The sequence below is a fragment of the Puma concolor genome, chromosome D4 (genome assembly GCF_028749965.1).
Source record: "Puma concolor isolate L17-30 chromosome D4, mPumCon1.1.hap2, whole genome shotgun sequence".
Classification (NCBI taxonomy): domain Eukaryota; kingdom Metazoa; phylum Chordata; class Mammalia; order Carnivora; family Felidae; genus Puma; species Puma concolor.
The window spans coordinates 48,363,663-48,652,020 of record NC_141679.1 but is presented as its reverse complement, the minus strand read 5'-3'; the positions used below and the strand labels follow the sequence as shown (position 1 = coordinate 48,652,020).

General features: G+C 36.7%; 2 long non-coding RNA genes and 1 other non-coding gene across 3 annotated transcripts; 2 read left to right on the top strand and 1 right to left on the bottom strand.

The window, feature by feature from the left end:
* Positions 1-126,716: 126,716 nt before the first annotated feature.
* LOC147574863 (uncharacterized) lies at positions 126,717-247,887 on the bottom strand. Its single transcript, XR_015243322.1, has 5 exons — positions 247,765-247,887; positions 151,851-152,084; positions 148,320-148,410; positions 145,111-145,188; positions 126,717-126,939 (listed from the first exon to the last, which is right to left on the bottom strand). It is a non-coding gene; the product is annotated as an uncharacterized LOC147574863 (long non-coding RNA).
* Positions 218,119-218,223, top strand: LOC147574864 (U6 spliceosomal RNA). The gene has a single exon (XR_015243601.1). It is a non-coding gene; the product is annotated as a U6 spliceosomal RNA (small nuclear RNA).
* A 24,158-nt stretch (positions 247,888-272,045) lies between the features above and the next one.
* LOC147574862 (uncharacterized) lies at positions 272,046-273,301 on the top strand. The gene is made up of 3 exons (XR_015243321.1): positions 272,046-272,167; positions 272,659-272,729; positions 273,129-273,301. It is a non-coding gene; the product is annotated as an uncharacterized LOC147574862 (long non-coding RNA).
* The last annotated feature ends 15,057 nt before the right edge of the window (positions 273,302-288,358 follow it).

Here is a 288,358-nt window from a genome sequence, read left to right as displayed (position 1 = left end):
GAAAGAAAATGCATATACAATAAAGTAGCAGGAAGCGTGTGTTGTATTTAGTATCCTAGAGGTGGGAACACCTTGTCACACTGTAGTACTTCCACTGTCATGAATTGGCCAACAATGGTAAACTGTATTTGGAGAAACCAGTGGCTATGGTTCAAAATTAATTCTCTGAAACCCAGAACGTGCTGCTGAAAATGCATGCTTTTTTAATGTTTGTATACATTTAGATGTCTGATATGTAATTACAGCATGGTGGTCTCAAGAACACTCAGCTAAGCAATTCCTTTTTCACCAGAGGACTAAGGTTGATGAAATTTCCAGACATTAAAGCATTTTCTCTGCACATACTAACTGATGGATAATGATTTGGAATTCATTGATCTCAGCAAAGCTTAAACATAAAATGAAGAATGGTAAAATATCTCCTTCAATCTTTGGTGGCAATCTTTCATTTCAAGGTACATTGGTGACTTTTCTCCTGACTAAAAGCACTTCTGAAACACACATTTGTGCCTTAAAGAACTAACCAGAAGTCAGTGATCTTCAAACTGGTTTCACTTACATTAGATCTAAATATATAGAAATAGATACCAAGGCAAATGTTCACTGAATGTAGCTTTTACAAAAATTGTGTTTTCTAAAGAAATAATTTTCTAAGAAATATTAGTTTCCTAGTATAACAAAGTATATTGTTTTTATTTAGATGATTAGTAATATCTTACTTATCAAACTTTGTTGGATCTGATTCCCTTGATTTGTGCACTTAGGTCAACGGAGTTAATGGGGTCCTATGTTACCTATGAAAGCAGCATGTATCTAAGTAATAATAATAGCTATTAATGATAGCTTCTGTTTATTGAAAGCTTATTTTGTAGCAGATACTGTGCTAGGATCTCTCTCTCAAAATAAATAAACGTTAAAAAAGAAAAGTTTGTGGCCCCTGGGTGGCTCAGTCATGTGAGCTTCCGACTTCGGCTCAGGTCATGATCTTCAAGTTTGTGAGTTCGAGTCCCGCATCGGGTTCTGTGCTGACAGCTCAGAGCCTGGAGACTGATTCGGATTCTGTGTCTCCTCCTCTCTCTGCCTCTCCCATGCTCATTCTCTATCTCTCAATAATAAATTAATGTTTAAAAAACTTTTTTTTAAGTTTAAATTTCCAAAGTCAGCATAGAGATAGAAGATGGGATTTGAGCCTAAATTAGATTTATAGAGGTTTTGTTCTTAAATTATACTTGCTATTGATACTAAGTTAAGAGAATAGAGCTCTCATCAGGGCAAAACCTTGCCTACATCATGAAAAGATCGTGTACTAGGGGTGAGTGGACCCAAGTGCTAATGTGACTAAAGCCAGCATCATGTCAGTCAGACCACTTAAGATCATGGAGAGCAATCTCTGCTTCAGGAGAGGTGGCCAGGAACATTTACAGTGAGGGTATACATCTGTCTTCAATGACTATTTATTTGGAAAAAAAAAAACAAAAACAAAAAAGAATGTTTATTCTTCCAGTAACTAGAACAAGTGCCAAAGAGGAGAGATTTTACTCAGGGATTTGGTAAATGGTCCCAACAACGTCTGGTCTTGGCAAAGATTATAAAATACTTGGAGCTTCAGTAACACTCTGATTTCTCACTAGACACTTGAGTAAAATCTCAACAGAACTAATTCCAAATTACCAGGGTGATCTGATATCCCTCCTACTCTCAAAGAAGACAGCAGTAGGGAATCAAATGGATATTAGAGATACATGTTTGACCTAATGCTCCATATACTCTGCATCCTCTCCTTTTATAGTGTTTTTCAAAGAAAGGTTTCACATGTCCAAATTAACACTATATTATTTCTGTATTTTGTACTTAAAGGCAAGTAAAATAACCCATCTTAGAAAACAAGCCAATTACAAGAGCTGTACAGATTTTGTGTGTGTCTATCGATTATTATCAGACACCTCTTTATAAACAGTATTTAAGTCAGCCAGAACATCTCCTTTCCAACAAATGATGGTTTTAGGTTAAACTTTTTACAAAAAAAATTACAGAAAAGTGTAAGATAATAAATAACAGTTCAATGAATAATCACAAAGGAATACATCCATGTAAATAATGCATAGGTCAAGAAATAGTACACCACTAATATTTTGGAGCCACTTCCAAGCCAATTTGTTATTTTCACTCCTCAGATTATTTTTGGTTACTTGTAAAATTTCCTATCAGCAGACTCATATATCATGTATTTATTTACTCTGATTTTCTGGCTTAATATCGTGGGGTAATTCAATGTGTTGTTGCGTGTTCATTTTTATTGCCTTATGTTATTTCACTCCCATGAATATAGCAAAATCCTTATCCATTCTAGTGTTGACTGAATTTGAGTGCTTTCCAATTTGGGGCTTTTACAAATAATGCTGACATAAATGTTATTGTCCATGTCTGTGGTGCACAAGCACACCATTTAAGGTGTATGTACAAGAAAACAAAACTACGGGCCCATGGGATAATTGTTCTTTCGTCTTTAGATAATGACAAGCCATTTTTAGATATTCCCGTACCAGCTAATACTCCCCACCAGAATTTCATGAAAGTTCCAGTTGTTTTCTCATTTCACACTGTTGTCTTTTTAATGGAGTTTAAAATTTAGACTATTTTTAAATGAGCATAGACAAAAACATAAATTTAGTATTTGCAATTTAATGTATGAATTTATAGAGGCCATCACTATGATAAAAAAATAAACCCAAGGGCTTAGAAGTATAGATTTGACAGTCCAATGCTGTTTGACCCCTATTCCTGCTGCTTTCCTCTCTTTGTGATAGTCAACACATTTCTTTGTCTTTCTAATCCTCAGTTTCCTTATCTGAAATAGCGAGAGTAATACCTAAAAGGGTTACTATGGATTAAAATAGTCAAGCTTGCCACAGAACCAGGAAAATAGAAACCATTCCAGAAACTTTCTGATATTGCTACCTAAGAGCTTTATGATATTGGCTGCAACCACCAAGAAACCATAACATGGCCTTTAACCACCATATATATCCTCTGTGATTTAAAAACAAAATTGGAATTCAGAATCTTTTTGTCTTCCTGTACTCATGATTTATAAAATCGGAGTCATGTAGAATCTAAAAAGACCTTAAGTTTCCTGTTGTATTTCCTTGTCTTCAAGTAGACAAATGTCACTTAAGACAGGTTTTTATTTCTCTCATAATGCTATGTATAAATGTACCTTTTCCTCCACTAGATTATAACTTTCTTATTCCATCTAGCATGCAGACCTTAAAGAATCTTTCATATAAAAAGCAATCAAGTGTTAATCGAATTCCATTCGTTTATGTCACAAAGCCCCAAAAGTATAAAACAATATGGTTAAGTTTAAAACATGGTTAAGTTTGAAAAGCAGGAGGGGACGATTAACAAACCCTACAGTATAACCACAGTATTATATAATTTTGAAGCACAAGGTACAGAATTCTCTGTAAATGCCAGTGAGAAGTATAGAGATAACAATAACAATCCAAATAGCATTCAAGAACCACAAGATTGCTGAGTATTTTATAAATCTCTCATAGTTTTCCAAACTCCTTTATTTTCCTAAAAACTTGGAAATTATGTTTTGCCTATGACAAGCCAACATATTCGGGTCTGTTTCAAAATTCTGTACACATGAATTCTAAGCAGCTCAAAACTGGCAGAACACAAGAGTGTCTGATACATCACTCCTGCTCAATGAATGAAGATCCAAATAACCAAAGGAGAGACTTATGCTTTGCATAGAAGCAGAATGGGGAAGAAATCAACACAAAGAAGTTCCTTTTTCTTCACTTTTATTCCTACCATTCTCTCTATAATGAATACTTTTTACACAACTACTACATTATTCATGCTTTCAACAAGTAGTAAGCATCTATTCTGTCCAAGGTACTGAGCCAAGTAAGTATTGGAAGGATGGTTCAAATGTCTGTGCAGACAAAAAAAAAAAAAAAAAAAAAAAAAAAGGAGGGGGGTAGATAAGACATTTAAATCTAAGACAAAAATATAATGTATGGCAGGTAATCATAGGTAACATGCTATGACAAATCAGAGAGATCGAGAGATCATCTTTCACTGAGGGGACAAAGAAAGATTACTTGGAGAAGAAAACATTCATTGTAGGTCAAGAAATTGTGAAAAGCTTTTGCTTTCATACTATTCTCCATAGCAATGTGAAAGACTCTCAGCTTTTCCATCCCAGTAAATAAGTCAACATTTTGATTTTCCAGCAGTGATCCTAAGTGATGCTATGATTTGTGTGGGATTTTAATTTGACCCTGATGCCCACTTTTCCAAGAAATGTTTATTTCACTTAATAACTAGGCTTGTGTTTGGTGACTCTGGTCACGCATACTAAATGCACAAATGAGTATTTGGAACAAGACTATATTTGTGGAAAAATTACTTACTTAGCAATTAATGAGCCTATATTCATTGATGCCTGAGGCCCTTGAAAAAAATAACAGGAATAAATTAAGGCAATTTATTTAGAAAATGCAAAATTGTTCACATGGATAGTATTGCTAGCTTACCTTTTACAATGAGACTCTCTCAACATACTTCAGAATATAGTGGAAAAGACAATATTTACACAATGAAAACATCATAAAAGACTCAGGAAGAATTATTTTTTAAAAAGTCCACCATCTGACCTAATACTGAAAACCCAGAAGCTGTGATTTGGTATGTATTAAAAAAAAAAAGTGTCCTGTGTGTAGTATAATGTAATGAAGAAGGGAATGGAAAGATATGAGAGAATTTGTAGAAAAAGGTTTTCTCTACACAAAATGTGTAATATACAGTGGAGAAAAAAGAATATAGAACAAAAATATTTTTTAAAACTTTAAGTTTATTTTTATTTTGAGAGACAGTGAGAGACAGAGACCAGAGAGAGAGAGAGAGAAACAAGCAGAGAGGTAGACAAAATCCCAAGCAATCCACGCTGTCAGCACAGAGCCCGATGTGGGTCTAGAACTCACCAGCCGTGAGATCATGACCTGAGCCAAAATCAAGAGTCAGACACTTAACTGACTGAGCCACCCAGGTGCCCCACCCAGAACAAAAATATTCTTAATAGGGCTGAGTCCATTGCCTCACAAATTGTAGTAATTTTTACATACATTTCAAAAATAAAAATAACAGAATCATTCCTGTTAGCTAATCTAAAATCTAATACATGTTTTTTTATTCCTTTTAAGGCCACGGTATTCTTTCCAGAAGTTGTCATGAGGTAGTAAATTATACAATCCAGCTTGTCAGGATTGAGTCATGGCTTTTCATGGTTATGGGGTTGTTTGTTTTGATATGTTAAACAAGAAAAAAAAAAAAAAAACCTTTTTACATCCCACGTTGAAGTCAAAAGTTGAGGCTGAAGTATCCTCACCAAACTCCAGATATTGAAATTGATTGCTACAGCAGAGGGGGAAAAAGCTCATTCCCAGATATTAGCCAAATATTTTACAGAATACATGTCAAAGAAATATTCATTTCTTTAGAATCACATAATGATTTAATTTCAAGCACTGCATCTATCTGGGCTCTCAGAAACCTGAACACAAATAACTAAAGCTCCAAATATAGAGTAGAAAAAAATCTCTTAAATTTGAAATACTACAAGGAGAGTATTTTAGAGTTCTGGCTCTGATTCAAGAAACCGATTGTTTCAACATGGATTACCAAAAAAGCAGATAAGTTTCAAACACAGAAGGGGATCAATACACAAACCCCAAAACTAGAATACTAAAAGCAGAGAATTAAGATAAGAATATTGAACTGACACTAGCTAGACACATTTCTGTTTGTTACTTCCAGATAAGACTTTTACCAATTTCTAGGACATGCTGGTAAAATATCAGTATCGTACTGTTAACATATTGATATGTGAATTTTAATTCATTTAATATGCATGGATACATGTTTAAAGATACATTCAACAGACAGTGGTTTAGAAAGGTGATATCTTAGGTCCATTTTCAAGACTCTCAAACACTATGTCATTGCAGTAATTATTGGGGGGGCGGAATGTGATTCATGGGTGTCTGGTTTATTTGCAGGAAAAATGTAAGAATAAGCATTTTCCACCTATATAGGCAAATACCTTTGCAAGTTCTTAGTCCCATTTGGTTGATGTTGACATATTTAAACCTCTATTTTGTTATCAAGTTTCAAATTATTGTGTGTGAACACACGGTTCTCAAAGTCCAAGATTCCTAGAAATTTATCTTCTAGACACAATTACAAGTCTATTTCTCTCATTTATGCAAGACCTTTAGTGTTTCAGGAGTTACAATGCACAGTGATATTTACAGATTTGTATATTTACAAATGTTTAAAGGATGTATTGTTAAAAACCTTCAAGAACAGTCAGAGTCCTATGAGGTGGTTAAAGGTGTATGAAATGTAAAATTACACTGTAGTCAAGATTGTAGTGACTAGAGCTGGCTGACTAGGTGGGCAAAAACCTTTACAGGGGTGTGGCTAACCTGGGCTCATTTTTGCAATATTATTCATTATATTTTACTCAGATCTAAAATAGTCTGGAACATCTTGAACCCAACCACTGAGCAGCCAAAACAAGGAATGTGTGTCATTTCTTCCCTTATTATTCTTTGTGCCTAAAAGTCTGGCACAGATAATTTTCCCCATGCTATGACCTCATAACTCCCTGCAAGAATAGCCTACTTCTGGATAACAATCAGGCAACGCAGTGATACCATAGCTGAAAGACAGCCTATATGCATTAATACCACATATTTGAATTTTTAGAACCAGAAACAAATGATATAGTGGAAGCACCAAGGCAAGAAACGTAGACTCTCCAACAGCTGTAGAATTTGATGGTCCATTTGAATTTTCCCCACAAGGTTTTCATCCAAGATTTTCATTGTGAGGAGATTGAACAAAACAGTTTAGTTAAATTCTATTTAATTTAGAAGTGTTAGTTCTAAAATGTGGGCAATATTTATTATATTTGGCTGGCACTACTTGCCTTTTCATGTACAGCTCTTCTTTTCTTTTATTCACTTGATCTGTTAGGAAAAAGAGGATGTTCAGGGGCATGTGTATGTTCCCCTGCATCAAGAACTGATCATGTACTTTTCACTGGTGGCAAAAGAGGGTCCTGGCAGGGCCACTGAGAAGGACAGTGTGTTTGTACCCATCCCCCTCCACTAATGGAGATAGGAAACATTGTTGGCACACGATGGGTTTCCACTCAATTCCAACAATCTGGCTGGTATGGAAATGGTTGATAAGCAATCAATGTACTCTAATTTGGTAATATGCCTGCTGAGACTCCACAGTTATGATCTCTGTTAGGCAATATCTGGTGTCATGAAACACAGGTCTCTAAAAAGTTTCAAAAAAAAAAAAAAAAACCTGCCTATTGATTTCTCATTACAAATGCAGACTCAAACATACTCAAAATATGTTTGCCTTATTTTTCTTCCTCGCTGTAACTACAACATCTGTTTTCAGAAACATCCTTTTTCTTTTCAGTAGCATTTGGTTCTGAAGGTGTTATCAAGGAATTCCCTCCAAACTTATATCCTAGCTGTCAACATCACCCAGAAGACCTGACATCTAGGTGCATGTGAACAGCTGAAATAGCAAGCATCTGGTTTACTGCTCAGATTCTTTCTCGTAACACCTAAACAAATCAGAACTCCAATAGGTAATTCAAAGAAGCAACCATCACAATAGATAGTTTTGACTAATTAGTTTCCATAGATCTGCAGTAAGATTCAAGAGGGAAAAAGACACAAAAGTTTAGATCCCCACAATTTTATTTCAATATTTATCCCATCGTTTTTCAAAATTACAAAGGAAATCATATCTGAATTCATTTGTCAAGGCTCAGAAAATTTCTGTGTATCCAGATGTATCTGTGAAAAACTCCGATCTCTTGTCCGTATGCAGTCTACCTTTCTTTTCTATTTGTGAGATAATCAGCCTTACAAAAAGTAGACACATGATGAATTTTTTCCATACTAAACATATAGTCTTATGTTCAATACAAAGAAAGCTGTTGTCATATTTAAGAATTAACTAAATCAAAAATCAAAAAAATTTTATTTTAATCCATTACCTAGACTACTTAATTTACAAAATATGATAGAGACTTCAAATTGTTTATGAACATATTCATGCAAGAAGATATTTGATAGATTCTAGGAAAACCTAGATTTGTCTGATAGTGTTTCCAATTAAACCATCTACAGTATGAAAGAAAACAGCTTGTAAGGAAAATGCTTGCTTCAAATGCATAATAATCCAGTTTACCAAGATAAACTGAGTGTCTAAGAAGGGTCAGTGCATTTATTCTCTTTCACCTGAAAACACTTACAAATAATTATAGTTTAAGTTTACAATCACACTCATATTAATTTACTTTACCAAAAAAATAAAAATAAAAATAAAGACACAGCTGAGTTATTTGTCAATCCTTAGAGCATTTCTATGTGATAGGTGGTAACGATTTACTTTCCAACTGACAAAGAACTTTCAGAAATATATGTACAAAGATGTCCTCAGAGTATGGTTGAAGATTAAAATTTCCCTTAGATGAATACAATTACAGGGCGTTGTGAAGAATAAAATCCAGTCATGTTTCAGGCAAGATAGTCAACAAGATATGCAAAGAAACAATCGCCCTGAAACATAACAAATAATTCTGGTTGCACATGGGAAACATTTTTCTACAGTAGGGATACACAAAGGATAAACAAATGGAAAATATAAGTCCCAAAATTATAAATGTTGATTCTATATATAAATAAGTTGATTCTATATGAATAAGCAATTACCGAAGATAATATCTGCCCTAAAGGCATCTGGCAATTTCCTGTGACCTAAAATTTGACCTTTGGCTGGCCACAGTCATACAGGCTTAAGAGACAAAGTCTGACTGCAGTTAAAAAAAATATGTTTATGTATTTGAATATCTAATAGCTGAGAATTTTCCAAAATTGTTGAAAGATACCAATCCTCTGATTCAGGAAAACCAAAAATTATAATCAGGTCTCAATTCAAAAACAAAACCTAAACAACTTATATAATGAGCAAAGGTCTATCATCCTCCTTATATAAAGAACTCCTTCAATTCAATAAAACACAAGCAATCCAACAGAGAAGTGGGCACGAGGTATTTCACAGAAGAGGAAACAAACACAAAGAATTTATAAACATATGGAAAATATTTAATCTACTTAGGAACAAAGGATATTCTAAAAGAAACAAATGTAAATCACTGATATTTTACTTTGGAAGTTAAAAAAACAAAGTCTTCTATCCTCTTTTGAAAAGGTGGAGTTAAAGGAACCCTTACACTTTCTGACAAAGGTACAAACCAGCTCAGTCACAGTTTGGCATTATCTAGTCATGCTGGATATAACGTAGATCTAACAATTTTACTCCTAGATATTCTTAGAGAATTATTTTATACATGTGCATTCAAAAATATGTGCGTAATCATTCACAACAGAATTGGTCTTAACAGCAAAATCTAGAAACAACTTAAATATTCTACCACATACAGCATAATATATTCATATAATGGAATACTATATGAGCAGCAAAAATGAATACAACACAACTACAGGAATCGATATGGATAAATAGCAAACAGGTTATATTGAATGAAAGGAGCAAATTACAAAGAAAAAAAGTGTTATGAAACTACCTAAAATTTTTAAAATAGAAAAATTGAACATATCCCTTATGGATATATGCATATGTGATTAATTTACAAAGAAAAACAACTAAATCATTATTATAAAATTAAGGAAGTTATTGTTTCTACTAACTAGGGAGGAGGGACTAGGATTACAAAGTTCATAAGGGATACCAAATTTCTTATTATTTTTTATCTTAAGGTGCAAGTACACAGATGTTTGTTATATATTAAATTATATGTGTTATATATAATTTATGTTTATTATTATAAATTAATTGTTAAACATTATAATATTTGGTTTTAGTCGCCCATGTCTTTCCATTCCTTTTTATTTGGGAGTTGAAAATTGTGATGCAGCATCTAAAAATAGATACATTTTACATTACTTCTCAGTTATCTTGGCATTATGCATTTTTCACTTAAATTCAAAGGTCAATATTTAAAATAGAGAGCACTTGAAATTTTGCTGCACATTGAGCTATACTGCACTGTTAATGAACTATGCTCTGATATATGTAATTCTACATTTCCAATTCTAATACTTTGACAATTACATATACTAATGCACCATATACTTTTCCAGCACAAAAGCTCTACACATTACAATATATTTTTTGTTGCTGAAATTAAATATGAAGATTTGTAAAAATTCTTCTAGAATCATACATAGCCCAAAGCATGTTTAATACAACTACCAACCCTGAATTCTTCTCTTACAGTCTGAACTTTTCTGTTTTCCTTGACCATAATCTTAGAAAAATTATCATCATTCCTTTACTTGGTGCTCTTAGCACATAAAATTATTTCAACAAAGAGGATTTTTTTTTTTTTACTTTTTAACGTTTATTTTATTCACTTTGAGTGAGAGAGAGAAAGAGAGAGAGAATTCTCAGGGATGGGCAGAGAGAGAGGAGAGAGAGAATCTCAAATGGGCTCTGCATTGTCAGCACAGTCTGATGTGGGGCTTGAACTCATGGACTGTAAGATCATGACATGACATTTAACCCATTGAGCCACCTAGATGTCCCAACAAAGAGGATTTTAATGATGATGGAGAATCCACTAACCACCCATCAAGATTTTGATATTCAGGTCTAAACACATGGAACTTGAAGCGACATTTTTGTGTTTCTGTGTATATGCACTCATGTGTATGTGCATATGTCCATGTATGCAGGTATACTTTATTTTAAACTATAAGGATCAAGACCAGAGCTTGACTTTTTCTGTAAAAAGCCTTTTTAGGCTTTGGGGCAATGCATTATCTTTCATGACTACTCAGCTTTGCTGTTGTAGCACAAGATCAACCATAAAGAACAATAATTGAATGAGCATGGCTGTCGTATAACAAAGCTTTATTTACAAAAAAGAGCCCAAATTTGACCTGCAGGCCATATTTTGCCCACACCCTGATCATCATAATTCTAGATAATTCTAGATAATTATCTAGATCTAGGTAATTCTAAACTTCTCACTTGGCAGAAAATATAAATTTCTTACATGTGAATTATGCATTGATTGGCTCCTAAAAAATTTCAATTACACTTTTTTGGGTTAGTTCAGCCCCTCACTAACTCTACTGCAACAAGGCTGGCCTTTTTAAATTTCTCAAACACAACTAGTTCTTGCCTGATTCCTAGTTGTCATTCACAGACTCTGTGCTTTCTAATAGAATATCCTTCTCCTAACTTAGTATCTAATTAATTCTGGATACTAGCTCTCAAGGTTTTGACTGAATACCACTTAGTTGGAGGGCATTATAGCATTCACTCAATCTTCTGTGTGTGTACATCACACAGGTCACATCAAAAATACTAGGAAATTAACCTGCTAGATGAATCACGAAGGGGAGAGACACACAAGCATGGGGAAAGATGAGGAACAGACCCCATACAAGGCACTTCAGACAAGGGGGACTTGCACTGGTAAGATGAAGCTCCCCAACATTTGACTTTGCAAGTTACAAGGGCCTAATTTGGCAAGTCTTCACAATCAGTGGGGATTAACACCAATAACTTTAAAAATCAGTGTGCTTAGCTCTGGGAGAGCTGGAGGGTGATAGGAAACTGAGTCCCCCACCCTTAAAGAGACAGCATAACAACCCCTCCAAGTTATAGCTTAGAAGCAGTTTGAAAAGTGCCTGGAGAATATGGAAAGGAGATTTATATACTGATCTCAGAATGTAAACTGGAGGAACAGAGATCTTTAGGAGACTTCTCCAAGAACAAAAGAGCTGGTGGGCATTGTTTCCCAGCCCCAACCCACATCCAGAGGGGACCAACTCAAACATTTTCCACCCACCTTGCTAACTCCATTTGCCCTGACCCTATGTTCTCTTGTCCCCCCCATCCAACCCATCCACTGGGCAGAAATCCCTCCAAAGTAGCTCCAGGTCCTATCCTACAAGCAGACCAGTGTGTACCTTGCTAATACTGTGGGCTCTGTCCCTGTGTTCTCCTACAGACTCCCCCATCTGAGCCACCCTATTTAGCAGGAGTTGCTTCAAGGCGTGCCTGACATTATCTCATTCTGCAAGCAGCCCCTAAATGACCAATACCACTCCACAGTGACCCTTTCCCTTAAGAGAGGAAGATAACTGCACACACGAGTTCAACTGAAATCCCAGATGGGGGCAGACATCTTATCTAACCACTGGCACTGCCCACCAACAAAAGCCTCACAGCAAACAGCAAACAGCAAATAGAGCTGGGTAGTCTGGGGTCACTGCATACCCAACAAAGAGATTGAGGACAAACATCTGATTGGACTGTAGGCCACCAATGAAAACCCTGCAGGGGACAATGCAAGGAGAGCTCCCTGCAGGTCAGTGCAAGCACAGTTCTTGAGAATGGACTGAGGGTAGGCATGTAGTCTGACCCAGTTCAACTCCAAGGCAGCTCCTTAACAACACAGAAACCAAACCCTGCCCACAACTGGCAAAAAGAGCCATTGCAGAGGACTGAAGGAAAGCGTACCTCACCCCCAATAGTAGTGTGCATGTACCGCACATAAAAGACACCCCTGAAGCACCAGGTCCCAGTAAACAGGGGACAGACATTGCACTGCAGGGCACAATAGGACCTCTTCTTCATAAGGCCACTACTTCCAACATCAGGAGACATAGGTGACTTTCCTAACACATAGAAACAGACAGAGAAAGTTAGACAAAATGAAGAGACAGAGAAATATGTCCCAAATGAAAGAATAGGACAACATAGCAAAAGAATTAAAAGAAATGGAGATAAACAATATGACTGATAGAGAATTCAAAGTAATGGTCATAAAGATATGACCATTTCACTGGATTTGAGAAAAGCATGGAGGATCCCAGTGAGACTTCGAGCAAGGCAACAGAAAATATAAAAAAGAACCAGTTATAGATGAAGGACTTAATAACTGAAATTAAAAATGCACTAGATGGGGCGCCTGGGTGGCGCAGTCGGTTAAGCGTCCGACTTCAGCCAGGTCACGATCTCGCGGTCCGTGAGTTCGAGCCCCGCGTCAGGCTCTGGGCTGATGGCTCGGAGCCTGAAGCCTGTTTCCAATTCTGTGTCTCCCTCTCTCTCTGCCCCTCTCCCGTTCATGCTCTCTCTCTGTCCCAAAAAATAAATAAAAAACGTTGAAAAAAATTAAAAAAAAATGCACTAGAGTGGGGGTGCCTGGGTGGCTCAGTTGGTTAAGCGTCCAACTTGGGCTCAGGTCATGATCTCGTGGTTCATGAGTTCGAGCCCCATGTTAGGGTCTGTGCTGACAGCACAGAGCCTTGGAGCCTTCTTTGGATTGTGTTTCTCCCTCTCTCTCTGCCCCTCCCCTGCTTGCACTCTGTCTCTCTCTCCCTCAAAATAAACAAACATTAAAAAAAGGTATACAAAAAATGCATAGAGTGAATAAATAGTAGACTAGAGAAAGCAGAATAACTGATCAGCAAGCTTGGAGACAAGTGTTGGAAGCAACTGAAAAAACAGTGATAATAATAAATGAAAATAGTTTCAGTTAACTCAGTGACATCATCAAGCATAATAACATTCACATTATAGGGATCCCAGAGGGAAAAGAGAGAAACAAGGGGGAAGAAAATTTCAAGAAATTATAGCTGAAAACATCCCTAATCTGGGGAAGGAAACAGAAATCCAGATCCAAGTGGCACACAGAGCTCCCAGTAAAATCAACCCAAGGAGGTGCACACCAAGACATAATAATTAAAATGGCAAAATTAGTGATTAACAGAGAATTTTAAAAGCAGCAAGAGAAAAGAAGACCATAATAAACAAGAGAAACTCCCTAATACTATCACTGAATTTTCATCAGAAACTTTGCAGACCAGCAGGCAGTAGCATGATATATTCAAAGTACTGAAGAAAAAAACCTGTAATCAAGAATACTTTATGCAGCAAGTCTGTCATTCAGAATAGAAGGAGAGATAAACTCCCAAACAAAATTTGAAGGAATTCAACACCACTATACCAGCTTTACAAGAAATATTAATGGGAATTCTTTGAGTGATAAGGAAAGGCCATAATCAGGAGTAAGAAAATTAAGAAAGCAAAAATTTTCACAGACACCTAAAACATAATGAAAGTGATAGATTAACCCCTTATAGCCCAGTATGGAGGTTAAAGCACAAAAGCAGTAAAATCAATTGTATCTATAAATTCAGTCAAGGAATTCACAAAAATACAATGTAAAGTATGATACCAAAATTAAGAAAACAATACCATTTACAATCGTACCCAAAATAGTAAAATACCTAACAATAAACTTAACCAAGGAGGTAAAAGACCTGTACTCTGAAAACTAAAAAACACTGATGTAAGAAATCGAAGACAACACAAACAAATGCAAAGATACTCCATGCTCCTGAATTGGGAGAACCAATAATGTTGAAATGTCCATAGTACCCAAAGCAGTCTACAGATTTAATGCAATCCCTATCCAAAGTACCAACAGCATTTTCACAGAACTATAGTAATACCAAAATTTGTAGGGAACCACAAAAGACCCCAAATAGCCAAGGAAATCTTGAAAAAGAACAAAATGGAAGTATCATAATCCCAGACTTCAAGATATATTACAAAGCTGTAGTAATCAAAAGAGTATGGTACTGGCACAGAAATAGACACATAGATCAACAGAACAGATTAGAGATCCCAGAAATAAACCCTTGATTATATAGCCAATCAATTTATGACAAAGGAGGCAAGAATATATAATGAGCAAAGGTCTTTTCAACAAATGATGTTGGTAAAACTGGACAACTACATGCAAAAGAATAAAACTGGACTACTTTCTTGTACCATGTACAAAAACAATTCAAAATAGATTAAAGACTTAAATGTGAGATCTTAAACCATAGAGTTTCTAGTAGAAAACACAGGCAGTAATTTCCTTGACATCAGCCATAGAAACGTTTTTCTAGGTATGTCTCCTTTGACAAGGAATACATAAGCAAAATTAAACTATTGGGATGATATCAAAATACAAAACTTCTGCACAGTGAAATAAACAAAAAGACAACCTACTGAATGGGAGAAGGTATCTGTAAATGGCATATCGGGTGAAAGGTTAATATACAAAATATATCAAGAACTTATACAACTCAAAGCCCAAAATACAGATAAGTACTCTAATTTAAAAATAGGCAGAAGGGGTGCCTGGATGTCTCAGTCGGTTAAGTGCCCAACTCTTGATTTCGGCTCAGGTCATGATCTCACGATTCGTGAACTCAAACCCCATGTGGGGCTCCATGCTGACAGTACAGAGCCTCCTTGGGATTCTCTCTCTTCCTGCCCTTCCCACCACCTCAATGTTGTCTCTGTCTCCCTCAAAGTAAATAAACTTAAAAAAAACACCGTTAAAAAATAGGCAGAAGACATAAACAGACATTTCTCCAAAGATGACATACAGATAGATGGCCAACAGACACATGAAAAGATGCTCAACATTACTCATCATCGGGAAAATGCAAATCAAAATCACAAAGAGAGATCATCTCACACCTGTCAGAATGGCTAAAATCAAAAACAAAAGAAACCTCAAGTGTTGTCAAGAATGTGGAGGGAAAAACCCCTCATGCACTGTTGGGAATGGAAACTGGTGCAGCCACTATGGAAAACGGTATAGATATTCCTCAAAAAAATTAAAAATAGAATTACCATATGATCCAGTATTTAACCAAAGAAAATTTGAAAATATTTATGGACTCTTATGTTTATTGCAGCATTAGTTACAACTGCCAAGATGGAAGCAACCCAAGTGTCCACCCACAGAGGAATGGATAAAGAAGTGAGCCTATGTATGTGATGGAATATTACTCAGCCATAAAAAAGAAGGAAACCTTGCTCTTTGCAAAATATAGATGAATCTAGAAAATATAAAGGTAGGTGAAATAAGTCCCTCAGAGAATGACAAATACTGTATGATGTCACTCATCTGTGGAATTTAAGAAACAAACAAAGAAAAAGAAGACAAAAAAAAAACAGACTCTTAAACATAGAGAACTGGTGGTTGGGGGATGGGGTGGTCAGGGAAAGGAGTGAAATAGGTAAAGAAGATTGAGAGTACAGTTGTGTAAGTTCCTTAGTATGGAAAGACAAATCTCTGACAACTGCTCACCTCATGTCTTGAAACAATAGTCTCTTCATTTCCCAGCCTTCAGCCCACACTACTTCAAGTGTGCAAATGCAAATTATAGAACAAAGTTCCAAAAATTTCACAATGCAGAAAACTGAACTTTTTGCCCCTTCTATAAGCTACAGTCGTATATCCACTTTCTCCAATTTCCCAAATTTTCTTCCTATACTCCTGACAAAAACTTACAAAAACTCTCCATCACAACTGAATTCCAAGAAGAGTTCTCTTATATAAGTAAGTGATCCACTGCCCAGACCCCACTATACAATTTCCCACTCTCCCCTCCAGAATCGCTTCCGAAATGGTCATGGGTTGTTCTGACCATTGTTACTGCTCTGACCATTGTTGTTGTTAATGCAGACCATACTCTATGTTCTTCAGGGGATTCAGACCTTCATTCACTAATTCTGTGTAGCCCCAGCACATGCATGCTACCTATCATACATATTAAAGGAAAATTTGTCCCAAACCTCTCTTAAGGAAGAAGTTAGCATTCCTTAAGCAATTGTTTAATAAACTTAATGGAATTTTAAGACTTGTTCTGGGAAACTAATTATCCACCTGGCCCAGTCAACTATAAGCCAAAAGTTTAATCATCTTTGGCCAAACATACCCTTTTGTATTTATCTGAAATATTACCATGTAATACTCTCTTTTCTTAGAAAATGTTCCTACTGAGAACAAATCTTTGAATTGTCCCACCAGAGCCTTGATCCCTGCAGCAAGGTTATAATGATGTGATTTTAGTATGTACGCATAACTATAGTTCCTGAAGAGTTCCTTTGTAGGAAATCTTGATAGGATCTCAGTAAGTATTTGTTGGACAAATGAGTAATATCCTTCTCACAAGTAGTGCTATTCTGAAGTTACATATGTTCCCCCTGACGAAAACCTCAAAGACACATACAGCAATGCAGAAACTCTGCTACCAGAATACTCCTTCAGGATGATGAGAGGATCTTCCTTATAAGAGAGAAAGTAATCATTTCAAACTGACGGATGCTCAACAGACTAAAACACTGCTCAAACAATGACAAAACTGGATGTTCGACTTAAATGCAAAAAAGCACACCAACTCCTATTACTCTATTAACTTCCTCACCTTGTGAAATTATTCTTATCAATATTTTAATTTCACTACGTGTGAATGAGAGAGAAATATGACTGCTGAAGCAGATGGCTTTCACAGACTGCGTTCCACAATTAAGACTTCGTACACAAGCGGAAGCAGCTCGATACACCGTAAACAGTTCTTGAATACCAATACCCCCTAAGCTTAGCCTTAAGGAATACACAGACAGGTTGGGGAAATAGTAGGGTCGGCCATTTTTAATGGTCACCTGAAAACCTTGCCTAAGTAAACCAATGTGGAGGATTCCAGATAGGAGGAAACTATTTGCTTTCTTTGATTTCAAGTTTTGCCCATCTGTGCTGCCTGTGCTGTCACTGGCTGTGTAACAGTGTAGGGGCCCCCAAGGGTTGCCAAATGTTCCAGCATATGCAGTGATGGGTATATCCAAGGAACGGCATTCCATTGACACAGCATGGGCTCCAATCAATACAGACAAGGTGCCCATAGGATACCCCTGAGCTAAACTGTAATCTACACGAAGTACATTTTCTACATCACCTGAGTCACTATTCCTCCCTCCTAACCTTCCTTTAAAGGGTAAAACCTCTGCCAATATGTCCCTTCTGCCTTTTAATGTGTTTATAGGAAAAAACCTCAAACCAGGCCTTAAAAATCTCAGTCTTGTTGTTATCTCCATCAGAGGTCTTTGTGTTTGAGCCTTTTCTCTAATATAGAATGAAAGAAAATTCCTCTGTGAACCTATGGTAGGATTATTTAAAGAATAGAAGGATTTTTTTGTGATACCCCTGAAGTATTATTCTGTCTCATTCACTTACAATGAATGCTAGATTTTATTCTAGAATTTATTTAAGATTGAAGTTTAAAAGGCTCTGAGACACTCTTCTTTAGCATGAGTTACACAAATTTCTTACAACAGTTGTGTTACACAGTGAAAAAAAATTGTTGTTTTTTGGCTTTGCTTTGGGGCTTTTTCTTTCTTTTGGCTGGAAAAGAACTGGAAAGATTTGAATATACAGTTGCCCTTTTCTGGGGTCCCAGTTTACTCACCTATAAAATGGGGGAAAAAAACTACCTACCCTAATTGTTTTACAGGGTGGTATGGTAATGCTCCAAGACAGAAAATTCATGGGAGTCAATTCTGAAATGGATAAATTACTAAGTACGTGTGAGCTGTCATTATCACAGTGTCACCTTTTAGGAAGAAGTGAAAAATCAACTTTGAAATGAAGTGGTCATGCCTCTGCTCTCACTCCCATCTTTCTATCAAGTGAAGTTTTCTTAAAAACTGAACTGAAAATCTTTCTTTTTTCTTATTATCTAGTAGGATCTCTGCTGTTGGGGCGGTGGGGGAGGGGGGGGCGTGTATTTTCCTTGCTGTGACCTCATGTCATTACACTCACCTCAGAACATAGCAACATGCCATTAGGAACATCTCACGCAAGTGAGAGGTGGTGAAAGTCTTTTGGCCCTTAACAAAATGCTAGTCTCTGTCACAGGGTTGGTGATGAGAGGTTCTTCCTTCTAGCTGGCGGTACCATTTTTAACCCTGTTAAGTATCTGAGCAAGTAAGGTGGGTTTAGGTGACAAATGGAGATAGAGAAAAAGTTGCCAAGGAAGTACACTCTCTAGAAATAGAAAAGAGATTTTGAGATTATAGGTTCAATAAACTGATAACCTTCAGACACGGGCTGGCTGTACAGGCTTGAGCTTCTCCATTGAATATTACAATGGAGCCCAACATGTAAATTTCGAATTCCTGAAAGAAAATTTTAACTTATAGCATTAGAGGACCTAGCACAAAGGACACTCACAGGACATTCTATTTATTTCCTCTCCTAGACAGGAGAATTTGGTATTTCATTTCCAAGATTTTTCATAGGGGTATAGGATGGGGGGGGGGCGAGAGTTTGGGAGGGAGAATCTTACTTTATTACAAAACATGAGTCCCACGGACCAGGTAATCATTTGCTAAAGCCTCTCTCTGCGGGAGATGCTATTCACAAAACTGCCTAGGCTCTCTTATCCAAATATTCGCTCTGATAGACAGCATTATCATTGTTATTTAGCATATATATTGCTCTTCACAATCATATATTGCCTAATCTTAGCAACACATCCCCAGTGAGCATTATCATCTCTATTTGCAGATGAAAAGAATACAGCACACAAAGGTTAAGTGACTTACCCGTCGTGAAACAACCATTCAGTGCTGAACAAGAAACCGAGCTGAGGACTGGACTATAAAACAACAGGCACCCCATCTACTAAATTGTAAACAGAGGGCTCGCTTCTTGAACATATGAGGAGGGGCTTAAGTTCGCTGTGTTTAATGCCTTGTCTCAAAGGGAGAATTAAATCATTAAATCTTGGCTTATCCTTTCTGGTTTTTCAAGATCTCTCTTTTTATCTCAGCCTGAGGAGTAGAGCAGTAATACATTCAAGTCGGCCACAAAGAGTCACCTGCAGGTTTAGATCAGACCTGATTCTAAAGGCAAAGCAAAGTTTTTCTCCATTCCCTGCAAACCCATCACTCATGCCCTCCCTGTAAGGCAAAGTATTCTCCTTTCAGCCTTTACTCTGCTAAGTCGTAACTGAATGACACCAACCACAAAAAATCGCTTCAGAACCCAAACATCCTTCTTTCAAACTTCGTGAATTTACTTGCATTTTTGTGTATCCTTGGGGAAGGAGGATAAGAGTCTCTTTGCTCTAACTTAACTCAACTCTCTATATAAGACCATACAATTAGAAAAAAATAGAAATTATACTTCCAATTATACTAAATCTTTTTTTCCAAAACAAAACAAAACTACAGGTATGTACGTTAAAGTTTCTATTTTTATTCAAGTTATTCTGAGTACTTAGTTTGGCATTTCTCTTTCAATAGTCTTTAAATAACATCACTAAGATTCAAACTCAGTAACTAAGGCCACCATATTTGATGGGTTTGAATTGGCCTGATATGTTTGACAAATAACAACTTCTAGCTGTTTTCATTGTTTGGAAAAGAGATTCTCTAGAATTGTGAGGTGGATGGAAATTCAAGGGTCGTCTAGTGTATCTGATTAAGGCAATATACAGACGAACTGCGTTACTTTCAGTTTATCGCTGGTTTGGCATAAATTTGACTCTCACAGCAGATAGCCTCCAATCTCCCTAATAATCTCCATTAAAGGAAATGGTCATTTAGTATGTCTAGACATATATAGGTCAATACATTTCACAGTATGCATTTGTGGTCTATATTTGTAACATTCAACCAACAGTTGCTGTGATACCTTACATTAGTTTTCTAAATGTTTCCACAAATATATGGCTTTGTGATTTTCCATCAAACAGCTATAGTGATGCTGGTATCCTTTTGACAGAGAGCCTTACTCTAAATCCCAGACTCCATATACATGCTTTTAAGTGGTCCCATTAGATACTAAGTATAATTTCCCATGAGAAATGGCTGTTTCAATATCTGTCTATCTCTGAGTTTCAGGTAACAGGAACAGAATGCTACATTAGAAAAAAGGTATTGCTTTTCTTTTTTTTTAATGGAGAGGCTCTTGAGTTTTCAATAGCAATTGCACAGTACTATCCCTCTGATAATATCAAGGAAAACATTTAGTTTGTACCTATTGATGGAGTCAAGAATCAAGAAAACTGCAAAATAAACATTTTAGGACCTGCCATTAATATAACAAGGCCACAATGTATACCTCAAGGTAATAGAACCTTCAGCATGAAACACAAGTGATCCTCTTTATGCCTCAGTCTATCATATTTAATAACAGCCGATTTACCTGATTTCAATATTTCAGTTACATCCTGATGAGCCTGAGAGGTGGTTTTGTGAAAGACCCTTTTTCCTCGGCGAAAGAGCAGACATACACAAATGGAGATTGGCCAGCAGACAGAAATGATCTGTTAAGTCTTACTGGCAATGCTTTCCCTACTCTTTAATTTCATAAAGGTCAGAGCCACTACTTTAAACACAGGCGTATTAAAATTCTGAAGGATGGAGGAGTCTACTCTTCTCAAATACCTAGGTGGTAGGTGAGAGAGGGGAAAGAAAAAAAAAAAACCCCACCACTCCATCCAAGGTTAGATCAGGCCCTGTGTACATATAACTATCTGAGGGAAGAGCGAGCCCTGAAGATTTTAATTTCAGTGAAGTCATACAGAGCTAATGGAGCCACTGGCGATCAATAGTCCCACTCTCTATGAGAAGGAGAGATTTATTGAGCTCTTCCCACTGATCCTGCATCAAGTAGAGCCAGCAATGCTGATCACTGCACCCATCCCCCAATTCCTGCAGTGTGCAAATGACGGACTCCATCCCAAGTAACTGCTCAGCTTTCACGGCCAGCATAGAGTTCTCTGATAATCTCTTAATATGCCCATCAGAATCATATCTTTATTACATTTAGGCTGAAAGATAAGAGAACCAATAAATCACTTACTTCTCTCTCTCCAAGTTCAGAACCAATTCAGGAAAAGATACAAGAGTTGGGATAATGGCAATCTATGTAGCACTTTATTGCTGCTAACCTAAACCTGCTGGCTCGCTGTCCCTTCTCTAGTCCCTTGGATCCTACTCTACAGTAAGATTTGGTCTGCAGCACAGATACTCCTCTAGTTGCCTCATACTCAAAAAGAAAATGTGCAACAATGGCTGTTGGACCTTCACCTCTCCCATCAAATAAAGCACTGTTCTCCAAGTAAGACTGGCAAGAAAAACTAAAAGCATTTCTCCAACACTACTCTCTTAATAGTCAAAATTCTCACATAAGGTTCTCCCAAATACTGAAATCAAACCTGCCTGTTTCATTTTATCGGATACTTGGGGATATTTCTATTTTGAATCACTTATTAAATGATAAATATTACTTAGAAGCACTAGAGAAAATAATAAGACTCACTCCTGGCCAGTTCATTGAATGGTGATTACTTGTGCTGGTAATAAACCCAACTCTTATGTTATCCATTGCTTCCAAAATCAGGAATTCCCTACTGTCATCCACAGAGATTAGCTTTACATGCCGGCAGCTAATTCAAGCGGTGGTTGGCATGTGTTACACACAGTTCACAGGTAACCTGGGCAGTTTGCTGCTCTTCGCAAATGAAGTCATCTTGGGTATTCGCCATCCCCAAATAAATCAGGTAACAGTTTTCAGGAGTGAAGCTGGAATTTGACAGTCTCTGACTTAAAATACTGCTGCAACTGATGTCCATTGAGCCACCAGAGGAAGGCCATGGAAGTGTCAGTCAGCAACCAGATGGCTTCCAGATCCAAATATATTCATTTTATCTGTTTTTCTTCACTATCCTCTTTCCCACTGCTTCTGAAGTCCTAGGTTTAATGCTATATAATCAACTAAGTCAGACTTTCCAAGAAAACTATTTATTAGCAAATTTCGTTTCAGTTTTTGGGCATCTACAATGCTTACTTAACTTGAACTTATTAAAACCAGTATTCCTAATATTCTCAGAATCACAGATCTCTGAAACAAACGAAATAAATAAATTTCTTGGATTACATTCAAAATGACTACTTTTGTTTCTTTTTTATTTTTGCATTTATTAAATTCACAAGTTCAAATTGATATTTTAAAAGATCAAAAAAGAAAAAGATCAGATAGTCACCTTGTGCTGTTCCCAGCAATTAAACACATTAGATCAATGTGCCATCTAGTTCTGAAATGAAATCCTCAGATCAAGGGCAAGTTCACTGATCACAGGACTCACCACATCCTCACTGTGACAGCCTACAAAGACCATGTATAATCAGGTATATGAACAGTGTCTTTTTTTATTGTTTAATTTACAGATAAATACAGGGGAAAAAAGCCATGAATTTGCTAATAAAGCATAAAACAACAGACTTAATTCCCAATCCACTAAACAAAATAGAGTTTCAATATACACTCTTATCACTTAAGAATGACTGTGCTGTATACTAGACACTGAGGTAGGTATTATAATCTCTATTTTGTGTATTAGGAAATTTACATCCAAAGACATTATATAACCTGCCATAATACCAAATGTAAGTGAAGAGCCAAGATTTAATGCCACATTCTTTGATTTCCAAGCCCATGTTATATTGACCATTATATAAGACTGGCCAGTATCCAGCTGCTATATGGCTCACTAAGTCAGATTCCTGTTCTGTTTAATTATTCCAAAAGACAAATAAGTTAAACACTCTCCAAAGTGGTATAGACTTTGACGATTAAGACATATTTTTAAATATACAGCTATGCATATTGAAATATATAGTTAGATGTACTTAAATAATTTACAGAAGCAGCTTTATTTTTTTAATATGCATTAAGTCATGTAGTGTTAAATCAAGGTCACAGAAAAAAACAGTCCACAGATGGAAATTTATTTACCACCTACTATGTCCCAGGAGCTTAACATCCATTATCTTATTTAATTCTCATTCAACTTTATGCTACAATGCCTAATTCTTATTTTGAAAATAGACTCAATGATTTAAATTCCTTGACTAAAAAAGGGTTAAGGGAGAAAAAAAACGTATTTAAATCTAGCCATTGACTCCAACTCCTAACCTTTATTCACTCCAACATGCCAACTCTTAATAAGTACCAAATGAAATAAAACACAAGCATACATGTGCTTGTGATGCAATACCACCATTGGTCTAAAGCTAAAGATATTTTCGTGGCAAACAGCCAACTTAAAAATCGCTTACAATAAGTACCTTCTGAAATAGTTAAGATTTTTTTCCTAAATCATTTTAACGATACAAATGATCATTAAAACTATCATATAATGTCTCTGCCATTTGTAAGAAAAGAATTAAGAATTACATTTCATTTCCAAAGTGTAATAGCTGCCAAGGAAATAAGAATAGACAATATATGATTAATTATTAATAAGTGGCATAGACCCACATTACCCAAATTATAGTATCTACACAAGTCAGGGCAATAAAATTTATGCAAGGTGGTATAAATATAAACAATGTTTTTGTTTACATTATGTTTTTATCTTGTTATGTTCTAATTATGGTCAGTGATAGTAATTTCCCTTTGATTAAAGTATTTAAGTTTCTTTTTAAAAGAAATTTCTCCTTGATTAATCATTTTGGAATACTATTTAATAGTGTTTACCAAATGTGAACATAAGTATGAAAATCTTTGGACCTAGCAATTATATTCCTACATATATACCCAACAGAAATGTATACAGATGTACACCAAAATATCAGAATATATTCAGTGTAGCATTATCTGCCATAGTCCAAGGCTAGAAATTAACCAAATGGCTATAAACAGCTGAATAAGTTAATAAATTTTGATATGTTCACACACAGAGATATCCAGTAACAAAAATGACTCTACAAAACATAGATCAAGCTCACAAATATTGAGAGAAAGCAGCCAGCCATAATACCAAATGTAATGTAAAGCTCCTAGAAAATAATAGGCATTCCGTGTATGTTAGTTTGCTTTTTGAATAGTAATAGTGGTAGTATTGCTATTATTTTTATTCATTCTCTCCGTGTTTATGGCCAAATGCTTCTTTTATTTGGAAGTGGTAAAATATTGTCCCCTTAGGACACTTCACTATACATTTCTACAAGTGGGGCTGCTTCTGTGCTAATGATTAATTGCTTTATGATTACCAGATGTTGTATTCAGTGGATTGACTAAGTTAAATTAGCACATATACCACTAAAGATCCCATTAGACTGGAAAGTTAGGTCTTCTGCAGTCCTTACATTAGGGAAGTATAACTCAAGGTACAAATAAAAATCACAAATGATAAAACAGTTAATCCAAAGTAAACGGGAAAAAAATAGTCATAAAGAGTATAAAAGTGACAAACGAGAAAAAGTTAACAAAGCCAAACATTTGTTCTTCATAAATTAGCAAGATTAACTAATAGGAAGGCAAGTCAAGAAAAGAAACAAAAATGACCAACTCAAAATATTAGAGGAGCTATCATTATAAACCTACAGATATTTTAAAATAAGGCATTATCAGATTTATGCAATAATTCAAAAACACAAATAAAATCAACAAATCATTTAAATCATATCTTACCAAATTCATAAAAGAAATTGAAAATCTGTTTAGCTCTATATCCATTAATGGAATTAAATTCATCATCAACATCTGTACAGAGAAAACACCAGACAAGCACAAACTGTTTCACTCAGGAAATCAAACACTTAAAAATTAAATACAAATTCTACACAAAACCAGGAAGTTAAATAGGAATAAATACTCCCAAACTATTTTTTTAAACAGGAAAATGATGACACAAAAACCTGGCAAAGACATTAGGAGAAAGAAAATTATAAACTAATACCTTTCATGCACCTAGACTGACTCATACTTAATAGTAAACAAATTCAGCCAAAGTATTAAAAGTGTAATACATCATCTCCAAGTGACATTTATTCCAAGAATGCAAGGTTGGTTTAACATTAAAAAAAAAAAAAAAAAAAAAAACTCTATCTATATGGTTCGCCATACCAACGAAATCAAGCAGAAAACCCTTATAAGTTCAGTGATAAAAAAAAAAAATCATTTAACAAAATTCAACTCCTATTCATAATAAAACTCTCAGCAAACTAGGAATGGAAGAAAATGTCCATCATTTGAAAAACTATTTCTATGAAAAATAATGAAAGACAGGGTATTTTCTACCTAAGATTAGAAACAAGGCAAAAACACACTCTTATCACTTGTATTTATTATATTGATGTCCCAATTTGTACAATAGGAGGAGAAAATAAAGGCATGAACCTTGGGAAGGAAGAAATAAACTACTGTACAAAGAAGATATAATAGTTTACATAGAAAATCCTAAAGATTGTACAAAACAATTACAGGAATAAATGAATTCATGAAGATCATGGGATACATGATCAACACACAAAACCCAATTGTACTTCTCTATAGCAGTAGCAAACAATTGAAAAATAATGACTTTTTAATACCTCATTTGTAACAGTGTTAAACATAGAATACTTAAGTTAAAAATATACAAATGAAAGATTTGAAAGGTGAAAACTGCACATTACTGAAATCAATTAAAGACCTAAATAAACAAAGGGATATATCATGATTTAGATTGAAATACTCCATATTATAAATATGTCAATATTCTCCAAATTTATCTATAGAGATCTTCCAGTCACAATCCAAATCAATAGGCCTTTCTTCCAAATGGTCAAGAATCTGTACTAGTCCCAATAAACTTGTTCATAAACAGTAATTTTGGAAGATCTACTTTCTTACAAGATTAACTATAAAGTTACAGTAATCAAGATGTGTTACTGACCTGAAAAAACAGACATAGGATCAATGAAATAGAGTTCTGGGGAAAACAGAAAAATATGCAAAGTTCAACTAATGCTCTGAGGCTACTCAAAGGGAAAAAAAAGAAAATCCTTTTTAATGGTAGTAGAATGACCTGATAAATACAAAGAAAAATGAACCTTGACTCCTACCTCAGACCACATGTAAAACTTAAAGATGCATCATAGAGCTAAATACAAAAGATAGAACACTAAGTCTCCTAGAAGAAAACTTAGATGATGGTTGCAGCATGGTGATGGGCAGAGATTTCTTAAGATAGTTTTTAAAACCCAATAAACATGAAAAATAAAACTGTCAAATCAGACGTTCTGAAAATTAAAATTTTCTGATAACCAAAAGATACAACTAAGAAAATATAAAGAAAGGCGAGTCAGAATGTAAGAAAATACTTGTTACAAAATATATTCGTTTGACAAAAGATTTGAATCCAGGATATAGAAATTTCTATAAATCAAAACACAATCCAATTTATAAAAACTTGGACTAAAGTTTGAATAGCTATATTTCCAAAGGATTAGGAAGAAGCTTATTAAAAAGGCATGTGACATGATTTTGATCTGAGAACAAATCAAGTAAAACCACAGTATGGGGGCACCTGGGTGGCTCAATGGGTTAAGCATCTGACTTCAGCTCAGGTCATGATCTCATGGTTCATGAGTTTGAGCCCCGCATCAGGCTCTGTGCTGACAGCTCAGAGCCTGGAGCCTACTTTGGATTCTGTGTCTCCCTCTCTCTCGGCCCCTGCCTTGCTCACATGCTGTCTGTCTGTCTGTCTCTCTCTCTCAAAAATGAACAAATGTTATAAAAAATTTTTTTAAAACACAATTTGACACTTACTATTTTATACCCATGAGAATGGTTATACTCAAAAACACAAACAAAACCAAATATTGGCAAAGATGTGTAACAACTACAACTTTCTCATATTGACAGTGAGGTTTGAAAATGGCTTAACCTTTTTGGAGAATTGTTTCATAGTTTCTTATAAAGTTAAACATATACCTACTTGATGACCAAGAAATTTCTTCCCTAATTATTTATTCAAGAGTAACAAAAGCAGTTATTCTCAGAAAGACTTGTATGAGAGCTTTCATAGCCATTTTATTTGTATTAGCCCCAAATTTAAAACAACCCAAATTTCCATCAACAGTGGAATGGAAAAGCAAATTATAATGCATTCACACAACAGGTATTACACTGGAAAAAAAAAAAAAGTAAAAGAAGAATGCTCTACTGATAAACACACAGATGACTATCAAAAGCATACTGAGCAAAAGAAGCTGAAAAAAAGCATCATTCCATTAAAGGAAGACTCAGGAATGGTCAAAACTAACCTTTGGTGACAGAGATCCCAACAGTTGTTGTCTATACAGGGGGAGAGAGAATGGAAGGGGACACAAGGAAACTTTCTCAGGTGATGGAATAGTATTTTATCTTGATTAAAGTTGTGGTTCTCTAAATGTATACGTTTATCACACTTTTTTGAATTATACGCTTACTATCCGTGCATTTCTCCTTCAATATTTTCATTTAATGAGAAAAATATTAGCCTGATTCAGAGACTTTACTCAACAAATTGAAAACTGCCAATTTGCAAAGTCATTTGGCAATCTATACTGAAGCTGAATGTATTCATGCACATAGATCTGGCAATTTCACTGCCAGGTATGTAACCTGTAGAAACGAGTCAAAATGTTCACCAAATGCATGTGCAAATCTTTCATATCATTCATAATATCCCAAACTAGAAACAATTCTTATGCCCACTCAACAATACAATGGATAAACTGTGGTGTATTTATATAATGGTATTCTAAACATCAAGAAGAATAAATTATTGTGAATGGATCTCACAATGTTGAGTGAAAGGTGACCAAAAAAATACAAATTGTATGATTCCACTTCAAAACTACACAAGATCAATGTCTAATGCTAAGAAGCAAGATAGCAGTTATGTATGGAGGAAATTAGTGACTAGGAGAGCCATAACGGTGCTTTTTCTTCATTGGATTCTAGTTTCATAGATACACTTTCTTGTGAAAATTCACTGAGCTGTACATGATTGCTTAATGCATTTTATGTATGCTATACTTCAATAAAAAAAGTTTTAAAATCTGTGATAAACCAGAGGAATGTATTTCATGCTTTGGTCATGAGATGTTATTCAAAACTGTCATGAAACAATGTAGCATGAATTCATCTGCCTAATGGTGAGTAAAAGTGATAGAAGAGAGGTGTGATTTTTGAAATCTTGTTTGCCATGGACTCCAAAAATAAGTTTATTTTTATTTGAGCATCTGGGTATTTCAGGTTCCCCTGGGGCAAGACCAAAATTTCTAGTTCTGTGGTTATATAGGCCACTTGCTTATATAGAGAATTTTATAGTTTAGTTCTCCAGGCTTATGTCAGTATTGTTGCTGGAGTTTTCTCTGTTAATTATCCTCCGGGACTTCAGTGTGCACACAGATGTCAATTCAGATGGGCCAGCGTGTATCTTTCTGGAAGCAATGGACTCTGAGTTTTAACCAGATGGTTGAGGCAAGTTCCCTTAAGGCCAAGCTCATTTTAAACTTTGTCTATGGATTTAATTTGTGAAGAGGGTTCCATTTTCAATGTCTAATCTGATTTACCCAGTCATTAGCTCATTAAATTCCTTTAACATTTCTTTTTAATTTCATGATAAATGCCTAGATAGAAGAGTGAACTTTTCTTTTTTTTTTTTATTTAGGAATTTACTATATGCCAAGCACTGTCCTAAATCTTTTATATGTAATTCATCTAATAATTACAAGTAATCTATGCAAAAGATACTATTAAAATTGTCTTCATTTAAAATTTAAAAAAGGAAAGAAAATGTGAAGCACAGAGAGCTTAAAAAAAAAAAAAAAAAACAAAGTAAGAAAAGATAAAGAAATTTGACCAAGGTGACATGGAAGACAGACTTAATGCCAGGTAGGTGAGTTTCAGTATCTCTGCCCTGAACCAGTAAATAATTCATAAGGCAAGGGCTAAGCGTATGTAAATGTGCAGAAAATATGGTCAATTCTCAATTCCGATTGTTACACATCTGTATTGCATCTTGACCAACTTATTTATATATGCCTAAGTCTCAGATTCCTTACAGATAGTGTAGACAATAACACTACCTAAATATTAGCATCAGCTTAAAGATCACATGAGATAATGCACATAAAGCATTTCACACAGACCTGCAACATTTTAAGAACTTAATAAATATTAACCATTATCCTTATTTATGGCATTACATTATTGTTACTGGGAATTAAAACTTCTACCTTATTTATAACAGAGGCACCTAGAATTCTGAGTATGGAGCCCCAGCAAAATTTCCTGAGGCATTAAAATATCATCCACACTGTGGCTGGGTTTCTCATTTTAAAATTCACCCATTGCCAGATTGCTGGCTGCCAACAGAACCTCTGGAGACTTTAGCTCTGTGTCCAAGTCTTCCAACCACCTTCAATGTGACCATGTATTAAACAAAACAGAAAATCTCAGGGACCTTTTTCTAGAGTTCACATTTTTTTTAATCTTTTGTCCTTTGGATTATATTCCAACTTTGGCAGAAATTAAAAACAAAGGTTATGGTTTGTCACAGCTTAAATTCCACCTCTGCACAGATAATTCGATATGTAAATTATGTGTAAACATGATATTCTGATTTTTTTCCCTATTAACTTTATTTCTTTGAGAAAAAAAAAAACCCACATACCTGTTACTTTTTCTTTAGATTAAAAGTAGGTGATGCTGTGGGATCACTTTTACTAGTTACAGATGATGTGCTCTTGGCAAATTCTCAGTCAACTTCACAGAGAATATAAACAGGTCTGTGAGTCACTTCGGTGTGTGGCTAGACAGAACATGGAATTTCCCTTACAGGCTCAAGAGCCCACTATACACCAGCTACAAAAAGCAATAGCAATGGTATAGATAGTTAACATTTTCCTCTTGCTGCATTTTCCCTCTTGTTATTTTAAATTTCACTGAAAAGGGTAATAAAGGCAAGTAAATATACTTTCCTTTAAATACCTTCTTCAAATAGTTTCCATGAATAGTGTCAAAAACGGTATCCCCTACAGGACTGGGATCAAAGAATCACCCTCACTGTTTTTATTGTTGTGATTGTTATTAATACCAGCTGCTAGGTGTATATATAGTACTCCAGAAACTGTGTTACAAATCTCTTTATACACTCTTCTAATGTGTCTTTACCATAACCTTAATAGGTTATTTCCATTAAACATGTGAAGTAACTAATACTCAGAAAAGATGTGTGGCTTTCTCAGGTTGCACAGAGATAACTAGAAGGAAGCAGGATGTGGACTTAGAACGGTCCTATTTCAGAGAGAATGTTGACTTTCCCCACTGACAATCTCATCTGAGTTCCTTAAAACTGAAGTTTGGGTGAATATCAAGGATGTTCTTTGCATTAGAATAAGCTCCCAACTTTGACCACTCTCTTAAGAAAGATTCCTGTTTTTTCTCTCTTGCACCATTTCTCATTGTCTTTTGTTCAAGGTGCTGTAAGCAATTCTCTTTCTTCCTACTCATGGCCTGTAGAGAAGGTTACCATCTTGGGGTACCAGAGCAGTACTATCCATGCAGAGCCATGAAGCAGCAAAACCCCTTCACTTTACCTGCATCACACATTATTGCCAAATGATTTAATCTATAGTGTTAGTCTACCCTTATTCCATAGTCTGTATCTCACAGAACTCTTCATAAAAACCTATCTCCTAGAGGTTATACCTCCTGTCACTCTTTCCAAACAGGCCTAAGCCAACAGAAATGTTCCATGAGTGCAGAGATTGATCCTCATCATGTCCCTTCCATTGCTCTCAGATCCTTAACCTTTTCAGGTGCTCTCCCTCAGCACTTTAACAAAATCACCACACAAATCAGCAGTTAGTCCCTGTCTAATCCAACCACACAAACCTGGTTGTCTTCTAGGCTTAGCAAAACCACCTTCATTCAGTTCATGTTCCCAAAATTTAACATGGTGCTTGGTGCAACCCACATAACAACCACCACCCCCAACCCTGACCCCCATCCCGAACGCCGCCCCAACCATGTCAACTGAGCTGATCTACAACAGTTGCTCTGAATGCAACAGGAAGCCATAAGTAAGAGCTACCCCTGGGGAACATCATGTGGATATGAAGACAAAGGAAAGGTGCTGAAAGAAGCACTGCACTTTTGGATCACCTAAGTTTAACTAGGATGACCCTCAATAAGATTGGGAATTCAGGAAAATGATTGTGTATGTTGAGAATGGTATGGTAGTGAGTTCACATTTGGATATGCTGATTTTGAGATGCTTATGGGGCATTCAGGCGGGTGGGAGTCCAACATACTTGGAGCTTGGATTATTAATAAACATAAGGTCTGGAAGAAGTCAACTGGTATTCAATCTAATACTATTTAAAGTTGGGGAATAGATAACACAGTCCAGAGGGAAGGAAAAACAGCAAAATTCAGAGCAGCCAAATTTAAAACTAAAATCTAAGTATCTCCTATTACAGTGTCCATTCCACCAAGCTTTTCAAAAGGAACCTTATTCCAACACTAAGGTGAAGAACATAGTAAATATTGAAGGATTAGTGATGGAATATTGAACCAGTGAGTAGCCAAACTTCAAAACATATTGCCCCCCCCCTTCCACATATTCCATTGAATTATATGCCAGCTAATTCTTCTGGTGTATTTTTCTCTACAATACTCATCACCATTCAGTGTATTTTACTTAGTGTTTTTTGTTGTCTGTATTTCCCCCATTTGAATAAGATTACAAGAGAATTCGTTTGTACCTTGTTCACTGCTTAGAACATCATAGGTGCTCACCAAATATTTGTTACAAAAAAGGGGGAGAAAAGGAAAACAAAAATTGCTCTTTAACTTTGGGTGGTAGGTAGTACTGAAATGCTAAGTGAGATTTAGCAAAACCAGTTTGTCCTGTTTCATTTCAACTAAAGTGTTAGGAAGGAGATAAACTTGTAGAAGCAGTTAAACCACATCTTATTAACATTGAAACATACAGTCAAAAGTCATTCTATTACACAGTTTCTTTATTCTAATAGAGAAGCTATCAGAACATAGATAAAGAGAATTAGTTGGCTTGTAATTAGACTTCTGGGACACTAAAGGATAACTGTTTCAGTTTCAACAGCCTATACTGAATGCATTAAATATACCGTATTACATTGACAAAATGAAAAAAGTGGCATTAGCATTCACTTAAGCAATACATGTTTGTTAAGAATTTCCCTGTTCAGTGGTGGTACAAACTGGTTTACATAGCACGTCTGCAAAATATCCTATCATGATGCATGGCACGGATAGCAGACATTGCTTGAATGAACTGGCATTCTAGAAGCAATGCTTCTAATTGGTGATTATCCATGATATTGACCCATGTACTGAAATGTTTAGGAGCTGTTTCAGGTAATTCTAACATAGTAATTTGTTGCTGATGATGCAGTCTTTCAGTTCAATATGCTTTTCTTTGAAAGGTTCTGGGTATGAGGATGATCAGACCATATCCTCTGACATCTCATCACGCCCCAGGATTCATTCACTAATCATCTCTCCATCCTCAGAGCTCTAGGACTCTACTTCCAGAAGCTTGTAGGCATGTAGCCAATGGCATTTCCAGATAAAGAACCATTCTGAGGATATCCACAAAGAACTCAGAATCCTAGATTCCTCTCAACTGGCTGAGAAAGTACTGACACTGGCTCAGTAGAGATACACTTCCACCACCTCCACAGTAGCCAGCCCAGTCCTTCAGAGCTATTGTGTTCTCCATGTTTCTTGGGCCACAGTGTTCTCCATGCTTCTCTTTTGTTATTCATCGTCTTCACTCACAGAGAAGCCAAACTTGTTGCCATGTTCTGTAAAGTCCTATATGACCACATCTGGATCTATTTCTCCTATCCCAATCTCCTACAACAGATACTTATAACAGGCACCTCCAGCCTTCTTACCATTCCTCAAATTTGGAGAAACTCATTCTTGCTTCAGACATTTCTACCTCTGTTGTTCCTCCTAAAAATTCTTACTACCTATTGTCCAATGGACCACATTGCATGAATTACCCTTTACCCATCACTATTTCATTTGCCTTTTTACGCCCTACCTCTGAGTCAACCAATCTCAGGGGATGAGGTATTCCATCTACTGCTTCTTAGGAAGGAAGGAAGGAAGGAAGGAAGGAAGGAAGGAAGGAAGGAAGGAAGGAAGGAAGGAAGGAAGGAAGGGAGGGAGGAAGGGAGGGAGGAAGGGAGGGAGGGAGGAAGGGAGGGAGGAAGGAAGGGAGGAAGGAAGGGGGGAAGGGGGGAAGGGGGGAAGGGGGGAAGGGGGGAAGGGGGGAAGGGAAGGGGGGGGAAGGGAAGGGAAGGGAAGGGAAGGGAAGGGAAGGGAGGGAAGGAAAAGAAGAAAGAAGCAAAGAATCATTCTCTGAGACTAAAAAAAGATTCAATATTGTTTATTAATGCATGCATTAGGATATCAAGGTCCATGTCTGTTACATCTCCCCTTACAGACTTCCCATCTTCCCAATATAGTTACATGGCAATGTTTTTAAGTATTTGATATTCACATTAAAATAAGCAGGTGAATAAAACTTTATGAGCCATAAAGATAGGATTATGTTTTTATTTTCTTATAAATTCCTCTATTTCTTGTATAAATAATTGTCTGATTTGCTTTCTTAGTTTTGTATGTATTTATCTCCCACTTATCCCCCCCTTTCCAACAGAATATGGAGATTCATTTCCACTTGGTCAACACCTTGGGAACATTTTCCCCCTTTGAAACACCCACCATAAATGAAGGAGTCTTTCTATATCCAGATGGGATTGCTGTCTTTCTAGACCTTCCACACAGTGGAACTTGAGAGGCCCCACTTTAGCATCATGTTATAAATTCCCTTCCCTCCTTTCCTCTGTTGGACTCCTGTTTATCAAACCAGTTTCCATGGGCTTTACATTAAAATTCTAGTTTTTAAAGATACTGCTTCATTGTCTCTCAGTTTCCAATTTTACCATAAGTCCAAGGCCACTGTGACTTTAGTCCTTTATATTCAACACTATTTTGTTTGTAGGACTGCTCGAACAACTTTTCTCTGTAATCTTTTGGGACCTTCTCTTTATCTGTGGTATTCTAAAAATTCCCAGTGATAGGGGCACCTGGGTGGCTCAGTTGGTTAAGTGTCCAACTCTTGATTTCTGCTCAGGTCATGATCTCAGGTCAGATCTAGCCCTGGAGAGGGCTCTGTGCTGACAGTGCAGAGCCTGCTTGGGATGCTCTCTCTGCCCCTCCCTCACTTGCTCTCTCTCTCCAAAGTAAATACATACAAAATAAATAAAAAATAAATAAAAGTAAGAATTCCTAGTGATGAAATTTGTTTGGATCTTCACTGAACTAGGCATTTGGCTGGCATTTCCTTCTAATTCTAGAAATTCATGCCCTTCAGTTCTAGCAAATGTTCTTGAAGATTTTTTATTTTTGCTCACATGCTTATTTATGATTTAACATAATCCTTATCATTAGTTTTGATTACACTTTATTCTAAGCCAAATCCTGATGTACACAATGCTGGAAAACTTATTCCTATTCTGACCGCAGCTCGCCTTGTTGAGAAGAAACAATGTGCTCTGACACCGAAGAACGCCACATTTTCCGTTTTCATACTAAGAGCTTAAGATGCCTGGTGCTTAGTACCATCAATACAACATGGCTGGCTTTGAGCTAACGGGCAGGTAGTGTTCATGAAGTCCGGTGTTCTGAGTCCTTCCTAACAGCCTCCCTTCAAGGTCTACTGGCCTCCGCCCCATCTGCTAGTAACAGCTCAGAAGGCAGAGGCAGCTTTGCCGGCGACCCACACTGCTAGTTCACCGCCAGGGCCACTCTTCCCAGCACCAGAGGGCGCAGCCACCTGGGGTCCTCTGTATCATTATTTTCTTAGTTTTTCTCTTTATCTTAAATAGTCTGCTCTTTGTATTTTAAGGGGCGGATACAGCTATGGTTTCTCAGATACTCAGGATTTTGATGACATAAAATTCACATAATGTGAATTTATATTCACGTAAAATAGTCTGACTTCTCCGAGATTTGTACTATCCTGTTTTTAGTAAAATTTATACTTTATATAAAAAAGTATACTTCATTTATACTTTACCATCGCACAATTTATCTATTATACTACTCTTTCCCAAAATTCTCAGCTTTCTGAAGTTCTTGTACTTCCAGATAATCTTATGTAGAAAGTCTTTTTCAGGTTCCAAAATCAATTCCATTTGGATTTTCATTTAAATATGTTAACTCCTCATTTAATTTAGGAAGTACTGACATTTTTCGATTCTCAGTCTTTCTATTCAGATTATGAATCATTTTTTCAAATATTCAAATCTTACTTGAGGTTGCTTAGTAATGATTTTTTAGTTTGTAATTTCCCTCATATAATTAACAAATCTGTTCATATCTATCTTTATGCTACTATAAATGGAAGTTTAATTCTGTTTTATTAGAGTGTTCATTTATAAATTTGTTCATTCTGGTTACATTGGTTCTTATAGTTCTTCTATTTTTGTTGTCTAGTAAGCAATTCTACTGTATACAGTGAGCAAAAATGAGAGCCATCCTTCCTAATAGTTTACATCTTATTTCCACATGCTGGAGTTCCCAGAGTGACATGTAATAAACAGTATGATGGTGAGAATCTAACTGTTCCTGATATTGGCAAATACTGTAGTGTTTCATAAGTGGTAATATTAACTGTTTGGGGGATTGTTGGTTTGTTTCTTAGCTGTTTTTTTGAGGACATACTGGAAGGCAGGAGCCACGATGGTAGAGACTTTATGTTACTGCAAATAAATACATCATGAATTGGGGTGCCTAGGTGTCTCAAGTCGGTTAAGCATCCGACTTCACCTCAGGTCATTATCTCACAGTCGGTGAGTTTGCGCCCCACGTCAGGCTCAGTGCTTACAGCTTGGAGCCTGTAGCCTGCTTCAGATTCTGTGTCTCCCTCTCTCTGACCCTCCCCCGTTCATGCCCTGTCTCTGTCTCAAAAATAAACATTATAAACACATCGTGAATCTATTACCTTGGTCTTATTTGTTATTGACTTTTATTGTATCTGCTTTTTCTGTTTTGTTTTGTTTTAGTTATCTACAGTGATATAGATGTGATACATCATGCCTTTGTCCTACTACTGATAATCTGTAAATTTCCCAGACATATACCTAAATTTACATTTCTCAATGGAAAACATGTAGCTACTATTAATTGAGCACTTACTCTTTGCTACTGGCTTAACAGACATTAACTCATTTTTTTTATCGTGTAATCCCGTGAGGTTGGCATTATTGGCACAATTTTACACAGAATAAACTGCAATTTAGAATAAGTTTGAAGCAATTGCTCTCAAATTATCCAAAAACTAAAATTCAGATCCTTATTGGTCTGATTCCAAGACTATGCTCTTAACCAATATGCTATACAGAAAAATTACTGGTTTTTATATACTAATTTTATTGTCAGAAAACTCAAAAACAATTTGTACTAACTGTTCAGTTTTCTTAGATATCCAGGTAATAACCAAATTGTGTTCTAATAATGGTAATTTTACCTTCATTTTCCTAACATGTACTCAGGCTTTTCCTGTTTTATTGATTTAAGTAGAACAGTATTAAATAATAATTTTATCAGCTGGAACTTTTGTCATCAACTTGATTTAATGGGGGTTTCTTTAGTGTTTCATTGTTAAGAATCTCTTAGCTGATGGTTTGACAAAAAAATTACCCTATCAAGGAAATATCCTTCTATTCCTACTTTCTTAAGAGGTTTTATTTTTAATGAGATGAATACAGAATTTTACTAAATGTCCTCTTGGAATCATTCAAGAAAATGATAAATATTTCTCCTTGTTTCTTTTAATATTACTAAGTTTAATAGATAGAAGACTATTATTTTATTTCTAACATATTCAAAGGTCAATATGCTGTTAAGTTTGCAAGTCTATCATTTGATAGTTTACCCCTTTTACAACGGGTCGAATGAATCCGTAGTTTTGGCTTTTCATTTCTTTTGTTGGCTTTTGCAGTTATGGTCATGGCACTTACTTAATTTTAAAGGTTTTCTTATTTTTTACTCCTCTGTGAAACAGTTAAGAAAAAGCAAAGCATTGTCTGTTACTTTAAAATTTTAAATCATCTTCAAGTTCCTTAGGTACTAGGTTAAAAAAAATGTATTACCGCGTAGAAAAAGTTAAATCAACAAAGGAATGATATGGACTCAAAAATTGTATGGAGAGATTTCTTTGATAATTTCCTCAATTTATATTTACCTTTTTATTCTGATAAGGCTTCCACATTCATTTTGACACAAGTTTGGTTATTTCTGTCTCCCAGAAATTATAATCTGTTACAGTATGAGTTCCAAATTGAGTTCTGTTGATTTTTAATTTCTTTAATGTTTTATTTATCTTGAGAGAGAGAGAGCACACACAGGTGCATGTGAGGGGGTGGGGCGGAGAGGGAAAGAGAATCCCAAGCAGGCTCCACGCTCAGTGTGATATATTTTAATATTTTTTAATGATTAGGAAAAGTTTTACCTATTTTTAAGAAGTCATCCTTCAGTTTTCATTATCATTTATCTTGTTTTTCTGCTTTTCAACTTTTTTGTTCATCTTTTATACTAATGATTTCCTTCATGTTGTTTAAAGTTGTAAATTCTTTATAATAGTGATAAGCTATTGAAATTTTTAGTGTCTTATATCAATGTTTTACACTTAATAATCTTTACATAGGATGATTTTATGCTTTCTTTGTTATTGATTTCACTATATACTTATTTGCCTTGTATTTGACTCATAATTTGCCTATTCTTTTATAGTTAACCTACTTTGGTCAAATGGTTTTAGTTCTCTTTCGTACACAATGTGAGATTCAATCCAAACTGAAAGTCTTATTTTTGGTTGTTGTTGTTTTGGGTTTTTTTTTTTCAGGGTTTTGTTTTGGATTTTGTGGGGGAAGAGTGTTGTTTTGTTTTGTTTCAAGCTGAAGCTCTTATTTTCTGTTGGAGAATATAATATATTCCTGTTCTTTGTCAAAATACTTGAATTTATTTTTCATCATATTTCTTAATGCTTTCTTGATTGTCATATCTTATTTTCTAGATCTTAGATTCCCCCAAAGTACCATTGAATCAAGTTTAATTAGTAGGTTATCACAGAAAGTACAAGTAAGGAAATGAGAAAGTGAGACTGGGAATAGTTTGTTGTTGTTTTAGGCACTAAGAATCACATGGATGCGGGTAGTAGTAGTGTTAGTAACTGAAGATCAATCTTACTGAAAATCCTCTGAGGAATATTTAGAAAAATTGTTCTACTGAAAGCTAAGGAAGCTGGGAACTTTACCTGCTGATTCCCAGCACTCATTGGATAGTGGTCAGTTCTGAGGGTATTAAATTCCTGGCACTCTTGAGCTATCTCAGGAGCAGGCTGAGAAAGTTCCTGTAGTTCCAGAGAAAATCCTCGGGCAAAGGTGGAAAAGGGTGAGATACAAGGGTATTTGTGGTGGAAAGCTGTCAGCATGTGTGTGGGGACTGTCCATGGCAGATATGGTGAACCCAGCCATAGGCCAAGAAGATATGGGACACAAACAGTATCTATTCAGCAGTGTTAGGGAGGGTTCCCCTCAATTTACTCTACTAATATACAACAGGCACGAATCATCTATAATTCTACAAATATATACCATTGATATTTTTGTGTACTTCACTGAATGCATTTCCAATCCACACCAACAATAAAACATGCACTTTGGAATTACCAGAATATAACCAAATATAACCAAATACAAACAGGAATGTATTTGAACTCTGCCCCCCCTTTCTCTCTACTGCTCCACCTCCCTTTTTTGCAGGGAACAGAGAATATAACCTGGAATTTTAAAGTACTTACTGTTAGTATTATTTTATAAGCCGTCTTCCATAATTACTTGTAAATATGTTAAATAACCCTAATTGTAATAATTCACTCTAATTCATTATTCTTTATTTCATTTACATTGCAGTTGTTAACAACGTGCCTACAAACACTAAAAAGAAATGGCTTACGTGTTTTATAAATGTTCTTATACTGTAAACATATAAATGACACCTTAATTATGTATTTTTAATCGCTGTTTACAGCACTACTCCTTCAATTCTTTATATTTAATTTGTCACCTGTCACATTTCAATTGGTAGTAGAACAAATCTGCAAATCTTCCTTCTTTTCCTTGGTTGATTTCTTTTTCTGCCTGGATGAGTATTAGGATGAATTTTAAAAAGAAAAAGATAGAAATCTACAGATTTCAACAAGGTAGGTTGAAGTGTGAGTACCTTTTTCACAAATCAATACCTCCTACCATATGATAAGCTACTTTCAAATTCAGGGTCAGAGTTTTTTTTATATGTATTTGCGTATTCATTCTACAATTTTAATTTGACTTATTCTCCAGAGTAAAATAATTGCGCATGTTTTGGATCTTTATTATCTATCCCTTTCCCAGTCTCTCCAGTTTATCTCTTTATTCCTTTCCTTATGCAAAGCTCTCTAAAAGCTTCTTACCTTTTTCCACATGTAACTTGTCTGATTTTGTGATCTTTGTTTCTATTTCAGTCATTCATTCTGCTATTGTAGTTTTGTCTGGCTCTGAGTTCCATCAGAGTCCACATTCCTTTGAATTATATAAGAGTACAATAGAAGTTTCTTTAAAAAGTATTCATTCCAGTATTTTTTCCTCACAACTATGGCCTTCCTCTACCTCAGACATTTTATCTATCTTCTTTTATATATAAAGGATTCCTTTCAGTGTTTTTTTCTCAATTTTGTTTATACATAATTGAAGAGAAGGCACATCATTGACCAACAGTTGTAAACATGTATTTTACTTTGATTTTCTTAGCGTTTTCTTGGAAGCTATTTAAAGCTCTTTTCAGATCTCAGACTAAAACCTGGTTTCATTTTATATTACCCCTTTTGTGATCTAATTGCCTCATGTAAAGCTATGATAGTCAGGGTGTCATTGGCGAATCTCCTGTGAGAGGGGTAACTTTTAAATTATTTTTCTTTGGTCTATTCTCCATTTTCCACATGGTGCAACTCTCCTCCTTTCTAAGACTGCTGTTCTCCCACCCCTATTCCTTCCATGTCTGGAGATACCCTGTAACCATTCTGCTTAAAACAGGCTTTCTTGCTCTTCTTTTTCCAGAGTAACTGGATTGAGAATTTGATTAATCTACATTAGTGAAGAATTTCTAACTGATTTCTCTCCTACCCCACAGTCTGCCTTCAACTATAGTCTTAATGTAACAGACTAGATATGTATTAGTTTCTTTACTGATCATCTTTAATTCTTCTAATTCCATCCTACTTTCTCTAGAAAAGGTTTGTAAGGAATTCCCCATTAGTTTCATCTAACATTGTCTCATTGAGGTTTCTGACCTATGGATGGCATCTTCCCATATTTTCCATCAAAAATGCTGCATTTTCCTTCTGTTTTTATATTCTTTTGTTCATTTGATAGTGATTTGGAAAAGAGTGAAGATTTATATAGTGATGCTCAAGTTGCTTCTCATCCATGATTCTTGTCTACTCCATATTTTAGATGTCACCACGCAGATGTCTCCTTAAGTCTCCATCTGCTTCCCATAGAAAGTCATTTTTGGATATTTGCTTTTTCTATGTCTTCAGGGAAATGTTCTTTTTCTCTTTTGTTGCCATATGGGGTTTTTTTTTCCCTTTTTTAGGCTCTGTCCCCATCCTTTTGAATGGGCAAAATCTGTGTCAGTCCATAGTTTCACGCCAACAGTGTGGGTGAAGCGTCATTGGTCCACTTTACTCTCCACATGGGAGACCTTCTGATGGCTTCCCCTTCTCACTTCTCATCTGAACATCAAGTTGCCTTGCAGAGCATCTAGTGCAATTTGTGATACCTAACAAACATTCATCAACTTTAGTTTCACAGGACTAAAATTGGATCTTTTCTTGCTCAAAGTTGCCATTTTTTCAACGCTAGCGAGTAAGATGCAGTTGGCTACATCTCTCAGCAGCACATAGCATGAAGACCTTTCCTGGCACACATAGTCCCAGCTCTCTTCATCCCATCCTTGTTTCTAGCTTCTCCATATGTGACTAAGCACCCAAGGATGCCACAGGTTTCACCTATACCCTTCTCTGTTGTTTTTGTTCTGGAAGGTTAGTCTCAGAATGGATACAGAAACTGATAAGCTGCTGGTGGTAAAAGACTAGAAACCTTCTAGTTAGTTTCCATTGAACTAAAAGTTTACCTAGTTTATTAGGTTATGATTTCTTGGCATTTTCTTCCTTCCTTTCTTCCTTCCTTTCTTTCTTCCTTCCTTCCTTCCCTTTTTTTTTTTTTAGACCTCAGAACATAATGATGAAACACCATGGTTTCCCTATTTTCTTTTTAAATAGGTCATTAGATTTACTTTAAATAGCCACTACCATTTTTTGTTTACTTATGTACTTTATCAAAAGCCAGAGATAATTTTAATCAATCACATCTAATCTGCTTTATGCAACCCAGAGAGCTCAACTTATTGTTACGTCCATTTCCCCATTTAGCCATTTTCTCAACCACCTGAAAATTAAGTAACTACGACATATCCTCAGTATGGTATGTTCTGGACATATCAGGACCAATAATGTATTATTATTTCCTTTAAGAGATTTAGTCTGGTAGGAGAAAAGGACATGTATATAAGTAAGTGGCAATGTCTTGTATGGATATTAGGATAAAATAATTATATTACATTTTAAGAAAAAAGTGGTTATTTCTTCCAGGTAGGATTCAGAAAAGAGAGTTAATACTTGAGCTAAGTTTAAAAAGAGAAGGTGCTAAAAAGACATAGTAGGGGTAATTGTGGTCAGATTCAGAAAGGATAATTTATGTACAAGGAACAATGTCTGGCACAAAACTGTTTGATATGCTAGAAGAACTAAGAACAACTTGGCACTCCTGGATTATAAAATGTGAGACATACCCAGCCATTGTTAAGGCTGAAAAGTGGCCCATTAAAAATTTGAAACTATAAAAGTAGTCCGCTATAACGTTATTACAGTCCATATCTAGTACTAGAGTTTAACACCTCTTCTCTAAAAATTGGCCTTTTAAAATAATTTCTACCTCCATTTTTAGAATGGAGGAAATATTCAGGAAATATTTGCTATAAAAATCATATTTAAGAAACATTTTAAATATGCCTAGTTTCTCGTTTTAGTTTAATGACTAAAACTCATTTTTTACATTATTCTTTTCTTATCATCCAAAAATTTAGAAATATTAAAATAGCTTTTCTTTAGGTAAAATAGGTAAAATATTTAACCAAAATATACAGTGATATATTTCCTAGATCTAAAATAGCACAGATCGCAATTTTTCCCTGCATTGAGAGACAAATGTTAGGCATCGGCTGAAGTGGCAAAGCACAAATGTATGGCATATGGCACACAGCTGAGAAAATTAAAAGTGCTTACACTGAGAGGAGGTCATAACCCAGTGGGCATAACCAGAACTTGGAGGGTTCATTCCATTACTGGAATGTCAACCAAGAGAACGGCAAGAGAGTATATTATACATCAAAAGTATTTACAGTGTCAGGGAGATAGAACTTGACAATGAAGAGTGAAATGGTTAAAAAAATTACCATAAAAATGCAAGGAATAAAACCTAAAGAAAAAAATGACAACGGCTGTCTTCAAGCAGTAGTATGAAAGGTGAGACTGACAATGAAAAACTAAGGCAACACTTTGTACACTCTAAATTGTTCTCATGTTCAAAGGGGAGTTCCAACTCTCCTGTATTTTTCTGGGGTGAAGATAAATAGTAGTGACAAACAAGCAACATCAAAGAAGTCCTAAATTATGTAGAAGACAATTTTATGACTCAAAGCAAAATACCCTGAAGGTATGACTGTATTATATCTCTTACATGCCAGGAAAATAATATTCAGGCTAGTATCCATAGGGTGTTGTAATTGAGAATCTTTTAATAAAAATCTCAAGAAATACTTTTGTTGAGTGTCTACTAGATCCAGGCGCCATCCTAAGCATTTGGCATACATCAATAACCAAAAAAGATAAAGACTACCCAAATGGAACTTGATGTTTAGTTGGTATAGGCAGAAAATGAACAAGTCTAATAATTAAGTAAAATGTATCTTGTATTAACAGTGATAAGTGCTACATAAAAGAAGAGAAATGGAGTAGTTTGATGGGGGTAGGTAGAGTGTCAGGGTAGAGGGAGAGATAGCTTATAGTATTAGATATGTTTGTCAGAGTATGCTTTACTAGTAACATTGGACTTGAGTAAATATTTGAAGGATGTGATGGAGTTAACCAAGTGCATATGGGGAATATGGGACTGAGTATCAGTGGCATCAAAAGCCACAAAGTATCATGATTGAGGGACAGCAAAGAAGCAAATGTTGAAACACAGAAGAGGAGGAGGACATGAGAGCAAGGAGAAAGGTGAGTGAGCCCTAGAATATTTAGTGTCTTGTGAGCTATTTTAAGAATTTTAGCTCTATTTTGAATGAAAATGGAGAGGAAGTATAGAATTTTGAGTAGGAAGTGAATGGTACACCTTACGTTTTTGAAGGATCAGGTGGCTTTTGTGTTTATAAGACACAGGTAGACAAATTTTGAAGCAAAAAGAATAGTCAGAAGGCCATTGCAGTAACTATGGGTGAATGGATGGTGGCTCAGTCAGAAAGTAGCTATGGGGTTTATGTTTGGATTCTAGATAGATTCTGAAGGCACAGTCAACACAATTTCTGGTATTTTGGGATGTGAGGAAAAGTGATTAGTTAGGATGACTACACCTTTTTGGACAGAGTAACAGGAAGGACAGAGCTGCCATCACATCAAAGTTCAAATAGGAGTTTGAGATATGCAGATTTTGAGAGAATTATTAGTTATTCCAGTGGAACTGGATGTTAATTCCAGTGCATGTTAAACATGCAGTTAGATACAATAGTCTGGATTTTGAGACATTCTGGCTAGGATATATAAATTTGGGCATATTTGTAAGTAGTTAGTAATGAGACAAGATTAGATCACTAACAGAATGCCCATAAAGAAGGGAAGAGGACCAAGGATTGAACTCTGTGATATTCAAATATTAAGGGAGCATAAAGAAGAAACCAGGAGGGCCACCTGGGTGGCTCAGTTCTTTAAGCATCTGACTCTTCATTTCGGCTTAGGTCAGGATTCCTGAATTCAAGTCTCACTTCAAGCTCCGTGCTGATAGTGTGGAACCTGCTTGGGATTCTCTCTCTCTCTCTCTCTCTCTCTCTCTCTCTCTCTGCCCCTCCCCTGCTCTCTTTCTCTCTCTCAAAATACATTTTTAAAAAAGAAGAAACCAGGAAAGGAAACTAAGGGTTAGCAACCAGTAAGAGAAAAACCAAAAAAAAGTGTGGCATCCTAGAAGATAAGTGAAGCAATGTGCCAAGCAGGTAAAAGCTGCTGATAGTTCAAGTAACACAGGACTGAAAATTGGCCATTTGGCTCAAAAATGTAGATATCACTTTTTGCCTTTATTCAGTTATTTCCATGCAGTGACAAAGATTAAAGTTTGGTCAGAGTGAGTTAAGACAGAAAGACAATTTGAAGAAAGCAAGTATAGACAACTCATTCAAGGAATTTTGATCCAAAGAAAAGCAATGAAATATGGTGGCTGTTGACAGAATGGAGTTTTCTCCACCACCTTAGTATCAGAGCAAAATAATTATACATTACATCAGTCAAGATTCCATGAGGGAGGCAAACCCACTAAGAGTGTTATAGGATAAGTGATTTTAGCAACATGATCTTTATGATAGCTTATCTTATATGTCAGCTTGATTAGACTAAGGGACGTCCAGATAGCTGATAAAACATTATCTCTGGATATGTCTCTGGGAGTGTTTCCAGAAAATATTAGCATTTGAATGAGTAAACTAAGTAAACAAGACTGCCCTCACTAATGCAATTAGGCATCACCTGAATAAAACAAAGAGGTGGAGGAAGAGTAAATGTACTTTCTCTGCTTGAGTTATAACATCAATCTTCTCCTAACCTCAGACATCACTACTCCTGGTTCTAAACTGAGACTGAATTACAGCACTGACTTACCTGGTTCTCCAGCTTGCACACAGGCTCCATAATCATGTGAGGCAATTCCCATAACTTATATATAAGTGTATGTTGTGTGTGTGGTTCTAAACAGAACCAATTGGATACATACACACACACACACACACACACACACACACACACACACACACACGCACCTATACTCACATCCGTATCCACCTCCACACACACATCCTCTTATCTAGCACCTATCAGTAAGGATTCTCCAGAGACATATAACAATACAATTGTACATATAGCATATGTTATATGCAGAATATGTATATTTTATATACACACGTATATTCACATATTCACATATACATATATATTCACATATACATATACATATATATATGTATATATTCATTCTATTTTTTGGATAACTCTGATACAACTGTACACATTTATGGGAGAAGCTGAGAAAGTAAGTGACCAAAAACCCAAAAGAGAGTTGGAGTTAAATACTAAGCAGTCTTCCCAAAGTGCAGAGTTGGTTGGATAATCAAAGCTTGAGAAGAAATCTGGAAAGCCAAGGATGGCAAGGTGTCAAAGTGAGAACATAATGAAGGGCTAATGGAGAAGGCTATGAAATTTACCCTTCACATCTGGTATTGGGCCTGGAGTTACTATTGGTTGATAGGGCTGATAGCCAGAAGAAAAGCCAAGAAGGGCAGAGGGAGGAAAGCTGGAATCTTCCAGAATTTCTGCATCTGTTTCATACCACAAGGGAGAACAAAGAAAATTGAGAACCTACCAGTGCCTATGTGCCTATCTCATACCATACCTATTCCCAAATGACCTCCAGAGAATGGTACCTGCTGCTATACTTCAACTTTCCAAATCTAATGCAAAAGTCTCTAACCTGGAGCCATACAAACGAAAGGTTTCTGGGAAGCTTAGTTATAGCTTAGCCAAACTGATCCAGTGCAAAACCACACATATGCTAGGGAAGGAGAAAAATGAGGACGTAGGCAACAGACAGGAGATTTGTGGCAATGTACTTGAGTAAGACAGAGGTCATCATAGCTAGCATGCAAATGAAGGAATTAGATTTACAACAGAGTAAAGGTGTTTGGGCTTATGAAAATTTATTTCCAAAAAATAGCAATCATCTCTGCTGAATGCACTGATAACAAGTATTAAAATTAAACATTAAAAATCATCATGTTAGAAGAATTTTGGTATATTTTAGTGGATAATTACCACTTAGCTGCATATAAATCTTCATAGAAGGTCAGTCACTAATAACAAGAAATGTATTTATTGGTGTAGCTCAATAATTTTATGGTGTATGAAATGAAGGACTAAAATGAAAAATATATATACTTGTTTATTTCTAAAGATTAAAAAAAAAACTTTCATTTAGCCCTGATTTTAACCACCGCCTACAGTCTCATGAATACATTTGTTTTCTTTTTTTCCCCCTTATGGTAGACCACTGTTACAGTCAATATATACGATCATCTATTTGACAATTCTACCCCAAAATCCTCAAAATCAGCTCCGATTCAATCTGGCCAAGACTTAATCCATAGTTTTCTGTATACCATCCCACTTCTAATTCTGGTTCTTCTCTGATTCTAATAACCACTTTTTCAAGCCAGAAATATAGTAGCACTCTGACCTTTATCTCTCTGCCTCTTATTCAACCCTCCATTTAATTGCCTTACCCTGTTCCTTTTACCTTTCACATATCTCTAGAATCTTTTCACTTATCTCAGTTTACATCACACTGTCATCCTAGTCCATACACTCTCAAACTCTCCCCCAAGTTATTAAAATAGCCTTACAGTGGATACCCTTCATCCTGTTTTTTCATGTTTATCCCAGTCCATTCTCTGGGATCTCTACATCTAATACATTTGTTTTGTGTTATATCTGTTTTAATATTTAATCATTCCCTGTTGATAAGTTGCATTCTTTAGTGGGTTTTTTTTTATTGTTCACTAACTAATTACCACACTTTTCAACAAGAACTACCAATTTGTATGTGATTCAATTCGTTACCTCTCCAAACAGGAATAGTGGAAGAAAATGCTATGAGGTTGCTATGCTTATAACTGTTTGTTAAAGGATAAAACCAAGTTGTGAGGATGTATTTTTTATGTTAATAGAAAGGGAAAAACATTGTTTTAAAATTTAGGTAAATCACGAATTTGGTGAATGCAAAAACGTTTCTTCACAGAACTCCAAAGGAGTAGATTCCAGAGTCTACAGAAGACATTATCAGAAGCTTTGGCGGGGGGGGGGGGGGGGGGGGGGGGGGGGGGGGAAGATCTAAAGGTTACAAAAACATTCAACAATGGTTTACAAAGTTCATGGGTCTGTTGCAGGATATCTCCAATCTTATAACATGCTAATATCTCTTGTGTCAAAGAAACATGTAAAGTATGTAGGACTTGATAAACCTTCTTAGCATTGAACCTTTTTGTTACCAGAGTGCATCACAGAACAACTGCTCTATAGAACACTTTTGGGAATGCCACTCTAAGCATTTCAGGAGGAAATGGAGGTGTGAAGCAGTTGAGATTGAAGTAGTCCCAAGGGGTATCAAATAGAACCCGAATTGCTCTATGGGTACTAAGGGTTTGCAGGGCGAGGGGCAGGGTGGAGGAATCCCACATGAATTATATAAAGAAGGAAAGTTTGTTGAACAGAGTAGGGAAAAGGAGTGGAGTCAAAGACTACCTGAAGATATGCTACATCATTTTCCCAGTCATCAAAGGAGGAAAGAGTTAAGAAGAGAACACCAAGTAACCTGTAGGAACTCAGTACTTATGAAAACAAAATGAAGAGTTTTGTTTCCTGGCTATTTAAGCTTGACAACTGGTTTATAACTTACTCATCTGTCGAAGTCCCAGACCTTATGTCCATTATTTTATGACCAGGTTGACCAAACCCAGATTAGGCCAAACTAACTTAAACACCATCACACATTTTTAAAAGGGGAGTAGCAATGTTACACATTTTTAAAGAGGAGAAGCATTGCAAATAGTAAAATATAATACAGAGGTAAAAATAGAAAAAAAAAGAACGTGGACTTTTAAGACCTCATTTTGACATACTTCAAAGAAAAAAATAAGGGCAAAACCACTGTTTTACTTAAGCACTACAATACAAAACAATGTTGAAAAATAATCTGAGAACTCCTGCTCTCAAATCCATAAATTTAAGACAATAAAAATATATATGGCATTAATTAAGGACTTTTTAAAATTCTAGTGTCCCTCCTAGAGAAAGGAGTTGAATGGCATTATAGAACATTCTCTGATCATTTCCCTAACTTTTACAGTAAGAATGTAATGCCTTATTTTGTGGGGAGGGGGGGGGGTAATGAACTTAAACAGGACAAAGACAATTCAAAGAAAATCATCTTCACAACAAAGCGGCCAATTCTGTGATTCAGGATCTAAACACATTAAAAAATGTGCCCCATATTTTTGTTTCCCACGTGATTTACACGGAAAATATGTAGGCACTGTTTTCTGCACTGCTTTATCCCATGAATCATAATTTACACCTTCCATCAGCGTTCAATTCCCATTTTCACTCTATATAGAAAGTTTCCACCTTGCTGATCATTTATTTCAGAAGGAAAGAGATACAGCAAGTCTTTATCCCCCCAGTCAGAACATAGAAACAAAGATACATGTTTTTATATTATTCTTGTATGCACATAAAAAGTATTCTTAATCAAAATTCACAATATGGTTTATCTGTGTTAATTGCCATAGGACATGAAGATGAGGTTATAATAGGGATTTTCACCTGATCTAAGTTCCTTGAAAGCAAAAGACATATCTTTGGATGAAAATTCCAAAAAACGGCAACTCTGTTTGGTTTACCGTGGCCCCTGACAAACTAGAGTGATCCTACCACAAATACAGTGTTTAACTTACCAAATAGCATGAACTTGGCTGTTCCTGATATGAAAGAAGTTATGTTTATAGGTCTTTAAATTATTTTTATGACAGAAAAATAGATTTTGCTTCCTTGAACAACTTTCTTTGTGAGCAAACTCAAATGTTCCAAGATAATTGATAATAGAAGGAACAATACACAGTAAAACTCACATACAGAGAGTACAGTCCAGGCTCTATCCCACTAGTTTTCACTAATCACATCTCCCATGAAATCTTTTATCAGGGCTACTAACAAGTACACAATGGCCAACCCGAGTTTCACCTTCATTGCCTTCTCAAAGTAGTTTTTTTTCTTTCCTCCAGACACCCTAATGAGCAGTGAAATGGTGCAAAGGTAGACATCAAGAAGTAAGAATGGGAGAGGTAATGGCCTGTATAACCTGAAAACTATACAATAAGCTCCTGGGTAATTGAATGTTGGTGGGACTTGGCAAAAATAGCACCAGTGGTTATAATTCATTCAGACTTAAAAGAAACTGTCCTTCCAATATCAAAGCGTAATGAAGAACTGAGTGCAAAATTTGTTGCCAGTTTATGATTATAGCATTCAGTGATCCATCCAACGACTAATGTTGTCCCATCGTGAGTACAAGAGAAGGGCAAATAATGGGTACGAAGAACTGTCCTAAAGTCAAGTTCACAGAAGACAAGCAATTACAACCTGATTTTAGAGATCGACACCCAAAACACTTTTGTCTTTTTCTTTATGATGAATCAATTCAATACACTATTTCCTATTAATGAAGGCATTGTACTTTGGGGTAACAAAGATGTACTTCTGCTCTTGCGATTTTTTTTAAATAATGAGGGATATAATCATGCACTTGAGTAGCTTCAGTCAAGAGAATGTTATAGAAGTTTAGAAGACTGAGCCATTAATACAGAAAAACCCCTCACTATATACTCGCAGTATTGCTTGAAGGTCCAAATAGCATAACAAAGTTTTTGTATAAAGCAGGACAAGGACCATAAAGAGAAAAATTATCAATCTACTCTTTTAAAAATAATTTTAGTTATAAACATATGTGCTAAGCATTCTGGTAGATATGAGGATACAAACGGAACAAAATACCACTCCCGGTATCAATGCAGTCATTGTGTAATAGAAAGTGAGACAGGTGGACACATACACCACTATACAAATGATTAGAAATCCTGAAGCACATCTCTTCCATTTTATTTACATTTTCTACATAGATAGAGATAGAATTCCCTCTTGTTTAAGTTGAGAGAGGAATAAATTTACAGGAATTCATGTATTTTCCAAGTAACCTGTGCTGCAATGTCTCAGGAATTTCTCTGTTATTGCTTACACTTAGTCCATAGTACACAGGAAAGAGACTATATGGTTGATGGTGCACAAATATGGCTGTAAATCAGAACTATTCAGGGAACTTTAAAAAAAATAGAGATTCTTAAACCCTGCCACAGTCGCTTTGTGAGCCACTTTGCAAACCACTAGTGTAGGCCATATGGAATATCTCAATTTTGACAAAAGCTAAGAGCTGCTACCCAAAGAGGGAATCCTTTGTGGATTAGAGAGGATCAGGAATCACAAAGAAAGATGTGTGTATCATCACACATCACCTAAATGCTCTCACTCAACTCTCTCCCCACTGTTTCTGGTCCACTTTGTGTTTCTTACACTTCCTTCTCTTCTCCTCCTGTGGTACATCTCAGAGCCATACTTCATCTAGAATTCAACAAGATGGTAGTCCAGGTTAACATTCTATCTATACACTAAGAAATCTCCCCCAGGGGAAAATATTGACTACAAGAACTCATGGAGGAAAAAAACTAGCAATTATATCATATTTTCCACTAATTTCATTTGGAGAATCACAGACGTATTAAGCATGAACAAGAGAGAAACTGATTGACTGATTGATTGATTGCTTAAGGGGGGAAAGAATTCAGCAATGTGACCCATGAGTTCCAGAATTTAAAAATGCAGTAATTCAACAAACATTTTGAGCATCTATGCTGAATTAAGTATTACTGAACATTAGAAAAATAGGAAGGGCAACATCTCAATGCTAGCATGATATTAATCACTCCATATTTGATTTAATATTTGATTTAATTTTCATTCTTTCATTAAACAAGTAATGAGTAAGTATTGATCTTGTGCCATGTTTTGTACAGGGGATAAAGTATTGAATAATGCATGCCTAGTTCTTATTCTTTTGGATAATATTTGCCAGCAAGGGATAAAGACAAATAGGGCAACTACAACACAGTATGACAAAGTAGAGAATGCTATGGAGGATCATTGCAAGGACACATAAAGGCAACTTCATACAGACTTCAAAATAAACAAACAAAAAATGCTCCAGGAAAAGTTCCTGCAAAGTTATGGAGGCAAGGTAATATGATACATTCAGGAAAGTGACAAATAGTTCATAGCAAAAGTACATTGTGGAAGGTGGAGAGAAATGTAAACTACAAGGGCCAGATTTTAAGTTGTGATGTCATACTAAGAAATTGGATTGTACCTTAATAAGGAGCACCAGAAGGTTTTAACCATGAAGAGAATAAATCAGGTTTGTCTTCCAGTATGTTCACTCAGCCTTCCAAGTTAGAACAGATTGGACAGAGTCAAGACTATGAGATACACCAGTTACAAGACTAATTAAGTAATCCAGGGGAGGAATGATGAAGAATATGGCTTAGAGTAATAAATAGGAAGATAGAACAAAGTAGCTGAAACTAAGCAATGCTAAAGCTATAAAAAAGAAGGTACTTGGTGATATTGTGTGTGTGTGTGTGTGTGTGTGTGTGTGTGTGTGTGTGTGTGTGTGTGATGGTTTAGTTCTAAGCATAAGAGGAAGAAGAGGTTAAATAAATTATTTTGGAAATGTTGAGGTTTCAGGGACCAGGCAGACTTCCAAATCAGGAATTAAACAAGCAGTGGGATGTGTGGGTCTTGACTCAAGTTCAGGAGAGAAAACAAGCTGCTGATACCGGGTTGGGAAATATTGACCCACCAACAATAATTGAAGTCATGGGAGTGAACAATTGCCAAATTTTAGTTTAAAGAATGTAAGCTATGAAGATAGCCAACAAAGGAAGAGGATCCTCAAAAGTATTTATGAGGAGTAGCCAGACAGTAAGATGGATAGAAAATTCAAAAGGATGGCGTAAGGGAAGCCATGGAAAGTTTATCAACAAGGATGAAGTGCTCAATTGTGCCATATTCTATTGAAAGCTCAAATGAAAAGACTGAGGAGTATCCATTTGCTTAACATAACACTCTCTCCCCCTTTTCTGATACCTCAGAATGCATACCTGTGTATTCTCTAGTCAGAAATTTGTTTTTTTTGCTTTTGTGTTTGTTTTATTTCAGGTAGATTTTTTGCATAGTAGTAGAGGCTTTACTTTCTTCCATTTTGAAATTGGGTTTTTAGTAATGCCTATTGTTAAAGGAACGGTCATGCGCATAGGTGCTAATTATTTTTCCCAAAAAAGTTTGTCATCACCTAAACATGCTACATCCTGCTGAAATCCTGATATGAATTTATAACACTACATTATAGGCATCATGAAGCCACGAAATCAATTTAGTGTCTCCACCATTGTATATCCCAGCACTCACCATTATGACTGCCACAAATTAGATGCTCAAAATTTACTTTTGAGTGAATGAATATATGAATGAATGGAAACACTAGAGGCAAGAGCTAGAATTATATGGTATTCCCATTATATAGCCTGCAAAATGGAGTTGGATTCTGGGGGAAAAAATCAATTGAAATGCAAAAATAAATATTAACTGGTCATCTGAGAAAAACCAAGGAAACTTTTATACTAATTAGCAAAAATAAAAATCCTCTGTCCAACCCTTAGATGCATTCGTGCATATATTTTCTAACAAAAGAATTTAGCTGACTGAACTCTATTAAGGATTATTAGAAAATACAAGAGAGCCAAAAAATAACTGAACAAGTGACTAAGATGACAACAACAAAATCAGCACCGACAAGGGCAAAATAGTGCAATGTGGAAGCAACAGTTTAAATGATTCATTCATGGTAGTATGTTGTGAATTAATGGTAGGTCCTCGGGTAATCATGTTTAGTCACTTTAAAGCACTCATTACTAAACCACCACAGTGAATGTCATCTATTCACTAGCCTTTTCTTTGCTACAAAATGTCAGAGGTAAGTCTATTGCTATCATTTTACTCATTTAACTTCCTCTGTTTCTTTGATAGCACATTCAATTAAGTGTTTTGAGTATATGCATATTCTGAGTGGACAGAACTATTGCTCCAAAATATAAGAGGAAACAAAAATTGGAACTAAAAGGCACTCCCACATGTATCAACCACCTAGGTCTCCCAACATCTACAAAAACAATTGCAAGCATGTTGGAAGGGTCTCTAGGATAAAATGATGCCAAGGGGGAGCTAGTTGCTAGAGATGGAGGGGTCACAACCCGTTCTGCTGCAAGCAAAAAGCATTCAACCAGAATCCTTTAATGATACATAAAATTATCTCCCTCAACGTGAATCCAAAAGCAGGTAGTTCAGGTATTGGTTCAGTGGCCTAGGAGCATGGACTCTTTATTTTCCTGCTCTGCCATCCCCCTGGATTACTGCCTTGATCTTTTGCCTTGTCTACTCATGTTTTAAGATGGTTACCACAATTTCAGAGCTCTCATGTAGTTAAAATACAGCTTGAGAGAATTTTCTCTCCCCTCTCCTCTCTCCTTCTTCCTGTTTCTTTTCAGGAGATAAATTATTTCCTAAACCCCCCTCCAAAAGACTTTTTCTGCAGTGTATTATAGGTCACATATCCATGACTTAGATGCGCTCTCAACTCCAGATCTGCCAACAAGAACAGAAGGAAATGAGAAGTGGTGGCAACCAACAGTGTCCGTCTCTTCCTTTGAATAGACTGCTCATGGCTAACACACTTGGTATTTTCTTTCTTCATCTTATTTCTCCCACACAACTTTTCTAAGCTGACTTCATTGCCTTTTCTGTAAGCCTAAATAAAGGTAGCATTTTGTTTCTTATCAAGTTCACATATGAATAGCATTACAATTTCCCTGCATAAAGTATTTTGCTCCTTGAATTTTGGAGTTCCTAATTGATTACGCTTACAAATAACATAGAAGTAAGAAGGTTGAACTGCACAAGTAAGAGAGTGGGAGAAAATCTATTGTTGTGCTTGTAAAACTGATTTCTTCTGTTTGTTAAATGGACCATGAAAATTCAGCTATTTTAATAATATTTTATTTATAAAGTATTAAATTTTTGGTAATAAAGTCAAAGCTTAATGTATTTGTAATGCAGAAAATGAAAAGTTTTATCTGGAGTATTGCTATTTTAAATTAATGACAAGAACTACTCTACATTTTTGGTACATTAGCATTGCTCTATCTACTAAAACTGAAAACTCCTTCCTGTATATTCTTAAAACAGATATAGTCTATAAAGCAGAGAGGTTTTGTAACACAAGGAAGAATAGGTATTGAAAGGGCTCTAAAATCCTGTAGCTTTTAAATCTGGAAGTGACTACTGGTCTAAATCCCTTATTTAATAAATGATACAATGGAGACTCTGAGATATGAAGTGACTTGCCTAGGGTTGCTGAATAACTAAAACAGAAGTGCCAATGTGGTGGTAAACTAGGAGGACCCTAGGCTCACCTTGTCCCCAAAATACAACTATTTAACTATCAAGTCATCCCAAATACCCCAGAAATTTATCTGAAGAGTGGCAGAACAAACTACACAAATAAAGGTGGAGAAGAGGCCACAGAAAAGAATATAAGAAGTGCAGAGACTGGGTCTGAGAGACAGAGAGAAACAGAGAGAAGCAGAGAGAAGCAGAGAGAAGCAGAGAGAAACAGAGAAACAAACAGAGAGAAACAGAAACAGAGAGAAACAGAAACAGAGAGAAACAGAAACAGAGAGAAACAGAAACAGAGAGAAACAGAAACAGAGAGAAACAGAAACAGAGAGAAAGGTCGCCACTGAGGTGGGGAGACACAGTCACAGAGATGGGCAAAAGACACACTAGCAAATGGGGAAACGAATTCCCATAGCAATTGTCTTAGAAAGCAAGAGGGGCTAAGTTTTTTGAGTTCTTACAACCAGTGGGGCTTAAAGTCTGGAATTCTAAAGGTCAGCAGGCTTGGCTCAGAGAGCTCAGAGGACATTTGGGGCTGCTCCTGAGAAAAAGACAGGGCAAAGAGCTTGCAGACATACAACATAAAAATAGTTTTCTGGGGGCGCCTGGGTGGCGCAGTTGGTTAAGCGTCCGACTTCAGCCAGGTCACGATCTCGCGGTCCGTGAGTTCGAGCCCCGCGTCGGGCTCTGGGCCGATGGCTCAGAGCCTGGAGCCTGTTTCCGATTCTGTGTCTCCCTCTCTCTCTGCCCCTCCCCCGTTCATGCTCTGTCTCTCTCTGTCCCAAAAATAAATAAAAAACGTTGAAAAAAAAAATTAAAAAAAAAAAAAAAATAGTTTTCTGAAGAGCATCTGGGGCACATAGTGGGGATTTTATTTGTTCACGTGTGAGTGTGGACCTGAGAGACAGCTTTCAGGGAGAAAACGTTCTGGAATGAAAGGAACTGGCTGCACCATTTCTCTCCCCTGCTCCTCAGCACAAACACAGAATCACCTGTGGAACCAGCATAGTTCCAACACTTACTACCTAACTTTCTTATACTACATCCCCCTGCCCAACCCCCACCCCCACACTCTGGTGCAACTGCCCTTTCTGGGCATGCTTGCCCCAGTCCCAGCAACACAGACCCTCTTCCCCAGAAAACCAGCCCAAACTCCTGAAGATCGCATCTTTCCATCAGGGAGTTTTGCAGAGACTTGGTTCCAGTGGCAAGAGGTATCATTTCACAAACAGAAGGCAGCACACCTAGTTAAAACATGTCACATCAGGCCAGGGACTAAACATTGGCCACAACAGGCAAAGAGAGCCTCTACAGACAACTGGCCTGAAGGATCAAGTGGCCAGGACAAAACAGCAGAGCACACTCAGCATACACTGGAAACATTCACAGAAGAGCCAGGCCCTGGGAAACAGGGAATACTATACTGCAGGAGACTAAAGGACCTCTTCCTTATAAAGCCATTACCCTCAAGAACAGGAGACATAGCTGACTTACCCAACACAGGGAATCAGGCACAGAGACTTAGACAAAATGAGAAGACAGAGGAATTTATCTAAAATCAAAGAACAGAAAAAGGTCATCAAAATTAACAAGAGCAGACCTACACCAAATAATGGGGGGAAAATCAAGTAGCAAGACAAAAGATCACAGTAACTAACAAGGGAAACCCCATTAGGCTATCAGGAGATTTTTCAGCACAAACTTTCCCAGCCAAAAGAGAGTGGCATAATATATATTCAATATGCTGAATGGGAAAAATCTGCAGCCAAGAATATTCTATCCAGCAAGGCTGTCATTCAGAATAGCAGCAGAGAGAGTTTCCCAAATAAAAACTAAAGGTGTTCATGACCAGTAAACCATCCCTGCAAGAAATATTAAGGGGATTCTTTGAGTGGAAAAGAGAGATCAAAAATGAGTATGAAGGTAGGAAACAAAAGCAGTAAAAATGAGTATTTCTATAAAAAAAAAAATCAGTCAAGGAACTCACAAAGTAAAACTATGTAAAACATGACAACATATACATAAAACATGGGGAGAAGAGGAGGAAAGAAAGGGTTAAATGCAAATAACCATCAAGTTAATGTAGACTGCCATGTGCTAAAGAGTTTATATACAAACCTAATCATAACTATGTATCAAAAAACACTTGTAAATATGCAAAGAATAAAGTGAAACAAATCCCAGTATACCACTAAAGAAAACCAGCAAACCATGAGAAAAAGACAAAAAAGGATCAAAGAATAATTTCAGAAACACAGACCAAGTAATAAAATGACAATATATATCAATAATTACTTTGAATCTAAATGGACTAAATGCTCCAATCAAAAGAAATAGGGTGACAGAATGGATTAAAAAACATAAGACCCATCTATATGTTGCCTACAAGAGACTCATTTTAGGCCTAAAGACACCTGCAGATTGAAAGTGAGGGGATGAAAAAATATGTATCTTACAAATGGATGTCAAAAGAAAGCTGGAGTAGTGATACTTGTATAGAGAACTAGACGTTAAAATAAAAACTGTAATAAGTGACAAAGAGACAAATTTTATATATATAATATATAATAATGTTATATGTTATTATTAACTATGTAATAATTAAGGGGATAATCCAACAAGAAGATATTAACAATTATAAATATTTATGCACCCAACATAGATGTACCCAAATATATAAAAGAGTTAATAACAAACATAAAGGAACTCATCAATAATACAAAAATGGTAGGGAATTTTAACACCCCATCTACATCAACTGACAGATCACCTAAACAGAATGTCAATGAGAAAATAAGGACTTTGAACGACACACTGTAATTTAACAGATACATTCAAAAATTCCATCCTAAAACAGCAGAAACAACATTGTTTTCAAGTACACATTCCCCAAAAAAGGTCACATTTTAGCTCAAAAAATGAGCCTCAACAAATTCAAGAATATTAAAGTCATACCATGCATCTTTTCTGACCACAACACTATGAAATTTGAAATCTACCACAAGAAAAAAAATCTGGAAAGACCACACATGGAGGTTAAACAACACACTACTTAAGAATGGACAGGTCAACCAGGAAATCAAAGAAGAAAAAATACATGGAAACAAATGAAAATGAGAACACAATGGTCCAAAACCTTTGGGATGCAGCAAAAGCAGTTCTTTTTTTTTTTTAATTTTTTTTTTCAACGTTTATTATTTTTGGGACAGAGAGAGACAGAGCATGAACGGGGGAGGGGCAGAGAGAGGGAGACACAGAATCGGAAACAGGCTCCAGGCTCTGAGCCATCAGCCCAGAGCCTGACGCGGGGCTCAAACTCACGGACGGCGAGATCGTGACCTGGCTGAAGTCGGACGCTTAACCGACTGCGCCACCCAGGCGCCCCAGCAAAAGCAGTTCTATGAGGCAAGTTTATAGCAATAAAACTCTACCTCAAGAAGAAAAATCTCAAACAACCTACCCTACACCTAAAGGAGCTAGCCAAACAAAACCTCAAACCAGCAGAAGGAAGGAAATAATAAAAATTAGAGCAGAAATCAGTGATATATAAAAGAAAAAATATAACAGATCAATGAAACCAGGAACTGATCAATTTCAAAAAAGAAAAAAGTCAGTAAAACTGATAAACCTCTAGCCAGCCTGATCAAGAAAAAAAGGATAAGGACCAAAATAAATAAAAATCACAAATGAGAAAAAAGAAAGAACAACAAACACCACAGAAGTACAAAGATTTATAAGATATTATGAAAATCTATATACCAACCAATTGGACAAAGAAGAAATAGATAAATTCTTAGAAACATATAAACTACCAAAACTGAAATAGGAAGAAATAGAAAATGTGAAGAGACTGATAATTGGCAAAAAAAAAAAAAAAAAAAAAAATCAAAAATGCCCACCAAACAGAAGTCAAGGACCAGATAGCATTACAGGAGAATTCTACCAAACATTTAAAGAGTCAATAACTATTTTTCTCAAACTATTCCAAAAATTAGAAAAGGAAGGCAAATTTCCAAATTTATTCTATGAGGCTAGCATTACCCTGATACCAAAACCAGATAAAGACACCACTAAAGAAGAGACTTATAGGCCAATACCCCTGATGAACACAGATGCAAAAATCTTTTTAAAAAATACTAGCAAACTAAATTCAGTAATATATTTTTAAAAATCTTTCACTATTTCTGGGTGGCAAAGGTGGTTTATTATTAAAAAATCAGCGTGATACCTAAATAAGAGAAAATATAAGAGCTATATGATCATTTCAATAGACTTAGTAAAAGCAATTGAAGAAGTAAAATATCCATTCATAATAAAAACCCTCAACAAAGTAGGGTTAGAGGGAACATACTGCAACATTAAAAAGGCCATATATGAAAAACCCACAGCTGACATAATCCTTAATGGGGAAAAACAGAGTTTTTCCCCCAAGGTCAGGAACAAGACAAAGGTGTCCACTCTTACCATCTTTACTGAATACAGTACAAGAAGTCTTAGTCACAGAAATCAGAAAACACAAAGGAATAAAAGTCATCCAGATAGGCAAGGAAGAAGTAAAAGTTTATTTGCTGGTAACATGATACTACTGTATAGAAAAACCAAAAGGCTCAATTAAAAAAAAAGAACTGATAAACAAATTAGGTAAAGTCACAGAATACAAAAATCAATGGACAGAAATCTGTTGTATTTCTATATATCAATAATGAAGCAGCAAAAAGGAGAAATTTTAAAAAATCCCATTGAGAATTGCACTAAAAATAGTAATAGCAACAAACCTAACCAAAGAGGTGAGAGACCTGTACTCTAAAAACTATAAAGCACAGATTAAAGAAAGTGAAGACGACACAAAGAAATTAAAACACATTTCATGCTTATAGATTGGAACAAATTGTTAAAATGTCTATATTACCCAAAGCAATCTACAGATTTAATGTAATCCCTATCAAAATACCGACATTTTTCACAGAACTAGAACAAACAATCCTAAAATTTGTCTAGAACCACAAAAGACCCTGAATAGCCAAAGAAATCTTGAAAAAGAAAAGCAAACCTGAAGTCCACAATTCCAGACTTTAAATTATATTACAAAGCTATAGTGATCCAACAGTATGGTACTGGCACAAAAACAGACACACAGATCAATAGGACAGAGTAGAAAACCCAGAAATGAACTCCCAACTGTATGGTCAATTAAACTTCAACAAAGCAGGACAAAACATCCAACAGGAAAAGATAGTCTCTTCAACAAATGCTGCTGGGAAAACTGGACAGCAATATGCAAAAGAATGAAACTGGACCACTTTCTTACCCCACACACACAAGTAAATTCAAAATGGATTAAAGGCCTAAATGTGAGACCTGAAACCATAAAAATCCTAGGAGAGAACACAAGCAGTAACCTGTTTGACACCTATTGTAGCAACTTTTTTCTAGATAGGTCTCTTGTGGCAAGGAAACAAAAAGCAAAAATAAACTATTTGGACTTCACCAAGAAAAAAAGCTTCTGGACAGTGAAGGAAATTATCAACAAAATTGAAGGGCAACCTTCAGAAAGGGAGAAGATATTCAAAAATGATATATTTGATAAAGGGTTAGTATCCAAAACATATATAGAACTTCTACAACTCAACACCTAACAAATAATCCAATTAAAAATGAACAGAAGAGATGACCAGACATTTCTCCAAAGACATACATATGGCCAAAAGACACATGAAAATGTTATCACCTACAATCAGAAAAATGAAAATCAAAACTGCAATGAGATATCATCCCATACCAGTCAGAATGACTAAAATCAACAACATAGTAAACAATAGGTGTTGGTGAGGATGCATAAAAAAAAGGGCAGCCTCTTGCATTGTTTGTGGGAATACAAACTGTTGCAGCCACTGTGGAAAACAGCATGGAGTTTCTTTAAAAAGTTAAAAATAGGACTACCCTATGATCCAGTAATTACACTACTGGATATTTACCCAAAAAATCAAAAATACTAATTCAAAGGGATACATTCATCCCTATCTATTGCAGCATTATTTACAATAGTCAAGATATGGCAGCAGCCCAAGTGTCCAATGATTGATGAATGGATAAAGAAGTGGTGTGTGTGTGTTTGTGTGTATGTATGTATACACATATGCATATATATGTATATATATGCATATATGTATATATATGCTTATAGATTGTAAGAACAAATTGTTAATATATATCTATTGCATGGGTACACACACACACACATATATATATATATACATGTGTACACACACACACACAGGAATATTATTCAGTCATAAAAAAGAATGAAATCTTGCCATTTGCAACAACATGGATGGAGCTAGAAAGTATAATGCCAAGTGAAACAAGCCAGTCAGAGAAAGATACTCTATGATTTCACTCGTATGTAGAATTTAAGAAACAAACAATCCAAGGGGAAAAGAAGAGAGAAAAATCAATAGACTCTTAATTATAGAGAACTGATGGTTACCAGAGGGGATGGATGTGGGGGGATGGGTTTAATAGGTGATGGGATTAAGGAGTACACTTGTCTTGATGAACACTGAGTGACGTATGGAATTGCTGAATCACTATATAAAGACAAATAATAACTAAAACAGAGCCAAGATTTAAGAAGTTGTCTATCTGGAATTTCTACTTTTCCTACTTCAGAACTGCCCTTACTCTCATACTTTCAATCAAAAAACTAAAAAGCTCATAGATTGAGGTAATCTGGTTCACTGGAAGTTAAAATTTTTGTTTCAATTTTGACTACCAAATCTTTCTAAAATATATTTGTTTCCTTGTCTTATTACAAAGTTTAGACCGAATATTATTTCATGCATTCTAGATTATTTATAATATGGAAGCATCTTGTTATCTTCATAGTGAGCACCATATTTTTAGGGTTTTGTGACCAGATTTTGAATTTATAAAATTAAGCTGAAGTTTTGTATTACTGACCTTAGGTCACTTCTTGGACAATGTTGATTTGATCATTTTTATGTTCATGTTGTTATTTTGGTGCAAATAAAGAGTGCAAGTGGGGGAGGGACAGAGAGAGACAGGGAGACACAGAATCTGAAGCAGATCCAGGCTTCAACACAGGGCTTGAACCCACGAAACATGAGATCATGACCTGAGCTGAAGTCGGACACTTAACCGACTGAGCCACTCAGGCACCCCTGTTAATTTCTAAAAGAAAGATACGAGCTTTTCTTTAGATCTCCATCTTCATGTTTAAACAAACCATCAAGCACTAAAAAAAATTCTGATTGGGATTATTATGCATTTTATTTTGGCCTTCCCATAGTTCTTATATTGTCCAGTTTTTAAGGGAAATGGCAGATCAATGATAAATGATTTGAGGATGTAAAAGATTTAATCACTATTCTAATTCTCTGATGATCCAAAACCAGCATTAATAAAGGGCATCAGGAAGTCTTCCACAGGTTTGTTGGGGGTAGGAAGACAGCTTTTCTCTCTTTTTAACACAGGGAAAACTCAGAGCACATGCAGCTCTCAGCTCTGCCTTCCTTAAATTTAAGCCAGTTAGGTGAACTTTTGAGCATTCTTCTAAAAATGAAACAAGTATTCTTGCACACATGCTCAATCATTTTCTGTGCTTATTGGCAAACCAGTTGTGGAAATATCTAGGCTAGCAGCTTCAAGGGTTGCAGATTCAGAATTATAACTTCTCTTTCATACCTCATTTCAGGGTTGTGTAGAGTCAGGTTGGGTGGGACAGAATAAGATAGGGCAGGAAAGAATATGGTAAGCCTTTCTAAATGGAAAGTATTCCAATACTATGTTCTCAAAATGTCTAAGTTAGTCAATAAATAGTATTTAGAGTAAGCATGAATATACTTATTTTAATTACTGATTCCTTGTTAAAATTTTGTCATTTCATGCTTTTGCAGTGGAATTTACACATAGACAAGACTTAAAATGAGGGCATCTTGTTATTTGGGTTTCAAAATATAAATAGGGTATGAGACACATATGTTCTAGATTAATTACAGAAGATGAGTAATGTTTTAGTAACAATTTAGCATACCCCAGCAAAGTGAAAATGAAAGGTAAGGGTATCATGATTTCCAAACTATAGGTGATATAATACCCATGTGGCTGAACCATCATCATCAACTTAGATGACTGAATACCTACTGAGCCCTTGATATTATTCAAGACATCATGAGTTCTATAAACTATGACTTTCCTAAGATACTGCCTTAAATGAACTCAATAGGATTCATTGATGTAGAACTTCTATTAGCTCTAACTATTTTGGAAGTTTTGTTCTACCTCATAGAAGTTCAAATCTCCCATTTCCAAAAGCAGGTGTTAAACTCAGTAGCTTGCTCTGTGCATATTGGTGCATTGCATATATTTTATAGCTTTATCTTTATCTCAGCATGTATATATTTATGTCCCATATTTGCTGAACATTTCCTAAGATATCATTGTTTACTAGATGTACATCAATAAGGTAAAATACATACATACATGAATAAATGAATCCTAGCCCCAGTTTTTAAATATTTTCCATTTAAAATTCTCTGAAAGGGCATCTTAGAAAAAGGACATATGGTACATGGTTACGTTTTTCCACTCCATCTCCATCCCTCAAACAATGTATTGCTGAGACAATGGTGGAACAAAGTAATAATCTGTAAATGGGTCTCAGTTTAAAAAGATTAAGTAACAACTTGATCCTATAGGGCAATTTTTTCTCTCATCACAGATATTAACTGTCAAACTTAAGACTTATCATAGGTTTTTATCAATAATTTGAGAAATGACATCAGCAAGATGGGGGAATAAGAGGACCCAGCCCTCATCACCACACAGAAGCACATTTTAGCAATCTCCTACAAACAAGAATAGCTTCTTCAATAGAGTTGAGAAAACTGGATATCCACATGCAAAAGCATAAAATTGGACCCTTATATCGTATGCAAAATCAACTCAAAACCTCAAAAAGGTTTAAATATAGGAACTGAAATTGTAAAACTCCTAAAGAAGACAAAAAAAGCACTTTGATTGGTCTTAGTGATATTATTTTTGGATTGGAGACCAAAAATATAGCCAACAACAGCATCAACTGCAAACAAGTGTGATTATGTCAAACTAAAAAGCTTCTGCACAGCAAAGAAATCCATGAACCAACTGGATAGACAACCTCCACAATGGTAGAAATTTTTTATATATTCAGTGGATTTACAAACCATTTATTGGATAAGGGATGAATATCCAAAAAATATAAGGAACTCAAACCAACAGCAAGGTTCACAATAGCCAATATATGCAAACAATCTCAACGTCCATCATTGGATGAATAAAGAATATACATCTACTATGGTATACATCTACAATGGAATATTATTCAACCTTTAAAAAACACGAAAATCCTGTCATTTGTAGCAACATGGGTGGACCTGGAGATCATTAAGCTAAATGAAATAAACCAGACACACAAATACTCTATGATCTCACTTACATATATAATCTAAAATGGTTAAACTCACATAAGTAGAAAGTAGATTAGTGGTTGCCAAGGGCTGTGAGAGAGGAAAATGGAGAGGTAATAATTAAAGGGTACACAGATTCAGTAATCTAAGGTAAAGTTCTGGAGATGGACAAGATAGCATCATGTCTACAGTTAACAATATTGTATTGTATACTTAAAATTTGTTAAGAAGATAGATGTTATGTACAGTATTCTTATGACATACAAAAAATAATAGTAATAAAGGATGCAGGAAGAAACTTTGGGAGGTGATGGATACGTTTGCAGTCTTGATTATGGTGATGGTTTCACAGGTATATACTTATCCCCAAACTCATTGGATGTGTACACTAAACATGTAAAACTTTTTGTATGGTAATCTACCTCAATAAAATGGTTTAAAATAAAAAATGAAATAAAATAGGTTAGCATGGTTAAATACAAAAAAAAAAACAACAATTTTGCCGAATTCTAAGATTTGGGTGGTAATATCATGCACAACTCAAAGTTGGTTGCCCAACTTTGCACTTGCTCTGAATTGACAACTAATCAGTAGTTGTCCTCACTATTTTACAGCTTAAGTCAGAAGCTAGAGAGAAAATTATCTCAGGAGTGATGAATTTTTATTTGCCACTACCAAAAATATTTCTTGATGCTTCTTTTCCCTTCAAGAGGGAAAAGTTATACATATTCTCCATTTAATCTGATGTAGCCATGCTCTCACTATGTTTCAAGCCATTGAAACATATTTCCTCAAATATATTTCCTCTGTGTTGTCTTGATCTAACAAGATAGCACAAGAGGGTGTTTTAATCATTGATATGGATCTGGTAGGGTTCCTCCTTTATGTAGGTACTCTTAGCTTGTTCAGAGGGCCTCCCGCTTTAATACTTTATTTTATCCCAGCAACGTTTTTGTGGTATTAGAGCTAGAATCCAATTCCAAAACCAAGAAGCCCAGACATTCCCTTTTTAGAAGAAACAGCCATGACCAGCTCAGTGACTTTCACAGGGCAAAATTCAACAAATTCCTGGAACCACAGCTTTCTCACCAACCCACAGTCTATTTTTGCAACACTGTACCATTAGGGAATTTAACTGCAAGCAGCAAAAAACAATTCTGGATAACTTAACCAAACAAAAGGAATTTATTGGAAGAATATGGCATAGCTGACAGAAACCAAGGAAGAACCAAAGAACTAGGTCAATAAAGGGAAGAATGAGAAGTAGTGCAATTGATTGGGTAACAGGAACAAATAACATTATCTCTCACATGCATTCCTGGCGATGAAAGAACCAGGATCAGTTTTGGCCTTTAGGTCTCTGTTAAAGTTTTTAATTCCAGAGATCCATTTCCTGAAATTTGATAAAAAGAGGGGAGGGGATGGAAAAGGGTAGAACACCTTTTATTGACTACTGGCATCAAAACTGTATCTCATGGTAAAGATGTTAGGCCTAAAGAAAAAAAACAGGTGCTGATAGAAGGAAAAATGTATGCTGATTAAGTTAAAATAACATTTTCCAGAATCGAGTTTAACAGTTAATCTTACACCACCCCCATAGAGTATTCAAAATAGTTATTAACAAAGTTAAGAGGGAAAAGAGGAGATTAGAAAAATCATCAGGAATAAAACAGTTATGACAACTATCATTATGATGTACTTTCCAGCATACAATTGGTGCTTCAATATATAATAATAATGCTCAGCACAAGCTATGAGTGAAATTCAGATTCTTAGCATGAGACTTAGAATAATGGGGGGAAATTTCATTAATCCAGGGAAGTCTACATTAGTGAATTGTCTATTTTAGAATATTTATGTTATTGTTAATTGTACACATTTGGTCCAATCCTAATTAATAGAGGTGTAGACTAAATTTCTCCAGTGATATTTAAAAAAGGCCCAGAGACACATGCCCCCCCCCCCCATGTTTATAGCAGCACTATCAACAACAGCCAAAGTATGGAAAGAGCCCAAATGTCCATCAATGGATGAATGGATAAAGAAAATGTGATATACATATATATATATATACACACACACACACACACACACATATGTGTATGTGTGTATATATATATATACACACACACACATACACACACACACACACACACACACACACAAAATGGAGTACTACTCAGCAATCAAAAAGAATGAAATCTTGCCATTTGCAACTACATGGATGGAACTGGAGGGTATTATGCTAAGTGAAATTAGTCAGAGAAAGACAAAAATCATATGACTTCACTCATATGAGGACTTTAAGAGACACAACAGATGAACATAAGGGAAGGGAAACAAAAATAATATAACAACAGGAAGCGGAACACAACAAAAGAGACTCATAAATATGGAGAACTGAGGGTTGCTGGAAGGTTGTGGGAGGGGGGATGGGCTAAATGGGTAAGGGGCATTAAGGAATCTACTGAAATCATTGCTTCACTATATACTAATTTGGATGTAAATTTAAAAAACACAAAATAAAGTTAAATCAAAAAAAAGGCCCAGAAATAATGTTTTTTATTACTAACAAATAGGTAATCACACAGCTGATAATAATTTTTGAAATCAGCTAAAACACTGAAAGAATTGTATATTCCAAGTACTGCTTAAGTACTTTATGTGTATTAACCCATTACCACTCACAATGCCATCATGTAGGTTCCATTAGTACCACCATTTAATGGATGAAAGAGATGAATACCAACAAGTAGGTATTAATGCCATCACTGTTTTACAGACAAAATGGAGATCACACAACCAATAACTGGAAAAGTACAGATAATGATCTGATAATAAAGATTTTTAATCTAACAAATGTTTAAAACGTCTGTACAAATCAAAACCACACTCAGAGACCACCTCACGCCAGTCAGAGCGGCCAAAATGAACAAATCAGGAGACTATAGATGCTGGCGAGGATGTGGAGAAACGGGAACCTTCCTGCACTGTTGGTGGGAATGCAAACTGGTGCAGCCGCTCTGGAAAACAGTGTGGAGGTTCCTCAAAAAATTAAAAATAGATCTACCCTATGACCCACAATAGCACTGCTAGGAATTTACCCAAGGGATACAGGAGTGATGATGCATAGGGGCACTTGTACCCCAATGTTTATAGTAGCACCCTCAACAATAGCCAAATCATGGAAAGAGCCTAAATGTCCATCAACTGACGAATGGATAAAGAAATTGTGGTTTATATACACAATGGAATACTACGTGGCAGCGAGAAAGAATGAAATATGGCCTTTTGTAGCAACGTGGATGGAACTGGAGAGTGTTATGTTAAGTGAAATAAGTCATATAGAGAACAAATACCATATGTTTTCACTCTTATGTGGATCCTGAGAAACTTAACAGAAGACCATGGAGGGAGGGGAAGAAAAAAGAAAAGAGGTTAGAGAGGGAGGGAGCCAAAACATAAGAGACTCTTAAAAACTGAGAACAAACTGAGGGTTGATGGGGGGTGGGAGCGAGGGGAGGGTGGGTGATGGGTATTGAGGAGGGCACCTGTTGGGATGAGCAGTGGGTGTTGTATGGAAACCAATCTGACAATAAATTTCATATTTTAAAAAATAAATCAATAATAAAAATAAATAAAATGTCTGTACATTTTCTTTCTCAATCAAAATACTCCAGCAATCTTATTCAGACTATTATTCTGCTCATCAATCTATTTCTCTGGGTGACTAGAAAAAGTAAATTTAGCCAATCCCTTTGGAAATCATCCCAAATCAAGAATCGGCAAGGTCTGAGGTAACATATTACCGCATTTGCAACCACTACCTCAAGCACCACCAACACCAGAATGATATAAAAACGGGTCACAGATAGCAATATTGTCAAGTAATGTCATAAAACAGTTCAAAGAAGGAATATTCTCATCAAAAAGCTATTTTTTCCAGTTAACATAACAGCATTTTTTTTTGAATACCACTGAGTCATCTCTTTAGAAGGGGGTTTCATCTGAGTCATCCTAGCTAACAAATCACAAATCCTTAAAATTTAGAACCAAGTCTAAGGGCAATTGTGTGCCCTCCTGAAAACTTCGGTGCAAGCAAGGCTAAGAAAACAGCTGTGAACTGTCATTTATTGGAGCTGATAGTGTTTGAATTAGGAGAAAATCATATTCATTGGCAAAAGTTCAGGAAATAAATTGTACAGAATGCCTTTGCATAATATCTGGTTTTTGAAAGAACAGTGAAAGTTGTAGAACTTAATGACCCTCAAGCTCTGCTTCTTAGAATAGTGCCCTCTTTGTACGATCTTCATGGCCAATAGTTTTGGGCATCAACCCATTAGCCAGTGAATCAAGTACTGAATACCAATTATGTATTTACCATGATACTCATGCTACTAGCAAGGCAAAGGACAGGATTGCTTTCTACAAATGGTTCATGTCTCCCATCAGAAGTTTTCAAGTCTGTAACTGGATGGGCTGGATTTCATTTAATATAACTCTTAAATGTCCAGCCTATCCTTGAGAAATACCCAGGCCCCATCTCATGCACAGTTTTAAGGATTGAGGACACCAATAAGTAATACAGAATATTTGTTTGGACAAGTTATTTTCTTACCCCCAACAATCAGTCCCTGAAAATTTCAAAGTAGAAACTATCACATTAAAAAGTAATTTATCATTAAAGCAATGAGGATCATTAATTCGATGACAATGTAACATGGCATTTTTTTTCTGGCAATTCTAGCCAACTTGAAAATAGAGAATGATTTTAACTGCCAATGGGTACTTTTCCTTTATAATTGTAAATATTTCAGTATAAAGTAAGTTATGTGGTTTGAGTGCCAAAAGCTTATAGACCTGGTCTTTTTTTCTTTTCTTCTTTTTTTTCTTCAAACCCTCACTGGTGTATGGCAGTTTTTTAAAAGTGTTGATAAATGAATAAAGAGGAATACAAGGACACTATTATGCATAGATAAACACTGTAAACTCGTTATGCCCAGGCAAGCATACAGTAAGAGACAGGATGGCTGTTTCTCAACTCTAACTCCCATTTCAGATAAAGCTACTCCTCAGTAACAGACTATTGAATGGTTTGAAGCTTCCCATGTTACTGGAACACTTTAGTATAATGGCTGAATAATCTTATCCTTCTACAATTGAAATGTGTAATAGGAGGTATCAACTTAATCTGGGCACGGTAAGTCCATATTATGAAGAAAGAATAATGGAGACCACATCTATCTTTTTTTCTTTACCTGCACATAAGAATTAAAGAATTCAAAAATCTAAATTAGGGGTTTCCAAATGGTGTTCCTCCAATCCCCAAGAGTCTACCTCAGCAAGTCAGGAGAAAACTGAATAGATGGCATCTGGGCTTCTCACAATTACCATCCGTCTCCACCAAATTGCAGCCAGAAAAAGTAACTCTTTTTCCTATTTTGTATATAACAATCTAAACATTATGTTTGGAACAAAAAATGGGATACTACAAATTTGAGATCACTCATCTAAATGAGCTCTATTTCTTATATAGTTGTCAAGTTGAACTATCATACATTTTATTGCAGTGTTGTGGCCATTCAAAACATTTTGGACACTTCTCTGGAAAATGCCTTTAGATAAGATGGTCTACACTTTTTAGTTTATTCTGATGGAAAATATTCAACTCTTAAAAGTGGGCAGTTTTACAGAACAACCAATTTCTTTACACCAGTTCCAAGGTTCAAGGTAAGAGATTAAGCTAAATTAGTATCATCTGATCACATGTGACAATAAAACAATGAGATGTTCAATCCTCATATGGATGATGGCCAGGGAGATGTTGGAAGATGGAAAAGATGTCATTTGATGTTGCTTGTATATCTATGCAGAAGACAGTCTTCAACAGGAGTGTTTAATGATGTTTATATGATGAAATTATTCTAAGTTTTCGGCTGGCATAACATGAGAGAGAGAGGGAGGTGAGAGGTAGTTTAGAGAGAGAGGTGGAGGAGGAATAGCCCTATTTCCTTCTCAAGAACTAATAAGAATTTACCAAGTATTTGTTAGCTATCCTCATTATGGATTTCACTAATTCATACTTTTCCTTGAATGGCCCTCAAAATCCACTATTTTCTGCCAGTGGAATCTTAACTCCACTGTCCATGGTCAAGACCATGACTAATGACCCTCAGATATAAAAAAGTGAATGAGATTTGCTATGTGTTTGCTGCCAATCTCACAGGAATTTAACAAATGAAAAGCAATGTTTAATAACAGGAAAGTTAGATATGCTAACTAAATTATTAATTTGGACTTTTTAATGATGTGTATGGGTAGCCCCCCTTTTTTGAGGCCCTAGTCAATGCCATGCAATGGACCTTCATATACATTGTTACTCCATCCCCACCATCAACCTTGCCTACAATTACATGAACTCTAAGTGGTAGAGACTCTAAGGCAACCTATTTGCATTTTTCCTTCATTCAGGTCTTTGCTCAAATCTGGTCTTCCCAGCCTCTGACATTCTCTCTCCTGTAAATGTTTTGTTTTCATTCACAGCACTTCTCCTCCCCTAACAGATTATACATAGGTTTACTGGTCTCCTCCATCCACAGACTCTAAGTGTGGTATTTTTTGTTTGTTTGTTTACTACTCAATTCCTAGTGCACTTATGTAACAGTGTAACAATTGGGGGCCCATAGTAAGTCTTTGATAATATTTGTTGAATGCATAGATATATGAATGAATGTTTGATGAATGAATAAAAGGGCAAATGGACATAGATTCCTCTCTCCCTCAAAATCTTAGAGGTTTTCACTCCATCCTATTTCTTCACAATTTCAAAAGATATTTTATGGTTTCTCCAGACAGCAAACCCATTTCCACTTACTACCCTGAAATTCTTATTCCCCTATCATTGACCACCCTGTTAATACTACAGGGCAGGAATGCTAATCTCCAGCTGGAGGGTGTAGGATAACCACCAGGTAACAACAGTGTTCTGTGTGGAGAGCCAAAACAAGGGTTCCAGCAGCCAGCTGCTCCCGGAGTCCTCCTCACACTACACAGAACTGGGAAATTACCCAGGAAAGTTGCCACATGGGACAAGAGCAGTGCCTGAATACAAAGTTTGGAAAGTACTCTCCAGTAGGTAGAGAAAGGGACTATGAAGCATAAGCCCCAAACTCACCAGTATTGTCATTCGAACCCACCCAACAGATGGTAGACCAGGCCATCTGTTGTTTCCTTTCATTTTAGGAAATAATTCTTCTCTGTAAGCAAATGTTTAAGAGACATTAAGGAACACGAAAACTATTTTAGAGGAAAACGGAGAGAAAAACTTTGAACGGAGGAAAATGAACTCCAAGGAAGGGACAGTACAGAAATTTAAAACAAGTTGAAAAAACAAGTAAAATATACTTAAAACAGAAAAAGGAACATATTTGCATCATGTGACAAGATGATCAGGCATTTCTAAAATGGGCATATTGGACATGGAAGGTAAGATTTTTGAAATAAATAATCCAATGGAGTAGCAGAATGATTTGATTCAAAATCAAATTACTTCACTCAATTCTCTGGGTCAGAAAACTCTCCCAGAAGACACGAAGAAAAGAGAGGAGGAAAAGAATGAGAAAAAAAATAGGATAAGAATGTTGGACAACAGAAATAGCAGTGCCAAACCCACTGAGTTGGAAAACCTAAAGAAAAAACAAAGAGTACAAGCAGGGGATAAAAGAGTGATAAAATTATAACCAAAACTCTTAAACTAAAAAAACAAAATCTTTATATTAGGCTTCAATTTGATAGTGTCCTGTGGCAGAGATGATTCTGGTTGTATCAAATTGTTTCCTGACCTCTTGGGCACAAAGGAAGACTACCCTTTCCCACCCTTCCCCTTATATAACTCATGATAAAAACAAAATTTCAGTATAAAAATTCTCAGAAGTTTTATCATACATGTATCATCTTTGAAAGACTCTTTAAAAGATAAATTCCTGCAATAAGAAAAATGGAAAATATTATATTGAAAATAAGAACATACATTGTAACAGCACACTTGTATCCCTTGGATAAATACTTAGCAGTGCAATTGCTGGGTCATAGAAAGACAAATATCATATGACTTCACTCACATGAGGACAAAACAGCTGAACATAAGGGAAGGGAAACAAAAACAATATAAAAACAGGGAGGGGGACAAAACAGAAGAGACTCATAAATATGGAGAATAAACAGAGAGTTACTGGAGGGGGTGTGGGAGGGGGGATGGGCCAAATGGGTAAGGGGCACTAAGGAATCTACTCCTGAAATCATTGTTGCACTATATTTGCTAACTAATTTGGATGTAAATAAAAAAAAATTAAATTTAAATAAATTTAAAATTTAAATAAATAAAAATTAAATTATTTTTTTTTTTTAAAACACCATACATTGTAACTAAATAAGGAATGACATTACATTCCTATAGCTCTTAGAATATCAACACAAGGCCAAAGAGTTCCTTTGGTTAGGACAATACTGATAGAGAAAAATACCCAGCATGGGTCTTGAATATAATACATAATTTTCAGGTTAAGATAAATGTTTTATAGGTAATGGTAGGAAAATTAAAAAACAGGAAACATGGTAAATCAAAATCATCAAAAAATTACAGAAACAGGTCCTAACATAAGTGAGATTACAGTAAATAAAACAGGCTAAACACATTTAATAGAAGAGGAAGATTCACAGTGTCCATTTTTAAAAAATATACACAAGTCAAGCCATGAAAAAGCATAGAGGAACCTTAAATGAGAATTACTAAGTGAAAGAAGTCAATCTGAAAAGGCTACATACTGTATGATTCCAATTGTATGAAATTTACCAGAAGGCAAAACTATGAGGAGAGTAAAAAGATCAGTGATTTACAGGGACTAGACTGGGGAGAGGAATGCACAGCCAGAGCACAGAAGATTTTTAAGGCAGCAAAAATAATTTGTATGATACCACAATGGTGGACATATGTCATTATATATTTGTCCAACCCCATATAATACACAAAACCAAGAGTGAACCCTAAGGTAAACTGTGAGTTATCATGATGTGTCAATGTAGGTTCATCCTTGGTGAAAAATATACAGAGATTTCCTATAAACCTCTTTGCCTCTCTACATTCATAGACTCTCCCATTATCAATGTCACACAAGAGAAGGGTGTATTTTTCCCTTGATGATGAACCTACATCAACAATTTTCCACTGTTGATGAAACTACATCAATGAAGATGTGAAGGCTACGAATGTCAAGGGGCAAGGAGGTATGTGTGAAATCTCTTTATCTTCCTCTCACAATTGCTGTGAACCTAAAACTAATCATAAAATACACACACACATACACTATCCTGCCCCAAAGTGGCACATTTCCAAAAGGGCAAAGAGCATGGAAATATTGGGGAGAAAGGTTTAAAAGAATATACACATATATTGTGTACTGGAATTCATGTATGAGAGAGAGGGATACACATTCTTCTACACATAAGAATATGAGCCAAATATGAAGCAAAATAAAGCTGGATATTAATTTTACCATTAGTCAAATATAAACTTTAGCTAAAAGCAAAGTCATTTTTTATTCTACCAGTATTTATTTAGTGCTAAACACTGTTTTTGATTTAAATTCCAGTAGAGTTGGGGCGCCTGGGTGGCGCAGTCGGTTAAGCGTCCGACTTCAGCCAGGTCACGATCTCCCGGTCCATGAGTTCGAGCCCCGCGTCAGACTCTGGGCTGATGGCTCAGAGCCTGGAGCCTGTTTCCAATTCTGTGTCTCCCTCTCTCTCTGCCCCTCCCCTGTTCATGCTCTGTCTCTCTCTGTCCCAAAAATAAATAAACGTTGAATAAATTCCAGTAGAGTTAACATACAACGTTGTATTAGTTTCAAGTGTACAATACAGTGATTCAGCAATCCTGTACATTACTCAAGGCTCTTCATAAGGGAAGAAGCTGTTTTAAATAGTGGGGATAGAGCAAGGATCAAAATTGACCTTCATCCTCCTGCAGTTATATTCTCAAAGGATACAAATTAAAGAAAAATATACACTATAAAAGAAAACATGTAAGGTATCATGTGGTAATGAGTCTTTTTAAGAAAAGTCCATCAGGATACCAGGAATTGAAAAGCAAGGTGGCATTTGAGCAAGACCCAGAAGAGGAGAGGCAAATAAACATGCAGCTATCCAAGAGAACAGAGTCCCCAACAGGATATAGAAATTCAAAGATTCTGAGATGGAATCATTATTGACAGGAGTGCCTGGGTGTTTCAGCAGGTTAAGCATCCTGCTCTTGGTTTTGGCTCAGGTTATGATCTCATTTCTCCTGAGTTGGAGCCCCATGTTGGGCTCTGCACTGGCAGCTCAGAGCCTGCTTGGGATATTCTCTTTCTCTCTCTCTGCACCACCCGACCCCACTCTCTTCAGATAAATAAACTATATTTAAAAAAAAAAAAAAAAGGAAAGAAAGATTACTGGCATATTTAATAACATCAAATAGGCCAGTGTGGCTGAAATGCAATTGGCAAGTACAGATGGGTAGGTGAGGTCCAAACAATCGTATAGCACTCTTGTTATTGCAAGGATTGGGGTTTTAACTATGAATGAGATGAAAAGACATAGGAGAATTTTAAGCCAAATATTTTGAAAGGTACGGTGTCCATCAAAGCAGATGGCTGTTAAGAGGCTACTGCAATGACCCAACCAAAGGTGATGGTGGCTTGGAACAAAGGAATAGTGGTTGAATATGAAGAAGGCATCTGGACTCTGGATAGACAGTGATAATAAAGCCAAGAAGATTGACTGATGGGTAAGTGATAAGGTATGAGAGAATGCTGTTGAGTCAAGCAACATTTCAAGATTTTTTAGCATGTTTCATGATATACAGGAAAACTGGTACAAGAATAGGGCTTTTTTGGGAGGAGAGCATGGTGATCAAAAGTTCACTTCTGGACACATAAGTCCTAAGATATTCATTGAACTTCCAAGGGGACACATGGAAGCAGCTGGATATAAAAGAGTTCTGCCTTAATATTTAAAAATTTGGAAGTCATCAAGACATAAATAGTAATCTCATCCAAATTTAATTTTAAAAATTGAATTTTAAAAATCAAGAGAGTGATTGTAGATTAAGAAGATGTTCAAATATCGAGCCTTTGGACACACCAATATTTACAATGGAAGGAGATGCTAAGAAGGCAGTCAAACCAACACAAGTACTGGCTGGTGAAGAGGTGATTTGTGGTGAATGATAATTATGTAAAGCAATATTCAATCTCACTAAACAAAGGTAAATTACGATAATGTGCTATCATTTTACATATTTAAATAGGTAGAAATAGCATATCAAATAGTATGTTAGTGACAATTTGTGCAATCTTGTCCGTGGGATGCAAATGTATGCAGATATTTTGAAGTATGATCTATTCGTACTTCATAAAACAGAGCATGCATATAACCTATTACATAGCAATCCATGCTTTGTGTTATATGCCAGAGAAACAGAGATGCACAAGGAGGAAGGAAACAATATGAGGATATTAGCAAGTCATATGTGCTATTCATAAAAGAGGAAAATGAATGAATTAGATCTACATATGGTAAGTAAAATTTTAGGACCATCTTTTTGAGAGAATGAAGTTCAGAGTACATCACTATTATGAAGATACACATACACACACACACACACACACACACACAACAGTTTTATCCATGTTTTATAGATAGACATATATGGAAAAGAAAACTAAAAGAACATACATTAGATAAATGAGGGATAAGATATATAGAAGGAAGGCAAGGGGAATAGGCTTGGTGATAAAATATGAAAGGAAATGATAAAATTGTATAAAGTGTTCTTTCCTAAACCAATTATGATTCTGTCCCTTGAAAATCAAATAAAATATCTTGATCCATTTCCTGAATAAAAAAATAAAATATTCAGTAGTAGGCAACATTTACTGTGGTTTAAAGTTTCCCATTGAAAGAATTTTTTAAAAATAGAAGGTGAAATTACTTCTATGAGTCCTATTTATTTCAGGACTAAATGGTAATAAATTGGAAATATACAATGTCTTGAAGCATGATACTTAAAGTTTTCCTGATCTCTTCTATGTCAAGAACCTTAAATAATCATGGCATCCAAAGAGCAGAATCACTGGGGGAAAGTGCTGTTTTTTGTGATACAGGTTTCCAGATGCCTGATAAGTTTTTACATAAAAGTTTTCTATTTTAATCATAACAACCATTGAAATATGCCTAATCCATACTACATTATTCTCTGCTTTCTTAAACAGAGGGCAGTGTATGGAACTTAAAATTCATTACCAACTTGTACCCAAATAACCTCTAAGTAAGTTAATAGGTGCATTTGCTACTGCTGAGTAGAACTACTCCTCTGTTGTAGATTTGATTATCATCTTCTGATCACTATTGTCACAGTCACTCTTATCACTTATGTCATGGACCAGATACTTCTCTTCTCCTTTTCTTATTTCTGCAGTTCTCACTCTTTGAATTCTAGTAAATCTGATATTACAGCCAGCAATAGCCTATTTGGTCAGCAAGTCAAATGATCAGATTTTCCTGGGAGTGACTGTCATATTTGGATCTTCCCAGGGGAAGCAACCACTGAGAGCACCAGAACTGGGAGTGGAAAAGAAATGGCTATTGCAGTCCTGAAACTTAATAGTTGGGTAAGTTCAAATGATTAACTGCTTTAAAGTTTCTGTTCTTTCACCTTTTAAAAAATACTAATAGTAACACTGATCTCATAGGACTATTTTGAAAATTCAATGAGACAAATATATAAGTAAAGCACTGATCTGTGTCTAGTTAATAAAGCAGTTTATGTCCCCAATAATTTTCATACTTATTTTCAAATGTAAACTATCAGCTTTGCTATTTTTTCTGGATTCTGTATCATCCTAAGTTTTTAAAACAGCCAGAAATTGGTCCAACCAATAAACTGAGATGTTCTAAATAATTGAAATGTTGGGTTTTAGCCCTAAAATTCTCAATATTTAATATATTTTTAATAAAATTAGAAAGCATACAGTTATCTTAAACTACCTTTCAAGTCCTCTAAAATTATTCACCAACATGAATAGGATATTGCAAATGTGAGTAAGTAAATAAAATGTGATACTATTGAGATTTTACAAGACTGACTGTTTTCATGAGACTAAAGAATTTGGAAATATTTAAGCCTAGGATCCTAAGCTTTATTGCAGTGAACTATACATACATTTCCTCCAGTTATATACTCAAAACTATTTTTAATCTTAGAGGATACCTTCTTTGTAACCACTTGCAAAAAACTGAAATTACAAGACGCCAATCTAATCTCAACAAATACAAGTTGGGTCTGAGAAGGATTTGTGATGATTTGCAAAGGTGGCATTTGGGCCACCTCCAACTTAAACTCTGGTTCAATTAAAGTTGATTTCCCACCACTAAACCAGCCCTACAAGAGATCCTAAGGGGGATCCTGTGAGACAAAGTACCAGAGACATCGCTAAAAGCACAAAACCTATGGACATCACAATGACTCTAAACCCATATCTTTCTATAATAACACTGAATGTAAATGGACTAAATGTGCCAACCAAAAGACATAGGGTTTCAGAATGGATTAAAAAAACAAGACCCATCTATTTGCTGTCTACAAGAGACTCATTTTAGACCTTAGGACACCTTCAGATTGAGAGTGAGGGGATGGAGAACTATTTATCATGCCACTGGAAGTCAAAAGAAAGCTGGAGTAGCCATACTTACATCCGACAAACTAGACTTTAAATTAAAGGCTGTAACAAAAGATGAAGAAGGGCATTATATAATAATCACAGGGTCTATCCATCAGGAAGAGCTAACAATTATAAATGTCTATGCGCCAAATACGGGAGCCCCCAAATATATAAAACAATTATTCACAAACATAAGCAACCTTATTGATAACAATGTGGTAATTGCAGGGGACTTTAACACTCCACTTACAGGAATGGATAGATCATCTAGACACACGGTCAATAAAGAAACAAGGGCCCTGAATGATACATTGCATCAGATGGACTTGACAGATATATTTAGAACTCTGCATCCCAAAGCAACAGAATATACTTTCTTCTCGAGTGCACATGGAACATTCTCCAAGATAGATCACATACTGGGTCACAAAACAGCTCTTCATAAGTATACAAGAATTGAAATCATACCATGCATACTTTCAGACCACAATGCTATGAAGCTTGAAATCAACCACAGGAAAAAGTCTGGAAAACCTCCAAAAGCATGGAGGTTAAAGAACACCCTACTAAAGAATGAATGGGTCAACCAGGCAATTAGAGAAGAAATTTAAAAATATATGGAAACAAATGAAAATGAAAATACAACAATCCAAACTTTGGGATGCAGCAAAGGCAGTCCTGAGAGGAAAATACATTGCAGTCCAGACCTATCTCAAGAAACAAGAAAAATCCCAAATACAAAATCTAACAGCACACCTAAAGGAAATAGAAGCAGAACAGCAAAGATAGCCTAAATCCAGCAGAAAAAGACAAATACTAAAGATCAGAGCAGAAATAAACAATATAGAATCTAAAAAAACGGTAGAGCAGATCAATGAAACCAAGAGTTGGTTTTTTGAAAAAATAAACAAAATTGACAAACCTCTAGCCAGGCTTCTCAAAAAGAAAAGGGAGATGACCCAAATAGATAAAATCATGAATGAAAATGGAATTATTACAACCAATCCCTCAGAGATACAAACAATTATCAGGGAATACTATAAAAAATTATATGCCAACAAACTGGACAACCTAGAAGAAATGGACAAATTCCTAAACACTCACACGCTTCCAAAACTCAATCAGGAGGAAATAGAAAGCTTGAACAGACCCGTAACCAGCGAAGAAATGGAATCAGTCATCAAAAATCTCCCAAAAAGTAAGAGTCCAGGACCAGATGGCTTCCCAAGGGAGTTCTACCAGACATTTAAAGCAGAGATAATACCTATCCTTCTCAAGCTATTGCAAAAAATAGAAAGGGAAGGAAAACTTCCAGACTCATTCTAGGAAGCCAGTATTATTTTGATTCCTAAACCAGACAGAGACCCAGTAAAAAAAAGAGAACTACAGGCCAATATCCCTGATGAATATGAATGCAAAAATTCTCAATAAGATACTAGCAAATTGAATTCAACAGCATATAAAAAGAATTATTCACCATGATCAAGTGGGATTCATCCTGGGATGCAGGGCTGGTTCAACATTCGCAAATCAATCAACGTGATACATCACATTAACCAAAAAAAAAGAGAAGAACCATATGATCCTGTCAATCGATGCAGAAAAGGCCTTTGACAAAATTCAGCACCCTTTTTAATAAAAACCCTTGAGAAAGTCGGGATAGAAGGAACATACTTAAAATCATAAAAGCCATTTATGAAAAAGCCCACAGCTAACATCATCCTCAACGAGGAAAAACTGAGAGCTTTTTCCCTGAGATCAGGAACATGACAGGGATGTCCACTCTCACCGCTGTTGTTTAACATAGTGTTGGAAGTTCTAGCATCAGCAATCAGATAACAAAAGGAAATCAAAGGCATCAAAATTGGCAAAGATGAAGTTAAGCTTTCACTTTTTGCAGATGACATGATATTATACATGGAAAATCCGACAGACTCCACCAGAAGTCTACTAGAACTGATACATGAATTTAGCAAAGTTGCAGGATACAAAATCAATGTACAGAAATCAGTTGCATTCTTATACACTAATAATGAAGCAACAGAAAGATAAATAAAGAAACGGATCCCATTCACAATTGCACCAAGAAGCATAAAATACCTAGGAATAAATCTAACCAAAGATGTAAAAGATCTGTAGGCTGAAAACTATAGAAAGCTTATGAAGGAAATTGAAGAAGATATAAAGACATGGAAAAACATTCTGTGCTCATGGATCGGAAGAATAAATATTGTCAAAATGTCAATACTACCCAAAGCTTCCTACACATTCAATGCAATCCCAATCAAAATTGCACCAGCATTCTTCTCGAAACTAGAACAAGCAATCCTAAAATTCATATGGAACCACAAAAGGCCCTGAATAGCCAAAGTAATTTTGAAGAGGAAGACTAAAGCACGAGGCATCACAATCCCAGACTTTAGCCTCTACTACAAAGCTGTAATCATCACGACAGCACGGTATTGGCACAAAAACAGACACATAGACCAATGGAATAGAATAGAAACCCCAGAACTAGACCCACAAACGTATGGCCAACTCATCTTTGACAAAGCAGGAAAGAACATCCAATGGAAAAAAAGACAGTCTCTTTAACAAATGGTGCTGGGAGAACTGGACAGCAACATGCAGAAGGTTGAAACTAGACCACTTTCTCACACCATTCACAAAAATAAACTCAAAGTGGATAAAGGACCTGAATGTGAGACAGGAAACCATCAAAACCCTAGAGGAGAAAGCAGGAAAAGACCTCTCTGACCTCAGCCGAAGCAATTTCTTACTTGACACATCCCCAAAGGCAAGGGAATTAAAAGCAAAAATGAATTACTGGGACCTTATGAAGATAAAAAGCTTCTGCACAGCAAAGGAAACAACCAACAAAACTAAAAGGCAACCAACGGAATGGGAAAAGATATTTGCAAATGACATATCGGACAAAGGGCTAGTATCCAAAAATCTATAAAGAGCTCACCAAACTCCACACCCGAAAAATAATCCAGTGAAGAAATAGGCAGAAAACATGAATAGACACTTCTCAATAGAAGACATCCAGATGGCCAAAAGGCACATGAAAAGATGCTGAACGTTGCTCCTCATCAGGGTAATACAAATCAAAACCACACTCAGAGACCACCTCACGCCAGTCAGAGTGGCCAAAATGAACAAATCAGGAGACTATAGATGCTGGCGAGGATGTGGAGAAACGGGAATCCTCTTGCACTGTTGGTGGGAATGCAAATTGGTGCAGCCACTCTGGAAAACAGTGTGGAAGTTCCTCAAAAAATTAAAAATAGACCTACCCTATGACCCAGCAATAGCACTGCTAGGAATTTACCCAAGGGATAGAGGAGTACTGATGCATAGGGGCACTTGTACCCCAATGTTTATAGCAGCACTAACAATAGCCAAATTATGGAAAGAGCCTAAATGTCCATCAACTGATGAGTGGATAAAGAAATTGTGGTTTATATACACAATGGAGTACTACAGGGCAATGACAAAGAATGAAATATGGCCCTTTGTAGCAACATGGATGGAACTGGAGAGTGTGATGCTAAGTGAAATAAGCCATACAGAGAAAGACAGATACCATATGGTTTCACTCTTATGTGGATCTTGAGAAACTTAACAGAAACCCATGGGGGAGGGGAAGGAAAAAAAAAAAAGAGGTTAGAGTGGAAGAGATCCAAAGCTTAAGAGACTCTTAAAAACTGAGAACAAACTGAGGGTTGATGGGGGGTGGGAGGGAGGAGAGGGTGGGTGATGGGTATTGAGGAGGGCACCTTTTGGGATGAGCATTGGGTGTTGTATGGAAACCAATTTGACAATAAACTTCATATATTGGAAAAAATAAAATAAAATAGAAAATAAAAATAAATAAATAAATAAATAAATAAATAAATAAATAAATAGTTTATTTCCCCTCTATTTAATACTTAGGATTTCACAGAGTAGAAAATATGGTATGATTTTTATCAGACTTGATGCCATTCTATTGTTTGGGGTGAAATTAAAGTTTTCACGAAAATTCCCAGACATCTGAAATTCGAAATATCTTTCTCCAACATTTAACTTCATAAGCAGGCAGCGTTCGTCCAAAAGTTCTAGTCTATGTGCCAATGGAACTAAGGCCATAGATGTACCAACACAGAGAAAACCGAAACAAGGTAAAAATGGATGTTACAGTGTGCTGAGTTATTCCTGGTTAATCTTGGGTTATTCCTGGTTTCAATTTTGAGGAAACATTCCCTAATTAAATTCCAACACATTGTTGATAATTCAAAAGAAAGAGACAAGTTTTAAAGGTCCTGCTTTAGTTCTGGTTCCCTGCACTCCCCACCCCCCCACCACCAAAAAAATAAAAATAAAAAAAAACAGATCTAAGACACCAAAGTTTATGTGTGAAAAATTTATTTGGGACTATGATAGTAGGTAATAAAAGTGACCCAGGGAAGTAAAGAGTGCCAATACCAGGGTATAGTTGTTTGCTACTATGGAAAACTGGTTACTCCATCCCTCAGGAATCTCAGAAGCTTAAGCAATGTGTCCATGAACCATCTGCCCACTGAAAGAGAGGGAGGCATTTATCCACCTGCTTCATTCCCCTGCACTTCCAGGTTGTGTGTGCATGAGCACCAAGGAATTGCCACAGGTCCCCTTATGGGAGATATCATATGACAGAATGTCAGGACCAGGAAGTTAGGAGGCATTCAGTTTAGGCCTGAGGCTCTGGGATGAAGTGGTGCTACCAGGTTCACCTGCCCAAGGATGCCGGAAAAAAACTGGTTACTGCAGCAATGGTTGGAATATCAAGTATGGTCAGACAATATAAACTGATGAGTGAAAGGTGTTCAAATTAATTATTTTCCATAGAGGAAATACACAACTTTCCCAGAAAAGATCATTACTTTTCCAGTCTGTCAAGTCACCAACAGAATAGTGGCCAGGTAAAATGTTCTGGAGAGTTTCTTACCTGAGGAGGTTCATAAGTGTGCAGTCAGGACATAACCCTTTGCTCTTGGAATTTTTCTATTATTGTCTTTGGAGTGTATCAATAGAATGAATTTAATCCCCTTGTCTTTGCTCAACAAGATTTTAAGCACCTTTGTCAAAACCAACTTTAGCATTAGTTTGTCCCCCATGTTCATTTATTAAATGACACTCATTTTCACTGAAACTCTTTTGTGCCATTGATTTAGGTCAACATATCTGATAATGAGTAGTTTATGTCAATTTCATTTCTGAGTCACTCAGCAGCTTAGAGCAAAGTAATAACCAGCCCCTACCAAGAGGAAAAATTAAAAGGAAAAACAAAAACAAATGGTAATCCCATGTGCCTCAGTTTCATAATTAATATAAACAAAAACATGTTTAATCTGCTCTCGAGTGTAAATAACATCAACAGCATAGTCACAGCTCACAAATGCAATTTGTGAAATAGTTTAACAATAGAGGAGGAAAGCAAGTTTATTACAGCATGCTTCCTATTTCAAAAATAAGTTGCTCTAACTTTAAGAAAGGCACTTTGGGAAACTTAAGTTATTTAAGAAGAAATTAAGAGAGAATGCATCTATTCATATGAACCTGAAAGAATGACAAATTGAATTCATTAATGTAATCGTTACTATCACTATTACTGGTGATTGGTAACATTTACCGGCATGCTTTTGGTGAGTAGGCAAACACTACCTACTTCTAATCCAAAAGTTACCTACAGACTCAAATTCTTCTCTATCCTATTCCAGTAGACTATGATCATGAACGGTCTCAAATAAAACTCTGCTTAGGGTAAAATTATCTTGAATGCATCGCTCCCTTTTTGCATGTTTTTCATTACATAGTTCTTTCTCTAAGAGAGGACAAGCCAGATATCCCTTTTCCTAGCCATGCCCTGCCTGATCTGTCCTCTATTGCAGTTCCCAGACATTAGAATTGTCCTTCTCAAATGCCATCTCTTCAGGATTTAAAGAGATAGTTTACAATAAATTAAGGTCTTTGTGACAGATTAAAGATGGGCACAAATTCTTAACTGCTCTCTTTGGGAGATGGGGTTTAATTTCCCGCCCTTGAAGCTGGGCTGGCTTGTGACTGCTTTAACCAATAGAGAACAGTAGAAACAGATCCAGACCTACTATTTAATAAGACTGCCAGATTTTGGCCTGCATAAGAGCCCCCAGCCACTAAGTAATATTGAGCCATTACATAAGACTTTCAACTGCCTTGCTGGGAAAACTAAGCAAGAAGTCCTAAGACTATATGGAGGGAAAAAAAAAGTGTCAGCTATCCCTACTGAGACCCTAGGCATATCAATGAAGCCATTCTATATACTTCAGATGAATCTAGTTTCCAGTTAATATCACCAAGTGGCCCTCATCAATATGATGGTGCAGAATTGCCCAGTAGAAACTACTTGAATTGCTGACCCACAAAGTCATGAGATATAATAAAAATGGAGAGACACCAAGTGTTGGCGTAGTTTATTATTCAACAACAGATATCCTTAACAACATGCTTCCTTTTTTGTGTATCTGACTGATATACAGACCAGATACTTCAGCATAACATGGAGGAGTTTTTCTTGTTATTGCTATTTTTAGTGTATATAACCTGACTCCATTTTTAGAATATTCTTATTCAATGGATCTAGAACAGAACCCAGAAATATATGCACATCTTGTATTCTAGCGTGAAAAGCCTTCATGGATGTCTCTAAACCAAACTTGACAGGTTTCCATTCTCTGCTTGAACATTCAAATAATAGAGATATATCCATCTCACAAAGTAAACCCAGTCTTAATTATGGAAATGTTTTTGCTGAGGGTAAAAGAGAGTGATTCATAGGTCAAATGTCTCTGGAAAAAATCCGTGGCAGGAATTCATGAGCCACTAATGTCGTGCTATTAATCGATTCAACTGCATCACATGCTTCTTTTGGTCCAGCTTTTGAACTGAGACTCTCGGTTCAAAATCATAAAAGAAAAAATCCATTTGGCCCAGTTCATCTATCTCTGAGAAGAGCACTTTATGCCAAACCTTGTCATAGGCAAATTGATTAGCCTAGAATCTGTTGTCTAAGTAAAGTGCCCACCCTGGCCCAAAAGCTATGGTCATGGAACTAGGTCATGTGCCCTATCTAGAACCTGACTATTCACAGTGGCAGGGCATAGGGAGGACAGATAATTTCCCACAAGGAAATGTAAAGAAACCAACTATGTGCGATACATTAGATATATTTTCTTTCACGTGCAACCCTTTAATATTTCCAAAGATCTGTTCATTACCCATATTCCATAATAACTTGTCCCTGGCTGTAACCATCCGGGCACAGTAAGAAGGTGGAAACTGCACAAGTTATTTTAATAAAATTTAATTAAAATAAATGTCACCCCGGTATTGGAAAACTAAAAAGGCAAAAGGTAACACTGAGGTATCACAGAAGAAGTAACTAAGCTACGACCCTATGACTGGTGGAACAAAGGAAGAGGACAGAATTATTAGAATTTAGAAGCTTTTGGGAGGTCCTACAAAGCTGAGACTCAGGCCTCTGAAGAAGAGATGACAGCTTTGTTGATGCGAACATCTCAGGAGCTTGAGAAGGGGAACTTCTGGGACTGGGACACACAGCTCTGACAAGAGGTGCTCTGAGTATTGCTAAATTCATGCAGCAACAGAATTAAAACACATATAAATCTCAATAAAACTGAAACAATGGAACTACTACTCCATTTGTTCAGGCTACTATATTCCTATCATAGACCAGGAAACAAGCACGCCACACTGTAAATTTTTATTAACCTTTCAGGGAACTGTAGGATCTGTTTTCTTGTTTGTTTGTTTTTAATACAAATTCCTCCCATACTAGGTTTTACCCAGTCTTTGCTTAGGGAATGGACTCTAAACTCTGGTGCTAGATTATAATTGACCCACACAAATGTTCATGTTTCATTCAGGGCCTTCTAATTACACTTTTTCCTTTTTTTTTTTCCATCTCTGTCATCCAAAATACATAGTCTCCCCCATTTATTTAGAAGCTTGGTGTTTCTTTACTGGGTCCTCACCTACCCTAAATTTTCATTTTTCTTCGCCTGTTTGATGAAGATGTTAGATCATTCAAGTTTTTTCTGAAACTTTTCCCATGATATGGACCTATCTGTTTATATTCTTCCTCACTTCTCAGCAAAGCTTAATAAGTGTATTTGTCCCAGGGGCGCCTGGGTGGCTCAGCCGGTTAAGCGTCCGACTTCGGCTCAGGTCATGATCTCACGGTCCGTGAGTTCGAGCCCCGTGTAGTGCTCTGTGCTGACGGCTCAGAGCCTGTAGCCTGCTTCAGATTCTGTGTCTCCCTCTCTCTCTGACCCTCCCCCATTCATGCTCTGTCTCTCTCTGTCTCAAGAATAAACATTAAAAAAAAAAAAAAAGTGTATTTGTCCTTACCCTTTTTCCCAAAGGCCACACCCATTCTGTTTATGGCATTCAGTGGTTTGTGCTCCTCTTTAGCCTTCATCTTTGACTTAGACATCCTTATACCCTCATATCATATTATTAAATTCCAAATTTTTAAGTTTTATTTACCTATTTAAGAGATAGAGCACACATGAGAGAGAGAGAGAGAGAGAGAGACAAGAGGAGAGGGGCAGAGGGAGAGAGAGAATCTTAAGTAGGCTCCGTGCTCAGCACAGAGCTCAACATAGGGCTCAATCCCACAACTCTAAGATCATGACCTGAGCCAAAATCAAGTCGGACAAAAACAAAAAATGCTCTCCCAACTTTGTGGTTTCTAATAATTCGAATAACTTTTGAGAGCTATGCCACTTGTCTTCTAAAACGTTTAGATAAAATGTAATAATGGGGGGAAACACCCAAATAGCTAACTACTTAACTTGAATATACTAGACTCACATCCATTCTTGGCCTCACTAGAGCCTTACAAGGAACATGTGAGGTCAAAGCCCAACATTCAGTCTAGGAAATACCTAAAGAAACCCACAGGGTGATCTGGAGATTTTTTTTTAAATGCACACTAAATATTTCTTTACTCTTTGCTCTCTGAGAAGAGTTAGACAAAACAAAACAATAGAAGAATCCATGGGTAGTACTTTACCATTTACTTATTCCTCTGACTATTCCTCTGACTCAATCTTTTAGTCATCATCAAAACCTTGTTGGTGGCAATTGAAAATAGTACAGCCACTTTGGAAAAACAGTCTGGCAGTTCCTCAAAATGCTAAGCAGTGTTACCATATGAATGCAAAAAAAAATTTAAGAAGCATTTCTACCCCTAGGATTCTACTCAAGAGAAATGAAAACATATGTCCACATAAAAACTTGTACACAAATGTTCATAGCAGAATTATTCATAATAGTCAGGAAATGGAAACAATCCAAATGTCCATCAACTGAAAAATGGATAAACAAAATGTAGTGTGGCCATACAATGGAATATTCAGCTATAAAAATGAAGTATTGATACATGTTACAACATAGATGAAACTCAAGAACATTAGGCTAAGTTTAAAAAAAGAAACAGTCTCACAAGACCACATGTTATGATTCCGTTTATATGAAGTTTATACAATAGGCAAATCTGTATTGAAAGACAGCAGATTAGGGTTTACCTAGCACCAGAGGTGGGAAGAGAGAAGATGGGGGTAATGAGTCGTGACTTCCAGTGCCTATGGTGTTTCTTTGGGGTAATGAAAATATTCTCAGATTATGGGGATTCTTGCACAACCCCCCAAATATACTAAAAACCATTGAATTGTGTATTCTAAATGGGTAAACTTTATAGAATGTAAACTATTAATGAAACTGTTTAAAAAGAAAAAATTTTATTGCTAAGGTGCCATTCTCAGGTGCCCATGAATAAAGATTCAGCTGTGGCTTTTTTTTTTTCCAAATTAGAATTTTCTAAAACAGAACCCATCCTCTGTGTTCGAGTCTAATGCGATTTCCATCTTATGAGCATTTTCCTCATAAATTGTGAAGCAAAGCTTATTCACAGAGACTACTTGGACATTGAAAAGATGTGCAAAACATTACCTATGATGAAAATTTTAGGGACTTGAAAATGATGATTACAGTAAAATTCAATTACTTGCAGTGATGTTCTTGTGGAAGAAAAGGGAGAATTGTTTTGTTTCACTCCAGAAGACAGACCTAGAGTCAAGTAGCATAAAGCTTGAGACTGGACAGGGGCATTAGGTTAATACCATAGGATTAAAAACTTGAACTTGGTAGTAATCAAGAGCAAACTTGAAACACATGCCCATCTAACAACAGGAAATGATGTACTTAACATCTTCTCAGTGTATTTGTCTGGTATCATCTTTTTTTAACCCAATTCTTAAGTAAAGATGTTCCTCAAATGTTCCTTTAGCAAGCAATGGGTATGAGGAGTGTTCAGTTCCAAGTACAAGACGTGTCCTCCCAGGATTTTCAACGAAGAATCCATATTGGAGATACTGCTGATCCCAAATATTGAAGGTCACCTTTCCCCTCTGCTAATACGTTCCTAGGTGATCTCCACGGGTGACCCTCATCAAATTAATGACATGGTGGTTGGCCCTCACAGAGATCCATGCTGCCCCTCAATAAAATGAAGAGGTAGAGGTGACACAGGCCTACAACAGTGCATACTACCTTACTGTTAATATTTATTTATTTTTGAGAGAGAGAGAGAGAGACAGAGCACAAGTAGGAGAGGGGCAAAGAGAGAGAGGGAGATACAGAACCCAAAGCAGACTCCAGGCTCCAGGCTGTCAGCACAGAGCCCAACGAGGGTCTCAAACCCACCAACTGTGAGATCATGACCTGAGCAGAAGTCGGATGCTCAACCGACTGAGCCACTCCGGCGCCCCAGAAACTATCTTACTGTTAACACACTAGTTGATAAATCTTCGTTAGAAAAGACACACACACAGAAGTATAGGAAATGCCAAGAAACTCACAAAACCTGAACATTCTTTAAAATACATATTTCTGGGGCGCCTGGGTGGCTCAGTCGGTTAAGCGTCTGACTTCGGCTCAGGTCATGATCTCATGGTCAGTGAGTTCAAGCCCTGCGTGGGGCTCTGTGCTGACAGCTCGGAGCCTGGAGCCTGCTTCAGATTCTGTGTCTCTCTCTCTCTGCTCCTCCCACACTTGTACACGTGTTCTCTCTCTCTCCAAAATAAATAAAACATTTTAAAAATAAATAAAATAAAATGAAATGCATATTTCTTTTACTACTTGGTTTCTGGGGTTGATTAGACAAAACAAAATCTTAAAGAGGGAAAAGAGAACAAACTTCGACTACTCACAAAGATGACCTCACCTTCTACTTTACAAATAGAAACCATCAGATATGATCCTTCCAAATTCGTATTCCAGATACATATAATCTATTTTCATGTACCTCATTCTTGCCCTCCCCCGTAAATACTAACAGGATCCCATCCTCTAATTGGAACTTCATTTATGTTCTGGTTCCAAACCCATTTTTATCTAAAAGGAATTATTTATTACCTCTGTTACTATTATCTCTCCCCTCTCTAGTGACTCTTTTCCCATAGACTGAAAAATTTCTCAAGCCTATTTTCCTACAAAGGGGGAAAAAAAACATTTCTATGTCCCATAGCCAAGCTATTTGACAATGACTTAATTGTCTTCACTTCCTTACCTTCATTTCATCCTTCATACCTTTAGAATATACTAAGATCACCAATAACTTCTGACTAATTTTGTTAACAAATATTTTTCTTGACATTTATTTCTCCCTTAGATTATCTAACACTTGGTTCTTCTCGTATTTCTTGTACATTTCTTATAGGTCTTCTTTTCTGGTTGGTCTTTCTCTACCAGTCCATGAGTAGGTGATAATCGCCCAGAGTTTCATCTTTACCCACCATACTGCCCTTGTTCTGCCCTTCAAATCTTTTCCTGATCTCTACTGATAGCAATGTCATCCACACAATTGCCCAAAACATCAACTTGAACTACATCATTCTGGATCCCTCTCTTCCCTTTCCAGCCAAATGATCCTGTAGCGTTGTCAGTAAAGTGTCTTAAATGTATCTCAAATGTGTTTGCTTTTTCCATTTCCATAGCCACAGCCTTAAGGACCTGACCGACTCTCCTAGGACCAATTTGAAAAGCCTTTTAGCCCCATGTCTCAGCTTCCTCCAGCTAGCTGGCATTCTAATCTATCCTCTATAAGGATGCTAAGGTAATATCTCTAAAATAGAAATCTGACCACGTTAGCTCCCTTTTTAAAAATCCTTTCATGGCTTCCAATGCGAATATGATTAAGTCTTAAATTCTTAATATATCATGCAGGGCTCTTTGTGACCCCACTCTGTACTCCCATTATATACATGGCCCTATCCACAGTTTGCTGAGTGGGGACATACTTTCTCAAGACTTCCTACCTTCTTTTTTTTTTTTTTAATTTTTTTTTCAACGTTTTTATTTATTTTTGGGACAGAGAGAGACAGAGCATGAACGGGGGAGGGGCAGAGAGAGAGGGAGACACAGAATTGGAAACAGGCTCCAGGCTCTGAGCCATCAGCCCAGAGCCTGACGCGGGGCTCGAACTCACGGACCACAAGATCGTGACCTGGCTGAAGTCGGATGCTTAATCGACTGCGCCACCCAGGCGCCCCAAGACTTCCTACCTTCTTAAAGCTACTTCTAGCTTTAAGTGTTAGAGTGTTAGGACCTTCCTTATACATGTAGTGAAATATTTTAACTTCAAGATTTTCAAGTCTTATCTCTCCTAGTAAAGCTTCCTTGATAGCTCATGAAGGAGTTTTGTACTCTTCTTTGAATACTTTATATTTATTGTAGAGTATTATAATAGTTGTTTGTGGCTCATGTGATAATAACAGCAAACGTGATAACAATAGCAATGTGATAGTAACAGCTCATGTGATAATAACAGCAATGTCAGTGATACTCAGATTTTTTTGAGATGGATGCCTGGCACCACTTTAAATGACTTTAAATGCATTAATGCAATTATCACATAAATCTTGAGATAACATTTATCATTTTTCCCATCTCACAGTTGGTGTCCTATTATTATGTTGAGTTAAAGGCCAAGCCCATGAGAAGTTATATTAAATTCCAAATATATTTTTCTAGTGAAATTAACTTATGGATATCTCCAATGAAGTGAAGGAATATATGTTTTATATAAATAAATCTAAGCACCTATAGAAATATTTTAAATATAATTTACAGCTGCAGGAGACAAAAAATATATACACGTAGGTATTAGTTGTTGCACATCAACACAGTAAAAAATGTATCACAAGATATACGGCAAGTCCAAAAAGTCATAGAATTATTGATCAGATAGTCACTGAAACAGAAACTATGTTACTCCATCGGCCTTCAAGGACAGGAAATAGGAGTCTGTGCCATGAAGCATTTCTACAAATACGCTATGAAGTATGGTGTTCCTCTAAGTAGCAAGATGCTTCAATCCAGAATTATCATCTTAAATCACCACAGGGTCTTTCCTTCCCTCTTTTTTCCATCTTTTAAGGCATTAAAATTTCAGAAATGAGAAACTGCTTCAATGGACACAATAGGAAAGGGGTGTTCCTCCTTACAGCAAAGTGCAAATAATGTTAAGGAAAATAGTGTTGGTGTCATCAAAGACCAGCCAGTGAGAATTAAAGCAATTGCTAGCCCTGGAATTTTTTATTTATTTATTTTTTTTTTTTTAGTAAGATGATATGAGTTTTGTTTCATTAGCAAAAACCGTATCAGAGAAGAAAACATCAGTTGTATAAATTGCAACTTGTAAAATTTCAAGTCACTGGAGGGTGGGGGTACATGTTTGGAGTGAAAGATCTGGCAACATTGCTATGCAAGCACTGCAAAAAGATGTGGAAGTCAGCCATGGTTTCAAAAAAATACATGTATACGCATAAAGATTGATAAGCATGATCTCGCTCTTTCCCTTTCACACACGCATGCACGCGTGCACACACTTATACACACATACTTAGTGTACTAACAAAGGCAGCATATGAGAGTGGAGAGGGCATAGGCAATACAGACATATGGATACTCATCTGGCTCCACCATTTGCTACATTATGTGCTAAGTTACTTTCCATGTTTCGATTTTTTTTTTCATTTTTAACATGAAACTTTTCCTTATAGAATTATTGTGAAAATTAGAGATGCTTAGGAGTTTCTTCCTTATACTTAATGCATTTTAGACCACCATTGGTGTCATTATCTTTAATAAGGAATATTCAATATTAATGTGTATGGGCAGAAAGAGCCGAAAACAAGTTCCTTAAAAGAAAGGTAATGGAAAACCCCAAGCCCACACGACAGAGTAAAAGAACCAACGTGCAAAAAGGGGACAGGAGTGGAGTGAGAATGTTTAATGGTGGTCGATAGCACTTGGCAAAGGTGTGAAGTAGGAAAGCTGGCCTTATACCCCATCCAAGCACTTTTGAGACACGCCTGCTTCTTCCTTACCTGCTTAGAGCCCTTTGGCCTTTTTCTCTAGCCCTTATCACACTTGATTCACACAGAGATGTAAATAACCGATAAAGGGATCTTACTTCTCTGTGCTCTTTGCATTTTATTGTGGATCAGAGCCTTGGGTTCTTGTACTCACCGTCTCAAGATCCTCTGTGTTGGCAGTATAAAAACAGCGAAGTGTCAGGCAGCAAAGGGTGATTATTTTAACATTAAAAACACTGCTGTGCTCATTCTAACCTGCAAAACTGTCACATACAACTCCAGGAACACACAACTTTACCAGGTATTCCTAAGCAGATAATGCCCTAAGTATCAAGACCCACTGGAGACATAACATACAGTGATTTTGAATTTTAGACACTGCCCTACGACATTTCTTGAAAAAATAATAAAATACCCCTTAAATAGCCTGGGCAAAGAACAGATAAAGTTACCTGCAAAGATTATGTAGAAAAAAGAAAAAACAAAAACAAGGTAATCAAGGTAAGTAAAAGATGAAAGGAATGATAAAGAATAAAAGAAGTACAGTGAGGTTAAATGTTATACTGCAAATAAGTTAATAATCATGTATAATAAAAAATGCCTTTCATAATGCCTTAGAAAGGTACATTTTAGAGAGAAACTTGCCAGGTCTCAGTAAGTCTAACAACGTCAGTTTTGTTTTGTTTTGTTTTTTTCCTCCAGCATTGGGACAAATCAAAGCTTACTTGAGTTAGCTTGAACGTGGGGCAATATAGTATAAAAAAACATAGGTCTTTAAAACAATAGAAGCAAATTCAGTGTGGGGAGATGGTCCCAAGAAGAATCAGGATAGTAGTACTCCTTGAGTGGAAAGGCATGTGTAATCAGCCATGCTATCTAAACTCCTTAAACTCATATTCATTCTCTCTCTCTTCCCATTGTGTACTTGTAGTTCAATTTACCTAAGTTTAAAACTTCCATGATGGAAACTATTACATCTAAGATAAAAACTGAAAAAAGGAAAATCAGAAGGTCTACAATTTACATATCCTCCAAGAAATCCTAGAACCCTGTACCTGCCTTAATAGGACTTATTTTAGCCTAACTTTCATTATTATTATTAAAATTTTTACTCATTTGCATATATAATAGATTGTAGAGCCTAGGAACTAAGGCATTGAGCATGAGCACTTATTTGGGGAGTCCTAAGTGTTGAATCTCTGCTAATTCATTTAACAACACTCTAGACAAGTATTTTCCATATAAGGAAGCTCTGAGGATGAGTGATTTCCTCCAGGTTAGAGCTTGCAAATATCAGAGCAAGAATCAGAATCCATAGCTGTTTGACTCCCAGGTGTACACTCTTCCCATTCCCTGAGTCAGTAAGGCAACGAGCCCCCCAAGCTATGCTCATAGCAGATACACATAATTGAGCAGATCGTTCTTTCCCCTTATCACAGATGTGGCTCAAGAAATCTCCAAGCCTCCTTTAATGGTGCATCTATAAAGCCGGAAAAACATGAATCCTGTGGGTCATGCTTACCACCATGCTGGAATGGTGTTCATTTTGGTGCCTTGCCATGCCTAGGGATGCTACAAATATTTGTTGAAAGAATGCAGTACTAATACCGAAAGAGAGAAAAACAAGTTTGGGAATAAAAATGGAATAGAAAACTAACAATGCATACAAATAGAAAGGAAGTCTTTTGTTCATTTCATGCACATTGGGATTTGCATGAAATGAATAAGCTGAATAGACCGGCAAGCTGAATCTTAGCACTGGGTTGGCCTCCTCACAACAGAAACACGATGAATATTGCAAACTAAGGCTCACCACGTTTACTTGGAAGATGGCTCTTCTTAGATCACCTCACTTTCATGCTAAAAAATGGAAAGGTCGGAGTATTTCTGGAAACATTTTCCTCTAGGGACACAACATTTCTTAAAATGACAGCCCAGGAAGACTGCATAGCATCCCAAAGATTTGGCAGCACCTTAAGTCCCCTTTCAGCAATAGGTTATTATAATTTGCTTCCAAAGATCTCTGTAAATTTGCTTATTGAGTCAGGATAAATATCTCTGAAAAGTATGAAGTTCTTTGATTTTTTCTTTCCATTTGGACCTGATGCTAGATATGCTGGAGGCTTGGGGGGAAATGGAGATAAAGGATTGAAATAGGTTGGACAGTTTTTTGTACATAACTAAAATGAAATAGCAATAATTATCAGTGCAACCAGTAATTATCTACCTTGTAGCTGGTATCATATATATTACTATCACTGGTTTCAGGATCAATATAAAAATAAATGTGTCTTTCCGAAAATGGAGTCTATAGTAAAATTTCTTCTTCCTTTCATAAAAGGATCTCTGAAATAATTCCAGAAAAAAAATGCCTATTTCAGTCTTTTGCCTTAGATAGGTCTCAATCAATTATAGATAGCCATTAGCTGTTATAATGATCAGGAAAGCTTAATACATGATCTAAAGGACTTCCTTTACTCCAGGTCACAGGCAAGTATGGAAGAGATACAAAATGCATGCATGATATATAAAATTTTATCGTTTTTGAAGCTCTAGTAAATATACTGCTGACTGCAATGAAATATTCTTCTCTGTGCTTACCATTCCAAGGTATGGAACAGAGAAACGGGAAACAGTAACTTGTGGTTTGCTGGCCCCTCCCCACTGTTGGTACCCCTCTTCTTCCCTACCCCACTCGCTCTGCGCAATTAGCCACAACAGCACCTGTATCATCATTGTGCTTACTCGCTAATGTCTCTTTCTTTCTCTACTGTAAATACCACAAAGGCAAGACTTTGCCTTAGTCATCATTTTATTCCCAGTCACTGGTCCATAGTTTATTCTCAAAAAATGTCAGTGGAATGTTGTTTGTGCAATGGCTGCTATACTACTGAGGTCCCTAATGCCACCTGTCAATGGAAAGTAGTGAATAAAAAGTCTGAGATATTCTCTGTCCCTGGGTGTGAATATAGAACCAAGGTCCCTAAGTTCTACCCTATTCCAACCTACCATAATGTCCCCAAAACTCCTTTCTGCTTTAGATTCTCATGAGAAGAAGGTCATAACCACAGTAAAGAGTGGGTTCTTCTGGTGTCCTGGGTGGAGAAGAAAAGGGTGGATGCATGATCAATCTTAGGGCTGCCCTGGGAGTTGTTCCTTCTCCAAGACTCACTATCAGAAATCAATTCTGCTACATTCCAGTGTCACCTATGACACTCCAGTGTCACCTATGTTCACGCGTTGAACAGCGCTTTCTATTCTCTTTCCTTCTATATGCCCATCCCACATACAGAGAGCACAAGATCCAAAAATCTCATAGATTACTGACAATCCCAGCATGGTAGAGTATTTTAACAAAGGAAACAAAATCTGACTCTTAACCTATTTACTGAAAATAATACTCTTTCATTAAATTTCCTTAAAACCCAAAGCATACTATTTCCAGAAACCTTTTCCCACTCATGAATATTCTATATTCATTATATCACAAATATTATATTTATATTTCAGCAAACAGGGGAATATTTCTTTTTAGGGTGGAAGAGAAATAGTTTTATCTTTACGGCTTTATTGTTTTCCTACCAGATGATTAGAAAACCTAAGTACGAGCTTTATAGATGTCGGAGGCAATCCTGTTCTGTCATTTTTTTATGCACATGCTGACTCAATGTCATAGAATAACTGTGTTGCTTTCTGCCTTCCCTGACAGTCCAAAGAAAGAGTAATGCATACAAATCATTTTACTGTTTAAAAGTTTTGAATAAAACATGCTAACCTTGTCATACTAAGTGACAGACAGAAATGTCACCATTGTTTGCCAGGGACAAATAATCCATATACTTCATGTATAATTCATCTGATCTTTAAGAATGTTTAACAATATTGAATTTAGATAAATTCCAATGTTATGATGCATCAAACTTCCTTTATCAGTTTACACATGTGCCTCATCAATTTAAGTCTTCATTTGTATTACTCTGTTTTTGTATTAACTCTGACAGACTAGAGAATATACTTATTTCCAGGAAAAATTTATAGGTGCATTGTCCGTATTTCAGCTGCCTCTCCATGTCCCTCTTTCCATAAGGTCTTAACTTGGAAACCTCAAGTAACTCAAGGGTTGTAAATCTGCCATAGAACTCCCCGTTGCAAGTACAGGTATCTACAAGTCTTTTGACATAGAGCCTTTGGTCTCCAAACAGAGATTGAAGAACTCAAAGAGATAAGATTTCAATCCTTTCTAAAATAAGATTGCAATGGCTTCTAAAGCCTTTCTGTCAGTCAAAGCTAACCAAGGGCAGGTCTGAAAATAAGATGGACAAGAGTATTCTTAACAGGCTTCAAAGTAAGCTGGAATTCCCCGTGCTGTGAATCAGGAGAAATGATGTGGCGCTCTACTATGAAGTAGGATCTCCTTGGCAGCTGTCTCTGCAGATGATCCTTTGGTTCCCCTAAGTCCGAAAGGGCTTTGCTTATCCTCACCATGTGAAACCAATGCCTTGAAACCCATTCGGTTGATAGAGTCCTCAATATGGTTAGAAAACAAAGTACTACAGCATCATTTAAGAAAAGATTCACAGAACCGAGGGACAAAGTGAGCGACCAAATGTAAACAAGATTAGTTTCTAGAAGCATCTACTGAAAACCTATTTCCTGTCTTAGGAAGAGTAATTTCTGTACAACTTAATTTTGCCCAGTATCCTACCACTGTCCCCTTTTCCCACTGTTTCACAATGTTTCCTCCCCTGTGAGGATTAAAAAGTTCTTTCTGCCCTTGGATATCATTTTACTTCAATTAAGAATGTTTGCTAAAATAAAAAATTTCATGAATCAGAGGTTAAGAGGCTTTTTTTTTTTTTTTTTTTTTGAGGTTAGGGGGACTGAGTGACTCAGTCAGTCGAGCTCCAACTTTGGCTCAGGTCATAATCTCATGGTTTGTGGGTTTGAGCCCCGTGTCGGGCTCTGTGCTGACAGCTCAGAGCCTGGAGCCTGCTTCGAATCCTGTGTCTCCCTCTCTCTCTGCCCCTCCCCCACTCACACTCTGTCTCTCTTCAAAAATAAGTAAACATAAAAACTAAGAATAAACTGAGGGTTGATGGGGAGTGGAGGGGAGGGTGGGTGATGGGCATTGAGGAGGGCCCCTGTTCAGAGGAGCACTGGGTGTCGTATGGAAACCAATTTGACAACAAATTTCATATTAAGATAAATACATAAACTTAAAATAAATAAAAATAAAATAAGAAAATAAAAAATTTTTTAAAAAGAGGCTTTTTGTTCCCAGAACGAGATAGGGGAAGGGAGCTAGCATACCCACATGGATTACATTTCATAAATTAATAATGCACATGTTCTGTCAGGTTCCTACCTTCTCTGCATTACACATAAGTATGCACATGGGCACATACATAGAATTATTTTTTCCTTTCTTTGTACATTGGAAAAAGCAAACCATTTTTCACTAGTTAGGCTGTCTCCTTTGTGGCCCATTCATAGAGTAGTAGAAAATTATGAGAAATTCATTTAAATCTTCAAAGGGGAAAAAAAACCAATAATATAAATAGAGTTGGTAGATAAACTTAGGGGAGATTATTTAAATTTATATGTTGGACTCAAGAAAGATCTTCCTCCTCAGAAATGCTAAATGCATTAAGAGACTCTGTAGAACCCCTCTTTCAAAAAACTATTTGGAATGTATTTTTTTTAAACCACCCAAGTTGCTTCTAATTTTTTTACATAGCATCTCTTTCCTGGGATGAATGTGTATATTTTTCATTTGATGTTCCAAAGGGTCATGATACTCACCAAAAATACTGAAGAACCACTTTTGCCAACGTGGGAGCTCTTATTTCTTTTGAAACATTAGAATTACTTCTACCTGGAGGTAGGAAATTACATCAGCTATAATATAGCAACTCAAGTTTTATTGGTCTAGAGGAGTTAACACTGGTCTTTAAGTCAGTAATTCACACCAGACACCATTGACACATCTCCCCATTTCAGCCACAGTATACATATGTCCATAGGTTTCCATTATTTTCCAATGGTTCTAATTTCATTGTGGAACATTTACCAGATGGAAAGGGGCCATTTAATGGGCTTTTGGCAGGTAAAGTTCTCTCTGCTGAATGAAAGTCCCATATTTGAAAAGTCCATGAAATTGGCAATAATTGACTTTTGAACACAGAGAATTTTAAACTTGGTTTTATTTTCAACAAGACAAGAGAATCCTTTGAAGAGATATTTGTTAGCCCTTTAAACTTTTTGTTTTTATTGTTAAATCTTGACCTCAAACTGGCAACAATGTGGATAGAAGATTTCATCAGTGAGTTCCAGCACAAATTCTCATTAACAGGAACATTGCAATCATTATTTTGCTTAGACTATTAAATGAATATTTAAAGGACAGAAACTGCAATTCATTACATGATACTTTAGAAAGTCCCCATTTTCCAGAGTACTTTAGAGAAGTGGCAGGATGAGTGAACTAATTTTACATTGTATATCATATACATGCAATGAGTACTTACAAGAGTTATTTAATCCTACTTAATAGAGATATTATTTCTTCTCATTTACCATAATTTATTTTCCTTTCTGCGGGTTTATGGGTCTTTTAATAAATCCTGTCATTTTAAAGCTACCTCTTCCTCTACTGTCATTTTATTTGGGGGATCCCATAAAATAGGTAGCATTTCTTCAGGATAGTTGGATTTAGGATTTAGATTGGTATATTGGCCTTATGGGATCTTCCCCCATTATTTTCTACTTAACACACTTCCACTTAGCATTATTTTTTTCTGCTTGGAACTCGCCAGCTGGTGAAAAAAAAGGGAGTGAAAAAAAATATACTAACCCTTAAGTTGGGGACAGGTGGGAGGGCAGATATACCAGACCAATGCCAACCATCCAGCAGAAGGTTGGATGGCTTTGACTCTGGGTTTTTAGCATGTACTGTATGCAGTCAACACGGCAATGGGGAGTAAAGTGTATTACAGTTATGATTCTGATAAGTATAAACAACATTAATACTTTTTAGGACATCAAAGAGCCAGGAGGATAAAAGGTGGTAATGAATGCTTCATAGCATTCTGTTTGTCATTTTAATGGTAAAACAAAGAAAAAGCGAAACTTCTCCTTGCATTTGAAGGAATACTTCCTATTGATCAAATTCTAAGATAAATATTTACAGGAGTGGTTACATCAAGAGTATGAGTTCATCTACTGTTATTAAAATAAAATTTTGTGAAACCTCATGCACCTCAAAATTTACAGTATTCATTAGTTAAAGCCCATCATTGTTCATGCTGTCTCAACAACGTCATGAGACCAATTCACTCAGTGAATTTCATAAAATGAAGAATATTGGTCAAGAAACACGGAGCATGAAGCAGGCAACCCTGCCTGTCTTGCTCAACTCCATCTTGGAAACCCAAATGTTGAAGCTACATTCCCTATGCTCACATTCCTTTTGGTTTGGTTTAGCAAATGGTCTTCAGAATACCCTAATGAGATGAGACTACTTGAACAGAGTAGGAAAGTACTAAAATAATCATCAAAATCAGAATCAGGAAGACAAGAGAGGAGGAGGCTTATAACCAATGTAACAGTAAGTGGGCTACAGAAGACGGCAATGTTCAATGTAAGTTTGCAGTGCAGTGTTCCACGATCCTGCAGCACGGAGGGGCAAAACTATTATTTATAGAAAATAACTACACAATGAAACAAAAGTTGACAACTTATTTTTGATGCACAAAACACATCGATGGGTAATTCGGAGGTGAAAAGATCAGCTCTTGGAAAGGACTGGATGGTAAGGAAGAAATGAAAGAAATCTGAATGACTTTAGATACAGAAATGAGCTAGACTTGGAACTTGAGGCTTGGGGAGAGTCGTAGGAATTCTTAGCCAATTATCAGGGAAGATTTCTCCTTGACAATGCCCTCTAAAGTTAGTTGGCTCCTTTTCAAGGGATTAAGAGATTTAAAACTCTAAGGTACAAACACACCAGTCGAAATGTTTTTTTTCAATAAAGTCTTTTAAATTTTCTACTCAGAGGAATATTAAAGAATAATCAGATACTACTTGGACAGCTGTTCTAGTAATATGCTGTTAAGATTTGTTCACTCTCTCCTCAGTTGCAATTTATGTAAACTCTTTTTTTTTTTTTAAAGTAGAACCATCTCTGTTCTAGGAGCATTAATGATAGCAGATCAAATCTGTCTGTATATGAAGGAAGACTTGTCAAGCCATAAATCCTAACAGCCTTCTTTTCCAAGAATCCACAAATAGACAATTAAAAAATAGGAGGAGAAATGAGAATTTGGGTAGCTGTGACACAATCTAAAAAGAACAGAAGCTGCTTGTTCTGGAAGAAGGTTGAAGCCCCTGAGAAAGATGATGATCATTGAGAAACACCTGTGGTGGTAATGCCTGGGGACTTGAATAATAGTAATGTCTAAAATGTAAACATACTTCATTTGCAGTGCTGGGAAACGACATAACAAACTTCTGATACCCTCAAACTCTCAGAATCTTGACGTGCAAAAATGCCTTTGCTAATGTTACTTCGGCAAAAGCACCTGGATAGACTTGATACAGATAAGAAACGTCACAGAAAATGAGGTGCATAAGAAAGATATAAAAATTTAGAGGGAAATAAGAAATCAGGGCAAGGATGTGTAAAAAGAAATTTACACTGTCCAGGAATTCTCAAGGGGGTAGAAGCAAAGGATGGGATTTCCATCAAATGGGCATGTCGCCACTTGCTGATGGCCGTGGCAGGATTTTGTTGATTTGGTTTCCTTGTTTGTTTGTTTATAACATTAAAGGGCATAGGATAACTAGCAGCTGAAGCTGGGGTAAAGAATGTAAAACGGGTCTCTTAGTCTGGTGATCATAGCAAGCTCACAACAACATAAGACAGATGACCAAATTGGAGATATTAAATATGACTATATTATGTGCTAGAAAGAAATGCATAAAGATGGATACCTTCTGTCACATTGTTTTGGCTAGATGTCACACAGCGTGCTTGGTTGGTTTTTGTTTGAACTTTCTGTATTTTTGCCTGAGGTGCAAAGTAGAAAAATAGCACATGGGAAGAAGAAATTGAACAAGAAAGCCAGATGTCTAAAAGGAGATGTAAGCAGAGACTAAGAATGAGGGCTACAGGAGAATATATCAGGCCACTAATAAACTTAAAGCACTGACATCACAAGTATTGTTTTTGCAATTCTATAACAACTGTTGCATTTGCCCATGCCTTTGCTTTAAGAAAGGAGCATCCTTGAGAGGCACCTTAAGGAGTCATGTGATCAATGTCCAGCAATCCTTGTATTCCTCAGAAAGCAGTTCAGTCTTTCATCCATCTATACACAAATTCTGAAGGACACTCTAAATGGACACCCAAGTCTATTATTTAAGAAAGTAGTTGAAAGCAGGGACGCAAGGAGAGTGCATTCTAAGAGGTATCTAAACTCAGCCATTATTTAGTTCTGTGATGCTAGACCAAGTCACATAACCTGTCTGGGTCTCAGTTGGTTCAGCTCTAAATGTGGAACTTCATAGTCTCGACCTTGCAAGGTTTTTACAAGGACTAAAATAGTTAATACATATAGGATACTTAGAAACACTGCCTGACATATTAGAAAACACCATAAAAGTGTTAGCTATTACTATGATTTTTTAATGTTTTATTTATTTTTGAGAGAGAGAGAGAGAGAAAATGAGTGGGGAAGGGATAGAAAGAGAGGGAGACACAGAATCCAAAGCAGGCTCCAGGCTTCGAGCTGTCAGCACAGAGCCCAATGTGGGGCTCGAACTCATGAGCTGTGAAATCATGACCTGAGCCAAAGTCAGATGTTTAACAAACTGAGCCCCCCCAGGCATCGCTATTAATAGTATAGTAAAATAATTGTCACACAGTAGCGACTCTAAATAAAAAGGATCATCCCATCTTTCCCACCACCTCTCTCACCTAATTGCGAACAAATACGGGGATCCCATGGTCTTCTCTTCCATTTACACAGTGCTTGGCACATTCCCCATCTCTGACAACCACACTAATATAGTTATGCCAGAATTCAAATGTACATCCTAGTTTGATGGAGACAGGTGGTCAATGAAATGGTGCAGAGTTATTGATGTCAGTGCTACTTAGAGACTTGGAGTTTTAAAGATCACAGATTTCAAATCTATTGCCTTTCTCATCCGGTCTTCACGTTGTCTCTATTTAGTTTAGTCCAATGATCCCTACTAGTCTATACTTTGCCCCCATCTAACTTCCCAACTGCTATCAAGTAGTTCTCATTCCAGGCTGAACAGTAGAATCGTGAAAGTTTAAAAATACCAAACTCATGCTTATAATGGTTTTCAAATGCAGCTGATCACTAAAAATCATCAGGAAAGCTCTTCAACATTACTTGTTCCAGCCTGACCAACAGCATTCATGTACTTGGTGTGGGGCCCTAGAGCTCTCTCCCTCCCCCTCCCTGCCCCTCCCTCCCCCTCTCTCTCCTGGAAGCACCTAAAATACTTCTTGGAAGCATCTAAAATACCGCTGTTCTGTTGAGACACACGATGGTGCCGCCCATCTAACATCAAGTCATACCTAACCCATGAGTCTGGACTTAGGGAAATGAGCAAAAATACATTATATTCAGGGGGAAAAAGACATCTTTTCATGTAATTTTGGAGTCTTAGATAAGAAGACATATTTAAATATAGCTACTATCTGCTTGGAAAAGGTTACCATCCCTTCTGGGGTAGTGTTGGAGTGATTCTGACTTGTCTAAACTTCTCCTGGAATATCATCAAGTGATCAGACTGTTGCCAATTCACAGAAACCCATTAAACAAGTAGAATTCCCCTCGCTCAGACAAGAACACCTATAGACGGAAAAAAATGGAAAACACGGAGCATGAAAATTTCAAATCAATATGCCTAGAGCTATGATACATATGCAAATGTGTGGTATGAAAAAGGAAAGCAGGTATGACAATCATCGAGGGATGTAGCTATACTAAACAAGACCTTTTTTCTTTAGACTCTCCCATCTCTTACCTCCTTCAACGTTTATTTGTGTACATATCACATTCTGAAAGGAAACCAACTATCTTGCCAAACAGGTACGTGGTAGCTGGCTGGTTGCCAGAAAATAATACGTACACACATACTATGTAAGATTTTACCTTCAATTAGACTGGATAAGTGCCATTAGAACAGATTTCTTCTTGTGGATATTCACTTATTATTTTAGGGCAGTTAGTAGGGAAAGAGTGGTGAAAAACATCTTAATATGAACCATGAAAGACGTTAACTTCTGTCATACAGAGTCTCATAGCTATATGGCTATTTCTCTCACTTTGTCTAAAGATATTCAACTCAGAATACAATGAGTCAGATTTGCCCACCTGCATTTGTCTCGGGCATACCGGACCTTCCTCACCTGGGTCTGAATGGCAGAGTATCAAAGCTCTCCTCCCTAAGGTTTCATTTGATCTACAGATCATAGTCCATGAAGCAGCCCCTCTGATTTGAACAATTCAAAGAACCAAGTAACAGAAAAAAAGATATAAATATGAGACTTCGGAAATCAAAGGCTATTTAGGGCCTAGTTCCTGAACCTGTAACAGGACTTCTTTTCAATTATTTAATTTCTATGGCATCAAAAAACAGAAGAAATTCCCCCTTGCAAAGAACACTCTTAAAAGAAAACCTGCGTGTACAGGAAATAAGTTTGTTCTCCCACAGCAACTGTGACTGCTGGAACGCCAAGGTTTGTCATGCCGCTCGCCTGCTGCCTACCTCCCCCACGAGACTGAGACTCCCTCAGGGCAGAGACCACATCTTGCCTGGCGCACTGACATCACCTACAAGCATTTGCTGAACCCATGAATGTAATCATCCCCCTTTCAGTTTAGAAAAAAAAAAATCCTCCACTTACACAGGGGGGAAATAAATGAAGAAGGCAGTGTTTAAACACATCTGCCTGGATTCAGGTCCCAGTTCCTCCACTTACCAGCCATGTGAACTTAGGCAAGAATAATACAGACTGAATACCTCCTGTGCCTCAGTTTGTCCATTCTAAAAATGTTATAATAATACTTATCCCACAGGGCAGTTCTAAGAATGAAGTGCAAAATATGTATGTAGCACTGAGAACTAGAGCCAACACAGATCACATACCAGAGTACCAGCTATCAGTATATGCTTCTTGTATATATCTTCCCCACAGTCGTCTGAGATAGACACTATCAGCCCACTTTACAGATATGAGGTCTAATTCATCTCTTAATTGGCAGGTATCTTATTTAACTTGATTATACCTTTTCCCAAAGTTTTCGCTCTTTGCTCTCCTCCAGAGTGTCTCTCTTTGGACCGTCTATGTAACTAAAAATCATTTTGTCAAGATTCTACTAGATATAAGGTATTATAGGTCTATGTGGTGCTACTTAGAACATAAAAAGATGAGCAAGACATCATGTCTGTCTTTAAGGGGGACAGAGTTAACAATGGAAGAAAATGTGGACACAACTAATAGAGTGCCAGGAAAACATTACCAGTCATATAAGTTTTTGAGGTTTTAGTAATGAAAGAAGATTCTAGCTAAAGGCAGGAAAGACTTCATGCTAGAGGTAGTTTTCCACTGGCCATTTAAGACTTGTGCATGAAAATGATGGACAACAGCGGGAGTACGAAAGGAAGACCTGGCAGATGCAAAGCATAATGTGAGCAATACTAGAGATGCAAAACATAGATATACACACACCTTGCTCAGGGAGTGAGACTAGTTAAGTTTGCTGCCCTGAAGTGTATCTAAGCTTGGAGAGGTAGTACATGGCCACTTTGGGGAGAGTCCTAAAAGTTATGCTAAGAACTAAAACTGCTTTGTAAGTCATGGAAGGTTAGTTTCAGTTCCTGGAAAAACTTACGAGAAAGAGTATGGAGGTGGTCATATGACCAAAGCTATATTATAGGATATGTAGGACATGCAGGTAAGGGAACGGACATGAAATGCTAAGAGGCAGAGCCAGGGAAAATGATTCAAAGAAAAATAATGTCCTAAATCAGGGCACTAAGAAATCTAAGAAGAAGGCTAAAAGAAATATAAAAGGCAGGAATTAAAGAATGACTAGAAGTAAAGAGTGAAGAACAGGATGGCCAAATAGGATGCCAAAATAGAGCATTTATATAGTGGCTGGAAATATACTGCATTATCTCATCAAATTGTTACAACACCTTGCAAGAGAATTTAATACCATTTCTCACAAAGGAAAGAAAGAGGTCTCACTTTGGATATTGACTCTTGGCACTCTATGAAATTGGAATTACTTAGCCTCTCCAAGACTCAATTTATTTTTATTTAATACATATATGACAATATCTATCTCACCATGGTATTATGAAAATTAAGCTAATGTTTATAACTTGCCTTAAATGATCATATACTGTCTGCTCATTAAATTAAAGCAATATTGTGAGTAAAATTTAACTGTACAAGAAGGTTATGTAGTCGACAACCACATTTCTAGTAAGAATCAAATATAAAACTCAACCTCATATCCTTTTAATCCCAGTCTCTTGATTTCTAACATTCCATGTTTTACCTCATAGGAAAATGAGATCACCTGAGTCCTCAAATTAGTCCCGAATTAACATTCAATTAGAAGATAGTGTGTTTCGTTCTAAATCTGGGCCTGACCCTTATTTATCAAATAGAGTCTTTATAAATTACATACCATTCCCTATGTAAAAATTATAATTCACATACTGTATTAGAAAATTGGGATTCACTGCGTTATATATCTTGCCAATGATAGTTTCATGAAGCACAGAACATTTTGGGGAACTCTTTTATGGGAAATACCCACTCATCAGAGGTTGCCTTGTTTTTCAACCCCATTAGCTATATAATATTTAGAAATATTTGGCACGTTTTTAACTTTCTATCCCAAGAGGTCATCAAAATATTAAAGCTGGTATTCACTATGTATGTCAGGTTTTGGAAAGGGAACACCTGTCTTTTAATGACATCTGGAATTTTCTTTTTTGTAGACGTGCAATATTCAATCAGATTAATTTTTAATTTTCTAATTTCTTAAAGGGCAAGCCTTAAAACTGGATTTTCTCTTCACAATACTGAAAATGTAAAAATGTCAAGACCATTGATCAAATAGCCATAATTACAGAAGGGTAAGACTTTCGCTTTAAATCTAAATCATTTCGGGTGAGTAATTGATGTTTGTAGAATAGAACACCAGCTAACCACTCGAACACCAGAAGGTAAGGGCAACCATAGTTTTAGGCAATTCTGATTAAAAAATGTAATTTTTCTGCTTCAGCTTATTTGGTCTCATTCCCATTCCAATGTTCAAATAAAAAAAGGGGGGGATAGCCTGTTGGAGCCACAAAATGGATATACTCAACAACAAAAGGAACTCAAGAGTACACTGATGGTTATCAGACATCAGAATAGCCAAATAGTTCGCCCTATATTGAACACTGCCATGTTGTGCTTTCTTTCTCCATATGAGCACTGGAAACGAGGAAGATGCACATACAAATCCAAGAGGAAAATCATTATCACCAGATAAAGCCAAACACCAAGTAAGAATAGAAGAAAGCCACTCCCCCCCAAACAGGTCATCCAATTGATAAATCTGCCACCTGTGGATGACAAACAACCAAAAATAAAGGAGAAATGAACCAGGAAAATGGATTCATTAGGAATAATTACAATGCCTTTCAGAGAGGTGATATGACGGAGCTTCCATAAGAAGCACTATTCACAGGTGAATTCCATACAAATCCAGTCCCGCTTTCTAACCTGGTTCCCACTGTAATACACTAAGCACAAAGTGACTGGCCAGGGTCAAGATGGGAGTCTCCAATTCCAGAAAAGAAAGCAAACTGCCATAATCAACATCAGTCAATGGCTAACCGGGTGTTGAGGATGAAAAGCGGCAACTTCTCTTAGAAGGGAGAGAAAGCCAGGCTGAGGTGCTGCAATCACGAGTAGCAATACAGAGAGAAAAAGTTACTGAAGGAGCATTCTTAGAATTCAAGCTAATATAGAAAATAGTTTTGAAAATAAAGTTCCATATTTAAATTGAAAACTTTTCCTCCAATAACCATATTTTGGTAGTTAAATACCACACCTTCCCCTCCATAAAGAAAAAAGAAAAAAAAAAAAGAAAGTAAAAGAATTCATTTTCATTCTGACTCCATTTGCCTGAAACCAAAGATTTCTATACAGAACATAAAGTAAAAAGCTGAGGTGACAATTGTCTGAAACAGCAACAAAAAAAACCCACTAGGTTTCAATGTGGGTTAAAGTAACATAAAATAAAACATTTTGTTTTACTTAAATATTATATACTCACTGCTTTCTGCTTCTCACGTATTTCAACTGCATGGTGTTCTCTTTTGCTTCAGGACCAGGGATTTTGTCAGTACCACAAATGGCCAATCTGGAGGAGACCGGGCACAGACGTTAGACCGTCCCACTGGAGCCAGAATGGACAGATGGAGAGGCTGTTAGGAAAAGCCTCGAAGCGAACTAAAGGAAGACTGGACTGATACTGAAGGAAGTTCAGGCAGGCAGGCAGGTGTTAAGCATTAAATAGGTCTAAAAGTAGAAACAGGTGGATAGCCCTACAGGTGAACAGAATTTCTCATCCTGTGACTGTTGGCCGGCAACAAGCAGAGGTTCAATCAATCAGATAGATAACATCTGGGGATCCAGGCACTCCTGGTGGAAATACAACCACAACAACCAAAGATCAGTAGCAAAACCCAGCTCAAACATCCCGGTCCAAACCCAGAAGCAAAACTGACTCAAGGCTGATTTCATGAGCTCTGGTTCCAGAAAGTCTAAAGTTTCCACCCCTAGGGCAAATATTTCCCAGAACTAAAGCTAAGGCTAACATGCAACAGCACTAAGAGTCTCCATGAGAGTACATGAAGCATCTGAACAGTATCTAAAAGATAATCCCTAAGCAGAAAATAATTTCAGGAAATTTATATGTGTGCACATATTTGACCAAATAAGAGTTAAGAAAAAAAAGAGAGAGAGAAAAGAAAAAAAAAAAAAATACTAGTCTAGAACAGGACTTAACTAGAGGAAGAAAAGCCCATACTTTTTTAAGGCTCACCAATTGTTGACCCCCAATACCCAACAGTAAGAAAGACTAACAAGTGTCTATTGATTACACCTACCGTTCTGGAATCTGGCCTTCAACAGCCAGAGGAATCAGTATGGGACTAATGAGCTGTCTTTTATTTGAACCAAATAGCAATGGCCTGCAGTGTTATGACTTCAGCAACCCTAGGAACTCTTAACATTGAAGACTCCCCCCGCATAATTTTAAACATAATAAAGTATAGCCACATATCACCATAAATAAAATTTATAACATTTTAAGAGTTCAGTGAAATTTCATTTGACTACATAGCATTGTTACATTTTCTAGATTTATTAAACATTTATCAATTTCGATTCTATAGGTTTTTAATTATTTTCAGCTCTTCTCCTTTTCTCTAATTGCAATTACTTACGTAGGCTCTAGGCCTAATGATGTTTTGTTTGCTTTATTTTTTTTCCAAGTGGCAGAATTATGTCATCCTCCAATGAGGTATTTTAATGTTATAGGATTCTTATTATAGGAGAGGGATTTAATAGATAAAAAAGGACTCTGAGTAACTTACAAGTAAGCTTAGTCAAGGCTCAGTGAATAGTTCTGATGCTATAGGTAGCAAATTGCTATGAAAGAATTGGTTAGCATTTGGAGATGGGCATCCAACACGCAGTGAATGTCCTCTGTGAATACTATCGCACAAGGTTAGAAATGTAGCTGTGAACACAAAGGCATGAATTTTTGGTCATGAAGTTTTCAATCTAGCCGTGCAGAAACCCAGAAATATATGATCCATTACTTAATTGTATCCAGTATGTCTCCTTAAGTGATTACTGTTTCTGCCGAGTTCTTATTCACCTGATGAAATAGCATGTATTCACTTCAATAAACAATGAGAGTGGTATTTAAAATGTGCACAGCATGAAGTTTTGGTTCTTCTGAGGAACACGGTGAAAAACTGTCCATAATTTCAGAGAGTCCATACAATTAAGCTGTAAAGTGCATCATAAGAGTAGGGCTTAACATCCAGTTCTACCATTTTCCTAGTGTGACCTTAGGCAAGTTACCCAACCATCTTAAACCTTCCTTTCTTCATCTGCAAAGTAGGTGCAATGGTAATGTCTACTTTGTGGGATTATTATAAGAATCAACTAACATAATATAAATGAAGGGCTTGGCATATTAACATAGATACTAAGTACAGAGTTGTGGCTACTGGTAGTGATGTTTTTACAGATGAAGTTGACTTACCTAGTTCCAAAAAAGGGAAAATAAGAAACACAACTGAAAGGGTATTTGAAACTATTCAATGGATACAGCTCTTATAGAACTATCATGTGAGCTCACAGTTTCTCCTTCTGAGACTCCATGGCAATTCAAGAAGAAGAATGTTATTAATATCAACCCTTCAAAAGTCAAGCAATGATAATACCACTTTGTGAATTTCTTTTAAGAAAATAAATCAAAATATCTATGCACAAAACTATTCATTACAATGTTATTTAAAATATTGAGGAGTTACAGGAAGCCCAAATGTCTAAGAATAGGACATGTTTAGGCAAATTATGCCATATCTATTAGCTAGATAATATCATATTGATACTTTAAGACCTCTATCTTATAATGTAGGAATATTTCTGAAATGGTATCAAAGAGAAATCAGTATACAAAATTGTGAATACAGCTACTTAAAAATACATGTACAAATAATTTAGAAGAGTCCACATCAAAATGATACCAGATGTGTTAGAGCAGCAGTACAATAGTAATTTTCTTTTTCTTATTTTTCTCCCATTCCATAAGGTCTCCCTGGTACTGCTACACTTAAGACAACAAAAATGATATTTAAAAAGTAGCACCTGTACATCATGGCCCTTACATTAAAGTTTGGCAACCTATTACAGGGTTAAGGAATCTTTTGAATATTTGAGAGGCTAAGGAGGGTCGTAATTACCTCCAACATCACCTCATCCAGTTACTGCATATTCCTTCTTAGCACTGATGGGGGTGTAAGACCAACATATTACCCAGACTTAGCTCTGTGGATTATACTGATTCCAGAGAGTAGAGTGAGCTGGAAACAATCAGATTAACTACACGATGGAAAGATGTATTCCGTCTCCAATAACATTCTCATGCACACTGAATCCTAATTAGCAGAAGTGTAACTGATTTGCCAGTACTCTGAAGATTAATTTTATTCCGGTCCGTGTTTCATGAAGTATTAACTGACTGATAGCACTCATGCCAAATTTGTCAAAGGAAATTCTCCCCCCAAAAGAGAAAAGGAGAGATCTCTGAGCAGCCTCTTTACTAGTCTACTGAGGACTTATTCATCCTCTGAGTTAACTGGGGTAGCAAGGAGAGAATGAGGGAAGCAAGCTCTGAACGCTTTGGAGCTGAAGGTGCAGAGCTGAGCAGATTTGGAAAACAAATGCACTTGTTAATTCCCAAAGTGATTTTAAGAGCAGAATCCTGGAAGAACTGCCAAAGAAAATTAATCCTTTAAAATGATAATGCAAATTTTTAAATCACAATGGAGAGCTGGAAGTTTAAAGAGAATATTTCAATATTGCATGTGTCTTAACTTTGAGCTAACCAGGCCACCAATGGATAGATGCTTCCATCGTTTCCTACAGTTGTGAGTTCAGATCAGGAAGTGTATATATGGGGGGGGAGGGGGAGAAAGGGAGGAGGAGAGAGGGAGAGGAAGGAAGCAGGATAGAGAAGGAAAAAAGGAGAAAAAAGATTTGGAAAGCCCATAGTTAATATCATTCTAAAAAAACAGAAAGGAAGTATTTACCCCTGTGTATATGTGCCCTTGTGAATTGATATACAACCTTAAAATGTTTTATAAAAAGATTAATTCTAAATATCAGTAGTTTGCAATAAACGGGGCAGACAACAGAAAGCAGTAATGACTAATTCCTATGCTTGGTCAATGAAGGCAACAGGAAAATCCAAACATGAAAATTGTTCTTCAGCTATAATGTAATTAAGAATAGATTATTGCATGTTTGCTGTCCTTTGCAGATCAGATTTAAAAAACTTAAAAGTAAAAACTAAATGTTAAAAGATAGTAGGGTACTACAGACCATATAAATTCTCAGTGTTTATGAAAAAAATTACTTATTCAGTCAGTCAACACCTTACAGATATAGTTTCTATCCACCTGGAGCCTTCAGTCTGATGTGAGGGAGTTACCACATGCACATTAGAAAGATCATTATAAACTATGATAGATCAGGAGTGGAGGCACACACAGAAATATAAAATATGTTGTCAACAGGGGGAATTGTCCTCACTTGGTGCATCAGAGAAAGCTTCTCTGAGAAAGTTTAATCTGAGATACGAAGAACCAGTAGAAATTCACCAGGCAAAGAAAGACAGGAAGTGCGTTGGAATACCATAAACATAGGCTCTGTGCCTGGGTGGATCTTGGCCGTAAAGGATATGAAATCAAGGTAGGTGATGTAATAAGAGTTGACTTTAGGATAATGAGAAGTTATTAAGGACAAAAAATAAATAAATAAAACTGTGCTTCTCCTGTCCCATCTGACATAAGGAAAGAGAGGCCAGGATTATTTATCCAAAGGGCTGAGTAGCCATTTTATCTCTACCTCCCTGCCCTTTCCCCACTCCCTGACTCCATCATCAGGTCCATTATGTGGTATTGACTGACAGAAGGGATGAAGTTAGAGGTAGAGGTGTGGGGGGTTGCATTAGAGCAGAATCCCAGGTCTCAAATTTTGCAATATAGGATGCCTACCAAAGGTGGACAATATAAATCATGACCAGGAAGACCACAGCAAGAGTTCCTGTGGATTTGGCCAAGCACTGATGCTATGGAGTTTGGGGACAGGCAGCGAGAACTGCCCACGGCAGCCTTGAGGATGATCTGCACGACCTCACATCCAACATATCTTTACTGGGATTGTCTCATTGGATACTGACAACCACCTGTGAGTTAAAGACTACTGCTGTCCCTATTTTACACATGAGGAAAGAGCAAGAGGCTTTAAGAGATAAGTGATCTGCTCAATATCACGTGGCTTACAAATTCAGCACTTGAGCTAGAAGAGTCTGAATCTGGCCTCCCTCATCTAAATCTACTGTACTATCTGAGACTCAATTTTCCAGGACCCAAGGTCTGTGAGCAGATTCAATTTGTTTCTAGAAATAAAAATGCCTTTACCCTCTAGTGTTGTGGAGAAGGATGTATAGCAGCTTCATTTAAAAAGCTCATCTGGATAATGAATAGGAGAGGGGCAAGAGTAGGAAAATCAGTGTAGGAAAATCAGTTATGACATCATTAAAAGTCCAGGGAGAGATTGCTAGTTTGGTTTAAGGTTAAGCCTAACGTTTCTAACAATGGACCCAGAGTGATATGGTAAGATTTTAGAGATGATTTAGGGAGTAAATTATCTCTACTGGGATAGGTTGTTATAGCAGAGTCAAAAATTAGCAAATATCAATAATGACACCCACCTTTCTTCCTTATTCCACTCCAAATCTCCTTTTGTGTCAATAAATATGCTCCAGAACTCTAAGGAGGTGCCTGGCGGAAGATACAGACTTGGAAGCCAATCACACAGTGATGAATTCCAGTTCATATTTTAAAATGGTCCCTCCCAACTATAAAAATGTATTAGAGCAATTTTATAAAAATTTTATTGCAAAAACCTCTGGTAAAAGAAACAAAATAGCAGGTCATAGAGTTCCAAATCTAATTTTAAGGTAAGAATATGGAAATTTCTTTTTTCACACTAGAGTTATCTATGTCTGTTTCAATGCCAAGATTCAAAGTGGAACTGAATGACTCATCACCAAAGTGGGCCAATTGTCTGCAAACTGATGGGAAAATATCAGTACAGTTATGCACCTAGGGATAGTCAGCTTCAAAAATAATTTTAACTGCATGAGTCTTATATCATTTTCTTAAAAGCCAAAAGACATGTCTTCTGATGTGTCTTTTAAGATAGGATACTTCCTGTGGTTGATAGGCCTAAATTATTTACCATAATGTTAATGCTCTCCTAAAATAACTTACTTCAGCAATCAATGCTCTCCTTACAATACTGAGGACAGACTGTCACCTACCTGATATAATGTCAGGAAACTAAGATTCCCTGCCATATTACTTCTATTTCAGATCATCTCCCCTTATTTCTCCTTCATTTTACCAACCAATATTTAGAAGAAGTTTGTTACCCAGTGCCTTTACCTTCTCATTTTCATGCATCAGTTTTTCTAAATAGATTTCACCTAACTCAAACTCTGCAAGAGTTTCTAAAGGATAAGTAGGGGGATTGGTGATAATAAATAAACACACAGACTGAGAGAAAGTTCAAGGAAATATATACCTGTATCATAATCATCTGCCACATTTCAAAATCAGAAATCTAGGTAAAGGAGTAGTTCAATTAAATTCGTGCTGATCAAGCGGCTGTTTGTATACGGTGGCTGATAACACACCCAGTCCACACCCCTGGTACAAATTGTTTAGCAATACCAATTGTAAATGAGAACTAGAGGGACAAAAGACACTTAAAAACAACGTACTGTCATGGTCAATTCAGGCTGCTATAACAAATTACCATAGATAGGTGACTTATAAACAAAATCAGTTTATTTCACACAGTTCTGGGGCTGAGTGTCCAAGAGCAGGGTGCTAGTATGGTCAGGTCCTGGTGCGTGACCACGTCCCCTTTATAAAGAGCCGTCTTCTTGTGTTTTCCTCACAAGGTGGAAAGAGCAAGCTGGTGCTCTGGCCTCCTCTTCTAAAAGCACTAATCCCACTCATGAGGGTTCCACTCTCATGACCTAATTTCCTCCCCAAGGCCCCACCTTCAAATACCATGGCATGAAGAATTTGATTTCAACAGACAAACAGGGGAGAGAGGCACACACAAACTTTCAGTCCATAGCACCCACATTATAGTACATTCTGGGTTGGCAGATACGCATCACTCGTGACTCAGTGCTCTGCCCACATACAGAACAGACATCACTAGTCGATTACTGCCCTCTTTCCCTCAGATACTCGCCACTGAGCACAGCACTGTAGACAGCCACTACTTATTAATCAGAGATGGAATGTCTGCTGAAACTCACTTGCCATCCCAGAAAATGTGGAAAAGCACCAAAGACGTTTGTTCTAAATTACACACTGCCACTTAACAGCGGGGTAGTTTTTGACAAGTTACATAACCTTCCCAAGCACACAGGTTCTTCCCACCTCACAGGGCTGTTGTGAGGAGCAAATTAAAGAATGCCCGTGAAAATGTTTTGTAAACACTTTAAAGTGTTGTATAAAATTATTTCTTGTTATCACTTTTATCTAGAGCCGCACAGGACATGGAAATAGAATGAAGTCGAATTTAAATTAACTCCAAAAAATATTTTATTCAATGTTTTGGGGACACAGTGGCTTTACTTGAAAATACATATTCTAAAATTTTGTTCCACCTGAGATGGCAAAGGTTCTGAGAGCCATCTGGGGGCTGGATGTGATGTGAACATCGCTTTCATGCTGTTCCTTTTTCCTATCTGCGTTTACGTGATTGACCATGTGTGCACTAAGTAAACAAATCTTTTTGCCAAGTGTGTTCCTTGATTGGTGGATGCATGCTCAAAAGGAAATGGTACTGAGTAAATAGGAATCTTAGCTTCCACAACGAAGATATAGGAAGGAATCAAGGAGAAAAATCTCTGCTTTGAAGAGATAAAGAAAGCCTATAATCAGAGTTACCCAGGCAAAGGCATTACCTGTGGGAGGCTGCTCTACTTTGTCCTCACGTAGCACCTTTCATCCAGAAAGCTCGAATCACATACTCTTTATTAAGCCCCTTCATGTACACGGACCTCATTGATCCTCTCAGCAGGGTTATAAACGCATATTATGGACCCCACTATGTGAATATGAAAACTAAGACACCAGGAAGTGAAGTGCCTCATCAAAATTCACACATGTAAACAAGTGGAAAAATTAAGAATATAAGGATAATTATGGGTGTGATTCACTTTCTTTAGTGTGAGCTCTGATTTTGAGCTATTTATTTCCATTAAAAGGCAAATATTTCCAGCAGCAGCCATGCATACAACAGAGAATCTCTGTGGGTGAGGGACACTTTTTATTAAAACAATCTGTTACCTAAAACACTGCTTCCTCTTCATTTTCATCCGACTGAGAGACGCCTACCATTCTCAACCAGGGGGAAAAGTCGACCAGACCCTTCACAAAAATCTCAAAATTACGTTTGTTTGTTTGTTTGTTTGTTTGTTTAAACGTGGAGGTAAAATAAGGACAAACGTCCACAAAACACACTCCAGCCATCTTGGCAAATAAGCAATTCACTCTTCTAGCATAATATGCTTAAAAACCCAGTGGGTGTATTAAATCAAAACACAAACAAAGCAGACGCTGCCGTTGCTATATGTCAAACCTTTCCCACCTTAGAACTCTGCTTCTGCTGTTTCCCAAAACATTTCTGACACCTTCAATCAAACTGATATAGTTATTCTTCTTTCGCAGCCAACAAGATCTATAACGTTATGCCAGCCTTTTTCTTAAGCAAGAAAAGAGACAAAAACATGTCTTCCTTCCTTAAGGAAACTGATAAAAGGGGATAAAGGGAGCCCCCTTCAGAAATTCTTCTTTCTCTCTCGGTCAAAGGCTAAAGATCTCAGCGCTGCAAACTGAGTGATAATAAACTTTTGAGAAGGAAAGGGAATTCAAAATTAGGGTTACTTCATCTGTACCGTGACTGTTGGCTTGAGGAGAAATTCACATTTTCCCTCCATTTAGACCCCCGTTGTGATCAATAACCTGAATGACAAATCCCTGAGCTAATTGTCTGTTCCTTGCACTTTAAAAACAGGGTGTACTAGAGTTTCTCATAAACATTTAATAAATCACTCTTTTTCTTCCTTCTACATACATGATTTATAAAGTAAACAACAAAAAGGCACATTTATAAAACAGGCCACAAAGCCTGTGGATCCACACCAGGCAATTTTTCTTGTGATGCCATTTCCAATTCAGCAGCAATGTGTTTTGGCAGGATTTATAAAGTTTTCATAAATAATATATATGCAAAATAAAATTAAGTATCAACAACAACAACAACAACAACAACAACAATAACAAGTAACTCTGAGGTGCTACTGTCCCAGACTTCCTGGGTGGTAATTATATGTCTCTTTTTTATATAAATGAATCATGAAAACAGACACAATGTTGTGTAAAAAAGAGCTCATATTCCAGAGAAGGCTCCACCAAGCAAAAATAACACACTACAATTGCTAATCAAACACACACACACACACACACACACACACACCTGAAAAAATAAAACAACACAAGTTGAAAAAAAATCAATGAATACATCATTGGAACAAAATCTACTTATGGGAAAGTACTTTTCAAATTAAGCTAATGTCTTTTGACAATAAGACAGCATGCTTGGCTTTAAGAATGATGGTGTTGTGGGAGGCAGGATGGGCTAAATGGGTAAGGGGCATTAAGGAATCTACTCCTGAAATCATTGTTGCACTATATGCTAACTAACTTGGATGTAAATTAAAAAATAATAATAATTAAATAAAAATTTAAAAAAAGAAATTAATAAAAGCCAGAAAGTTTATTTTGGATTAGAAGATTTCCCTGAATGAGCAAAACACACAGTAAAACTGTAGCAAAGAGCTCTTTGTGCTCACATTTCCAATCTTAATCTTATAGACAAAGCTGAAAAAAAAAAAAAAAGCAGAAGTGGAAGGAAGGAAAAAGTTCCCCAAACTATTTCTGGTAATCCCCATGGGAGGTTTGATTTCTCCACCTAGATTTGTCCATTCCTACTTATTTTTACTTGGTTACAACTTAGCACCTGCTTCTCCCCATACCTTAGCAGTATGGAAGTTAAAATTTTAGTTTGTCATAAATGTTAAAACACAAGGTTCTGTGTTTTAATATTAACACTTATTATATGCTGGTCTACACTTTTGTCGGGGAGACATGCACCTGGGTCAAAGTTGGAGATCAATAAAAATATAAGTTATTACCCATCTGGAAAGGGCAGGGCCTCTTAGAAATTTTGGGATACACAAGGTAAAGCCGCCCATGGGCAAAGGAAAGTGATGTGGTGGGTAAACCAAGGTCTCCATAACCCTCTGGGATTACAAGAGTAATGTTTGCACATGGATAAATGTTAAAACATTCCCTCACTTTAGAGAAAAATTGAAAGCACAGGCAAAATGCTTGAGCTTCTTAAAAAAAAAAAAAACAAAAACCAGAACATATATCAAGTCTCATAGTCCAATTTCAGAGTACAAAGTCAATCTCTGTCTAAAATGAAAGTACTCAGGAGAGAGGGATCTCTTTGTGGATTACTCAAGGTCTTTGTTATTTTTCACTTGTCTCCACTAACCTTTTCGATACTTAATGCTTATTATCCATACTACACATAGGATAAAGTGCAATTTTCTCAGTTACTATAAGATTTTTAATATCAATGCGGAGGTTGAAATGAAGACACAAAAATCAGACTTTAGAGTTGTACAGAAATTCATTTTATGTAAGAAATTATTTGTTAGTATATTCTTTCCTTTAAAATTGTTTACTTATCGGGGCGCTTGGGTGGCGCAGTCGGTTAGGCGTCCGACTTCAGCCAGGTCACGATCTTGCGGTCAGTGAGTTCGAGCCCCGCGTCGGGCTCTGGGCTGATGGCTCAGAGCCTGGAGCCTGTTTCCGATTCTGTGTCTCCCTCTTTCTCTGCCCCTCCCCCGTTCATGCTCTGTCTCTCTCTGTCCCAAAAATAAATAAACGTTGAAAAAAAAAATTAAAATTGTTTACTTATCGAATTTTCAACACCTATACCCCTTCTTACACTCAGCTATGGAACTTGCTTCTTGTTCTATTGAGAAAATGGAGGAAATCAAAAAGAACCTCCACAAGCATGCACCACCACATCCACAAACATATACATACCTGTTCCTGAACCTGTTTTTCCTTACATCCCATTTTTTTATGAACTATCTGTATATAATCTCTCCATTTGTTCACTCGAGACCACTCCCTCTCTGTTAAACAAGAATATTATACCAGCAATTGTCCCTTTCCAGAATCATCACTTTCCCCTCTTCACTGGAAAATTCCAATTTGTTTTTATAAATAGATTTATTGTAAGGGATCGGCTCACATGATTATGGAGACTGGGAAGTCCCAAGACCTGTACTTGAGAGCCAATGATAGAAGTTCCCATCTAATTTTGGGTTCAAACGCAGAAGAAGAATGATGTCCAGGCTTAAACATACCAAGGTAGGAAAGAGAATGAATTCTCCCTCACACAGCCTTTTCTTTTTCTAGTCAGGTCTTCAGTGGATTGAATGAGGCCCTCCCACATTGGGGAGAAGAATCTGCTTTACTCAGTCTGCAGATTCAAATGTTAATCTCCTCTCAGAAACATCTTCACAGACATACCCAAAATAATGTTTAATCAAATATCTGGGCACCCCATGGCCCAATCAAGTTGATACATGAATTAACCATCACAATCTCCCACCTGAAAAAAATAACACAAGCTCTCCCTTGACTTCTACATTCTTTCCAACTACAAATCCCTTTCACTCTCATTTATAGCAAAATTTCTTTAAAGATTTGCCGATACCCACCATGTCTAATCTTTCTCCTCCAATTGTCCTCTGAAGCTGGTTCATTCAGCAGTCCAATATAAGATCATAATCTCTCCATCAACCCCCTTATTCTGCTTAATTTATCTCCGTAGAAATTATCACCATCTGACATAATTACCTGGGGTTTTCTGCCCCCCCAAGTTATAGAGGTGCTCATAAATATATTACAACACACCATTATTTTAAAGCACATGGTAGGTGCTCAATGTTTCAAATGAATAAACGAATGGAAATTATAATCCTCAAACAAGCACTCATTACCTGTAGTTTTACTCTTAAAATAAGCCAAATAAGAATACAATGATGCTATATAAATTCAAAAACGACAGGTATCTGATCTCCTTAATAGTGCCTGGGGCAGACAGACATTTTTGTTTTAAGTTTATTTATTTTGAGAGAGATAATGTGAGCAGGGAAAAGTCAGAGAGAGAGGGAGAGAGAGAGAGAAAGAGAATTCCAAGCAGGCTCCACACTGTCAGTGTGGAGTCCAACATGAGGCTCAAACCCACAAACCGTGAGACCATGATCTGAGCCGGAACCAAGAGACAGACACTTAACTAATTGAGCCACCCAGGCACTCTTGGAGCAGGTAGACCTTTGAAACAATTCCAACTCATCCAGAAATTCCAGGGATCATTAAGATCCATAAAAAGAAGCAAATTTTCACCTCTCTGAAGTCGAAGGATGGGAGAAAACATACCAGACCTGAGACAGAAGACCTGTGTAAGAAGCCGAGACTTGTTACTACCTAGCTATGGGGCTTCATCGAATTTATTTCATCTTTCTGAGCATTGTTTCTCTTCTACAGGAGAGTGTTAGTATCTTGACAATTGTTTTACCCATTTTCCAATTCTTTGGGAATTTTTTTACACCTCCTCTTCTTCCTCAATTCTCCAACAATCTGTCTCCATGCAGTGTCCCCATACAATGACTTGACTTCAAACATCATAGAAAGCATAGATGCAGAGGAACCTTCTCACCCTCTTGCCACCTCATTCACAACTTGCAGAGGTATCCACCTACCTGCCTCCCATCTGTCTGTTCCTGAGTCCAACTGGCACATGTGAGCTTTTAATCTCATTTCCTCTTGCTTTCTTATGGGCTTTATTTCTAGTCTTATTTTCCCTTTCTATATCACCAGTTCAGCACTTTCTTTTCAATTATCTGCATCAGCATGCTAGTCTTTTCTTACCCTTCTCATCTTAAACAACAAAGCAAAACAAAACAATAACAATGCAACAACAATAGCCACAACAGTGACAATGAGAAACCTTCCATTGTATAAATATATCGCAATTCATTTCATTATCCCGTATCAATGAATATTTTAGCTATTTCCAGATTTTATTTCTTCGTTTGAATATTTTTTTTATTTTTAAATCCACTGTAGATGTTTTAGCCATGTCTTCTGATACACAGGCATAAGAGTTTCTCTAGATCACATATTTACTAGTGATATAAACTGGGACGTACATGGTACACATCTTCAGTTCTACTAGATAACACCAAATTGTCTTCCTATGTAATTGCACCAGTTTGCATTCCATGAACAGCATAAATTGTTCCATGTCCCAACCAAAGCTTGTTATTGCCAGATGTTTTTATGTTTGCCCATCTTCTGGGTATCAAATGGTTACCTAAGTAACCAAACGATTGTAATCGGTATTTCCATAATTATCAAGGAGATTGAGTAACTTCTAGGTGATAGATGGTTTACATTTTCTCTCTGTGAAATACGCCTGTTCAAGTCTTTGGCCCTTTTTTCCTGTGAAATTCTTTGTCTTTTTCTTATTGATCGTCTTAAGAGCTCTCTAAATATTCAGGAGACTTATCATCTGTTGGTTACATGTGTTACAGATGTACACTCCCAGACTGTGGTTTGTCTCTTTCTTTTCTCTACGATAACTTTTGATGAAAAATGTTTAATGAAACGTACTGAAGTCCATTAATATTTTGCTTTATGGAATGTGTACTTGTATCCTATCTTAGACTTAATAAGGAATGGTGTTTAAAGTGTATGGTTATCAGAGTTGTCGTGCTAGCCTGGGTCCTGGCTCCACGTCTCATCAGCTGTACAACCCTGGGTACTTAGCCTTATATGCTTCAGTGGCTCCATCTGTAAAGTAGGGATAATCTTACAGGATTGTTGTGAGGATCAATGTATTAATATCTTTAACTTATTGTAACTGCATTTAACATTTTAAGTACTTAATAAGCATTGACCACCTCTCCTCAGTTGTCTCACAGACCACAGCTCCTCTAAGTTGATCTCAAAAGGTTAAATTGCTTTAGGGGGTTTCTGGGTAGCTCAGCTGGTTAAGCATCTGATTTCTGCTCAGGTCATGATGTCGCAGTTCACAAGTTCAAATCCCATGTCAGGCTCTGTGCTGACAGCTCAGAGCTGGAGCCTGCTTCAGATTCAGATTCTGTCTCCCTCTCTCTCTCTCTGTCCCTCCCCCACTTGTGCTCTGTCTCTGTCTCTCTCAAAAATAAATTAGCATTAAAAAATTTTTTTAATGTTAAATTGCTTTAGAATTGAATCCTATTCCCTCTTTTCTCTCTATACTCTGGTGCCTGGAAACTGAGGCCAGATTACTTACAATCAAATTCTGACTTTTTCATCTGACTATGTATATAACTGAGCAAATATTTAACTTCTCTTTGTCTCTGTTCCCCATCAGTAAAATTGATATAAGAACATCTCTTACCTTGTCAGATTGTTGTGAGTATTAAATAAAGATGTTAATGCATACATCACTTACAACAGTATTTGGTATTTAGTAGGTGCCGAATAAATAGTAGCTATTATTTTCTACAGGATTTCAGTTGATCCTATGATTTTAAAAGTCACCTAATTGCTGATAATTTCAAAATGCTTGCATTTAGCCCTGGAATCTCCCTAAACTCAAGACTTACATAGCCAACTGCTTATTTGGCTGTTTCATTTTTTAGATGTGCAAGAGGAATTTTAACTTCACTTTAACTTAGCATGACCCAAGCATAACTATCAACTCAATCCAAGTCTTCCTGCTCAAAGAAAATGACACCACCACTCATCCATTTGTGCTAGTCAAAACCCACCACCCCTTCCCACATCCAACCCCATAAGTCCAGTTTTAATACCCTCAAAAAGGTATCCCACATTTGATCATCACTCCCTAACTCCAATCCAGTTAGCAACTTCTTCTCTCACCTGGACCACCATCACAAAGGCTCCCTCTACCCACATTCTTGACCCTATTATGGTTTTTTTTTTCCACTCTGAAGTGAAATTAAGTCAACCCAATTCAATGTTACTCCAATCACTACCACTTAGTTTCCTTAAAAGCATCCTGTGGCTCCCCACAGCAAACACAATAAAATTCTAAATCCTTCCCACAGAGTGGAGGGTCCTAGATGATCTGGCCCCTGGTTACTTCTTCAAGTTCCTCTTCCGCCATTCGCTCATGGTTACTGTGCTCCAACCACATGCCTTCTTTCTGGATCTTAAATATGTAAACTCATTCTCATCTCAGGGCATTTGCACTTTAAGCTTGGAATGACTTAATCCCAACCTGGCAGCCTCCTCATCATTCAGGTCCCAACTCAAAAGGTCACCTCATCAGAGATGCCTTCCTTGATGACCCCAGTGAAAATTTTCCTATCTCCAATGGATTATCATTTTATTTGGTTCATTGTACTTATTGGTAATTAAATTTTTATAATTTCTGCGCTGTGTCTGTCTCCTTCTACCTGAAGCAAGTTCTTTGAGGACAGCAGCATTATGTCATTTTCATACTCCCTAGAACAGTGCCTGACACACACACAATCAGTTCTCAATACCTAATTATTAGCTGACTCCCAGATATTGTTCTAAGACCTTAATATGCAGCACTTCATTTCATTCCCCATAGGAAACATATAACTCTCATTTTATAGGTAACAAAACCCAGGCTCAAAGTGGCAAAAATGAAATTCACGGGCCACCTAGGTGGCTCTGTCAGTTAAGCATCCAACTTCGGCTCAGGTCATGATCTTGCAGTTTGTGAGTGTGAGCCCCACCTCGGGCTCTGCACTGGTGGTGCAGAGCCTGCTTGGGATTCTCTCTCTCCTTCTCTCTCTGCCCCTCCCCCACTTGCACACGCTCTCTCTCTCTCTCTCTCTCTCTCTCAAAATAAATAAATAAACTTCAAAATTTTTTAAATGAAATTCAAAATTATCTCTTGTTTGCCATGTTATGCCCTATTGCTTAGTACATTGCTGAATGTTAAATAAATATTTGTTTAAAGGAGAGGTGTATAAAAACATCAAAGGAAACAATTCAAAGGAAAGTTAAATTTAAAAAGAGAAGAAAGAAAGAAAAAAGCTAAAGAGTGCCTTTTTTAGTCTCCCACTCCATCAAATGAGCTTTAGAAGGCCAGAACTGGGTTTCAGAATTCACACCCCAATAAGACCTATAGGAAAAGTCTGTGTTGCTACTTCCTGTGAAGTGCCTCGGGATACAATGGTTGTGAAAAACGCTATAAAAATGTAAAGTTGTTCTTCACACTTTTACTTAGTGCTATTGTCTCTGTTCGTCAAGTTGCAGCATAAACAAGACCACAAAGCCTTAATAATTCAAGTTTAGAGAAGTATAAATAAGATTTGTCAGAGAAAAAGAAAGGAGACTTTCAGAAAAGCAAAATTCAAAGATCCCATCTGTTGTGTCCTATGTATTCATACATCAGAAATCCACATGGTATCTGGTCCCTACGGCAGCAGGTGACTTATTTTTGTCCAGGACCTGCTCTCACCAGGAACACAAACAACCCAGGTAGGAGCTGCCTCTTGTGAGGTCCAGGAAAAGGAGGTCCCCCAAAGTACACAGACAGGACATTGCTGCCCTGAAGGACAGAGGTCTGGCTAGCTTACAGGAGGCTTCATTTTATTTTTATAAGTTTTAAACGCTTTTTTAATAAAGTTACAAAAATGTTTTAAAATTTCATAAATTGTAACATGGGAAATCAATTTCCTAAACCACTAGTTCTGGAGTTCTAAGCCTAGAAGGCTACTAAACCCTTTAGGAAATGGAATTGAGTTTGTTGATTCTCTCAACTGCCTTCAGTGTGATTGGTTTCCAAGATACAGGGTAATTCAGTCCTTGGGTCTGTAGCTGTTAATTGAGCCAGGAATAAGGAAAGACAGGCTCGGGTAGGGGAATCAAGAAGAGGCAAAACGGGGTATTCCCTCAGATCCCTTTACTGTTTCTGTGCACTCTCCCCAAATTTGATGGTGGTTTTATCTCCAACTTGACCACACATGTGACTTTTCTTCCCTGGGCTGCCCTCAGGCTACTGGAGCTTCATAAATGCCTGGGAGTTTATATGCCCCCCTTTCCCAAATACCAGAACAACACTCACCAAGGGTAGAAAATGAGCGGCTGAGGAAAGCACTGTTCCACGCCTCAGGCTGGGATAAACCCTGAGGCATGCCTTCCTTTCCAGTGGCCCTTATGGGATCAGGCTGAAGTCACTTTCTGTGAGTGAATTCTTGCCTTAATTTGTATCCTTGCTTTCCTTCTTCCCTGCTCTGCCTGCTTTCCTCAATCCTTTATTGGTTTTTCCATAATATATCATTTGCATTTGAATCTTTATATTAGAGTCTGCTCCTGGGAAACCCAGCCTATGAAAATAAACTACCTCAATGGTTTCTGTTGGGAACTAAATGAAAGATTATTATACCCAGGAATGGTACTGACCACATAACAGGCCTTTGATAAATGGCAACTACTATCTGTTCTTGAAGAAGGGAGCTGAAAGTCTTTTTACCTTTGCAGCCTTTTATAGATCTAATTTGGAGCCCACCTGATGAAATACACCTGATAAATACAGTTCTTGGCCAGGCAAAGTAATGGTTTCTGTTCCTTTCTGAGCAGGCCCCCTGTTGTAGATAATATTCTCCTTCCCTCTCCTGCCTACAAATATATATATATATATATATATATATATATATATATATATATATATATATTTAGAAGATAAATACCATTGGCTTTGGAGCCGTGTTTATCTGAATTTTTAATTTATTTCTGCCACTTTTCCTCATCTGTAAAAGAGAGGGAAAAAAATCCCACCAATTGTGCTGAGTTGTGAAGATTACACAATGTTTATTGAATCAGAGACAACTCAGTGTGTTAGTTAAGAGCAAGGATGCTGAAGTAAGACTGCCTGGGCTCCAAGCTCTGTTTCTTGCTTATTGTATTAGTCAAGGTTCTCCAGAGAAACCAAACCCACAGGAGCTAGCCAGATAGGTGATAGATGGATAGATAGATAGATAGATAGATAGATAGATAGATAGATAGATAATTATGAGCAGTTGGCTCACACAACTATGGAGGCTGAGAAGGTCTGGTCTGGACTGGTCTTATACACAATAGTATAAGCTCTGATCTGATTCTGAGTCTGAAAGCAGAAGACTATCGTCACAGCTTGAAGACAGGCAGAGAAAGAATTCTTTCTTACTCAGCTTTCTATTCAGGCTTTCAACAAATTAGTAAGGTCCACCCTTGGCATATAGTAAGTACTCAGTAAATGTTAGTAAAATGCCTCTCTGGCAGAGAGTAAAAATCCAGAAAATATTCCATCCTTACTCCTTGGAAGTAGAGAATGAACACAGCAACTATAAATTTGAAAACTACTCCCTTACAGACATCTTGAAGAGAATGATAACCAGAATTTTTATTTTTTTGACTACGGAACAAGAATAGCGGGTTTAATGTTAAAGCAGCACACGATACTTGGTTTAGAGACATAGAATTCCAGGCTGTAAGTATCAGTAGATGTTGAAATGGACTGAGAAGGTGGTGGAGTCTCCTGTTTTTGGAGGTCTTGAAGAAATAACATCATGTGTCTGGAATAGCTTGGGTCTGGTTTTTCCTAAAGGTAAGAAAAAGAGGGAAATTACAACCTCCCCCCATGTTTCCCTCTGTTAATTTCATCTCTTCAGTTTTCAGAGATTATAAGCAAAAATATTAGAATTCCCTTTCCCTAACCATGATTTTCTTTCTCTGTGGGATTAATATTTTTTGAAATAAGTCAGGAAATATCTTTTTTTTTTTAACCAGAGGGTTACCCTGCCTACCACCATGAATAGAGCAAACAACACTTCAGGTTATTGTCCCAGTGCTTGCCATCACAGACACCTCCTACAGGTGCTGCATTCTCTGTAACACGGTGGTTCTTCAGGGACTTTGTATTTGTTTTGTGTTGTTGCAAACCACTGTCCGGATCTCTATTCTGAGATGTCTGCAAATGCCCTTATGTCATGTGTATTTTGATGTGCTATACTGATGAAATTTAAAGATTTTTTTTTAATCATAAAATAGGATTGTTGCAAGGATGTTAAAACAGGCTTTCAAATTAGAAGGGGCTCCCACTAGCAAATATGGAATAATTTGAATGTCAAAGTAAATAATGACTCTAACAAATTATAAACCGCTGAATAAAATAGGAAATCATAAATCTATAATTAATTTACAATCCTAATCCTTAAAACAACTTTTTAAGCTATTAGTATGCCCAGGGGCACCTGGGTGGCTCAGTTGGTTAAGCTTCCAACTTTGGCTCAAGTTATGATCTTGTGGTTCATGAGATCTAGTCCCACATCGGGCTCCTCACTAAAAGTGTGGAGCCTCCTTGGATTCTCTCTCTTGCCCTCTCTGTCTGCCCCTACCCCACTTGCCCATGTGTGCTCTCCAACTCTCAAAATAAGTAAGTAAAAACTTTTTAAAAAGATATTAGTGTGTGGTAACTGAGCTCAGAACATTGAAGTTATTTTTCCAAGCTCAAACAGTTGCCAAGTGATAGTCTTTTTTTTCCTTCTGTTTTTTAGAAACATTTCAAACTTACAGGAAAATTATAAGTATGGCGCATAATTATAAGTACAAAAAAACTCTTTTCTTCCTGAACTATTGAGAACTGTTGACCTATGTTCCATCACAGTCAAATGCTTTAAAACAGGGACATTTTCACACAAAACCACAATACAACCATCAGTATCAGTGGCCCCATTAGGCAAGTAGAAAGAAGCACCTGCACATAATAGACATTCCGTTAATATTTACAAATTTCATCTGAACAAAAGATAGGTAAAATGTAAAAATATCCATTCCCAAGCTTAGGTATAATGAGTGAATATCTTAAGAACAATGATTTTTACAAAACATCTTGCAAAGACTTGTTCACTCATTTATGGGAATATATATAAATAGGAAACATATGCAGTAAATCTGCATATAGATATTTCTTTTTTTCTTTTGCTTTTTTTTTATGTTGAGACAGCACAGGCACACACACAAGTAGAGGAGGGACAGCGAAAGAGGGAGAGAGAGAATCCCAAGCAGGTTCCATGTGCAGCACAGAGCCCGACTTGGGGCTTGATCTCATGACTGTGAGATCATGACCTGAGCTGAAATCAAGAATCCTACACTTAACTGACTGAGCCACCCAGGAACTCCTGCATATAAATATTTCATTCATTAAACCTCCAAATTAATGTCTAATTTCACAAATATAAAGATGCAGAAGTAAAGATATGACAATAATGAAAGATACTGCCATTTATCTTATGGACAATTATACACATATAGATACACGTATAATATCATCTAAATATAAGCAATTATAAATTGTGACTATATTTTTGTCTAAAATAAATAGAGGGTAAAATACCTTAACATTCCTGGACATTTAACAGATCTATCCACACTTATAAATTGACCAACATCTTACATTTCTTAAGGTACCAACATTTTCATTTTGTCTGTCTGGGTTTTATTGTTGTCAAATGTATGAAGACGTTTTGTAATAATAAGTGAAGACTTCAATCTATAGAAAACAGTAAACCATTAAAAAATTTCCACCCAATTGTACAACTGCCAATTAAACTTTGGTAATATTTCAGAGAGGCAGAAACAGTTACATAATTCCATGCTCATGAAAATTCCTACTGGGCATGAGCAAAAGCAATTTTTCAGGCACTTATAACCTCATTATTCTTTAATATTTAAATTTATATTCAGTGAATTTTCTGCATCCAAGTGTCAGCTTCATTCATGTCAATATGCTGGATGCTACTTCATTTCAAACAGAACGGGGTTCCTGACCGATATTCAACAAAATCCTCTACAGCATTTGTCTGATTACTTGTTTCTTACACAAGCTTAAAAAAAAAAAAAAAAAAAAAAAAAAAAAAAAAAACCTACCTTAGTTTCCATTCTTAGACATCACACATTCTGAATTCCCACAAAACCCAAAGTACACATGCACGTACCACATAGAGTGAAGGGAAGGAGGGAGAGGAGGTGGGAGTGAGAAAGTCAGAATTGTGATGCCCAAAGGGTGGCTGAGAATGGAAAGCCATAAACAACTTTACAGTGAGAAACATAGATCCCACCCTAGATCGTTTCTCAGAGGATCCTCAAAATACACCATGTGGAAAGTCATATATGGAGTCAATTTCAAACCCTTGGAACAGGTCGGAGAATAGATGACAAACATGAAAGGAAGGAGAAATGTACTGGAAAACAAAGAAAAATCCTGCAAGCGCAATTAATTTACTAGGAGAGATGAACAAAAAAGTCAGCACAATCCGTAAAACAAATCTTCAGAAATAAATTCTAAGTCAAAATCAGAAGAAACCTATATAAATTCCTCTGATCTAAGAAGTGTGGATTGCACCTTAAAAGTCGCAAACCTCTCTTAAATACCTATTTATGTATGTGTGTTTTAATTCCTCCATTATTTCCAACAATTTTCATTATTTGGGGGCAGACTGGTCTAGAGCAGTATTGTCCTTAAATATAATTTAAGCTGCACTTATAATTTTTTAAAGTTTTTTTTAATGTTTATTTCGGGAGAGAAAGCACAAATAGGGGAGGGGCTGAGAGAGGGGGGACTCAGGATCCAAAGCGTGCTCTGTGCCAACAGCAGCGAGCCCAATGAGGGATTCAAACCCATGAACCGCAAGACCATGTCCCGAGCTAAAAGTTGGTTGCTCCACTGACTGAGCTACCCAGGTGCCCCTGCATGTATAATTTTAAATTTCTATTAGATACGTTTGAAAGAAAGCAAAAGAAACAAGTGACATCAATTTTAATAATGTATTTTATTTAACCCAATATATCCAAAATAATACCATTTCAGCATATAACATAAAATTGAGATATCTTATATTTTTTATCATTACCATCACTTCAAAATCCAGTATGTGTTATAAACTTAAAGTCAGCACATCTCAATTTCACAGTAGTCCTATTGGCCAAAAAGATCATATGGATTTTTGATGTCAAGGGCCTGCTTTTTTTAAAGACTATTTTTTCAAGCAGTTTTAGGTTTACAACAAAACTGAGAGGAAGGTACAGCGATTTCTCATTAACTCTGCCCCCACACATGCATAGCCTCCTCATTATCAACATTACTCAACAAAATAGTATAATTTTTCACCAAAGATAGCCCTATATCGATACATCATAGTCACTCAAAGTCCATGGCTAAACTTAGGGTTCATTCTTGGCATTGTACATTCCACGAGTATAAACAAAAGTATAATGACACATATCCACCATTATAATATCATACAGAGTATTTTCACTACCCTAAAAATCCTCTGTGCTCTGCAAATTCATCTCCCTCCACCCCCAAACTCCTGCCAACACTAATGTTTTTACTGTCTTCATAGCTTTGCCTTTCCTAAAATGTCCTAGTTGGAATTATTGTGTGTAGTCTCTTCAGGTTGACTTCTTTCACTTAATAATTTGTATTTAAGTTTCCTCCACGTCTTTTCATGGCTTAATAACTCATTTCTTTTCAGCACTGAATACTATCCCGTTGTCTGGATATATCAGTTTATTTCTGCATTCAATTACTGGAGGACATCTTGCCTGCTTCTAAGATTTGTCAATTATGAATAAAGCTGCCATAAACGCTTGCACGCAGATTTTTGTGTAGACGCAAGTTTTCAACTCCTTTGGGCAAACACCAAGGAAAACAATTGCTGGATCATATAGTAAGAATATGTCTTCTTTTTCTAAGAAACGGTCCAACTGTCTTCCCAAGAGGCTGTTCCCTTTTGTATTTCTACCAGCAATAAATGAGAGTTCCTGTTGCTGTACATCCTCATCAGCATTTCGTGTCAGTGTTCTTAATTTTGGCCATCTTAATAGGTATCTAGTGGTATCTCATTGTTGTCTTAATTTCCATTTCTCTTAAGTTTATGATGTTAAGCACCTTTTCATGTACTTATTTGCCATCTGTGTCTCTTTTTTGATGAGGTGTCTGTTAAGGTGTCTTGGGCCAATTTTTAAATCAGGTTGTTTATTTTCTTACCACTGAGTTTTAAAAGCTCTTTGTATATTTTGGGTAACAGTCTTTTATCAGATGTGTCTTTTGCAAATATTTTTCCCAAAAACTATTTTGCAAATAATTTGTCTTCTGCGTCTCCTAATATTGTCTTTTGCAGAGCAGAAGTTTGTGATGTTAGTAAAGCCCAGCTTGTTAACTGTTTCTTTCATGGTTCACATCTTCAGTGTTACATCTAAAAAGGCATCACCATACCCACATCACCTAGATTTTCTTCTACGTTATCTACTGGGAGTTTTATAGTTTTGCAGGTTTAATCCTTTATAAAGTGGTAGGATTAATTATGATTACCAATCAAGTATGCACATGTCTCTACAAAGAAAGACATATAACCAAATAGGAGTTTATTTCATTACCTTTTTTCAGAATTTAGACATCAATTTTTTTCTTCACGTTCTCATCTAAACATGATGCAAGGATTGATGTATAAATGATTAAGTGAGTGAATGAAGGAATATCAGAAACATTAATTTTTTTCACAACAGGCCAAGATTTTCTGTTTCATAGCTCTTCATGCAGTAGCCTGGAGTTTGGTGCATTATTTGCAATTATCTCGTTTCCAGTCATTGAGACATCGTCCTTTTTTTTTTCGTTTTTCTATGATTATAGTTGCTAACCTACATGGTCATACTCTAAGGTTTTATTTTCTTGCTGTAATCTATTGTAAATCTCTTTCTCTCTCTTTTCCTCTCATTTTTTCTCTGACCCTACTGTAATCACCCCACCAGCGTAAACACTTAAGTAAATTGGATTCCCAGTATGGCAAACAATCTATTTTTTAATAAAGTGGTATAATAAAATTTTACTATTATAATTTATTATTTTTAATATATCCTAGAAGTTAAATTAAGCCATTTTGATAAATAGATCCATGGGAAAGTTTCAAGACAAATCCATTTTATAGCAAATGCCGATTTTTAATAAAGTGGAGTAATAAGCCCATGAAGAAGAACCAATCAAGTAGCAGAAATGCAGTATATAATGCAAATTTAGGCACTTGTACTAATAGTAATGTACATTATAATAATTTAATTTTGTATTTTGAAAGAAACAATGATTATTATAGGTAAAAGAATCTACATTTTCTAGGTATCTACCTATGATGTAGGTACCATAATACTATAGCATTAACTTATATAGAACTTAAAATCTATAAGATAGGGCCCCTACTATTTTGTAGGTATGTTCAAGCCACATTAAACATGTGATCTTTAAAATTCATTTAGCAAGGTCCTTAGACCACAACTCAACCCTAAATGTTTTGGAAACCTCAGAAAATTACTATTTAAAAGTTAGTTGTGGTGGGGGGGGGGCACGTGGGTGGCTCAGTCAGTTAAGCATCCGACTCTTGATTTTGACCCAGGTGATGATCTCATGGGCTCATGAGTTTGAGCCCCACATTGAGCTCTGCACTGAAAGCTCAGAGCATACTTGGGATTCATTCTCTCTCTCTCTCTCTCTCTCTCTCTCTCTCAATAAATAAATAAATAAATAAATAAACAAACAAACAAACAAACAAAGTCACTGGGGTTATCTATACATCAACATAGAAGAGACCTCAACTCTTCTTTGTGGAAGGAAACAGAAACCCTTTGTTGTAGTTATGGCATGGGGGAGAACCTCTTGAATGAGCCATAATTCTGCAAATGTAAAACCATCACACACATATTTTCTTTAGGGAAAAATATAAAATATTCACTGCCATGAATGCTATTTGGCAATGTAAATTGCCCTGCATAAACTGTGTTTCTGCAAGCTGTATTCCTGGATGGTGTGTAGATTAAAAAAATACTATTGCTCATTGGAATTGTATATGTTCTTAAGTAGCTCAAATAGGAAGTATGAAGCTGAAATAGAGAGAACTACGGAAAAAGCATACAGATATGGCTTTGCCCTCAAGCTACTATTCATTGACTTAAAAAAAGTATTTGATCAGACTCAACCTGCTGTTGATGATGATGATGTTGATAGAACTGATGTTCTATACATGATGTCATTTAGAGGGAATAATCCAAATGCACTAATATTGTTATTTTATTCAGGCCATTAAGTAAGACTACATCCATTTTGGTTAAGACAGACTTTCTTCAATGTGATTTGATATTGGGGTGCCTGGGTGGTTCAGTCGGTTAAGCAACTGACTCTGATTTCAGCTCAGGTCATGATCTCACGGTTCATGGGGATCAAGCCCCATGTCACGCTCTGCACAGTGCAGAGCCTCCTTGGGATTCTCTCTCATTCTCTCTCTCTCTCTGCCCCTACCCTGCTCATGTGTGCTCTCTCTCTCTCTCTCTCTCTCCTTCTCAAAATAAATAAATAAGCTTTAAAAATGTGATTTTATATTACTATTGTCAGTCAACCTGGAAAGAGGAAAATTCTAGGGACAAAAAATGGAGATTGGGAAACACCTCAGGCTGGGATGAGAATGAAGTATTTTCATCTCTCTGGGCCTTGGCGTACCTGGTTCTTGGACACAGAACAGCCACTCTCAAGGGAATTCTCTTTGGAGAGGGTAAACTGACCCTTACTACCTACCTGGGAGCCAGTCGACTTATAAGCATCAAAATGCTCATCAGACCTTCCTTGAAAATTCTCCTGTGAACTGCAAGAGTAGCTATGTTCAAGAATACTTTTAAATTCATACCATCATGGCTTCCTTCCACCAGATCCAAAACTTTGTTAAAAATTGTAGCCTCGCTCTGTGGATGTTCATTTTATGCTTAGAACGTGGTCCCAAAGGGACTAGTCCCTCACAGAGCACCTCTCAGAGCAGCCGCCAGCAGTGTTTTGTGTGTTGAATAGCACTTTCGAGAGCGTGTGCAGGAGCAGAGGCACTCCACCACGCTAATAGGTCTTACTTTAAATTTGTTTCCTTCTCTGAGGGTACTCAAGCCTGCCCAGCAAGACCAGAACATTTCCTTAAAGACTGGCACTGCCTCTCCCTTCAGAGACTATTTCACATCTTTCCTCTCCGCAAACCCTCCAAAACCCCTCTTCCTCCCTGCTCACTCTTAAATAATAACCTTCCCTTGTACTCCACTGAGATAATAGAATAATCAGATGGAATTGTCTTCAGTTTCCCCCAAAATGAACATGCAGTCACTGCTTTCTCTTCCCCTACCATGAAAGACCAGTCCTTATCTATCAAATGCCAGCAGAGCACCTGTGTTCTATAGACATCCTGTCTTGGCTTCTCAAAGATTTCACTGTGGCAAAGATTCCCCCTCTCTCCAAGACCATCAATTATTCTTCTCCAAGGATTATTAACATTGAAAAGTATACAGGTTCTGGATCTGCCATTTGGAAAAAATAAACAAACAAACAAAAAAAGTTTTTTTTCCGGACCTTTCATGTTCTGCCAAAGAGTGTCTCCTTTCTTTACTTCATTCAATAGCCAAATGTCTGGAAATACTTATCTATATCCATTTTTTCAGGTCCTATCTTATCTTCACCTCACTTCAACTGGGTTTTCACTCTTTACGTCAATGACTCAATGAACTAGCTCCTCAGGATCTTGTCAGTGATCTCCATGCTGCCAAATTTTGTAATCCCTTCTCTGTCTCCTCTCGCTGCACTTCTTAGCCGTACATTCAAACACTCTTACCTTTTTAAAAGCCTTTTTTTGTCTTGAGTCCAGAACATCATACATTATTCCATTTTCCTCCAGCTTCATTAATTCTCTTTCTCAATATTCTTTACTTTCTTCTCTTCTTTAGCTGACTTCTAAATGTTAGCGTACTCTAGGGATTGATCCTATAACCTCTTCTTTTATCTCCCATTCATATTCCCCAATAATTCATCCACATCCATTGCTTTAAATACTATATATATTTTCATACCTCTCAAATTTAAATCTCCCATCCTCTCTAAACCCTAGATTTCAGGCTGTATATCTAACTACTTGACATCTTCAATAGTAAGACTAGTACCAGCTTATGAAAAACAGAACTCATGCTCTGTATCATACCCGCAAGCCACTGCCAGAAAAAATATTTTTAATGTTTATTTTTGAGAGAGAGAGAGAGAAAATCTGAAGCAGGCTCCAGGCTGTCCACACAGAGCCCAACGTGGGGCTCAGGCCCACAAACTATGAGATCATCATCTGAGCCAAAGTCAGACGCTTAACCCACTGAGCCACCCAGGCGACCCCTCCTATCTGAACTACAATCATAGCCAAAATATTTTCCCTATTTCCACACTTGTACTCATATTCTTACACATCCAGCAGCCAGAAGTTTATTGGTTTTTTTTTTTTTAACGTAATTTTTTTTAAGTAAATTAGATCATGTGGTTTATCTGCTTAAAACATATCAATCAGTATCTTCCAGTCATTCTAATTGCCCTTTGATGTCCTGCAGGGACATACATAATCAGGCCCCTGCGCAATTATCAGACTCACCTTGTACTACCTTACCCTTTCTCACTGTTTCAGTTATACTCCCTGTGATTTATAATGAGAAACATATATTTAGTCTTCATCCCTCATTTCTGGCACAAAGCTCCTAGAACCCTTATAAACAATGAGAATGACAAAGAGTGTTTTTTGTTATTTAATGAGGTGTCCTTTGGAAAGCCCCTAGGTCATCTAAGGATTGGGGCTGGCCCTAGAGGAACCAACCACATGATTAGAGGGTTGGACCCTTTAGTCCCACCCACCTGACTTCCATGGAAAGGGGGAAGGGGCTGGAGACTGAATAAATCACCAACGACCAATGATTTAATCAACACTGCCTATATAACAAAGTCTCCATAAAAAAAAAAACAAAAGGACAGAGTTCAGAGAACTTCCTCACTGGTGAACACATGGAGATCCGGGAAGAGTTGTGTGCAAGGAGAGGGCGTGGAAGCTCCGTGCCCTTTCCCTATACCTTGCCCTATATATCTCTTCACATGTAGGTTGACTCATGTCCTTTGATATCCTTCATTATAAACTAGTAATCTAGTGAGTAAACTGGTTTCCTGAGTTCTGTAACCTGTTCTAGCAATTAATGAAACCAAAGGAGGGGGTCATGGGAAGCTCTGATTTATAGCCAGTCAGTCAGAAGCACAGGTAGCAACCTGGCATCTGAAGTGCAAGATCAGGGTGGGACAGTATCGAGTGTTATGGGACTAAACCCTTACCCTGTGGAATCTGATGCTCTCTCCTGGGTAGATAGTGTCAGAATTGAGTTGAATTGCAAGACACCCACCTGGTGTTGATGAAGCGCTTGGTGGTGTGGGAAGAAACCCACATGTCAGAATTGATGACCAGAAACATAGTCCTCTTCCCTCAGTTGCTCTAACTCCGTGGCTCTTTCTCAAAACTGTCTTTGTAGCTCCTTCAATCTGGAATGTCCCTCCTCTACTTCTGATCTTCACTTAGTAGGCTCCATCTCACCATCTAGGTTTTAGCTCAAATGTCAACTACCTATCATCTCTAATGTTGTTCCTCTATAACAGCTTGCTAGTCAATTTCTACAGGATTTCTCTGCTTTATTTCCTTCAGAGCATTCTTATCCTTATTATGTATCTATTTGGTCTGACTCCCTCACCCCTCACCTGCAACAATCTGTAAGTTTCTTTTTTTTTTAAGTTTACTTACTTTGAGAGAGAGAGAGAGAGAGAGAGAGAGAGAGAGAGAGAGAGAGAGCATGTGTGCATGGGGAAGGCACAGAGGAGAGAGAATCCCAAGAGACAGCTTGGGCTCTGTGCTGACAGCCGAGTCCAAAGCAGGTCTCAAACTCTCAAACCTGGGGAGATCATGACCTGAGCCAAAATCAAGAGTCAGACACTTAACCAACTGAGCCACCCAGATGCTCCACATAATCTATAAGTTTCACGAAAACAAGGACCTTGTCTGTCCTATTCAGCAATAACCCATGTGCTAGAAAAGCTCCTAGCACAAAATAGGTATCAATAAAAATAGTTGTTATATAAATGAATATCTTGGGAGCTTGTCAAAAAAGGACAGAATGAAAAACGTGAATAAATCTGTTCTTAGCCCATGTAAAAGAGAACCTGGTGTCATTTCCAGAAATAATTAGAGCATGCTTTAAGGGGATCTATCATGTCAGCGTTAACTCCACCATCATAACATGGATATGAAAGGAAATGGACCTCATTTTATATTCACAGACAGCGAAAGCCTGGCTATACCAGTTATATTTGCAACAATTCAGGCAGGTAGATGTTATTATCTCTACTTTAAAATAGCAATATGAGGCCCAGAGAGATATAATAATTTGCCCAAATCCACATAGCAATTAAATGGTAAAGCTGGGATTCCGACCTCTGTGTGTTTGATTTGAAGGTCTATGTCCTTCCTTGTATTCTAGAAATAATAGACTGCTGAGCATAATGGTGAAGCATTTTCTTTTCTGAAAACACTTATTGCTATTCATGAGCCCAAAGGGAGTTAAAAATGTGAATATAGGAGTTGGTCCAGAGGGTTAAGAGAAGGAGGAAAAGAAGAAACTGTGTATATAAAAAATGCAGCTGATGGGTGTCTTTTCAAATACTGTGGTGTCTCAATAGGGCCTGTTGAATCACATATACACATAATCAGTGTAATTCCAGGAGCAAGCCCGCTTGGCTCAGCAGTTTTAATATACAGATCAATTTTGCATTACCTCCTTCTGGCTGTGAGTGCTCATAGAGGGAGGTCATAAAACATTTATTGGGCCAAGGATGCAAATTGAGCAAAGAGTGAATCTTCAATCTGTGGACAGGCTCTTGAAAGAGACTTGTCAGATAAGTCTGTGATGAGCATTTGCTCTGCCCTACACCCTATGAAATTTTTATTTTCATTTCCTCTACAGAATTCACCTCTTAGGGGGTAGGAAATTATATACATACACACATATACATATATATATGACTATAGCATAATAAATCTTGTGCCACTTGTATCTTAAAAATAACAATGCATGTGACAAAGACTGTTTGAAAACTAAATTTGGAATATTATGGCAGAATTATGACAGTCTCCAACTATATCCTATGGGTAAAACAGCAATTGGAGACATCAAGAAAAAGCATAGAATAAGTATTTACTTCTACCATGAACTAGGACTCTGGGCCAAAAGTCTATACTGGGGCACAATATACAGATAACCAGCTAGTTAATCACTGGTATAGGGGATTTCAAGGTCTGCACTGGAACCCAGAGAAGTGAAGAGACCAGGATAATTTCCACACTTGCTGTGTTAACTCCCAGGGTGGCATGGCTTGTTGCTGCCAACCTTAATCTATATTAACCATTTCTTCTAACGCAGCTAATGAGAAATGAATGATGTTCACCATAATTGGTCATCGTGGCACAAAAAGGCGAGAAAATGAGCAATACCAAAGAAAACAGGGGGGTGTTTAATAAATTGGGCTGGTCTAGTTCAACCCTCGAAAACCCTGGGAATATATAAGGTTTTACTTCTGGTGCATAATCTGAGGCTTTCTTCCATGAGGTTTCACCTCTGGTTCCAGTTGGAAGCGATTGCATCCTTTTCTAATCTCCCTGAGAATTTAAATCTGTAACATTCTTCAGAACAAACTGGGGCTAACTTGTACCATTGTTTTTCTTTTTAGGATAATACACTGGGTAAAAAAGGGATAGAGTATGTCTTACATTGGTTTTATTTGCCTAATGGCTGGTAAAAGTGCTACAGAGAGCAAAAACTTTATCAACATTTGTTAATGAAGGTGATAATTTGTGTTTATATTTGTCATAAGGACAAACTTATGACAATGGTCATATTGCCATAGCTAGACATCTCCTGCCATGCCAGATAAAATGCAGTATAAATTGGAGGAAGAGAAATAGTTGAAAAGAAAAACTGCTAGGTTATACATATGTAAGGTCACCATCAGCCAGGTCATAAGCTTCTTGAGGGCAAGAACAGTCTTCTTTATTCAGTATCCTCAGTAATTACTACAGTGTCTAGTCCACAGCTAGCTAGCTGTTCAATATTTATTTGCCTAATAAATGTCACCCTGCCAGCTCAAATATACACATACACACACACACACACACACACACACACACACACACACACACAGTATCTTCAGAACATTTACAAGATAGATTTTACATTTAAAGAAGGTACAGTAATCATACAAGATTTTCTATGACCACTAACCCAAATCCCCTTGGGCACTTTAATAGTTTTCTATGTTTTTAAGTTCATCCTGGTTTCACTTCATTCTGCTTTCTCCAAAAATCCAAATGATTTTTATTTTTATCCTATTTGTAAACCTTACTTAGCCCCTACTGCTCTCCCAGGCACTGTAGTTTTGCCTGAAGTCAGCATTATTCCCATGAAGCCCCAGGGCAGGGGGAGCCACATGAGCAGAGGCCTTTGGTGCTCCCTCCAGCAGCACATACACTAAAATTGGAGCAAAGGCCTTTGCCTGCTCTTTCTCAGCAAAAGGTTTCACTAAAAGAAGACTCAGGTTACCCTAATCTGTCCTCTTACTTTGGAGTTCTAAAAACACAAAGAACTGCTGTGTGAAAAACAATGTTTGTCCCTAATGGCACCCCTTTCAAGTCATTTAGTCAGGACACACCTAGAAAATAATGTAATTAATTGTCAACCAAGCAACTCACCACCCCAAATTACCTAGAAAGGATCAGAGCTTAATCCAAAATATAACAGGCAACACTCTCCTATATATCCCCTGTGCTTTTGGCAAAAAAATACCTCCTTAAGAATCACAGAACTAGTGAAATCCAAATAAAGACTGAGTTTAGTTAATAGGAATATACCAATGGTGGTTCCTCAGTTGTGACAGATGTACTATTGTAAGATGTTAACAACAAGGAAAACTGGGCAAAGAGTATGAGAAGTCTATACTGTCTTTTGCAGTTTTTAGGAAATCAAAGTATTAAAAAAAAAAACCTTTAAACATTTTTTTTAACGAAGTCATAGAATACAGAGAGGAACTTTATCAGACAACTAGATCCCTCCCAAAGTTTTCCTAAGAAACAAAGTTCCTATGGGAAAGGTCCAAGCCCTGTTCACAGTTTTAGACCAAACAAAGCTATAACTGAAGGCTTGGCTGAGAAAGGATAGCCATGGTGGTGGACAGATTCGGGAAGACAACACAGCATTCTAAGGGACAGACACTGAGACATGAGGAATGAGATTCATCAGGCCTTGTAGGATCTTGAGTGGAAGCCACGTAAAATTGTACTTGAACTTAAACCAACCCATCTTCCTTTCCTCTCTGCAGACTGTTTATCCCTTTAACAGGACAGAGACATAACACAGAGACAATCCTATTCAAGAGAGCTGAGTAATAAAATTAAATCAACTGCATTGTATCCTGTAAAAGAAACATCTCCAAGAAGAAAAGCTTTTTTAAACAGGTTAAAAGATGAATAATGGTAATCCTAGGGACAGTGGAGAGCAATGGTGAAAATGGATGACCCACACCTCAGAAAGATAGAGTGTGAGGGTGAATCAAAATTACAGATGTGAGAGGGACGCCTGGATGGCTCAATTTGTTTAGCGTCCAACTCTTGATTTCAGCTCAAATCATAATCCTAGGGTTATGGGATCCAGCCCCACACTGGGCTCCAGGCTGAGGGTGGAGCCCGCTTAAGAGTATCCCTATCTATCTATCTATCTATCTATTATCTCCCCCCACTGCCCTCTCCCCTGCTCATGCTCTCTCTCTCTCTCTCTCTCTCAAAAATAAACATTAATATTTTTTAATTAAAAAAAAAAAGAATTATAGGTGTGAGAGAAATCCGAGGCAGGCAAACTGGTCCTGGAAGAGTGGGAGTTACAGGGAATGATACGCAGGGCCTGTGCACTGTGCAAAGAACAAAAGAGCATGGCAGCTCCAGAGGACGAGAGTAACCATCAGTCTTGGTAAGAAGCTGCTCAAGTGGGGCGCCTGGGTGGCGCAGTCGGTTGGGCGTCCGACTTCAGCCAGGTCACGATCTCGCGGTCCGTGAGTTCGAGCCCCGCGTCAGGCTCTGGGCTGATGGCTCGGAGCCTGGAGCCTGTTTCCGATTCTGTGTCTCCCTCTCTCTCTGCCCCTCCCCCGTTCATGCTCTGTCTCTCTCTGTCTCAAAAATAAAAATAAAAAAAAAAAAACGTTGAAAAAAGAAGCTGCTCAAGTGACCTTACCTGGGATCTTACAGTTTTGTGGGGTCTTGAAGATGTTTGGGTATATTGAAAGTGTTGGAATTTCACCAAAGCATCATTAGTTAGAAGTCATAGCACTTAGGAATGAAACTAATGGGCATGTTTCCTCAACTTCAGATGAAATTTACATTTCAATTTACATTATATAAATATAATGCTCTTTCAATTTACATTATATATCTGGACGAAGCCAGACCGTGGCAAACAGCATTGCCTAACAGTCTAAGAGAATCTGAAATCTTTATAGACCTGATGGAGCCCCAGTTGGGCTATAATGGAAGGAGAATGTCTCTAATTATGTCTTTTATTTCTCATTAATTACAGAAATACTTTCAGTCATAGTAACAGTCTATAATAACAGAAGTGTTGGGTCCACTGAGGTTAGGCTGAGCTTTCCATGAATTTGACTTCAGGGATAAAAGAAAGTCCAGACGGACACATAAGTGGTGGAATTTTCCCCCAAGTGAGATGCAGGGAGGATGGCATCCTATTTGAGGATGCCCCATCCAACCATATAAAGGCTAAAACTTGAAATGAAATATTGAATCTAATTTTCCTTTCAGAAGTCAGGACATTACAAATTGTTAAACAATAAAGTACATTTTAAAAGACACTTACATGTTTGTTCTCCTAAATAATCTGAGCTCTGCTATCCTAGGCTAAGACTTAAGCCTTTTCCAAAATGCTGTTCAAATCCACAAATTAGAATCTGCTATCAGGAGAATCTTTTATTCTTCTTTAAGGAAAAAGGAAGGATCAACACTCACCCTATCCCTATGATAAGCCAAAAGTTTTAAAATTATTTTTATTCTGTAATTAACAAAGAAGTACCTTTTCAAAATTTAATACAGAACCATATAAAATAGAGTAAACTTTTTTTTTTTATTCTCACTCTCCGGCATTTGCCACTGTTAACACAACTCAGTGGCTATGTTCCCAGGCATTTTTCATGTGAATAAAATCGTAAAAATAAACATGTTTTTACAAAGATGAGATTATACTCTACATTCTACTTTGCAATCTGCTTTGACACTTAAAACTTTCTTCACATACAGAATCTTTCTGACTACGCTATGACACAGATAACATTATACCTATTTCAAGAATGGGTAAGCATGCCTCAAGAACATTGTGTATTCTACCCAAGTTCACACAAGCAGTAAATAGGATTCAAGCACAAATCTATTGTTTCTCTAAGGCAAGCTGCATGGAATAGAATTGGTATATGTTTAGATATCTTAAACATCATTGTATAGGTCAGGCATAGACAAACTCTTCCTCCAAATGGGCAGATAGTAAATATTTTGGACTTTGTGGAGCACATAAGGTCTCTTTCATATTCTTTGCATTTTTTAATTTGTTTGTTTGGTTTTTGGCTTACAACCCTCTAAAAATGTAAAAAACCGTCTTAACTTAGGAAGCCATGCAAAAACAAGTTCAGATGATGGAGATTGGTCCGAGTGGCTGTAGTTTATTAAACCCTGATACAGTCTCAATTGCACAATTTAACAATATGGGCTTTTAAAATGCCAAAATTTGCTTCTTTGCCACTGAATGTATCTTTCCTTTTGGCCAGACATATACGTTCTTAAAATACAAATCAAGCTTTGGAAAGTTTGAGATCACTGACTCCATCCTTGTACATGCCACTCATCATGACATCATCCATCAAGCAGTAAGTGACAAGGCTTCACACAACCCGTTCAGGTCAAACTGAAATGGAGATTTGGTTTTCCTGAAACGGACACTTTGGGAAAACAAAGAGACAAAAGTATAAATCTCTCCGACAGAAGTATCAGTAGAAGCCTACTTCAAAATGTTTGTATTTTGCTTCCTTTTGTTAGTTGCCAAGAATTTGCCATCATCAGAACTGAATTCTTTATTTTGAGACACTAATGAGCAAGCCACTGAAAGACTGGCTGCCATTTTTTATTACAACAAGGTCTCGTTGCTTCATATCGTCAAGACACAACTCCTCCATGCCTCATCCTCCTCCTCTGAGTAGAAGAAGAAAAATAATTTGGTGTGACATTTATCTCTGTGAAAAAGCAGCAGGGTATATCAGAAAAAAATAGGATCTTTGGAGGCAGACTTAAATTTGAATATCAGTGTCTTTATTTACCATTATGTGATATTTGGCAAGTTACTCAAACTCTCTGGGCCTCAGCAACCTTATCTCTAAACTACAAGGTTGTTAAAAGAATGAAGATTGTAGCTACATATTTAATTTTAATAGAACAATATTATTTTCATTGTTATAAGACAATAATACTGCCAAAAAAATACTGCAGATAAAAATGGCAAAATCATCCTAGAGAAGCAATCCATAGCTGGCCCATGAAACACAAAATCCAGTGTATTCTTTTTTTATCATAAAAACTCATCAGCATAATAGTTTTTATAATTCTATTAAAACTCCCAGGGAGCAAGAGGCAGATTTTAGAGAATTTGTGAGATCATTGTCTACAATCTAGTGTTAAGATATACACTTTTCTCACCTAAAAACAACTAAAAATACAGGATGTCTTTTTATAAATCTTGTTCTGTTTGTAAATGCACATAATTAGAAAAGTAATACAACTTCTTTTAACTACCTCCAACATATTTTTTTTCTCCATCAACCTGAGCAAGAACAAACAATGCTACTAACACAATGTCTGTTCTCTGTTTAATAATGGATTCAGCAAAGGAAGAATACATCCTAAAAGATTAATAAGAAGCAAATATCCAGGACAGTGAAAAGACAAACAGCAGAGTGGCTGTTTTGCTTAACTGCCTGTCAGTAAATATTCATGCCTGGCTTTGGTCTTTCTCTGGGCCCATGCTGCTAAACTTGGCCTCCTTCTCAAATTTCTGTCAATAGCCTAAAAGCTATATTCAAACAAACCTTCAAATATACATTACTCTAGTTCCTTCAGACAAACTGACACAATGGGTTTCCATTTTAATTAGGGAGGCTTCTAAAATGATTTACATCAGAACTGTCCAAGGCTCAGGAGCAAATGATAAAGACGAGAACTTCCTTACATATTTACATTAATGTATTCTTCATTTGTGAGCAGCATAGTTTGAGGGAATCAAAAGCAAAAAGTCAGAACATAGAATGCTTAAGGTAATAGGAAAATCAGATAAGGGACCCCAAATTATGAAATGAAGATCGATTGTTGTTAATTAGTAATCTCGCAATCCTATCAGATTCATTAAAATTCTCCAGTTGTTAAGCTTTTCCTAAAAGTAAAAAAGAAAAAGAAAGAAAAGAAAGAAACAACAACAACAACAGAGATTATCTTTAATCATAGGTGACATATCTGAGACTCTCGAATACCATCCCTTCCCAGATATTATCTGTTCACTGTGGCTCAGTCCATAACTCTCCTCGTTTCAATCCATTTTCTCAGGTTTCTCAAAGCAATCTTACCAAATAATAGATATCCTCCCTGCCACAACATACCCATTTCAGTGGCTCCCCTATTACCTACAAATTCTTAGCAGGACACCCCTCAACCTGTAATCTGGGTCCACTCTATTTTTTCCACTCCATTCTACCTCTCTTTGTACTTACTGTTATGCTCGCCCTTCCCTGAGAATATGACACACATTCATGCCTGCATGTTTTGTTCATAGTGTTCCTTCAGCAAAGCTGCAAGAACAGAATTAGTAGCATTTCAAGTGACAATAGTGTTTGGCAGGTATTCTCTTCCAAGATATTCAATTTTCATCATTTTTGTATATATGTTGAAGTTTATGCTCAAAGACCAGAAGTAAATATGATCTGCCCTGAAAAATATCAGCACATCCTTCTTTCCACCTAGCAACGCCAACTGGAAGCATAAATAAAAATTTGAAACAATACACTGAATATCTAAATTTACTTAGTACTATACAACAAAGAACCGTCTTTTTCTCTATACCTGTGCCATCCACCTATGCCATTAAATAGAGCAATGTTTAAAATAAAGGACATTCGGGGCGCCTGGGTGGCGCAGTCGGTTAAGCGTCCGACTTCAGCCAGGTCACGATCTCGCGGTCCGTGAGTTCGAGCCCCGCGTCAGGCTCTGGGCTGATGGCTCGGAGCCTGGAGCCTGTTTCCGATTCTGTGTCTTCCTCTCTCTCTGCACCTCCCTCGTTCATGCTCTGTCTCTCTCTGTCCCAAAAATAAATAAAAACGTTAAAAAAAAAAATAAAAATAAAAAATAAAATAAAATAAAATAAAATAAAATAAAATAAAGGACATCCTAGCCATACAATATGTAGGCTTGTGGGATATGTCTTATATACTGGAATTTTATTAGTGTGATGATCTCATGATGATTAGAAATGTTATGCTACATAGTTGTAGCACACAGTTGTAACAAAATCATTCACCTTGCTGATTATTCAGAGTAATGATAGAAATTGCATGTAACCTTAGGTGAAATATCCACATAACGAGGCTTTGTTTAGCAACTCCCAGCCAATATGTGATCTCTCTGTGCTATCACAGAGGCCGCACATTTTCTTGTCAACAATTTTCCGTTTGTAGATTGAGGTAGCATTTTATGTCATTTTATTAATATCTGCTCCTCTCCACAGAACAGTAGGCTCCATGGGGACAGAGATCATGTGTGTTTTGCTCACCATTGTATGCCTAGCACGTAGCACAGAGCATGGCACTGAGTTAGCACTCAATAAATATGTGTTGAATGAGTGAACAGCATATATACATTGAGAGTCTGCGCAAATGATAATTTATCTAAGTGAATCCAGAGGATGAGCCTAAAGGAAACTTCGGCTTAACAGAGCAATATTCCTAGCATCAGTGCTTCATTTAGAAGTCAATTTTTTAAAAATTAGGTAAGGAAGGGACACCTGGGTGGCTCAGTTTGTTGAGCATCTGACTTTGGCTCAGGTCATGATCTCAAGGTTGGTGAGTTCACGCCCAGCATCAGGCTCTCTGCTGTCAGCACAGAGCCCACTTCAGATCTTCTGTCCCCCCGCCTCTCTCCGCACCTCTCCTACTCACACTTTATCTCTCAAAAATAAGTAAACATTAAAGAAATAAGTAAATAAATAAGCCTCCTTTAATTTCAAGAAGTTTCAAGTCAGGTTTGAAGTTTTAAATATTTTCTAAGATTTTAGAACATAGTAGAATATATATATAGGGAATATTACTCAAAAAAATAAGAGCAATATAAAAACAAAAAATATACTTCAGACATAAGGACTTTGACTTCCTTCTGTCAAGCCACTTCAATTTCTCTTTGGAATTAGGTATCATTTATATAAAAACTGATACATACCTTTGTAGAAATGTGTAAGGGGACAATTTTCTAACAACTGCATTAGAGTTCCTCTTAAAGTGGGAACTATCCTCACATGAGAGTTAAAAGCTTGGAATGGACAATGGGTCCTGCCAGTTAAGGTGACTACAGAGTTCAAGGATTAAAAGAGAGAAAGAGACAGAGAGAGAGAGAGAGAGAGAGAGAGAGAACAGCAGTACTCTGCATAAGGTAAACAGAGGAATTTTTTATTGTCGAAGAGGAACAGAAATAAAATTACAGAAAAGAAAGATAAGGGATAGGAGGGGCCATAAAGATGGAGAAAAGCTGGAACTAGATACCAGATAGGACCAGTGAAACTCCCCAGGTGTAGCATGCTTAAAGGATTATTTTAAGAACTATGACTTCATTCCACCTCTGGCATGATAGCATATGTCATGCATCAGAGTAATTCTCTCTCTCTCAGATCAACACTAAAAGCAGATTATTTTGAATAAATACAAAAATGAATGAATGAATGAATGAATGAATGAATGAATATTTGAAAGCATAATAAATGATCCAAAGAGGACAGGACTTGAAAGATCAACATCACAGAAAATAAGCTAACTGAGGTGAGACTCAAATTTGCCTCTGTGGGTTTTTTTTTTTTTTCCTGAGGAATTTACCAATTTACCAGGAAAGAGAAGCAGAAAGCAATCTGGAGCTGGAGGCAGTTCCATCAGGCTGGGGAGACAGAAATTAGAATTTGGAGATGCCCAGATTTGCAGGGCCAAGATCACAGAGGAAGGAATGGCACAAAAGTGAGTTAGAAAATTCTATATGCAATCTCCCCACGAGATGTTAGCTGACACCAAAGCTATATATGCAAGTCACCAAGAATACAAGTGGAAAGTAAGTCTGAGAGGCTAAAACAATGAGCAAAAATATCCAAAGTTTTTTGGTACTGAAAGACAGGGTTAGAGCTCAGGATCTGCCAAGGTGAGGTTCCTTCTGGTAAAGAACCCAGAATTTCAGATGAAACCCTAAAGAGTGTGGTCCATAAAAAATAGGAAAAACTGCCCTATGAAAGGCTGAAACCAAGCCTTTCTCAAGGACAAAAATGTACTAACAATAAAGGAAAATGTTGATAAGCTGGATTATATTAAAATTAAAATGTTCTGTCACTCAAAGGCACCATTAAGAGAATAAAAACCTAAATGTTACATAGGATAAAGATATGTGCAATACAAATACCAATAAAAGACTAGTATTAAAGGTATATATCAAGAACTCCTACATTCAATAAGAAAAAGATTTCTACCAAGCAATAAGAAAAAAAGATGTTTTTCTATCAAATAGAGTCAATAGAAAAATTGAAAATCATCAAGGATACCAACATATCCAATAAGCATATGAAAAGGTATCTATATCATTATTCATCAGAAAAATCTGATTAAAACCATTATGAAGTCCCACTGAATCCACCAGAAGAGCTTATTTTTTTTGTTTTAAATAACAATAATGACCTCACCAAATGCTGACAAGGGTGCGGAGATCTGATAATTGTCAGGTTTCTGAGAGTGTGACTTGATAGAAATCCTCTGGAAACTTGTCAGCACCTGCTAATGTGAACATGCATGTTATGTTCAGTTATAAATAATTAGTTATAGTCAATTCCACTCTGAGTATAGGGCCAACAGAAATCAGTTCATATGTGCACCAAAAATATTCATAATAGCTTTCTTGTAATGGTTAAAACTAGAAACAACCCAATAGTATTGTCCTTAGACATGCAGCATTCTACCTACCAATGCCTCAAGGAACCCCATGCTTTGAGTGATTTCCTTGCAATTATCTCTCTTTCAAGTGGGTAGTATCAGCTGGAGCTGGTATTGCCATCCATGTAGGGTGTCTGAGCCCAGACTAGGACTCATGGGTACTGCTCCCTGTTTCCCCTCTCCTAGGTGCTTTCCAACACTCTATCCCACTCATGGGGTTGACTGGATGTCCCAAGGAGGTCCAGGACTCCTTGTTTGGCATTTTTTTCTATAAAATCACATGGGATTGAGTCACCAGAATGATGCTAATACAGTAATTTGGGGTGACACAAGATAGACACAGGCTCTGGGCTACTAAGAGTCCACTGACAACTTCACCACCTATGTACATCCATGTATCAGCTCTTACTTCAGTGCCACATCTAGTCTATTGCACCTGGCAGTGGTGAGGGTGGCAGCACTCATCCCATATGAACAGCCAGTACAATCCCCACCCTCTCCATAGAATGTGTATCTCATATCCGCCAGTCCTCCAGCGCTGCTCATAGCTATCTCCTCCATGGGCTAACCAGACTGATGCTCTGTAATGCCAGTGGGTCCTCTTGATGCTTCCCTTGATTGTTCTTAAGCCATACCGAACATGGCAGGGATATACCTTGTATGGATGGGAACCATCCTGCTTGTACAAACTGATCGACTCCTAGCTGATCATTCCCAATGGTGGGAAGAAGTACAAGGCAGGGGTTATAACCAACACCAAAAGATATCACATTCTAGGACTATACTGATTCTAGTCAAAAGACTTCAAGAGAAGACATAGCTAACAAGATGTGTTGTTCTATGTTTATCCTATAAAATTCTGAATGGTAAATTTATCATGGCTAGAAATGAATTCTTGTTGACACTGCACACTATGGATAAGACTTGCATGTGTGGTCACAATCAATGAAGTAAAGTAACAATCTTTGGGAGAGGCATTGGAAGCCAATATTCACAGATGTCACATGGGTGATGCAACATCATGGGTAATAAGGTAACCAGCATTTAACAAAAAGGTATTAGGGATACGCAAAGGCAAGAAAATCAATGGTGTTTCAATACCAACAGGTGCTGAAGAGCCATGGCATTGCAGATAGTAAAGTCTTGCTCACTTTTCCTTATAGTAAGAAAAACATTAGCCAGGAATAAGACATGTGACAATTAAGAACATTAAGACATAATTCCTGGGTCTTATTTAGAAGATATTTGGATATTATGAAGAATCTTTATGATTACCAATTGGACAATAAACAAATTTGTAAGTACCTCTTCTCTACCTATTATTCTAAATGTTTATTGATAAATCAGTATCACATAGGCCCATAAATTTTGTAATTCATTTTTACTCAAATCATTTATGTAGGCAGAGACCTTGGGGGAAAAAAGGTTTTCCAGGATTCCACATACCTGGTTTGCAGTCCTACAAAGCAAATATCTTTCAACAGTCATAAATCAGTATCACATAGGCCCATAAATTTTGTAATTCATTTTTACTCAAATCACTTATATAGGCAGAGACCTTGGGGTAAAAAAGGTTTTCCAGGATTCCACTTACCTGGTTTGCAGTCCTACAAACCAAATATCTTTCAACAGTCAAATTAATAAATAATGTGTAGTACAGTCACACAATGAGAACAAACATACTAAAACCAAATGCAATGACATGGGTGAATCTCATGAATGAAAGAAGAAAGACATAAAAGAGAACATACTGTATGATTCCATGTGTATAATTTTCCAAAGTAGACAAAACTAATCTATAATGGTGGAACCGTCAGGATAGTAGTGACCTTTGGCTAAGGTGTGTGGCAAAATGGTTATTAACCAGAAGAGGTTTTGAAACTGAACCAATCATTGCAAGCAAATTTAATTTAAATGTACTGACATTTTTTTTTTGTTCCAATCCTTTCCTCCACCCTTAAGAGTCCATTTCATTGTCACATAAAAATTATTCTTCCCTTATTTTATCTTTGTCCTACAGAGGACATGTAAAGGTAACTCACAAAAATATTTTTCAATGGTTTCAAGTTGCGTGAAACAAGACTTTACACACTGGTCAATGCTTCCAGAGACAGCACATTTACTGTGCGTTTGTTAAAGGACACATTCTAAAAAACATAGAGATCAACTCTCAGTAATCGCTCATGTTACATTACGGGGAGGTCACATATTTGAATTTCCAAGTGAACTGATTCTCCACTGATGTCATATGATTTGTGTTTCCAGTGTTAGAAAGTACCAATCTTTCTGCCTTTTTCTATCGTTTCTTCCCCTATATTTCTCTCTCTTCAAGACTAAGAAGTAACAAAATTAGGAGGGTGAGCAAAAAAAAATAGGGAAGGGAAGGATGAAGCATTCTGACACTGGAAGTATTCTAATGGTTCAGGAACCTCCTTGGGCTCTTTTTCTCACCTCAGACTAATTACAATATATAAACATGCCTACCAGTATAACAATATTTAGAATTTAATTATGCATTTGTTTTTGTAGTTAATTATTTTTAAAACAACCATTTCAAATCGATTGCAGCATTCACAGCTGCTCAAGTTAAGCCTGTAAGTTTTCTGTAACAACAAACCCATTTTCTGTTACTTACCAGTCAAGATGAATTTGTCCTTCTGGGGCCTAAATGACTTCCTTCCTGGCCTCAGACTCAGGGCAAATCTTTGCCAAAGTTAAAGCAAAACGAAGTCCTAAGTGCAAACATCTTGCTGGGAAAGCAACCGAGGACATTACGAAGGCACAGACACCTAAACATCAATTGGATTTTAAGAGACAAAAAACTTTCCAGTTGTTGAGTGCAGGCTAAGGAACAGTCTCTTAGGAATTTATGGGGAAGAAATCTTTTACAAAGAGTATACATAAAACACAACTTAAAAAAATGCAATTAGAAGTTCCCAGAGCCTGGGGCGCCTGGGTGGCGCAGTCGGTTAAGCGTCCGACTTCAACCAGGTCACGATCTCGCGGTCCGGGAGTTCGAGCCCCGCGTCAGGCTCTGGGCTGATGGCTCAGAGCCTGGAGCCTGTTTCCGATTCTGTGTCTCCCTCTCTCTCTGCCCCTCCCCCGTTCATGCTCTGTCTCTCTCTGTCCCAAAAATAAAATAAAAACGTTGAAAAAAAAAATTAAAAAAAAAAAAAAAAGAAGTTCCCAGAGCCTATCTGAAGTTTATCTGAAGCTTCCAAACTTGTTCTCCACCTCTTTGATATCCATGAACATAATAAATACATAACAGAGTCTTAAGATACCTCCAAGATGCGCGTTGCCTCGGAAGTACTGCAAAGGATTCCTGCAGCAGGTGCGGGCTGACTACAGTGCTCTCGACGAGTCTTGCCTATTTCAGTTGGAAAAGGCAATTTCAGCCAGCTACTGTTGAATTGTCAGTATGCCTCAGTCCAAATCAATCAGATCTGTCCTACTGTTTCTTAGAAGTAAACATTTCTGCCTCTGCCATTTGATGTTTTTTTTTTTCCAGGATACAACTGAAACAAAAAGTCAGAGATGGTATTGTTACCGTATTTACAACATGAACAAAACCTGTTGGGGCAGCACAACCCTGTTGTCTAAAGAAGTACATGAAGTGGCCCCAGCTGGTCCTTCTGTTGCTTTCACTCTAAAGGGGATCCAAGGGGCGCCTGGGTGGCGCAGTCGGTTAAGCGTCCGACTTCAGCCAGGTCACGATCTCGCGGTCCGGGAGTTCGAGCCCCGCGTCAGGCTCTGGGCTGATGGCTCAGAGCCTGGAGCCTGTTTCCGATTCTGTGTCTCCCTCTCTCTCTGCCCCTCCCCCGTTCATGCTCTGTCTCTCTCTCTGTCCCAAAAATAAATAAATGTTGAAAAAAAAATTTTTTAAAAAATAAAGGGGATCCAAATCCCAAAACCGTTGCCTGCAAGCTTGAGATCACAAATAAATTGGTTAAACTTTCTGGAATTCAGTCTACCCATCTGTTAAATGAGAAGAATTGTAATTAACTCAACAGAGATTGGAACTTGATGAACTTGATTGGGAGAGTGCATATAAAAATTGTAGCATATTATCAGCCACACAGTAGGTGCTAGAAAGTATCAAAATATGATTTAAATGATGATAAGCCTAATATTTGTTTGTGTGTACATTAATTAAATCTCTTAATCATATTTTTAATCACTTTAAAGTTCCAGTTTTCCATTTATCTCCATCAATGGCAGTTTTATTGGCCTTTTCCAGTAATCTACACCACTTCTTTCTTATTTTCCTACCAATTAACTTCAGTTTGAGCACTGAACATTTCATTAATATCACCATCATTAGATAGATCTGTAATAATAAAGAAACTCAACTCGATCAAGTTTGCCACTAAAATTTAATTAGATGGTATATATGAAGATGCTTCACACTGTGAATTATATATGTTTAAATTTTCTTGTGGGAAGGATGATTGGTTTCTGAAAATGACGGGCATGTTTAGCAGAATCTGGTAAACTTTTTCCATAAGGGGCTAGATTGTAAGTATTAAGGCTTTGTGGAGTCCTACTGTCTCTAGCTAAACTATCCAACTCTGCCATTGCATCATGAATACAGCTATTAACAATATATTAATTAATAGGTATGGGTTTTTTTTCCAAACAGAACTTAATTTACAAAAACAAGTATTGGGCTGGATTTGTCCCATGGGTCATGGTTTGCCACCCCGTGCTCAACCTTTCTACTGAAGACAAAGAAAATAGTTAGATCCTCCCCATCTTCCTTCAAAATTTCTTGTAAAAATATTACAGAAAGTGGGTAATCAGGTAGAGATCAAACAACATTATAGCTAAGTCGTGCTTATGCCCTGGAGGCTTTACAGATTGACTGAAGACAGCTGAAAGGTGGAGCTTTACTTTTAGGGACTCAGTAAGCAGAGGATGGCATAGAGAGCCCATCAAGATAGGAGACTCCAGTTGAGTCACCATCCCTCTGAGTTTAGGCCTAGAGGCTCTCCACCCTGACAGTGAAAGATTGGACTTTATTCCGATAAGTTACTTACATGTCCCAGAAAAACTCAAGTCATGGCCCCAGCAAAGAGCAGGAGAAGCAAAAATACACCCACTGTATCTGTTATTCCACATTGGCTCTCCAGATTTACTTTCTACCCTTCTCTTCCCTGCTCTTTGTTTCAGTATCACTAACACCTAATTGACTACATCATTCAGGCTCCCATGTCCTCTGGCTTCTAATCGGTTTTGGACAAAGAGAAGCATGGTCAGGACAGCAGAGGCTGGGAGGATAGAGAAATCAGGGCATTGCCTCCCCCACCTCCATTTCTGCTATAGTTCATGCAGTGGCTGTGCTCATCTCCAAGTAAAGCTTCACAGGTGATTCTCCACTGCTACCTCCCCTTGTCCTTTTAAACTAGACCAAGTAACTCAGTGTCCCTTGTTGGTTTCCTGCCCCAGAACACTCTATAAATAGTTTCTGAATCCTTTCAACTGGATTTCTTTGCTGCCCTGGCCCTGACTATGCTATCCTCTCCGGGAAAAACAAATAAACAAACAAACACCATTGTCAGCCTCAGATTATTTCTAAAAGCAATTTTTGAATACAATGTCCAACACAGAAAGATAATCAGACTCATAAGACAAAATAAGCCAAACCAGAAGGAACAACAGAAAACAAAAAGAGACCCATTGGGAATCTGGATATTGGAATTATTAGGTGCGGACAATAAAACAACCAGTCTTACTACATTCATGCAGATTTTAAGCTCAGAAATTCAGGAAGACATGATAAGTAAAGAAAACAGTACATATGTGGCAAATTTAAATAAACATTGATAATAGAAAATAAAATGTAAAGTGTCTTATGGGGGTTAATGTATAGAAAGAGAATCAAAACACATAAGAGTATATAAATTGAGATGAGGTAATTGAGTAAAAAGTATTCTAAGATCCTTACATTTGCTGAAAGGATAATTCAGGTAAAGATAGTTATTAATCTATGATAAAGCATAGGTACAGTATTATCTCCAGGGTATGGCCATGAATACCTGTATTAAAACATTTGGAAAGGAAAAATTTATAACTTCCAAACTCTTAAATATATGTGTGTATATTTATATATTGTGACTATGTATGTATTTATGTGTATGTGTGTATATATAGCAAAAAAATGAAAAAAGGAATATAAAATAAGAAAACAATTTTTTTAAATACTTATTTATTTTGAGAGAGAGAGAGAGAGAGAGAGAGAGAGACTGGGGGAGGAGTAGAGCAAGAGGGAGAGAGAAAATCCCAAGCAGGCTCTGGTGTCAGCACAGGGCCTGACTCAGGGCTCAATCTCACGAATGGTACAATCATGACCTGAACCGACATCAAGATTTGGATGCTTAACTCACTGAGCCACCCACGCACCCCAAGAAAAAAATTATTAATGACATAAGAATATAATCAACTGAAAGCCAAATATTTTAGGAATTGTATTGAATGTAAATTAGCTACATGCTTAAGTTAAAAAAAATCGTTATGCTGATTTTTAAAAATAATATTAACTATAAGCCCTTTTACATACACAATTTGAAATTGGAGTGTATAAAAAGCTTTGAAGTAAAAATATTTTTTATTTTATTTTTTTTACTTTTTTTAATGTTTATTTTTGAGAGAGAGAGAGAGACAGAGCGTGAGCCGGGGAGGAGCAGAGAGAGAGAGACACACACACAGAATCTGAAGCAGGCTTCAGGTTCTGAGCTATCAGCACAGAGCCTGACATGGGGATTGAACCCACGAACCATGGGTGGACACTTAACCAACTAAGCCACCCAGGTGCCCAAAGACTCTTTTTAAAAGATAAATCCAACACCCCCAAAAAGCTAATGTAATTATGGCAATATCAAACAAAGCAAATTTTAAGGCAATGAGAATTATTAGAGAAATGGTCTACACGATGAAAGAATGTTAAATTCACTAGAAATATGTATTAATAAATACCAATACTCTTGAGCCAGCAATTGCACACCTAAGAATGCATTCTACATCAGTGGCTTCTCAAGTGTGGACACCAGCATCACCTAAGACCTTAGGATGCAAATTCCCATCAAGACCTTCTGAAACAAACTCTAGTGTTGGGTCCCAGAATTTGGGACATTCTAACAAGTTCATCAAATGATTCCTAAGTGTGCTGAAGCTTCAGAAGCACAATTCCACACAAAAAAAGGAGACTAAATGCATCAGGACATATACACAATTATTCTCATAATTGCATAGTTTGCAATAGCAAAAAAAGTAGACACCGTCAAAACCAACAATATTCCAACTAAAGAGTAGAATGAAAAAATAACTCATTAGTTTGCATTAAATAAAATATTACAGAAAAATACAAATGAATGCAACCACAGGCAAAGCAAAACATGGATCTTAAAAACATAATAAATGATTTGAGAAAACTGGAAATGCATAGAAAACAAAAATGGGAGGGTAAAAATAAAACAGACACAGCAAACATGCAATGTGTGATCCCAAATACATAAAATCCAAAAACAGCCAAAACTAGTCTAAATTGCCTTGTGATTGTCGTTTAACCAACAGGATACAAAAAAAGTGATGGGATATACATGATCATGTTGCATAAGGATGTAGCACCTGTCCTGCTAGAATCTCTCTTTCTTTTCCTTGCTGGTTTTGATTAACCAGGGGACCATGTTGGCAAGGAATTCCAGTTGAGTTCCTACAAAGGTTTCTAGCTGACTGACAGCTAGCAAGAAAATGAAACCTCAATTCATAGTAAAAGGAAATGAATTCTGCCCACAATCTGAGTTAGCTTGGTAGCAGATCCTTCCAGAGTCAAGTTTTAGTTGAACTCCCCCACCTAGCCAACACCTTGATTACCACCTTGCAGAAGACCCTGCTAAGCCATACCTGGACTCTCTTGACCCCCAGAAACTGTAATATCATAAGTGAGTGTGGTTTTAAGTCACAAAGTCTGTTCTAATTTGTTAAATGACAATAGAAAACGAATACAGAAAGTGTCTTAGTTCTGACTCCCTAAAATCAGAGCCTGAGATGGCGATTCTTGTTCAAGAGATTCATTTATTGGAGCTAAGCTGTAGGACAAGGGAGTAAAGGAAACGAAACAGGCAGGGGAAAGACTACTGCAAGAATAAAATCTTAGCCAGAGACTAGCTTTAGTCTGATCGCAAGGTGAAGCCCTGGAACATCAAACAGTTAGATCCACCCTGAGTTCAGGGATGGCCTCTTGTGCCGCAGGGCCAGTCAGTACTGAGGATACAGAGATTCCCATTTGGCCAATGGCAATTCTCCAAATAGGTGGACATCTGTGAATTTTTGCCATGCAGCAACTGCCCAAGGAAATGTGAGAGGCAGGGTAGAGGACTAACAGCATCAAGATTATACAGACTGCATAATCAAGGCAAAATTTTAAGGAAAGCTAGGAAATGGTTAGCATAAAAATCAGCAGCATTGAAATGGGTAATGCAGAGATTTTCTAGAATTCTGGCAATGTTCTCTTTCTTAACCAAGGTGGCATGACACAGCTGTGCTTTTTGCACTAATATTATTTATTTTATGTACTTTGCTATATACTCATTATATTCACAATAAAAGAGAATGTTAAAAGTTCTGCCTGGACAGAAATGGCATCTCTATGCTAAAGAAATTTGAGGAGCATTAAGAACTGCTTTTACCTCTCTGATATTGTGTCCTCTTATATGGCACTGCACTGTGGCACTTCTAATCCATTTTTTAACTTTACTTTCTCCATTTCATATGCTCCGAATCTTACCAGACCAAGAACTCAGAAAATTTTGTCACAATAACTATTAGGGAAACAAAGGAGAGGCCACATAGACAGCCCAGATGGAGAGCTGAACTAGGGGTGGGGAAGAGGGAAAAGATGCACAAAGTATAAATACGTTAACTAGAAAATAAATGATAATATATGATCATGCAAGCTAGTGAACAAGGACAAAAGAATGGGAATTGTTGGCTTTCTGGAGGAGGTGATCCTTTGCGTTCTAATTATTCTAATTCTCTAATAATAAAAAAAAAAAGAAGAAAGCATAGAAATAAAGAATAGACAAAATAAAGCTCAAGTTTTTAGCAGGAAGATTTTTGCCAAATAAAATTTAAATCACAAATCCCAGTATTCATATTAAAAATGAAAAATATCAGACAGGATCCAGAGTAAGCCACTTGGGTCACGTTAGCCTGAAATTCTTAGTAGTTTCCTACTATTTCTCACACTGTTTCCAAACAGCATGATGGAAACCCATGAGACAGATTCTAATGTGATGACCAGCCATAACCCTCATACTCTCTGGAAAATTCCAAGTAGTTGCCATCAATTACAGGCAGATAATTATCTCTCAGTGACTTTCATAAACCATTATTTTTCTCTAAACACAGAAAAGGAATTAAAAAGGTGAAAGATAATGAATATCCAAGGAAATGAATATATGAGAAAGTTTCAACATGCTTAGCAAACAATTAAGGAGGTTTGATTTCCTTATAATTTTTTCCACTGGATCATCAAGTCAAAATGGGTAAGTAAAATACACAGGGACAGAAAAATATTTTAGATGAAAGAAATAATACAGAATATCAGAAACAGTGAGTCCTTAGAAAGCTTGGAGTCAGATAGCACATCCTAGAACACCTAAATGCTGAGCCGATGTAGAAAAGTCACTTCTTGGGTCTCTTTCATAGGAGCACTGCCTATAAAATAAGACTGTATACCCAAAGGTATTTTACAAAGTTTATTCTATAGAAGTCAAAGGCATTTTTGGAGACTACTGGAATTCACTTCTAGTTTATAACTTGGAAAGGAGACAGATTTTTCTAGACTTACCAATCTTTTTTCAGAATATTTTATTTTATTGTTATTTTTTTTTTTAATTTTAGAGAGAGAGAGCAAGCAGGGAAAAGGAGTAGAGGGAGAGAGAGAGAATCTTAAGCAAGCTGTACACTCAGTGTGGAGGGGCTCAATCCCACGATCCTGGGATAATGACCTGAGCCAAAATCAAGAGTCAGACACAACCGACTAAGCCACCCAGGCGCCCCCAGAATATTTTAAGTAAGAGTGCTGAACAACAACAACAACAACAAAATTAAGCTGTGAAGATAATCCAAAAAGAAACAACAACAACAACAGTTCATCTGTGTTACTAGATTTTCACCCAAAGGCATCAACCACTATACTGTAAGCATGGGAAAAAATGTTTCCATTTTGGAATGTTTTGTGAAATTATTCTGAGCCACAATCCAGGACACAATGTTAAAGGAAAAGATAACTCCCCCAGGCAAAAACTTCCTTCTCCACTAAGTGGATCATGAATCAGTTTTAGGCTGTGGTGTTCTACTCCATTGAGCCCAGAACATCCAGCAGCTTCCAGAATCTGCCAAACCATCAAGCACGACAGACAATTCCCTTTAAGCCGATTCAAGTGCCGAAAAGCAGTGAGCTAGAACTTCTCCCCCAAATCTGGAGCTCAATGATGTGTAGGCTTCATTCTTCTTAAGAAAAATAACTCAAACTCTATAGTACTTTTGCAAGGTTCAGTTAAGTTATACTTCTAATTGTAGTACTTTTTATTCTTTGCTTTTGTTTTATTTTTCAGTGAATACAAAACATACTGTTGGGATTCTGATGGTGATTTTTGCTTCTTAGCTTTCTAAGTACCCTTCAACTATATATTTGTAAAATAGTTTTATTTTAAGATAGCAGGAAATAGAACAGAATTAAAAAGGTGACAGTGGAAAGAGTTCAAATTAAGAAAATGTGTCAAATTAGATGCAGTGCTGGGCAGTAGTGATACACTATTTATAGAGAAAGAGTGTGTTAATGCATGTGTATAAGTATATGAGCATATATGTATGTATATGTATATTCTATACATATATTAATATGCATATACATACATATAAATATACACAGAGAGAGAGAGAAAGTTCAATATATATCCACTGAAGGAATGGATTTAATGGGATTCAAGTAATAAATATAAATGTATCATGATTCTAATAGAATATTATATCATAGAGAGGGATGGTCATTAGCAAGCTAAATGGGAAGTACAACTCTAAGAAAGATTAGAATTTATTCTCTAACCAGCTAAGAAAAAAATATGTTAGGGAGGACACACATGGAGTAATCAACTATTTCTTTTTTGTTGGTTTGTTTTGGCTGATATACAATGATTATTATTAACTACTATGATCATTATTTCCTTTTATAATGGTATTTAAACATAAAAAATGAGATAACTGGGGCACCTGAGTAGCTCAATCTGTTAGGCATCTGACTCTTGATTTCGGCTCAAGGTCATGATCTCACTGTTAGTGGGATCAAGTCCTGCCCTGGGCTCTGCACTGGAGCCTTCTTTGGATTCTCTCTCTTTCTCTGCCCCTCCTCTCCTCATTCTCTCTCTCTCTTAAAATAAATAAATAAAAACTTTTTAAAAAATACAATGACATCTCAAATTATTTTTAACAATTGACAGAATTTGGGGTGCCTGGGTGGCTCATTCAGTTAAGTGCCCAACTTTGGCTCAGGTCATGATCTCGCACTCCATGAGTTGGAGCCCCACTTTGGGCTCTGTGCTAACAGTGCAGAGCCTGGATCTTGCTTCCAGGATTCTGTGTATCCCTCTCTTTATGCCCCCCCCCCAAAATAAATAAAAAACTTAAATTTTTTAAAAATAAAACTTGACTAATTTTAACTTTATGGAGAACATACTATATTATTTTTTGTTTTGTTGTTTCTAATTTCTTGACTGACCAGAAAAGTCTGTCAGACTCTCATCTTTGGGCTATCATTTTGGTTTTGGAACCACCATCATAGACTATATGAGATACAAGGTCTTGAAAGATAGGTAATTGTGCCAGCTGAAATTCAAGCTGACCTATGAAATAGTCCTGTCGTTTCAAGTACGTGGTTGGGTCAAAGACCATCCACAGATTGGAATTTTGGAAGCATAAAGAATTTGGACTTTCTATGAAAAGATTTATTTTATATTTGCCATATACCATTTTTAATTATTAATAAGTATATAATCATAGTTATCTGGCTTAGTATGCTCAAATTTTATTTTTATATATTCCCAGTTTTCTAGAGAAGTGAGCTAGGTTTAAGTCATGAAAGCTAGTCAAAGTCCATGAAAGTAAATATTGGAAATTTAAGAATGCACTGACATGAGGGAACTCATCAAGATAAAAAGCTTCTGCACAGCGAAGGAAACAATCAGCAAAACTAAAAGGCAATCAATGGAATGGGAGAATAAATTTGCAAATGATATATCAGATAAAGGGCTGGTATCCAAAATCTGTAAAGAACTTATCAAATTCTACACCCAAAAAACAAAAAGCCCAGTGAAGACATGGGCAAAAGACATTTCTCCAAAGAAGACATCCAGATAGCCAACCGACACATGAAAAAATGCTCAACATCACTCACCATCAGGGAAATACAAATCAAAACCACACTGAGATACCACCTAATACCAGTCAGAATGGCTAAAATTAGTAACTCAGGCAACAACAGATGTTGGCAAGGATTCAGAGAAAGAGGATCTCTTTTGCACTGCTGGTGGGAATGTAAACTGGTGCAGCCACTTTGGAAAACAGTGTGGAGGTTCCTCAAAAAAATTCAAAATATAACTACCCTATGACCCAGCAGTTGCACTACTAGGTATTTATCCCAGGGATACAGGTGTGCTGTTTTGAAGGGGCACATGCACCATAATGTTTATAGCAACACTATCAACAATAGCCAAAGTATGGAAAGAGACCAAATGTCCAATGACAGATGAATGGATAAAGATGTGGTGTATATATGTGTATACACATATATACACAATGGAGTCTTACTGGGCAATCAAAAATAATGAAATCTTGCCATTTGCAACTATGTGGATGGAACTAGAGGGTATTATGCTAAGCGAAAGTAGTCAGAGAAAGACAAATATCATATGACTTCACTCATATGTGGAATTTAAGATACAAAACAGATGAACATAAGGGAAAGGAAGAAAAAATAATATAAAAACAAGGAGGAACACAAAACATAAAAGACTCTTACATACAGAGAACAAACTGAGGGTTGCTGGAGGGATTGTGGGTGGGGAGATGGGCTAAATGGGTAAGGGGCATTAAGGAAGACACTTGCTGGGATGAGCACTGGGTGTTATACATAGGGGATGAATCACTGGAATCTACTCCTGAAATCATTATTGCACCAGATGCTAACTAACTCGGATGTAAATTTTTAAATAAGTAAATAAATAAAATTCAAAAACAAAAGAATGCACTGACATGAGTGACATATACACAAGCTTCAAGTCAGTTTTGAGTGAAATCCACCCAATAATGCGGCTTATTAAGGCATTAATGATATGGGTCTAGATAAAGTGGTAGCTAGTGACTAAATGATTTAATATTCAAGATGTCAGTTTGGCAACCAATAATAGCTAAGACGCTGAAGGAATCTGGCTAAACAAATGCAAATTTTCTGGTCCTCTTTGAAGAAAATCTTTGTTACACAGCCCTGACTTATTCAGTGAAACTTTATTTCCCTTTTATACTATAAATGAAAGTACTAATGAAAGTTTTGAAATTCTCTCCCTCACTATAAAGAAAAGCATCATCATGAAAGTTAATGTTTATTGAACTTTACTATGTGCTTGGCAAGTTACAATGTATTTTGCCTGCGTTATATAATGTAAATTAACAATTCTTATATAGTAAATACTATTATTTTCTCCATTTTATACATGAGGCAACTGAAGACCAGACCAGTTAGTTTGCCTAAAGCACTCCATATACCTTTATTTGTTCTTTTATTTAATTCTTTGACTTATTAAACAGATATTTACTGATGACCTACTATGTTTAAGGTGCTACAGTAGGGTGGATATTTCTAAAAGTGTTAAAGGAAGAATCTGCCTAAACTTGAGAATTTGTTCCTCTGCAGACTACCTTCCCCTATTCCTGTTAATAGTAACTGAAGGATTAAAAAAAATTAAACTAAGCATAAGGTTATTTTTAAATTTTCATAGAAATGGCATTCCCTCTATGCCTGAAATTTTGCTTCCAAATCAAACTGCTCACTAGTACAGCTATATCTTAGAAGTAAAACCTGAGGGCTTCTGGGAACCTCTACCTAAAGAAACAAATCCTTGTGACCTGACATTGAAAACCCATGAATATCACAAAGCCATGAAATAACTTTGGTGCAGGATTTATGCTGAATGTCGTTTATTAACTCTGGCCCCACCATCTTTCATATGGTCTTCCATTGAAAAAAAACAGCTCAAAATGTTTTTAGATACTTGATTTAGAAGGAAGCACATCTGTCACCTAAATCTATCAAATATTTGTTTAAACCAATATGGATCATCAACTTGTGCTCATTATTATTTTTTAGTCAGAAATGTATCTTTCTTCTCCATATATGTATGTGTGTGTGTATATATATATATACACGTGTGTGTGTGTGTGTGTGTGTATGAAATGACATATTAAAATGTTCCTAGTGAAATGATAAAGACTAAGAATGATTTGGCATTTCTGAATATGCCCAGCAAACAATAGGAAAAAAAAAAAAAACTTGTATCTGAGAGCAACAACTGTATAAATTTATCTCTTTGTTGATTACCAGAAACTGTTGCAGTGACCTTTTTATAACTGCAAATAATTAGCTTCCATTTCAAGAGAGCAGTTTTGGCACTTCAAATTTCCCTGATATGTTGCCATTCATTTGAAACTGTCCTTAAAGTTGTTTTACTATAAAAATACCAATAAAATATAGGTAGCATAAAAAATAAATAAAATAATTAGCTTAATCTGACAGTTGGTATAGAAAACTGAGGTTAAAAAATTTATTCTTGATGATGGGGCACCTGGGTGGCTCAATCGATTAAGCAAGCATCCAACTCGACTTCGGCACAGGTCATGATCTCACAGTTGTGAGACTGAGCCCCACGTTGGGCTCTGCACTGACAACACAGAGCCTGCTTGGGATTCTCTCTCTTCTTCTCTCTCTGTCCCCCCTCCCCTCTCAAAATAAATAAACATTAACAAAAATATTCTTAATGATATTATAGAGAAAGTGGCAGCTTCGCACACTGATGTTAGAATTGTGAGTTGGAGTAATATCCAGGGAATAATAATACCTACCTATCAACAATTTTTAAATACACATAACATATACTTGTAAATATAGCAATTATATTTTCAGGAGTTTATCAGATATGCTTACAAATATGATGAGTACAGATTGTACCAGCAATAACGGCTGCATTTATAAAAAGGAGGGTAGTGGGAGGGCTGGGTAAATGTGACTGAATTAATGTTCATTATATCTTTCATATAACATATTTATTTCATGTTACATATTATGCATTTAAAATAAATTTATTTAAGTAAATAAGTAAATGTATAAATAAAAGGAAAAATAAAAATTTACTATACTGACAATAATTTACAAATTTCTCATCAACCATCATCTCTGTCAACATAGTCTCACCTGTAACCAGTTACAAAATGGAAGCATCTGGATATATTTTTACCCCCTTACTCATCAAAATTGCCTCTGGCCTCTTTACCAGTCTTTAAAACTAGGTAACCTCGGGGCCTTTGCACTTGTTCTTTGTTCTGCTGGAAACACATCCTAGCCCCCTAACATCTCCATGGTTTTCTCCATCACCTCCTTTAAATCTTTGTTCAAATATCACTCTTGCCATAAGTCTCTGCAAGACCATCTATTTCAAACTATGGCCCTATGTCAGGTGCTCCGTGTCTCCTCCCTGGTTTATTTCACACCACAGCTCCTGTCACCTTCTAATAAACTTCACTATTTTCTTTGTTATGTTTATTGACTGTCTCCTCCAGAAAAATCTAATTTCCATGAGGGTAAGTATTCTTTTCCCTACTGTTTTAACTTCTGTTGTCTTCCTGGTAATGGACACATAAATATTTATTGATAGAACTAATGAATAAATGACATTTATCAAAATGTATTCCACAGAACACCATTCCTGTGAGACGCTTTACTAAAAACAGATAGGCTTGTGATTAAATAAATTTGGAAAATTCTGCACACTGTATTCACCTTTTATATATGCACACTTTCTATGAATATAAGTAAATATACATAGGATAAACATGTATAAATATTAATGGTATATTGTATTATTCTATAATAATATAAACACATATAATGTATGCATAATTATATATTTATAAATATATATACATACATTTTATGTAAGTTCTACAACTGTCCTAATAATTGAAAAGACAGGTATCTGCCTAAAGAAATGACTGAAATTAGGGGCACCTGGGTGGCTCAATCAGTTTAGTGTCCAACTTTGGCTCAAGCCATGATCTCACAGTTCGTGCCTGCTTCAGATCCTCTGTCTCCCTCTCTCTCTGCTTCTTCTCTCTCAGAAAAATAAAAATTAAAACATATAATAAACATTAAAAAAAGAAGATATAACTGAAATTAAACATTGTGAATGAGCTGACAGATTACAAATAAAGGCTCCAACTAATTGAATAGGAAGGAAATAATGAGGAATCACTAAAGATACTAGTAATGGAAAAGGAAGCATTGAACAAAATTAGGTAATAAAAACATTATGAATATAGCCCAAAAGACTTTGAAATTATACCAAAAAACACTGTACAAAGAAATGTACAGAAAATATATGGATCATAGACACTAAAATTTTTAAATTTCTAGGAAATAACCTAAATTCATCTCCATATTTCATGAAAGTCATTTAGTGACAAATATTTAGTGACATATTATAATAAATTTTGCTTTTTGAATGTAAAAATCAGAGAAAATAGATTTTTATAGTCCGCTTGTCAGTTCATTAGATCTATTTTTTTTTTTAATTTTTTTTTTTAACGTTTATTTATTTTTGGGACAGAGAGAGACAGAGCATGAACGGGGGAGGGGCAGAGAGAGAGGGAGACACAGAATCGGAAACAGGCTCCAGGCTCTGAGCCATCAGCCCAGAGCCCGACGCGGGGCTCGAACTCACGGATCGCGAGATCGTGACCTGGCTGAAGTCGGACGCTTAACCGACTGCGCCACCCAGGCGCCCCTCATTAGATCTATTTTGAAGATTAGTTTAACATGGGTGTAGGACACGCAGGTAGATTAGCACATTGCCAAGGACAATTTAGGACTTGATGTTCTTTACAAATGATGTCATCACTTTAAGACTACTATACATTTGGGCTGATAAAGTCTTGCTCTAGAACTTACCCTGCACTTAACCTGTCCTCAATGTTAATACCTGTCTGTTAATACTGATCACTTTCCTTTCCCTTGAATGAAAAAGTCTTAATTTGTAGACTGGGAAGCCAAAGGCAAAACCTTCCATTCTCCATTCCCCATATTCCCCTCCATGCTCCCTTTCTGTCCAATGGAAGAACAAAAATCTTTTCTTGCTTTTGATAGAAATCTCAACCCTAAAGACTCCACAAAAAAATTGCTGGAACTAATACATGAATTCAGCAAAGATGCAGGATATAAAATTAACATGCAGAGAGGATCCTGGGAAGATGGCGGCGTAGGAGGACACTTGGCTCACTGCGCATCCTGCTGATCACTTAGATTCCACCTACACCTGCCTAAATAACCCAGAAAACAACCAGAAGACTAGCAGAACGGAGTCTCCAGAGCCAAGCGCAGACGAGAGGCCCACGGAAGAGGGTAGGAAGAGCGGAGAGGCGGTGCGTGCTCCATGGACTGGCGGGAGGGAGCCGGGGCAGAGGGGTGGCCCGCCGGCCAAGCAGAGCCCCTGAGACTGGCTTGCAAAAGTGGACGGGCCGGACGGAGTGTGTTTGGACAGCGAGCAGGACTTAACATCTGGAAGGTTATAAGTTAACAGCTCTGCTCAGAGAGCGGAAAGGCTGGAGGACAACGGGAGGGAGAGTTGTTGAGCCCTGGATGACAGAGCTCAGCTTGGCGCAGAACAAAGGCACTCACCAGCGCCATCTCACTCGCCCATCCCCCAGCCAAAATCCCAAAGGGAACCAGTTCCAGCTAGGGAATTCGCTTGCACCGTACAAACACCCAACGTTGTGCTTCTGCAGATCCATCCCTCCGGCGGGTCTGACTCCCTCCCAGTGCCGCAGAGCCACTCCCGAAGCGGATCTCCAAAGGAAAAGTGAACTGAGCCTGCCCCTCCCGCCCCTGTGCACCTTGCCAATCCACCCCAGCTAATACACAAGATCCCCAGCACCACAAGCCTGGCAGTGTGCAAGTAGCCCAGACGGGCCACACCACTCCACAGTGAATCCCACCCCTAGGAGAGGGGAAGAGAAGGCACACACCAGTCTGACTGTGGCCCCAGCGGTGGGCTGGGGGCAGACATCAGGTCTGACTGCAGCCCTACCCACCAATGCAAGTTATTCAAGACAGCACAGGGGAAGTGCCCCACAGTCCTGCACCACTCCAGGGACTATCCACAATGACGAAACGGAAGAATTCCCCTCAGAAAAACATCCAGGAAATAACAACAGCTAACGAACTGATCAAAAATGATTTAAACAATATAACAGAAAGTGAATTTAGAATAATAGTCATAAAATTAATCGCTGGGCTTGAAAACAGTATAAAGGACAGCAGAGAATCTCTTGCTACAGAGATCAAGGGACTAAGGAACAGCCAGGAGGAACTAAAAAATGCTATCAATGAGCTGCAAAATAAAATGGAGACAACCGTGGCTTGGATTGAAGAGGCAGAGGAGAGAATAGGTGAACTAGAAGATAAAGTTATGGAAAAAGAGGAAGCTGAGAAAAAGAGAGATAAAAAAATCCAGGAGTATGAGGGGAAAATTAGAGAACTAAGTGATGCACTAAAGAGAAATAATCTATGCATTATTGGTATTCCAGAGGAGGAAGAGAGGGAAAGGTGCTGAAGGGGTACTTGAAGAAATAATAGCTGAGAACTTCCTGGATCTGGGGAAGGAAAAAGGCATTGAAATCCAAGAGGCGCAGAGAACTCCCTTCAGATGTAACTTGAATCGATCTTCTGCATGACATATCATAGCGAAACTGGCAAAATACAAGGATAAAGAGAAAATTCTGAAAGCAGCTAGAGATAAACGTGCTCTAACATATAAGGGGAGACATATAAGACTCGTGACCGATCTCTCTACTGAAACTTGGCAGGCCAGAAAGGAATGGCAGGACATCTTCAATGTGATGAACAGAAAAAATATGCAGCCAAGAATCCTTTATCCAGCAAGTCCATCATTTAGAATAGAAGAAGAGATAAAGATCTTCCCAAACAAACAAAAACTGAAGGAATTCATCACCACTAAACTAGCCCTACAAGAGATCCTAACGGGGATCCTGTGAGACAAAGTACCAGAGACATCGCTAAAAGCATGAAACCTATGGACATCACAATGACTCTAAACCCATATCTTTCTATAATAACACTGAATGTAAATGGACTAAATGCACCAATCAAAAGACATAGGGTATCAGAATGGATAAAAAAACAAGACCCATCTATTTGCTGTCTACAAGAGACTCATTTTAGACCTGAGGACACCTTCAGATTGAGAGTGAGGGGATGGAGAACTATTTATCATGCCACTGGAAGTCAAAAGAAAGTTGGAGTTGCCATACTTATATCAGGCAAACTAGACTTTAAAGGCTGTAACAAGAGATGAAGAAGGGCATTATATAATAATCACAGGATCTATCCATCAGGAAGAGCTAACAATTATAAATGTCTATGTGCCAAATACGGGAGCCCCCAAATATATAAAATAATTACTCACAAACATAAGCAACCTTATTGAAACAATGTGGTAATTGCAGGGGACTTTAACACTCCACTTACAGGAATGGATAGATCATCTAGACACATGGTCAATAAAGAAACAAGGGCCCTGAATGATACATTGGATCAGATGGACTTGACAGATACATTTAGAACTCTGCATCCCAAAGCAAAAGAATATACTTTCTTCTCGAGTGCACATGGAACATTCTCCAAGATAGATCACATACTGGGTCACAAAACAGCTCTTCATAAGTATACAAGAATTGAAATCATACCATGCATACTTTCAGACCACAATGCTATGAAGCTTGAAATCAACCACAGGAAAAAGTCTGGAAACCCTCCAAAAGCGTGGAGGTTAAAGAACACCATACTAAAGAATGAATGGGTCAACCAGGCAATTAGAGAAGAAATTTAAAAATATATGGAAACAAATGAAAATGCAAATACAACAATCCAAATGCTTTGAGATGCAGCGAAGGCAGTCCTGAGAGGAAAATACATTGTAATCCAGGCCTATCTCAAGAAACAAGAAAAATCCCAAATACAAAATCTAACAGCACACCTAAAGGAAATAGAAGCAGAACAGCAAAGACAGCCTAAATCCAGCAGAAGAAGACAAATACTAAAGATCAGAGCAGAAATAAACAATATAGAATCTAAAAAAACGGTAGAGCAGATCAACGAAACCAAGAGTTGGTTTTTTGAAAAATAAACAAAATTGACAAACCTCTAGCCAGGCTTCTCAAAAAGAAAAGGAAGATGAACCAAATAGATAAAATCATGAATGAAAATGGAATTATTACAACCAATCCCTCAGAGATACAAGCAATTATCAGGGAATACTATGAAAAATTATATGCCAACAAAGTGGACAACCTGGAAGAAATGGACAAATTCCTAAACACCCATACGCTTCCAAAACTCTATCAGGAGGAAATAGAAAGCTTGAACAGACCCATAACCAGCGAAGAAATGGAATCAGTCATCAAAAATCTCCGAAAAAATGAGAGTCCAGGACTAGATGGCTTCCCAGGGGAGTTCTACCAGATGTTTAAAGCAGAGATAATACCTATCCTTCTCAAGCTATTCCAAAAAATAGAAAGGGAAGGAAAATTTCCAGACTCATTCTAGGAAGCCATATTACTTTGATTCCTAAACCAGACAGAGACCCAGTAAAAAAAGAGAACTACAGGCCAATATCCCTGATGAATATGGATGCAAAAATTCTCAATAAGATACTAGCAAATCGAATTCAACAGCATATAAAAAGAATTATTCACCATGATCAGGTGGGATTCATTCCTGAGATGCAGGGCTGGTTCAACATTCGCAAATCAATCAACGTGATGCATCACATTAATAAAAGAAAAGATAAGAACCATATGATCCTGTCAATCGATGCAGAAAAGGCCTTTGACAAAATTCAGCAACGTTTCTTAATAAAAACCCTCAAGAAAGTCAGGATAGAAGGAACATACTTAAAGATCATAAAAGCCATTTATGAAAAGCCCACAGCTAACATCATCCTCAATGGGGAAAAACTGAGAGCTTTCCCCCTGAGATCAGGAACACGACAGGGATGTCCACTCTAACTGCTGTTGTTTAACATAGTGTTGGAAGTTCTAGCATCAGCAATCAGATAACAAAAGGAAATCAAAGGCATCAAAATTGGCAAAGATGAAGTTAAGCTTTCACTTTTTGCAGATGACATGATATTATACATGGAAAATCCGACAGACTCCACCAGAAGTCTGCTAGAACTGATACATGAATTTAGCAAAGTTGCAGGATACAAAATCAATGTACAGAAATCAATTGCATTCTTATACACTAATAATGAAACAACAGAAAGACAAATAAAGAAACTGATCCCATTCACAATTGCACCAAGAAGCATAAAATACCTAGGAATAAATCTAACCAAAGATGTAAAAGATCTGTAGGCTGAAAACTATAGAAAGCTTATGAAGGAAATTGAAGAAGATATAATGACATGGAAAAACATTCTGTGCTCATGGATTGGAAGAATAAATATTGTCAAAATGTCAATACTACCCAAAGCTTTCTACACATTCAATGCAATCCCAATAAAAATTGCACCAGCATTCTTCTCGAAACTAGAACAAGCAATCCTAAAATTCGTATGGAACCACAAAAGGCCCCGAATAGCCAAAGTAATTTTGAAGAAGAAGACCAAAGCAGGAGGCATCACAATCCCAGACTTTAGCCTCTACTACAAAGCTGTAATCATCACGACAGCACGGTATTGGCACAAAAACAGACACATAGACCAATGGAATAGAATAGAAACCCCAGAACTAGACCCACAAACGTATGACCAACTAATCTTTGACAAAGCAGGAAAGAATATCCAATGGAAAAAAACAGTCTCTTTAACAAATCGTGCTGGGAGAACTGGACAGCAACATGCAGAAGATTGAAACTAGACCACTTTCTCACACCATTCACAAAAATAAACTCAAAATGGATAAAGGACCTGAATGTGAGACAGGAAACCATCAAAACCCTAGAGGAGAAAGCAGGAAATGACCTCTCTGACCTCAGCCGTAGCAATTTCTTACTTGACACATCCCCAAAGGCAAGGGAATTAAAAGCAAAAATGAATTACTGGGACCTTATGAAGATAAAAAGCTTCTGTACAGCAAAGGAAACAACCAACAAAACTAAAAGGCAACCAACGGAATGGGAAAAGATATTTGCAAATGACATATCAGACAAAGGGGTAGTATCCAAAATCTATAAAGAGCTCGCCAAACTCCACACCCAAAAAACAAATAACCCAGTGAAGAAATGGGAAGAAAACATGAATAGACACTTCTCTAAAGTAGACATCCGGATGGCCAACAGGCACATGAAAAGATGCTCAACGTCACTCCTCATCAGAGAAATACAAATCAAAACCACACTCAGATATCACCTCATGCCAGTCAGAGTGGCCAAAATGAACAAATCAGGAGACTACAGATGCTGGAGAGGGTGTGGAGAAACGGGAACCCTCTTGCACTGTTGGTGGGAATGCAAATTGGTGCAGCCACTCTGGAAAGCAGTGTGGAGGTTCCTCAAAAAATTAAAAATAGACCTACCCTATGACCCAGCAATAGTACTGCTAGGAATTTACCCAAGGGATACAGGAGTACTGATGCATAGGGGCACTTGTACCCCAATGTTTATAGCAGCACTCTCAACAATAGCCAAATTATGGAAAGAGCCGAAATGTCCATCAACTGATGAATGGATAAAGAAATTGTGGTTTATATACACAATGGAGTACTACATGGCAATGACAAAGAATGAAATATGGCCCTTTTAGCAACATGGATGGAACTGGAGAGTGTGATGCTAAGTGAAATAAGCCATACAGAGAAAGACAGATACCCTATGGTTTCACTCTTATGTGGATCCTGAGAAACTTAACAGAAACCCATGGGGGAGGGGAAGGAAAAAAAGAGGTTAGAGTGGAAGAGAGCCAAAGCATAAGAAACTCTTAAAAACTGAGAACAAACTGAGGGTTAATGGGTGGTGGGAGGGAGGAGAGGGTGGGTGATGGGTATTGAGGAGGGCACCTTTGGGGATGAGCATTGGGTGTTGTATGGAAACCAATTTGACAATAAACTTCATATATTGAAAAAAAAATTAACATGCAGAAATATGTTGCATTCCTATACACTAATAATGAAGCAGCAGAAAAAGAAATCAATGAATGAATCCCATTTACAATTGTACCAAAAACAATAAGATATCTAGGAATAAACCTAAGTAAAGAGGTGAAAGATCTGTATGCTGAAAACTATAGAAGACTTATGAAAGATATTGAAGAGGACACAAATAAACGGAAAGCATTCCATGGCTATGGATTGGAAGAACAAACATTGTTAAAATGTCTACACTACCCAATGTCTACACTACACATTTAATGCAATCCCTATCAAAATACCACCAGCATTCTTCACAGAACTACAACAAACAATCCTAAAATGTGTATGGAACAACAAAAGACCTCGAATAGTCAAAGCAATCCTGAAAAAGAAAATCAAAACCAGAGGTATCAAGATTCCAGATCTCAGGCTGTATTGCAAAGCTGCAGTTATCAATGTAGTATGGTACTGGCACAAAAACAGACACAGAGATCAATGAAACAGACTAGAAAACCCAGAAATGGACCCACAACTATATGATCAACTCATCATTGACAAAGCAGGAAAGAACATCCAGTGGAAAAAAAGACAGTCTCTTCAACATACCATGTAGGGAAAATTGGATGGCAGCATGCAGAAGAATGAAACTGGACCACTTTCTTACACCATACACAAAAATAAATTCAAAATGAATGAAATACTAAATGTAAGACAGGTAACCATCAAATCCCTAGGGGAGAAAAAAAGGCAGCAACCTCTTCGACCTTGGCCACAGCGACTTCTTCCTAGACACATCGCCAAAGGCAAGGGAAATAAAAGCAAAAATGAACTATTGGGACCTTATCAAGATAAAAAGCTCTGTACATCAAAGTGAATAGTCAACAAAACTAAAAGGCAGCCTATGGAATGGGAGAATATATTTTCAAATGACATATCTGACAACGAATTAGTATCCAAAATCTATAAAGAACTTAGCAAATTCAACACCCTAAAAACAAACCACCCAGTTAAGAAATGGGCAGAGGATATGAATAGACACTTTTCCAAAGAAGACATCCAGATGGCTAAGAGACACATGAAAAGATGCTCAACATCACTCCTCATCAGGGAAAAACATATCAAAACCATGATGGGATATCACCTCACACCTGTCAGAATGTCTAAAATTAACAAGACAAGAAACAGCAGTTGTTAGCAAAGATGTGGAGAAAGGGAAACCATCTTGCACTGTTGGAAATGCAAAATGGTCAACCACTCTGGAGAACAGTATGGAGGCTCCCCCCAAAACTGAAAATAGACCTACCCTATGATCCAGCAATTACACTATTAGGTATTTACCCAAAGGATACAAAAATATAGATTCAAAGGGGTACATGCACCCCAATGTTTATAGCATCATTATCAACAATAGCCAAACTGGGGAGAGAGACCAACTGTCCATCAACTGATGACTGGATAAAGAAGATTTGGTATATATATATATATATATATATATATATATATATATATATAATGGAATATTACTCAGCCATCAAAAAGAATGAAATCTTGCCATTTTCAATGATATGGGTGGAACTAGAATGTATTATGCTAAGTGAATAAGTCCATCAGAGAAAGACAAATACCATTTGATTTCACTTATATGTGTAATTTAAGAAAGAAAACAGATGACCACATGGGAAAGGGGAAGAAAAAGAGAAGAGAGGGGAACAAATCAAAGAGACTCTTACCAATAGAGAACAAACTGAGGGTTAATGGAGAGAGGTGGGTGGGAGACGGGATAGTTGGGTGGTGGTTAATAAGGAGGGCTTATGATGTGATGAGCATGGGATGTTGTATGCAAGTGACGAACCTCTGAATTCTACTCCTGAAACCAAAATTTCACTGTATGTTAACAAATAAAATTTAAATTAAAAAATTACAATGTAAATAAATAAATAAAAGATCAAACTACACTAGACTTTAGTGGTGAAAACAACAGTCATTCACTCAGTCAAGAAACAAGTGGGAAAATTAACATGATACATTATTTTTTGTATGAAAACACTTTCCACATAATAATAATATCCATACTTCTGTCTTAGCAAAATGTGAAAAATAAGAAAATCAAAGAAATGTCAATATTTTATAGGTATTCACAAAATAAGGAAAGTTACACATGTTAAGAAAAAAAAGAAAGATGAAAGAAATCTCAGTCTGATGTTGACACAGGCACAGCATGAAATCATTGTAGTCTACACCTACAATAGTAGCAAGTATATAGCTAGGCTAGTAAAATGAGCTCTTTTCTGCCATCTGAGGGTTTGACAGTTGACTGCCCATTTAAAGACTAGATAGTACTTATTAATAGAAAAAAGATTCACTTATGCTAAAGTCTTAGGAGAAGGCATGGTTCACTACCATATTAAAGTGGAAAATCACTATTTGCCATACTCCTTTGTAATGAAATATTCTGTTAAGAATATTAATCTTAAAAAAGAAAAGAAAGGATGAATTTGTTTCCATTTTTAACAAAAATTAAAACAGAGCTATGTTACAAAAAATAATCCAGATTTAGAGGTAACAGGATTGTTCACATGACTGACTTTCTTAAAGACCCCACAAAAAAAACCCTGCAGATTTCAGTTAGAAGACTAATTTATCTTCCCAATAAACTTCCATATCATGGACTGAGTAACACCAAAATGGAAAGACACATAAATTAGGGCCTGGAAGCAATACTAGCACTGAGGAGGGGGGTTGGGGGGGGTGGGGTAGTGGAGGCAGAAAACCCAATACCTACCAATTACCAATTAGCTTGAAGCCTCTACCAATTTAAATACATTTGACTGATTTATTCACTGAGTGTCTTCTGTACAGTAGTGACCTGAACAAAGTGGGGCAAAAGGAATGGAAAAAATAATTACTGGTTCAAGAGGAGTGAGAGATAGGCTGGGTAAGAGTTGATAATTGTGTGGAGCATGTGGAAGAAGGGTAACTCTTCTTCCTGATGACTGACTAAGCCAACAGCTAGCTGCTGGCCCCATTCCCTGACAGAGCAAACCCAGCAGAGAGAGCTCATTGGAAGAGGATCAGGGAAACACGGTAAGTTCACTTTTGGACACATTGCAATAGGGATTCCTGTGGGATGTCCAAGTGGAGATGTCAGAAAATAGATACTGAGGCAACTGGATGGCTCAGTCAGTTAAGCATCTATCTGACTCTTGACTTCAGCTCAGATCATGATCTCAAGGTTTGTGAGTTGGAGCCCACATCAGGCAGAGCAGAACCTTGCTTGGGATTCCCTCTCTCTCTCTCTCTCTCTCTCTCTCTCAAAATAAATAAAAATAAACTTTAAAAAATAGATATTGGGGCGCCTGGGTGGCGCAGTCGGTTAAGCGTCCGACTTCAGCCAGGTCACGATCTCGCGGTCCGTGAGTTCGAGCCCCGCGTCAGGCTCTGGGCTGATGGCTCGGAGCCTGGAGCCTGTTTCTGATTCTGTGTCTCCCTCTCTCTCTGCCCCTCCCCCGTTCATGCTCTGTCTCTCTCTGTCCCAAAAATAAATAAAAAACGTTGAAAAAAATTTTTTTTAAAAAAATTAAAAAAAAAAAAATAGATATTAAGAGTCCTATCCCAGGGAGATATCTGGGCTGCTGAAACCTTCATTGGGTAATTAAAATCATGAAAATGGATGCATTTACTCCAAAAGCATGTTTATACATAGAAGAGGACCCAAGGCAGTCATGAGAAACACCAATGAACACACAAAAGGGAATCCACAAAGTAGAGTGGACCCCACTGAATTTCCATCTGAGATAGAAGAATCATTTCCCTGACATTCCAAAAATAGGATTATAGAAATTATCTCACTACCTTGCCTCCATGGGTGGCTTTAAATGTGTACTACTGAGCTAAGGGTCATTTAACCAGGGTTTTAGAGGAATCCTTTGTGCACATCTGTCTACAGCTTGTGAAACAGTGGCAGAGAGCTAGATCATGTGCAACCAAGAGGTGCAACCGGGTAACTTATTGCAGAAGGCAGATTTCTCAAGTTGCTTTCAGCTCTCAAGGTTAAATTATGGGAGGGCTTTCTCTATTGTACCTTCTCAAGAAGGTGAAATTGGGAGATTTAACCTGAATAATTCACATGAAAATAAAACAATTTGGGGCTTGTCATGGCTTAACGTAGAAATCCATCATTATTTTAAACAATTGGATACACTTGGTTCTCCACTTTTACCACGGAAATTCAGGAGGCGTGTAACTATATATTCATTCTGAGCAAAACTCTTTGTTGCCAAGATAGAGTATAAAAGCTGAAAGGTCAGAAGATTGTCTGTTCTCTCAGAGTGTTTCAGTTTTGAGGTGGCTTCACTGGATTGCAGAATACTTAACCCTGATCACACCTGGTCTTCTTCACAACAGCGCAGTGGTAGGCTTTAGGTGTATTGAAATGATTTCCCAGAAGTATTCCATAGTCCTCTGTGACTTGAAAGAAATCCAATTTTTAAATGAAATGAAAATCCTTCGTCAGAATATTAGTATCATCGTCAGAGGTGGCATAATAGGAATGCATTTCAGGAACTAAACTAAAGGGTATACACAGCCCAACTGGAAATAAAGATGCCTACAGTTCCCCTGAAAGAGGAAACTTCCTTGCAAGAGCCAAGACCTCCTAGAAAATGTTACTATAAAATGGTCATAAAATGATCTCCTAATCCAGAGTAATTGCAGCCCACTGAGGTCTTGCATTATTAAAGTATTTAATTAGAATTAGCTCATTTGACTTCAGGCACAAATGTTATGCCTGACTCATAAGAGAATGACATTTTTGATGATATAATCTAAGAGTACCCCTGGATTACCTACATGTGTGTGTAGTCCATCTCTGAAATCCCTCTCTGCTTCCGGTAAGAGCAAAAATTATACTCAGTTAGCTTCAGAGAGGAAAGAGTACTCTGGGCCCTTTCCCTGGAGCAACTTAGCACAGCATGACACATTTTTATCCTTGCTTTTGTGGTTGCATCTGCAGGAACGTGCTAATAGAAAAGCTGTCTCTGTCTCGCTTGAACAATGTTCTGTCCCCCATTAGCATGGAGTGGTGGGAAACTGCACCCTGCCTCCATTCTGAGAAATAAGAGGTAGGAATTCCTTGCTTTCTGGTTTGATCTTACAGTGTGAATCTCTGTTCTTTCTCTCTTCCACTGGAAGAAAACACCTACTCTTAGTTTCATCCTTAGACTTAGGAAATTCTTCAACCATTCCAAAATAGCAGTGCCATAACAGAAGCATGTAAAGGTACCTTGTGGCAGAGAGGAGGCAGGGACCTCTCTGCCCGGGAAAAGCAGAGAACACTTCAAAGACTACACAACTCTTGAACTTGCTCTTGAAGAATAAGTGTATGTTTTCCATGAGGGCAAAGCAGCAAGAAAACATTTGGTAAAGGAAATAGCATGTGCAAAGGCACATCAAATGGCAGTATTTTCTTGGATAACTACAAAAATATTAATTAAGCCCAAGATATAAGCAAGCAGTGGGGGATGAGTCTAGTAGATAAGAACTCAAATTGTGAACTGTGTGCAATGCAAATAATACTGGATTTATTCTCTAAAGGTGATGAATGTTTCAACGAAACTTTCTAAGCAAGGAAAAGCATGATCAGATTAGCACTGTAGACTGACCATGAAGATTGTCTCAATCAGAAGGCTCAGGGAACAGTTTCTCAGAATGTGGGGCCAGTTATGTTACACAACTCTTCACGTTGCCATCTACTTTACACAGAGAAGTACAATGATTGTGTATCACTTATAATATCAAAAATAGTCTAGACTTACATACACATGTCCTTTGATTTCACTTCAGCAGCTAGGGAAAGAAGTGATATACAAGAAATGCCAGGAAGCATATTTTTCTGGATGGAGAGGGGTGACATTTGTTCACAAGAAAATGCCAGGGTAAGTAAATGAGCACTGTCTCCCCCTCAACAGAAAGTCACAGAATATATATTCTTTCTAAAGAGATTGAGAGTCAAGAAGGCTTAATTACACACTAGGTACCACTCTCTCCTTAGTTCATTAGAATAATATTAACATCATGTTTCTTAGGTATTTATAATATATATTATATTATAATTATAATTAATTATATAATAATTATAAATTATTTTCAAAGTTAATGTCTCTTATAATTGATTCATCTCACAGAGTGACCTAGTGACCTAGATCTTTTATCTTCGCTTTTTATATATATCAAAACTAAGGCCATGAAACTAGGAAAGAGCAGAATCCAAGTACTAGTTCTTAAATCTAAGTCCTTTAACTTTGGGTTTGCTGGGTTTTTTGTTTTGTTTTGTTTTGTTTTTACTACTCAATAGTATGTATGTATAAAATCACAGACTTGTACACCTTTGCTTTAACAACTATGACTGCCAGAAGAGCAAACTAACAAATGGACTGGGCAATTTCCATTTTCAATGGACTGGGCAAGCTCACCTCAAGTTCTCCAATCTGTTCGTGCTCTTAGCAACCAAAGAAGTTCAGGTTAGCAGGACGTCTCAGAGACAAATCCACTAGACGCTCCCAGCAGCACTTTTCCCCCCAACCTTTCCCTTTCCACCTCATCATCTCCTCCCTTTTCAACAGCTTGATTATACACTTCAGAATATCAACACATTAATAACAACAATTTTAAATTTATATAGTGGTTTTATTTTTTAGAAACTCAAACTATTTTTGTAATTGTTTATGGGGGATTGGTAAGGAGTGTGTCTGTCTTTCCCTCTGTGCCGTTATTTGGCTCATGGTATTTTCCCTTCCTGAACCCCCCTTCCCCCGCCTCTACCAAAAGGTAGAAGATGAAATGCAGGAAAAGAAGGTGGCATGCGATCATCACATAATTAAAATCCCCACCGTTTTCACCTATCATACATGGTTTATGAGAGAGGAATGCCTAAAAATCTGGATATTAATTCAAAAATTGAGTGAAAGCAAAGCTCTGCTTAGTTTAGTTCTGTGAGTTCACCTACAGGGTGGTAACCGTCACTTTTCTGTTTGCCACTAACACCATTGTGTAGTATAAAAGAGCCGCAACAGCTAGCGTTTGAATTACACAGTAGTCAAGCCAGATAATTAAATTTCCCTTCCAGAAAGAATATGTCCCTGCTGAGGAAACCTTATTGCATACTGCTGTTCATGGTGACCATTATCAAATTTGTAGGACATGTCTCTGTATTATAACGATTCATTTAAAAGTTATCATTACATAACGCAATATGGTTAGGAAAGGGAGCAAAACTTCCAGCTAGTTCGAAGGAGGATCTGAAATGCCCCCAAGATTTATTTAACACATTCCAGCTCTGCATCAATGGCAAAAAGAACAATTGCCCAAAGAGTTCTTGCTTTTCTCTGATGGATGGTAAATAAAAATCTTCTGCTATAGGAAAATTGCATTCAATCCCCTAGAAGCTTCTTCTCAACTGTTCTTTTGAGATATTTCAGTGTACTGAGTTGATTTGGCATAGGAGAAAGGAGTAATGGTGATCTGCTAACATGAAAATCAGTCCTGTTTAGTTTTTAAGGAAATCTAATCCTCATACCAATTCTGCTTTTGTGAATATATTATTGTGAATGTTTTCTCAAATATTAAGTGGGCACTTAATAATGTATTTTTTTGAAATTTAAGAATGCACTGCATAAGACATAAATGCAATTTCACTAGATTCACAGCAACCTCTCTTAAGATTTTTGGTTGTTATGAACAGCCCTCATATTTTCTTTAGAGACAGAAAAGAAAGACAGATGTTACTATTATGCTATGTAGACATAAAGTACATTTGTGTCTCTCAGTTCTATTTGGTTTGATTCAGGTGTAACATTTATGGAATGAACTGTGGCTACATCTCATGCCTTTTTCAATCCCCCATAGAACCTAGTTCAGAGTTAGTGCTCAAAAAATTTGCAAACAAAGAATCTGTCAATCACCAAGTAATCACTGAATATCTTTCGTGTAATGATGCATGATTCGTATGCATTATGGAGAATAAAGAAAGTGTAAGATAAGAAGCTTGCTTTAAAAAACCCTATGACCTTGTTTGAGAGGCAACAATATTAAGATTTTCAAATGTTCAGGTATTTTAATTGTACCATAAATTTTAATCCTAAATTATAATCATACATACAATATGGTCTTTAAGGGTCTTTACATCTTCCTTTGAGTTTATCATATGAAACTTTTATTTCTCATCCATCCTTTCCATATCCCTTCATGTCCTTCTGAAAAGCAGGTGTTTTTCCATCAGTGAGATTGGCTTAACTGGGTATGCAATAAAGTGGAAGATAGAAAAGGTACTATTTGTTTAATGAATATAGGTCTTCAATGAGATTTGTGTTTTCAAGTATTTTTCCTGCTTTGTATTCAAATACCAATTATTGGTGGGAGAAAGAGCATCATATGGTTAAAATGTTAATCTATTTTACTGACAAATTTGGGGATGGGATTGCAAATAGTGTCTTTTCAATCACTGAGGAAGACTTGGTTGGCTACTGCAAACAGCTGCTTTCTGGTTTTATCATTACTATTTTTTACTCCAACAAGAAATGCATACCAGTCCCTTCTAAAAAACTTCACCTAGCTCACTGGCACAAAGGACAGGATCCAAGCATCCTATCTTGCCCAAATACGGTCTTTCGTAAATGAGCTCTTATCTGCCTTTCCAGTCTCATTTTAGGCAGAGGTAGATGGCAATTTTCTAGGTTGACTTTGAGAAAGCAGCCAAAGAGGGTCACTCCTATTTTGGCTGAGAATGGAATCCCAACATTTTGGAAATTTTCATTTTAAAAGGGCTTAGACCAGTACTTGATTCAGAAGACAGTATTTTAACAGCACAAAAATAGGCAGGTTCCTTAGAAGTTATCAAGGAACCAAGAACACAGAATTCAGCAAATTCTGCAGCTGATTGCTTTTTATTAGAATACAACATATATCAGAGGAGTAGAAATTCCAGACAGCTCATTATTAAACAGAAAGATGAATAAAAGCAGACTGCATTTTATCTAAGTTATCCAGCTGATCAATCAATTCAAATGAGACTTTCTATTACAGGGATATCAGCCAAACTGGCACTCCAGTCACTGATTGATAGAGGAGAGTAGGATTAATTGTGGGTCATGAGAAAAGAATACAACAACTATTCTTTTTTTTTTTTATTTATTTATAAATCTCTTAAAGAGATGATAGGTTCTTAGACAGTCAGATACACAAGCAAGCATCCATTTCAAAAATTCCAGGCCACTGCTTATGCTATTCAGGTGATAATGAACTACAGTATAACTCTCTTTTAATCAACCAAAAGAATTTAGATTCTCAAAAACTCAACCCAATCCCAGGATTGATAATCCATGCTATAAAAAAACTTTGAGGGTCCGTGAATCTCTGCCTTTCTTTACCCATGAAACTTGATACTCACAAAACACTTAATGGGCTTTGGGCTACCCATGGGTTAGGCTAGCGATGTGCTTCCTTATAAGCTCTCTTGCCCCTTTGACTAGCTTGAAGGTCCCAGGGATGTTATGTTGCTCTTAAGTGGGCAGTCTGAAATGTGCTGCAAGTGACAGATTATGGTCAGGAGCCAGCTGTTCACATATTTGATCAGCCAGCGGGAAATCTTTCAGCAGCTCTTAAATAAAAAATACAGGATGGTGTCAGTGTTTGGTGACACTGTTTTTAATCTTCACATTTCTCACTGACAGGAGGTAATGGTTATCCATGGGAGACCTGTCACATGACAACAGCTTCTTTACCACCAGGAGAGTCACAATATGGCCTCCCAAACCACCTTAACAGTCATAGCATCTTGGGCTTCTCTTTCTGAAAATGCTATCTCAGGTCATAGAGGTAAAAAGAAGACTTTTATTAGTTCTAGAATCTTTTTTTTTTTTTGATTTCTAAATAATTATAAAATGCCTTCTCTAATCGTAACATTACTGTTATCACATAAATTAGAACATAATGTTCCATTTCTATTCCAATGTTCTTAAACTTAGACCATAAAGCAAATTGATTTATTGGTAGGTCAAATTGACAAAAGAATTGGTAGTAAAGACTGACATCTATCATTCCAGTCACCACTTGTGGAAAGTAAAACTTGACTTCCGCTGCTCAGCATGGAAGAATGGGTTTCATTAGAATGTTCTAGTCCGGGGGCACCTGGGTGGCTCAGATGGTTAAGCATCTGACTTTGGCTCATGTAAGTGTCTGACTTCAGCTCAGGTTGTGATCTCATAGTTCATGAGTTCAAGCCCTGCTCTGGCTCTCAGTGCAGAGCTGGTGTCCTACCCTCTCTTTCTGCCCCTTCCCCACTTGTGCTCATGCGCTCGCTCTCTCTCTCTCTCTCTCTCAAAAACAAATGAACATTAAAAGAAAAAAAGAAGCTTCTATTCCAGGGAATGTTTTATGTCAAATTCTGGAACTGTTGCAGGAGTATCCATCACCAATTTATTCAAGGTCCAGAGACAACTTCATTGTATTCCATAATCAATCACTAAAAATCAACATTTATAGTAATAACATAAACTTTCCAGGCACAACGCAAACCTAAAGCCAAGACTTGATCAATAATTTTTAAAAAGAAAGCTTCAAAGCAAATTAAAGCATTTATTTACTTCAGATAAGATCATAAGGAAAGAAGTGCAATTCTTTGTTCCCACAAGCTTAACTTGGGCTTTGCTGGTTGCTTTTCATGTGCTGATGAGGGACTGTTAGGTACATGACATTATTTGTGAAGGTCATTACCACGCTAATGATAGATAATTGTAAGAGCACTTATTCTGGTGTATGTGTGTATATTTAAATATATTCCTGTAAACATATAAATCACAATTGATCTCAAACTTTTCCATGCCCATATAGGAATCTCCTCAAAATATCTAAAATTCAGGGCTTCTAAATTTCAACGCTTTTGGCATTTTGGACCAGATGATCCTTTTTTGTGAAGGGAAGGCCTGTGCATTATAGGATGTTTAGCAACATCTTTAGCCTCTACCCAGTAGATACCAGTGGCCCTCCTCTCCCCACCCCAAGTTGTAACAACTAAAATTGTCTCCAATAGTTGTCAAATGTCCCCTAGGTGGCAAAGTTACTCCCAGTCAAGAATCACTGGTCTACATGATTAAAAAGTGGGGGCACCTGGGTGGCTCAGTCAGTTAAACACCCAATTCTTAATCTCAGCTCAGATCTTGATCTCAGGTTTATGAGTTCAAGCCTCACGTTGGGCTCCATTCTGGGTGTGAGGCCTACTTAAAAAAAAAAAAAAAAGTGGATCAAACTTTTTCCTTAATTCTCTACATAATGTGAAAAGAAACATCACCGAAAGTTTGAAGTTTTAAAAAAATGTGGCTCAAGAATAATTGAGGACTATTATATATGGCAGTCCCCGGTTCTCTCATTCTATTACTGGGAGTCATCCTGTCAAGCTCCTTTGTGTTTTACATGTAGAACCACCTTATCTCTCACCACTGACATATTTACCCTCAGAAACCAGTGTTTCAAAATGCTTGATGACAGGACGAATTTCTTTTTTTTTTTTTTTCTTTTCCAATGATTTAAGCATATATTTATTCCAACAGGCTGATACTTATAGTTTTCCACCTATATCTATTTTTTAAGTTTTTATTTAAATTACTGTTAGCTAACCTACAATGTAATATTAGTTTCAGGTGTGCAATTTAGTGATTAAACACTTCCATACAATACTCAGTGCTCATCACAAGTGTCCTCCTTAATCCCCATCACCTATTTAACCCATCCCTCCACCGTCCCCTCACTCTAATAACCATCAGTTTGTTCTCTATAGTTAAGAGTCTGTTTCTTGGTTTTCCTCTCTCTTTTATCCCCTATAATTGTTTGTTTTCTTTCTTAAATTCCACATATGAGTGAAATCATATGGTGTTTGTCTTTCTTTGATGGACTTATTTCACTTAGCATAATATTCTCTAGCTCCATCCATGTTGCAAATGGCAAGATTTTATTCTTTTTTATGGCTGAGTAATATTCCATTGTGTTTGTATGTATGCGTGCATGTGTGTGTGTGTGTGCACGTGTAACATGTCCTCTTTATCTATTCATGAGTCAATGAACATTTGAGCCTTTTCCATAAATTGATTCTTGCTGATAATGCTACTATAAACATCGGGGTGCATGTATCCATTTGAATTAGTATTTTTGTATTTTGGGGTAAATATCTAGTACTGCAGTTGCATGATCATAGGGTAGATCTATTTTTAACTTTTTTGAGGAACCTCCATACTGCACCAATTTGCATTCCCACCAACATGAGAGGGTTCCCCTTTTTCCACATCCTCACCAACACCTGTTGTTTCTTTTGTTTATATTTTAGTCATTCTGATGCATATGAGGTGATATATCATTGTAGTTTTGATTTGTATTTCATTGATGATGAGTGATGTTGAGCATCTTTTCATGTGTCTGTTGGCCAACTGTATGTCTTCTTTGTAAAAATGTCTATTCATGTCTTCTGCCCATTTTTTAACTGGATTACTTGTTTTTGGGGGGTGCTGAGTTTGATAAGTTCTTTTTTATTTGGATGCTAATGCTTTTTCAGATATCTCATTTGCAAATATCTTCTCCCATCCCATAGATTGTCTTTTAGTCTTGTTGACTGCTTCCTTTTTATCTTGTGCAGAAGCTTTTTATCTTGATGAAGTCCCAATAGTTCATTTTTGCTTTTGTTTCCTTTGCCTCAGGAGACATATTTATAAGAAGCTGCTACAGCCGATGTCAAAGAGGTTACTGTGTTCTCCTTGAGGTTTTTAACGGTTTCCTGTGTCACATTTAAGTCTTTTTCCATTTTGCATTTATTTTTCTATATGATGTAAGAAAATGGTCCAGTTTCGTTCTTTTGCATGTTGCTGTCCAGTTTTCCCAACACCATTTGTTGAAGAAACTGTATTTTTAACATTGAATATTAATTCCTGTTTTGTACAAGATTAATTGACAGCAACCAGACAACAGAAAGAATTAAAAGACATCCAAATCAGTAAAGAAGTCAAACTTTGACTATTATGTAGATGACATGATAATCTACATAGAAAGCCTGAAGGACTCCACCAAAAAATTTCTAGAACAGATACAAAATCATTGTACAGAAACCCATTGCATTACACCAATAATGAAGCAGAAAAAGAGAAAGTAAGAAAGCAAACCCATTTACAATTGCACCAAAAACCATACGATACCTAGGAATAAACCTAACCAAAGAGGTAAAAGCTCTTTACTCTGAAAACTATAAAACACTGATGAAAGACATTGAAGATGACACAAAGAAATGGAAAAACATTCCATGCACATGGATTGGACAAACAAATATTGTTAAAATGTGCATATTACCCAAAGCTATCTACACATTTAATGCAATCACTATCAAAATACCAACATCAGTTTCACAGAACTAGAACAAACAATCCTAAAATTTGTATGGAACCACAAAATACCTCGAATAGCCAAAATAACCTTTAAAAGAAAAACAAAGCTGGAAGCATCACAATTCAATTCCAGACTTCAACCTATATTACAAAGCTATAGTGATCAAGACAGTATCAAGGCTACTGGCACAAAAGAAGAGCAATAGAACAGAGGAGAAAACCCAGAAATGAACCCACAACTATATGGTCAATTAATCTTTGAAAGGAAGAAATTTGTACCCACCATTTGATTCTCACACCATTCAGAGCTGTCCTTTCTCATCAACTGCCATTAGTGAGCATCAGGAATGGCAGCTAAGGACAGGAATCCTGGCTGGTGATCCCTAAACTCTTTTATTATCTGTGAAATGAGTCCCAAATTTGGAGACTAGGATGTGAGTTGGCTGACTTCTCATAAGTACATGATCAAAGAGAACTATGCTATAAAATATCTTTTTCCCTTCTACTCACCCATGAGTTATGGCCTAAGTCTAGATAATAATATCCAAACCAATATTCCATAATCACTGTGTTCTGGATTATCTTTATTAATACAGTGTGTAAGATATTAATATCCCAGTTCCTTTTTTATAGTTCTAAATCCAGCATGAGTAAATTGAGCCTATAGTTCTCTCCGCTTATAATCATCATTGCCCACTAAATTGGGACAAATGAAAAACATTCAAAATTCTGCTTGGACAAGTCATGGTTTGTATATAGCAGAGTGCATTCTAAATATACAGAAAGCCAAGGTGCCTGGATGGTTCAGTTGGTTAAGTATCAGACTTCAGCTCAGGTCGTGATCTCACGGTTCGTGAGTTCAGGCCCCATGTCAGGCTCTGTGCTCACAGCTCAGAGCCTGCTTCAGATTCTGTGTCTCCCTCTCTCTCTGCCCCTCCTGCTTACATGCTGTCTCTGTCTCTCAATAATAAACATTAATTTTTTTAAATAAATAAATACATATACAGAAAGCCGACAAATGTTTTTTCCCTCTCTCTTTCGAGAGAAAGAAAGAAAGAAAGAAAGAAAGAAAGAAAGAAAGAAAGAAAGGAAAATCCTGAGAGAGTAGACTCAGGAATAGCACACTGGAACTCTTAGTCTGAAATGGAGGTATTAGTGTGATATTTTCCACTCAGGATAAATTTAAGGCTTCCATTCTGAACAATCAAAATTGCTTGCAGCTTTGAAAAAGTGGCTTTTATAGCCCTAAGTTCTTAAGATTTTAAAAACCATAGAGACCAATCTCAGCTAAGGTGCCCCATTCCCTGTGTGTTTCAGTAGGACATCAGTTAAGCTTCACTCAAAGTATTTATCGACAATTTATGCATACCGTGCAGGCAGCAAACAAAAAATTTAGGGTTTAAATAGTTTGTAAATACCTTTGTTTCTAAGCATAGGAAATATGAAAAATAAATGCAATGAAGAAAAGAAAGATACGGCATTTTTTTTAGAATACCATAGAGAATTGGTTTATATTTTTTAAAATATAAAATGTCAATGTTTACCTTTGTAAGTGATTGATCAACAGTTCTAGGTGCAACTCTATTTTGGTTATTTTTACCCATAAACTTCTAATTATTTACATCTATGAGGGTTTTGAATTCTATGCTTTTAATATACTTACGGTGCTTAGAAAGAGAACAATGTAAGTGAAGCTGACATTACTGGAAAAGAACAATAAATCATACTCGATAAATATACAAGTTGTATTGTTATATCTTTTAAACTGGATAATTCTGTACATGGCCAAATTTTTTTTTTCATTCATAGTAGTCTAAAACTCCTGTTTAAAATAGGATATATAGGTAGGTAGATAGGTAGGTAGGTAGATAGACAGATAGACAGATTTGAAAGCTTGTCATTTTCCCCTTAGAATTTCCAGGACACGTGTTTTCAACTATGTTACTTGCCCTAGTGAAAGGACATTGAAAGCAAGGAAACTGTTTTGACCCATAGCCCAAAAAAATTATAAACAGTTATGTCAGGAGATGATTTCTTTAAAAGATGATCAATCCACTTCCAGTTTTCAAATCCAACATGTAGAAAGTGTAAAAGCTGTAACTATCATCTTTTTAATAAGTAAAAGTCAAAATTTTACTGAAACTGAAAATAAATGAATGACATCATAAGAGATGAGGCAGAATTGGAAAATACTCTTGTGTAAATTACTGGTATCACACATGAAGTGATTTAGTGTTATTTGAAGATGGACTTAGATTGGTTAAAAATGTTCTTTTATAGTCTTCACTAAAGTTCCTTCACTAAAAAAGGAACTATAAGTGATATGCAAAACAGGAGATAAAATGTAATAACACAAAATACTCAAAATGAGAGAAGGCATAAAAAAAGGAGAAAATAAAAGAAACAAAAAACAAACGCAATAAATAGAAAATATTTTCAAATATAAATTACCTAACTATATCAATAATCACTTTAAATGTGAATGATCTAAATACACCAATTAAAAGACAGAGATTGTCAGAGTGCTTCGAAATAAAAAAACAAGATCCAGTATGTTGTGTACAAGAAACCTACTTTAAATATAAAGACTCAGATAGGTGAAAAGTAGTGGGATATAAAAAGGGATATAGCATATGAACGTGAACCAAAAGAAAGCTATAACTATAATTATAGACAAAGCATACTTTAAAACAAGAAAAATCATCAGGGGTCTTTTAAAGAATGGCATTGTGTATGATAAAGGCATCAATTATCTAGAAAACATAACAATACTTAATGTGTATGCACCTAATGGTACAGCATCAAATATGTGAGGCAAAAACTGATAAAATTACAATGAGAAACAGACAAATCCACTATTACTATTCATAACTTCAACACCTCCCTTTCAAGTAACTGATAGATTGAGCAGGCAGAAAATCAGTAAGAACATAACTGACCTGAACAACACTAGCAATCAATTTGATCTAATTGACATTTATAGAATAGCCCACCCAACAACAGCAGAATACACATTCTTTTCACATTGAGGATTTACCTACAGACCACATTCTGGGCCATAAAACACACCTTAACAAATTTAAAACAATGGAATTCATACAAAGTATGTTCACAGACCATCATGCATTTAACTACAAATCAGAAAGATAGCTAGAAAATTCAGAATATTTATTGAGTAAATAGCACACTTCTAAAGGCAGATGGTCAAAGAAGAAATCTCAAGAGAAATTTTTTAATGAACTAAGTGAAAATAAAAATACAACTTATCAAAATTTGTGGTATACAGTTAAAACAGTTCTTAGAGGGAAATTTATAGCATTAAATGCACATATCAGAAAGGAAGGATGACTTAAAATCAGTTATCTAATTTTCCATCTTAGGAAACTAGAGAAAGAAGAGTGATTTAAGCCTTAAGCTAGCAGGAGAAATAATTTTAAAAACAGAGCATAGATCAGTGAATACAGAAAAATAATAAAGATAATCAACAAAACCAAAAGACTGCTATTTGCAAATATCAATAAAATTGATAAACCTCTATCCAGGCTAACCAAGGGGAAAAGGAAAGAAGACATGAATTCCTGATATCAGAAATGAGAAGTCATCAGTACTGTTCACATGGACACTAAAAAGATAAAGAAACCCTTTAAACACTACAGCCACAAATTTGAAATGAACCAATTCCTCCAAAGACACAATCTACCAAAAGGCACACAAAGATAAACCAATAATTGGAATCAACCTCTACCAATTTAAAAAACTGCATCAGTACTTAACAATCTTCCATCAAGAAAGGACCAAGCCAGATGATTCCTTTATGAAGTCTATCAAATATTTAAGAAAGAAATTATGTCTGTTCTTCATAATCTTTTCCAGAAAATAGAAGGAGAAGGAACACTTCCTAACTCATTCCATGAGTTAATTTACTCTAGCCACATTGGCCTCCTTAGTTTTACTTAAATAAACTTGGCACACCTCTACCTCAGGGCCTTTGTACTTTCTGTTCCTTATACCTGGACACTCAACCTCAAAATGTCCATATGGTCTACTTCTTTATCTCCTTGAAATTTTTGTTCCATGGATTCTGACATATATTTAAAATAGCAACAAACTTGAACTTACTTAACCATCACTATTTATTCTCTTTCTATGCTTTTCTTTGCCCCTCAGTACTTAGCTCTATCTAGCCTATTATATATTTTACAAGTCATTTTCTGTTTCCCTTCACGGAACACTCTGTAAGGATATAAGTTCTTGCATAGATTTTTCACTGTTGCATCTTCAGTAAAATAGCACATCATCATAATATTTGCTCAATATATAATCCTAATTGTTGAGTAAATGAACAGATGAATTATGCAGAAGAACATTAACTTTTTTTCCTAAGCCTAGGTTACATTGTAAAGAGTAACTCAAGAGCTACAGATGAGCCTTTTTCCTTTAGCAAGACTCTTTTTTTTCCTATAGCAAAGTTAATTATAAGTTTTCTCATAAACTAATAAGTGATGTGAATGTTCATGTGTCTTTGGGGAAAGAAAGGCATAGTCCATCATCCTATTGAAACCTTATTATAACTTTTTTATTTATATAATTCATATTCCATTCAATCATATACTTTATATTAATATTATTACCTTATATTGTCACTTAAATTTAAATGTGTTATAGTGTATTAATAAATGTGATGCTTTATATAAATCTTAGCACAGGTTCTAGACACATAATAGTTTCTCAATAAATGTTAGCTCTTACAAGTTTGTCCTCAGGGTATATGTACCTACTATTTGTGTAAATAGTCACCAGATGGCACTCTGGTTCACTATGGTGAACACAATTCATGTATTTCTTCTCCTGAAGAGTATCCAGAAAATTAAGTCTTAGCCACTATCTTTTACTAGCCAAACTCTACTATTAAACACCAAACATCAAAACTGGTATAGCTTTACATATACTAGAACTGAAATCCATGACCATCATTACGATTTCAAATGGGCACACAAAGATCCTACATTGTTTAATACTGAAATACTGCTCAGTGTTTTTAATATTATTTAAGGTTCTCTAACTCAGTGAATTTTTCTCTCTCATTCTCAATCCAAATATCTTGAAATCATTCATGACAGCTCTATCTCTCTTATCCACTAGATAGGTTTTATCACCAAATTCTGTTGACTTTATTGCCTAAATATTTCTCAAACCCATCCATTTTTCTTCCCACTCTATTGCTTTTACCATAACAAACTAAAATCAACTCTTCCCTGGACTAAACCTGATCACATTAGATACCTGCCTTTAGTTGAATGCCATTGTTCTTATAATAGAGACAAAAGTCTTGACATACCAATCAAGAACCTCCATACTTACCTCCCACTTTTTTCCCATTCTCAGTGTTCAAATGCACTGGGACACCATGCTCTTTTCTTGCATCCTAGGGCCTCTGACATGCTTTTCCTCTCCCTTAAATGTCTCACTCTTAGCCATATCCACTTTTCACCTACTTAACATTCTTTCTAAACATTAAATGGTCAGATAGAAAAGTAAATGTTACTTCTTTATAGAAGTTTTCCCAATCTTTTGTGCTGCTGTTTCTACTGTTATTTGCTACCATGGAACGATATTCCATTTTTTCATTTACATTAGTTTATAATTTTAATTATTTTGTGAGTATTTAATTATTGTCTTCCTCCTTCTTTATAATGTACAAATTCCTTAAGAACAGAGATTATGTCTGATTTTGCTTTTATTTAATCTCCAGCCTCTGTTTGGTGCCTGGAATATTTATGGTATTCAATATATATTTCTTGAATGAGTGAAGAAAACTTCTGTGCATTGTTTTAATTTAATTCCAGTATAGTTAACATATTAGTTTTAGGTGTACAATGAAGTGATTCAACAATTCCATGCAGAAAACTTATTGTTGACTGCCATTAACATGACTCCACTGCAACAATTCTTAGTATCTCTCCAACCCACATTTCCAGTTCCTAGAAGATAAAATCTGACTATCCCTGCTTGGGTCATAACCAACCCTGGATCAAAAAACTATGGCCAGAACTTTAAGGTTAAGAGTACAAATGTAATCACTATGGTCTCATACATTTTTCTGAGAAAAGGGGAGATTACTTTGAGTCAGCAGCTCACTGAAGAAGTATCTACTACAAATCCCTACCTCACTGGGTTGTTACAGGGAGTAAATTGGAGGTCATACTTAAAGCATGGTGTTCTGCAAAGTGTGAGTATTTGATTGACATTTCAAAGACTTGTTTTTGTTTTCAACTACCTTTTCAAGTATTTTACACATATACATGAAGATTATTAGTCTGCCCTCAAATATTTCAACATAGATTTTTTTTTCCACTGGCATATTCTAGAGTTATAAAATCTTCAAACAGGAAAATGATTTACAGCATGTATCCATAATACTTAATTATCTGGCATAGATCATAAATTGGTGACCATCTATTAACAATCATATATTGAAAACCAATTATCCAAAAAGTACTGACTTAATAATAAATGTGGATAAGTAAGCCCACATCAAAGCAACTCATTGCAAGGGTGGTAAAAGATAAGCAATCAGGAAGAAATAAAAAGTCTTATGAGAGAGCTGTGAACCAAGTACCACAGAGGTACAAAGTGGGAACAACACCATAAAATACGGGAAAGCTGATTCTTACAAGGGTCTCTAAATGTATACATATGAAACATTCTCCTGCATAAATTGCTATTGGGTGTTTTATTCCTTCACAGGATAAAAGTGGAGAATGTTTTCCTTCTCACTCAAAAAACCTATGTAGGTCTATCAAATTCATAGGTGTCTCATAGTTATAGAAAATCTATATCCCCATGAACATCTCCCTCTTCCCTACAAGAACCCATTTTCCTATGATCTAATGGTAAAAAGGCAAGTTCAAGTTGTAAAAATTAGAAATAGAAAGCAGACACTAACAAGTGAGGACTATAAAGTCTTTTTCATGACCTTCAAGAATCCACTTTCTCTTAAATTCCTTGACTCCTAAGACTCCACAATGATATTGAATTTTTCTTCAAAGTGATCAATATTCCAATTTTCTCAGTCTAGAAGAATCAAGCTAACAAAACAGTTCAAATACCAACTTTAAAGCAATTATGAAATCATGGGGTAGAGGAAGAATGTGAATTCCAGTATGGTCTTGTTTAAATCAGTTGACTGGACATAAAATATTTTACACACTTATAGGATTTCTATGATTTGACTTTTTCATATATTCTCTTTTCTTTTACAACTTATGGATTAGCTCTAAACCTTAGAAAAACTACAGCTAATTCCACGGAGCAAGTATCCACAACTCCTGGGCATTAGGTTGTCCTTCTATCTTTTAGTAAGTTCAAACTCTCCCATATATTCTAAGCTACTTTATTTTACTTATTTATTTGTTTGTTTGTTTTTTATTAAATTTTTTTTAACGTTTATTTATTTTTGAGACAGAGAGAGACAGAGCATGAATGGGGGAGGGACAGAGAGAGAGGGAGACACAGAATCAGAAGCAGGCTCCAGGCTCTGAGCCATCAGCCCAGAGCCCGACGCGGGGCTCGAACTCACGGACCGCGAGATTGTGACCTGAGCCGAAGTCGGACACTTAACCGACTGAGCCACCCAGGCACCCGTTTATTTGTTTTTAATATTTATTGTCAAGTTGGCTAACATACAGTGTATACAGTGTGCTGCTCTTGTTTTTGGGGTTAGATTGCCATGATTCATCGCCTACATACAACACCCAGTGCTCACCCCCAACAAGTGCCCTCCTCAATGCCCATCACCCATTTTCCCCTCTCCCTCATCCCCCATCAACCCTCAGTTTGTTCTCTGTATTTAAGTCTCTTATGGCTTGCTTCCCTCCTTCTCTGTTTGTAACTATTTTTTCCCCTTCTCTTCCCCCATGGTCTTCTGTTCAGTTTCTCAAGTTCCAGATATGAGTAAAAACATATGATATCTGTGTTTCTCTGACTAATTTCACTTAGCATAATACCCTCCAGTTCCATCCACATGGCTGCAAATGGCAGGATTTCATTCTTTCCATTGGTAAGTAGTATTCCATTGTATAGATAAACCATATCTTCTTTATCCATTCATCAGTTGATGGACATTTAGGCTCTTTCCATAATTTGGCTATTGTTGAAAGTGCTGCTATAAACATTGGGGTACAAGTGCCCCTATGCATCAGCACTCCTGTATCCCTTGGGTAAATTCCAAGTACTGATGCTGCTGGTCATAGGGTAGTTCTATTTTTAGTTTTTTGAGGAAACTCCACACTGTTTTCCAGAGCGGCTGCACCAGTTTGCATTCCCACCAACAGTGCAAGAGGGTTCCCATTTCTCCACATTCTCACCAGCATCTGTTGTTCCTGAGTTGTTCATTTTAGCCACTCTCACCAGTGTGAGGTGGTATCTCAGTGTGGTTTTGATTTGTATTTTCCTGATGATGAGTGATGTTGAGCATCTCTTCATGTGTCTGTTAGCTATCTGGATGTCTTTTTTGGAAAAGTATCTATTCATGCCTTCTGCCCATTTCTTCACAGGATTATTTGTTTTTTGGGTGTTGGGTTTGGTAAGTTCTTTATAGATTTTGGATCTATCCTTTATCCGATATGCATTTGCCAATATCTTTTCCCATTACGTTGTTTGCCTTTTAGTTTTGTTAATGGTTTCCTTTGCAGTGCAGAAGATTTTTATCTTGATGTGGTCCTAATAGTTCATTTTTGCTTTTAATTCCCTTGCCTTTGGAGATGTGTTGAGTAAGAAATTGCTGTGGCTGAGGTCAAAAAGGTTGTTGTCTATTTTCTCTAGGGTTTTGATGGTTTCTTGTCTCACATTTATGTCTTTCATCCATTTTGAGTTTATTTTTGTGTGTGATGTAAGAAAGTGGTCTAGTTTCAATCTTCTGCATGTTGCTGTCCAGTTCTCCCAGCACCATTTGCTAAAGATACTGTCTTTTTTCCGTTGGATACTCTTTCCTGCTTTGTCAAAGATTAGTTGGCCATACATTTGTGGGTCCAATTCTAGGTTCTCTATTCTATTCCATTTGTCCATGTGTCTGTTTTTGTGTCAATACCATACTGTCTTGATGATTATAGCTTTGCAGCAGAGGCTAAAGTCTGGCATTGTGATGCCTCCTGTTTTGTTTTTGTTTTTGTTTTTTTCAACATTACTTTGGCTATTTGGAGTCTTTTGTGGTTCCATACAAATTTTAGGATTATTTGTTCTAGCTTTGAGAAGAATGCCAGTGCAATTTTGATTGGGATTGCATTGAATGTGTAGATTGCTTTGGGTAGTATTGACATTTTAACAGTATTTCTTCTTCCAATCCATGAGCATGGAATGTTTTTCCATTTCTTTGTGTCGTCTTCGATTTTCTTCATAAGTTTTCTATAGCTTTCAGCATATAGATCTTTTACATCTTGGGTTAGGTTTACTCCTAGGTATTTTATGGTTCTTGGTGCAATTGTAAATGGGATCAATTTCTTTATTTTTCTTTCTGTTGCTTCATTATTGGAGTATAGAAATGCAACCGATTTCTGTACTTTGATTTTGTATCCTGCAACTTTGCTGAATTCATGTGTCAGTTCTAGCAGCTTTTTGGTGGAATCTTTCAGGTTTTCTATGTAGAGTATCATGTCATCTATGAAAAGTAAAAGTTTGACTTCTTTGCCAATTTGGATGCCTTTTGTTTCATTTTGTTGTCTGACTGCTGAGGCTAGGACTTCCAACACTATGGTAAACAACAGTGGTGAGAGTGGACATCCCTGTCATGTTCCTGATCTCTGTTATTTTAAATCATTTGAGAATCAGTTGTAAATGTTAGGTGGTTACATCTGAGAAGCTTATACTATTTGTACCCATCCTCAAGACAAATTCTATTTATTTTTATTTATCAGCACTTCTCCATATTTCTCCTCATTTTGTACTTTTTGGTTAAACACTGGTTAGTGAGATCTTCCTCCAAGCAATCAATTCCTTTTAGGATAAATTTGTTTTCCTTTGTTTTGTTAATCCATCACCCAAAAGTAGGAAAGATGCAGTATATTTTTAATTAAAATTTTGTTTACAATAAAAATGTACTAACTTTAAATAGTACAAAAAGAAAAACTCTCATCTTGTACAATATGTTATTAATGCAGATATGAAGAGCCCATAGTAAAAATCAAATCCCAGTAAACAAACATTCTCTCCTCACACGATCAACTGCACACACTGTAGCTCAGCTCTCTGACTGAATGCACACATGTTCAGAGCAAATACTCATAAATTTCTATTCTCATCTATTGCTCCATTGATTTGGCCTTCTAAATATGCTTGTCTTAAAGACAAAGCAACTCAACAATATTCAGAATCAGCAAGAAATAAATGAACCACAGTTATATATCACTAGGAGAAGAAAAGATCTGATACAATTAAAATAATGAAGTAAACTAACATGTGTACAGAGAAAGACCCAGAATAGCACATAAGACCAACTCTTAACACCAAATGCACAAGTGACACCAGTAATGGGAGTAAAGGAGATGTTCTGACAACTACATCTGTTACCAAAATAGATACCATGACAAATAAAAATAGCAAGAACAAGCCCTATAATGGAATTAAGACAGAGCATAGTAAACTAATGACTGAGGATAAAGACAAACGTGGTGACAATGGCAGGTAGTGTGACAAATGAAATGCTTGGATAAGCAAAATTCGGGAAACCAGACAGCTGAAAGACCCAAGACCAAGACTGAGACAAATCTGTCAGCAATACAGATAGCATCACACTCTGCCAGAAGACAGTGCTAAATTATAAATGTTAATGATGGATGGATTCAGCAAAGCCACAAGCAGAACAAAAGAAATGAAATGGAAAAACACCCTTGCTGCAGTGCTTGATATAGGTCCTCATTTAAGGAAGATGTGATAGTCATTTTCTCTTATGAAGGGGCCATCTTTGATTCCACGTAAAATGGCAGCATGCTATTATGACCTTTAGTTATTAGGAAATATTCACAGAATCTTGAACTCAGCAGTAAAATAGTCTTCACAAATTAAGAGGAGAGAAGGAAGAAAAGAGAAAGAAAGAGAACAGAGGGGAAAAGGAGGAAAGAGGCTAAAAAAAGAAGAGAAATAAAAGGTAAAAGGAAAGGGGGGAAATGGTTTTAAAAATCAATTATTGAAGTACTTACTGAACATCTACTGTGTGGCAGATACTACACAAAGCACTTGAGAAAATGTGGTGGAAAGAAGGCCATCCTGGTTTCGGGCCTCATGGAGCTTATAATTTGGTAGCAGTAAAAGACATTAATCAACCCACAAAGAAATGTACAGGTGAAATGCTGATAAGTGTCATGAAGGGGTGCATGATACTCTGAGTTGACATAACAGAGATTATAGGAAGGCCATTGTCAGTTCTAAGGAAATGATAATGAAGCTGGGATGTAAAAGAGCAGAGGTTTGACTGCATAGGTGGAGAGTCCTCCAGGCAGTGGAACTGCACACACAAAGGCCCTGTGGTAAGAAGAGTGAGAGAGGAGGACTAAAAAGAAGGAGGAGGCAAAGCTAAAACAGACAGCGCTTGAGGGAGTCTGGCATGCTTTATGAGGCTGGGGGATCCAGCTTTCATTCAAGCTTTTTCAACTTCATCGTAAGAGCATCGTAACAGCCACTGAAAGTTTTAAGCATAAACGGAGCATAATCTCTGTTTACTGAGCAGCTCCCACACCAACTGAAAGAATTATTAATCTGAACCACCTACTTATCTTTCCTAGTTGCCTCAGGACACAAAGATACATGAAGAAACGCATGTATATAAGATTATTCTACTTTAGGCAGGCCCCAAAGAGGATATTTGCAAAATCACAGGTAGGACTGGTAAGATTAGAGATATTATTTATAAAAATAGTGTTGCCATTTGACTGAAAAATACAGAAATACATAAAGAATAGAGAATAACTACATCACCAGAGTCTACAGAGGGAAACCAAAACCCACAAGTATCGTCCTTATGTCACTGAAAACCAGCATGGAGACGGGTTACCTCAAAGAGCCAGGGCAATTAAATGCCACGAACATTTAAGTGTATATTTATTCATCAAGACTTCTCCGAACATATAAATATATGAGGTCACCATAATGGATGCTGGAACAAAATTGAGCCATGCTGCTAGGCACACTGTATGCCATTTAGAGAGGAAGACAAATTCTAACTGGTTTTGAGAAGGCAATTATGGAGAGAAAAAAACAGAGTACAAAGTAGATGTGAAAGAAATGGACCACCATGGGGGCTGGAGCAAGAAGAAGAAAACTAATTTCCTCCCAAATTAAAATGAAAACCTACTTACTGCTTTTATCAACTAAAACATAAAGAATAGTCAATAAAGGTATCTTTTCCTTTTAAAGGCAAATAAACAAAATTGGCATCTTGTACATGGGAAGCTCTTAATGTATTTATGAATACATAAATGGGAAGAGGAAATTGCTGATGGTTGAAACTTGTGATCAGTGAGGGATAATTTGTTTGACCTTCTGGGCTCTCTTTTATGTAAAGACCTCAGTGAAGGTTAACAGAATGGACCTCGTGCAGAGGCAATAACCACCTAACTGTACGTTGTGATACAAGGATTGTCAAAAACACACTTACATGAAATTCCCATGTTAAGTCACTTTATAGGTTAAAATATTAAATGTCCTCTATTAAAATGCAAATATTTTAAATATTATAGCAATTGTCTTGTTGCCCAGAGTGTGGCCAATGAACCAGCAGCATCACCTAAGACAACGTAGAAATGTGGAATCTCAGGTTTCACCCAGACTTGCTGAATCGAGCCCGCATTTTAAGACGATCTCTGGGTGAACTACATGCACATGAAAGCATACAGCACGCTTGTGCGTGTGTATGCACACGCACCTACACCTTCCACTGGAAGGTAATTCAGTAAATGGTTGCTTATCTTTTATACCTAGAATATCTTCACACTATCCTAAGAAGATCACAGAATTCCTGAATAACTTAAAAAAAACCCATATCAACAACAACAAGACAGTACTTGCGAATTAAGAGTAACACTGGGATGCCCGAGTGGCTCAGTCATTTGGGCGACCGGCTTCGGCTCAGGTCATGACCTCATGGTTTGTGAGTTCTAGCCCGGCGTCGGGCTCTGTGCTGACAGCTCAGAGCCTGGAGCCTGCTTCAGATTCTGTGTCTCCCTCGCTCTCTGCCCCTCCCCCACTCATGCTCTGTCTCTCTCTGTCTCTCTCTCAAAAATAAACATTAAAAAATTATAAATAAATAAATAAAAAATAAAATAAAAATAAAAAAAGAGTAACAGGAAGTTATGAGTCTTGGGACACAGCCAAAATGGTGAGCCTGAGGCTGACAACAGTCAGAGTATTTATGGAACCAGAATCTGACAGTGAGCATGAGCTCCTGCACACTGAGGTGGGATGAAATAGGAAAAGAGGGAAGGAGAATGAATGAAAGGCCATGGGAAAATACTACTTTATGATTTTCTTTATAGGTATCCCTGGTTTATGCAATTCACCAACATATTTGCTTCGTGGTGTCATTTTACAACAAATTAACAATTCCCTAACTTGCCCATACCTTTCAGAGAGAAAACGCAAGGCATTCGTAACCTTGTCTTAGGGGTTCTGTAGCTTCTAGGCCTCTCTAGGCTTCTAACTCACTTCAGTGCTCTAAAACAAGGCACTTAGCTTTCTGAGCCTCGGTCTCTCACCTGCAGACAGGATGTTTGCACTGCAAGCTCCTACGATGATTTCCAGCTACATATACCATGATTCTAAGTGGCATCTTACCGGAGTGCCTGGGTGGCTCAGTCAGTTGAGCATCCGATTTGGGCGCAGGTCATGATCTCACAGTTCGTGAGTTCAAGCCCTGCATTTGGCTCTCAGCACAGAGCCCACTTCGAATCCTCTGTTTCTTCTCTCTCTGCCCCTTCCCTGCTCTTGCATGCACACACACACACACACACACATTCTCTCTCTCTCTCTCTCTCTCTCTAAGATAAACATTCTTTAAAAGAGAAAGAAGTGGCATCTTCCCAACATATGCCAAATCATGTTAGAATCACACATTTCTAACCAAACGCACCCATCTGCTCCTCCGTAATCTCCCCTTCAAAGGGCTACCCACATTACTAACAGATTCCCTTAGAGTCAGTACCTGGTGAAAGAATGCCCAAAGGAGCTAGAATTAAAGTAGCAGAGCTATTAAGTATGTATGTATATATTAACACACTCAATACATGTTCATGTGTGTTCAGATGCATATTATATATAAGCTGTAAATAATACTTTTCTTGTTACCTCTTACAATTTACTAACTTTTCACTTAAAGTTAACTTAGTTGCAGCGATCACTGAAATTAATGGAAAGTATCCATGTCTCTACATATGGAAAACATATTAGCCTAAGGGAAATCTGTCACCCAGAAATTGCAGAAGATTTGTAGAAGACATGACTCCTGAATGGAATGGAGAATTATCCGAAGCATAGATTTGTATAATGCATAAGCATCCTCTGAGAAGTCTCCAGAATCCTAGGAAGGTGATCCTGTAAAAAACCCTATCTCCTTTAACAAGGCATGGTGGACACCTGGATTGTTGAATTTGCAGAGTTAATTATGGAAAGCTTTGGGGGGAGGGGGGAGGGGAGGAGGAAATGTAATTGTTTTTTTCAAATGCTCTCATGAAGAACTTTTTTTTTATTAACTTTCTGTTTTGATGAGAGTAGCGTTAGCAACACTTGTCTAAATGGTTTTCAAGTATAATGTAGAGCTCACATTATACTTGGATTGGTTGAACTGGGACCCATTTTTAGCTAATCATATCCCTGGTTATACTTGCAGTGGATAGAGAGATTAATCAGACCCAGAAAAAAAAACAAAGCCTCTGCCCGTTTTGCAAATACCCATCCATGCTGGAAAGAATAATGGAAACAAAGGCGTTTCCACAGAGTACCCCACAAAAACTCTCCCTTGAAAGATGGTCACACTTTCTCTCCAGTGAATATTGAATATTCCTACTCCAGGATCTAAAGTTCTCAACTGTGGTTTCTGAAAAATCCCTCTTGTCATTTGAAAGTCAAGAGAAAACCTGCTTGAGTAAGTATTCCACTGTATTCTTTCCACATTTCCACTCTTTCATCAATGTATCTATTAAAATGACAACTGATGATTTTCTTTTTATTCGCTTATCATTGGCGGAAGCATCAAGCTCCTGGGCCACATATTTGCAGCTGTGAAACAGCCATGCTATTTCACAGGCTATGCTTTTTCTTTGCTGCTCAGCTCAGTTCTACAATAGCAAACATCTGAGTAGCAGCAGGACCTGCCAGTCTGACCACAAGTCTGGGAGTCAGTAACTTTGAGTTCAAATCCCGACTCTGACACATGTTTGTTCTGAAGATGTGAGCTGTGCTATGAAAGCACTCTCCATGCCTAGAGACTACTGTGCTTATATGCTACCACAAAGAAATCTTTCTGGCAGCTGGGCTTATGGAATTTTCAATAGTCTTCTAATAAAGGTTTGGTCTGCCACAAAAAAAGTGTAGTAAAAGGCAGAGAGCAAATAGCCCAGCTTGCCCTTCAGTCAGAATGACTTTGACTGCTCAGAGTCCAGTAGGTGGCAAAAAGAAGATTTCAAGGTCAATTTCCTCACCTTTCAAACCTGTGATTTCATATTAGAGGATCAGGCTGTCAGCCTTCCTGTGTCGAGAATTCTCTCTGGGAAGGTTAATGTCACTTCTAAGCTTAATAATGACCCCAAAGTTAGGAATGCACTGTAAACATCCTGAATGTGATGAATAAGTCAAAATAAACAAGGATAATAAAAGCAAACTGTGCCTGAAATTATTTAAAGCTAATACTGGCTGCAAAATAAGATGAAAACATAAGCTAAGGTTGTATCCATTGACGATCAAATTTTTATATGAAAAGGAAAGCATTTAATCAAATATGCAGATGTACCTTCTTCTTGCTATGAAACTGAAAATTTCCAGTCTAATGTTTAGCAACACATAACCCAACACAAATCTTCTGAAAATTAAGTACCCAATGAAATGTACAAAATATAAAGTCTCACCATTTTCATCTGTAGATTGTGTACAGCATCTTTGCTCTTAGTCATGTCACACGACCATAATGGGTTTAAATATGTTTTTTTTATGTTTAAGAGCATAAGTGAAATGTACATCACTATAGAATCATTAGATTCGGCCTCTGGTCTTAAAATCTTGTCAAAAGGTATTTGTTCAGTTATTCTAAGCCATCATGATTTTTGTTTTTCTCTCATGCAATGGTCCTCAACCTGGCTGCACATTGAAATCATCTAGGGAGCTTTCAAAAATTTCCAATTCCCGACCCCATCCTAGACTAATTAAACTAGAAGATCTAGGGGTGGAACTGAGAAATGACTATTCTCAAAGGGTGCTTCCAAAGTGTAGTTAGGGCAAAGAATCACTAATGGAGTGCAAATCTACTTATATAATAATAAACTGGAAAGCCAAGAACTAACAAATGAAAACTAGGCATGCTTCAGGATGTGATGCAAACATCTTCCTCACCTTTATATTTCTTCTTAAATGTCATTTTCCACTAAGCTTCTAATTATTATCTCACCTAATAGAGCTTGGAAGACCAAAAGATTAGTGAAGAGAGAAAATCAGGACCCATACCCAAATTTCCACAATTTGGATTAATTAGAAAAGTCTATCTAAATTAATGAAAATTCAACATGTTAAGATACTTCTGAAAGAAATTTAATTTTCTGCCTCAAAATACCATCTTTATCCAAACAAAGGCTTTCAGGCTCAACTAGTGCATCTTTCATTCATTGAGTGAGGTTCAAAGAAGTCCGTTAGGGATTTTTTTCAATGAACAGGTTTTTAAAATATGTGTTGAATCACTATGTTGTGCATATGAAATGAGCATGTGTGTCAACTATAATTTAATTTAAAAATAATTTGAAGAAACTAAATTAAATTATATAAGAGAACATGGGGGAAAATAAATAAGTAAATGAAATGTGTCATTAGCAAGTAAGTTGTATCAGTACATCATCTGCATAGAAGATGTTAATATATTTGTATAAAAATTAGATGACTATAACTTTATAACAATAAACAAATAGAATATTTGTAGGAGGCTCTATTTTCCTAATTCTTCCTGACTATAATTGGGAGGTTCTAGTACTTTCTTCTACCGGTAGATTCAGTTGCAGACACCCACATCTGACTTTTCATTTGACCTCTTGCTCTCGCTCTCTCTCTCTCTCTCTCTCTCTCTCTCTCACACACACACACACACACACACACACACACACACACACTCTTTGAAAATGTAGATGTGTAATCAGGTCAACTGCCTAACTAGCAGAGCCTTGAATTAGTCTTGTTTCTAACACACCTGGTTTTCACCATGCTGGGGATGAGAACTGGCATCTTAATCATTGCTGAGACTATATTGCTTTATCATCATGTGATTCAGAGCTAAACCAAGGAACTTGCCAGTCAGGGACAATAAAATATTATAAGAAGTATTGCTATTACTGGAAATGTGATGAGAAAACTGATTAATCAGAACTCTTCTGAAGAAGAGTACTATATTACATTGTTAGGAATGAGCCACCTTCTGAGGAAGGAAGAATAAGATCATCAGGGAATCTAAATGCCTGCCAAAGAGTAAGGACCTGGATAATTGGTGGACTGTCCGGGTGAACAAGTTCAGGACTATGGTTGACTTGCTCAGAACCATGTTAGGGAGGCTGGACATTGCCACTATTAGTTGTCAGTCTCTACGTTCCCTGCGTGCCCCTTGCTTTTCCTTTAAATCAGTGGTCATCTAAGTGAGATTTCTAGACATGAAATGTCTTCTGAAATCTTGTTAGACATACATATTCTCAGGACTTTCCCCAGATCTACTCAACCAGAAACTATAGGATGAAACCCAGTAATCTGTGTTTTAACAAGTTCTTCGGGTCATGCTGAGGTATTCTCCAACTTCAGAACCATTGCTCTAAGGGCTGAATAAAAAATGAAGAGTGAAAAAGTTAATAATGGGTGTTAAATTATTAGTCTCCCTGAGATACCATGCTACAGATAGTACTCCATCCCTGACTAATATTGTGTGTCTAATGCCCCTGTCTAGATTTCCAGTTCCCCATTAGGAACGGAACTATTTCCTCACCTCTAACCCATTATGGCTGGGATCCTGTCTACTATTTAGCTACCATCACTCCTCCATTATTAATGATGTAGATCCTATACCTTTATCATGCAACCATTCCCTGAACATAGTCAGAATGTACTGACTGCTTCAAATAACTACCAATGCTTCTTATACTCCTTTCCATATCATGACTACTGATTTTCTCCTACAATGCAGGTTCTCCTGGTGTGTCTCCCTTTCATAGCACTGAGTCCCTTAATCATGAATGACTAAATAAAATCCTAGAGCTTTATACAGCAAAGGACCTGCTACGGTCTGTGGCTGAATGGGTTGGGTACCTTCACTATCAAATCACCTTCCTTAACCCTTCTACACACTATCCAACAACCAGGGGTGCATTAAAATATTTAAAAACCCAATCTACGAGGAAAAAGAAGTCATGATCTGTAACGTTTGCCAATTTCTAAGATGTAAAGACTTCCACCTGGCTACCAACATGATAGCACCAAATGCAGAGTTGCCACAAGATGCGTATAATCAGCTCTGGAGAACCTGTGTAAGCAATCTACAGCCCACGACTGTCAGAGACTCATAGTAATCCAAATAACCCCTCTGTCCAAGTCCACCAAATTGATAAATGCAGAACTGTTAAAATGAAACTATAACACCAGCAAGTATGAGAATATAAACCTACAAAACCTCTGGTTAACATAATGTCTACAATTCACTTTTTGACAAACATTTATTGTGTATCTACTAGGCAATATGAATAGAGCCGTGGCAAAAGTGTACTTCTTTACAAAGAGTAGATAATAAGCACAATAGCTAATTAAAATAAGTATATTAGATGGCAATAAGGCTACAAAGAAAAGTTAAAGGAGATAGGGAATATTCAGGGCTTCAATTTTAAACAGTATAGTCGAGAAAGTCTCACTGAGAGGAAGGCATTTATGCACAGGCCCGGAGGAAATGAAGATAGCATTTTACATGGAAAAGCAACAGCAAGTGCCAAGGTCCTCAGACAGGAAAGCACTTAGCCTCCTTCTTAGGCACAACAAGGAGGCAGTAGGTCCTGAATGGAACGAATAAGGAAATAAATGAGAGAATGAGGACAGAGAGTACGAGGGTTTGTAGGACTTTCACAGTGATATGGGAGCCCTTGGAGGGTTTTAAGCAGAAGAGTGACATGATCTGATACACATTTTAGCAGGATCATTACAGAGAAGATTCTTCCTGTGCAAACTGAAAGAAGTGTGCAAACAGGACAACCGTGTAAGAAGATACTACAGTGACCCCCGGGAGAGATAGTAGTAGAATGAGCCAGAGTGGCAGTGACGGAGATCAAGAGAAATGGTCAGATTCTGAATGTGTTATGAATATAGAGGCAACAGATTTGCTCATGGATTGGTTGTGGGGTATAAAAGAAAGGAACTCTGAGGTCTTTGATTTGAGCAACTGGAGGATCCGGGTGGCATTAGATGAAGTAAGGAACCTGGCAGGAGCACACTGAGAAATCCAGTTTTGGACATGTCACGTTTGAAATGACTGTTAGGTATCTGACAGAAGATGTAACATAAGTAGTACCTGTAAGAACTTGGAGTTCATGGGACAGTTCAGGGCTAGAGCTGTACATTTGTGACTAGTCAGTGTATAGATGGTATTTAAAGCCATGAGACTGGATGATCCCAATAGTCAGTTCAGACAGAATGGAAGCAGTCCAAGAACTGAGCCTTGGGAAAAGCCAGTAAAGGTGATAAAGAGAGGAACCAGACAAGTAGGATCAGTTGGTTCATTGTTTTCTGTAACTAACTTGAGATAGAATCAGCTGAGTTGACAAACACAAAGCACTTACTAAATGCTAGGCACCATTTCATGTAAAGTGTCAAAGTCTTACAATATTAATTTGCATTAATAATGAATAATGAATCGATAACAAAACCCTGCCCTTGCTAGGGAAGGGTGATTTCACTTAAAATGCCCTACTTTCCAAATAAAGAGTATCCAAGTTAAGGTTGATTCATGGTTCTCATTCAAACTGGAAAAAAGAACAACAACAAAATAAGCCCAACATTATTTTCAACTTTCATTCCACTTACCTCAACTACCAACTCCTCCATGAAATATGTCTTGATTGTAATCCCTCAAAATTCATCTTACATTTGACCTACTACTCCATAAATTCTCCTGTGTTTCTCCCAACTGTATGTTAATTCTCTCTCTTCTTAACCTTCCACGAAACTAGGAATGGCTTACTCTTACAGCACCCACTTAACTTCAACTTATAACAGTCATTTACATTTTTTCCAATTTCTTGTCCACCCTTCCTTCCTTCCTTCTTTCATATATACTCATCATTCACTCCATCAACAAATAAGAATGTGCTGCACACTGTGCTCAAGGCCTGTGATCTTTACATTTCTTTATATCTCTAACCTTCTGGCAGGGAACTTTGAAGATTTTAGGAGACCAAGTGAATATCAGGCAATTTAAAGAATAATTTTCTCAAATTGTCCTGTCTTTTATCTGAAGTTAAATGTCTGTGCCAATCCATAGGCATAACCCGAATAATAGCACAATGAGAGAAAGTTTGGTAGAGGGGAAAGAATACTGGGACCACTACCCAGTAGCTCCCGATTTCAAATCTTGTTTGTTAAGGGGAAAGACAAAGCATTGCTGTGAGTCTCAAAGCAACCTGCACAAATGCAGTCCCAATGATATAATCAGAATTCGTTCTTTATATAAATTTTATTCCCTTGCTTCTGTCATCAAGAATCAGCGTGAATATGTTCCTTCAGGTTGTGTTTTCCGAAGTGGGAATTCATTCCCAAGTGGCTGATTTACTCCCAACACTAGCTCATTAGTAGCTGTAACCTGCCTTTTGGTTCTTTTTTTTTCCCCCACTAAACTTTAATTATTGTACAACAAAGAAGCAACATCTACTGTTGTATATATGAACAAAAGACTACATTCTGAACCAAATACTTTCTAACTTTTTTCATGATCCTCACTTTCTTTTATTCTAAGAAGAATTAATATTAAAAAGGTCTTGGGGAAATCCTTCTTCAGTCCTAAATTCAAAGGATCAGAACTCAAAATTTTATTTGTGGGCACAGCTATATTTATGCAAAAATATCCTGTCATGTGGGAAATAAAATGATATAAGTGAACATGGCATGTTGCCTTTCACTGGATGTTACAAATGCTATATTATATAATGATAGGAGGTTTTTAAATTTATTTAAAGTATTAGTTTTTATCTGCACAAGATAAGCTCGTCGTGTTTGTACTTGGAATCCATGAATACCTAGAAAGCAATAAATATGCAATTAAATTTGTAAACAAAAAAAATGCTTTTAATTTTCTGTTGACAGAAAAAGACAAAACAAAATTACATTATGCCGGGGAAATATGTGATAAATATATTTGTCCAAAGGAGTAAAAGAACAAAAGTTTGTCAAAGATATGTTCATCCAACAAATGCTGTATGAAGGCCTTCATTATATGTCTTTACGTGTAAAGTATGGATACTGGAAGCAAAAGGCTTGAAAATACTGTTACCTTGCACATTGGAAATTTTACAAAAATTTACTTGGTTACTTACGCCAGAACAATAAAAAATAAAATATTTTATTATTAAACAGGAAGTTCTTATCTTTTATGTTCTTTATATAATTCATTACATGCCTAATCAAAGTAGATTTTAAGTGGAGTAAGTCACTTAGGAGCACTGTGTTTTAGAGGCTCGTTCATAAGGCGGAAGAAAAATAGAAAGTTCCACACCCTGAAACTTTCACAGATTTCTGAGAATTAGAAATCATAACGTATACATATGTTCCCATGACCAAATTGAAATCCATTGTAAACTTAAAAGCATATGAAATATATGACTTTGATTTTTTTTTAATTTTTATGAAATATGCGTGCAGAACAGTGTATAGGACACAGTCATGATACAGTTTATAAATATTAGTGTAATTACTAACTCCTATGTAACCATCGCAGGTCAAGAACAGGGCATTGCCAATCTTCCAACGGGTACAGAACTTCTGGGTCATGAAAAAAGGAAAGAAGGAAGGAAAAGAGGGAGGAAGGAAGGGTAGAAGGATGAGAAGGAAGGGAGGAAGGAAAAAAGGAAGGCAAAAAGAAAGGAAGAGAGAAAGTATAGAAATAACGTAAATAGTTAATTTAGCCCACTAAAATCAACTATGTTTTGGTACTAAAGTATAAAAGGAAAATGTGAAATTAATCAATTTAAAGTAAAAATATAACTATCTGAGAAAAATATTAATACACAAATGAAATTTATGTTATAGATTCAAAACCATAAATAATTCAGGAATAATAACATACATTTATTTCTTAAATCAGTATTATAATTCTGCTATCAGATCATCTAATGGAAGAATGTACCTAGAACTCCACGTAATGGAAGATGAATACAAGTTTCATATTTACAAGGTTTATTCAATACACTGAAGCATGAGGAAAAATCTCAGACAACTCAAAAATTGCAGTGTCACATTACAAAAAGTGCAGTGTCAATGGGTTATTAAAGGATTCGTCATCAGACATGACTTATCCTAGGTCTGGCATATAATCAGTCTGAATTTCTAAATGCTTTTTTTTGTGTAAACATATGCAGTTATAATAGATAAAATGGGAAACATCCAACATCCTGTACTGGTCTGAGAATATGGAGACAGCATTCAGTTTTAAGCAGTTTTGCTTTGAGCTTGCTGTATGACCTTTGGTTAATCACTTAACCTCAGCTGACTCAGTTTCTTCCCCTTAAAATGAAGACATGTTTATTTACTAATCCACTCATTCATTCGGCAAGTATTTATTGAAAACCTACTGTGTGCCTAGCACTATTTTAGACACTGAGAATGAAATTGTACACGTGCATCTTAACTTCCTGTGTATATGCGGATGGGATGGAATAAACCCATAAGCCAGCAAGCAAATAAGGGGGAAAATGCAAGAGGTGCTATGAAGAAAATCCACCTAGAAATCTAATTTCTGAGAAACTGGAATTTTTCTCTTTAAGTTTCCATAGCTTTACATTAGGAAGGGAGGGTTCAGTTTTGTTTCTAACCATATTCATAGTCATCTAAGTTAATGCTCACCTATTCCCAGAGAACCATTGATATCTCACAGAAGACATTTCATTGGCTCACAGAAGATCTACATAACTGCCAGGGAATTGCCCAAGGGAAAATCTCCTCCTAAACAGGAAAGAGCAAGAAGTGGTGAGCTAACCTTTTGTTTGCTTGTTTTGAAGACAATATATTGCCTGAGTTTTCCAGGGTGAAGAGCTCACTCTACTAGAGCATGAACAGAAAAAGTAAATAATCAAACCCAGGAGGGGATACTCCTAAAAGCTATTGCATTCTTTCCTCACAAAGAGTGACTTTAGAAAATTAAAGTTTCTCTTCCCTTTTGTGCCCGCCTTCAAACTTCTATCAGGACACCTACCATTCGCTCTCAACATATAATTTCCACAAATTAGGAATAGAGGGTGTACATGTGTTGTGGAAACTGGCCAGTTTTCAGATAAATCAATCTACTTCCATACCTTAACAGGCCTTGTCCACATGCAAAGAACTATTTAGGGGAATTCAAAACATTAAATGTAGGAAATCACGTGAATAAAATAATGACACTTGATTTTGAAAAAATAAGCAAACAAATAAACAGACCTCCGCACCATGATCACAGTAAAATCACTCCTACCAGAAAATACTAGCTCCCTACAAATGGGCCACAAAATTAGATATTCCCATTGGCGCCCCATCATTGACTATCTGATTCACAAAGATGGATTTATACAAGAGAAAAAGAAAGCAGTAGAAGTGTGAAAAAATATAGAGAAGTATGAGAAAGTAAGCGACAGAGAGAGAGCTCTAACTTGAGAACTATTAATATAACAATGGCTGTTCCCTCATCTTCAAATGTAAGAAGATGACTAGGCTATTTCCAGCCAGTCTGTCCTCCCAAGTTCCACATCCAAGTTTCTAACCATCTTTTGAATAATTCTGCATAAGAAACAAAGTTTCTCTAAAATCCTTCAAAATATATTCATTTTTAGGAATCACCTTTGCATAATTATTCAAGTTGCAAAGGCTACTTTCACTTTTAAAAAGTCTTCTTTATTAACTGGGAACAGGTTTTCCCTTCCTTCCCGGTTATTCGCTAGCACAATCCCTACTATCCAAAGAGTAAACCCTATTCGAGATACATACAGCCTTTCATCAGAAACTTCAGACCTTTTTCTCAAAATTCAAGTCAAACCAGAGTCCCATTTAGAGAAGAGGGACTCAGCCAGGCCAGGACTTGTTAACCAGACACAGTTTTGTTTTGTTTTGTTTTTTAATCTGGAAAGTAACCACGGCTGCACCACTCTGCATTCCTACCAACAGCACACGGGGGTTCCTGTGTAGCCACTGTGGAAGACAATGCAGAGGTCCCTCAAAAAACTAAAAACAGAACTACCATATGATCCAGTAACAGCACTACTGGGTGTCTACCCAAAGAATATGAAAACACTAACTCAAAGGGATACATGCACCCCTGTGTTTATTGCAACATTATTTACAATAGCCAGAATATGGAAGCAACCCAAGTGTCCATCAAAAGATGAATGCATACAAGAAGCTGTGTGTGTGTGTGTGTGTGTGTGTGTGTGTGTGTGTGTGTGTATACACATACATATATACACACAATGAAATATTATTCAGCCCTTAAAAAGGATGAAATCTTGCCATTTTGAACAACACAAACAGAGCTAGAGAGTATAGTGCTAAGTGAAGTATATACCAGAGAAAAACAAAGACTATATGATTTCACTTTGGAATTTAAGAGACCAAACAAATGAACAAAGAAAAAAAAAAGAGAGAGAGAAAAACAAACCAAAAAACAGACCCTTAACTTAAAGCACAAGCAGACAGTTACCACAGGGGAGACAGGTTGGGGGTGGATGGGTGAAATAGGTGAAGGGGATTAAGAGTTCACTTATAATGATGGGCACTGAGTAATATATAGAATTGTTTAAACACTATATTGTACACCTGAAACCAATGCTAACTACACTGGAATTAACATAAAATTAAATTAAAAAATAAAAAAATCTAGAAGGTAACACTCAGCAGACAGGGAAGAAGTATAAATTTCAAATTCTAATACAGTAACATATATCACATGACTTCCAGAGAGTCTACTCACCTTTTTTCATTCCATTTTTCTCCTCTACAAAAGGTAATAATCCCAGTTTAAATAAGTAAATAAATAAACAAACAAACAAACAAACAAACATACATTAAAACAGTGATTTAAGCCAGGAAAAGGCACAAGCACCACTTAAACTAGTCGTAATGATTACAACTATGAATACACCAAGGAGGAACCATGAGATGCCTACAGACCATGTACCAGCTAGTCTCATCATACAGGTCAACAAGAGCTTTATCAAACAGAAGGGCTAAATATGTGTTCCCAAGGTTTGCCCCCTTGGAGCCCAAGTGCCAAAGAGATTATCTCTTACAAAAAAGAAAATTCTGTAGTCAAGTGAATTTTGGAAACACTGTACCATAGATGCATATCAGAATGATTCATAATGCATGTTAGTATATTAAAGCCCCAGAAAACTTAGAGTAAAAAGATCTCCAACATTTTTTGACATAACTTTCCTGAACTTCTTTGACCATATAACCCATTTTTGTCAGAAACTATCTAATAAAAGCAGTTTCTGACCCAATTTAAGTTAGTATTAATAGTATTTATATTATTTCTCCAAGTCTGTGAAGTGTTATCTTTCATTTCTTTCTCACCTCATGGAATCCACAGTTGATTCCGTTTAAAGGAAGTAGAGTTTGGGTTTTTGGGTTGGTTTTGTTTTTTCACATTACTAAACAAAGCTTCACTTTGGCATTTTTGCCATTCCCTAGTTAAATCTTTTGAGAAGTGCTTTCATTTACTTTATTGCCTTTTCAATCTCTCACATTTTCACCCAGACGTCCTATTTGAAACACCTTCTTGAGGACTTTTGAAGCATTCTGTTTTATAACACCAGGGTATTTAGAAGAAATATTTCCTTCTTCCTATGAGTTTATTCTGTTCTGCTAACAACATCTGACAGAACTTCACCTTTGCATTTTATGAAGCCTCTTTCAAGGTGTGTTGACATGTTAGTTGATGGTCTAGCAACTCTAGTAAAGATTTGTAGCTGTTAAAGTGCTGCTTTTCTAAAAACGTATATACCTCTTGAAAAATCAATCCAGAGCATTCTACAGTTCACCCTCACACATAAACAGTAATATCAATCTCACTGTCAAAAATGAAATAACCAGGGGGCAACTGGGTGGCTCAGTCGGTTGAGCATCCAACTCTTCGTTTCAGCTCAGGTCATGATCCCAGAGTTGGAAAACTGAACCCTGTATCAGGCTCCATGCTGACAGCATGGAGCCTGCTTGGGATTCTCTCTCTGTCTCTACCCTGCTCATTCACTTTCTCTCTTTCTCCCTCTCCCTCTCCCTCTCTCCCTTCCTCTCTAAAAATAAGTAAACATTTTAAAAAATGAAATAACTGCAAACTTGATTGACAAGAATATACCACTCCCCAACTAGACTGGGATACCAAGCTGTTACCTCACTGTCCAAAGTTGTCAATGTTTTCTTCTACCTAGTCCTGGAGCTCTCACCTGCTTGATATTCATGCTCACACCCTCTTCTGCTATTATTTGAAAATTCAAGAGAGCTAAATAGTACAACTAAAGACAAATTTAAATTACTTTAATGTTAAACATGCCTATTTCAAACATTTTTTGTGCTTCTCCTGGAAATTCTGAGAAAAAGTCTGGAATCACGTAGGAGGAATGGAGCTGGGGAAGAGGATGCTAGTTAATAATAACAGAGCTAGGTTATTTACAATAGCTTTTAATTGGTATTAGTGCCTTTCTTTTTTAATGTTTATTTATTTCTGAGAGAGAGAGAGAGAGACAGGATTAGTGGGGGAGGGGCAGAGAGAGAGAGGGAGACACAGAATCTGAAGCAGGCTCCAGGCTCTGAGCTGTCAGCACACAGCCCAACGCGGGGCTTGAACTCACAAACCATGAGATCATGACCTGAACTGAAGTCAGTTGCTCAATCAACTGAGCCACCCAGGTGCCCCATGTTAGTGCCTTTCCTTCTGATCCTACTTCCTTCAATATTTGTCTTCACATTTATTACTCATTCATTCTTTGGAGTTCTAAAGGCCAGCATTTATGTTCTCATATACTTCCTACACTTGAAGACTTATATGAAAGGAAAAAAATGAAGCAAACTCTTTGAATATTTACTAATAATGAATCCATCTAGATCAATCCACATTTTCTAAAATGCTAATGGAAAACACCAACATTATGGATGTATTCTATAAAAGGGCTCTGTGGTCAAATGACCGGAGGGTGGTCAGAAGAGTTTAGAAACACTTGTTTAAATAGAATTGAACAGATTTCCTTATGTTAAGACCTCTCAGATTATTCAATATACTAATGTTCATTATGACTCTCTAAGAAGAGCATATAGGATGCAATATTTCCCAACTATTTGACGATGTAAACCTTTATTTTGTCATATATGTTAACATATGCCAGAAGCAAGTCCAGTGGAAAAATGACCCAAGCTGGGAACAATGCCTTCAGGGAACTCTGAGCTAAGTCAGGCCTCCATAGTGATAACTCCAGGTACAGTTAAAATAGAGGCAGCACTCTATAGTAACTTATATTTCTTCCCAACCCACCCTCCTCAAAAATAGCAGCAGCTAAAAAAAAACATTAAAATATTTTCCAAATGTGCTTAAAATATGCTGAAACAAGCCACTGAATTTATCATTTGGTGATTTTCAAACTTTAAAATAGAAGAGAATAAAAGTAAATTTGAAGTTTCCCAGATTAAATTTAGAATGATATATTACTTATAAAAGGACAAATAACAATCATTGATTATAATTTTTTTAAATAAAATATATCTTTCAGTATACAAAAGCTGGTCTTGAAATAGTTTCAGTTACTATTCTCACATGCAAAAATCACCCCAAAACTTGGGAGCCTAAAACAAGCTTTCTTCTTATGCTCGCAGAGACTGTGAGTCAAAAATTCAGAGTACAGCTTGTTTCTGCGCTTTGATATTTTGGGCCTCAGCTGAGAATGATTCAAATAGCTGGAGTTAGGACAGCTGAGGCTGGAGACCCACTTTCAAGGTGGTGTTTTCACACACACATGCAGCACCTTGGAATGGATGGCTGCAAAGCTGGCCTCAGGTAGGTGATTAGGTGAGCACATCTATGCCTGGCCTCTCCAGCCTGTGGCCTCAGTGTGGTCAGGCTTCTCATACAGAAACTCATTGTTCCAACATATAAGTCAGAACACCCATAGCCTTTTATTCACAAGTCAGAACACCCAAGCCATAGAGTATCACCTCCACCATATTTTCTTGGTTTTAGCAGTCACGAGCCCACCCAGATACAAGGGGAGTGGGCAGGGACCCCATATCTCAATGAGAGAAATCCCAAAGAATTGATTTAAACTGCTGCAGAAATACCGTACAGGAAGTTTCTAACAATTCCACCAAAAGAAACTCTAGAGTTCATCTCTCAGATGTCCCTGAGATAAAGTGAAGTGGCATGATAGGATGGTTTGGTGAAACTCAGGATATAAACTCTCAGAGAAAAATAACAGAATTTATGAGCTGCAGCTTGAGAGACAATGGAGTGTGAGTGTTGGTGGGAGAATTGCTATCTTCATTTTTGCAGAAAAGAGAAAAATAAACCAATACAAAATATGAGACTGGGTTGAAAAATTAGAAGAGGCCTTATCATTTGTGAGGTCGGATCAAATTTCCCTTTATTATGACATTAATCAGATTGGTTGCCTAAATATATTAGCAAAGAGCATCTATTGCTAGATTAGAAATTCGTATCTGGGTGTAACAGACTAATCTTTCCTGAGATACGAATGAATCAACTTTTCTTTTTTTTTTTTTTCAACGTTTATTTATTTTTTGGGACAGAGAGAGACAGAGCATGAACGGGGGAGGGGCAGAGAGAGAGGGAGACACAGAATCGGAAACAGGCTCCAGGCTCCGAGCCATCAGCCCAGAGCCCGACCCGGGGCTCGAACTCACGGACCGTGAGATCGTGACCTGGCTGAAGTCGGACGCTTAACCGACTGCGCCACCCAGGCGCCCCTGAATCAACTTTTCAAGTGGATACATTCAACTGTGCCTTCATTCTGTATTAGTCTCTTCATCTATTCATGTAGTCCTTCAACAAACAGGTACTGAGTACTTTCCACATGCCTGTACTGTACTCATTGCTGAAAACACATGGGTAAACGGTATTGTTAGTTCCTACTCATAGAGGACACAGTCTACAACAATGTTCATACATTTGCTTGCTCAACTTTTTTTTTTTTTTTAATGTTTATTTATTTTTGAGAGAGACAGACAGAATGCGAGTGGGTTAGGGGCAGAGACAGGGAGACACAGAATCCGAAGCAGGCTCCAGGCCCCGAGCTGTCAGCACAGAGCCCGACACGGGGCTCGAACTCACGAGCTGTGAGATCATGACCCGAGCCTAAGTCGGACGCTCAACAGACTGAGCCACCCAGGCGCCCCACCTTGTTCAACGTTTTTTAGGCAATTCCTATCACAGCAGAAACTTAATCTACATATGTTGATAAAATGCAAGTTAAATGATGCGACAAACCAAAAAAAAAAAAAAAATCACAAAGCAGTGTATTACTAAGTCATAAAATGAATGATATAGACAATAAATCATTGAAGTGCAGAGTAGAAAAGGGATCACAATGGAACTGGGCAAACTAAGAAGATTTCACAGAGGTGCTTTAGAGATTTGTTCTCTAAAACAAGGTAACTCACTAATGACCAAATATTGAGCTTTATTTTGACCAATTATACATTTTCAAAGATATGTGACAATTAAGAATTATGCTATAAATGATGAGCACTGGGTGTTATATGTAAGTGATGAATCACTGAATCCTACTCCTGAAACCAATATTGCACTCTATGTCAACTAAAGTTTAAATAAAAATTTGAAAGAAAAAAGAATTGTGCTACATAACACATAAAGTATGGGAAATGTTATGTGCTTTTAACTTATCTAAATCAAATTATATTTAGCTCCCAGTCTCCATTGACCAAGTTTAATGAAAAGACCAACATCAATAATTTTTTGTGTTTCACTACATTCCACTTCCCTGCATGTTTCTCCCTGCTTCTCCCTCCCCTTCTCCCCCCAGCCCCATTCTTGTCACTCATTCATTCATTTTATATTGTACCAAGACATCAGAACTTAAAAAATCTGAGAAAAGTATAGCAAATTCTCAACTGGTGGTCATTCATGGCCATTGCTAAAAGAATCACTGTCCTTGTTAACACAGCTCAAAGTGGCCAGTGCTGTTACAGGCTCAATTCCGTGTTGTCAAATTGCCTCTATGGACTCTCCACACCTGTCAAGTCAATGTTGGGGCTTATAGCCAACCTTTGGGGGCATTTCCACATAAAAAAGCTCGTATATACTTTTCTCTAGGTAAGAACTAGAACACAAAAACACTAAGCACTGGCTGACCTTTCAGCCGGAAAATGTGTAAAATTATTTTTTTTATTCCGTTGCTGGTAAATCTATTCCAGCAAAAAGCCTAAGAACAAGGTATAAAATTATTAATATATCACCCTGCCACAAGTGATAACTGCACTTTTTCTTTTATTTAAAGGTCACCAAGTTCCAGAAAAGAGCTACTCTGTTAAAAGGGAAGATCAAAGCACACAAATCTTGAACACCTATTAGCTGCACAAATGTGAGACAAAATATGTAAATGGCCCTGGTAATAAGAAAATGAAAAGGCATTTCTGTTTAGCTATACATCTAACACATGTAATATCAATCATTTTGTTCTAACTGTGCTGTCATTTTTAAACTATTTGGTATTCACTGTAATTTATACAATCATGATAAATTCATTTGACTTTGAAGATTATAGCCTAGGCATTGTCATCCAATTTGTATATTTTTTAGAATCAATTGCTTACCAATACTGTGAATTTTTTTTTCCCTAATTTAAAAACTCTGTTGAAACAGTAGTTTTTCATAACTGACAAGAAGCTCATAGAGGTAATCCTGGGGATTTTTTTCTTTGCCTCTTTGATGGACGCACTTTTAATGCAGCATCTCAGTATCCAAGATTTCCATTGTTATCAACATGTTGTTTCAGTGTATCTTCAATCTATACCACCAACTGAGGGATATTAACCATATTTTACATTTCAGTAGTCAATGCCTTTTCTATTTCCTTTGTGAATAAAGTATTTAGGTGCAATTCTTGACTGATCATATTGACAAATGGTATCAGTATTAGTATAAAAATAATAACATTGCATTTAAATAGGATTTCTCAGTTGACAGCATCATTTTACAGGAAGTTAAAATGACTCCCATCAGGGATATAACAAAATTAAGTGTTTTGCCCAACACACTGAGCTATTAAGATAATCAAAAAACTTTTTCCTACTTTCCAATCTTTATGCCCACCTTCATCCCCACTCCTCACTGAGTACCATCTATCTGTGAATAGGCTCACATTCTAACGACATCTACAAAAACAAGCTGCACAGACCCATAGACTTGTGGGACACTATTACTCAAAAATTCTTTGGAGGTTTTGAAACTTGGTTGCAAACTGGAATCACCCAGGGAGCTTTAAAAAATGCTGTTGCCTGGGTCACGCCCCAGAGATTCTAATTTAATTGGTAGAGAGTGAGGCCTAAGCATCAGGATTTTTAAGAGCTCCCCAGGTGATTCTAACGTGTAGCCAAAATTGAGAACCACTGTTCTAAACCTTTGTTTTACAGATAAAACAATTAACCCTATCAGTGACACATGCAAATTTAATGTTAGAACTGAAGCTAAAACTTGAGTCTTCAGAATTCCAGGTAATAACCCATTTCACTAACTCAAGTGTTTTCACTTGTGTTTCCCCCAGCCAGGGGGGTTCCTCAGAGCTACTGTAGTGGAGGCCACAGAAATAATGGGGATGAAAAAGCAGTGAGAGATCTAGACCCACATACCCCTCAACAAGAGCAGCTTTGAATTTTCCTTTTTATATCCTGGACTTGCTTTGCAAGATTTTTACCAGGGAAGAAAGAAAAGAAAGAAAAAAAAAAAAAAAAGGAAAAAAATGCGTATGTGCTTAAAGTAAAAAGAAGTTTTAAACTTTTGCAAACAGACCATATGTTAAGTGGGAAAAGAAAAAAAGAAAAAGAAAAGAAAACAGGAGGAAAAAAGGAAAAAATGTGTATGTGCTTGAAGTAAAAAGAAGTTTTACACTATTGCAGACAGACCCTATGTAAGTGGGAAAAGAAAAGAAAAAAAGAAAAGAAAACAGAAAGGGAAGGGTGGAGAAGGGCAGAGAAGAGAAGCAGGCTTACTTCAGCAGCATATATATGAAAACGGGAGTGATACAGAGATTAGCATGGTCCCTACATACAGACAACATACAAATTCAGAGAAGCGTTCCCTTAAAAAAGAAAAAGAAGAAAAACTTACGACTTCTTAAGGATACACCTGGGCCAGTGGATAAAGTTACATATGTTAAAATAAACATCTGGGAATTTCATCTATTCCAATCGAAGACAATGAAGAGTCCTTAAGCCCCCCCCCCCCAAAAAAAATAACTGCTTTTGACATCCTACGTATGTTTTATACTTCTTTGGGAGGGCTGTGTTCCTTCCGTGGTGTGAGGTGTATTAAGACTGCCCCTGAGGAACACAGTTTTGAAAAGGTGAGAGAACTTCTCGTTAAACAAACAAGAAAGGGAAATTGGATAGAGTGCGAGGTCAGGAGAGAAGGCCAGAAAAGGCTGTAGGAGCAAGGGCAGGAAGTTGGCTAGAGAACGCTGACAGGAATTCTGGTTCCTGGAAGAAACTAGTTACACGTACTTCACTGGCTACATAAAAAAAGGCACACAGCCTGAGGAGAGGAGGTGGAGGAGCTGTTTCATGGTCCTAATCTTTGTCTGGACACCCTCCACCCTCTTCCCTTTGGATTTGGAGCAGGCCGAAATGGAAAGAGTTTAGTGACAACGCTGAACGTGGCTATTCATCAGCAATGACATAAGCTAAGATTCATCAACACCTACAAAAATCTTGCAAGTTGTTACACAGCATTTGTCTCTACAGTTTTATTTATTCACATCTTTCTCCCTTCGAATTTATAGTAGTCATCCATTCTTTTATTTTTATTTTGATATGTTTATATTTCCCATTACTATAGCAAATCTCACGGATGTGTTTCTGTTATTAATAACCAGAGATAATATATAATTTATAAGAACAGCTATCATACATCCATCACCTCCCACATGCCAAAAACCGAGAGTGTTACCCTGTGAATATTATCTCTAATCCTCACAAAAAGACTATGAAGTTAATGTTATCTACTTTCTACTCAGGGGGAATCATGGGCTCAGAAAGGCTATATAGGCAATACAAGGTCACACAACTTTACGCTATTCTTATTACTATTTCCAAAGCCTGTGTTGTTTACTATACCGTGCTATTCCGTTCTCTCCGTAAGACCCCTGAATCAAGTGGAAATACCCCCATGTTTCTCAAATGTGTAGGCCAGCAGTATTAAGGATATTTAAAGTTACTTTTTTTCCCACTAACAGGCCTCCATTTTCATTTTTTTAAGTGGGCTTCATGCCCAGTACAGAGCCCAACATGGGGCCAGAACTCATGGCTCTGACATTAACACCGGAGCTGAGATCAAGAGTGGATGCTTAACAGATTGAGCCAACCAGGTGCTCCCCCCCACCCCCAATTTCCTTTATGCCCAGAGACCCTCAGGAAATTACTACTTTGAAGTGCAGGTTAAACTAAAAAAGAATGTAAGTAGTTATAAAAAGCATTTTGTGACATAGAAGGATATTTATTCCGGAATGAGACTTTGAAAACTTTCAGATTTTATGAAGTTTAAGCATTGTATATTCACGAACTAGAAGCCCATCTCTAACTCTATATATTATTCCATCCTCTGCATCTCTACCTCATAGCAGACAAGTAAACAGATATATCCTGGAAAATCCTTTTTCCCCTTTCCTCCTGCATAATATCTCGTACAATTTTTTTTTTAATTTTCACAAAACCAACATTGCCATTACCACTCTGGGTTTAAAACGTTAAGTTGTTTCTTATTAAAATGTTAAAAATAGGGGCGCCTGGGTGGCTCAGTCGGTTAAGCGTCCGACTTCAGCTCAGGTCACAATCTCGCGGTCCGTGAGTTCGAGCCCCGCGTCGGGCTCTGGTCTGATGGCTCAGAGCCTGGAGCCTGCTTCCCATTCTGCGTCTCCCTCTCTCTCTGCCCCTCCCCCGTTCATGCTCTGTCTCTCTCTGTCTCAAAAATAAATAAAACGTTAAAATAAAATGTTAAAAATACAACATAGAGGTCTTTACTTTCTTGTGCCCAGTTACCAAGGATGCAGGTCTTAACCCGTCTCCTCAAAAGTAAACACCACTGCATAAATCGAACTCGCTTAACACTAAACAAAGATTTTGCTGGATCATTTTGTATTTCACATGAATGTGTGATTTTGTTAATAGTTGATAGTGACTTGAGACGTCAGTATTCAGCTTCCAAGGGTTACATTATAGCCAATTCTCTCTTCTTTCAATATTTAAATCATGTGATAGCCATGGGCTGCTTGCTGAAATAAAAAAAACTAAAAGTTACTTAGTATTTCAAATATCCTAGACATTTCAACCATTTTAAGTAGGATATGTTGATTTATCCTCGTGACAAATCCATAAAGAACTTACAAATATTACCCCCATTTTACAGATAAGAAAACTGAGTGTAAGTTACGTAGTAAGATTTGAGAGCATGGACTCAAATCCAGGTAATCTGACTCTAAAACCCTTTGATGATTTGGCTACACCTCAACATACAACTTTAACTTCCTTTAGCCCTTCTTTTACTCCACCTTAAATTATTGTTATACCTCATTGCCTACACAAAATCAGAAACTAGAGACACAGACTCTATCTCTCTTATTCCTTTTATCATTTTACCATCTCCTAAGACATTGCACAAAATAGTTGTGTCCAACAGATTGAACTAAATTATTAAATTAAATTGGACTAATTAATCATGTATTCATTCCATAAATATGTATTAAACATAGCTCTGTGCCAGTTACTGTAATATATATTAGAGATAAAACATTGAATAATATAGAAAAGGGCCTTTTTGCCCCACAGAAATGAATATTCTACTTCGGTGACATTATTTAAAAAAAAAAAGTCTAGGTAATCAGTGATTCAGTTGGCACACTTTTAGTGTCAGTGAAAGAAATTCAACCAACACTAGTTTACATGAAAAGGCAACTTAATGTCTTACATTCCTGAGAAGTCTAAGAGGTCCTGACTTGAGACTCCATTAAATAGGTCTAGGGCTACAAAACTACCATCAGTAAATCCTCTCTTTCTCATTCTTTTATGTTTAATTTTTTAATGTTCATTTTTGAGAGGGAGACAGAGCATGAATGGGGGAGAAGCAAAGAGAGAAGGAGACACAGAACCCAAAGCAGGCTCCAGGCTCTGTCCGAGCTGTCAGCACAGAGCTCGACCTCATGAACTGTAAGCTCATGACCTGAGCTGAGGTCGAACACTTGACCGACTGAGCCACCCAGGTGCCCCTCTCTTTCTCACTCTTGATTCCGCTTTCCTCATTCTGCTTTGTCCTTAGGCAGAGCTCTTTCCACTTAATGGCAACAACAAGAGCTCCCAGAAGCTCCAACTTAAAATCTAGCAACTCAGGTATGGAGGACGTACTTTTTGCTAAAAGTTCCAGCAAATATTTTTGGTGGGGCTCTTATTGTCCATATTTGAGTCACACATCCATCTCCAAATCAATCAAACTGGCCAGGCCCTGATAACGTGCTCATAGTTCATCCCTATAGTAAGCAGTGGCTTCTGGAACACTGGGGACGCAGAAGCTTGCCAGTAAACCATATACCTATTACTGTCAGTGAAACAAAAGTGTTAGCTATTCCAGAAACTCACAGGGCAAGAAACAGTTCTCTATCCACGTCCTTCTAAGAAATTACCCTCCATAAAATGATCACCACCACCAAAAAAGATTTTTTTAAACCTTAGTTTCAATTATTTTGTTGCACTGGTTACTCTACTAAGGTCAACCATTATATTTAACCCATTACCTTAAAAAAGAGAGAGATAATCTCACTAGCAAAAGCAGCAGCCTAGTAGTCAGATTCTAAACTGATGTATGCATTGAAAGGGCTTCATTGGAGAGCTATTTTATATTAAAAAAATCTGAATTCCAACAAAACGTTTTATTGCTTCTCCTAGTTTATTGGGATTATAATCTCTTCAACTCATACCATGTCCATAGAAATCCCCTCCTGAGTTCAATTTAAACAATCCTTATTTGTATAGCATTGGTTGATCTCAGAAATGCTTGATAAAGACTGTCACAAAATAGTCCATAAAAAGTGAATTCAAAGTCAAATTGATTCACATATTAAAATTCTGAAAAACAAAATTGTATAAAATGCAACCACAATGTATAAAACACACTGGGAGACTAAAATTAGTGGGAAGGTCAGGGAATGGGGAGCAAACAGAAGTAATTGAAGTACTCATTAACTCCTTTCACTTTGGGTGACTGAATGGGTAAGGAGTGATAAACAACCTCCCAGTTGATTATGAGAACATGGGGAGCAATCAAAGTTTAAAAAAAAAAAGACAAAGAAATCAAGGTAGCTACAGTGAATAACTTGGAAACAGATAAGAAATAAAAATAAAGAAAGCAGCTGACAAACTGAAAAAGGTGACTGGGGAATCCTTACAGGACAATAAAAGAAAGCAGGCTTTTTTACAAAATGTACGGACAGATTTCCAACTATAATCAAAAAGCTCAAGAGACATTAACATTGAGCCTATTAGTTAAAATCAGAACTAAATGCAGCCAGTATCATTTCAGATTCCGGTAGATAGCATCAATCCATAAGAAAAGATCCCTTGAGTGTTATTAGTGAAAAATTTAAAGGTACCAAAGTATATATGCATACTGCATAAACTAGGCTAAGTACAGAAACAATAAAAAGGACCGTTTAAGACACTTACATAAACAAACAATAAAACAAAGGAACAAAATTGATGAAAACCTTTCTTTCTAAGGGATTTGGGATTATCATACCAAACAAGAAGTCCTGCTTAAAATGGTGAGGTCATGGATAAGAAAGGAATTTTTTGCTAAAATGTTAGTAAAAGGGTGGAGACCCAGATTAGGCTTCTACTTAGCAGACCAACCTAATATTTTTCTGAGGGTTGACAGAAAGAGTCCTATATATTCATCAGAAAACATTAAATTTTCTCTGGAGCACCCAGTCAGACAGTATTTTGCACCCTCTCTTGGAGTTAGTGAATAAATTCTGAATAGTAGAATGCAGGAGTGAGTGACAAATGATACTTCCAGGCCTGACCCCAAAATCTCTTGGACCTCCTTCAAGTTCTTTATTTCATTTGTCCAAGGAGATGGTAGAGCCACTACATAAAAGGTGCCTGGTGCCCTGAGTGACTACAAGGAGCAGAGAGCCTCTCTACGGACCCACAGCAAACCATGACATAAACATTAAATGTTCATTTTATTACACAAAAAATATCAGCCTCCCCCAACTTATACACTAACATAGGCCCAGAACTAACTGAAGAAAATTGAATTATGTTATAAAACCAGATGATTTTTGAAAAGAGAGCTAAGGAAAGACCAAAAAAAAAAAAAAAAAAAAAAGGCCCTGCCATACAACTAAAGTCCACAGATAGATGAGGCAGAATAATTACTGAAAAAAAAAGTTCACATTATATGAAATAGCACAAGGGTATTTAAAAGAAAGCCTGTCTAATATAAATTAGAATTGTATACTGTGCTGTGTTGCACGCTAATTCCCCTCTTGGATGGCAAATCTTCAGTATAATATGCTAAACGCAAAGACTTAAAAAAAAATATGACCTTGATAGTGAAATAATCTAATCAGGGTGGTGTCTATCAGGGTAATACAAGGGAGAAATGGAGCATTGTGCACAGCAGGTGAATTAAAGAGTAGAGATTAAGAATTTAGTAATAGCAGCTTTCTTACTTATTCTGTAAGGACAGCTTTACCCTAGAACCAAAACCAGATAAAGACATTACCAACAAATAAACTATTGATCAATAACTCTCATGAACACATATGCAAAAACCCTCAACAAAATATGAGCAAATTGAATCAAACAATGCATAAAAAGAGTTATACAGTGTGATGAACTGGGGTTTTATTTAAGGTATTCAAGACTGGTTTAATGTTCAAAAATAAATTAATGTCATGGTGTTGAGAAAACTGGATATTCACAAAAGAATAAAATTGATCCCCTATCTTGTACAACTCACAAAAGTTAACGCAAAGTGGATTAAAGGATTACATTTAAAACCTGAAATTGTAAAACTCCTAGAAGACAACATGGGGAAAAATCTCCTTGACATTGGTCTGAGCAACGATTCTTGGATATACAAAAAGCAAAGGCAACAAAAGCAAAAATAAGCAGGTGGAACCACATTAAACCAAAAAGATCTGCTCAGCAAAGGAAATCAACAACAAATGAAAAAGCAACCTTTGGAATGGGAGAAAATATTTCCAAACCATATATCTGATCAGAGGTTAATGTCAAAATATATAACGAACTCATTCATACCAAAAAAGGTAAATAATACAACTAGAAAACAGGCAGAGGGCCTGAATAGACATTTTTTTTTTTTTCAAAGAAGACATACAAATGGCCAACAGGTACATAAAAATATGCACTGGGGCGCCTGGGTGGCTCAGTCGGTTAAGCGTCCAACTTCAGCTCAGGTCATGATCTCGTCGTCTGTGGGTTTGAGTCCCAATTTGCGCTCTGTGCTGACAGCTCAGAGCCTGGAGCCTGATTCGGATTCTGTGTCCTCTCTCTCTCTCTCTCTCTCTCTCTCAAAAATAAATAAGCATTAAAAACAATTTTAAATATGGACATCACTAATCACCGGGAAATGCAGAGCAAAACACCTGATACCTATTAGAATGGCAGTCATCAAAAAGGTGAGAGAACAATGCTGACAAAGATGTGGAGAAAAGGGAAACAGTGCATTGTTGGTGGAAATGTAAACTGGTGCATCCACTATGGAAAACACTACAGAGGTTCCTCAAAAAAATTAAAAATAGAACTACCATGTGATCCAGCAATCCCATTTCTGGGTATATATCCAAAGGAAACAAAACCATTATCTTGAAAAAATATTTATACTCCCGTGTTCGTTGCAGCATTCCTTTCTGTATTCATAGAAATAGAGAATAGAAAAGTAGTTGCCAGGAACTGGGATTGGGGAAAATAGAGTTTGGTTAAAGGGTACGAACTTTCAGTTATAGGATGAATTAGGTCTGAGAATCCACTATGTTACATGGTGATTATAGTTAATAACACTACATGCTATCATTGAAATTTGCTAAGAAAGTAGAACTTAAATGTTCTCATCCCAACCCCCCCCCACCACAAAATATGCAGAGTACTACATTTTTCATTGACTGTAAAAAATTTTAGGAAAAAAACCCCACAAAAATCGGGAGCTAAGAATATTGACAATCCATAATCCCAACACTCAGAAGACCACAAATATCATTTCACAGTTATAGTGTAAGGTTAATAGCTGATATTACCTGTGGTATCCCTATTTTTTTCTCTTCAGTGACTACTTTTTTATTATTATCACTTGAGTATAGTTGACACACAATGTTACATTAGTTTAAGGTGTACAACTTAGCATTACTTAAGCTAACCAAATTAGAACTGAAATGCTCCCATTTAGGAGAATGGTTATGTAACTTAGAGTATTTACAGGTATGGCATATTCAGTTTAAAATAACATTTACAAAGACGTTGTCAGGATAGAGGATCAGGTTGATGATAAAAGACTGAGTAAAAAATAGTACTCCTCCTCCTCCTTCTCCTCAATCTTTATATCTATATCTATATCTATATCTATATCTGTGTATATATATATATTCTGTATATATGCTAAGATTTTCATTATTTCCTGAGGATAAATTTCTAGAAGATGAATTCTTAAGTCAGTCACAGTGAACCATATAAACTGAAGGCAGAAAACATATGCTGAATTAAAGAATTCTAGTTATTTTTTGGAGATGCTTCCTTCTAGTAATTATAACACACAGAAAAAGCTACATAGGAGTGCCTGGGTGGGTGGCTCAGTTAAGCATCTGACTTTGGTTCAGGTCAGGATCTTGCAGATGTTGAGTTCAACCCCCGCATCAGGCTCTGTGCTGACAGCTCGGAGCCTGGGGCCTGCTTCAGATTCTGTGTCTCCCTCTCTCTCTCTGCCCTTCCCCCGTTTGTGTTCTCTCTCCCTCTCTCAAAAATAAGATAAACATTTTTTTTAATCTACATAAATACTGCTAAAATTTGCAATGCGCTGACAGTATTGGCATATTGCAAATTAATGACATGTTCAAGTAGATTGGAATTATTTCTTGAATTGGATGAGAAGACACATATTTACCAGTGGAATGAATTTTTGAGCTCCTGTACTATTTAGAATGATGTATTTTAAGTACCCATCACGTCACATACCTATACACACACAAATTTGCCATCTATGATGGCACAACCCACTAGGCTTTTCTAATTGAGAAATAGGCAATATTTCTCAATCCAGATAGATCCTGAAAAGTTGTCTCAGCAAAAGATAAAGAAAAAGGATGTATATTTCTCCAAAGCTCCTTGTTCTGTCCCTGCCTTCCTATGATAATAACCAATTTTACATAAGGAAGTTGCCCATCCTTGACTTTTCCTTCTACTTGAAACCCAGCTGCATTCCAGATTGCTAATAATTGAAAGATCAATTGCATCATAGGCGCTTGACTAAATGTCATTTCAAGTGGCACATTTCCAAGGTAGCAAAAGCTATAATATTGACCAAAACAAAGAAACTGCTGAAGTTGTTGGAATTAAAGATGATAGATATATGTGTGATTTTTCCAGCAAACACCAACTCTTGAGTTCACTTTTAGCTGTATTCTGGGAACAAAGAGATGGGATTTAACTAACCATATTTTAAAATACAAAACATAAGAATGTAACTTTTAAAGCATGATAACTTTTTAAAAATTGGAACCTTGAATACAAAATAGAAGTCAGGAAATACACATGCATACAAAAATTTAGTATAAAATAAAGATAAGGCAATGACTGATTATTCCATAAATGATGCTGTAAATCTGGATAGCCATCTGGGGGGAAATATAATTGCATCCATACCCCATATCTTATTCTAACAAACACTCCAATATATCAATATTTAATGTAAAAATGAAAACATAGCAGTTCAGAAGAAAATATGGGAAAAAACCACTTCCATAACCCAGAAGTAGAAGTGTTTTTAAGTATGGAAACAGAGAAGCTATAAAAGAAAAGATGGTTAAATTAAACCTAATTTTTAAAAATATAACCTATATGACAAAAAAGAAACTCACCAAAATTTATGTCAAAGATTACCAGCAAAATAACAAAGTGAGAAAATAATTATAATTCAAATTACAGACAATGGGCTAATATTTCTTGAATATACAAATATTTTTCTAATACTTCTCTGGTATACAAAGAGTATCTGCATACTGAGCAGAATAATTTCAAAAAACAATAGAAAATATAGGCAAAGAATATGAACATATATTTCACAGAACTGTAAATACAGATGGCTCTCTCACATGCTGATCAAGAAAAGGAATTAGAATTATTGACCTTACCTTCAGGACCTATCATTATTCACAAATAATTAGAAGGTAGGTATTTAGAAATGACAATGTCACCTATAATATTTGAAATTTGCAATTTAATAATATTTGATTAGTCCCGTGGTGAATTTTTCTTCCATCCCTGTTAAGTGTACAGAGTGAGTTTGTACTGAAAAAAACCACAAAGGAAAAATTATAAAACTTTGCAAAAATCAGGGAAGAAGAAACAATAGGGGTGGTTTGGGTTTTTATTTGTGCTTTTTTTTTTCAGTTGGTTTTTTGGAGGGGGAAGGGGTCTGTCAACTTTTTAAAAACACATGATTCACAAATTCTGAAAAGTAAAAATAAACATCATCATCCATAATCACACCTGAAATGGTCACATTAAGCACTTTAATGTAATTTCACTCTCCATTTCCTCTATAAATATACATTCTTTTAGTATACAAACACACACACACACACACACACACACACACACACATACAATATACATTATATGTACAGAATATATTATACACTGTAATATGGTAGAATTTTCTAATCTGCATTTTTCATTGAACATATCATAATCTGGTAAAAGAGTTTTAACCAGCTTTGAAGGAAATACAAAGATATTTTAATATATGATATAGCCATTTCCAAAATAGCCGTAAATAAGAATGGGAGTTTGGCAGAGGGAGGCTAAATTTGAGTTTCTTCACAGCAACGTGTGAATCTGTTAAAAGACTTATTATTTTTCTGTTGTCGTGTTTCCTTTCCAGGCAGAAAGACTCCCCCCCCCCCAAAAAAAAAAAAAAAAAACGCACTTTCAATTTCTTTCCCACATAAGGTGGAGTGGCTTACCTGAGTGGTGTGTTTGAAAACAGAATTGTCCATATGCAACTCTGCTCCAGGGTTCTCTTAGCCTCTCTACAGGACGTAAGTTACCTGTCCCAGTGGATAAGACTTGCACCTACCCTTTCTGCATATGCCTGAGTGGGTACATTTAATTCTATAGTAAAGCACTGGGAAGCACATCAAAACTACAATCATCAATACAGCTTTAATCTATAATTAGGTTGCTACTTTGATCTTGAGATGTCTGCCTCTTCTCATTTGACTTGAACTGGCAAGGTGAAGAAAGTGGTAGTATGTGTTGACTCCCTAAAACTCTAACTTTGTCTATGACTCCATTTCCAATTCACAAAACATTTCCACGTTCATTATCAGATTTGATTCTCAAAGTAACCCTTGGATGTAGGAGGGAAGATATTAACATTTGTTGAGTGAACGCCTACTATTTGTCAGAAATATGCCAAGACATTTACCTTTTTTTTAATGTTAATTAATCCTCACAACTCTCAAAAATAGAATTAGCCCTTATTTTAAAGATCTGAAAGTGGAGTCTCAGAGAGGTGAAATGATTTGCCTAACACAGACAACTGCTGAGTGGCAAGACTAGAAGTTCAAACAGACTATAAATGCCGGGATCACATCCCTCATTCACTTTGTATTCCCAGGTCCTGCTGGTCTCATGCTTGGCACAGAGAAAGCATTCAACAAAAATGGTTAAATAAATGATTCCAAATAAAAGCTCTTTCCACTGCATCATAAAGGGAGAACAGAGATTTTTTTTTTTTAAACTACAAAAGTCAGGGAAACTTCAAGCTACAATCCTACTTCCCTGGGAGTTAGTGGGGGCTGTGCAGGGAGAGCCAGAGGCTCATTTCTGGAGATGTGTATGGAAATGCTATGAGTTTGTATGTGACACGTCAGAAAACAGAACAGACTATGAAATGTTGAGATCTAGTATTTCATAGAGTCCTTGTCACTACTGAAGCAGTGAGATCTTTGACACAATCATTTGCTTGCTCCTATGATTCTCTCATCTGTAAAATAGAAATGTTAAAAAATTATCTTGGAAGGTGTGGTAATCCCAACATTCTACAAATATATGAAGCCCAAAGCTTAATCTTAACAAGAAAAAATGCTGCTGCTCTCTAAGCAACAAAGACTGTGTATTTATTGTGCAGTTATATTAAGAAACTGGAATTTAATAAATTATTAATGGTGAATAAAAGCACTTATAGTTTTGACTATAACATAGTTCTTTCACAGCGACAAGTCTACAAACCCAGAAACTCCTGCGGCTAGAAAGACAGGAGATGTTAACCCATAAAATTAGAACATTCTAACAGGAAGTTATGGCATAGATTTGTTTGGAAATGTATTGTTCCAAAAGTCGTGATTTAGGACTTGCTGTTTACACTGAGCAGATCTAAGACCAAATAGGAAAACAGTTTTCCCTAAGGAAAGTAAAAGAGATATAGCTACCTTTCAGCTTTCTCTCTCCTTTGTGTCTCACACATGAACACGCAAACACACACACATGCACGCGCGCGCACACACACCCACACACCATGAATGATACATTTTGCCACAAACACACACCAGACAGGAAAAGGAAATTAAAAGAAGCGGTCATTGTCTTTTTTACATCTGATAATGCACGCCCAGCAACAGGTAACAATGAAGGAAATCTGCAACGATATGCATTCTGCTATATCTTTGCTGACCTGAATCTTTCACAAGAAAGCAGGTAACATCTTCCATTAACAGAAGACAAGCTTTAAAATTTGCTTAAGTTAACCAGCATAGTTATTATGCTATTTGAACTTTTTTTAAGATGCAGACATAAGATTCAAAATGACAGCAGAATGTACATGTCAAAAAATATTCTGTCTAGTGGCCTGACTTTTGAGGAAATAAAGAAACCTGAAAATTAACTTAATCTACTTACAACAGGTTTAAACCACAGTGTTCTAAAAAAGAAAAAATAACCACAGAATGCATTAAGATCATCATTGCCTGCATCCAGAGGCATACAAGTAATTAACTATTGGATAGAAGTTCTAGCCAAATCATTCCTACAAAGTAGCAACAAAGGAGTGTTTCTTGCTAGATAACCAGCAAGTATCATCTTGCCAATTTTCCAAAGAAAAGGGCATGGGGGAAGGACCAAGGTGTATCATTGTCAAAAAATGGTGTTATGTATATGTTAGAATTATTAAGCAAGTAGTTCTTTAATTGTTTTTGGTGGGGGGCTGGAGAGAGGGAGGGAGAGAGAGAGAGAGAGAGAGAGAGAGAGAGAGACTGTGAGCAGGGGAAGGGCAAAGGGAGAGAGAGAATCTTAAGCAGGCTCCACACCCAGGGCATAGCCCAATGCGGGGCTCTTTCCCATGACCCTGGGATCATGATTGAAACCAAAATCAAGAGTCAGACACTCAACCAACTGAGCCACCCAGGCACTCCTAGCAAGTTCTTTTAAAACTGGGTAGGGTGGCCTATATAATATTAATATGTAAATGATTATTATTTAGTCGATCGGAGATTTATAGTCCTCGCTGTAACTTTTGCCTCCCTCCTGAAAATCTAACCCTGACAACACTTATCTACCATTAATATCAATAAAAGTCTCTTCTGCTTCGGCAGCTTCATAGTGATAATCTAGCCAGAATTAAAAATAGTCTCTTACAAATGTACCCTTTAGCATTCAAAGCACTCATACATCTGTTACCAAGAAGTACAGAATACACGAGCAAAAAGGGGCATCAGGTATAATCTTCTAAAATCTCCTCATATGACAAATCATTTAATTCAACAAATACCTTTTGTGTATTTACTAAGTAGGTGCTATGCTGGGGTAAGGAGGAAAACAAAATATAAAATAAAAAATGCAAATGCTATCATCACAGGGTTTGCCCAGTTGTCAAAATTCATCTAATTTACAAGAGCCTGACCCTGGACTTGTGACCATAGAGCCTTACTCACAAGATCTCTTCAGTATGTAGCTGACCTTCTGTTCTTTTTTCGTCCTTTAAACCACATAGCTACTACGACTCTCATTTTACAGATGAAGCAATGGAGGACTAAACAATTAACAAGCTTAAAATTACATACCTAATAAGCTTCAAAGCCAGGCTTTATCTTATGTTTCCAGACACCTAGCCCACTGCTCCTACTACTATACCGGAAGTGGTAAGTAACACTCTGTGAATAGGTAAACTTGCATCATTTGGTAATGGCTGCCTGAACTACATGGTTAAAGGGGTAATTGTTGACTACATCCAAGTTTAGGGGGAAAGAGTTCTTTAACTGATTACTGATGGCTGCCCTGGACACAAGAATGGGGATGATAGCAAATGTGTCCAATACTTTCCAATCGTACACAGAAGTTTTATTACTCACTCAAGAGTCATTCATATAACCAAACAAATACATTATTATGATATAATTAAAAAGTTATATAATATGTAATATTTCCCATTTTATTTATCCAAAAAGCTATTATATATATATATTTATATATATATAATTATTATATATATATATTTATATATATATAATTATTATATATATATATTTATATATATAATAATTATATATATATATTTATATATATAATTATTATATATATATGTATTATGTGATGCTAGGTATTGGTAATATAAAAATGGGTAATATTTAGTCTCTGTCCTAAAAGAGCTCATAGTCTAGCAAGAAATACAGAAACAGCTAATACAATAAGATAAGCATTGTATTTGTAAACAAGGCTCTAATATTCTGATGTAATGTCTTCAAATTTATAACATGGGGAAAATGAGCTTTGGTATCTTCTTATACCAAATATTAAGTGAATGTTTTAATATGACCTAAAATTATCACAATAACCACAGTTAAAGGGCATATGATGAATGTAACCTTTATAAGCTTGTTGTATAAAGTAAATGATATAATGCCTTTTAAGTGTTTAATATGGTGTCTGAAACAGAGCACTCTAATACCAGCTACTGTAAATTAGCCAAGTGCCCCTTCCTGAAGCTCTACCATAACTGCCACTAAAATGCTCATAAAAGCGCAAATATAAAAGTCACAAAACCAAAAACTGAACTAAGATTCAAACTGTTGTCAAAATCTGACACTAAATAGAAAGGCTATGAAAATAGTTTGGAAAATATCAGTAGACTTGTTTCTGAGTGGAGATGGTAAGTTGTAGATAGCAGCAGGTAGGGAAAAAAATGGTAAATTAGCATAATTTTTTAATATGGAAAATTGGAGAAATTTGAAAGCAAAGAACACTAGATGAATTAAAATTCCAGAGGGGAAAAAGGTGTTCTCTAGGGATTATGGATTAAATTGTGTCCCTCAAAAAGATACGTTGAAGTCCTACCCACAGTACCTATGAATGTGACCATATTACAAAATAGAGACTTTCTAAATGTTATCATGTGAACATGAGGTAAGGGAAGTATCCTCCAGAACTGTGAGAAAATAAATGTCTCTTGTTTAAGCCACCTAATTTGTGGTAATTTGTTAAAGCAGCCACAGGAAACTAATACAGTATATGAGGAAACACTCCTGACCATTTCTTTCCCTGGGGGTATTTTCCGATTCTGGCCATGGCTGAAGATCAGCTTTTCCCAGGTAGAAAGACTATAGCACAGCATCTAGCAGCCCAATGGGGTTGGCAGGGCACATTAGAAACTGGTGAAGCACAAAACTTGGGCCCAAATTTCCCCATTTGCTGAGTCCGAAAAGTAGAATGGCAAGCTGGGAGGCTAGATCAAGAGGCTTTTAAATGCACAGAAAAATCCTAAAAGTCTTATGAAGAGGTGGATAAATGTAACCAGTACCCAAGAGGAGAAAATAGAAGAAGCAAATCCAAAGATTATTCACATATTGGGCTGAACAGAGAAGGATGATTACCGGGAAATCAAACAAACAAAAAAAAATGGTATGAGCCATACCATTACCCAAACTCACTGCTTTTAGAGACTTTCTAGGCATCTACTTGAGAAGGGGAAACCCAGGCAGAGTCCAGTAGACTTCCTGAGATTAAGAGACAGTGCTGAAATCTGGAGACACGAAGTCAGTGAGAGTTTGCTGGAAAGAGTGCAAGAGTGCCTGGAGGAAAGAGCAATAAAAAGAAAGAATGTTGGAGAACTGTATAGTCCCCTTCAGATTTTCAGATAAGCCTGATCAGCACAAGCATGTGAGGAAACTATCTGAGGCCAAGGAGACAAAGCTGAAAGGGTTATAGATATTAAGGCTTGATGCTTACACAGATCCAGGAATAGTGAGTGCCACTTAACAACAACAATAACAACAACTAGGAAAAAAAAAATAAAAGGAAAAATCCTAATTCCTGAGGCAGTGAGTGGAGTAGTACACAAAAGGGTTTATCCCGGGAGTGAGGAAAATTTAACTCTAGACTGAGCATGGCTCCAGTCCCACCTCATAAATCTTTTTTTTTTTTCTTCTTTTTTTTTTTTTTTTTATGAAACTTATTGTCAAATTGGTTTCCATACAATGCTCAGTGCTCCCTCCTCAATGCCCATTACCCACCCTCCCCTCCCTCCCACCCCCCCATCGACCCTCAGTTTGTTCTCAGTTTTTAAGAGTCTCTTATATTTTGGCTCCCTCCCTCTCTAACTTCTTTTTTTTTTTTTTTCTCCTTCCCCTCCCCCATGGCTTTCTGTTAAGTTTCTCAGGATCCATCACCTCATAAATCTTAAAAGCAACACTTAAAAGGATCAAACTATTTCCAAGAAATTTAATTATATCCCAGACAAAAGGTCAAGAATATTTATAAGAAGAGAAAAGTATCTGGAAATAAAATGACAAAATTCACAATATTTGACATCCAATCAAAGATTATCAGTTGTGCAAAGAAGCTGGGTAGTATGACCCATTAACGAGATTTAGAAGATATAAAAACTAACTAAAACTACAATTTGTAAGATTTAAAATGCAAGAGCTAAAATAACCAGAAGATTTAAAGGAATAGCAATAAAAAATACCTCACATAAAACACAGAATAAAAAAGAATTTTTAAAAATCAGCATAGCCCCAGAGACCTCCATTACAACTTCAAGCAGCCTAACATATAATGAAAAGCTACATAGCAGAAAAAATTATAAAATACTTGATAAAGGACTTGTATCCAAAATATATAAATAACTCTAAAAAGTCAATAATAATAAAACAGCTCATTTTTTATTTTTTTTAATGTTTATTTATTTTTGAGACAGAGAGAGACACAGCATGAGCAGGGAAGGGGCAGAGAGAGAGAGAAGGAGACACAGAATGTGAAGCAGGCTCCAGGCTCTGAGCTGTCAGCACAGAGCCCGACGCGGGGCTCGAACTCACGAACTGTGAGATCATGACCTGAGCCGAAGTCAGACGCTTAACCGACTGAGCCACCCAGGAGCCCCAAAACAGCTCATTTTTAATGAGCTAAAGATCTGAATATACATTTCATCAGAAAAGATATACAGATAATAAAGAAGCATATGACAAAATGCTTAACATTATTACACATCAGAAAATACAAATTAAAATCACATTAACAGACTACTATTAACACACCTATTAAAATAGCTAAAATTTGAAAGACTGACTATACCAAGTATTCATGAGGATGTGGAGACTGGACTCTCATACGCTGCTCTAGCTATATAAATGACACAACACCTTTGGAAAACAGCTTAACACTTCCTAAAACTTTATATATGCACCTATCATTTGGTCTGGTCATGCCACTCCTTGGTATCTACCCAAGAAAAATAAAAGCAAATGACCATACAAAGTCTTGCCCATAAAAGCTCATAGTAAGTTGATTTGTAATAAACAAAACCCAAAAGCAACCCAACAACAGGTAAGTGAATTAATGTAATATAGCTGTACAATGAGATACTACTTAGCATTAAAAAGGAACAAATCATTGTTACACACTACAACATGATGAATATCTAAATGATTATGCTGAATGAAAGAAGCCAGGCTAAAAAGAGCATATATTGCATGAGTCCGTTTATATAAAATTCTAGAAAATATAAACTAATACACAGTTACAGAAGGTATACTGATAGCTGTGTGGGGTCAGGGAAGTGGAGAGTCAGAAAGGAGGAATTTCAAAGGATCATGAGAAAATACATGGTGCATACATATGTCAAACTATCAAAATGTTTTGCAATTTCTATAATTTATTGCATGTCAATTAGATCTCAATGATACTTTTAAAAATTCACACAAAGAGTACTTCAGGCCCAGTTGGCTTCAGTAGTGAACATTAAAACATTTAAAAAAAAAAAAAAAAAGAATCCATATAGGGGCATCTGGGTGACTCTGTTGGTTAAGCTTCTGACTCTTAATTTCAGCTCAGGACATAATCTCACCATTCACAAGTTCAAGTCCCTTGTGGGGCTCCTTGCTGATGGTGCAGAGCCTGCTTGGGATTCTCTCTCTCTCTCGCTCTCTCTCTCGCTCTCTCAAAATAATTAAACTTTTTAAAAAACCATAAAAGGGTGCCTAGGTGGCCCAGTCAATTGAGGGTCTGACTTCAGCTCAGGTCATGATCTCACAGTTCATGGGTTCGAGCCCCACGTCAGGCTCTTTGCTGACAGCTCAGAGCCTGGAGCCTGCTTCGGATTCTGTGTCTCCCTCTCTCTCTGCCCCTCCCCCCCAAAAAAAAATAAATGGATATAAAAAAATTGTTTTAAGCCATATATTTCATGTAAACTCTTTCACAGAATACAGAAAGGGAAAATACTTTCCGTTGTCCCAGATACCAACATATCCTCTGATACCAAAACCTGGCAAGGACATTATTACATTAAAGGAAAAACACAAGCCAATGTGGCTTATAAAAATAAATTCAAAGATCTTTTGAATAAATTCAAAGGCTTATAAAAATAAATTCAAATTCAAAAATAAATTCAAAATTCAAGGTATTAAGTTGAATTCAGCAATATATAAAATATATCATTACCAAGAAGGAGGGAATGTTTGGATTAACATATATAATTAGTGTAATTCACTATGTTAACAGAATTTTTAAAATTATCATTTTAATATATGTATAAAAGTTATTTGATAAAATCTAAAACTTGTTCATGATAAAAGCTCTTAGCATACTAGTAGATAGGAGATATCTACTAGATCGATATCATACTAGATAGAAGGAAACTATCTAAATCTGAGAAAAATTAGAGCAACAAAACTCCTACAGTTAACATCTTACTTAATGGCAAAATATTGCATACTCTTCCTTTTAGTTAAGAAACATGATAAGGATAACCACATCACCATTTCTATTCAATATTATACTTTCACTAACATAAGACAACTGAATAAAATCTTTTAAACTTGAAAAGGATATGACTGGGTACATAGGAAACCTAAAAAAATCTGCATATATTAGGATTAGTAAGTAAATTAGTGTACATAGTGAATTAATGGTCTATAAATATGAGTTCAATGTACAAAATGCATTTTTATACACTTGCAAGAAACAACTAGAAAATGTAATTTTAAAAAGAATACCATTTATTTAGCATCCAAATATAAAATATATAGAAATAAATCTAATAAAATCTATAAAAGATGTATATGATGAAAAACCATAAAATGTTACTAAGTGGGATTTAAGAAACCTAAGTAAATGTAAAAATATGAAATATTCATGGATTAAAAGCCTGTTAAAATGCCAATTCTCTTCAAATTAATCTACTGTCAAAGCAATCCTAATCAAAATACCAACATATTTATTATGTGAAAGAGAAATCACAAGTTGATTCTAAAATTTATATGAAATTGAAAGGCCCTAAAGTAGCCAAGGCAATCTTGAAAAAAAAAAAAAAACAGAATCTGACACCTTAAGATACCAGACTTCAAGACTTACCAGAAACAACATTCGTAAAGATAATGTGGTATTTGCAAAATGATATACAAGTACACCAGTGGAACAAACTAGAGTCCAGAAACACATAAATGGTCACCTAATTTACTTTAAAGTATTTTTACTTTTAGTATGGGAACAATGGGCTTTTAAATAATGGTGTTAGAATAATTGGATATATAAATGGGAAAGAATGAACCATGGTTACCTCATATCATATATAAATGTTTTTATATAAAAAAACAAATTAATTTGATATGGATCATAGACCTAAATGTTAAACAATAAATCTTTTAGAATAAAAAAAAAGAAAAGAAAATATTGTCATGACCTTGGACTGGGCAAAATTTTCATAAAAGAACACAGAAATCACTAACCATTAGAGAAAAAAATTGAGAAATGGCATTTCATTAAAGTTAGGATATTGTGGCCATCCGAAGCATAACTAAAAAAGTGAAAACGTAAGCCACACAGAGAGAAAATATAACTGATAAATGAGTTCACATCCAGAAAACATAAAAAAACCTCTTAAAAATCAAATTAAGAAAGACAGACATCTCAACTTTTAATGGGTATATTTCTGTAAGTGGTACCTATAAGAAAGGATATAAAATGACTATTTACATATGTAAAAACATACAGAACTAGTCATCAAGAACATTGAAATTAAAACAGTGAAATGCTTCTCCACATCAACCATAATGGCTAAAATTAAAAATGGTTGATCATACCAAGTGCTGGTAAAAATACAGAGCAACTAGAATTCTCATGTATTAATAAACTGGAGTGTAAGCTGATAAAACTACTTTGGAAAACTGCACTGGTGATGTTATGACCCACCAATTCCAATCCTAGGTATATATCCAAGAAAAACTGATGTTCAAGAATGTCCCAAATTCCTTTATTTATTATAACCAAATGCCAGAAACAACCAAAATAACTATCAAGAGTAAAATGAAAATATAAATGGTAACATGGGATGATACACACAAATTCTAAAAAATGAACTACCACCAGATACAACAAAACAGGTCATAATGCATGATTCTACTTATATAAGATACTGCCTTAGGTTGTAAACAAAGACAGGACATGATCAGAGAATACTAAAGTTAATTCAGTCACCAACCATTAAGCAAGCAAGGAGAATAATGTAAAGCAAGGAAGATAATATAAAAACATACAGTAAAAATTCTGCCATGAGTGTATACATGGAATCCAAAATATTAAGTAAAGTTTGGAGTATCAGGATCTGGCTGCTTCTTACAGATTTGCTCTAAACTCTGACATAGATCTTACTAGGCAAAAACTATGGTGTTTATAGGGCTGTGTTCCTTCTAAAGATTCTAGAGGGAAATCCATTGTCCTCACCTTTTCCAGCTTTCGGAAGTTGCCTGCATTCCTTGGTTTGTGACTCCTTCTGTGTTCAAAATCAGCAATACCAGCCAAGTCTTTCTTACATTGCGATGTTCTGATACTGACTTTTCTGCCTCCCTCTTTCACTTTTAAGGATCTTTGTGATTACACTGGACCTTCCCAGACTCTCCAGGATAATCTTCCCATTTTAAAGTCATCCATTATCAATCTTAATCTTCAGGCTTAATTCCCCTTTGCCATGTAACACAACATATTCACAGGTTTGGGGGGCCATTATTTTGCTTCTACAGTTGGGTATCCATCCATGACCCAAATTCCCTCACACCTTCCCTCTCAAGATGTAAATAATACCCTGAATTTAGTGTTCAGCAATAGCATATGTATTTTGAACTATTCTACATGTTCGTAGGCAAAGCAATAAACAGTGTTATTTTAAAGTTTTTTTATGGACAACATAATATATGTAAAACTCTGCAATTTATCTTTTCATTTAATATTGTGTTTTTGTATAGCCCTACATCATGTATTTTTAGTGGTGTTCTATATGTATATATCATGATGGACATTCTTGGATCTATCAACTCGTGCCCATGTGCAAAAGTCTTTCTTGGCTCAATACCTAAAAGTAGAATTGCAGGAAGGAAGATAAGCATGTCTTTAAATTAACTTATTATCAAATTGCTCTCCAACATGGGTTTGCCAATTTACATTTCTATGAGCACTGTATTGAGCTCTCATTTCTCTGGATCCTTACAGCCTTTTAAAGATTTCCCCGCTGTTATAGGCTGAATTGTGTCCTCCGAAATTTCAAATATTTAGTTCTAACCCCCAGTACTTCAGACATTGACTATATTTGGAGATTAGGGTTTTTAAAGAGTTAATTAAGTTACACTGAGGTAATCTGATGGGCCTTAATCCAATATGACTGGTGCATACACAGTATCTTTTCATAAGCTTATTGGTCATCCAGGTTTTTTATGAGTGTTGTCTCTTATTCACTTGCATATGTCTGATACATTCTAGTGAGTCCATCCTTAAATAGTTATATACATTACAAATATCTTTTTGTTTTTTGTCTGACTCTGATATAACTTAGTTTTAACTTCGCTAAACAGGAATTTTTAATTAAATACTTAATTTAAATACTTAAACCTTTCTGGTTTATTTGTTTCTGTTTCTTTTTCATCAAAAGTATGTCTGTCCTGATGTCATACAGTGCCCTATATTTTCTTCTCTAAGTTTTAAGATTTTGCTTCACAAATTATTGTATGATGTAGGTGATATGATCCAGATTCTCTTTCAAGACCAAAGCATTCATTCTGCATACCTTCCCTCACCTGTCAGGTGTGTTGGCTGCTTATGGATTGCAACTATATCTCTAAGGATCACCTTCAGTCAAATGTTGCAGCCTCATCCAAGGTTGCAATCCTTCCCTGAGAGCGGTCCATGTACAATGACTACTCAATGAGACTTTACAAAGGCCAGGTCCCCCATTTGTTATTTTTACCTAACATGTAAAATTTAGTAAATACCATTCTTCTAGCAATATTTAATTGAACTTTATCAGTTTCTTTGGTTGTCATTATTTTCTTTTCCATATACTTCATCTACGTTTACTTTTCATGTGGCGCATCTTTTCATGATTCTTTTAGCGATAGTCTACATGTTATAAACACTCATAATTTGTCTAAAATGTTTTTACTCTTCCCTTTTTCTTTTTTTTAATTTGTTTTATTAAAAATGTTTTAATCTTTGTTTATATTTGAGAGAGAGAGAGAAAGAGAGACAGCACAAGTGGGGCAGAGACAGAGAAAGAGAAGGAGAAACAGAAACTGAAGCAGATTCCAGCTATCAACACAGAGCCCGATGCAGGGCTCAAACCCACAAACTGTGAGATTATAACCTGAGCTGAAGTTGGATGCTCAACCAACTGAGCCACCCAGGTGCCCCTATAGTATTTTAATTAATATTTTTGCCATTATATATTTTTTAATTTCCAAGATTTTTAATTGGTTCCTTTATTATCCACCTATTCTTATTTCATTTCTACTCTTTAATAATTTATTACTCTTGGGGCACTTGGGTGGCTCAGTCGGTTAAGCATCCGACTTCAGCTCAGGTCATGATCTCACAGCTTGTGAATTCAAGCCCCGCATCAGGCTCTGAGCTGACAGCTCGGAGCCTGGAGCCTGCTTCAGATTCTGTGTCTCCCTTTCTCTCTGTGCCTCCTCTGCTCATGCTCTATCTCCTTCTCACTCTCTCTTAAAAATAAATAAATATTTAAAAAAATTATAATTTATTACTCTTTTTAAATGGAAGCTATTTTTTATTTACCTCACTGAGCACTTTAATTCCAAGCCTATTTATTTTGAAGTTTTTGTCAGACCATTCCATAAAATTGATTTCATGTGGAACAAGTTTACGTTTTAATTTTTAAGGTGTTGGCTCTTGCTGTTAGCATTAGATAGCTTCATGTAGTTTGCATTACTAGGGGAAATTTTTAATGCTCTTTCAATAATCTATCCACCTATCTATTCTGCCATCCTCTGTGTTCACCCCTCTTTCTCATAATTTTGCAGTTGTTTCTTCCTAACCCCTAACCTCATATGAAACCAGGTCTTAAAATGGCATTTGACAGCTTCTGCCTCTTAGTGAGATTGAGAATATCTGAAATGAATACAAATTCATTCATGCACCATTAGAATGGTTTTTAATTCCTCATCTTGAAGTGCTGAATATGTTGTTCCTTCCAATTGGATGAAATGTAGAAAATGCTGTAGCTGCTAGCAATGATCTGAAATAAACTTTTTTAGCTTCCCTTATCTGCAAGAAATTCTCATCCAAAGTCCTAATTTCAAACAGTAAATTTAATTTTCATCTGCCCCTTTCCTTCCTTTCATCTTGTCTGGAGTGCTTTTATTCACCTTCACCCTAAGCATATCCCATTCCTGGCTGCCCCTATGTGTAGTGGACCAAGATACCAGAAAGTCTATGACTTCAGTCCCACTCATATAATTTTTCTATTCATTTTCTGGCCCTCAGAGATTTTGATCTTATGTTTGAACACTGTGAGGTCCACATTGTTTTCCATTGTTATAAACTATTTTCAGGGGAGCCTGGGTGGCTCAGTCGGTTGAGCATCTGACTTTGGCTCAGGTCACTATCTCGCGGTTCGTGAGTTCGAGCCCTGCATTGAGTTCTGGGCCGGAGCCTGTTTCAGATCCTGTGTCTCCCTCTCTCTCTACCCCTCCCTCACTCACGTCCTGTCTCTCTCTGTCTCAAAAATAAATAAACCTTAAAAATTTTTTAAAAATAATAAGTTATTTTCACTGCTAGAATTTGAGGAGAAAGTAGTGTGTGATAGCTTGAACTTATGCTTGCATTTAATTTTTTCACAAAAAAATTCTGATAAAATTTCTCCATTTTCTCATTACATAAAAACATTCAGGAATTAAATACAGAACATAAAAAGATCTCATTATCCTTGTGTGGTATAATGCCAATAGGATTTTTTTAAGAAAGAGTAATCCATTTAAATCAATGGTTTTCAGAATTTCTGAGATTTTTAATATACTGAGGGTCATATTAAAAACGTGAAATTCTGGGCCCTAATTTTCAAGTATTCTGATTTTGTAAGTCTAGTATTAAACCTGTGGGGGGTTGGAACAATTTTGGTTCACACCAGGTGTTATATGCTATAAAAATGATTTTTAAAAACTACAAATTGAATTTCATATGTAGTGATTGGTTTTTAAAAACTAACCTATTCCAAATCTGCATGCCTTATGGCCAAATGAAAGATAAAGACAATTTCATTGGAAAAAATCTTTTTTCTTTTCCTCTCAAAATTTCTATTTTTCTTTTAGTTTGTTTAATCATCTCAAAGAAAACTGGTTTAAGAATGAATTATATCTAACTAAAATTATAAGAAATGAGGTTATACCTCTCACCTTAACAATAAAGTGGCCCAGTTTATACTTCTTGAGATAAATAAGGCACATTTTTTTTGTCATAGACATTGCTTCTCAATGTTTTAGTGGAGTTAAAAATAGCCCCTTTTCGGGGCACCTGGGTGGCTCAGTTGGTTGGTCATCCAGCTTCAGCTCAGGTCATGATCTTGTGGCCCATGGTTCGAGCCCCACGTTGGGCTCTGTGCTTACAGCTCAGAGCCTGGAGCCTGCCTGGATTGTGCCTCCCTCCTCCTCTGCCCCTCCCCTGTTCATGCTCTGTCTCTCTCTCTCTCTCTCTCTCAAAAATAAATAAACATTTTTTTAAAATAGCCCCTTTTCCAAAGATGAGTAGGTGCTTTCGATACTTTCCATACTTTGAATCAGCATGTGTGTGTGCGTGTGTGTGTGTGTGTTTTGTTTTGTTTTGTTTGTTTCTTTGAGTGCAATACAGATAGAAAAGGGAGGGGTTATAAGGAGACACAATGAAATATATTCCAGTTTAAAGGTCATTGATTTAGGTCAGGGCAATGGGGGAAACAGTAATAAATGCTAAGCCTTGTCGAAAAAGTCAAAGTGACTGACTAATTACTCCTTCTTTTCCCGGCCTCACATTTCATGAAACAATGTAGTTTAGTACCTTAGTACTGCCAAAGCCAATTACCAAAGCCAATTTCATGCATGGACAGCACTGAGTTTTACCCTCTCTCTTCTTCCTCCTCCCTGTTTAAGCCAGAGAAAATGTATGCCTAAGTTATCACAAATTCAAATTTATAAATGAGCACAAATACTAGGATCCATATTTCAGAAATGTTCTACTGGAACTCATGTTTCACCAAGTCAACCTGGATATAAGGGATAGCTGTTTATTGTGTGCATCTAACACTGAGAGTAGAGAGACTTCACAAAGAACATTAAACATTCCTCCAAAAAAGCTTAGTTTAGGAAAAATATCCTAACACAAATATCAAATGTTTGGAAATTAAAGTCTAATTTTATAATAAAGAAACTGGGAGAACCTCTTTTAACATATTATGTTACTATTACATATAACTATGCAGAATTAACAGGACAGAAACTATTTTTCTGAATCCCTAATAAAATATACAATCATCTTTTAATAATACAAGAAACATAAAGAAAATAGAGAGCTTCTCACTATAAGGATTTGATAGTTTTATGAATTTTTTAATTACCTTGATTCCTTTCCAAGAATAAGACAACTACTTGGCAATTTTTAACCACTGAAGATATGTCATTGCAATCTAGAAAGAAGATAGTTATGTTTCTTACTTTTCTAAATAGAAAATGGGATGATCACTGAATCAAACTTAGACATTAAGGGTTTTTCACAGTTTCTTAAAACACAAAATTATACTCAGAGCTTATGCGTTCTTTGGTTTTGGGTGTGAAGATGATGTAGCATGATAGAATTAGATGATGGAAATAAGACATGCTCTTAAAATCTGACTCAAATAATGACTCATAGCTAGTTAGTGAAACCAACAATTGAACATGGGGATCTTTCTGATTCTAAAGTATATCTTCTTCCCACTCCACCATAACTGCCTAGAATGTCTTGCCTTCCATCCCTTCATATCCAACTTTTACATTTTCAACACCAGATAAAATGCTGCCTCCTTGATGAAATCTGTGATTCACATAACTGAGAGCAATCACTTTCTCCCTCAAATAAAACACAACATCAATTTATGACTCCATCTTTTTTAGTAGACTTACAGCTTATTAGCCTACTGTTTTAGTTATTTTGGAAGAATGACAGTATCCTCTGCTAGAATAATTTTGTTTAGGGCAGGTTATCTGCCATATCTTTACAGCACCCCATGAATTCAAGACTCTGCCTTGTCTTGAGTATATGTTTAATTATTATTTCCTAAATGAAGAGATGAATGAAATCCAACTCTTCTATAATGTAACTGAGTTAATAATGCATTGATATAATCACTATAAAGTTAGGTTTTATTAGCTAGATTTAGAAACAGGCTCACAATATTGTCCCTTATAGCTAAATAATAATTATGTAAGCTAATGAAATTTCTATAAGTTTTCACATAAAATGTCACTATGCTAGTTATTGATAGAAAATCAGGATTTTATGTTTATTGACATTAAATTTTAAGCTGCTACTCTTCATCTAATCATCACGAACCATTGTTCGATTTCTTTACAATAATTATGTAAACCAATGCCTGAATTATATGCGGTAAGATTTTAGACATAAATAGCCAATAATGTGTTGAATAAAAGACGTACAGGAAGAGCACTGGAAATCTCTCAAATGAATGAAAGCGGCTTATTAACAAGCCATCTTTCAGTAAGTTCTTTTAATCTATGTATTAATTAAGGACACATTTCTATATCATTTTCAAGAGTTTATTATTAGACTTAATATCAACGCACTTGTTTAAATTAAGATTGGCTAGCTATTTAAAAATCCTATTTGGGAATTTTATTTCCAGGAATAAAGGACGAGACTATTTCAAATTACCTTCCTAAGTCAATAAATAGAGAATTAAAACAAAGAGAACTTGAAAATACAAAATATGATAACTATAAATGCTAAGAGAAAAATATAATTATTGAAAGTAAAATCTCAATACATGGGGTTCATAGTAGCTCTATGTAACTGAAGGGAATGTTAGTGAACAGAAAAAGTTAATCAAAAGGAAATATACAAACTAAAGCCAGAGAAAATACAAAGAAGAAAAATAAAGGATACTGTAAGAGACATATGGAAAATAGTGAGAATGTGTTGAAAAAGTCTAACATATGCAAATAAAATAGACAAAAACTTTCTCAAATTAAAAAATAACATTATGTCAGAACTTAAGAAGGGCAAGCAGGATAAATACAAGAAAATCACACCTAAGTACCTTAGAGAAAACCTACTGCAAACTAAAGACCAAGAAATATTTTAAAAACAGCTGGAGAAAAGAGACCTGTTACTTTCACAGGAGAAGCAGTAAGTTTGATAACCAATTTCTCAATAGAAACAATGAAAGAAAGCAGACAGTAAAATAATCTTCAGATCATAGGAAGAAAATAACTTCCTGGAGAAAGAAATTTTAAGAAGCATCACTAAAGATAAACAAGGACATTTTATAATGACAAAAACATAATCTACCAAGAAAACAAAACACATCTAAACTCATATGGACAATCACTTAGACTCAAATATACAGAACTAAAAGGAGAAACAGGCAAACCCACAATCATTGCTAGATTTAACCCACTTCACTCAATAACAGAATAGGCAGGCAAAACAAAAAAAAAAAAAAAAAAAAAAAAAGGAGTATGGATATGAACGATTTGAACTGCATGATTTAAAAACATGATCTTAGGACATATAAACAACACTGAATCCAATAACTACATAATGGACATTCTTTTGAAGTGCCTATTAACATTTAGGAAAATTGATAAGCTGAAGTAAGTCTCAACAAATGTCAAAGGTTGAAATTACAGAGTTCACTCTCTGAACACAGTGGAGATAAAGGTAGAAAAAGAAAATAAAATGAAAAATCAAAAGTCCCCAAATGTTAAAAATATTAAATTATATTTCTACATAACATATAGGTCAATTAAAAAATCACAATATAATTAAAATATTTTAAATTAATGATAATTAAAATGTGACATATCAAATAAAACTACAAGATGCAGTGAAAGCCATGGGAAAATTACAGCCTTGAATCTATAAGTTAGAAAAGATGAAAGGGTGAAAATTCATGATTAAAGCATCTGTCTCAAGAAGTAACAAAAGCAGGGGTGCCTGGGTGGCTCAGTCAGTTGAGCGTTCGACTTTGGCCCAGGTCATGATCTCACAGTTTGTGGATTTGAGTCCCATGTTAGGCTCTATGCTGACATGTCAGAACCTGGAATCTGCTTCAGTCTGCGTCTCCCTCTCTCTCTCTGCCCCTCCCCTGCTCATGCTCTGTCTCTCTCTCAAAAATAAACATTAAAAAAAAATTTTAAAGAAGTAACAAAATAGCAAATTTAACCTAAAAAATCAAGAAGAAATAAATGATAAATATAAAAGCAGAAATAAATATAGAAATTAGCAAAAAAGGAGGGTCACCTGCGTGGCTCATTCAGTTAAGCATCCAACTCTTGATTTTGGCTCAGGTCATGATCTCACAGTTTGAGAGATCGAGCCCTGCATCAGGCTCTGTGCTGACAACATGGAGCCTGCTTGAGATTCCCTCCTTCCTTCTCTCTCTGTCCCTTCCCAGATCATACTCCCTCCATCTCTCTCTCGCCCTCTCTTTCTCTCTCGCTCTCTCTCAAAAATAAACACTAAAAAAAAAATAAATTAAAAAAGAAATTAGCAAAAAAATATATTAATAAAAACAATAAAAATTAACTAGATTTACTTTTTTTAAATGGAAGAAAAGCACACACCAAAAAAAACAGTATCAGGATTTACTTATCCTGTAAACATTAAAAAAGAAATGGATATATAAATCCAAGTTGGGTTTATTTCAGGGATTAAAGATTCATTAACATTTAAAAAGTAATCAATGAAATTTACCACATTGATAGAAAAAGAAAAATAATATTATGTTATTTTAACTGATACAAAAAATTTTGACGAGGTTCAATATCTAGTTGTTATAAAAACTGTGAACAAATTAAGAATATAAATATATGTCCCCAGTCTGATAAAGGGTAGCTAAATGGTGATTATCAAAAGATGTATCCCTGTGATTGGAAATAGGACAAAGATGCCCACTGTCATCATTTCTATCCAAAGTTGGTATAAATGGAAACTCAAAAGACTCCACAAGCGAATTATTAAAATTACTAAGTGAATTTAACCTGGGTTTGGAGTACTTGATCAATATAGAACACTGAATTTATTTATATATCCTAGCAACACTCAATTAAATTACAGCTTTCAAAATGTACTACTTACAGTAGCATAAAAATTCAAATAGCAAGAAATAAATTTGATAAAAATTGGACAAGTCTTCTGTACTGTAACAGTTACAAGGTGGAGGAATGGGGACGCCCATGCACTGTTGATAAGAATATAAATTGGCACAGCCAATTATTAATATTAAAAGACTGACAATGCCAAGTGTTTGCAAGGAGGCTGTCAGGCCATAGAGGCTGCTACAACTGCCTGGGTAGCTTATAAAGTAAAAACATTTATTCCTCACAGCTCTGCAGGCTGGGAATTCCAAGATCAAGGAGCTAGCACGGCTGTGTTTTGGTGAGGGCTCTCTGTTCCTGGTTCAGAGCCAGCACCTTCTTACTGGGTCTTCAAATGGTAGAAAGGTGGGGCAGGGGGAACTGTGTGGAGTCTTATAAGAGACACATGAATCAATCCCATTCATGAAAGCTCCACCCTCATGACCTAATCACCTCCCAAAGGCCCCACCTCCCAATACCATCACAATGGGCCCTAGGATTTCAATCCAGGAACTGGGGGTGGGAGGCGGGGTAGTACATAAACATCCAGAGCACAGCAGAGGTAATGTATCTAAAATTCTCAGTCACTGCTGGAGGACATGTAAACTGGTTAACCACTTTGGAAAACTCATTATCTACTCAAGTTGAAAGAATGTAACCCACATACATACTAACAAAAGGTATGTACACAGATATATGCACCAACAGATGTATATAAGAACATTCATGTCAGCATTATTTATAATAACCCCAAGCTAGAAGAAACCCCACATTGATTGATAGATAAATGGTAACAGATTTGTACAATGGAATAATATGTACAACAATGAAGGCCCACCCTAAAGGCCTCATTTTAACTTAATTACCTCCTTAAAAGCCCTATCTTCAAATACAGTCACATTCTAAGGTACTGGAGGGTAGGGGCTAGATTTATGAATCTGGGGGATGAGAGGCAGGGACACAATTCAGCTCTAACACAAGGCATTGTGTATAAGTATAATAAAGCAAATATACTTAGTGGATGAAGAGACTTCTTATATTCCTGATTAGGAAGTTGAATTCCAGGTTAGCTCAATGAGGTGTCCAGGAACAACCAGTGAGTGGTAGAACCAGGACTAGCATCAGGGAGGAAACATGTTCTAGTAGAAGGTAGATAAGTGTTGAAGACAAACCTCAATTCTTAAAATTCACACTTCCTGGCTGCATTTCATAGGGAAGTCTTTTCCCCTCTCTTAGCCTCAGTTTCCTCATTTATAAAATGGAGACAGCCGGTTGGATTGTGATTTCCATGTGCTTTATACACAATCGCACATGTTAAGTGTCTGGCCCAGATACTGCCACGTAATGGGTAATCAGCAAATATTATCTCCCTTCCTCTCCTGCTGTTCTGAATTCTGGTGCAGAGCCTTACCAGTGTACCAGCCAGCAGCTTCTCTTGACTTACTATATTTGGGATAATTATTACAAATTTAGGTGGGAGTGGAAAAAAGATTATTTCCCAAGGAATATCTTCCCATCAGGCTGTATTTGCTCGGGAAGACAACAGAACCATATTGTCAAATACACAAAAGTTTGAAATGTATCATCCTAGTGCCCTTATTGAAATACTTACATAGGACATACTCTGTCTGACCAAGAACCAAAAGGAAGTTCCAATCATGAAGCATCTGAGAGTGAAAGATGTTACAGTGAGCAGAGCTACTATATAAAGCAATGACGTTTTCAAAACAGTTACTGAAATTAAAGTAAATTCAAGCGAAGATTTCAGAAATGATTCTTAAAAGAAAAGATAAATAATATACACATAATTCAAGCAAAACAAAACTTTTAAAAGTTTAGTAGCAGCAGTTTTGGGTCATGTACCGAATTTTACGTGTCATGAATAAGAACATGAGCTTGGAGCCAAACAAATCTGGATTCTACATCCTCACTATATTAACTGAGGCAAATTATTGATCTTTTTGAGCCTCTGCCTTCTCGTCTATTAAATACCCACCTTATGTATATTGCTCTGAGGATTAAATGGAAGCACAGTCTAAAGCCCTTAAACATAGTAGAGACTGTAAATAAGAACCCGACTCCTTTCTCCCCAACTACATTTACTTTCCCAAGAAAGTAATTTTTCTTAGTCAACCGACTAGAAATCATTTTCGTGTTTTTTTTTTTTTTTTTATCTCCATCACTGCTTAATCACCACTTAGCCATGGCACTATTCTTCCAAGTTCATTCTCAGTTATTTGTTCTGCCTTCCATCACATCCTTCAAAAATATGAGCTACCTCAGAGGGCATCCTGTGCAGATACATTGCTGTATTAAATTGCCTCATTCTTTTCTTCCCTTAGAATCTTCAACACTGATACAGTGACATCAAGACTCCAACAAAGCAGTTGCCATGGAATGTGTATAATCAGTGAAAGTAATAGCTATTTTCCATGGCATAGATTTTTATTCTGAAAAGTCCACTTTTTGTCTCCCAAGTGAAGCTAAATTTATTCTAACTTAAATTTATACTTTCGGAAAATCCTCAGAGTACATATACTTTAAGTTTATTTTAAATTAACAAGAACTCATATTATCTACATATTTAATTCAAAATTTAAAAACCCAGATTATTCCTATGCTTGCAGTAAAAGTGTTTCTTCAACTGTAAGAATCCAGCATTATATCAGATTTTCACCTATTGTTATAGAGATCAGAAGAATCTGACCCTCATAGCCCTTCAAGCTACATAGGAAACTTACAAAACTATATATTCAAATCATGCTTAGGGACTATTTTAACATCCAATATCTGTCAACAAAATAAGTATTTCCATATACCTGAAATTAATTAATTAATTACCATTACCATTAATTTGGTGTATCTATTGGATCAAATTAGTTATAGAAATTGCATCAGTATCATAATCTGGTAATTCACTTCTAACAATTAGAGAGTACCCTTCTTATAGTTAATAAGCCAAAGAATAAAAAAATAAAAAGAGGGGCGCCTGGGTGGCGCAGTCGGTTAAGCGGCCGACTTCACCCAGGTCACGATCTCGCGGTCCGTGAGTTCGAGCCCCGCGTCGGGCTCTGGGCTGATGGCTCAGAGCCTGGAGCCTGTTTCTGATTCTGTGTCTCCCTCTCTCTCTGACCCTCCCCCGTTCATGCTCTGTCTCTCTCTGTCCCAAAAAAAAATAAATAAACGTTAAAAAAAAAAATTAAAAAAAATTAAAAAAAAAATAAAAATAAAAAGAAACATGCATTTGATAACATGTGGAGTTTATCCATGAATTCAAATTATATTGCTATTTTTATAATTTTGAAATTGTAACTTGGCAATTTTTATAACTACACAAAAATGATTTTTCATTTATGGAATCTATCCCAACCTTTACTATCACGAACTTTTAAAGAAGATTAGTCTTAAATTAATCTTTCAAAGTACCGCTCATACTAGAATAAAGAATCACCCAGCGTTCACACTTCCCCAAAACTCACATAATGACTCACACCTCTCCTCTCTGAATCCTTTCTTTTTTGTCCCGATACATAATAAAGGATAATTCCACAGGACTTAAATATCTGCTGGAAGTAGCTTATTCAGTCAATTTGAACAGAAAAGTGAGACTTCCCACTTGTTATAGAAAATACACTCCATGGTTTCACACTGGCACTAAATGACCTAGTGTATTCTATTGAAAAGCAACACAACTGAATAAATGGCACTCGATATAATATAGATGCTCAAATATTTACTGATCCTATATCTTCATTATTAGCGTCTGTTCCTTTTAGTAGTGAAATTTCAGAAGTATCCTTCTCAGACATTGCTAAGATCATTACTTCTTCCATATGAGCTACCTGGATTCCAAGATGACAGCCATAGTGAACTGTCATGCATTTTTTTTTTCCTGCTGAGGTAATTTATGGAAAAAGACAACTCATTCTTTATGGGACCACTTTCCCGGCAAATGACTGGCCAGTGTTCACTGTAATCAGAACCATTCCATCCATATTAAACAAAAGGAGAAGCAAAACCCTATTAGCTCATCTCAGCATCTTATTAGCCATAAGAGCTGATCGTAACTACGCATCTTGAATTCAGTAATAAAACCATCACAGAGAAATTCCCAGGTGCCAAAAATTTGAGAATGTAATACTGAAAAAGGAGAACACATAAAATAAGTTCAGTAGTTGGGAGTAACTGGTAAAGTGACCTCAGCAAGATAGAAATGAGCTGAGTCAATTTTAGATGTGTGTTTATACCCAAGAGGCAGAATTTTAAGTAAGCCAAAGTCAATATAGGATATTGTCAGCTGAGGTTAATATAATACAATCATAACTCAGGGCAAATGCATGGGTTCGCATAATTTTTCTCATCACTTGTTGGATAAAAAAAAAAATGAAATAGTGATCTGGATAGAAACTCATATTTCTCCTTTTTATTATTTTTAATCACAGTCTCCTCTGAGACCTTATATATGGTCACAGAATTTTCTAAAGCTTTTTCACACATTTCCATGGGAAAAGGTAAACATTGTTTTCTTCTAAATGGAATCTAATTTTCATCTCTGCTTTGGTAGTTTATTAACTAGCCACAAGCAATTGATTGGACCATCTCTATGAGAATAAAGGGTCGTTAACACATATTACAGAGAGAAAAAATGTGAGAGTAAGCAGTCCTACTTCTGACACCTTGGTGGCTCAGGGGAGCAGGAACATTAATGAAGCATCTCGCCCCAGGTCACTAATTTGCAGCACAAGCAAGTTAGTTCATAACTTCAGAAGTTCTTTGCCATCTGGAAGATGGTCTGATGTCCTGGGTAAGGTGAGCTGCTCTGTCCTGTTCCCCAGGCACCTGTGTCCACTGAGCCCTGATTGACACTTGGTAGGCTCTCGGAGCAGTCAAAGGTTAAGTGGACACAGAGAGCAAAGTAGCCTTCTGCACTCCAGACAGTGACTTCTTCCAGAATAGGCTGGAATTCTCTGATCTCTGAAGAGTTGAATGAAAGGAGAAGAATGACTGTGAACTCAACAGAGTAGAGTTCATGTTAAATGGGCCTTCAGGCCTCATTACTTTCAAAACTTTTAAAGTAATTTCTTTCAATTAGTCAATATGGATATTCTTGTGAAATTATATAATGCTTATCTGCTATAATTGTGAGCTTAAAGGAATTCCTCGAACAGTGCAATTTGCCCTAGAGAAAGTAGAGTGGAAGCCTATTGTCATATACCTCGACTTCTCTATTCCTTGTATTAAGACAAAAGTTTTTATAAACTCATCATTCCTGTTTCCAAACAATGCTTAATACATAGTATTTTTTTTTTATTTTGTAACTAAAACCATAAAGGAAACATAAACATATTAGACTTGAGGGAAAAATAGTCCAGGCTAAATATACATATATAGTATATTTCCCATAAAGTTCCAATGTTACTTCTTAAACAAATAATGAAAAGTTAGTAGAGTACGTGGCTCTAGTATAAATTGAAAGAAAAATAAACTGCATAGCTTTAAAAATATATTTATTCTTTAAATTTTGTTCAAAAATAACTAGAATAATTTTTTAACAACTTTCACCAAGTAAACAGAAAAATCCAAATCAATACAATTAATCTAACATTTTTCACTGTCTGAAAAGAATGTCTATTATTTTTTCCTAATCTTTTAATATTAAATAGTTGTGGGCTATAGTACAGATTTCTCCTGAATTTCAGAAAGGCAGCAAGAATCCAGTGTCTTACTTAACACATACAAACTAGGTCCTTTTTTCCAATACTGATGTTATGAGATGGGATAACAACTCTACTGTAAAGTTTTTCGATGGGAAGATATATCAGAAATCACACTGTGTAAGGTGAATATAATTGGATCTAGAAAACAGCCAGTTCTCTCATACATTACGGTACATGGTAGGAAGATTTTATTTTATATATAAATACCACATTTATCATATATAGATGATGTATATATCTAATAAGAATCTGTAATCACTGTTTTTTTAATGTTTTACAAAGTCTCCACTGTCTAATCAAAAGCTGATTTTATAAATTGCTCCTCACACTACCCTTGTCCAATGTGGATTCATATGGATTGAATCCCCTCTTCAGTTTTACGTTTTTCTTCCTAAAATTTATGAACCCGATTACACATCACTGCTGAGTAACATTCAGAAGATATTGCAAGGGCGTCTACTCTACCTCTCTTGTCAAGTGTGTTTGAGCAGAGGGATTATTGATGGAAGCCTGAGACACAGATGAAGAGGAATTCGAGCTGTGAGGTATAGAATTGCAGAAATTGCATCTATACAAACAGCTGAAAGCAAGATGATATTCTGTTCAAATGTTTCCTATTTCAAAGAACTCTCTAGAGTCCCATTTACTCCTGACAAGTACTAACAGTGCTTACAAGTTTTCTTCAACCCGGCGAATTGCTCAAATTAAGAAAATAGTTTTAGTTAAAAAGAAAGCTACATCAGGACTTGAAAGCTATAGAACAAAACCTCGAAAGGATTTCATCAGACAATGAGACCTAGCTCTGGTGCCTTCATCTGCAAAATAAAACTATGAAATAACTGATTCTTGCTCCATGCTGTCGTACAAGAAACTTATTTCAGCTAGTCATAAGCCAGCACCAAAAGATTCCACTACATTCTTCACAAATGACTAAAATACCAGCACTGAGAAAGCATGAAGAGTACATTTCCGGAGATGTAAAATTGTAAATGTCTGTCTCCCTAAAAGAACTTACTCCTTCCTATTACCATATATGTAATTCTATTTTTTTCCTAAGTGCCAATTACAGGATTTCCCCAAGTATGTTTTCCAGATCACTAGCACAACAGGATGTTTATTTAAAAATTCCTTGATAAACAATGCCAGTGTTAAAATTAGGGAAGCGCTGAACTATTCCGTAATTAATCAGCTGTTTTTAACTTCAGGACTTCTCAGAGCTTTTCATACGCTAATCTATATGGTGATGATCCTTGGTGGGGACATGACATTTAGCATTTCCAAACTTATTTGACAATGAAAAAGCTGCCCCTCCTTTTTTTCATCGAATGCCTTTGACTGCTCTTCTAAGGAGCTATATATAACAATTTTGGAGGCTTAAGGTTGGGGTTATTAGCATAGCATGTCACTGGCTGCTTTTTCAAAGACCAATCTCACCAGTTATTTGGCTTTGTGGGAAATGTACAGCATGATAAAAACACACGGTCTCAGTGACTGCAGTTTTATACCCACCTTTCCACACTGGTACCCTCCACCACAGCCAGCCACATTAGCAAGCTCACTATCAGTCAGGTAATCACAGCACATTCATATAATCACAGATATTCATGTTGGCCACTCATACCAACATGGTCTCTTGAACACGTACCCCAGACCTGCACAGTAACATCCTTTTCAATGTTGTACAATGGCTTTTCTTATTTTTGCTTGCAACATACCATTACTGCGCTGGAAGATTGTTACTTATGTCCCATAAATCTTCCTGCCTTCTCTCAGTAGTTACCTTTATGACCAGAAAACTTTTGCCAAATTCCGTTTCACTGGGGAAAAAAAGTTCTCTCACAGATTCTCTAGCTCAGCTTTATTTATTTATTTATTTATTTATTTATTTATTTATTTATTTATTTATTGGTTTATTCAACAAACAAGACTGAAAATTGAAATTCCAGCCAATTTCTTCCTACAGGACGTTTGTGACCTTCATTTGTTGGGAAATAAAAAACCACAACTGAAATTACTGACACTTTGTCTTTGTTATTTTGTGCTCATTTTTTGTTCTTAATGGCTTCCATTTATTTTGTTTTTGTTTTTGTTTTGTTTTGTTTTAATGGCTTCCATTTAACAAGGACCTACTTTATGCAAGAGACATTGCTTAGCAGTTTACACATGTCATCTCAATGTATCTCTCAACAGCTCATACAGAAGTTATTATCAGCCTTATCTTATAGGTGGGGAAACCAAGTCTCAGAGGAATTAAACTTATAATGGAAAGTCCCAGTTATTAAGTGACGAGAGAAGCTTTGAGCTTACATCTGTCTGATTTTTCAGTCCCTGATCTTCCCAGGATACCAGGCAGACATCTATGCCATCATTTCTAACAACCCCTGAGTAAAGTAAGGATCACATGTTATCATACCATTTGATAAGAAATGGAAGGATCTTTCCCATTCCATGAGGAGGTGCCCTTAGTCACATCTTCTCAAAAAGCACACACATCACAAAAAGCAAAGGATTTCAGCTTCTGTGAAACTGGGCCTGAAGTGCTTGATAAAAAAGAATGAAACAAGAATAGAAAGTCCCTAGGAGGAACTGAGGTGTGGGGGCATCCACATTAGCTCTTACAAACTCTACATTCAGCTTATTTTAGCACCAACTGAGCTACCTTGCCTCTTGTAATATTATTTATGGTACTATCTTTTCTCAAATGAAGTACAGTATGTCCTTATCAAAGCACAGAAATCTTCATATGAGGACCCCCCCTTACAAATCTTAGTTAGTAAATCTTGGCTATGAAGTAAAATGCAAGAGAATTATTGTGTAAGAAATGCCCCTTTATCAGCAAATGTGCTGACTAGTCGAGTTGCATGGTATCAGTGTTAATAATTAGGCAGAAATGAAAGGTCATGAGAGACAGAAAAGCAGCTGAGGCCACTAAGGCACAAGTTTGTGAAATGACTTTCCCTTTGGAGGAAAAAACAACAACAACACAGTCATCAAATATCCCATAGCTCTATGACTCCTTATTCCACTTCTCTACTCTGCTCAATCTAGCATATCTTGGCCACAGTACAGACAGGGCAATCTCTAAGTCGGAGAATAATTAAACTATAACAACAATCTTCACTCATGCCTTCAACTATCACCTCTCTGCAGATATCTCCCCAGATCGATATTTCAAATATTGGAGGGTCCCTTTAAAAAAGACTGACTAGTTTCTGCTACTCAGAATAAAAGAAGATGGAGGGGCGCCTGGGTGGCGCAGTTGGTTAAGCGTCCGACTTCAGCCAGGTCACGATCTCGCGGTCCGTGAGTTCAAGCCCCGCGTCAGGCTCTGGGCTGATGGCTCAGAACCTGGAGCCTGTTTCCGATTCTGTGTCTCCCTCTCTCTGCCCCTCCCCCGTTCATGCTCTGTCTCTCTCTGTCCCAAAAATAAATAAACGTTGAAAAAAAAAAATTAAAAATAAAAAAAAGAATAAAAGAAGATGGAAATAGAAATTGACATTTAATGAGTACCTACTATGTGCAGGGAACTCTGTAGGTATGTTGATCATGTTGTTGCAGTAATTCACACAATGCTGTAAAACAGGTATTCTGCACATAAGAATAACTAAGGAAATGATGCCCTTGCCCCATAGATGTCTCAACTTGTACAAAATCCAGACAGGGTTCAATGTGAAGTTTGCTGACTCCAAAGACTACACTCATTCTACTATTTACTCTGCCTGCCTTCAGTTATTTTCACTGTCCTGGCCATTCTATAGAAGTAGAGAATGCTTTAAAAGGTAGGGAAGACCATAGAGTTTCCTAGTTATCCCCTCAGTTGACTCATGAGAAAATCTACAGCCTGCGAGGATTTACAACTTAACCCAAATCAAAAGCTTCTTGGTGTCAGAATGAGGAATTAAACTCAAGTCTCTTGATTCATACTTACTTTGCATTTTTACTATTTTCCCACTGGTTTCATTGCTCTTTTTTTGAATGATGGTTAAAACTAAGTTTACCACTTTTCACAAATCCAGAAGATGCTGTTCGTGTTGTAGCATAGCATCCCAGGTCAAAGCCATTTATCTCTTGGTTTATGCATTTGTTTTTAATATAACTGCAGAAAAATATTCATCTTTTAAAAAATAGCTGAAGTGAAAAAGCATGTGAACACAGCCAAGGTCAGTATTGTATGCATAAGAGCCTATCCAAGGTCATAGTGGTTAGAGTAGGGTATCCAATGGTCTTCCCTCTGCCTAACCTTGACCCCACCCTGACACTTAACATACTCTTGGTCGGTTTTCAAAATCCTGCTTACGTATCACTCCTTCCAGGAAGCATTGTTGAGAAGTCCTTCACTATAGCTCCCTTCTCAAAATTAAGTACTTCAGCATTGTGTATATGATTCCATTATTCTACTTATTGAATGATATTACAATTTATTTTGTTTATATGCTTGCTCTCATTGTTAGATTGTACATAGTGAATGTATTTTATGCATCTCTATGCACTCGTAACCTAATGCTGTATGTGACTATATAGGCACTCAGTAGATGTGTGTGAAATGAGTTTAATGGAACTGAATCAGCCTGACTTGAATTGAACTAAGTTTATTTAAATTTAATTGGCAGCTGTTACCATCTGATCAATCTGGTTACATCACCAACTTCCCAGCTACTCCGAGTCTTGCAGAATTAATGAAACACTTTGAGTTAACTTTTTAGAACTCCTTTATTGAGAAAAGGCTGTATTGACTTCCGTTTACAATGTCAGAAATGCTTCGGTGAAAAGCAGGATGAGAGGGGTCCAATACACAGGGTCCTCAGACTGCTACACGCTGGCTCACTCAGGTAGGAACTTCAAGATTTCTTCACACTCTGGCCTGACACTTTAGCTGGATTACAATAAGCACTAGAAGCACAGTGAGGCACAGAAGCAGAAAATTAGACATGCCACACATCTAAATATAGCACAAGAGAGAAAAATCTTAAGTTTCCAAAGAAAGCGACGTGGAGGAATTCTTTGCTTTGGTCTCTCACTGGATATGCTGCCAAACATTCTCGTCAAACACCTTCATGAAATTATTCAAAAATCAGTTTAATACATTTTCATGACTTTTTTCCAAAATATAATGCTTTAAAAAGATACGCTTTATGGCTAAAACCTGTTCGTTGTAGAACTAAACCAGAGGCAAGTTTTCTACACTTCTGGTGGCAAATCGGGTCAAACTAGGTGGCAAGAGGGACCCATTCTACTTAGAAGCAATGCAAATTCTTCATGGAGAGGCTCCAGAGTGACATACTATATAAAGAAATAGAAACCATAATGAAGTAGGGAGGTATCATACAATTAGACAAAGATAAACCCAGAGTCCTGAATGCTTCCGGTATATAGTCAGCGATGGGAGATGATGTTGTTTGCATGGCTAGATGAAAGGAAATGCATTTCTAGAATATTTAAGGCCAGGAGAGCAAACTCATTGGCCTCCCTTTGCCAGGGTTACTATGAGGCTCATGGAGGATTGATAGCTGGGGTAGAGAGAAGTACCCTGTAAGTGAGAAAGACCTCAGAAGGACATTATTCCCTGCAGAAGTAAAGTGCCAGCACCACGGATCATGTATCATTCAGACTTTATGGATCACAGACGGATAGTTGAAATTTTTTTTCAAATCTGAGATTTGGGTAAGTCAGGGACATATTTCATAATGACTAAGTTGTAGTTTACAATATTTAAGAATTTCTGAGACCTATATCAATATTTAAGATTTTCTGAGATATATAAATAAGTGCCTAGATATATTTGATCAAAAACATGCTTTTGAATATAAACTAAATGTATGACTGAACAGTCTTTACAAGAGCTCCTCTTTTGCATTCTTTAAATATTGTTTTTCAATCGCAACCACTTCTATGTCTTAAATTTGCAGAAACCATGTGATTCCAAGGTTGAGGAGACAATGTTTCTAATATTGGTACAAGTTATTTTCAGAGTCAAATTCGAGGAGAGAATAAATCTCTTAAATTTTACTCTGCATTCTAGGGGCACCTGGGTGGCTCAGTCGGTTGAGTGTCTGACTTCGGCTCAGGTCACGAACTCCTAGTTCACGGGCTCAGGCCTCACGTGCTGACAACTCAGGACTGGAGCCTGCTTCAGATTCTGTCTCCCTTTCTCTCTACCCCTCCCCCACTCAGGCTCTGTCTCTCTCTGTGTCTCAAAAATAAATAAATGTTGAAAAAATAAAAATAAAAAATTTTACTCTGCATTCTCAACATTAAAGTGATGTATATGTCATGCTTACTCAGTGCTCTTATTCAGGAAACAAAAAACGAAGCTGGCAAATGTCTCTGATACTCCCTACTTCCCCAAAAAAGTACCTCAGTCCCCTGCAACATATTCATTAAGAAGAAAAATGTAAAAGTCCAATTTGTGGGTTTTAATGATTTGATTTTTGAGGGAAAAAAAAACAGAACGAGACAGTGTATGCGATTTTTGACTCTGAAAGTACGCAACTATAAGGTCAAAATGGACAACATTTTAAAAATGAAAATGGTTCTGTTAGGGTGCAGGATTGCAGCAAGGGTTGAGGGAGATGTGAATTGAAATATCGATCTGGGGAGATATCTGCATAGAGGTGATAGTTGAAGGCATGAGTGAAGATGAGAACTCAGAGGGTCAGATCTGTCAGAAATGGCCTTTGATTCTCAGGCCAAGGAAGGGTGAGAAGAGAAACATACAGATTCATAATGGAATACACTAGCCTCTATTTTTCACAATGGCAGGGGGCAGAGAAAGAGCTTCATTAGGCAGCTGATTTCCTCTTTATCCTTATTGAGTCAGAATGCTGGGCTGGTTCTTATTCTGATGATTGTTCTTATATAGCTTTTCAGCTACATCAGGGCTCCTAAGTCACAGAAAGTGTGCACCAAACTCAGACACACAGAGAAATGTGATAATGACCTGGGAGAGAAGAGCAATGCTAAGCTACCTGACAGAAGAGTTGTGTCTGAGGCACGCCATACCTCAAGGTAATTTCGTTGTCTCTAATTAGTTCTTGCCATATGGCTAATATTTCGAAAATTCCCTTTTTAAATCAACCAGGCTTTTTAAAAGAATGGCTAGAAACCTAATCGTTTTTAATTTTGCCTTTTTTCAGTCATAAGCAGTTTCCTTCAAACTTAACCAAGAAAAATCATCAGATGGATTTTATTTTTTATTATAACAACAATATCCGTATATTTCTCTAAATGTGTTATAAATATAACTACATACATACATCCCTTCTTTCCAAGCTATCTTTCCCCAGTACTGAGGAAAAGTGAGCCAAATATCATTTGTCTTTCTATGGTTATACATTTCAGTATTCATTTATTCATTTAATAAATAGCTCTCTTTGGGGCACCTGTGTGGCTCAGTCCATTAAGCACCTGACTCATTATTTTGGCTCAGGTCATGATCTTGCAGCTTGTGAGATCGAGCCCCACATCGGCCTCTGCTATGATGGCACGGAGCCTGCTTGGGATTCTCACTCTCCTTCTCTCTCTGCCTTTGCCCTGCTCTCTTTCAAAATAAATAAATGAATTCAATTTTTCTTTTAAATAGCTCTACTTGTCATGATTGCTAGGTGCATGAAAGAGATAGGGGCGCCTGCGTGGCTCAGTCGGTTAAGCATTCAACTTCGGCTCAGGTCATGACCTCATGATTCATGGGTTCGAGCCCACGTTGGGCTCTGTGCAGATAGCTCAGAGCCTGCAGACTGCTTCAGATCCTGTGTCTCCCTCTCTGTCTGCCCCTCCCCTGCTTGCACTCTGTCTCTCTCTCTCTCTCTCTCTCTCTCTCACAAATAAGTAAACATTAAAATTTTTTTTTAAAAAGACATACAATACCCCCTCCCTCATGACATTTACATTCAGAAAATACATCTTTTCCCTAATGACTATAGATTGTGATAAAAACAAAACAAAACAAGGGGTGCCCAGGTGGCTCAGTCGGTTAAGTCACTGACTTTGGCTCAAATTATGATCTCATGGTTCACGAGTTCTAGTACTGCATGGGGCTCTGTGCTGACAGCTCAGAGCCTGGAGCCTGCTTCAGATCCTGTGTCTCCCTCTCTCTCTGCCCCTCCCCTGCTTGCACTCTGTCTCTCTCTCTCTCTCTCTCTCTCTCTCTCTCTCTCAATAAATAAACATTAAAAAAAAATTTTAAAAAGACATACAATACCCCTTCCCTCATGACGCTTACATTCAGAAAATACATCTTTTCCCTAATGACTATAGATTGTGATAAAAACAAAACAAAACAAGGGGTGCCCAGGTGGCTCAGTCGGTTAAGTCACTGACTCTGGCTCAGATCATGATCTCATGGTTCATGGGTTCTAGTCCTGCATGGGGCTCTGTGCTGACAGCTCAGAGCCTGGAGCCTGCTTCAGATCCTGTGTCTCCCTTTCTCTTTGCCCCTTCCCTGCCCACACTCGGTCTCTTTCTCTCAAAAATAAATAAACATTTAATAAATAATAACAAAACAAAACAAAAGGAAGGGTTGGAAAAGAAGGATAAAACAAAGTTTATTGTTTTTCTATATAGGAAAAAAACAACGAAATGTTCTTTAAAGTGTTTCTGCTATTTTAGATCCTTTTCAGTTTAGCAGCAACATGTGATTATATTTCTATAATTCTCTAATCCTCTAATCATGTGTAATAATTGAGTAGACATGTCAACATGACCCTGAAAAATATGACCACGTGACATCATAACAAATCATATAGGTCCAAAACAGCACTGGAAACATTAATCCGTCCTCATGATCTCGAGATCCAACAACATTTGTTGTTCATCCAACAAATATTTTGACTGCCTCCGACAGTCATTTCTCTGGTTCTGAGATTGAGCACTAAACAGCTCTCCAGTCATTTTGAAGTTTAAGATTTGGTGTTAGGTCTCTCCACCCTCTGCAGAGATTATCTTTAGGAGACTAGCAGACCCAGTATGACCAGTAGCTTCCCTAAGTGACATCACTTTCAGCCCCTCATTTTTTGGCCACATCTCCAGATGCAACAGAACCATAGAACGTTAGAATTAGAAGGTATGCTAAAGTATATCTAGATTATCTACTCTAACGCTTTTTATTTATAAATGTGAATGAGGGCCAGAGGTGTTAATTAACACTCAAAGATTATTCAGCAAGTTATGGTAATGGCAAGACATTAGAAAAATGTGCCTCGTATGCATGTATGTGTACGTGGATGTGCCAGAGGGGACATGCAAAGACCATGTTGGCTCAAAAAGAAGGAGCCCCCTACTTCCTTCAACACTATTTTCTGCATTTTTGCCAGTAATAAATTTGCTATCTTACTGTCCAGAGTTTTTTCCATTTATCACTAAATTCTCCTTTGAGCTCTTAGACTTGGCAAACATTGAAAACCCTGAAAAAAAAATTTTATCTCTTGATGTCCTGTCCATAAATTAATTAAGATAACTCACTTTCTCCCACATTTCCCATAATCCAGAAAATGAAAATCAATTGTAATTTTTAAAACTCAGTAAAAAATCCTTTGACTTTCTCTCTCATGATGGACTGGTTTCGGTCCTCTGAAAAACACAAGGCAAACTTCCAACACTGATGAGTTAATGTTATATCCTGACTATATTTAAAATTACTTAATCATATTCATTAATACAAAGATAGTGAGAAGCCCCCACATTTACTCTCAGACAACATGAGGTCACCAGCATGTGAGGGAATCATATACTCCTGGTCATTAATCTTAATTTCTGAAATTACATTTGAAGATTTAATTCTCTCTTCCCATGTCTAGACAGGCAATGAGGAATAATCTTTTCAGCTTTAATTGCATTTACTCCTATAACTTCATAAAAAGGACAATTCTAGTTGCTATTTGCAAAAGAAAAAAAAGATCATATGTAATCCTCATTATCACATTATAGTTGTCAGTAACCTTAATAGCTGGGCCTCCACAGGAGACATAAAAGAAATATAAAACAAAGTTTTATTTCTAATAAAAATCATATTCATCAAGAAATTATTGATCGTATGCTATGATTACAAAGCATCTGCTGTGATTTGCTACGGCTGCCATAACAAAATTCCACAAATTGGGTGACTTAAAACAACAGAAATTTATTTTGTCACAGTTCTGGAGGCTAGAAGTTCAAGATCAAATGGTTAGCAGGTTGGGTTTTTCCCTGTTAACTAAGGGACTCTCTCCTTGGTTAACAGATGGCCACCTTCTCAATGTGTCCCCACAATGGCCTTCCTCTGTGTGCACACAGCCCTGGTGTCTCTCCATGTATCCAAATCCCTTCTCATAAAGACATCAGTCAGATGGATTAAGGCCCACCTTAAAGGCCTCATTTTAACTTAATTACCTCCTTAAAAGCCCTATCTTCAAATACAGTCACATTCTAAGGTAGATTAGGGCCTAGATTTATGAATCTGAGGGAGGGGATGCAGGAACACAATTCAGCTAAAACACAAAGCATTATGTATCATCAGTATAATAAAGCAAATACAGTAAGTCAAGAGAAGCTGCTGGCTGGTACACTGGTAAGGTTCTGCACCAGAATTCAGAACAGCAGGAGAGGAAGGGAGATAATATTTGCTGATTACCCATTACGTGGCAGTATCTGGGCCAGACACTTAACATGTGCGATCGTGTATAAAGCACATGGAAATCACAATCCAACCGGCTGTCTCCATTTTATAAATGAGGAAACTGAGGCTAAGAGAGGGGAAAAGACTTCCCTATGAAATGCAGCCAGAAAATGTGAAGACCATTTTAAGAATTGAGGTTTGTCTTCAACACTTATCTACCTTCTACTAGAACAATTTCCTCCCTGATGCTAGTCCTGGTTCTACCACTCACTGGTTGTTCCTGGACACCTCATTGCGCTAACCTGGAATTCAACTTCCTAATCAGGAATATAAGAAGTCTCTTCATCCACTAAGTGTTCATAATTTCCTATTATATATTTTTCTTTATTATAAAAGTATTATAACCATTACATACACTTTGGAAATTAGAAAAAAGGGAGGAAAATTAATGCAATATTCCATTCTAATACAAGCACCATAAATAAATCTTTTGGTGCTTAAAGATTCCTTTCTGGTCCCATTTCCTTATAGGAAATATAGGATGGTAGAGTTTCCTTCTTGCCTCACTCATTTTTGGGGAAAAGCAAGTGCCCATATCATTATGGGATCCAAATTATGTTAGCAAAATAGAAGAAGAGAGACAAAAGGCACAATTATATCCTAAAAGCCCCTTCACTTTAGTATTTGAAAGGTTTGTTTCTCTTGTGGATGTTTATCCATGAGGCAGGACTGAGCTATGCCATTTATACACACACTCACACACACACACACACACACACACACACACACACACACACACACACTAGCTTTTTCTAAAACAAACAATGGAATCTAAGGACCAAGAGGAGAGAGAGGCCTAACCCTGAAGGAACAGCCAAAGGGTGAAGACAAAGGGACATTAAGGAAGGGGAGAAGAAAGCAGCCCAGATAGAAGAGACTCCTTGATCTCCATCCAAATGAACTCATAATGGACCTAAAAATGACTTGAGGCAAAAGGCAAAGAACAGTATTGAACCACTTGTAGGCATTCCATCTCTTAAGACTTTCTAATCATGGACTGCATGCCCTTCCAAAAGTTAAGGTCATGGCAAAGTAGTTACATATTTTGAAGAATATAATATAATATAATATAATATAATATAATATAATATAATTAATATATATCACAGAATTATATGTACAAACTTGGGACCTGCTTCTGCTTTTTCATTTAATAACTCATAAATATATTTAATATCATTTTATAGCCTGTCCAATCTTGATTTTAGTACCTACATAACATCCGATTGAATTAGTATACTGACTAGTTTACTTAGTCATTATTCTATCTTTGGACTTTTGACTTATTTCCTTTTTATATGCTGGTGCAGCAATTTGCCCAGTGAGGCAGACTATAATTTTTAAGAGAGAAAAATATCCTGTAAAAGTTGCTACCAATTTCTTGGTGAAGACATCAGTTATCTTAGGGAGAACCTAGTTTGGGGAAGGTAAAATGAATGACACTTCAGTTCACAATATAAAACAGCAAGTGTATCACCCAAGAATACAGCAGATTGTCAAAAATGTTGTAAGTGCCTAGGATTTAAAATACAACTGGTGTATTTCCTCTCTTACCACACCAGGTGCACTAAAAAGTTACGCAGGGCCAACAAGCTTTCTAAAAGAAGAATCTTTCTCCTAGGATGTTTAATGTTACTGGAATCTACCTAAAGCCAGATCATGACAATGGAAAGGTGTCCTAAGAGAAAAACCTCAGGAAAAAATAGGTCATACTTGGGACTGGTGAATGGGCCTGACCTGAAGCTCTAGAATGTTATAAGGAACAGCTGGTTGGGCAGCATTCGGGTGATACTGAAGCCATTCCTGGTGCAGCCATTGTCATATGCCTTGAGAATGACAGCTGGGTGTATGTACTGAATGAGCTTATCACTGAGGATTGCAACACTTGGACCCAATACACACTTTGGTGTGCAGTAAACATATTATAACATCACCTGGAAGGAAAAGGTTTTCTCTCCCTGCACACAAAGAAACAATCGTCAAATTAGACAGAGCTGGGCTCCTTGTTTTCTGTAGTGATTCCAGTGGTGTTCAAACCCTGATGCTAGACTTCATACTTTCAGAAGTAACTTCATATCACAGTAACAGCAGTGTCAACCACATTGAACAAGTCCTTTGATGAGGTGAATAGATTTTTTTTACAGCTCTTTTTCATTGAAGTTATAATGACAAATTCTTTGGACTAAATAAATATCCCTGCTTAACTTGGGAGAGGAACTCTAGGCAGAGAAAGCAGAAAAGCAGCTCAGATTCATTGGATGTGAATGTTAAAAGGGAATTTGACCTTACTTTGTACTCTTAAAAACAGGTAAAGCAGAATACAGCTGCTTCACGCTTAAAAATAGCAATGCAATAGCATCTTCCAAAAGAGTTTGCCCAATATTTTATAATCTGTCTTCACGATAAATTCCCAGAAGCAGATAAAGGTAAACTGCCGTCATTTCTAGATGTCAATTAAAAAATGTAAAGATGGCATGCACCAAAGTTCAAAGAAAGAGAACCACTGTGAGTTAAAGGATCAGATGAAACATACTTCATAGAAAATGAGGGACTTTAGTATAGACAATAAGGGAGGATTAAGAGTATAGTGAATGGAAATGGCAAAAATGTCTAGTCTCACTAGAACATTCACTCACTCATATGAGTAATTAGCACCATTATATGCCAGTGATTATTCAAGGTACTGGGGGGACAAGGAATCATGCTGACTTCAATTAATTAAAAAGTTGGCAAACAAAGAGAACTTCAATTAATTAGTGTGTTCATTGGTCTTTCCTCTTGCAGGAAAAGACTAATCTTATTTATACATGGAATTCAGAGAAGCTTAAAACAAACCAGGCTTCATTCATTCCTTCATTTCTTCATTTGTTCATCTAATCATTCAACATTTACTGAGCACTCCCATGGGCCACAAACTGCCAGCTGCTGCAGATAAAGAGAGAAATGACAAAATTTCTTTCTTCAGCATTTGGAGATATATATATATATATATATATATATATATATATATATATATATATGTAAATGTATACGTAAATATTCATTTAATATATTCCATAGTGGGTTCATAAACTCACAAATTTCTATAGATTATGACATTTAAAAATTCATCTCCTTTTTATCTAAGAAAACGATAGTTCCCTTATAGTTTAAAGTTCTACATAAAATTTGTTGGATATTCATTCTTTTTTTTTCTTTAGATCCAGCCTTCTAGGATAGTCACTTTAGTATACGTGCTGCCGAAGTGAGCACAAGGATAGTCACTTTAACACATTGCTAGCCAAAGAGCTGATCAATACGAATGAACTGCCTGAAGGTGGCTTTGAGAAGGACTTGCTATCAACCTATATTAGCTAAGTGTGAAGGTTAAGATGAATATACTGACCTTTCTCATTTGAGTATTCAGATGGTTAGCAATGCTTCATATTGTTACTGTGTTTATCTAAAGCATTATGAAAACCCCAACTCAAAGAATAGATTGGGTAGTGCAGGTTATCAGTTAATTTCTTCTGCCAGAATTGGGAAAGCAACCACCTTTCCATCTGAGCTTTGAAAAAAGTGTTTCTTTACTTTCACATTCAGACACAATGACAGGATTTAGTATGCTGTATCTATTGCCAGACTATGTTGTGCCCACAGAAAAGTTGACAATGGTTCAAAGAAGATGAAACCATCACATCAAGCCAGAGGACCTCTTTATAACACTGCTACTTGTTAAAGCCATCACAATGTGCCATCCAGTATTCTATTCCTCAGACAGCCTAACTTCATAGAATGTTAGCCTACTCAGACCCAACTCACCTATCATAGGAGCATTGAACAAAATCTCTACTTACTTTTCTCCTTTCTGGCAACCAAAAGGCCAACAACAGTCTCTTTATCTACCAGCTTCCTTCTGTCCCTGACTCTCTTATTTAAAAAAAAAAAAAAAAAAAAAAAAAAAAAAAAGCCTTATCTAGAATACTCTTCTTCAAGTAAGATTTATCCAGCTTGTGTACTTGAATAATAATGTCTACGGTCAGGCACCAAGTTTTCTTTATTCCAATTACCGTCAATGTGTCTGGCACACAGCAAGTGCTCAATGACTATTTGTTGAATTGACTTATATAGTTTAAAAAATATCTGTACCAGTGATTGAATTTGCCCACTATATGTAGATTTTTTAAAATCATATCTAGGAGAAATCTAACCTAAAGTAATTGATTTCTGAAGGTCACCTGAACTGATTCAGATCTTAATACAAGTTGTTTCATGTCTAAAATTATGTTTTTGAACATCTTTTCAATAATCTATGAGTGTTAGGGTGCCTGCGTGGCTCAGGTGGTTGAGCGTCCGGCTTTGGCTCAGGTCATGATCTAAGAGCTCATGAGTTTGAGCCCCACGTGGGGCTCAGTGCTGAAAGTTGAGAACCTGGAGTCTGCTTCAGATTCTGTGTCTCCCTCTCTCTCTGCCCCTCCCCCACTAGCACTCTGTCTGTCTCTCCCAAAATAAATAAACATCAAAAAATAATAATCTATGAGTGTCAGCAATGAAAAAGTTCTGGAATTGCTTGTGACATATAGTTTACTCTAAATTAATAAGCCACCCATCTAAGACAAATTCATCTCTCTTCTGAAAGGATTGACCAATACTATAATCCTTACTATTCATGTTAGCTGAGAAACAGAAAGGTCCTTAACCAAGGATTTGCTGAGATAAGCATAACTTAAATATAAGACCAAAACAATAGAGGACTCTGGTGGACAAGTTACTGCTTTTCAATACTAAGTCCAAACTCCTCCATATCTCTCTCAGAGAGTATTTTAAACTTTAGGGATTCACCACAAGCATAATGTTTAGGGGACTGCTACTGGGTTCTGGGGAATGGTACATCCATTACCCTTTAAAAATGTTTTCACTGATGTAATCAGAATGAATTCAGCAAACCAACTGGAAGAATTATAATTATTCACTTCTGTACCAATGTTGGGAATGAATATAACTTCCCTTGCAAGCTTTATTGCATGCTAATTTATCTGAGCTGCATTAGGTGACAAGCATTCTGGAAGGCCAGCAGAGTCATGGAATGGCCTTGCCTATCTCTTAGAGGTTCCTGTCACTCTGCTTAGGAAGATTACTGACTCTGTGCCTCAAATACATTATTTAGCATCAAAGTAGAACGCTAAGTAGGAGAGAAAAACACTTGCTTGTAGGCATATTATGAATAGTTTCATGACTTGCACTTTATTCCATAATGACATCTTTGATTCTAAAGTAGTGATGTTCCCAAGGCTATAAATAGAAGAAAGAGACATATGAACATAACATATACACTTAGAAATTGAAAGGGAAAGAACATCATATAATCATAATAGGAAAGACTTATTTTGCTGTCCAGTCATCTTACATCTCACGCACAGTTTCCATGGTTTTGAGGAAGTTTCCAATATTTTAAGAGTATACAATTTCACCTTTGAGGCACAATGTGATTAAAACTGTAAAACTTTAGAAAGATCGCCATTAGAATCTATTTTAGGGTATCTCCCAATCTTTTACCCACATATGCACAGATGTACAAAAATATTTACCTACACTTCTACTTTGGAACGTTAGCTTAGGAATTCACGTCCTAAAATTGGTTGAGCTGGGGGTCCAAGCCCAGGTGATGGCCTTCTTTCAGAACACATCTAATTTTAATGTGAGTGCAAATTAATTATCTTCCCCCTCCAATTGACACTGACCAATTTGTACTGAGAAGTAAGGGTGACAAGGCAGAAGGGGTGATCAATAGCGTGTTATACGCAGCCACAGGAAATCTGATCCCCAGGGGCTCAGAATCCCAGAAAGGGCAAGAAGTTAATGGGGGCAAGACAGCAAATCTACACTATACTTTAATTTGCAAGTTGAAAAACTGACTATTTTTGGTAAGAAGTCTTCTATCCCATTTTCTTCAATAGCAGAAATCTATGATTCTCTTTCTTTCATCCAGTTTGAATTAAACACACGTACAGAACAGAGAACTGAAACCCAAAGGAAATTTTACCTTAATTTGACAAATATTTTCGTGAATTTAATAAAAGAAGTTATTGTTCCAGAAATGTACTGGCTTTGTAGGATAATAATCAAAGTGCCATTTTATTTTAAAATGATCATATCAGAGCCACATCTTGAAATTAAATCAACATAGATTCAACCAGCATTCATTCAGATATTTGGGGTGTGGCTACATGTACTGGTCACTATTCTTAGTGCCATGGATGCAGAAATACAAGATAAAAGTGACTGTCTAAGCCCTCAATGAACTCACAGTTTACAGGGGGAGACAAGTTAAAAGATTCTAAACAATACACTACCTGCATCTCTAAACTAGGTATACTTACAATCTTATCACCTATTTTATTGAAAGAATTAAGTGAGATAATCCATATAAATTATTTAACAAAATTCCTGGCACATAGTAATTTAAATAACTATTAGGATCAGATGATGATGATGATGATGCCTCCACTAACCCAAGGATCTACAAGCACACTGAAGACCCAGAATGGATTTAAGGAAATTACTTTTTTTTTAATTTTTTAAAAGTTTATTTAATTTTGAGAGAGAGACAGAGCATGAGCTCTGAGGCGCAGAGAGAGAGGGAGACACAGAATCCGAAGCAGCCTCCAGGCTCTGAGCTGTCCGCACAGAGCCTGACACAGGGCTCGAACCCATGAACCACGAGATCATGACCTGACACTTAAGTGACTAAGCCACCCAGGTGCCCCGGAAAAAACTTTTAAATAAAAACATTTTGTAAGAGGTATACACCACATCTAAATTTTTAATAATGAATAAAAATAATTCAATAAGATAAAGAGTTGGAGAGAGATAGAAATGTCCTAGACAGATGAAATAGAATCTTCAAGTTTTCATCTCCTACCCTGAACAGTTTAGGCTCCCTCCTGAGAGTTGGAGCAGCCCTAGACCACATATTTAGTACCTAAATACTCTCTGTTGTTTATGTTCAGGGAAGCCCCTAAACGCTTGAGACACCCTTGTATCTGGACACAGGATTCAATTTACATGTGTCCCTAAATTTCCATCCTCTTCGATTCTGGTGAGAACCTTTTGCATGATTGATTAAATAACATGAAATTAACCACTATTATCCTGTGTTTGGTCTTTCCTATTCACATGAAATCTATTTGCACTGGTATTTGAAAATACAGATCTGTCTTTTCCTATTTAAATAAATGTCATTAAATGTCTTCAAGTCTTCTGCAGCACATACGGCATTATTCTATTCTTTTAGAACATACATACTTCAGTACATTGTTAAATAAATTTATATTAATTTATTCACCCATTCTTTATTCTTTATGTATGCCTGTGACATACTAGATACTGCATTCCACATATTTGTGAAAGGTGTTATATAATAGGAGAAACATGGTCTTTTCCCCATATAGCTTTAAGATTTTTAGTGGCCTAGGCCCCTATTAAAATTTTGTCTGAATCCACAAGTGCTCAAAGAAGCTCTTAAGTCTGAAAACTATAATAAGAAAAGGTCTATCAAATCATATAGTAAGCATTTGATGAAACTACTGTAAACATTGAAGAACATAACCCAGAATACAAATCCCATAACAGACTCTATTATAATTGAAATGGATCTATAATAATTTAAATGGATTCAGAAACTAGTAAGGAAAATCAAGTTTCTACAAATGGTGCTGGGAGTATTGGTGTGGAACTAGAAAATATGTGAAATTAATATTCACTCTATATATGTACTAAAAAATAAATTCTAGGGGCACCTGGGAGGCTCAGTCGGTTAAGCATCTGACTCTTGATTTCAGCTCAGGTCATGATCTCACGGTTGTGAAATCGAGCCCCACGTCGGAATCCATGCTGACAGTGTGGAGCCTGCTTGGGATCCTCTCTCTCCCACTCTCTAGGCTCTACCTTCTCCCTCTCTTTCTCTCTCTCTTTCTCTTGAAATGAATAAACTTCAAAAAGACAAATAAATTCTAGCTACATCAGAGCATCCTAGATAACTTCTGTTCATCCTCCAAATTCTCTGTCTACCCTTCATCACCCTACTTTAGTCTCCCAAGACCTTTATGACCTCTATTTATGACATCAAGAGGCTACCTTCCCATCTAGCTTCTAGCTGAATTCAACAAATGAGAGATTCCAACACAAGACCATAGAGTAAGAAAACGAGAGCAGGAATTTATTCCCCTAGCTTTCTCTTTGCCACATTACCACAGGTCACCTATGCCATTCCACCAAAGGCGTGGCTCCTGTCAGGTGGCCCAATCTGTAAGTTCCAAAACTTTTTCTCTACTCTTATCCCCTCATGTCTGGGGCTGGTAATAGGACCCCATTAGTACCAACCCTGGGGCACCTCACCATCCCTTATTGGTCTCCTTTAATTCTACCCACACCATTTCAATAGACTCCTATAAAAGACTCTTCAATTATACCATGTCAGTGAGCGATTTGCTTCCCATACCCTCCCTGACTGATGTAGAGATATATAGGAGTTTGACATAGTTCCCCTAGGTAGAAAAGGTTCTCGGCTTTATTCAGACATTGTATACAGTATCATCTTTGCTCTTGAAGAGGCCTAGAGTTAATGAAATAGTATCTGGACAACATAGGAATATTTATTTATAATATTTCAGAGTTCCATTAAGTTTCATACTACTTTATATACAATATAGGGTACAACCAATGCCTCCACGGTTACTAAAAAAAAATTTGATTTTCGCCATTTCATTATATGCATGATGGGACTCATGTGATGTCAGTGAAGAATGGATTCACCTGTGGGTCAACTAATGAAAAGCAAAATCCTCCAAGTCAAGTCCTTGTCTTCCAGGTGACATATGTCCTTAAATTGCTTATATTTAGGAATATTTCAACAAGGACTTCTCTCTGTTTACATAACAGACAAAAGTTAGAGGGGAAGAAGATTTTATCTGGATATTCTGAAACCAGTCCCAGTCATAAATCTATAATGTTTGGACATACTTATCAAATTATTCCTCAGATTCTTAAGTTATTCAACAAACATTTATGAAGTATATAATATGTGTCAAGTGTTACACTAGGTGTTGAGGATACATAACAAACGAAAATACCATTCTGGCCTCATGGATTTTAAATCCAGAAAAGGAGAAAATATTAAAATAATAATACCACAAATAAATATTTAAATTATAATGACTGCAACGCAAGATGCCCTAAAACAGTTTAATCATGGGATCTTGTTTGACAGGAGGTCAGGAAAAAAATCTCTTCTAAAGAATCATTCTTAGATCTGAGACATAGAAGATGAATAGTATCTCGTTCAGGCAAAGCATTTGTGAAGGTCCAGAGGTGAGAAGATACTTTGCATTTTCATCAAAACTGAAGCAGCTGAGGCTCACTGAGCAGCAGGAAAGAAAGGAAACAGGTAAAAATAGACAGTGGCCAAATCATCCAGGGCTTTATAGACCATGTTAGACATGTTGTATTTTATCATAAGATTCATGGAAAGGGTTTGAAGGAATAAGACTAACCTGAATTTTTAATAATCACTCTGCTACCAGATGCCAAGAACAATTATGAGCTGTAGTAAATAAAGCATCATGGTATTGTTTCAGGAATATGAAAGTAGCTTAATAAAACATAGTCCAAAATCATTCCTATAACTATGGAAATTTAGAATATGCTAAAGGTAGAATTTCAAATCAGAGGATAAAGGACAGTGTGTTGGAATAAAGTGTGTTGGAACCATTGATCTAATAGTTGGGGAAAAGTTAAGCCATGATATTATTCTGTATGCTGATTATACAGCTGTTGTAAAAGATGAGCCCTAAAATCTCAGTGGCTTAAATCTATAGAAAGAAGAAAGAAAAATCTAAAAAAAATAAGGAAGAATTTCTTGCTTGACATAGAGTCCAAAATGGATGCTTCTGATTGGTGGGTGGCTCTCCCCTAATTGATGAGTCTTGGATTTAAACACTTCCCAGATTTGGGGCACCTGGGTGGCTCAGTCGGTTGAGCGACCAACTTCAGCTCAGGTCATGATCTCATGGTTTGTGAGTTTGAGCCCCGCATCGGGCTCTGTGCTGACAGCTCAGGGCCTGGAGTCTGCTTCTGTGTCTCTCTCTCTGCCCCTCCCCCGCTTATGCTCTCTCTCTGTCTCAGAAATAAATAAACATAAAAAAAAAAATTTAAACACTTCCCAGGTTTGACTTCACCACCTTTGAAAGATGACCTACAAAGTCATTTTGGAAGAGGATCTCTCTTGAAAGGTTATTATAGCCCAAAACTGGAACTGATGTACATTGCTCAACTCTCATTCTATTGGCTGCAATTTAGGCACATGGCCTCACAGGAGGCTGGGAATCTAATTATGTATGTAAATACAAAGAGGAAACAAGTGTGTGATTGCCCAGGAATCTCAGCCATAAACAACATCTTATGCAAAATTAAATTTTGTAAGTATTAAAAATCTAACATAAAAAAACTATGAGGGGCACTTGGGTGCCTCAGTCTGTTGAATGTCAGAATTTGGCTCAGGTCATGATCTCAGCGTTTGTGGGTTCAAGCTCCATGTAGGGCTTGGCACTGACAGCACAGAGCCTGCTTCAGATTCTGTCTCCCTCTCTCTCTCCCCCTACCTCCTACTCCTCCTCCTCCTCCTCCTCCTCCTCCTCTCTCTCTCTCTCTCTCTCTCAAAAATAAACATCAAAAATTAAAAACAAAACTATGAGAGTACCAACAGAGATTTTAAAAGAACATTTTTATAGTCAATCTGGCAAAGACTAGAGATATAATACAGAAACCACACACACACACACACACACACACACACACACACACACAGAATGACAGATTTAACTACATCAAAATTCAAAATTTTTCTTTCACAAAAGACAAATTTAAAATAATAAGTGGCACTCTTGGAAGAAATATTTGCAAAACATATAACAGACAAAAATATAATAGCCCAACTGGATAAAGATATCCTAAAATCATTTAGAAAAAAAAATCATTATAAAAATCAACAACAACAACAACAAAAAAAAAATACAGAAATTCCATTGGATCAAGGAACACGTGAAAAGATGTTCAAGTTCACCATTTCAGGAACAAGAAAAGCAAACAAAAAAATGGAAAGGTAATGTATCATTTTATCTAGCCAAACAGGCAAAACCGTATGCAGGGTTAATGATTTATAAACACCACGACATTTTTTGGTGGAAGGGTAGGCTGGTACAGTTTTGGGGAGAGAAATTTGAAACTGTATGTCAGTACTTAAGTTGACCTAACAATTCAACTTTCAAGACCTATCCTACAGAATTACACATGAGTACAAAGATAGAGTGCAGAAAGATGGCATGGAAGGAAGGAACGTGGCGACAGGATGCTAGAGGAATAAATCAGAGTATGGATGCAGATGTTCGTTAGATCATTTTTTATAATGTAGAAAAACTAGGGGCACCTGGGTGGCTCAGTCGGTTGGGCAACCAACTTTGGCTCAGGTCATGATCTCACTGTTCGTGGGTTCATGTCCCGCGTCTGGCTCGGTGCTGACAGTTCAGAGCCTGGAGCCTGCTTCAGATTCTGTGTCTCCCACTCTCTCTTTCCCTCCCCGCTTGCATTCCGTCTCTCTCTCTCTCTCATAAATAAATTAAAATAAATTAAATTTTAAAAATAAATTAACAAACAATTTTATAATGTGGAAAAACTATAAACAGCCTATATATGGTAATGGTTAAATAAATTATGGTATATTCATACTAGAATGATAGGTCACTCTTAAAATAAATGGGGTAGATTGAAGTGCACTAACATGAAAGGTTTATAAAGCATATTTAGGGGTGCAAGTTACAAAGCTAGGAAGCTAATCACACACACACACACACACACACACACAGATATGTAAATGATTAAATGCATAGAAAAAGCTTTCAGGTAATTGGGATCAAACATGCAGGGAGAAGTATGAATAGGGGCTGGGAATAGGGAGGAAAACAAAGAACACAGGGGCGCCTGGGTGGCTCAGTCGGTTCAGTATCTGACTTTGGCTCAGGTCATGACCTCACGGTTAGTGGGTTCCAGCCCCGTGTCGGGCTCTGTGCTGACAGCTCGTAGCCTGGAACCTGCTTCAGACTTTGTGTCTCCCTCTCTCTCGGCCCATCCCCCACTCACTCTGTCTCTCTCTCTCTCTCTCTCTCTCAAAAAATAAATATTAAAAAAAATTTTAAAAGAAAACAAAGAACAGAGTGGATATTTGCTTTTAACTTTACATGTTTGTAAATTGCTTCAGTTTTATAAAGTATACTTGTTTCTTTGAAGTTACAACAAAAATGTACTCTACCAGGAAAAACAATGATACTATGGATAAATGCCTCTGACTCTTTCTCTTAGTTGGATAGCCTTCCATTTTGTGTGGTAACTGAAACTCTATTCACTTTCCAGGACCCAACTCAATCATCACAATATTTCTTGATGTTTAAGTCAAAGTTATTACAAATTCCAATTAAGATTTTTAAACTTCCTTGAGTGTTGGGCATTTCCATGCCTGCAAACTTCCCACCCTTTCTCACAAACACCGAATACCAACATCTCCGCTATGCTTTTCCACAGTACTACAAAACTAGAGCACTTTAACAATGCATTATAATCATTTCTCAGAGCCACCAGTGAACATATTCATCGGAGTTCTCAGTGTTTATTAAAGAGGATATTAAAGAGGAATTTTCCTGCACATATACAACTGAGAACGAAATGCAACTAAGAGGAACCATCTCTGACTTTCACCCTCTCTTTGCCTAATAAGTGGTGCGGGGATGTGAGCCATTTCCATAATTCATAGGCATCCTGTGATGTGCAAGGTTATTTTTGAATTTGTTTCTCCGGTAAGAAAAGATTTCCTTCCTAAAATTAGATTGTGAATCTACTTCCAAAGCCACTAATCAAACATAAGTTAAAGCTACTTATAAGGGAGAGAAAACTTTAGAGCTCTAAAATCATTAGAAATAGGTCACCGAGAGCTTCAGTAAAACTTCACACAAGGTTCCAATAAAAAAAAAAGGTATTCTCATTAAGAAGCCGTAAAGTAATCCTGCTATCAAACAGGAAAAAAAATTGCATATGCAAAAGCAGCAAAATATAGTCTATAAAGTCATTTAATGAAGCAGAAATTTGTATCTATGCCATATCTAATGCAGTTCTTAAAAAACCTCAGCATATTCGCTAATTATGAACCATATATTATACACAGTTATTATGGGTATTATTCAGCAATAGAAGATTTAAACTTGGTTGTCTCCTTCACCATAGTTAGCAAAGAAATATTGGCACATATATGATCTGCTTAAATAGGTTAGAAAATAGGAGGGAATTTACTAACTAGCCCTTTAATTATGCAAACAGAGTTTCCATAATTCTGAAACTGAATTCCATGACACCCACAGATTTCCCTATAATCTAGCTGTAAATAGTAATTACAGTGTTCATAGTAGAAAATGCTGTATTTTAGATTGCAAAACAGTCTCTATTATTATCTCTTGTATTAAGTCATTTGATAACTGTCTAAAACTTCCCTACTAGGATGATTTTTAGATTCTTTGGAAGCATATTTTTCTTTATTTTCATGAAAAGTGTTAGAAAAATCTGTTCAGCCATTTTCAAGTTAAAGGACAATGGGAAGGGAATTTGCCGTTGAACTTTAAAACATTATATTTAGCAGGTCCTCAGTGGGTTGCATAATCAGTTCAAGACTATGGATTAACAATCAAAGGAAGCTCAGACACTGACCTACATTAGAGAAACCCTACACACACAACCAAGAATTCATCATCCCCAGAGAACTGAAAGCCTTCCAGGTAACCTGCTAGCTAAGCAGGATTTGTCCCAATATTATAGTGCTAGGGACCAAGAAAAAAAATCATCCTGAAAGGTACCACATTAAAGGTGAGAAAAACAGCAAGAGTCCTACATAAGCCACCATTAATTTTCAGACCTAGACAATAGTGCTGCAAGGCAATGATCATTTTACTATTTACTACGCGGGTTGAAGTCTACATCTACTTTTGAAAACCACTGTGGGTTTATATTCATCCTCAGGATGTTGAACACATAAGCTGCCAAATGAACTGAGCTGTGTTCGAAGTGGGATAATTTCCACTATCTTGAGCTTCACACCCAAATGTTTCACCATCGCTTCAACCTGACATGGGTTGTCATACTTCTTGAAATGTATCCTATTGCCACCAAAATCTACTTCTGTGTTTCCTATCTCAGTGAACAGATCCTCTATCTACCCAGCTAAATGTTGAAGGCAGATAATGAAGCCTTTGATCATCTTTGATCATTCTTTCTTTGTATCTTGCACATCTAATCACAAGTCTTTCAAATTTCCTTATCCATTCATTTATCTTCATCTCTACTATCACCGCCATGGTTCAGACCACCAAAATCACTTCTCTAGGTCTAGAGGTGAACTAGAGGAGGGCTTGTGAGTCTTAAGGTCCCTTCTAGAACCTTGTATCTAATTTTGTATTCAAAGCTTTGTATTATTTTTCTTAAAGAGGATCCCAAATTATATAAACTGTGGACCCTTACAAAACCTATACTCTCTCCTGCCTGAATTATTGCAAAAGCCTCCAATCTCCTTAGCACCATAGATAATGCGGTCTTTCTAAAATGCAAATATGACCATATTCTTCCACTGCTTAAGAATCTCCGATGGCGCCATGTTTTTCTTAGGAGTCAGTCTCAACTCCTTGTCATGACTTATATTTTATACAGTCTACACATATTTTTGATCCGCATACAACTTCTCCAGCTACTCCATTGCCCTTACACCATATTCTGTGAACACATCAAAATGTGTCCCCCAGTACTTCCCATTCTCTTTCCTTGAGAGAGCAGAAACCAGGTCTCATTGCCTGTTATACTAACAGCACCTAGCACTATTATGCCACTTAGTAGGCATTTCATAAATATTTATTGAAGAAATACAGGAATGAAAAATGAATGCACTCTACATCACTGGTCCAAATCCAGGCATAGTGATCAGAAACCATGAGGGATCAATCTAGCAAGAAAAGCACTAATTGATTCCTGGGAATAAATTGCAGTTGACTTCCCATATTCATGAGTAATTATATTGAAAAGAACTTTGATGAATCATATATCAGGGGGAACAGTTATTAAATGTCAGTCTAGGTTTTTCTCTCCCTTCGAAATCTGCATTTCTTCCCAATTTCCTGTTGCTTTGAATGTAATGCCTGATATGCCAGATTACTCCTAGCTGGCACTGCCCTATAGTGAGAATATGTACAAGTATATAATCCAGGGCATGAGCATAGATGATCCCTTACCTTTTTTCTGGTAAGCTACTATTTTCTGGTAGATATTTTTCCTATTCATTCACCAACATAATGTGGCAAACTTCAAGAGTTTTCTTCATTCATATTTCCCTATCTCCTGTAAATATATTCTTACCAGGTAACTAAGATAAAATGTTTTCACTAATTATCCTGACAATTTCTTTTTTTTTTTTTAACGTTTATTTATTTTTGAGACAGAGACAGAGCATGAATGGGGGAGGGTCAGAGAGAGAGAGGGAGACACAGAATCTGAAGCAGGCTCCATCCAGGCTCTGAGCTGTCAGCACAGAGCCCGACGCAGGGCTTGAACTCACGAACCGCGAGATCATGACCTGAGCCGAAGTCAGATGCTCAACCGACTGAGCCACCCAGGCGCCCCTCCTGACAATTTCTTTATATAAATTAATACTGATTTAGATTATATCTCACGCTGATATAAAGCTTTCAACAACTGATTACAAAATGCCACAAACTTTTTTATAGTCCTTGATTTAAGAAACTTAAATTCATTGAATACTTATTCATTGAATACTTATTTTATGTGCTAGGCAGTAGGCCACAATGTGCATCAAAGAAATTTATATTGTCCTACAAGCCTTTCCCATGTAGGGACATAATTTAATAATGTGTCATACCACTCAATAAAATTCTTAGATCATTTTATATTGTCCCTGCATATTTTTTGGTAAACTTTCCAAATATACATAAAGCATAGATAGATGAACAGATAGACATAAAGCTGATTATTAAAATTAGGATTCAGGTAGGTAGATAGGTATGTGGATAGATAGTATTTGAATATTATATCCAAATACATATTAAAATTTTGCATACCTATACATAAATTAGCTTGACTGACTTAACAGTTTTAAACATTGGATTAATGTAGCTTTTGATAGTTCATGGGGCAAACCTTCCATCCATTACTTTTTTTCAATATTTTCTTAGTTTTTCTTACTTTCTCCTTTTTCTAGCTGAAATATTAATATGACTTTGTCAAATTTCAGATAATCATACTGAGATTTTTGAGAATTACATCAAGCCCATAAATTAATTTGTAAAGAACTAACATCTTTGACCTTACATAGTAATCCATGAGATTCTTTTTTTTTTAATTTTTTTAAATGTATTCATTTTTGAGAGAGAGAGACACACAGAGTGTGACCAGGGGTGGGGAGGGGCCGAGTGAGAGGGAGAGACACAGAACTTGAAGCAGGCTCCAGGCTCCATGCTGTCAGCACAGAGCTCTACGTGGGGCTCGAACCCTTGAACCGTGAGATCATGACCTGAGCCAAAGTCGGACACTTAACTGACTGAGCCACCCAGGTGCCCTGATGAGATTCTAAATAATAATGATCAAGGACATTCTGCTGTTGCTCATGCTTAGTCCTAGTGTACTGAAATCCCTAGATCCAATGAGAGATTAAGATGAACAATCCATACATTTGATTGTTGCTTAGCCAAAAGATAAACAAACAAAAAAAAAAAATCAGAAAGAAAGAAGGCAAGAAAGAATCACACTATGTCAAAATAAGACACAAGTTTAATTTGATATCCCTACATCAAAAGCCGTACCAAATGCGCAGTGGTATCAAATCCACTGGCTAGACACAAAGACTTCAGTTGTAGTAAGAATCTTCCACTTGGCATCCTTTTCATAGAGTGATTGCCTATGAGCACTTTATCCCCAGTCTCAATAAAGGTGGCCCACTTCTTTATTACCAGAATAGAAAATATTTACAGTCTTGGACACAATGGTGTTTAACCATCAGAAATTAGGAAGGAGAAAAATAAATAAAGCCAGTGAGATACAGCAGAGGCAGATAATAAAAACTACTGCTCTGCCTTAGTAACCTCATGATTTTGAATCTATACAAAGTGAAAAATTGTAGCATATTGTCACCCTGAGAGCAGAGATTTTGTCTTCATTCTATCACAAATTCACACCCAGAGCATGGCCATATAGAGTCAGAACTGGGGGATTTTCAGAACAGCCTGGCCATGATTTTTAAATCCTAAGTAGTATTTTCTGAATATTCAAAGTGAAAATACTTGTAAGCCACAATTTCCCTTTTGATCAGCATACATATTTTACTTAGAATCTTTCTAAATCTTGCATATTAAGTTAAAGTAGTAAGAACAATGGCATCATACCTAGAACTGAAAGTAATGAGTAAATGTGTGCAGGTGTATATGTATATACATATATATTTTTTATTATATCACAATATAGAGATACATATGACTAGTCTGAGTTTATGCTTTGAAAAGTATGAAACTAATTGGTTTGGAATTAACAAAGTTACTGACATTTTAAAAGGCCAATGCTAGAGAAAAAACACATTACTTTCGACTACGTTGTAGGGTAAGCCCTTAACAATTATGTCTGTGCACATATCTATACAGCTGTAGAAGTCAGAAGTTTTTTAAAACTAGTTAAGAAGCACTAGTTGACCTTTCCCTATCTTCCTTGGAGTGCACCTTTATTAACGTGCCCTTCAAAAACTGCAAACTGCACAGAGACATGAAAACAGTGCTTTCCCAAAGAGATAGGGAAGGATGTAAATCATGGATGGCTCTAGCCTCTGGCAGATTCACTCACACCTTGTTCCTTAGATAGCGCTTCCCTTTTTTGTCAGCTCTAGAAAGCAAAAGAAAAAAGAAAAAGATATTTGTAATTGTGACCTACAGCTCTTAAAAAAATAAATAAAATGCCACCGTTCAGAGAAATGCAAAAATGTTAGCATTGAAATCACCAGAGCAGAGGCGCCAAAGATGGCAGAAATGACAACATGGCCTGTGAGAAATATGTGAAAATAAGACCCCAGTGCAATCCAGCATTTGTACATTCTCTACACATTTTCATTGCTGAACCAAAGGTTTGAGTTCATAACAGTGTTTGACTTGGAAAGAAAGGTAGCAGCACCAAAAATAAATCCAAAGAATGCCTATTCCCTGTTGGAGTATCTGCCAATAACCTTTCTTGCGATTATGTTTTATCTAGCCATGGAAAAGCTATTCACAAAACAAAAGATGCCAATGAGCACCAATGTAGCCCCGCGCATAGACACAGTTGAAAAGCAGCATTGTGTTTTCATAATGCTGTCAAGTCCTGCTATAGAATATATGAAAGCGTCCTTCCTTCTTTCATATCGCTAACCGTCAAAGGGAAGAGTTGTTATTGGTGATTAAGTCCAGGTACTGAGAGTGATACTGGGCTCAGGAAGGAATGGCAGAGAATAGTGGGAAGAATTTTGAAAAGAATGACCTGCATCTCCACAAATAAATCACTCTATGTATCTGTTTCAACTACTTTGGGCTGTCTGCATATATTGCAGAATCCTCTTGTCCTAGTCTCCTTAAGAAGGTAGAATATTGGGGCGCCTGGGTGGCGCAGTCGGTTAAGCGTCCGACTTCAGCCAGGTCACGATCTCGCAGTCCGTGAGTTCGAGCCCCGCGTCAGGCTCTGGGCTAATGGCTCAGAACCTGGAGCCTGCTTCCGATTCTGTGTCTCCCTCTCTCTCTAACCCCTCCCCCGTTCATGCTCTGTCTCTCTCTGCCCCAAAAATAAATAAACGTTGAAAAAAAAAATTTTTTTAAATAAAAAAAAAAAAAAGAAGGTAGAATATTAAAAAGTTTCTTAAAAAAACCCATCCTACATCTCAAATATGCTCAAGAAAAATGGGGAATGAGTTGGGGAAAATGACGCTAGCATGCTAAAAAGTTCCTTAAGAAACTCATCCTACATCTCAAATATGCTCAAAAAAATGGGGAGTAAGTTCAGGAAAATGAGGTGCTATGTGAAAGGACAGTCATAAGAAGCACAAATGTATGAATAGTCATATCCTGTTTAGATTACAGTTTCATTTTATTTCCCATAAAGGGGACAGAACACTGGATCAAAAAAGAAAGCCAAAGAAATGTAGTAGATAAACTCCTAACATCCATTCCAGGGGAATTGTCATTATAAATATGAAAGTAAAAACAATAAAGTTTCTAGAAGATAATGCAAGTGAATATCTTCTAGATGATTTGAGATTAAGAAATATTTCCCAGAGGACAAAGGGTACTAACCAAATAAAAAAATAATAAATAGGACTACATTAAACTTAAGAACTTCTTTTCTTTAAGATACTATTAAGAAAGTGAAAAGTAAAGCCACAGGCCAGGAGAAAATATCTGTAACATATATAATCAACAAAGGGCTCTTTAGAGAATACATTTTAAAATCTAAACCATCAATAAGAGAAAGCTAAAATTTAATCAAAAAGATGGGTGAGAGACTGTGAAGAAGAATCTTACACAAGATGTTATCCAAATATCCAACAAGTACAGGAAAGGAGGCTAACCACATTAGCAGTCAAGGAAAGGTAAAAACAACTCTACAAACTCATCACAATTCAAATGACTGAAAATACTACGGGTTGGCTAGTCTTAGGAGCTACAAGCATTTAAACACTACTGGCAGAAATGGAAAACCATTTTGGATATCTGTTTAGCATTATCTGCTCAGGTTAAAGATATCTTCCTAGTGATGCACCACTCACCATGCACACATATTAACAAAAAGACATATGCAAGAACATTCACAGTGATATTATTCATAATCACTGAAAACTGGAACTAACCCAAATGTCCATCAGATGTGAAATAAATAAACTGTGATACATTCCTACAAAGAAACACACTATAGCCATCAAAATGAATAAAACTATTCCCACATGCAATTACAGCAAGGAATATGGCAAATATAAATTAGCAAAAGAAGCCAGGCACAAAAGAGTCATTATATGTAATTTCATTTACACACAGCTAAAAAAAAAAAAAAAAAAAAAAAAAAAAAAAAAGGAAGAAGAAGAAGAAATGTAGGCAAAACCAACTGTCGCAGGCTATGAGTCTGGAGTTCACTCTTGTGCAGCAAGAGAGTGATTGCAGAATTGAATACAAGAGAGGCTAATGTCCAGGAGGAGCCAAGAGCCCTGGACAGGGGTTTCATCTCCATATTTATTGAGTTCACAAGCTATTACCCATATGGTGAATGTGCAGAAAATAAGATCTTACACACATGAACATTGAGAAAATAGACAGTAATCATTAACTTGAGTGTGTAAGAAGCAAAGGGTCTGGGGGGCAAGTGGAGTTTGTGATCAAAGAACAATAGTATATAGGCATCAAATGGAAAGTAATTTCCTGCAAATGATATAACAAGATACTCATGATCCCATAACAATATCTCCCAAGTTAACCTCAAGTGCTTTCGCCCCATGGTGGCAGCTTTCCACCCTAAGCTTTTTTCTAACCCATTTATGTAAGTAGAACCTACTTCCCCATAACAACCAATGGTATTAGAAGTCAAAATACTGGTTAGTTCTGGAGAAAAGTTCAGTGGTTGAAAGCGGACATGAGTAGAAATCCTAGGGAGGGTATTTGTAGTGTTTCATTTCTTGAGTAGGGAGGTGGTTTCACAAGTGAGTTCATTTTGGATAATTAATTCAGCTGAACACTTATTATTTCCGCACTTTTCTGTGTGTGTTATACTTCAGTTAAGAGGTTTTCTTTTTCTTTTTTCTTTTTTCTTTTTGTTTTAAGTGGCCAGATATAGTCTCTCTTCAGAGACATAAGAAACAGGCCATTAACATACTCGATTCCTATCAAATGCCAAGCCCTTTGTTAAAGTAATCTAATCTTTTCAAAAAATTAAGTGTGCAATTGTCCTTTTAAAATTAAGATCGACCCAATTTTAAAGATGAATAAAGTAAGAGATTGAGTGATTAGTCCAAAATTTAAAGGTCAGTAAATTCCAGGGCTGGGGTACAAAACCCAAGTCCTACTATTCCATGCCCAATACCATTTCTCTCATTACACAATTACTTTGAAGTTTAAACAGTAAAGCTTTGCTTCACATCTTCAATCCATCAAGAAATTGTGTTTAATAGGATAAATGTGCTAGCCTCCATTGTGCTGTCAGAAAATTATGCATGCAGAAAGGTGCCTGTTGGTGAAAATGCCCTTTCTAAAAAGCCTCAGGGCACCTACCTGCCTATACGACCCTTCCTCCAAGGGCATCCATTTACAAAAGTCTCTGGGCGTTGAATAACATGACCCTGTGACCCAGCCTCTGCCATTTTATACTGGTTAAGGCATGGCTTTTTAAGTCAGAGCTGAGTTTGAGTCCAAGCTCTATCAACATTGAACTGCTCCCAATCTTGTTTCCATATCTATAAAACAGAGATAGGGATAATACCTGCCTCCCAGGGGTGAGATAAACAGTAATCCGAATTCCTGACATCAGGTTAGTTAAATCACAAGTAAATAATGTCTTTGGTACTGTTTGGGGCTTATGTTGTTTTTCTAACTCCAAGTGACTATTTGACTCAGACACATAAAGACCAAAGACCTTTGAAATGGCCTGGCATGAGAGCTCGGAGACACAATAACACCCTCTCCTGCATGGTAACGCAACAATCCGACCACACACTCTCTGTGGCAGGGATGAATGCAAGATGTGGAGACAGCTGGAACTCAGTAAGGGTAAAAGTTGAAATCCACATTAAGGGAAAAGCAGCCACAAAGTGATAGGAGCTAAGCAGGCAGAGGCCATGAGGAGAGAAGTAAGCAGGGGATGTTTTGTTGGCAGCATGGAAAAAAGTAGCTGAAAAATAGATGGTTCAGGTAACAGACATGGCAGGGCACAAAGCAGTGAGCACTGTCTCTGGAGGAAGAGTTTCAGACTCACCATTATGAGAGCTGCTGTGTACAGAGTACAGCGTTCTGAGGGACAGGGAGTACAGTTCAGGTTCCCTGGAAGGCGTCCCTTGTAGCTGCTGAGAGTATTCACAAAGCACATCCCCGCACCCAAAAGCTCTTCCACACCTGAAAGGCCAATTAAGAGAGAGAGGGTGTTAAAACATCTGTCTTAAAGCCAAATAAACCAGAGTTAGATTAAGCAGAAAGATAAAGGTCCAAGTTTATACAAGAAAGTAATACACTTTAACCTAGTGAATGCTGTTTGTAATCTTCTTAAACTTGTCCATCAGACACGCTTCAGTAAAAATTATTTCTAGAAAGAATAATTTATAAGATCGTCTTAGCTGTCCATACAGAGAAAACTTCTGGAAACGGTCCACTCAGGCACAAACCAAGAAGTTGCCAGTGGGTCCCCAGATGGAAAATGCAACCACAGAAGGAAAGTCGTCAAAGTCTACTCAAAGATAAGCCAATCTGAAAAGTGAGAGTAAATACACCATATGCCAAAAGATTTAGATTTAGACCATGAATCTGACTTCAAGGACAATAGAACTACCACATTAATTCTTTATGTTTTGTTTATACAAGAAAAACTCTTGAAAAAATAGAGATAAATAGTTTATACATAACGAAAGTGCCAGAAAATCTAAAACCATTGCTACCAGATCATTGTAATGCTTGACGCTTAGGGGCTAAAGTTTCTAATGTTGCAGAGATATGTCCTTAGAGAATATTTAAAATAATATGTAAACTATTTGGGCTCCTTTGGCTTTCATCCTCCATAAAGTTAAGTGATGGGAGTATTGCTGGACATCCAGAGAAAAGTCGATCCACAAGGTTACTCGAATAACTGGAGGCTAATGTATTGTGTTGCTCTTTTCAAAGTGAATATTATAAATTATTTTCTGGATGTTTTCTTAGAAGCATTTTACCATTACAGACACTATTTGACTACTGATAATTTGAGAGTTGCATGAAAAAAATATCTGCTACAATTCAGAAAAAAATAGCAATAGGTTGTGAACAAGGGCTATGCTCATTTTGCTGTGTTTAGAATAATGTAGCAGTGCCTATAACAAGTAAACAGTGGGCTGACTTTGTTCTGCTGGATTTAGATTAACCTTTACAAGCAATGCAGAATTAGATTATGAAAATAAATTGAAAATGGCATCTCCTTAGACTCACTTTGTACTCTGCATTTTCTTAAGCTTTTATGTGACTGTCAAATATTAGTTCAGGGCTCCATTTGTATTTGTGGCATTCTTTTTTTCTTCTGAAAAGATAAGCACCAGCCTTCAGAGAAAGCTTCTGACTATTGGATACAGAAAACAACTCGTTCCTGAATGGTTAATGTTTCAAATATGAGCACAGATACCAGATGGCAAAAGGGGAAAAAAGAATTCAAGTTGTTTCATTGTTCAGTGATAAAGATTTTTCCGTCTGCTGGTTCAATACTAACTTGGTTTACATTCACTTAGAGCCAATACAATTAAAACTCTATTTGAAGTGAAATGTTTCAGGAAAATAAAACTAGAAACCTGAGAAATACTTCTACAGGTCATACCCATCCTTCAAATACCTAAGCTCTTATAGGTGTACAAATGTGAGTGTATGATAAAACAAAGATATCAAATATGTTTTGAAAAATCCTAAAGTCACATGCATTTAAGTAATTCTAACGAAGACTATTTGTGATTGAGATGTAAGTGGACATCTGCTAGAATTTAGAGTCTCGGTGAAATAAAATGTATCTAAAGTAATAACATACTGGGGTATTCATCACAAAGGATGGAATGGGAGACTACTGATGAGTGAACAATATGGCAGCAGTTAACAAAAACAAGTTTGAATGGTTAATTCACTGCGACCAAAGAGCAGGTGAAGAGGAAAAATAGCACAGCAATCACTAGCAGCAGCATCTTAAGAGAGCAGGAGTCTTACGTACTAAAATAGGGTAAAGAAAAGAGGAGTACTTAGAAACAAGAGAGTTATAGATTCTCTCCTAGCAAGCAGATGCCTTTTCCCATAATCCTTTGATAGAAAGAAGTCTTACTCAAAATGTAAGATTCATAACATGAAGAAGTAGTTTTCCAGAGTAACCTTCCCTTTTGTCCTGAGAACACTGTTACACTGGACATCTCTTTGGTGCATAAAAGCTCCTCAAGGACAAGGCTATAACTTACTTCTGCATCTCTGATGCCTTGCACTTAGCAAATGATAGATGTTCTACAAATATTTGATAACAGAATTGATCTGAGAATTCTACCTTCTAAACTGATATTGCTCATTTCCTTCAATCAGAGTAAGCTCATGGAGATAAAAAAACAATGTTTCCTTATCCATTTTTGGTGAACCACTTACAATAGTGTCG